A 268,668-nucleotide genomic window follows, 5' to 3' on the forward strand; every position below is an offset into this window, starting at 1 on the left:
TAGAGTACAGTAGTAATACAAATCACAGGGAAAAATGTGAGCAAGATTTGTGTTTGATATTGATATTGTTTTTGTGTGCCGTGGAGTCCATTTTGATTCATAGTGAACTTATAGGACAGAGAAAACCCACCCTATAAGGTTTTTTAGCCTGAAATCTTTACAGGAGCAGATCACCAGGTCTTTTCTTCCATGGAGCCGTTGGTAGGTTTGAAATGCTAACCTTTCGGTTAGCAGCTAAATGATTAACTATTGCACCACAGGGAAGTTAGGTAGTAGATATAAGAAGGTTTACATCTATATCGAATTCAGTGAAAATTACCCAGCAGGGAAGTAGCAATAAGGGTGAGAAATTCAAAGATGACAGAGTGAGTAGGCAAGTAATGCTTATGAGCGTTGTGCCATTGGGAGTCTATAGGATGTTAGGGAGAAGAGAGAAAAGGACAAAAGAAATATACACATTAGGGACTGTAAACTTTCATCGGGCATGCATTATGTCTCAGCTGGACTAGGTATGTGATAGCCAAGAAATGCTCAAAATCCTTGCCTTCAGGTAGCTAACAGACTAGTGAATGTCTCTCAGAGCAAAATCTTTGACGCATTTTAGAACACAGCTGAGAATCAAATGGCCCAAAGGCAGTTTAGCTCTTCCAGAGGAAAAGGGGGAAGAAACGTAATTGTTTATATACATTTAAGTATATGAAATGTGAGATTTATATATATCATCATCATAAGTGACATTACATTCTTAATAGTGGTTCAAAATTGTTATATCTTTGGTTCCTCAAGAACTATGAGGACAGTTTTGGTCACTTGGTCATGGCTAATATTTAGTAAACAGAGAGCAAATCCGGTTGGCTAAAGTGTTTTCATGCTATTGTTATTTGTGAAATTTATTTTATTGTCGTTACTACTGTAACAACCAAAGCAACAAAATGTTTTGCTGAAGTATAAATGTAATGTAAGTCACAATAAGGTGAAGAGAATAGAGAATCCTGATTGTATGTATGTCATGACACGTGAATTTGCCAGTGTACCATTTTCATACAACAGCCCCAAAAGAAAAGCTTCATGGAAAATGTGATAATGAAGATCTAAAAATTGGATTTTATTGGATTGAGTGTCTTTTTACACCCTTCCCTTTGTGCATTGGAAATTATGAAACTATCAAATAGTGGCTTGAAGTCAGGCAAGTTTTTCCTTAAATTTCAAAAAAAGAGAACACATTAATCTCTTTGTAAATTAAAACTGCCTTCCAGAGCAAGACAACACTTCCTATAATTAAACAGATCATCTTTGTCAGTAAGGGCCAAAAGATTCCGAACATATTTTTCAGAACTGCAGGTATCTTTGTCAAAACAAGCATGATTATTTCTGATGATGTTGTAAAGCTGGCTATAAACCTCATTGCTAATATAAAGAAAAAATATTTTTCTCTATCAAGAACTGTACAAGTACTGTATTAAATACACATTGTACAAGAAAATTACTATCACATGTGTATTCTTGAGGTTATTGTTGTTCAGTGCTGTTGAGTCAGTTCTGACTCATTGCGACTCTGTGTACAACAGAGCAAGACGCTGCCCAGGCCTGTACCATCCACACAATTGTTGCTATGTTTGAGCCCATCATTGCAGCCAATGTGTCAATCCATCTCATTGAGGGTCTTCCTCTCCTTAGCTGACCCTGTACTTTACCAGGCATGATGTCCCATTGCAGGGACTGGTCCTTCCTGATAAGATGTCCAAAGTACATGAGACAAAGTCTCACCATCTTCGCTTCTAATGAGCATTCTGACTGTACTTCTTCTAACACAGATTTGTTCGTTCTTCTGGAAGTCCATGGCATATTCAATATTCTTCACCAACACCATAATTCAAAGGCATCAATTCATCTTCCATCTTATTCACTGTCCAGTTTTCATATGCATAAGAGGCAATTGAAAACACCGTGGCTTGGGTCAGGTACATCTCAGTCCCCAAACTGACATCTTTGCTTTTTTAACACTTTAAAGAGGTCTTTTGCAACAGATATGCCCAACGCAATGTGTCACTTGATTTCTGGACTGCTGCTTCCATGGGTGTTGATTGTGGATCCAAGTAAAATGAAATCCTTGACAACTTCAATCTTTTCTCCATGTATCATGATGTTCCTTATTGGCCCAATTGTGAGGATTTTCATTTTCTTTATTTTGAGGTGTAATCCATACTGAAGGCTGTAGTCTTTGATCTTCATCCGTAAGAGCTTCAAGAACCCTTGGCTTTCAGCAAGAAAGGTTGTATCATCTGCACATTGCAGGTTGCTAATGAGTCTTCCTCCAATCCTGGTGCTGCGTTCTTCATATGGTCCAGCTTCTTGGATTATCTGCTCAGCATATAGATATGACTGAATAAGTATGGTAAAAGAATACAACACCTATGCACACTTTTCCTGATTTTAAACCACGAAGTATCCTCTACTTCTGTTTGAACAACTGCCTCTTGGTCTACGTACAGATTCCTCATGAGCACAATTAAGTATTCTGGAATTTACATTCTTTGCAATGTCATTCATAATTTGCTAATGATCCACAGAATTGCATGCCTTTTCATAGTCAATAAAACATAGGTAAACATCTTTCTGGTTTTCTCTGCTTTCAGCCAAGATCCATCTGACATCAGCAATGACATCCCTCATTCCACGTCCTCTTCTGAATCCAGCGTGAATTTCTGGCAGTTCCCTGTCAATGTACTGCTGCATTTTCTTTGCTGTATTCTAGTTTTTGTTGTTGTTAGGTGCCATCGAGTCGGTTCCGACTCATAGGGACCCTATGCACAACAGAACGAAACACTGCCCAGTCTTGCGCCATCCTTAAAATCGTTGTTATCCTTGAGCTCATTGTTGCAGCCACTGTGTCAATCCACCTCGTTGAGGGTCTTCTTCTTTTCTGCTGACCCTGTACTCTGCCAAGCATGATGTCCTTCTCCAGGGACTGATCCCTCCTGACAACATGTCCAAAGTATGTAAGATGCAGTCTCGCCATCCTTGCTTCTAAGCAGCATTCTGGTTGTACTTCTTCTAAGACAGATTTGTTCCTTCTTTTGCGGTCCATGGTATATTCAATATTCTTCACCAACACCACAATTCAAAGGCGTCAACTCTTCTTCTGTCTTCCTTATTCATTGTCCAGCTTTCACATGCATATGATGTGATTGAAAGTACCATGGCTTGGGTCAGGCACACCTTAGTCTTCAAGGTGACATCTTTGCTCTTCAACACTTTGAAGAGGTCCTTTGCAGCAGATTTACCCAATGCAATGCGTCTTTTGATTTCTTGACTGCTGCTTCCATGGCTGTTGATTGTAGATCAAGTAAAATGAAATCCTTCACAACTTCAAACTTTTCTCCGTTTATCGTGATGTTGTTCATTGGTCCAGTTGTGAGGATTTTTGTTTTCTTTATGTTGAGGTGTAATCCATACTGAAGGCTGTGGTCTTTGATCTTTGTTAGTAAGTGCTTCAAGTCCTCTTCACTTTCAACAAGCAAGGTTGTGTCATCTGCATAATGCAGGTTGTTAATGAGTCTTCCTCCAATCCTGATGCCCCATTCTTCTTCATATAGTCCAGCTTCTCGGATTACTTGTTCAGCATACAGATTAAATAGGTATGGTGAAAGAATACAACCCTGACACACAACTTTCCTGACTTTAAACCAATCAGTATCCCCTTGTTCTGTCCGAATAACTGCCTCTTGATCTATGTAAAGGTTCCACGTGAGCACAATTAAGTGTTCTGGAATTCCCATTCTTCGCAGTGTTATCCATAGTTTGTTATGATCCGCACAGTTGAATGCCTTTGCACAGTCAATAAAACACAGGTAAACATCCTTCTGGTATTCTCTGCTTTCAGCCAGGATCCATCTGACATCAGCAATGATATCCCTGGTTCCACGTCCTCTTCTGAAACCAGTCTGAATTTCTGGCAGTTCCCTGTTGATATACCGCTGCAGCCTTTTTTGAATGATCTTCAGCAGAATTTTGCTTGCATGTGATATTAGTGATATTGTTCTATAATTTCCACATTGATATTATATGTATTTTGTAGAGTGGGAGGAGCTCCGGACAATTACCTTTATCTCCTTAGTGAAGAAGAAGAGAAGGTCATGATTTGAGTGGTTAAATAATGTTCTTGGGAGGATGTCTTAGTTGTCTAGTGCTGCTGTAACAGAAATACCACAGGTAAATGGCTTTAACAGAAACGAATTTATTCTCTCACAGACTAGGAGGCTAGAAGTCCAAATTTAGGGTGTCAGCTCCAGGGGAAGGCTTTTTCTCTCTGTCTGCTCTCAAGAAAGGTCCTTCTCATAAATCTTCCCCTGGTCTAGGAGTTTTTCAGTGCAGGCACCCCGGGTCCAATGGACTTATGCTCCTGACTCTTCTTGTTTGGTGGTGCTGAGGTTCCTGTGTCTCTCTGTTCACTTCTCTCTCACATCTCAAAAGAGATTGACTTAAGATACAACCTAGTCTTGTAAATTGAGTCTTGTATCATTAACATAACTGCCGCTAATTCCACCTCATTAACATCATAGAGGTAGGATTTACAACACATGGGAAAGTCACACCAGATGAAAAAATGGTAGACAGTCACACAATACTGGGAATCATGGACTAACCAAGTTAACGCACATTTTTGGGGGACATAATTTAATCCATGACAGAGGGTAAATTGATTCCAAGTCTTATTTAAGGATTCATAGTTTCAAAGAACACAAACCCACTCTAAGAAGTAAAAGAAAATGTGAAATTAATTGAGGACATGAAAAGAACTTCATAGGAAGCAAGGAATTTTTTTTTTTGAATAATTTTTATTGTGCTTTAAGTGAAAGTTTACAAATCAAGTCAGTCTCTCACACAAAAACCCATATACACCTTGCTACACACTCCCAGTTACTCTCCCCCTAATGAGACAGCCTGCTGTCTCCCTCCACTCTCTCTTATCGTGTCCTTTTCGATAGCTTCTAACCCCCTCCACCCTCTCATCTCCCCTTCAGGAGGGAGATGCCAACATAGTCTCAAGTGTGCACCTGATCCAAGAAGCTCACTCCTCACCAGCATCCCTCTCCAACCCATTGTCCAGTCCAATCCATGTCTGAAGAGTTGGCTTCGGGAATGGTTCCTGTCCTGGAGCAACAGAAGGTCTGGGGGCCATGACCACCGGGGTCCTTCCAGTCTCAGTCAGACCATTAAGTCTTGTCTTATGAGAATTTGGGGTCTGCATCCCACTGCTCTCCTGCTCCCTCGGGGGTTCTCTGTTGTTTTCCCTGTCAGGGCAGTCATAGGTTGTAGCCGGACACCATCTAGTTCTTCTGGTCTCAGAGTGATGTAGTTGCTGGCTCATGTGGCCCTTGCTGTCTCTTGGGCTCGTAATTACCTTGTGACCTTGGTGTTCTTCATTCTCCTTTGATCCAGGTGGGTTGAGACCAATTGATGCATCTTAGATGGCTGCTTGCTAGCGTTAGAGACCCCAGACGCCACTCTTCAAAGTGGGATGCAGAATGTTTTGTTAATAGATTTTATTATGCCAATTGACTTAGATGTCCCCTGAAACCATGGTCCCCAGACCCCTGCCCCTGCTATGCTGGCCTTCGAAGCATTCAGTTTATTCAGGAAAGTTCTTTGCTTTTGGTTTAGTCCAATTGTGCTGACCTCCCCTGTACTGTGTGCTGTCTTTCCCTTCACCTAAAGTAGTTCTTTTCTACTATCTAATTAGTGAATACCCCTCTCCCACCCTCCCTCCCTCGCCCCTCTTGTAACCACAAAAGAATGTTTTCTTCTCAGTTAACTATTTCTCAAGTTCTTGTAATATTGGTCTTATACAATATTTGTCCTTTTGCAACTGACTAATTTCACTCAGCATAATGCCTTCCAGGTTCCTCCATGTTATGAAATGTTTCACAGATTCCTCACCGTTCTTTATTGATGCGTAGTATTCCATTGAGTGAATATACCATAATTTATTTATCCATTCATCCGTTGATGGGCACCTTGGTTGGGAAGCAAGGAATTTTTATGGAACACAGTTGAAGAGAGCAGAGTCAGGCCTGACAGGAGCTAGAAAGCTTGACTTTCCGGCTCTTTGCGGGATTGTATGGTGGCTTGGAAATGCTTCTCTCTGCGTAAATGTTCCATTTTTCCTCTCTGAAGACTACCTTAGTAAAAATAAGACTTTTTGCTAATTATCTTCTGTGTCTAGTTTGTAAGTGGTATTGTCTTGCCAGGGCACCAGCTCTAAGTTAGCTGTGTCTTTTGTCTTGATTCCAAATTCCTGGGAAGGGAATCTTTGGTCCAGTTAGGAATAGGTGTGTGGTAAGGGTTTATATACTGTGTTAAGGCCATCCTTTGCAGATTATTGTTGGCAGTACTTTTCCGTGAATCAAATGTGGGCAAGCTGGCATCTCTAATACACTCAAAAAATCAAAATAATAATGTAAAGCATCTGTGAGGGCTACTTGAAATCCTCTGACATGAATTCACAAGTGGTTCTATAAGGAATGATTTTTTTTTTCTAGTGAAGATGTAGCCCTAAAACCAGAGAGAAAATTTGGGGAAGTTTAGGGGACAATTCTCCATGGTCTCTAGCTTTTCTGGATTTCTTAGGAGCAGAGGCCCCGGCTGCCTTTCTTCCAGATAATCTTCTTGAAGATATTCGTATAGCGAATAGCCTTGGAGGATAGAGATGGTGCTTTCTTCTGGCCCAAAGGGAAGGATTGTTTACACTCAGTATAATAAAGATTTCTCCCTCCAGAGCACAGTTCAGCCAGGCTTACTGCCCATTATAAAAGATTTGGGTTCCCTAAGCTCAGGGTTTCTTTCCTGTAACACACCTCACTATTCTTCTAGGTATCATTTGACCTTCATCCTGTTGCTCTGTAAGAACTGGAGCTGGGGGTTTGGTACAAATGCTGATACTCTGGCTAATGATTTTCCTTTAAGTAATCTATAGTCGTTTGTCTCTGATGCAAGAGTCTTGTGTCTTCTTCCAGCATCCATGAAACTGTGGCAGGCTGACTTGTTAGCTTGCAAATAGGACAAAATCTCAGATCTTTCACAATTCTTGATAGAGGGTTATCCAGATTTCAGGGTAGACATTGTATCAGTGGTTGACTATGGGGACCTAGGAGAAGAAGCTAAGTGAAACTGGAAGGTGGACTGATAACTGGAAAAATAAAGAGAGCATGAGGTGACTGGAAGCCTTAATTAGGGACAAAGTAGAGAGTGAACATAGTGAGGGAGCAAGTGGGATTAGAGGTTAAAAAAAAAAAACAAAAAACATTGTGAACCCAGAATTCTTAGCCTGTACAGAGGTTTCTACTTAACTACTTTTAAATTCTAACTTCTGGTGTGCCCAATTACTGTGTAGCAAATTATTACTTCTGTATCTTCTCCTGTTCTTACTTTCTACAAGCACTTGGTTTCCAGTGGTTTAGTTTAATAAATTATTCAACAGTGGGCAGTTTGATTACTCCCCATCCTCATGTAACTTATATGTCTGCTGGAGATTCCCTTCTACTTCAAATTTATGAGATTGGTTTGAACCTGGATTCTGAATTTTGAAAAATCTAATGCTCTCCAAAATTTCTGTGAATTCATGAGGGGCTATAATTTCTATGTCACCTTGGGTCTGAATTACTGCCTTCTCAAATTTCTTGCTTTTCACACTGTCCGTTGCGGCTCTTTCTGGATCATTAGACTGATTGTCACCTACACATGGAACGCAGTTTCTTCCTTGAATCCCTTTCTGTCATTCCCCACTCAAAATTCTCTGTCTTGCAGATTTAACTAACTTTTTGGGAAATAACTATAAGTATTAGCCATTCTTGTGCAAATGTCTTTTGAACCCTCTTCATTTTGCTTGCCCATCTTTTGTTATATTACCATTAATTACATTGCCTACCTTGGGTATGCAAGAAAAAGACAGGCTAATCATTTATTCTATAGAATTAAAATGTAGACTCAAGTGTTCTTTCCCTCAGTGTCATGTATTATTTGCTAAAAATGCTGAGCAATGTCAGTTTGACTGTTAAAAAAAAAACATATTTGATTTATGGTAAACTGCATATATTTACTGGTAGAGCTGTGCATAAATATACAATGATTAAATATTTAGAGTTCACTTAGAGTAAAAAAAAAAAAATTTTTAGAGTGCCTAACACAGAGTTCGTCCTGGTCAGTTATAGCAAAACTATAATAAGCTTGGAGCATAGTTCTTTACCATTAATTTTGTAGAGTTCCAGTCTTTTGCTAAATACCATTTGCAAGGTTTTGGGATTATCACTATTGGATGTGAATAAAATTTCCTCATGAGTATTTTCAGATTCTTGTAAATGGTTAGATAAGCACAATCCAGTAAAAATATGTCACATATGTCATATAAACATTTTCTACTAGCCACATTAAGTCAGCAAAAGAAAACAAGTGAAAATAATTTTGAAGTATATTTTCTTTAACCCAGTGTATTAACATATAATCAATTTAAAACATTTATGAGGTATTTACATTATTTTTTTCCCTACTGAATCCTGAAAAACCAGTGTGTACACTTACAACCCATCTCGATTCAAACTAGTCACATTTCAAGTCATTGATAACCATATGTGGCTAGTGGCTACTTACTGGACAGTGAAAATTGAGACCCTTATCTTTAAAATAATACCTAATAGAGTTATGCTTATAATTCCTAATATCCATTCATGTTAAGGGATGGGTGGATCAACAACAACAAAAACAACAACTCAGGGTACATGTAGACTTGATTTTTAAATTTACTGTATTTTGACACTTTCAGATATGCAAAAGAACCTCATTCAGGTTAAAAGTATGTTTTGTAATAATTTGTTGATTGTATATGTGTGTATGTATGTAGTATGTGTATAATAGTATAAGTGCATATATACGTATGTGTAAATATGTATGCGGACACATATACATGCACGTGCATACATACTGTAAAATATTAGATTGGAAGATGTCAGAGTATTAAATAAAAGATAAGTTTTTGATCTCAGGAGTACCCTGTACAAATTGAGACCGAAAATTTATATGTTTGAAGTAATGTGGAACAATAATAAAGTAAAATATTAATCAAAGAAAGACAAGTAACATAAGATTGTATATCCTTATATACATCAACAGACTGAGTCCTTTGATTCTGGAAGGAAAGTCAAGGCTGAGCATGGTATTATATAATGGGTTTGGAGATTAATCACTCAAGTGAGTGTTTTCTGTATTGTAAATGCTATAAAGCTCCAATCTTTTTGCAAATCCTATGTAAGTCCTATTGATTGCACAACGTCTGACAGAGAAAACATAAAAACTGTTGATGTCTAACATGGCTAAGATACTTTATTCTCCGTCTGGCCTTGTCAATTCCCCTTTATGACTTACTCAGTGCCTGAATTAGTAACCTGTTAAGAGCTTTCAAACTAGACAAATAGGATGGGATAGTAGCTGGAAATATAGCAGGAATAGTATCCATTTCAGTTGCCACAGAGATGAAAGGCTTTATCATCAGTGATTATTACATATTAGGCTATAGATTAATAATCTTTGGCATTTTCTTTTAATTATTATTTACTATGTAGAGTGTATATTTTTTATCTACTTTATAATTTTCAAAAGTTAATTTTACTTTGATATTATTTTATTTTTCCATGTGTCTGTCAATTTCTTATACTGTGGGGGCTTGTGTGTTGCTGTGCTATGCCACTGGTATTCAGATACCAGTAGGATCACTCATGGTGGACAGGTTTCAGCTGAAGTTTCAGATTAAGACAAAGTAGGAAGAAGGACCCAGCAGCCTACATCTGAAAAGAATTAGCCAGTGAAAACCTTATGAATAGCAGCAGAACATTGTCTGATATCGTGCAGGAAGATGAGCCCCCCAGGTGGGAAGACACTCGAAAGATGACTGGGGAAGGGCTTCCTCCTCAAAATGGAGTCAACCTTAATGACTTGGATGGAGTCAAGCTTTTGCGACCTTCATTTGCTGATGTGGCATGACTCAAAATGAGAAGAAACAGCTGCAAACATCCATTAATAATCAGAACGTGGAATGTAATAAGTATGAACTAGGAAAATTGAAAATTGTCAAAAATGAAATGGAATGCATAAACATCAATATCCTAGGCATTTGTGAGCCAAAATGGACTGGTATTGGCCGTTTTGAATCAGACAATGATATGGTCTACTATGCGAGGAATGACAACTTGAAGACGAATGGCATTGCACGCATCATCAAAAAGAACATTTCAATATCTATCCTGAAGTATAATGCTGTCAGTGATAGGATAGTATCTATACGCCTACAAGGAAGATCAGTTAATACGCACCAACCACTAAGGCCAAAGATGAAGAAATTGAAGATTTTTACCAGCTTCTGCAGTCTGAAGTTGATTGAACATACAATGAGGATGCATTGATAATTACTGGTGATTAGAACGCGAAAGTTGGAAACAAAGAGGAAGGACTGGTAGCTGGAAAATATGGCCTTGGAGATAGAAAAGACACTGGAGATCGCATGATAGAATTTTGCAAGACCAATGACTTCTTCATTGCAAATACCTTTTTTTACCAACATAGCCAATGACTATACACATGGACCTCTCCATATGGAATGCACAGGAATTAAATCAACTACATCTGTGAAAAGAGACAATGGAAAAGCTCGATATCACCAGTCATAACAAGGCCAGGGGCCAACTGTGGAACAGACCATTAATTGCTCATATGCAAGTTCAAGTTCAAACTGAAGAAAATTAAAACAAGTCCATGAGAGCCAAAGTACAACCTTGAATATACCCCATCTGAATTTAGAGACCATCTCAAGAATAGATTTGACTTGTTGAACACTAATGATGAAGACCAGACCAGTTGTGGAATGACATCAAGGACATCATACATGAAGAAAGCAAGATGTCATTAACAAGAAAGGAAAAAAGAAAAGACCAAAACGGATGTTTGAAGAGATTCTGAAAGTTGCTCTTGAACATCGAGCAGCTAAAGCAAAAGGAAGAAATAAAGTAAAAGAACTGAAGAGAAGATTTCAAAGGGGCAACTCGAGAAGGCAAGGTATTATAATGACATATGCAAAGAGCTGGATATAGAAAACCAGAGGGGAAGAACACATGCAGCATTTCTCAGGCTGAAAAAACTTAAGAAAAAAATTCAAGCTTCGAGTTGCAATAGTGACGGATTCTATGGGGAAAATATTAACAATGCAGGAAGCATCAAGAGAAGATGAAAGGAATACACAGAGTCACTGTACCAAATAGACTTGGTAGTCACTCAACCATTTCAAGAGGTAGCATATGATCAAGAACTGATGTTAGTGGAGGAAGAAGTCCAAGCTGCACTGAAGGCATTGGCAAAAATCAAGGCTCCAGGAAGTGACAGAATATCAATTGGGATGTTTCAACAAATGGATGCAGTGATGGAAGTTCTCACTCGTCTATACCAAGAAATCTGGAAGACAGCTACCTAGCCAACCAACTGAAAGAGATCCATATTTATGCCTATTCCCAAGAAAGGTGTCCAACGGAATGTGGAAATTATCAAACAGTATTACCAATATCACACACAAGCAAAATTTTGCTGAAGATCATTCAAAAGCGGCTGCAGCAGTATATTGACAGGGAACTGCCAGAAATTCAAACCAGATCCAGGAGAGGATGTGGAACCAGGGATATCATTGCTGATGTCAGATGGATCCTGGCTGAAAGCAGGGAATACCAGAAGGATGTTTACCTGTGTTTTATTGACTATGCAAAGGCATTGACTGTGTGAATCATAACAAATTATGGGTAACATTGCAAAGAATGGGAATTTCAGAACACATAATTGTGCTCATGAGGAACCTGTACATAGATCAAGAGGCAGTTGTTCGGACAGAAAAAGGGATACTGCACGGTTTAAAGTCAGAAAAGGTGTGCCTCAGTGTTGTATCCTTTCACCATACCTGTTCAATCTGTATGTTGAGCAAATAATACGAGAATCTGGACTATATGAAGAATGAGGCATCAGGATTGGAGGAAGACTCATTAACAACCTGCATTATGCAGATGACACAACCTTGCTTGCTGAAGTGAAGAGGACTTGAAGCACTTACTAATGAAGATCAAAGACCACAGCCTTCAGTATGGATTACACCTCAACATAAAGAAAACAAAAATCCTCACAACTGGACCAATAAGCAACATCATGATAAACGGAGAAAAGATTAAAGCTCCAAGGATGTCATTTTACTTGGATCCACAATCAACAGCCATGCAAGCAGCAGTCAATAAATCAAAAGACGCATTGCATTGGGCAAATCTGCTGCAAAGGACCTCTTTAAAATGTTGAAAAGCAAAGATGTCACCTTGAAGACTAAGGTGCACCTACCCAAGCCATGGTATTTTCAATCACTTCACATGCTTGTGAAAGCTGAACAGTGCATAAGGAAGATGGAAGAAGAATTGACGCCTTTGAACTGTGGTGTTGGCGAAGAATACTGAATGTATCATGGACTACCAAAAGAATGAACAAATGTGTCTTGGAAGAAGTACAACCAGAATGCTCCTTAGAAGCAAGGATGGGGAGCCTGTGTCTTCCATACTCTGGACATGTTGTCAGAAGGGATCAGTCCCTGGAGAAGGACATCATGCTTGGTCAAGTACAGGATCAGCAGAAAAGAGGAAAACCCTCAACAGGATGGATTGACACAGTGGCTGCAACAATGGGCTCAAGCATAACAAGGATTTTAAGGATGGCTCAGGACCAGGCAGTGTTTCCTTCTGTGGTACATAGGGTCTGTATGAGTCAGAAGCAACTGGACAGCACCTAACAGCAACAACAAAGATGTACACATCATAACCCAGAACCTGTGCATATGTTACCTTACATGGCAAAATGGATTTTGATTAATTTAGGCTCTTTAGATAGGAAGATTATCCTTGATTATCCAGGTGGGCCCAAAGTAATCAAGAGTCCTTAAAAGAGGGAGGCAGGAAGGCTAGATTCAGAGAAGGAGATGTAAGGATGGAAGCAGAGGTTGGAGTGATGCAGTTTGAAGATGGAAGAAGAGGCCACAATCCAAGGAATTCATATGGCCTTTCCATGTTGGGAAGGCAAGGAAATGATTCCCAGAACTCCAGAAAGAGCTGTAGAGATCCTGAAGGAATTTGCAGAAAATTGGAGTGTGGGTAAAATGAAAAACAGCATGGAGAAAGGCTAAGAAGCAAGAGAATAGATGAATAATTGAAAGTATTCTATGACTAGATTGTGGAATGAAAAGGAGACAAGTAAGAGACAAGGTTAAAGAATTCACAGGAGAAGGGAAGGACAACACACAATACAGGCAAAGTCAGCACAACCGGACTAAACCAAAAGCTAAGAAGTTTCCTGAATACAACCAAAGACTTTGAGTGACAGAGTAGCAGGGTTAGGGGTCTGGGAATCATGGTTTCAGGGAACATCTAGGTCAATTGGCATAACAAAGTTTATGAAGAAAGTGTTCTGCATCCCACTTTGATGGGTGGTGTCTGGGGCCTTAAAAGCTAGCAAGGAGCCATCTAAGATGCATCAATTGGTCCCAACCCACCTGGAGCAAGGAGACTGAAGAACACCAAAGACACAAGGAAGATATGAGCCCAGGAGACAAAAAAGGGCCACATAAACCAGAGACTCCATTAGCCTGAGACCAGAAAAACTAGATGGTGCCTGGCTACCACCAGTGACCAATGACGGCCCTGATAGGGAACACAACAAAGACTCCCTGATGGAGCAGGAAGAAAATGAGATGCAGAACTTAAATTCTAATAAAAAACCAGACTTAGTGGCCAGACTGAGACTGGAGGGACCCCAGAGGATATGGCCCCCAGACTCTGTTAGCCCAAAACTAAAACCATTCCTGAAGCCAACTCTTCAGACAAAGATTAGATTGGTCTATAAAACGTTAAATGATACTTGTGAGGAGAGTGCTTCTTAGCTCAGGTAGATACATGAGACTAAATGGGCAGCTCCTGTCCGGAGGTAAAATAAGAAGGCAGAAAGGGACAGGAGCTGGTTGAATGCAGACGGGAAATACAGGGTATAAAGGAGGAGTGTGCTGTCACATTATACGGAGAGCAACTAGGGTCACCTAACAATGTGTGTATGAATTTTTGTATGAGAAACTAACTTGAACTGTAAACTTTCACTTAAAGAACAATAAAAAAAAAAATTCACAGGAGCAAGCCATGGTTTAGGAGATCATATTTCAGAATATGTATTAAAATCAGGTGTATATTAAGTATAAGAAGTAGTAAAATATTGTCCTTTATCATGTGGAGGAAGTCCCCTTCAGTACTTAGTTTGTTGAATCTCTATCAGGAATGGATGTTGGATTTTTCTGAATGCATTTTCTGATGTTATTGAGATTGCTATTGTTGTTGTTAAATGCCGTGAGTAGATTTCAACTCATAGAGAAGACCTGTGTACAACAGACTGAAACATTGACTGATCCTGTGCCATCCTCACAATCCTTGTTGCGTTTGAGCCCATTGTTGCAGCTGTGTCCATCCATCTTGTAGAGGCTCTACCTCTTTTCTGCTGACTCTCTACCAAGCATTATGTCTTTCTCCAGGAACTAGTCTCTTATTGAGATTAGCATATAGATTTTCATTTTCAGTTTGTTAATATGGTAAATCATTAATTGATTTTTTTAATGCTAAGCCAACTTTGCATTACTACAGTATATTTCCCTACTGTTGGTATACTATGTTGTTTTCCATCCTTTTACTTGTAAACTATTTGTGACATTAGATATAAAGTGTGTTTCTTATAATTATCATGTAGTTGGGTCTTGCTTTTTTAATCCAATCTCTGTCTTTCAATTGGGTGTTTATAAGGTATTTGTATTAATGTGATTAGGTTTGTCTATTGGCTTGATGTTTGTTTTGTATTTGTTCAATCTGTTCTTTGTTTCTTTTTCTGAACTTTTTGAATTAATTAAATATTTTATATTGTTTTATCTGCTTTTTTTACTTATTAGTTATAATTTTTGTTTTGTTGTTTCAGTGGTTGCTTTTGGATTTATGGTATATATTTTTAACTTATCAAAGTCTATTTCCAAGTATTATTACACCACTTATATAGTACAAGAACCTTCCTTACAGTAGTATACTTCCATTTCCCCTCTCCTTGACTTTATGCTATTGTTGTCAAATAATTTTCCTATACTAAAATTGCATAATATGTAATTATTTTTGTTTTAATGTAAGTTATCTTTAAAGAGATTTAAATAATAGGAAAATAATCTTATATGTTACCCACACAATTACCATTTTTGGTGCTCTTCATTCTTTTTTTCCAGATCTTTATTTCCATCAGGTGTCATTGCCTCCTATTTAAAGGACATTTCTTGCAGTACAGTTCTGTTAGTAATGAATTCTTTCAGCTTTTATATGTGAGAAAATATCTCTATTTTGCCTTCATTTTTTGAAAGATATTGTATTTATACATTTCTATTTAACATCTCTTTTTTTTTCTATTTGTCTTGCTTTTTTAATATTCTTATTCCCACTACCGTGACTTTTTTTAGATTAAGTAATATCTTATTCACTTTTTCCTTATACTTGTTTGGAATTTATACACTAGAGTTATCTTAGTCATTTAAATTTGATCATTTATACTTACTAAAATTTACAACATAACCTTCTTCCTAATTATTTGACTCTGACTCTTTCTGCATGAATTACAATCTGTTCATATCCTGGGTTTAGTTTAATCTTTTTTTCCTTAACCCCAGTATGTAAACATTATTATTGATCTTACTTTGTATATTTATTTTAAATTGTATAATACATATAACATATAAATATTATTTACCTTTATTTTAGAGCCAGTCTTTTTTAAACTTACCTTCAAATTCACCAGTTTTTTTCCTCATTTCTTTTTCTAGTCTGTTCACTTTCACTCTGGAGGCATTTTCCTTTTTTCTGAAGCCAGTTCTTTAGAAGTTCCTTTAGTTCAGGTCTGTGGGTAGTTAAGTTTCTTAATTTTCTAGCTGAACGTATTTTTATTTAGCTCTGGTTATTCTAACTTTTTAGAAAGGTAATTTTATCTTCTGTATTCTGTTACACTTCCTGGTGAGAAATATACTGTCAGGCTTATTGTCATTCTTCATAGATGGTCTGTCTCTTTTTCTCTGACAGTTTTAAAATTCTTTATCTTTCTTTGGTATTCTACAGATTTCTACAGTATATACAGGTGAAATTTTAAAATAAATTTCCCTCTTGGTATGTAATGTATTTCTTGAATTTTTGAATCCATTACTTTCATCAAGTAAAATTCTCTGTCATTATCTCTTTGAATTAGAGGGAGTAGAATGATATAAAAACTACTAGGCAGTTTTAGGAAATAATAAAATATAGCACTAAGAAAAGATTATAAATGTAGAAAGTAAGAAGTCAGTGATTTCAATGTAAGTTTAGATAAAATTGAAAAGAAAATTAGTGAACTGAAGGTTGGATGTGATGATATTGCCCAAAATGTTGTCATTTTTATGTTATTCCTTTCCCTCTCTCTAATTCCTCCCAGTCCTCCATGAATCCACTTCGTTTACCGTACTTTGCCGGAATCCAAGATTTGGTCACTTGTTCCCACACATTCTCTTCTAACTCCAGAAGCTGTAGGTTCCTGGTGTAGGCAGTTCTCCCTCATTAGCCTCAGCTTTAGCTTCCTATTATAACCTATCTCTGCTTTCATTTTACTGTTTCTTTTTCATTTTTGGATCCTTGAGGATTTTCTATACTTACGTGTGAACTTAACCATACAATTAAAATGTTTTTGTTATATTTCATCCAGGATCTAATTATAATATGTGTGGGGGGATCATTTTTAGTTTACTGATACCCCTGGGTAGCACAGACGGTTAACCCACTCAGCTGCTAAACAAAAGGTTGGAGGTCCAAGTCCACCTAGAGATGTCTTGGAAAAAAACCTGATGTCTTACTTTTGAAAAAATCAGCCATTTGAAAGCCCAGTGGAGAACAGTTCTATTCTGATGCACACGGGGTTGCCACGAGGCTGCCTCCGTAACAACTGGTTTTTCAACTCTACCAATACTACTTGAAAAAAGTAGTCTCCAGATTTTCATTTTGGAAAGATACTTTAGGGTACTATGAAAGAATGAATTGGCAAGATTAAAAAAATGAATCAGAGCAATTAATAGGTTGAATAAGTAATCCAAGCAAGAAATACAGGCAAGTATCAACAGATTTGAGAAACGTTTAATAGTTATACTTAGTAACTTTATATGTGGGAGGTGTATGAATTCAAAGATGACTTACTTTAAAGGTTAAGAGAACACTATGTATCAATTATTCTGTTTTAACTTGGTATAATGGTAATGTCTGAGGTATGGTAAGGTCAAATATGAATCAAGAGAGAGAGGCTAGAAACGTTTAAAGATGTATTATACTCACTGTTCCTGCTGTTCACAGCATGCCCAACAGGGCCACATGGAGAAACCACAGGGGGTGGTCACAAGGCAGCGATGGAGTGAGACTGTGAGATGGCACCTTTATTGTGGTTTCTGCGGGAAATGTGACAGGGAGAGACCAGAGCACGTGGACATTTTATTGCTCAGCTATCTTCAAAGCTCATACTTAGGGCATTTACCAAAGGGGAAACTGAGGGACCTTCTTACTTAGGTACAGCAGACATGAGTGGAGAAAGGTTACTTGGTGTGCATGTTATAACACCATATTACAGAGGCTAGAAATTATGGTTAGTACATATTCCATATCTGTTGGAGTAATAGGCTTGATGGTTATAAATTTATGAGCTTTAATTAACATTTTTCTATTCCTTTAGTGAACATTATTGCATTTATGGACATTTACTGTCAGCTCAAGTTCATATGATGTATCCTTGATAAAAGAACATGTGGGAAATGAAGATAGATAAATTTCTTGTAATCCACTTTCTATAAAAAACAAACTTCTTTAAACTCCTCACTCCTCTCCTCGAATAGACGCCTGTTTATTCAGATCCAGGTGGAAGATCTATCTTTCAAACTGGCATGCTCTGTTGAAGTGGGAGTTACAAGGTGGCTGTTTTTATGCTGTGTCCTTTTATTGTTTTATTATGCCCTTATCAAATATTTTAAATTCATGCTATAAATTAGTTGTATGTGGTTATACTTCGGTATAGCAGTGGATAAAAACTGTCAGCTTTTTCATCATATAATGCTTTGGAGGTTTGGGGCAATCTTATAATAGTGTTAATGAATATTTCAAAAGTAACCATTTCTTGTAAGATTACATTGTTTATTGAGTAGGCTGGAGATCTACATACAAGTGTCTTTGGTTCTGCACTGGGCCATTTTAGAACCTGTGACAATGTCCCAACTCTTGGAGAAACATATTTTGTAATTTTTTTTTAAATTTTATTAACTTTTATTGAGCTTCAAGGGAACGTTTACAAATCAAGTCAGACTGTCACATATAAGTTTATATACACCTTACTCCATACTCCCACTTGCTCTCCCCCTAATGAGTCAGCCCTTCCAATATTTTGTAAATTTTTACTTAATCAAATTTTTAAAAATACAAACTATAATTTAAAGATTCTAAAATATTGACAGTATATAATATTTTTATTCACAACTAATGGGTTAAAATATAGGCATACCATGCAGATATTGCGGGTTCTATTCCAGACCACAACAAGAAAGCAAATATTAAAACGAAGTGAGTCACATGAATTCTTTGGTTTCTCAGTCCATATAAAAGTTATGTTTACACTGTACTGTAGTCTATTAAGTGTGCAGTAACATTATGTCTTTAAAAAACAATGTACATACCTTAATTAAAAAATATTTTATTGCTAAAAAATGCTAAACATCTGAGCCTTCAGTGAGTCATAATGTTTTTGCTGGTGGAGGATCTTGCCTTGATGTTGATGGCTGCTGGCTGATTAGGGTGCTGGTTGCTGACGGTTGGGATGGCTGTGACAATTTCTTAAAATAAGACAATAAAGTTTGCTATATTGATTGACTCTTATTTTCATGAAAGATTTCTCTGTAGCATTTGATAGCATTTTACCCACAGAAGAACTTCTTTCATAATTGGAATCAATCCTCTCAAACCCTGCCACTGCTTTATCAACTACTTTTATGTAATATTCTAAATCTTTTGTTGTCCTTTAGACGGTGTTCACAGCACCTTCACCAGGAGTAGATTCCATCTCAAGAAACCACTTTCTTTGCTCATCCATAAGAAGCAACTCCTCATCCATTCAAGTTTTATCATGAGATTGCAGCAAATCAGTCACGTCTTCAGGCTCCACTTCTAATTCTAGTTCTCTTGCTATTTTCGCATCAGCACTTACTTCCTCCACTGAAGTCATCAACCCCTCAAGTCATCCATGAGGGTTGGAACCGACTTCTTCCAAACTCCTGTTAATGTTGATATTTTGACTTCCTTCCGTGAATCACAACTGTTCTTAATAACATCTAGAATGGTGAATCCTTTCCAAAAGATTTCCAATTTACTTTTCCCAGATCCATCAGATGAATCACTATCTATGGCAGCTATAGAATTATGAAATGTATTTCTTAAATAATAAGACTTCAAACTTGAAATTACTTCTTGATCCATGGGCTGCAGAATGGATGTTGTGTTAGCAGGGATGAAAACAACATTAATCTGCTTGTAGATCTCCATCAGAGCTCTTGGGTGACCAGGTGCATTGTCAGTGAGTAGTAATATTTTGAAAGGAATCTTTTTTTTTTTTTTTTTTCTGAGCAGTTGGTCTCAACAGTGGGCTTAAAATATTCAGTGAACTATGTTGTAAACAGATGTGCTGTCATCCAGGCCTTGTTGTTCCATTTATAGAGCACAGGCAGGGTAGGTTTAGTAGAATTCTTAAGGGTCCCAGGATTTTTGGAATGGTAAATGAGCATTGGGCTCAACTTAGTCACCAGCTGCATTAGCCGCTAACAACAGAGTCAACCTGTCTTCTAAAGTTGTGAAACCAGGCAATGACTTCTCACTAGCTATGAGAGTCCTCGATGGCGTCTTCGTCTAATACAAGGCTGTTTCATCTCACCAGGTTCCATTCTTAGGGCCGCCCCCTTCACCAATTACCTTAGCTGGATCTTCTGGGTAACTTGCTGTAACTTCTATGTACATCAGCACTTGCAGCTTCACCTTCATTTTTATGTTATCTCTTCCTTTCACTTAAACATCTAGAGGCCATTGTAGGGTTATTAATTGGCCTAATTTCAATATTTTTGTGTCTCAGAGAATAGAGAGGCCAGAGGAGAGGGAGTGAGAAGGAAGAATGGCTGGCCGGTGGAGCAGCAGAACACACATTTGTCGATTAAGTTTGCCACCTTATATGGGTGTAGCTCATGGCACCCGAAGACAATTACAGTAGTAACACCCAAAGATCACTGATCATGGATCATCATAACAGTTATACCAAAAAAAAAAGAAACCAAACCCACTGCCGTCGAGTCGATTCCAACTCATTGCGACCCCACAGGACAGGGTAGAACTGCCCTGTAGAGTTTCCAAGGACAGCCTGGTGGATTCGAACTGCCGATCTCTTGGTTAACAGCCGTAGCACTTAACCACTACGCCACCAGGGTTTCCAATAACAGATACAGTACTGAAAAAGTTTGAAATTGCAAGAATTACCAAAATGTGACATAGACATGAAGTTAGTGCATGCTGTTGGAAAAATTGCGCCAGCGGACTTGACGGGCATAGGGTTGCTGCAAACCTTCAATTTGCACACAAACGCAGTATCTGTGAAGTGAAATAAAGTGAAGCACAATAAACTGAGTTATGCCTGTAGAGAAACGTATGGCAAATGCTTTTAAAAGTCTGAACATTTATCTATTTCTAAAGATAAAAATATTAATGTTTATTTTTATTATTCAATTAATACCTACTTATTATAGATTTCTTGAAAAGTAGAGAAAAGCAGAAGGAAGATAAAAAAAAATCACCTCTAGTCCTATTATCTAGAGACATCTAATTAACAAAAATTATGTATTGAATATATGATGTCTCTTTCTAGTTTCTTTAAAATAATTTCTTGATACATTTCTCTTTTTCTTGTCTCCTCAATTCTGGTACACACTAATATTAAATGGTCAGATCATTATTCATTTTGGAAGCTTTAGTAAGCGTCTCTGTCTTATGTTTTATATTTTAGTGTTCCAATATGTATTGTGCCTTGAAGGAAGTGGTACAGAACTTGAATATTCAAGCATTGAGACCCAGCTGAAAGCATGCCAGACCTGCTGGGAGCTTCTAATGCCATGTGAAATATATGAAAATTGGGAAATCATGTTAACCTTTCAAATTGCAAAAGAAGCAGTCTCGAAGGCTAAAAGCTTTTCTACTTACTTTCCGCTTCAATTAAACTTCTACACACTGAAATGTGGGGTGCTTTTATTGTGAGCCTTCTCGTTTGAGATCCTGAGGACATAAATTGAGGCATTAACCAACAGTCCATATCTATTCTATGATATAAAGATGTCTTCCAATTGAAATATACATTTGTCTTTATCCAATGGACAAAAGGAGCGATTTGACACTTGAAGGGATGAGCAATTTCCTTAGGGAGACAATGGAAAGATTTCTGCCATTATAGGAATAGTGGGCAGTTTGGTAGATGATTAAAATAAAGACACATTGTCTTTACTAATCTCTCAACCACTACATCACATTTAAAGTGAAATTCTTTAGAAAAACCTCATCTTTGGAAAGTTAAGTATTCAAGTGCAAAGTATTCAAGTGCAAAGACCACCAGAACATACTGAAATTAATGCTTAATCAGGTAACACTTCAGTTTGTATTTTAAGACATAAATCTAATCTCGAAACTAGAATTCAAAGGTCCTTTATGTTTTAGAATCGAAATGAATATATACATATACATATATATTTGAAGTTAATTTCATATCTCTATTTGAAATGTTTTCTTATATGTATCAAATCACTTCAAAATTTCTTAAGCAAACTACTAATTCCATTTGGGAAATTCTTGTTGTTTCCTTATGCATTTTCTCCAGTTAAAGATAATCTTTGCCATTTGTGCTAGGTAACCGGGGCAGTTCTATTCTGTCCTATAGGGTCACTATGAGTTGGAATCGACTCGACGGCACTGGGTTGGGTTGAGTTTAACCAACAATTATTTAACAATATACTGCTTCATAAATAATCTTCATAAATTTTTGGAAAATCAGTTATGTATATTCAGAAGCAGTTTACTGATTTTAGAGTTTTGAGGATTGTATGAAAAGATCATAATAAATGCTTTTATTATGAAAATTCTTGGTTATAGCAATAAAATGGTAATCGTTGCCTAAGACAAGGACAGATTCCTCCGGCATAAAAAAAGAAAAAAATTTTTTTTTGTTTTAAAACTGCTCTCAAAAATTTCAAGTACAGAATGGAGCACAGTTTCTTTGGCTTTTTTTTTTTTTTTTTATTGTCCACAGCTGAGCAATAGTCTTTATTTCTTTCAAAATCGTGGCGCCTTTTGATGCATTTGGAATGGAGGGAACAGTCCCCATTGACTTAGCTGCCAGGAGAGGCAACCTTCCCCACCTGGGCTCATTTGCCACAGTAAATAAACACACGATGCAGTTTTCAGGCTCTGAGCAAAATTGATTTCCGCGTGAAATTTTGAATCGTCCGTCAGGGGCGCCCCTACTGAGCTCCTGGTTTCTTTGGGTGATGTGGCAGGACACAGCCAGCTGACAAGTCCCTGCATCCCCTCTCCAGCCGGGAGGCCTGAGAGAGCTGAGCCGCTGGCCCTTCCGGAAGCCTCGGGTCCCCTGGTGGCCCGGGCTGGGCGGGCCGCTTTCCCCGGAGTGGCTGCAAGGGCCTCTGACCTCTCCATAGAAGGGAGAGGACTCGGCGTCCCAGTCCTCGGAGACAACCCTGGGTGGGAGAGAACGGGCTGGTGCAGTCTGTGCTGTGGAGTGGGACCGGGTGTGGAGGGAATTCAGGGAATAGTGAGCCCGTAGCCAGCAGGGAATCCTCCCAGGAGGCCAGCCATGTCCCTTGCTCTGATGTGCAGATGTATGGTGGGGCAAGCTTCCCAACCAGGCTCTGGGACTCTAGGAAATTCACGTGCAAAACCTCGAGCGTGACTGCTCCTCGCAGGCCCTGTCCCCGAGGGGCAAGGAGGAGGAGGAGGAGGCGGTGGCTGCGGCACCTGCTGACCTAGCCAGCTCAGGTGCCTAGAGAGGGCGGAGCTGCTGCGCCTCGGTCCCCTACTCCTCCAAATGCCTCAGCGTCGCTTGAGGGCGACTCAGATCTCATCCAGGATCTGGGGGCGGGGTGGACGCTAGAGGGAAAAGAGCCTTGGCCTTCCTCCGCCACCACCCCCCAGCTGTTGCCAAGGCAACTGTGATGTTAGATGGCGAAGGCCGGGAGGCTGGACGGCAACTCCCACGCTCGGAGCCCGGAGCCCGGAGCCCGGAGCCCGGAGCCCGGAGCCCGGAGCCCGGAGCCTGGAGCACCGGGCGCGCGTGATTGGAGGATCCACCGAGGGAGAGCGGGAGGTCCAGAGAGGCGAGGCAGCAGCTTGCAGGGTGGAGGGCACCTTTGTCACCTCCACCCTTCCAGCGTTGCCACGGAAACCGCCAGGGCAACATCACCTGTACCGGCTGCTGCAGCCACCGCCGCTGAAATAGAAGAAACAGCAACCTGAGCCCATTTTGCCCCAGAAGTCTCTTCCAGGAACTCTAACCCGGCAGCTGCCACTGCTTGCCTCCCACAAACAGGAAATGAGAGGGCAGACATCCAAAATCTGCCCAGGGTTCCTCCACCATGCTTTTCTTTCCTTGGCTTTCCACCCAGAATTTCTCATCTAAGCATGTTCTACAATAAACAGTCCGGAGGATGAAAAAACAACTTCCTTTACACTGTGTCTGCCACACCTCTCTCTTAACAAACAGCTTGTTTAATTCTAGGAAACACTGCTCTGGGCCAAATCTAATTATCAAAAGAAAGTGATTTTTTGTTTTTGTATTACTGCAGGCATGTAAAATTCTTTTATTTCATTCATAGGATATGGGTAGTACTTACAGGATTGTCCTCTTTTTGTTAAGCACCACTGAAATTAACCTTTTTTTTTTTGCCACAAATAAGCAGTATAATGATGTGTAGGAATATCTGGAAAGCATAGTAGAAATAAAATGGGCTGTTTAGAACCTCCAACCGGTTTTTATTTCCAGTTCCATATGCCAATCCAGAGCTACAGTCTTCTTTTCTGGCCTCTATTTCGTTCGTGTTTGAGATAAGTTTTTGGCTTTACAAGGGAGATTATTTTAGTATGGCTGTGCCTTTGAACTAGGGGGGTAAATTAAGTACCAGAGAATACTTACACTTAGTTCAGGTTCAAGATTTAGTGCATGGATGCATCTCTACTGACTACCGACATGAATGCATTTAGCAAGAAGGACTCTCCCTGATTAGAGCACGTTGAGGCATCTGTGATCTTGAATTGCCAGCCATACCCTGGCAGGCTCTGTGAACCGCTGGTGGTCACAACCTCTTGCTTTTCATATTTCTTTCCTGTTTAATGTGTATTTGGTACAGCTTTCATTCTCTGAAAGCACCCCTGGCAGCTTTTGCTACTGATAATCATGAGTTTCCTTACATAGTTCTGCAAGTTTGAATAGACCAGCCTTTTCAACTGACTTTAATACCACCTCTTTAGAAAATCCCAACAATGCAAGATAACTATTTCTTTCCTAAGGCTGATAGGTGAGATACTTAATAATTTCATCTTGTCATACTTTCTGTGTCACAGGGCTTTCAAAGCCACTAAAAGAGATTTTGATACAGCCCAAATTCTAGGTAAACTATGAATTTGAAATAAGTTTATCATCAATGTCCTACTTCACTTGGTTGCCACCTTTCATAAAGGTCACTAGGGCTTCCTAAACACCAAATCTAATGCCCCTACCCTTTCATTTCTTTCCTCTTAGCCTCTCCTAAGAATTTAACCCTCTTGATCTAATCTCTCATTTCTCTGGAAAATCTTCCCCCATCTACTGTTGGCACTTCTCTGAGCTCTTTGAAGGCTCTTCCTCAGCATTTTCACTTTTACTTTTTTCACTATTGCACCGTAATCCTCTGTCTTTTCTATTCTATAGACGCTCCTGGGTCTTCTTAGCTTAATCTGCCCTTTTACTTCCTTGTCTTCTAAATCTGTTATCTTGTGAAGACTTATCTTTGAGCTATAAATCCCCCCCCCCTTTTTTTTTTGCCTGTTTTATGGGCATTTCTATAAGGTCTCTGTGAGTCAGTATTGACTTGATGGAAACAGGTTTCATTTTTTGGTTTGGTTAAGGGCATTTCTACTTGTCATTTCTGCAGACATTTTAAATTCAGCCTGTTCCACATTGAACTTGCTATGTTTCTCTCTAAAACTTGCTTTTATTACTGTGTTTTACATCTCGGTTAAGAACCTTGCTATTGCCACCAGTTACCCAATATCAGAAACATGGGAGTCATTTATTGACTTATTGATTCATTCGTTCAGATTGTTTATTGGCATCTAGCTTGTACCAAGCCCTGGAGGCACAGTGATTAGAAACTCAGGCTGCTAACCAAAAGGTCAGCAGTTTGAATCCACCAGCTGCTCCTTGGGAACCCTATGGGGCAGTTCTACTGTGACCTATAGAGTCACTGTGAGTTGGAATTGACTTGGCAGCAACTTTTTTTTTTTTTTTAAATATGCCAAGCAAACCCAGGTTAATCTGTCATGAAAATTAGTTTTCTTGGGAAAGACAGATTAATGAATTCACAAATGAGTAATAAAATTAGAGTTTTTAATAAAGTCTACTACAGAAGTAAGCAGGGTGCTATATGATAAGAATAAACTGGGAGGAGTACTTTAGATAGCATGATCAAAGAAAAGTTCCCTGGCTCAGATTGAATGAGAAATCAGATACTTTAAATTGCTGGAGAAAGAATGGGTAAGGCAGAGAAAATAACCATCACAAAGATCCTGTGATGCGGAAGGGATTGTTGTGTCCCAGGAACTTTCATCAAAGTCAATGTACATGGTGAGAAGGGGAAATTGGAGTGTGGTAAGGATGAGAGAAAGAGGGAATAGATTGTGCAGACAATTTGGGCCCTGATGAGAAGTTTGGATTTTATTTTAAGTGCAGCGGGAAGACGTTGAATGTTTTGAAGTGGAGTGGCTGTGGCATGAACTCTTATAATTTTGAAAAGGTTCTGACTGTGGGCTGGAAAATGGAGGCAGTTTCAAAAGTGGAGAGGCAGTTAAAGCCTATGGAAGTGTTCCAGATTAGTGATGACAAGGCGTTGGAAGTGGAAGGGAAGAGAAGTGAAAAAACTTCATCTGTAAAAATTTAACATATCCTATGAAGATTCATAGGATGTGTCCAAAACGAACGTATATATTCAAAAGAAATGAGGGACAAGCATACTAAATGAAAATGAGAAAAATAGTATAGCAGTATTATTTTTAATATCTGAAAATTGGGAACAACTCTGCTGTTTGAGGACAATGGTTAAATAAATTAAGGCATATTCTACAAAGGAATACTATGCATGAATAAAATAGGCTATTGCTACATACTACGACATGCATGAAACAGAATGACATGAAAAATGGGCAACACAAATCCATGTTGAAAAGTTAAGGCAGTGGTTGTCTTTAGGGAAGTGGGCAAGGTCAGTGGTGAGGGAGTTTGTGGGGGTGCTGCTACTTTTCTATTTTTTGACTTGGGTAAACCTTACATAGGGTGTGTTCAATTTGTGTTAATTCATCATGCTGTACATTTATGGCTTGTGCGTTTTTGTCCCTATTTTACATTGCAGTAAAAATGTTTATTTTTAAAAAGCTTTCCCATTAACTGAAAAACCTGGTGGTGTAGTGGTTAAGAGCTACGGTTGCTAACCAAAAGGTTGGCAGTTTGAATCCACCAGGCACTCCTTGGAAACTCTATGGGGCAGTTCTACCCTGTCCTGTAGGGTTGCTATAAGTCAGAATCGACTCGATGGCAATGGGTTTGTTTTGGGTTTTTTGGCCCCATTAACTACTGTAGTAGATCTTTTTGTTCAAGGCAAAATGCCTTCTCCACCTGGATTTTAAGCCAACTGAATCATAACCTACTTTTCCAGTGATTCACATGTCCCATGTTTCAGACAGACTCAACTAGTAAATGAGGCAGAGCCTGCCAATTGTCCTTCATATTCACTAGTTTCTTTCTGTTAGTAATAGAATCATCTGAATTTCAGCTGGACACGTGACTGCCTTTCACCAGTGTACAGACTACACTGTCTAAATTCCTTCCTGCTAGGTGTGGTCGTGTGATTAAGTTTGAACAGAAACAGAGAAGAGCACTTCCTGTACTTTCTCTTTCCCCTTTTCTTCTGGCTGGGAAATAACAATGTCTGTCAAAACTTTGGCAGTCACATGTTTTGAATAGCAGAGCTACCATGCTGACTCTGGACTACTGGACTGTGGTGAGAAAGAATTTTCTATTTTATTTAAGTTACAATATTTTGAGGTTTTTTTATGACAATATGGTGTCTACCTTAACACACTTGACATTTTCTAAACATTATGAATCGCGTGTGCCTCTGTGCATTTAGCTAGGTTAATCACTCTTTCTAGAACCCTAGATTCCTACTGAACTGATCTTGAGGTTATGCCGTAATCATTATTTTATCTCTTGCAATTCTTTGCACCTGCTAGATATGTGACCACGGGGAAATGTATTAATTTATCTGAAGCTCACCTTCCTTGCCAGTGAAATGAGAATCACATATGATTATTATGAAGATTCAAAAGGTAATATATGTAAAGCACTTAGCACTGTCTGGGGTACTCAACAAATATTAGCTTATTTTTACATTGAAGTTTTAATATTCATTCATTACATTATAGAATTGAGCAAAGACACAGAAAAATGCTCAATATACCTTTGGAAAGATGTGAATTAAGGATATGTAAGAGGCTAGCTCATCTTGTTTTACACCTTCTAGAAATTTATGCTTATTTCATAAATACTGGCAGTAGTGTAATGTGAACATAGATATACTCTATGACCAAGCAATTCTACCTCTAGGTATATACCCCAAATGAATGAGTGCATAGGGGTAGCAAAATATATGAACAAAATGTTTATAGCAGCATTATTTTTAATAACCAAAAATGGAAACAACTGAGTTGTTTCCTAGATATAGGAGTAAAACTGATTCAGTTTTGGTAAATTATTTTAATTGTTCCATGCTTCTCTTTCCTCTGAAAAATTGGGAGTAATATTGCCTGACTTTTGGCCTCTTAAGAATGTGACTAACCTACTACAAATTTCTTTGGAAAGAATTTCTAAAAGAACTCTAAGGTATTAAAAATTAATTATACATCTAATTTTAGTATTTCCTTTCTTGAATCTTCTAACAATTTTCTTGTGTCTAAAGTACTTCCTTTAAGTTCTTTTAATGGGGTGTTTGTCTGAAAACACACTCGTTCTTGAATGATAATTCAACTGGTTATACAATTCTGTAGGAGCCCTAGAGGCACAGAGGTTACGAGTCAGAAGTTTGAACCCACCAGTCAGTCTGTGGGAGAAAGATGTGGCATTCTGCTGCCGTAAGGATTACAGCCTTGAAAACCTATGGGGCAGGCCTACTCTATCCTATAGGGTGGCTATAAGTTAGAATTGATTGAAAGGCAACGGGTTGTTTAATTCTACATTGGTATGTATTTGCTCTTAGAGCCATGAAGCTATTCTTCCACCGTCTTCTGACTTTGTGACTATTGAGAAGTTTGCTGTCAGACAAATGGTTGTTCCTTAAGAGTGATCTGTCTTACCTCTCTGGCTACTTTTTAATATTGTCAGTCTGTGGTTGTCTGTAGTTTTACTATGATATAATCAAGAATGAATTAAAAAAAAAAAAACTTATCCTGGTGGGATTCATTGTGTTTCTTAAGTCTGATGACTGGTATCTCTATCAATGTTATACTGTTGTTTCCCCAAAGGAGGGCCTTTTATTTTCTTTTCCGTTCAAGAGCCAAATCAAAGAATAAGTCACCTTGCTATCTATTTGCAAATAGGAAGATTTTTTGTCTAACCCACTTTTTCACTGCATATACATTATTCTAAAAAGTAATATTAAAATAAATATTTTAGAGGTGGTTGTAATTAAAAAGGAAAATAATAGATTTAATTTTTATATCTTAATTTTGTATGCATTTTAAACTGATTTTTTTTTTTTCTAAAATTGACCAAAGCTATTTAAAAAAAAAAATACCTCGAAGTGGTTTTTGGTTTTCTTGAATAACTTTCCACTACTGGCACCCAGGAAAGCAAAGCTTTCACTTCTCAGAAAGGGCCTCTGGACTTTTTAATTTTTTTCCTGCATATTTTAGGACACCACCCACAACACTGTCTATTTATGTAATAAACTCAATAATATATTTGAAGGATATACCTTATCTGCAACAATAAAGTAACAACTAACAACTTTATTGAACCTTGCCTTGGGCATCAGGAAAAGCTTTTTGGAAGACTTTTTTGAAAAGCTTTTTTGGAAGACTGGACATGTAAGTGAGTCCTGGTGGTGCGGTGGTTAAATTGCTAGGCTGCTAACTGAAAGGCTGATAGTTTGAACCCACCAGCTGCTCCTCGGGAAAGGTGTGACAGCCTGCTTCCATAAAGATTATAGCCTCAGAAAGATTACAGCCTGTGAGGGGGCTCTGTTCTCCTGTAGGGACCCTACAGGAATCGACTCAACGGCAGCAAGTTTGAGTTTGGCTTGGATATATAAAATAGGTCTTGATGGCTGAATAAGAATTTGCCAGTTGATGAAAGACATTCTAAGTGGAAGGCAGAGAACATTATTTTATTAATTCATTAATTTATTCCTTCATCCCTCAAGAGTGTATCTTCTTGTCACCTGACCTGTGAATCTTGGCGTGAAAGCTTTGGATATGCCAGTACCCCACAGTCATGTGAGCTAATTCCTTGAAGTAAATCAGTCAATCTCTGTGTCTTTCTCTCTCTATAGGTATTGGATTCTTGAGGAAGTACAACAAAGTTTTGGCATGGATCTTACTTGCATACCTCAGTTGCTAAATCTTCATTTACTTTCCACTGAAATACTCTTACAGGTCTTATAATCACTTTAAAAGTTCTTTCTTTCTTTCTTTCTAGAAAGTTAGTTACTACTAAGTTACTACTCTCAGAATTTTCCTAAGATAAATTCTTTCTTTTTTCCTGGGATTGTAACTCACCAGATTGATTTCTTAAACTGTAAAGCTTTAAAGTTTTTTTTTTTTTTAATCCTTTTAGCATTTCCTTCCAACTATGCTGATAAGTTATAGGTTATTGACCATAAGCACTCCATGTCTTTTGTTCTTCTAGTTTTTTTTTTTTTTTTGTCATTAAAGTTATCATGAATTAGCATCTCTGAAGCTCATTTTTATTTATCATGTTCTGGTTTCTAGCCCCAAAGTTATGAAAGGGTTTTATTTTATTTAAGGGGAAAAAGCATGGAAATGCAATTGTATTTGTAAATCACAACTAAGTACTGAATTACCCAAAATGATGACCAAAAATGATAACCAAAATTATTAAATCTTCAGATGAATCCTGAACTTTGTATTAAACAATCAATCTGGTTTTTAAGGAGAAAAAATTAGTTTCTACCTTTTTCTAGGTTATTACGTAAACTGTTCAATAGGTGCTAAAAAACCCAAACCCAGTGCCGTCGAGTCGATTCCGACTCATAGCAACCTGCAGGACAGAGTAGAACTGCCCCATGGAGTTTCCAAGGAGCACTTGGCAGATTTGAACTGCCAACCCTTTGGTTAGCACTTAACCACTACGCCACCAGGATTTCCAAATAGGTGCTAGTACAGTGAAATAATGAAAACAGAGAATCACTCAGCCTAAATAATAACTGGTTGTTCTCTTGTTGTTGTTGTGTGCCGTCAAGTCAATTTCAACTCATAGCAGCTCCATAGGACACAGTAGCTTGCCCCACAGGGTTTCCTAGTCTGTAATCTTTACAGGAGATCACGAGGCCTTTTCTCCCTTGGAGCTGCTGGTGAGTTCTGACTACCAACCTTTTGGTTAGCAAGTGAGCACTTGAACCATTGTGCCACAAGGACTACTATACTGGTTCATTCCAAAATAAAGCAAACCCTTTGCCATCGGCCCTATAGGACAGAGTAGAACTGCCCCATACAGTTTTGAAGGGGCACCTGGTGGATTTGAACTGCCGACCCTTTGATTAGCAGCTGTAGCACTTAACCACTACGCCACCAGGGTTTCCATACTGGTTGATTAGTACCACAAAATTGAAAGTTACTTGTACTTCAGGGATAACAACAGCATGTTTTAGGGAAGTGTGTTAAGTGCCCCCATAAGACAATATCTAAAAAGTAAACCTCATTTTGCCAGTGTCTGAACACATGGCAAAGCATTGTTTTTCCAGACTTCATTGTGCGGGTGGGGATTGGCCTCCTAGTAATGTGGACATTTGTTTGTGCTGGAGAGAAGATGAATATTGCTATATAAGTAATTGTAATTATCTTCTCATTGAAGAAACATAAGCTTGGAATTCAATAGTGTGTTCTTGGGTAAATCATCAATTTTAGAAAGAAATAGGATGAAATTTTCTCTGCTTTGCAACCGTATTGCTGATAAAAAAAAATTAATAAATTTCGTATAGGTTTGCTTTTCACAGAAACACTTTTTTAGGTTGAAGTTACAAATGTACTTCATTTTTTTCATTAGCTAATTTTACTTTGTACTATTTTTTCTTTTCCCTGAAATATTGTTTATTAAAAAATCTACAAGTTATGTCTTTGTTCTGCCTTTTTTAAAATAGTAATTCCAGCATTAGAAGATGTTAGATAAAGAATGCTGTGAATTAAAAGTTCTTAACTTGGTTTATAAACGTATTATTTTATGTATAATTAGGTTGATTTTCTTTACCAGTCAATACAGATTTTTTAGCTGAAAGGTTTCTTATAGATGTTTTAATCTATCAGATGTTTTGTTTTTGTTGTTTGTCCTTAAATACACGATTAAGCTAAAGCCCTAAGGATCAAATGGTTGGATCTTACCCTAAGGTTAAAAAAAGAGTTTCAGGCTGCAGAGACCACTTGGAAAATTAGCACATTCTGCTCAAGTGAGCGTGGGAAAGTGTATTTTCGCTTCTTGCCCTTTCCTTTTCATAAAGATAACTGCTTGAGCTCCGGAGGCCTGGGTTTGGATCCTAGCACAGTCTCTTACTACCTAGTGATTTGAGGTTACTAAAATTCTCCTTGCCCCAGTATGCTTTCTGTGTGTAAACAACTCCAGAGAGTTGCTATAAGGAGGAAGGGACCAGGCACCTTCGCCTTAACCTGACTGACTGCCAGTACCCGCGCAGGTTCAGTGCCCGGCAGCTTCTGCTGCTCACTTCCCCTTTCTCATTGCTGTAGCTTCTGCATCATCTATCAACTTCTCTTTTCCTCATCATTCTTTCCTTATTTTTTTTTTTGGGGGGGTGTCATTCCCTTCTCTAAACCAAAAGCAAACCAGGGGCCTTTGAGTTGACTCTGACTCGTGCTTTTCAGGGTGCCATTCTCTAACCTGCAACAGTTTCCAGGCTGGTCTCTGCTGTCCTCTGGGCAGCCTCTCTCTACTGTCACTACATATTGGTCTTGTGTCACAAGGCAATGAGGTATTATCCATGGGGCCCAGTACAGAGGAAGAGGAGGTGTTTCAGGGTGGTGAAGGACAGAGTGAGAAATGTCTGAAGCCCAGTGAGAAACAACAGGCATCAACACAGATAATGCGTGAGGGAGCACCGCAATTTGAACAGAGGGAAAATGCCTGTTGGGACTAACATGCATCTTCGTAGTATATGATTATTTGAATATGCGCTCTCAGCACTGCTACTTGCTGTTCAAAGAGGCCCTTGCCATTTGACTCATTGATGGCACAATGATTTAACTCAAATTAATGTACTCTTGTGCTGTATGCTGACAATTAACAGCTATGTCTTATTACTTCAGGTTATGCCTCATGGTCCAAATAAGAACACTATGTGTGTATGTGTGTGTGTGCAAGAAGATAACCTTTTCATGCTGCAGCCACGTAAGATTAAATTCCTTTCTCGTCTCATTCCAGACTTATTTCTTGTTCCTCTTTGCCATCCCAGGGAACTCTTGGCTCTTCCCCGTATGTCCCACTGCCAAAGCTTATGCTCTGCTTCAACTCCCACCCATGTCAAATTGTATTTCTTCTAACAAGCTACCTTAGCAAGAGGCATTATCTTCATTCTCTCAACTAAAGTACTTTGCTTGTAATTTTCATCACAATCCTCAAAATGACAGCAGCCACAATTTATTGAGTGTTGACTATAAGCCAATGATAAGGCTGAGTATTTTACAGATTTATTTAATTCTTACAATTCTATGAAAGAGATTCTATTATCCTTGTTTTTACTCAGGAGGAAACTAAGATTTAGGGAGGCTTAAGTGATTTGCACAAAATGCACAACTGTTAAGTGGAAGATCCAGGGGTCACATCCAGATTATCCCCAGAGCTCATATTTTTTAACACAAAAGCACACTCCCCTTTAGTCTAATACCAATAGTGTTGTAGGTGCGTTTTCTTTCCTGGATTATATGATGCTTGAGGGTAGAGACACTATATTATTTCTTTTATGTCTCCATTGTATAAGTTCCAGGACATATCAACTCAATAAATATTTGGTTGAATGAATGAATCGATATCAAGAAAGAAGCTATTGCATGCAGTGAAAAAAACAAAACAAAAAAAAATTACATGGGATAACTTGGGCCTTAAAATGTATTTTTAAATAATTTAACAAGTGACACTGGTAGCTACATAAATCACTGTACAGACTTAAAGGATGGCATTTATGGGTAAGCATGAGTTACTTAACACTGTGTGTCGAATGTCTTTCTCCAGACTCTTTAAAAGTCAGTATATAAATAATGCATAAAATGGTGAGATATTCATTCACTATTTTTGGAATTCACTATTTTTTGGTGCTCTGGTGGCACAGTGGTTAAGAGCTACAACTCCCAACCAAAGGTCGGCAGTTCGAATCCACCAGCTGCTGCTTGGAAACCCTCTGGGGCAGCTCTACTTGGTCCTGTAGGGTCACCGTGAGTTGGAATTGACTCAACACTAATGGGTTTGGTTTGGGTTGTTTTTATGTAGATGATTTGGTTCAGGTTATCACAATATTTTTGTTTGATCAACTTCATGTGTTAAATCTGACAATTAATTTATTAATCTTGTGCTTTGTTTTATTCTGTTTCCAGGATGGCGTAGGTGTAGATGAGAAGCTGTCTTTAAGGAGAGTAGCTGTGGTTGAAGATTTCTTTGACATTATCTATTCCATGCACGTGGAAACAGGGCCAAATGGAGAACAAATTAGAAAACATGCTGGACAAAAGAGAACTTACAAAGCAGTAAGTTAAAAGAAAAAAAATCATACTTTTGAAATTTGATATTATGTATGCTTGTCTAAATAGGTTTAAGAGTTATATAGCCTGTCTTGAACAGAAATTAGAAGATATCATGGTTATAGCCAACATCTGGACTATAATTATTACTGACCCTATTTTGAACAAACGTTCACCGAATGCAATTTAAACCTGCTCCTAGCACTCTCGTATTATTTTCTTTAAATAAATAAAAATGTGGTAGTTCTAGGCACATGCCCACAAATGGGAAGATATATTTGTGTTTCATAGTCACTGTGTCATAACCTATGAATTATGGGCTGGAACATATGGACTTGGGTACTACCACTACTTTCTTAACATTCTTTTCCCTCAAATCATATTAATATGTTTGAGTATTTTCTATTTAATGTTTATAATCATATGAATAAGGACATTTTGTGACTTTTCATGTCACCTTATATTAAATACATTTGTCCTGAAGGGTGTGCATGTCTTAATTTTCCAGAATGCACTATTAAAGGTTTTGTGTTATTTTCATAGATCTAAAGTGCTTGAATGTTTAAAAACAAAAATATGTAATGTTTTATCAGCAGATTTAATGAACTGTTAGTGAAATATATATAGTCAGAATGGAGTTATATATTATTTCTAAAGTTTCTAACTATTTACAGTTCAATCTAGACAATTTTATCTAGTTTTTTATTTAATTAAATACTTATGAAATTGTCTTACTGTAAATGTTTCATCCTCTCTAGGAAAACTGAACAGTAAATTATTATTTTCCAATATGAGCAAAGTATGCATCAGAAGTACTTTAGTAGCAACCAGAATAATATCCTTTTTTAGAATTCTTGTTGAACTTTGCTTTTGGCTACCTTTATATTAACTGTTTTTAGCTATATTGATACACAATATCAGTCTGGATCCATTTTTTTTTCAGATACAGAAAAATGTGTGAAATGCTCAAAGTTTCAAATACAGGTACATATGTTTGAAAATTAGCTACTGAGCATAAGAAATAGCTTCTTTTCCATAACTATTTTTTGCTATATGGCCAGGGTCATATTGAATCTTTGTAGCTGCATAATAACCCTTAATACACGTTGTACTTTTCCCTCTTCTCTATGGTTTTGTTTCTTGGCTGTTTCCAAATTGCATGGTTTGTGGGCAGGCACTATTGTAAGTTTCCTTACATATTCTGCCACATAAACTTTATTTTAACTTACACATCCTAGAAGACATTCTTCTCACGACTAATGGTAATGATCTAGCTTCTTGAGATACTTTTATATAGACTAATATTACTGAACATACTCATTTCGCCTGTCTCCTAAGCCAGGGTTGTATATCTGGTTGTTAATTAGAAAAAAATTGTATATTGATCTACTAATTCACTAACTGTGTACGCTGATGATAATTCATTTTCATGAAATAGCTACCTGAACTCGATAGAACTTTGTAAGGTGGGACAATAGTAGAAGTTCGATTGTATGGAAATGAAAAATTGTTTGTAAATGAAAAAACAAAACAATTGGCTTCATTGTCAATGGTAGTGTGGTAGCCAGAGCTGTTTAGGTGCCAAAAGCAATTTAAAATAATTTAATCTTAGAAATACACTTATTAGAGACTTTCAATTAAAGTGGAATCATGAGACAATGACATAGACCCAAATCTCTTACTCTGTTTTCTTAAATGAAATGTAGAGAACGTGATCCGTTGCTATTATGCATGCTAACAGTTTCCAAAAGATTGGTAAAAATGTTTCTAACACATATCATTTTACATTAACATCGTGAAGACTTGTTCTGCATTTTGGCAGAGGTACACCAACTTGGGAAACCCTAGTGGCATAGTGGTTAAATACCATGACTGCTAACCAAAAGGTCGCCAGTTTGAATCCACCAGGCGCTCCTTGGAAGCTCTGTGGGACAGTTCTACTCTCTCCTGTAGGGTCGCTATGAGTCGGAATTGACTCAACGGCAACAGGTTTGGTTTGGATTTGATTATGCCAATTTGGAAAATAAAAGCAGCACCTGAAACATCATTCTTTCCCTTTTGAGATCCTTCTTTCCCAAGTTTATTTTTTATTTCCACATACAAAGAGTTCTCACCTTTTCCTAACATCATGAAATTTTTTTCCGGCCTATCCTTTTGCCCTCTGGTATCTCTCAGTTGAATCCTAATTAGGCAACTTTTCCATTTTAAGGAGTAATAATTCATTGTTGAAAAAAGAACTGCTGCAAAGCCAGCAAAACTGTGGGCATGAATCTATGATGAATTTAAGTGTAACGTTAAAAATTGATATAAATGTTCCTTTAATGGGGCATAAAACTAAATGCAATTTTAAATGGAATGGTTTAGTGCTGTTAGGGCCTTAGATTGTTGGGTCAGAATTTAGCTCTTGATACCAGTGCTGGAATTGGCTAGTCATTGATAGAATTAGCTCGATACCTATTGCAATCATAATGGGTCCCATTAAGCTTAAGATTTTTTTTTTTTCCTACTTCTAACACATTAGCTTATAGAGCATGATTATGTTTATTGACCTTCTTTTTCTCCCTTTTTCACCATGGCCAAGAAACCATACTTACACAACTAATCATTAAAGTGCGTCATATTGTCTTAATAATATTACCAGTAGATTTAGTGGCCATTTTATTTACTTTGCCTTTTTTGCAAATCTCCTTTCTGTGTTTTCACTCTGCAGGAAATGGTGGTCCTTTAATATTGGATTAACTTTGAATGCTATTTGGTTTTACCTATCTGCAGTATGTCATTCCTTGAAATATCTAGGCATTATATGGCTTAAATTTTATTATAATCTGATTTGAATATAGATAAAATTAAAGCGTATGTATTCTATTACTCATGAACTTTTTTGAAAATCCACATAAAATGACACATTTTAGGAATATGTAAAGGCTATCATGATTAATCTTTTACATCATTGTTGCGTTCTTTTAGGTCTTTCCTTTTTCTGCGTTTGTCTCTGTGTGTATATTGTTACCAGTACATTGAATGTGTCTCTTTCAATATATCTGACTACAGTCAACCCTTGATTATCTGCATTAATAAGTAGAAAACAAGTCTGGAACATTCAAATATCACTTATATTTGTGCTTAAAATATATCTTTGCACCAAAAATTAAATGTAGGTGTGCTTAGCAATTTGGGAAGCCACTTCTAAATTAATGCTGTGACATTAAAAAAAACAAGGTGGAGTGTTGTCTAGTTTTCTAGTCATTAACTCTTCCCATTTCTGCCTGAATTCTACCTTTAGGGATTGTATCTCTGTTCTCTGACAGCCTTTTATCATTTGGCCTTTATCACAGGTTAAGCACAGATACCGTTTCAGAAATGTTTCTTAAGTCAGGGTTTGATTAAAGGCTAGAGTTTCAGAGTTCTTACTTGCTACATGTAAAACAAGAGTAGCTGTTGGAAATCCAGGAATTAAGGAAGAAGGTTAGTTCCTGGTGTTATCAATACAGAGAACGATCTGCGTGTGTCTGTGTGTGTGCATGTGTGTATAATACAACTCACCCCAACAAAATACTCTCTACACATATAACTGGTAGTGCAGTATCCTAAAGTTACGTGTATTTTTCATGTGCGTAACTGCCCATGATTACACTCATTTAATTTGGTTAATTTGGAGTGGTGAGTGTATGCTGTAGCTAAAAGGAAACAGGCTTGAAGCCAGACAAACGAATTCAGTTTCAAATTTCAAACCTAGAGTTTCATATTTGGGTGACTTGGGGTAAATTATTTACTTTTTGTCTCCTCGTCTTTAAGGGGACGTAGTGGTATACACTGTGTAGTGGAAGAAATGAGTTAACATGCATAAAGTAATGGACATATTGTAAATCTTTAATTATTTCTCTTTCTTATCCAATCACTACTCATGTTCCAGGTAGAAGGACAAACAGGACAATTGACATAGCTCTATCATTTGCCTTAATTGCAATTATGGATCCAATATCCTCTGCCTGCCCTTATGCCTCTGTTGGGAGATAGGAGTAGCAATAACTGGTAATCATAGTTATAGTACTAATGGTAATAACTTTCCACGCATCCTTTTTTTGTGAATCTTATAAATAGTACTGTGTCTGAAACTCCTGATTAGTTTAACTTTTACTCAAGATTTGTTTGACTCAGTTGAAGAAAAACATGAGAGAAGGAGAGAATTTCTGTGGCTAAAAGGTCTCCTGCCAGATGAAGCTCTTGAGAATTTCAGTTATTTCATTTCCTTTTCCAGAGTTTAAATGTGTTCGTCAAATTATCTGAAATTCTTTTTATACTGGCTCTCCTTAAAGAATTAGCTTTCAAAATAAATGGAATATTTCTTTTCAGGGACATACTATAGAAAAATAATGTGTCGATGCAGAATTTCTACATTCCTACCCTGAATACTAACCAGGAAAAGCTTTTATTCTATCAGATTTAAAACACTTAACCTTAAAACTAGTTAGTAGTAGTTTTTTGTCCTGCTCTTTTTATAAATGCCTATTGGCTCAGCATATCTGCTACATAATAAGATATTTCAACTTGCAGCAGTCTCAGCTACTTTGTTTTTTAAAAATTGTCAGAATTTTTGTAAACTGCAGATGAGACTAACGAGCGAAATTTATTGCTGTTGTGGTATGAAAAAATAGCACTAAACTGAAATTCAAGAGTTCTAAACAATTCATTTAACCTCTTGTTGTCTCAGGCCTCAATTTCCTCACATGTAAAATGAGGGGACTATATTTCTGTTTTTTTTTTTTTCAAACTCAGAAAGAATCAGAGCAGTGACCATGGTATGTAGGGGCTGCTGCTGTGCTCGGAGACAAAATGAAAATAGTAACCAAAGCGAGCAATTTGGATGGCACAAGGACTGTTCAAACATAGGGAATGCACTCTGCTCTTACAAAAGCAGATAGGCCAGGTGATAAAGCATAGCTCAGAGATAGAAGATTTGAGCTCGTTTATTTTCTAGTGAGGTTTCCTGTATATAGCAATCGTAAGAATAATCATGAGAAGGGTATATCGTCATTGGATTTCATATTTCCAGGATTTTAAATGGTAATCAAAGAAGGACGGCCATAAAATGGACTATCAAATGTCAGCAATTTTACGCAGCTCTTCATTTTTGCAAAAGTTATTGTAATAATCTACATCATATTATCAGTAGGAAGCTCCTTAAGTTACAACGTGCCTTTAAGGTGCAGTGCAACGCATGTGGCCACCCACAATTGTATTTATCTTGCCCTGACTGTGATGACTACTCTACCTACCTCATTGTTTAGTCATGATTTTTCTTGTGCTCTCTTTTTCTGTAAACATACATGTTCTCTTCAGTGTCCCTTGTCTTACAGCTCTATAGTTTCAGCCAGGGGTTGTAGGGTTTGTTGGTCTTACATGTTGATACAGGGGTTATCTGTAGAGTTTTGTGATTAATGGTGGGAAGCCTTTGCTCCCCTCACATATTTCACTTCCCTATCACAGTACCTCAAATATTACAAGCAGAATTTAATTTATTTGGTATAAACCCAGGGACCCCTATAGCTTTATAGAAAATCCAAATATCCTTGTGCGAGTGATGCTATAGAATGAATTAGACTGCTAACAGTCATTGATACTTTAGATAATCACTGAACAAATTTCTGTCCTCTGTCTCTACCAAAAAAACCAAACCCAGTGCGGTCGGGTCCATTCCGACTTACAGAGACCCTATAGGACAGAGTAGAACTGCCCCTCCACCCTCACCCCCGTCTCTAGCTGAGGTTAACTCAAGAGTAAGCAGGGATACAGAAAGGGAATGTGGGACATGGAATAGGTAAATCTACTGATTATCATAGTATCTGCCTGATTTTTGTGTGAGGCTTAGCGTGGCATGGTACGCAATAGTCTTTGGCGCCTGTTTGATCGTTAGACATTGAGAACTCAGATTATCAAGTTGAAGATGAAAAGCCTCAAGTAACCTCATTTGAAAATCTTTGTTTTCTAAGAAAGGGAACTATTTTTTATCGAAAGTTTTTTTTTTTTTAAAGATGAGAGAATATTATGTTGAAATAGACGGAAAAGATTAGGTTAAAAAAACTACAAAAATTAGATTTCTCAGAAGAACTGTTATCTAGGCATGATTCCCTAATTGAACACAGAAATGCTTTATACTTGTTTCTCTTCTCACTTCCTTTTAATATTTAAAAATTTTTGCTTTCTTGCCATAGACCCAAGTGCATGCATAGGGTGTTTCTGAGGCAAAGATGTGAGGAAAATATCCTCTGGAGCTTAGAAGTTAATTTTTTGCTGGTAAAGCATCTTCTCTGACTGAATGTAAAAAATGAAAATCAAAGAAAAATAAGGCAATAAATAAATATAGGTCCTTGTCTTTTTACCTAGATGACATCATTTATTTCATTTTATTATTAAAACTAGAGCGGCTTAAATAAACCAATGTTCTGGTCTAACAGAGATGGGAAAAAAACCTTAAAATTACCTACTCCAAATCCAGATAATTTTGGTAGACATTCTCCAATATCGGAGTCAGTAATATTTGATAATGTTGTATAATAAATTAGTGATCTAGGGGTATATTTTATAACAAGTTTATCCTGGAGAGTTTATCAGTAGAAAACATTGCTTGAATGTGGATATTTTCTAGGTACTTTGTGAGGTTTTTGTTTGTTTTATTTTTTTCTTTTTTGTGGCTAGAGTAGGTGTTTGAAAAATTGAATTTTCCCCGATGATAAGAGGCCATGTTTCTTTCTCATACACAGCTTAGCAAAATGCCTGGCTCATAGTAGTTTGTTGAAAGAAATAACCATCCACTTGTCTCTATGAAGCACCTGTTTTTTTAACTCCAATTAAATAGTATAAAGATGTTTCTATAAAGAGTAATAATTTGAAATAAGATCAGCGCAACCACCCATAGCTGTAAAGACTGTGCCCTGCACAACTCATGTTTACAGTGAACAGCGCCCCCTGGATTTATACAATTGTAGGTTACAAGCCCTGGTGGGTCAGTGGTTAAGGGCTCAGGCTGCTATCCAAAAGATCGGCAGTTCAAACCCACCAGCCGCTCCTTGAAAACCCTATGGAGCAGTTCTACCCTGTCCTATAGGGTTGCTGTGAGTCAGAATCAACTGAACAGCAATGGATTGGAGGTTCTGAATAAGGTAAAAAAATATTTAATATAATTTTGATGGAAATCTTTGATGCTCCATTTATTAATGTTATCACCTTTTTAGGTAAGATATAAACACACTATTTACTTTTCCACACAAATATATAACAAAAGTAAGCATATGTTGTTGTTTTCATATGCCATCAAGTTGATCCTGGAAGTGACCCTACAGGACAGAGTAGAACTCACGTGTGTGTGTGTGTGTGTGTGTGTACACAGATGATTTGTAGATATTGAAAACAGCTCTTAAATCTAAACATAAAGAAACATAGTACATATAATATTAAATCTACTTTTATATTAGAAGAGCCCAACTGTTTTTGATAACAACAAAAAAAATATTATTCAGACTAAGTCAGATGTATAAAACACCTCGGAGGGAAAAAGTTAAAAAAAAAAAAAGTATGAAAACTAAAGTTATTAAACAGCTATCCTAAAACAGAGTAACAGTGTGCTTCCTTTTGTCAAAATTGATTCATTTTTTATATACATCTAGAGTCATCACAGGTGGGCAGAGTAATAGTACAAATCGTTTGTACTCAGAAGCTGTTTTTTGTTATGGAGAGAATCTAAAGAACATGATGGATTGTAAGCTTAACCGAACCTGTTTGTCATCAGCTGATGTCAGCGACACCATCATCGCAATTTTATTAAACAATATTGTCCAGTTAATAGGTACATTCGTTGAAAGGGAATTAGCCTTTCAGAGAAACGTCATTAACTCTTTACACCCAGCTTATCTTTTTTTTTAATATGTTGCTACTGCAGTGCACCCTAGTGGTGAAAATCAGTCAATGCAGCGTTTAGAAGTACTTAAAGCTAGTGATGTCTAGTAGTAATGGCGCTTGCTCAGATCCAGAGGTTAATGTTTCCTGGGTGCTGTGGTGGTGTAATAAATAAAATCTCCGGAGTTTCTTAAAGTATATACATGTGGGCACCAGTATAAAGAACTATATGGGATAAAATGTCACAGGAAAGAGTCATAGAATGTGAAAGAATGGCATGAGATGGTAGAGAATGGTACCAGTTTTAGTGTCGTGTATCGACTCGATGGCAACAAGTTAGTGTCATATAGACTTGGCTTTAAATTCTGATAAGGCAAGTTCTGCAAGTGTGTTTTATACATACGACTTAGTCTGAATAATATTATTTTTGCCAAATTATTACTTCGTAGGGTTGTTTTGAGGCTCAGAAATAAGATATATAAAGGATATAACATAATTGCTTCAAATATAATAAACCAAACACGTTGCATTCAAGTCAATTCCGACTCACAGTGACCCTATAGGACAGAGTAGAACGCCCCCGTAGGGTTTCCAAGGAGCAGCTGGTGGATTTGAACTGCCGACCTTTTGTTTAGCAGCCAAGTTCTTAACCACTGTGCCACCATAGAAAGACGATGTTTTTTTTAAAAACTATGAAGTTGTCTGCGGGGAAACAGGCGTTTTAGACTGCTTTATTTATTTATTTTTTTTCCTGTTAACTAGGTAATGAAAATTCTGCTTTTTCTTTGTGTCATCTATGATCCTCAGTGGCCTGTGGATTACATCCACCCATGTCTTCGTTCATGACTTTGCCAGAATGGTGAATATCCTTCACTGGGTTTATGAACAGTAGTTTAAGTCATTTCATGATAATAAAGAGAAATTAGCCTTTACTTTTATTTATTTATTTTTTTCTGTTTATCTGCTCTATTCTTCATCTTCCCCTTCATCCTCATTTTTTGGAGAGGGGCGAATGTCTTCCCTCAGTCAATACATACCACAGCCATATTTGAGCATGGCTCCGTTCTTTAGCCATAGTTACTGGACAAGAGGTGAATCCTGAAAGAAACTAAGACCATGAATTAGCTGCTGCTTCTGAGAATTTGAAATTTGGTCCAAGAAATTTCCTTCTTGATGTGCTTGTTTTCTTCAGTAGAGAATATATAAATGGGATATCTTTTGTCGTATGTTCATATTAGTTATATAATTATTCATATTGTCTAAAGCAGTATTTCTCAACAGGCACTGTAGGCTTTTGGGGCCATTTAATATTCCTAATCCCTGAGTGTTATGTTACAGCAACACAATCCCTGGTTACTGTGATAACCAAAATACATCCTTGCTCTGTCTTTGCAAACATCAACACCACAGTAAACACTACCCTCAGGTGAGAGGCATTTCCTAAAGGAAACCATGTGGTCAGTTCTCTGCTCAGTATCTCACAAAAATGTTTTCATTATGTGCCAATTGTAGAGTCACTCAAGAATTCAGACAAGGAATTCTGCATCCAGGGCGTGTTGTTATCATCTCACAGACTGTGCAGTTTGCCTGCACAAATATTATGTGAGGGCTGTGCAACTTACTGGACTTGCTAGCAGGGTGAAGTGCAACCTTTTCAATCTTCTTTCCTGTTCCCTAAGATGGCTATTTCTTGCCTGCTTTGAGTGGATAAATTGTACAAATGGTTAGATGTGCTCAGCTGCTAACCAAAAAGTTGAAGGTTTGGGCCCACCCAGAGGCACCTCAGAAGGAAGGCCTGGCAATCTACTTCTGAAAAATTAGCCATTGAAAACCCTATGGAGCACAGTTCTACTCTGACACACATGGGGCCCCCGTGAGTCAGACTCGCCAGCCACTGGTTTACTGGTTTGAGTGACTGTAGCAACTGTATTCTTAGCTGCCTGTTCCAAAAGAAATGCCGTCTCCACACTGGCTAGCAGTGTACAGTAAATGTAAACCTGAGCACAGGGAGTTGCAATAGCAGCCAGGGAGAGCTTAGGACTGACCTTTTGAATGTGTGGATGAGTATTAGACCAAGGAGCTTGAATTCTCCTTGTATTTCTCCCTTCAAAAGAAAACCAAACCTACTGCTGTCAAGTTGATTTCCCACCCATATTGACCTTAGAGGACAGAGTAGAACTGCCCCACAGGGTTTTCAAGGCTGTAAATCTTTACAGAAGCAGAATGCCACATCTTTCTCCCATGGAGCAGCTGGTGGGTTCGAACTGCTGACCTTTTGGTTAACAGCTGAGCATTTAACCACGGGGCCACTAATATTATTCGTACTCTTCAGGAGAAATCATGAGAGGAAGTGAGTTTCCCCAACTTGCCACATGTGTAATTGTATATTTTAATGTAGTTCTTCATGCTGCAAATAGTTCTATAAATATTTGGTTTTCTGAGTCATTTTATTTGTATGCAATATTTAGGGATTCTTTTTTATTTTACTATTAGGAAAACATGTATGAAGAAAAACTTTTTCAGAGCCCATCTGCTCATTTTTTTTCTTTTAAGAATAGGAATCCTCTGTTTTGACAATCTGTTCCTTAGTAGAATCAAATATTCTATCATAAGAAAAAAGGGACGCAAAAATAGCACCCACAACTTTGGTGACACATTTCCAGTTTGACTCTGTCTCTTTTAGATATTGTCACAAATACTCAATTGCTGACTACTTGCATTATTGTAAAATAAAGCTGAAAATAAAAGATGTTCAGCATTGATGAAAAGATGAATTGAAAGAAAATAAAGATCTTTCTTGCAATCCAATACAGCGAAATGTAATCAATGAAGAAAAAACGATTTCCAACAAAAATAAGTTAATTATAATTCGGTTTAACTCAAACCACGTTCTTTTTCTTGTTCGCCTATGCTTTCATCTTTTAATGTATATTGATGTTTCAACAAACTTATCTGATGTCATCCCGGGATGCTATTACTCCTATATTTATTTCCCCCTCTATACCACCATCAGTTGCTGTCGGGTCAATTCTGACTCATGGTGACCCCATGTTTTGCAGAGTAGAACAGTGCTCTGTGAGGTTTTCAATGGCTGTTTTTTTTTTGGAAGTAGATCTCCAGGTCTTTCTTCCAAGGCACCTCAGGTGGACTCAAACCTCTAATCTTTCAGTTAGCAGCCAAGTGCGTTATCCGTTTGCACCACCCAGGGCCTCCCTTCCTCCTCTAGTGTCTGTATATTGTCTAGTGAATTTCTGAGCCTTCGCTCAAGCTGTCTGACTGTGTTTCCCTTTTGTCCAGCGCTTGTACCCTTGTTCCTATCCCTGAAGGATACTGACTTCCTATCACTGCATTACATTCAATTTTACTCCTCTCACTCTTACTTTGACATTTGGTACATTTGCCTTATATCCCCAAGTTGCTTTTAGTTGTCTGAAAAATTGACTTGAACTGTTTAAAAATATTCCTGCCTACTTTAGACATCCTTTGGATTTGCCAACTTGCATTTTTCATTTAATCTCATATTCACTGATATTAATTTAATCGCATAGTCACAAAAATCCATGGATTGACAGACTATATTCCTCTGCTTTGCTGTTGTTAGTTGCCGTCAAGTTGGTTCCGACTCATGATGACCCCATGTGTGCTGAGTAGAACTGCCGCATAGGGTGTTCAGGGCTGGGCCCTTCAGAAGCAGGTTGCCAGGCCTGTCTTCCCAGGCACCTTTGGTTGGGTTCTAACTGCCAACCTTTCAGCTAGTAGTATAGCGTTTAACTGTTTGTGCCACCCAGGGACTCTCCTCTGGTTTAGACTAGTGTTTTTTTCATTGCCTATCATAACCCATAGGAACCTGGGTGGCACAGTGGTTAAAGCACTTGGCTGCTAACCAGAAGGTTGGCAGTCTGAGTTCACCAGCCGCTTCATGGGGGAAAGATGTGGAAGTCTGCTTCTGCAAAGATTACAGCTTTAGAAGCCCTATGGGGCAGTTCTACTCTGTCCTGTAGGGTCGCTATTAGTCAAAATCCACTCGATGACAGTGGTTTAGTTTTTGGTATCATAACCCATTGGGGGAAATCCTGGTGGGGGTCTTCTATAAAGACGCAATGCATATATATAATATACATATGTCTAGATATCCATATGTAAACCCTGGTGGCGTAGTGGTTAAGTACTGCTGCTGCTAACCAAAAGGTCGGCAGTTCAAATCCACCGGGTGCTCCTTGGAAACTCTTATCGGGCAGTTCTATTCTGTCCAATAGGGTCCCTCTGAGTTGGAACTGACTCCGAGGCAGTGGGTTTGGTTTTTGTTTTTTTTTTTTAACCCGTTAGGGAGATGTCATGTCAATTTAGTGGGTTATGATCACTTTAAAAAAAAATGAAAGAAAAGAGAATAGAAATGATTAATATTATTATATAAATGTGTATATGTTTATGATTTAAAATAAACCTGTGCTATTTATGCCTGTGCTATTGGTAAAAAAGTTGGGAAACATCACTTTAAGTGAGCACTGTGATTTTAGACGGCCTGAAGACTGCCCAGGGACAACTTCCACCTACTCTGCCTCTCACTTCTGCTCTGCCATATTCTTAGCTTTTCCTGACATAACAATTTGTTTCAAAGTTTAAATTAACTTCAAGCTCATATTGCATTCATCTTAGTTAAATGTATCCTTTAAGGTTGTCAGATCAGAAAATAAAAATACAGAATGCCCAGTTATATTTGAATTCAAGATAAAAACAAAGTTTTTATAAAATATATCTATGCTCCAAATATTACATATTTATCTGGAATTCAAATGTAAGTGCACCCTGAATTTTATATGGGAACCCTCCTTCTCTTTAAAAATCAACCCTAGGTTTTCCTGACAGGGTGCCTCCCCTGACTAGGTAAAAAAGGTCAGAGAAGCTTCTGAATGGATGTGAAACGTGAATGCAGAAAATGATCAGCGAAGGAAAGAAGGAAAAGAAAAAGCGGACAGTGATATGAACTGAAAATAGCACTCTGGAGTAAATAATAATTGGTCCAGAATCATGGCGAAACACGGACTGCAGGACTGATAGGAAATCAAACAAAATGTGAGAATCCTGTACCAGGAGAGCAGTGATGGGCTGAGATTGATATATAAATCTAGCAGGATCCTGGTTTTGATTTTGGGGGCATCATTAAGGCCTAGGAATTCAGCTGGTCATTTAACAGTTTAGAGGTTGGACAGATATAACGTAGTACAGGATCTTTTGTTGAGGTCTGGAATGAATACAAATTTTGTTTAGGCAGGCCACATGTCTGGCTTTGTATCTAATTGATTATTGCTATACATCCACCTTTTACCTAAGAGTTTTTACGTTGAGTATTGATCAAAATATTTTTCAGAAGCACTTCAAAATTAATCAAGCGTTTTACAGTAGGTGAAGAGCCCTGGTGGTGCAGTGATTAAGCACGGAAAGGTAACAGAAAGGTCGGTAGTTTGAACCTACCAGCCGCTCCATGAGAGAAAGATGTGGCAGCCAGCTTCCATAAAGATTTATAGCCTTGGAAAGGCGATAGGGTAGTTCTACTCTGTCCTATAGGGTTGCTATGAGTCGGAACCAACTTAATGGAAATGGGTTTGGTTTGCTTTTTAAAAAATAGGTCAGTCCTATAATGTGATATGTCCCGGTACATTGTATAGAACCATATCTAGCAGCATTCAGGGGTAATTGTGGTGCGTAGTACCTATATTCTATCAATATCTAAAAAGAGATATTTGTTGAATAAATAAATGATCAGCTGAAAAGTATTTTTATCTTTGCAAGCATGTTTCCATCTACACCTCCACATATTAATTATTTCTTCTATAGAAGCATAATGATGTACACTGTTCATCTTTTCTCAGTGCACAAAATGAGCAAAGGAGAACCTATATAAGAGCAAACCATTGGCCAGGTATTTCGATTTTGTAATATCTTGAAAAATATCAGTATCACGGTTATACGCAATTTATCATATCAAATTCCATCCTATTCCAAATATTATAGTGTTTGCAAGCTTTTATTGTTTCTGTTTTGTTTTTAGTCCTGAATTTCTCACTTCAGATTTGTGCAAAGATGGACAATATGTAAAACAGAGAAAGGCAGAGAGGCCCTTGTCGAATTGGAGATGGTCTAGTCCAGAGCCTAGACTTCCCATCTTTGGGTAGGAATCTCTCTGGACTATAGTGTGCAATGTTTTTATGAATCAGGAGATATATGGCTCTTTAACAGCATCTGAATTTATGGGGCTCTGCTTAGTTCTATTTTAGTTTTTATTGGTTTTTAAAAATAAGTTTTCTATAGCTGCCTTATCCATGTGTGTACATTGCAGGTGGTTTGTGATGGGAAAGTTTTCTCAGATATAGTAAGACAGACCTCACTACAGATTATTTCTAATTTATTCTTTATTCATAATCATAAGAGAGAATGTTAGAAGTTTGGCCCCAAGGACAAATTCTTTCATGAAGGTACTGTGTGATATTTGGCAAAAATTGTGGTTTTCATGTTTTTATTTCAGTAAAATAAAGGTATTATTGCTATTCTCTAAATTCATTTTAAAAAGAAAAAGCAAAGGAGGTGATTTTAAAATATGTATATAATGTAATTATACCAAATTCCTTTTTCTTTAAAATTCGGTATCTGATAAGAACCACATTCTACTGAAGCATCAAGCTGTGGAGTAATATAACTTTTAGTGAAAGTCAACACTCTCTTACTGATTCAAATTACTGATATTTAGTAATATTCACTTCTTCCTAAGACCCTAATAAACTTAAGACAAAATGGCATGAGTTTTGTTTATAAATCCTTTGGTTAGTTTCTTTTTTATTTTAAAAAGTGACTGTTAATGACCATTATTCACAATGGCGTGTGATGTCTTTATTTTAGCTCATGATGTCTTTCTTTTAGCCTCAAATCTTAGCCCAAGGGTGGCTTCTCTACTGGTGAGTTTCTTTTTGTAATTATAAGTCGGGTTCCTTCGGAAATAAATAGGCAGTTATTTACATTCTTCTCATGCATTTGACAAAAAGCGGAAGTCCCCTGTACTTAGTTGTCAGCTGTTAAAATGTTACGACATTGTCGTAGAGCTATCGTTGTAGCGATCGGCTCTGTTGGTATAGAACAGCTGGCCTGTTACTGTGTTCCAGGTGGACCTCTGTGTTGTTAGTGCGAAGTCTTGCTTCTTCTGGATTTTTGTAACCTGAGGCAAGACAGGAGCACTTGGCTACCCCTTGTTTTCCTAAGGGTCACCTCAAACCGGTTGAAGCGTTTTATATGCACAAAGAACCTCACACCAGGGAACATTTTATAAACATTTTAGCTTAATTAGCATATGCTGTGATGTTAATATTCCAACTCTTTATAGATGACACAGTCTCTCTCCTTTTTTTTTAATTTTAATACTGATAACCAGGAGTAGGTATAAGACATATGATGATTTGAAACCAGTTTATCGCTTGTGAACCTTGTTTCTTCCACTTGTTTAACAAATTACACGACCTACCTGAAGCTTGGTTTCTCTGTTAAGTAGAGATGCTAGTGGTGATGATAGTAATCTATGTGTAGGATGTTGTGAGTAGTAAGGAAACCCTGGTGATATAGTGGTTAAGTGATACGGCTGCTAACCAATAATCAGCAGTTCAAATCCACCAGGCGCTCCTTAGAAACTCTATGGGGCAGTTCTACTCTGTCCTATAGGGTCACTATGAGCCAGAATTGACTCCACAGCAACAGGTTTGGTTTGGTTTTGGTTTGGTGAGGAGTAAATTATATAATCCATGCAAAGTTCTTTGTATAATTCACCTATTAGACACTCATTTAATGGAAAGCTTATATTATTTTAGAAGTAGTCACTCCTGTGTAACACAGCCGATGCAAGTGATAGTTGCCATATAATTCATGAGAATCTTAATTTTGAGAATTACTGATTTGCTACCATTTTAGAAGCAGAGAACTGCAGGTTTTTGTATAAGCCAAATAAATCTAGAGGGCCTTTTTGTTGAAAATGCTGAGAAATGAAAACACAGTTGCAATTAGAGAGGAAAGCCGCTTGGGACTGAGGAAGGAGGACATACGACAGATAGCCTCGTTTTAAAATTCTTCTCTGTTATCAACTTTGTTCTCGATTTGCAATGCTTTGTGGCTTAAGGAAATAAACTTACATTATGTAATTGTGAGACCAAACCAAAAAACAAACTAGCTGCTCTCAGGTCGATTCTGACTCGTGATGACCCCACGTGTTGCAGAGTACAGCTATGCTTCATAGGGTTCTCATGGCTGTGGCCATTTGGAAGCACATTACCTTCCTTCTGAGGCACCTGCGGGTGGGTTCGAACCACCAGCCTGTCAGTTGATAGTTAGGCGCTTAGCTATTTGAGTCACCTAACCAAAACCAAACCCAGTGCCACCGAGTCGATTCTGACTCATAGCGACCCTATAGGACAGAGTAGAACTGCCCTATAGAGTTTCCAAGGAGCACCTGGCAGATTTGAACTGCGGACCCTTGGGTTAGCAGCTGTAGCACTTAACCACTACGCCACCAGGGTTTCCTTGAGTCACCTAGGGACTCCTTAATTGTGAGACAGCCTGAATCAATGCAGCAAGATAACTCTTTATTAAATTGTTTTGATTAATTAACTTTGTTTTATAACTTCATATTTTTTCATGTGTATGTATATATATATCCATATCAGGAATGTGATTTATTTCTGAAGTTACTTTGATATTTGAGTAAATGAAAGAAAACTTTGAGACTTATAGGCTATCGGATTTACAGGGTAATTTTTGCAATTTATTTTAATTATGTTGATTTTTTATTGCAGTTTTTTGGATACCTATACTTTCTTTCTTTTTTAATGCGAGAACTGAGCTGGATTGAGCAAAGAATGAAGGTACTCTAGAACTGTCAGTTTTGGCTTTATAACTGCAGGGCTTTTTAGAGTACCTTTTCTTCTTTATTCAGAAAGGCACTCACCTTCCCTTCAGTTATGATACTCGCCAGCAGACCTCTCAGAAATGTGTTCCCAACTTTTTTAAATTTTAATTGTGCTTTAGATGAAGGCTTACAGAGCAAACTACTGTCTCAACACTCTCCCTTTCTCAGCCCTGGGTTACCCATTTCCATCTGTCCAGCTTTCCTGTAGACTCCTGCCTTCTTGTGCTTGACCTTGGGCTGGTGTACCCCCCATCTTTCTTTTTTTTTAACCCACAAATGGAAGATCAGTTGCATTGTCTCTTATGGGGCTTAATCCTTAGACTGTCTTCAGGTGGATTGGCTTATCATTATATTACTAAAGTGATACAGTCTTTAAAGACCAGTTTTATTGCTCAATACACCAAAAGATGCTGTACTTAAATTATTTTTATGTAGAAGTGTTACCATATTTTAATGGGAGAGTTCATTTGTACTTATAATGTATGACAATAATTTGATTTATTATCTTCTACATTACTGACAAATCCCAGTCCTAATGGATTTTTCAATGTAATATTTTCACTGAAAACAATATCAATGTTGTCCAATACACAGATGAATTAAGACCTTTAGAAGTGGAAAATAATGAAAAAAAATTACATTGTGCTAGTTTTCCCACCCTCTCATTTTTTTTCACCATAGCTAATTCAAAGTTTAAAACCAGAGCCAAAGTTTAAAAGTAACAAAAACAAAGTTCTTCAGTCATAACTCAGTTTTAAGGAGATTTAACAGGTTCTGATTTTTTCTATGATGACTACACTGATACTTTTAGATATTTTGCGATACACAATTAAAAAACATCTATTTTGGTGTCCCCTCTTTACTTGGGCCCTAAACATTTGTCAGGAGCCCCTGCACAGAGCAATAGTTTAAGCACTTGACTACTAACCAAAAGGTTGGCAGTTCAGATCCACCCAGAAGTGCCTGGGCAGAAAGGCCTGGCAATCTGCTTCCAGAAGGACACAGCCTTGTAAACCCTGTGGAATGCAGTTTTACTCTGCACGCATGGGGTCACCATGAATCTGAGTTGACTCACCAGCAACTGGTTGGCTTAAGCATTTGTCTAATCTGTCTGTTAAGCAAGTCAGCAGTGGTCTAGTCAATTTCTAGAAATAGACCAGGAGTTGGGAGGTCCAAATTTGTGTTCTAGTTCTTCATCTTGCCCTCTGCTGTGAAACACTGGCAATTCATTTCATCTCTTTATACCAATTGACTCATCTATCAGAAAATTGCTATATCTGCTTTAGCCATTTTCTAAAATAATGAATGACAAGCATAAAGTAACAAGCATATAAAGCTTTATATAAATGTAAGAAAAGAAGTCTGAATTCATAGAAATAAAATTTCTAAGAAATAGATGCTTCATAATTATTTGCCTGATAAATAATATTAGGTCATTAGTTTATAAGGCTCCATATGGCTACATTCTAATCTTTTATTTGCATGTTTATTTCTTTAATCAGCAATATATGTGGCTTTTCACATGGCAGTTACCTTTTCAGTATTTAGTTCAAAGGGAACAAGACTAATGGGCATTAATGTTACATTTTGCTTCCTGTTACTACCCAGATGCAGTGTTTCTGTACTCATAAATAAATTCTAAGGAGTCATTCTCTATCTTTCCCAAATTCAAAGACATTTCTAAGAATACATTTTCAAATGAAGCATTGTCCTCACCATTCTAGCAAATGTTCTCTATACTACATTCAAAGTCCAATTTCTATCCTAGGAACAGAAAAGTGGTTTGATTTGAAAAGGAGGCCAAGGAAATAGACATTTATGACTGATTATAACATTTTATACAATTCACTGTAGTGTTAGTAGAATGGTATTTCAAGTATCTGGATCAAAACGTTTAAAAATTTCCTTTCCTTACTTCTAGACTTTATTTGCAACTGTTACACACCTTTTGAAAGATGCTAGAACTGTAATTGTATGGTAATTGTATGGGAAGCCTAGAAGAACTCAGTGCCCTGGGTTTTATCACCCGTTATGAGCATGTGTTTAAAGTTGATTTAGAATTTCAAACATGCATTTTCACTGGGGCTGGGCCATTGGGTGTTTACCCCAGGACTCTTGTTCTGAGGCTTCACGTGTAGGCCTTCCGTGTTATCTTCAAATGGGGTCACAGGAATACTGACAGGATACGGACAGGATCAAATGCTGGTGTTTCACCACACAACATTACTTGTTAAATATTATTATTCAAATAAACCACATTTAAGAACTTTTTAAGAACATTTCGTCATTTAAAAGAAATGTTCTGAGAACCTCAGCGATAAACGTTGCCTGGAATTATTAATTTTGAGAAGGTCTTGGAGGAAAACTTCTAGATCAGGAAAAATGAGTGCTTTTCCCTCTTCACCTCCGTAGCAGGAGGAATACTCTCCTGGAAATGAACGCAAGAATGGAAAAGCCTGTTAGGAGGATCTATTCTCCCCGTGCCAAAGAAGGCTCCCAGGTCTCAGCAGAGCCCCAGTGAACATGAGTCAGAGAAGGAAAGACTTGAGGGGTGTGGGATACCTGAGAAGGTCTCCCCATAAACTCACCCTATATAACATATAATGACATGCCAAGAGCCACCACGGAATCACATGCACAGAGAATAATGTGATAAAATACTTGCTAAGAAACATTTTCTGTTACAAAGTGAGACTCTGTATAATTTCTCTGTGTTTTACACACACACATAAACAAACCCACAGATGCTACACATAAACACAAACATATCTGTAACATTGCATGTGCTTATTTTTCAAAGCAAATCTAGAAATGTGATATGATGAATGATGTTTCCAAGAAAAATTGGTTCGGAACAAGTGTGTCTAGGGCAAATCATACAATTGTATCAGGTCAAATGATACATCTGCCTGGAAGGGATCCCTGCACAAGCACTTTATTAACATTAGGAAAATGTCAGACTGAATAGAGGGCCAGGACTATGGAAGCCAATGGAACATCTCTTCATCTACTCCACTTACCTATTTTTCATTGGAGGGTACTCCTGTACAAGTGGAAAAGATTGAATAAAATCCTTCCATGGAAATCAATGGAGCATTCTTCTCAAATGCCGTCTATTAATGAATTTACTGGTCAGCCCCTCAGTTCCAATGGACTATATAACTCCATGTAAGATAAAATATAAAATATAGGGACCAAAAATGCATCATAGCCTTTTTTTTTCAAACTATGTTTTTGTTGGAGATATACTCAGCAAACCCCACTTCCATTCCAGTTTATAGACATAATGATTGGTGTCATTGGTTACATTCTTCACATTGTGTCAACATTCTTTTATTTCTGTTCTAGTTGTTTCACTTCCATTTACTTAACCTCTCTGTTCCCCAACCTTCTCATCTATGCTTTAAAATAGCTGTTGATCTTTTGGTCTTAATACTTTTTTAAAAAAAGAAAGGGTGAAAATCTTTACTCTTCAGACTAAACTGTTAATTAATTTAAAGGCAACTTCAGGAGATAGTTTTAATTTAAAGTTTGAAGAACAACTCAGGGTCATAGTGTCAGGAACTCCTCCAGCTACAATAGGTCCAGTAAGTCTGGATTCTTTAAGAATTTGAAGTTGGCTTCCACATTTCCCACCCTTTTTATCAGGATTCATCTATTATGTTCCTGATCAGAACATTCAGTAGTGATATCCAGGCACCATCTAGTTCTAGTCTCATGGTGGCAGAGGCAGTGGTTCATGTAGACAATTAGTTCTGTGCCCAGTTCCTTCTCTGATTCATGGGTTTCCTTCTTTCTCTTTTGTTCCAGCTGATTAAAGACCAATAGCTGTATCTTACATGGCCATTTGTAGGCTTTTAAGACCCCAGACACTACTCACCTTACTGGGAGGTAGAACATAAATTTTAGGAACTATATCACGCCAATTGACTGGATCGTCTCATAAGACCATGGTCCTAAGCCCCCAAACCAAGAGAACTAACTCCATAAGGTGATTGGTTATGTCTAATTAAAAAAATTAGTATCAGCAAATGTAGCTACCATCCTCTTTTTTTTTTTTTTGGTTCTTTGTTATTGTTTTGTTATTGTTGAAAAAGCACACTCAGCCTAGCATTTGCCCATGGATCCCTTTTCCCTATGTACAGCTTATTGACATCAGTTGTATCAGTCATGCTATGCAAACTTCATTAGGTGACTACTAACTCCCCAACCCCTGATAACCACTAATGAACATTACCCAAATCCAATTAGTTCCTGTATATTTACCTATTCATGTCATTCCATAAAAATGAGACCATACAATATTTATTTTTGTGATTGACTTATTTGTCTCAACATAATATCCTCCAGGTTCATCTAAATTGGAAGATATTTTGGGAACTCATTTTTCTTTATTTCTGAGTATTCTGTTGTATGTATGTACCACATTTTACTTATCCATTCTTCTGTTAATGGGCACTTAGGTTGTTTCTGTCTTTTTGCTATTGTGAATAGTGCTGCGAGGAACATAGGTGTGCATATGTCACTTTGTGTCACTTATATTAGATCCCTAGGCTATATAATATATACCTAGGAGTGGAATTGCTGGGTCATATGGCAGCTCTGCCTCTAATTTTTTTTTTTTTGAGAAACCACCAGACTGTTTTCCACAGCAGCTGTACCATTTTGAATTCCCACCAGCAATGGATGAGGGTTTCAATTTCTTCATCTCTCCTCCAACACTTATTTTCCATTTTTTTAAATCTTAGCCATCTTAGTGGGAGCGAAATGGTATCTTATTGTGGTGTATTTTGGAAACCCTGGTGATGTAGTATTTAAGAGCTACATCTGCTAAAAAAAAGGTTGGCCGTTTGAATCTACCAGGTACTCCATGGAAACTCCATGGAACAGTTCTACTCTGTCCTATAGGTTGCTATGAGTCGGAATCGACTCTACGGCAGTGAGTTTGGTTTTATTTTTTGGTTTTGTTGGCTAATGACGTTGAGCATCTTTTCTTGTGTCTGTTGGCCATTTGAATATCCTCTTTGGTGAAGTGTCTGTTCATGTCCTTTGCCCAGTTTTAGGTTGATTATTTACCTTTTTGTTGTTATGTTGTAGACGTTTTCTACATATTTAGTTATTAGACCCTTACCAGTTATATTGTTTCCAAAGATTTTTTTCAGTTTGTGGGTTGTCTCTTTACTCTTTTGATAAAGTCTTTTGATGAACATACTGTATTTTTACACAAATAATGAGCAAGCTGTAAGTTTTTGCCAACTGCGCAACCACCTTGCATGTTATTTTCCTAAGCGTGCTTTGCGTGTTATATGCGTGAGCACGTTATTTACATGGGCATGTTATTTTTGAAGAATATGGTCTTTAATTTTTAGAAGACCCTAGTTATCTATTTTGTTTTCTGTTGCTTGTGCATTTGTTGTTATGTTTAATAATCTGTCACTGAAAAAAGATTAGGTCCCAAAGCTTTGCTCCTACATTTTCTTCCACGAACTTTATGGTTTTAGAATTAGCATTTATGTCCTTGATACATTTTGAATTAGTTTTTGTGTATGGCATGAGGTATGGATCTTGTTTTATTTTTCTGCATGTAGACATCCAGTTTTGCCAGCACCATATGTTGAAGAGACTGTTCCTTCCCCATTGAATGGATTTGGCTCCCTTGTCAAAAATCAACTGATCATAGATGTTTGGGTTTATTTCTAGGTTTTCAATCTATTCCATTAGTCTATATGTCTATCATTAAACCAGTTCCAGGCTGTTTTGATTACTGTAGCTGTGTAATACATTTTGAAATCAGGAAGTGTGAGGCTTCCTACCTTTTTCTACATCTTCAAAATTGCTTTGGCTATTCAGGGTCTCTTGACTTTCCATATAAAATTGAAGATAAGTTTTCCCATTTCTGTAAAGACAGCTTTTGGAGTTTCGATTGGGATTGTGTTGTATCTGTAGATCACTTTGTGTATGCATTATAGCCTTTTAAAAAACAGTCTGAATTATTGTAAAATAGATTCTCAGATAGAAAAAGAGACCTCTTATCAGATAAATAAACCAGGTGAAGGTGTTATTTCCACCTATAAAAATATGAGTAAGAATCAAATTCATGTCTGTATGTGGGAAGAGAAAGTCAGAGAAAGAAGGAGAGTTTGCAGTGTATATAAATGTTCTTAATAATTAATGTAAACTTTTTTTTTATTATGATAAAATACTTTCAAATTGCTTTGCTAATTTTTCTCCCAAATTCCTTTTATAATCCAAGTTAGTTTGAAAAACCTGGACATCTTAATTTACAAATGGAAGTTCTATTAAAATCAGAGTCTCATATTTCAAATCCCAGTAGAGTTGTGTTTTAATTGTCTGTGTATTGATCATCCATGGCACCTTTTAATTGCATTGTTCCTCCTCTCTGTATTCTTATGGTTTCTTTTCCTTATATTCACTGGGGTAGGCTAAGATGTATTAAATTCACAGAAAAATAATGCTTTAAAATTTTAGATCTTGGTATATGGAATTTCCTCAGTGCTGTGCTCCTTCTACATCACGGATAAACAAGTTTATCCTATTAGCACTAATAGAATTGGCTCATATTAGCACCAAATTATATATATGGTATATATTTTCCTTCCTTTCTGCTAACTTAAGATACACAGTGTTCAATAAAGGCTATGCATGTGCCTGAGAAAATGTCTGTGGCATTTATGTCTCATTTACAACTCATTTATTCTTCCTGCTTATCTCATATTTCATGTACCAGTGTCAGTGCTATGGTGGACCCCAAAGTCTGTATCAGACTTCATAGCGTTGCGTCAATGTCTGCTTTTATTACCATTTAGAGATATTTAACGATCTGTTAGTTTCACTTCAAGAATCATTTGCTTTGAAGAGAGAAATACCCTGATTTTTGAGAAGTTAATACTTAGAAAATCACTGTGACGAGAGTATTTATTTCTAACTTGATTCCAGATCTTGATTCTCAAAATAGAAGCTTTGTATAGGACACTGAGAAAGCTTGCTCTGACAATCAGCGTGAGCTCCTGTGGACATAAATTATGAAAAACCGACATGAAAGAAATAAAAGAGATGGCCAGAGTGCATTTCCAAGTGTGTCATTTTCTGTGGAAGGGATGATTCACTGCAGTAAATAGATACGCAAGTTCTGTTAGAATTTGTCTCTTATTCTCACTTAAAATATTTGGAAAAGCAATAATGATGACACCCTTTCAGTGGGGCTACATTTAAAATATACATGTAAAATTGGAAAAAAAATTATGGTGCTAGCCGTAAGTTTAAAAAAGAATGTTGGCAATTTTTAATAATAAAGAGAATTCACTAGAATATCTGTACACTGTGGGTTTTTTTTTTTTTTTTCCTAAAAGAAATGCGGGAATATAAACAGATATCCATCCAGAGGTGGTTGACTCCCCCCGCCCCCACATCACATTCTTAGCCATTACGAGATATATGATCACGTGGGATAGATATTTCTTGAAATGATGCATGTATGCAGTGCATGCTCTCCTTGTGCTTTCTGCCGTTATGGAATCATGTGTCTTATTTGCAAAGACAATGATCGTTTCTGTTAAATCATGTTCAGCCAACTTATATGATAACACCGATACTTTCTGCATCGTTTCAGATTTCAGAGAGCTATGCCTTCCTACCAAGAGAAGCGGTGACAAGATTTCTAATGAGCTGCTCAGAATGCCAGAAAAGAATGCATTTAAACCCGGATGGAACAGATCATAAAGGTAGCTGCAGTGTCCAATAGTGAGATCTAACGTAATTTTATTCATCCTCCCAATTTATATCCCACATTTTTATAAAGTCGGGGCAGAGCAGACCGAAACAGTTCAATAAGTCAGATCATCTCAATTATTCAAGTAGGAGGCAGTGAATTTTGAATATCCACTTACAAAGTGATTCAGTGACTGTTCTCAGAAGATAGTTCCAACTTTTTTTCATTTACTGTACGTATTTCCTGGTATTTTAGATATAATCCGCAAGGAAATTGGTGTTTTATTAATGCCCTTTAAAATCCACCAATTCCTTGTTTTCTTAAAATGATGAATAATAAGTGCATTCGCTGAAAATATTTACCTAAAAAGTATAATGATTTGGATTTAGCTTTTATAAATGAACAATTATCTAGATTATTTTCCTAATCTATGAATTTCTCTCTGGCATTACGTTGATCTCCCAGGTACTGTTAGCCTAGTCCATTCCCATGTATTAGAGGATGAGTAAACTGGCAAAATAAAATTAAAAAAAAAAAACAAACAGATTTCTTTTTGCATTCCGGAAGTACATATAGAAAGTAATTCTGCGGCAGAGGAGAAAAATAGAACTAAATGTGTTTAGTCACCACACGATTTTTATTCATGATGCAAGGTATTAGTTAGAAATAATTAATGTATCCGTAGTGCTAATTATCCATAGTGCTCAATATGTCTTTGTAGAGCTTTACCGGTTATTTTTTCTACAGTCCATCTGTAATGCTACCTAGCACTTAAGCACTTGGTGTCTAGAACCCTATTTCAATTTGGACAAGTTGAGTGGATCTGAAATTAGAAATAGAATGCAGTTTCTCTTTCATTACCCATAAAAAATGCTTCATTCCAGATAACGGGAAGCCTCCCACTTTGGTAACCAGCGTGATTGACTACAACATGCCAATTACCATGGCCTATATGAAGCACATGAAACTGCAGCTGCTGAACTCACAGCAAGATGAGGTAACATGAAAACCTCCACATTCGTACCCCTTATAAATCACAATGAAGTTCGATAACCGTGACTATTGTGTTAAGCGTGATGGCATTGTGAAAATCATGATTTGTTTTCTAATGAACGACTGTCCCCAAGATCGCACAGCTGGAGAAACTGGATGGAGACTTCTAGTCCTGGATGGAGAACACCTGTCTTAACACACCCCCTCCTTGGTGCTGCGTGGAAATCTTGTCAGTCCCCCAGAAGAAATATTTTTCTTTCCTGTTGAACTTTCCTTGATAAAGTGATAGAAAGTTAAGGGGGAAAAAAGTGCAGGAAGTATGCCAAGTAAATGAGCATCCAAAGAAATGTAAATCCTAAGGCTACTTTGTCTGGAAATCAGAGAAGTTAATTAACTAGGTTAAGTATAATCATTTCTCCACCCTCCAAATCTTATGTATATTTTAAAGTTATTTTTCATTTAATCACTGTTCTATGTCTTTTATTCTCTGAATTTACTAGAGACAATTTGTGGTGATTATTCTTAATTATATATGTTTTGATGCTTCGGATTATTTTATTTAATTCGTATTGCGAAAATCTAGGAATGTGCTGGAATGTATCAGACACTAAATGCATATTTTTTTAATGCTCTTTTCTAGGTTTCTAGTTTTCTCTCCATTTTTGTTGGAATATCTTAAAGGCAGAGACTAAGCTATATATATATATATATATATATATATATATACCCTGTTTCCCACGAGACATAACAACAAAGACACACAATAAAGGCTTAGTAAATCCTTCTTAACTAGTAAAAAAAAAAAAAAAAAAAAACTAGTTCGTAGCCATTAATTAGTAGAAACATTCAGATTATGTATATTAAAAATAGTTTCTCAGGATAATAAATTCTCTTCTCAAAATATTTGTAAAATAGGAAATGTGATTAAATATTTTTCAACTACTGTATTTTTACACAGATAACACACACCTTCTATATTTGTTTGCCAACCGGTCCCTCCCCCTGCAAGGTATTTTTGCTAGCATGCTATGCTGATTTTTTTCAGCAATGAGTAAAAAAAAAAAATTGGCATAGTAGCACTTAAGAAAATACTTCTCAGTGGGAGGGCATGGTTGGCAAACAAACTTAGAAGGCGTGTGTTATTTGCATAAAATATGGTATAGCGTTGTTTGGTAAAATATCATTAAGCTCTTTTAAAATTACTTTGTTGAGTTAATTTTAATCATAAAATTCAAAACAAAAGTTTCATTTTCCTCTGTGTAATTGAGCATATTTAATATGAAAGCTGAATTTATGAAACTGATCTCAATAGACTTTATTAGGGGTACATTCCTATGAGAAGATCTGTATTAGTGCACTATCAGATTATATATTTCCAGAGGGCTAAGTATAAATGATTAAATACATAGTAGTAAAATTATCAAGTCAAAGACACAGAAAATTAAGGAAATATTAATGTCTCTATTGGCATAGTGGCTAAGAGCTATGGCTGCCAACCAATAGGTCGGCGGTTCAAATCTACCAGGCATTCCTTGGAAACTCTGTGGAGCAGTTCCACTCTGTCTTATAGGGTTGCCATAAGTTGGAATTGACTTGATGGCAATGGGTTTGGTTTTTCGTTTTGGTATTCCTTAGAAAGGCCTCTGAGTTGTGCAAATGGTTTGCACTTAACTAGTAACTCTAGGGGTTAAGAACTAAGCCTGTTAACAAAAAGGTCTGCAGTTTGAATCCACCAGGCACCCCTTGGAAACCCTATGGAGAGTTCTACTGTGTCCTATAGGGTTGCTATGAGTCAGAATCAACTTGACAGCAAAGGGTTTGGTTGTTTTGGTTTTAGTAATCTCAAGGTTGGCTGTGTGAACCCACCCGCAGCACTATAGAAGAGAGGCCTGGTGATCTGCTTCTGTAAAGATTACAAGAAAGAAAATCCTGTGGAATAGTTCTACTCTGTAACACATGGGGTCGCCATGAGTCGGCATCGACTCGGCAGCAGTAGGTTTAGTATTCCGGAGAATGAAAAAAGAAAAGAAAAAAAAATTATCTTCATGATTCATTACATAATTGAAATGCTAAAAAGTCTTATAAACTAGTTAGAGCTGTCAAGTTATTTGTAGCAAGGTCATTAAGATGCTTATATGTTTATTTCTAGGTCAAAAAGTGAGAACGTCAGCCTTGTGCTAAAATACAGACCAAATATGCTGAGTCCTTCTGGCTTCTAAAAAATCATAAATATTTCACTTGCAAAAAAATAGATCCTTTAGGTTTATAGCTAGATTAGGAAAATAATTCTTATTCTTACATTTTGAAAACACTAAATTGGATATATGCTGCCTTAAAAACATCCAGACAAATGGCTAGCTAGATTATTTACAATATTTTAGAAATTACGATTATTTAAAGGAAGGAAGGGGTAAGTTGCATTAAAAGGAAATTCAAGTGTGATATCCTGTTGTGATACATTATATTTAAAGTTTAATAAATATTAATTCAATTAAGTCAATAGATGTTTACTGAGTACTTTCTATGTTCCTGGCATTCTTGAAGGTACTGAAGATAAGTGAATAAGTGGATAAGATAAGTGAATAAATTGACAAAAATTGGCCTTCATGTAGCTTATCTTCTAACTGGGGGTGGGGGGAGGTACACAATAAAGAAAATAAGTGAATTATATATGTATAAACCTGTTGCTTTTGAGTCGATTCTGAATCATAAAAAAGAATCATAGCAACCATAAATAATTAAATCATGTATATAACAAGATGCTAAATGCTGTTAAGAGAAACAGAAGAGGGGAATAAGAATTCCTTTAGTACTAGGGAGCTCAATTTTTAATACCTTCCGTGGAGCAGAAATGAAGGGAAGGAGGTAACAAGCTGTATATATCAGGGGTATAAAGTACAAAGTCTCAGAGGCAGGAGGAGCATGCCCCACAGGCTGTGGGAACAGCAATATAGTCAACATGGTTGGAGCAGAGTGAACAAGGGGGAGAATGACAAGAGAGGTGTTTAGGGAGAGAAGGCAAAGCCAGGTCAACTAGGATCTCATAGGCTATTACCAGACCCTTTGTCTTTTACTCTGAGTGAAATGGGGAACCATTGGAGGGTATTCAGCTGAGAAATCATGTGATCTGATTGATATTTTTTAATAGAATCATGCTGGCTTCTCTGTTGAGCATAAACTGAACTAGGGGGAAAATTGGTTGCAAGGAGACCAGTAGGAGGTTATTGCAGTAATCCCTTTGGCTGAAGAGTTAACAAAACTCTTTCCCCTATCTGCATGAGAATTTGACCTTTGGTCAACTTTCTAGCTTTGTTCCCCAGGAAACCTGCTAAAATTGAAATGCAACTGCATTATCAGGGAACATTGTTTATGGCAAAAATGATCCCCATTGGGAATCTGTATCTAGATCAGTGGAGCAAATGGTTAAGCATTCGATTACTAGCCAAGAGGTTGGCAGTTCCAACCCACTCAGAGGTGTCTCAGAAGATGGGCCTGAAAGGTCACAACCTTAAAAACCTTATGGAGAAGTTCTACTCTGTACATGTGGGGTTGCCATGAGTAGGAATCAACTTTAAGGCAACTGACAACAGGTAACAACACCACCACAGGAATCTTTAGGCTTCCCTGAGTCAGCTAACTCTTGTAAGTGGCATGCCCCTTGTGGGGCCTTTAGAAGTATTAACTGTGGAGTTATATGAGATAATGTCTCCTTTGAGGCATGAGGCTTCTTTGTCAGATTTCCAACCTACTCAATATGATTATTGTTTTCTCATACCTAAGTTATCGCACGGAAAGATAAAGTAAATAGCTCTGATCATTTGACCATGTGAACTACTGTATGACCACTGCAGGAACTCCCACAGAAGGGAAACATCGATGCTGCCTGTCGGCAAGCTGTTTCCTTCAATACTTCATTCTAGATGAATCTGTGCTAAGATTGTCCTACGGTAGCCTTACGGGTATACATTTTAATTGGATCTAACAAGAGCCTCTAATGGCTGTTGTAGGTTTAGGAAAGAAGAAGATAGTGGTTTCAGTTGTAGATATAGTGTTATGGTGGTGAAAAGAATTCAGATTATGAACATATTTTGAGATTTGCTGACAGATTAGATATGGAATATGAAAGAAAATCAAAAAGAGTTAATGACGCCAATTTTTTTTTTTTTTTAATCTGAGTAAGTAGAGTAGAATTGTCATTTACTGGTAAAGGTATGATGGTGGCTGGAACAGATTTGGGGTAAAACATTAGAAGTTCAGTTTTGAGCTGTTTATTAGAAATCCAAGTAGATTTAAGATGTTTATTAGATACTCAAGTGGATTTGTTGATTAATCATTTAATGTGTGGAATTCAGAGGAAAGATCAAGCTGCACATATTACAGTTAGGCATCAAGATATGTAGTATTTAAAGGCATGAATGTAGAAGGTATTACCGAGGTGGGAGGGTAGATTGAGGAGCAAAGCCCAAGGACTGACCTAGGGAACTCCAGTGTTAAGACACCTGGGAGTTGAGAAGCAACCATCCAAGGAGACTGAGAAAGAGTAGCTACTGTGTTGGCAGAAAAATCATGGGAGTTTGTGAACTAGAAAACAACTAAGTAAAGTCTTTCGAAGAATACAGAATGTTTATTTTTTCAAATCAGCTGGTAAGTCAGTTTAGAAGAGGACTAAGAATTGAATTTGTATTTAGCCTTGTGGAGGTCAATGGTGTCCTTGACAGTAGCACTTTTTGTGGAGTGTTGGGGTTGCAAGCTTGGAGTGGAGATAGGAGTGATTTGGAGACAGCAAGCTCTTTGGAAGAATTTTGCTATGGAGGAGAGCAGGAAAAGAGGGTAGTAGCTGGAAGAGAAACAGAATCAAGACAAGCTTGATACTCTTTTTTTCTAAGATGGGAGAAATGATAGTATGTTTGCATGTTGAAGGGAATCATGCAGCAGAGGAACAAATTAATAATGCTGGAGAAAGGAAGGAGAACCAATGAAGCATGAGTGGGGATGGTTTCTTGTGCAAAACTGGAAGAGCTGGCTTTAGAAACAATCACAGACAGGAAAGAAGACTGAGAAAATGGGTTCAGGTAGTAGTAGGTAGATGGATATGATGGGAGCTCGTGGAAGTTTTCTTCTGTTTGTTCCTAGTTCCTCAGTGAAAAAGGAAACAGGGCATCGGCACAGAGTGAGGATATTTGAAAAGGTGTTGGAAGTTTGAGAAGAGAGGAGAATGTATGAAATAGACATCTTGGAAAGCAGAGAGTGTCTCCAGACATGTTCTGCTATATACGAGCGTGCTATATAGGAGAAAATTGTACTTAGTCAGGTTTAGAGTCTTGGCGGAGGAGTGGAGGTAGTACACAGGGGTATGATTGAAATGATAAACTTTGAAATTTTAGCCGTGTAAGAAGATAAGTCCACCCACTTGTCTGTCACTTTGTTGTACTATGGTGGCTTGCATCTTGCTGTGATGCTGGAAGCTATGCCACTGGTATTTCAAATATCATTGAGGTCACCTGTGGTGGACGTGTTTTAACAAAGCTTCCAGACTAAGATTGACTAAGAGGGAAGGCTTGATGATCTTGTTTTAATAATTAGCCAATAAAAACCTTATGGATAACAACAGAATATTGTCTGACTCACTTGCTTTGGGCATGCCATCAAGTGGGGTTAATCACTAGAAGAAGACATGATGTTTGGTGAAGTAGAGGGACAACGAGGGAATAGGGGATCCTCAGTGTAGTGGATTGGCACAATAGCTGCAAGGATGGACTTGATCATGTTGATGATTGTGAGGGAGATGCAGGACCTGGCAACATTTTGTTGTGTATTATAGAAGGTTGCCATGAGACAGAGTGGGCTCCATAGTAACTAATAACAACATCAAGATAAGTGAATTTATGAGAGAGGTGTGGGGGTCAGTCAAAAAGGGTTAAGTTTAATGGATTATAAATATCAATATGGTGGAAACTTTGTTGAGGTAGGGATATTAGAGTGAGTGATCCAGAAAACTGGAGACATTGTACAGAGAGTAGGATGTTGGAAATACAAATTATGGGAGATTGTCAGTTGTTAATAATGTATGGTTTAAGATATGATTAGGAGAGCTAAGTGTCTGAAGTAGGGTGAAAGACAAGATCATTGGAAAAGAAGCATTCAAGGAGTTGAGAGGTCAGGATGATGGAAGAGATAGAAAAATCATCAGGGATTTAAGAATTAGTAGTATTGGAGTAATTGAAAGGGAGCCTGAACAAAACTCAGAGACAAGAGGATTGGCCTGGGGATGAGTAGATGACTGCAGCAAATAGAGGGTAGTGTTCCTTAATCTGGAAACCCTGGTGGTGTAGTGGTTAAGTGCTACAGCTGCTAACCAAAAGGTCAGCAGTTCGAATCCACTCTTGGAAACTCCAAGGGGCAGTTCTACTCTATCCTGTGGGGTCACTATGAGTCAGAATCGAGTGGATGGCAATGGGTTTGGTTTTTGGTTTTGTTCTTTTATTTATATAAATTTTGTAAATTATTTTGTAAATTGATAAACATTAAAAAAAAAAAAAAGTTAAAAGCCTGTGGAGTGATAGCAAGATCTCTGCCTTGTGCTCTAGAGCTTTTCCCATTTTATCTAATTTAATCCTTAAAATAACTGACCAGTTGTTCCATCTCCATTTTGTTGATGGGGAGCCAATGCTTTGAGTTAATAAAACTCACCCTAATAATAAAACTCTACAGAGCAGATCAAAAACTTGAACCTAGGCCTACTTGACTTCAGAGCCCAAAGTCTTCTTAATTTATAACCTACAATTTCTTAACTATTACAAACTATTTATTTTGTTGAAATCAATTACCATGTTTTACACAAATAACATGCATCTTCTGCATTTTTTTGCTGGCTGTGCCCTCGCTTCCACGAGGTATTTTCCTAAGGGTGTTATGCTAACTTTTTTTATAGCAACATGTGAAAGAGGATAGGCCTTGGCAGTGCTTGTAAGGGTGCCTTGCAGGGGACAAACAAGCGCAGAAGGTGCACGTTACTTGTGTAAAAATACAGTAATGCAACTAGAGCAATATGGTGTTGCCCAAAGGGTGAAAATAAATGGTTTTCACTTATCCATTGTTGTGTACCACTCTTAAGAGAGTGGCTTAGCACAACAATGACTTATTATTTCTCATTATTCTGTGGGATGGTAATTCAGGTAAGACTCAACTGGGGTTTCTTTTGTAATCAGCTAGGTCCACTTAGTCATGTTCTGCTGGCAACTGAACTAGAATGGATAGACCAAGAATATTTCACCTATATATCTGACTCCTTGATGCTCCTTCGCATGACCTTCTCTCTCTCCATATGGCTAGCTTGGGCTTCCTCACTGCATGGTGATGTTAGGGTAATCGTATTTCTTATATAGCAACAGGCTTACTAGAAACAGGACACAGACACATCTTGGTCATCTTAAAAGTTAAGCCTGGACTGACACAGCTTTAGTTCTGCCACATTCTCTTGGTCAAAACAAGTAACAAAACCAGCTCAATTTCAAGGAGAAGGGAAATAGGCATTGCCTCCATCTGAGGAATGTCATGCTTGAACATGAAGGGAAGGAATTGATGGTAGCCATCTTTGAAGACTATCCAACAGTATGGCCAAAAAACATGAAAACATACTCAATATCACTGTATTAGTCAAAACAAAATTTTAGCAAGTGAACTCATTTGGGGCTTACCACATTGAGAAATATTTTGTAAAATATAGTATTCAATGTAAGATACATTGATCTTCTTATAAACTGTTGGTGGGAGTTTAAATTGGAACAAATTTTCTGGGAAAGAGTTTGGCAGTATTTATTAAAAACTTTAAACAGATGCCTACATGCTTTGACTCTATAAATTTATACTAATGAATTTGATGTGAGAAATACTTTATGTATTAGGATGTTTCCTGCATTCCTAATAGTGAAGGAGTGGACATGATGAGGAATTATCTAATCTGCAATGTCCAATATGGTAGCTACTAGCCACATGTGGATATATAAATTTAGTCGAAAATTAATTAAAATTTCATAATATTAAAAAATTAGTTCTTCACATTTCAAGGGCTCAGTAGCCATGTATAGCTAGCTCATGGTTGCCTTATTGAACAGAGAGTATTAGAGATCAATTCCACCATTGCAGAAAGTTTTCTTCAATAGTGCTAGATAGGTAACAAGCATTAGGGATATCTGGGAAACTTAATGCATGTCTCAGGTTCCTACCCAAAAGATTGTAATTCAAGTCTAGTATGAGACCTGGGGATCTGAATTTCTAACAAGATCTATGCTCATATACACTAATATTTGAGATAGCATGTTTCATACAACGGCTAATAGTATAGGTTTTAATTTGACTTAAAAAAACATAAGGTCAGTGAAAAAGAAAATTGGAAGATGAGGTTGGTAGGGGTGGTTTTTGAGCAGTCTTATGAAACACCCTAAATGTTTCATTGAGTGTCTTACATATTACTTGGTAGACAATAGAATGACTACAACTTTATGAGCAGAGAAGTGGCATGTTTAGAAATAGGAAGATTAATTTGGCAGTAGTTGAAAGGCAGGACTGGCAGTAGAGAAATTGGAGGTGGGTAGACTACATTTATACCACGTCTGTCAGTTTGTTGTACTGTGGTGGCTTGCATGTTGCTGCGATGCTGGAAGCCACGCCAACGGTATTTCAAATACCAGCAGGGTCATCCATGGAAGACAGGTTTCAGTGGAGCTTTGAGATTAAGACTTGGAAGAAGGACCTGGTAATCTACTTCTGAAAAAATTGGCCAGTGAAAACCTTACGAATAGCTGCAGAGCATTATCTGATATAATGCCGGAAAATGAGCCCCTCATGTTGGAAGGTACTCAAAATACGACTTGGGAAGAGCTGCCCCTCAAAGTAGAGTCAACCTTAATGACGTGAATGGAGTCAAGCTTTCAGGACCTTCATTTGCTGTTGTGTCACAACTCAAAATGAGAAGAAACAGGTGCAATAATCTATTAATAATCAGAATATGAATGTACAAAGTATGGATCTATAAAAATTGGAAGTCATAAAAATGAAACAGAATGTATAAAGATCAATATGCTAGGGTTTAGTGAGCTGGAATGGACTGATATTGGCCATTTTGAATCAGACAATCATATGGTCTACTATGCCAAGAATAACAACTTGAAGAGGAATGGCATTGCATTCATCATCAAAAAGAACATTTCAAGATCTATCCTGAAGTACAACGCTGTCAGTGATAGGGTAATATCCATATGCCTTCAAGGAAGACTAGTTAATATGACTATCATTCAAATTTATGCCAACCACTAATGCCAAAAAGGAGAAAATAAAAGATTTTTACCAACTTCTGCAGTCTGAAATTGATCAAACATGCAAACAAGATGCATTGATAACTACTGGAGATTGGAATGCTTAAGCTGAAAACAAAGAAGATAGTTGGAATACACTGCCTTGGTGATAGAAACAATGCCAGAGATCACGTGATAGAATTTTGTAAGACCAACGACTTATGCATCGTAAATACCTTTTTCAACAACATACATGGTGACTATACATGTGGACCTTACCAGATAGAAAACGCAGGAATCAAATTGATTACAACTGTGGAAAGAGATGATGGAAAATCTCAATATCATCAGTCAGAACAAGGCTAGGGGCTGACTGCAGAACAGACCATCAGTTGCTCATGTGCAAGCTCAAGTTGAAGTTGAAGAAAGTTCAAACAAGTCCACGAGAGCCAAAGTATGACCTTAAGTATATCCCACCTGAATTTAGAGGCCATCCAAAAATAGATTTGACACAATGAACACTAATGAAAGAAGACAAGAAGAGTTGTGGGATGACATCAAGGACGTCATACATGAAGAAAGCAAAAGACATTTAAAACACAGGAAAGAAAAAAAAGACCTAAATGAATGTTAGAATAGACTCTGAAACTTGCTCTTGAATATAGAGTAGCTAAAGGGAATGCAAGTAATGATGAAATATAAGAGCTGAACAAAAGATTTCAAAGAGTGGCATGAGAAGACAAAGCATTATAATGAAATGTGCAAAGACCTAGAGTTAGGAACCCAAAAGGAAAGAACATGCTCTGCATTTCTCAAGCTGAAAGAACTGAAGAGAAAATTCAAGCCTCGAGTTGCAATTTTGAAAACTTCTATGGGTAAAATATTAAAAGATGCAGGAAGCATCAAAAGAAGATGGAAGGAATACACAGAGAGACTGTACCAAAAAGAATTGGTCAACATTCAACCATTTCAGGAGGTAGCATATGATCAAGTACCAATGGTGTTGAAGGAAGAAGTCCAAGCTACACTGAAGGCATTGGCAAAAAAGAAAAAAAAAAACAAGGCTCCAGGAATTGACAGAATACCAATTGAGATGTTTCAACAAACGGATGCAGCATTGGAGGTGCTCACTAGGCTATGCCAAGAAATTTGGAAGATATATACCTGGCCAACCAATTGGAAGAGATCCATATTTGTGCCCATTTCAAAGATTGGCGATCCAACCAAATGAGGAAATTATCGAACGCTATCATTAATATCACATGCAAGTAAAATTTTGTTGAAGATCATTCAAAAGCAGATGCAACACTACATTGACAGTGAACTGCCAGAAATTCAAACCGATTCAGAAGAGTACCTAAAACAATTGATATTACTGCTGATGTCAGATAGATCTTGGCTGAAAGCAGAGAATACCAGAAAGATGTTTATCTGTGTTTCATTGACTATGCAAAGGCACTGAGTTGTGTGGATCATAACAAATTATAGATAACATGCAAGGAATGGGAATTCTAGAACACTTAGTTGTTCTCATGAGGAACCTGTACATATACCAAGAGGCAGTCATTTGGACAGAACAAGGGGTTACTGCCTGGTTTAAAATCAGGAAAGGTGTGCATCAGGGTTGTATCCTTTCACCATGCCTATTCAATCTGTATGATGAGCAAATAATCTGAAAAACTGGACTATATGAAGAACAACGAGGCATCAGTATTGGAGGAAGACTCATTAACAACCTACAATATGCAGATGATACAATCTTGCTTGCTGAAAGTGAAGAAGACTTGAAGCACTTACTGATGAAGATCAAAGACCACAGCCTTCAGTATGGATTACACCTCAACATAAAGAAAGCAAAAATCCTTGCAACTGGACCAATAAGCAACATCATGATACATGGAGAAAAGATTGAAGTTGTCAAAGATTTCATTTTACTTGGATCCGCAATCAACACGCATGGAAGCAGCAGTGAAGAAATCAAAGGACATATTGCATTGAGCAAACCTGCTGCAAAAGACTCTGAAATGTTGAAAAGCAAAGACATCACTTTGAGGATTAAGGTGTGCCTGACCCAAGCCATGGTATTTTTAATCGCCTCATATGCATGCGAAAGCTGGACAATGCATAAGGAATACAAAAGAAGAATTAATGCCTTTGAATTATGGTGTTGACGAACAATATTGAATAAACTACGGACTGCCAAAAGAATGAACAAATCTGTCTTGGAAAAAGTATAGCCAAAGTGCTCCTTGGAAGCGAGGATGGAGAGACTTCGTCTTGCACACTTTGGACATGTTGTCAGGAGGGACAAGTCCCTAGAGGAGGACATCATGCTTTGTAAGGTAGAGGGTCAGTGAAAAAGAGGAAGACCTCAAAGAGACGGGTTGACACAGTGACTGCAACAATGGGCTCAAACATGGCAAAGATTGAGAGGATGGTGCAGGACCGGACAGTGTTTCGTTCTGTGGTATGTAGGGTCACTATGAGTCAGAACCAACCCAACGGCTTGAGTTGTTTCTGACCCGTAGGTCCCATGTGTTACAGAGTAGAACTGCTCCATAAGGTTTTTTGGGCTACAGCCTTTATGGTAACAGATTGCTAGGTCTTTTTTCCGTGACGCTGCTGGGTTAGTTCAAACCACCAACCTTTGGGTTAGCAGCCGAGAGCAAACTGCTTATGCCACCCTTGGACCTATGTAGGAGATTATTTCATAGTTCAGGAAATGCGATAATAAGATCTTGAACCAATCAGGGCAATAGCAATGACAACAATCAGCAGTTACATGGTAGAGACCCCTTAGAAGTAACATCTGGAACTTGGAAACTGAAATGAAATATGGAACAGATCAGGGGTCTGAGTTTTAAAGCACTCCTCAAAACAGAAATAAAAGCTCAATGACAAAGTTTTTTTTTTTATGTTATAATTTTAAGTGCCATTTTTAAAGGTAAAAGACTGGGAAGAAAATTGTTACAGTAAAATATTTGTACAGAATTGCTGTAGTAATTGGCCATGGCTTTTGTTAACCATGAGAGGTTAGTCACATAAGCAATAAGCTCACATTACAGGATGTAGAGATTCTTTTCCTGGTTGTTGTACCAAACAAAATAGATACTCATATGTGGAAGGATTAGGATGAATGGTCTAAAGATGGTCATGAATATAGTACTTAATATCATATCAATCAGGCTTTTGATTCTTCGCCCTTAGAAACTTTAAGTAATTTCCTCCTAGTGTGATTAACTTTATCTCTATGTTGATAAAAAACACAATCTTATATTTCATATATCTTTGCCACATCTTATTAAAGATAATAATTTAATCACTTAATAATTGGAATAGAACTTACAGAATGAACACAGGCATTTAGTTTAATTAAAGCTTTTCATAAATGTATAGCAACTGGATAATTGATATTCTAGTAAGGAGTAGAATTGTGAAAATTGGATTATACTTCTTAGGGAGTCATGGTGGGGATATTTAAAATTAGGTCACAATTAGTAAGCCACTTATAATGAAAAATGGAACCTCTGGTGGCATAGTGGTTAAGTGCTATGGCTGCTAACCAAAAAGTCGGCAGTTTGAATCTGCCAGGCCCTCCTTGGAAACTCTATGGGGCAGTTCTACTTTGTCCTATAGGGTCATTATGAGTCGGAATCGACTCGATGGCAGTGGGTTTGGTTTGGGGTTATAATGAAAAATAGTCAAAAATTGTGATATTTACAAATAACGAAAATGTAGAACATCTATGCATAAAATTTAAACATTTTAGTCTCTTGTCCCAATTTCTTAAGATGTATGCTGTGAAGAGTGCCATTTAGTGGAGATAAAATGTTTATCAATATTCGTAACATGCTATAGCAGTTTGTACAGTTATTATCTCAGAATGAGGACTGTTACCTGACTTGTAACTAGTTTTTCTTTAAACACTCACACGTGCATATACATTCTCACATACATATACATATGTACGTGTATATAACCAAAACCAAACCCGTTGCTGTCAAGTTCCTTCCGACTCTTAGAGACCTTATAGGACAGAATAGAACTGCCCCATAGAGTTACCAGGGAGTACCTGATAGATTCGAACTACCAACCTTTTGGTAAGCAACTGTAGCATTTAATCACTACACCACCAGGGTTTCTGTACATATATATATACACACACCTCAAGGAGGAAGGGAGGGCATGGTTGGCAAGCAAACACAGAAGGGATGCGTTATTTGCATAAAAATAAGGTATCATAAAGATTATCTTTATGTAGAACACATAGCTACTTTATAAACATACATTGGTCACAATTATCATTACATTTAAATTTATTTTAGTTTTTAATATGTATTCATATGATTAGGAGTCCTAGTGGTGTGGTGGTTAAGTGCTCGGCTGCTAACCACAAGTTCAGCGGTTCGAACCTACCAGACACTCGACAGGAGAAAAATGTGTCAGTCTGCTTCTATAAAGATTACAGCCTTGGAAACCCTATGCGACAGTTCTACTGTGTCCTATAGGGTTGCTAGGAGTTGGAATTGACTCGATGGCAATGGTTTTTATTATTATTATTCATATAATGCAATAAATTCATATCTTATTATATACTCTTTGTTGTTAGCCACTTTCATATTTATTACATACACTACATAACAATAGAAGACAGTTATATTGTGCTTACTGTGCACCTGACATTGTTCTAACTACTTTACATATATAATACCCTTTCAGTCCTCACAGGAATCTGGAAACTGAGGTTGGCACTATTATTGTTCCTGTTTTATAGATGAGAAATGTTAGGTAGCCTACTCAAGGTAATACATCTAATAAGTGGCAGAGCATAGATCTGAACCCACGTTCCAGAGAACATGCTTTAAAATGTTGTGAGCTCCCAGATACTAGAGTGTGTAAAATGTGGGTCACCTGTGTTCATATGTATGTGTGTACATGACACACACTGATAACACTGACATGTACATTGAATTCTGTTTTAAAATAGATATACTTATTTCAGATGCTTTGGATTTTCTTAGAATTGGAGAGAATACAGTGTACTGAGAGAGAGGGCATGCCGCTGGGAGAAGTCTGGCTGATTGCCCAGAGGCCTCCGCAGGGTGGCATTTCCTTGCTGAATTAATGAGGAGCTAAAGCTACTCAGTATACCCAGAGATAGTCACACATTTGGTAAAGGAAGGATACCAAAGACACCTGGGTCTGAACTATGGATCAGAATGCCAATTTGGTAGACTACAAGGGCAAATGCCTTTTCAGGGACCGGGATACTCCTGCCCCCTTGCTGATACCAAGATGTAATTTCTGAATCTAAGGTAATTCTTCAAAGACGTTATTTTATCAAGTTTGGGTAACTTTGTGAACCCCAGTTCTGGTATGTTATAGTGGGAGGAAATTATTTAACTTCCCTGTCTCAATTTCTTCTTCTGAAAAATTGGGTCAATACTAATATCTAACTCATAGGTTGTGGTGAAAATTAAGTGAGGGAATAAATATCAAAAACAGCATCTGCAACATGAACAGCACATTATTACTCCTGCTATTATTCTATTCATGGTAAACTCTCAGATCAAGCATTTGCAAATTCAAATCAACTCTGGTGATTTCGATGAAACACAACATTTTACATGGGTTTCTCAGGCCTTCCTGCCTGTGTAAGCATACCATTTGTCTGAAAATCAGTTCTCCAAAAGGAGTTCACTTCTGCAAAATGAGCGCAGCAAAATATCTTTAAAGAGTTGATTTAATATTTGACAGGTTTTGATGAATTGGTCATTTGGTAAATGGGTTTTATGCTGATTTATCCATCTGTTGAACTGGCTTTTGGCAAATGGATCTTGCACAAATTTACCTAGAACTCCTTTTTGTGGTTCCAGTGTAATTTGTATTCACTTATAAGGAAAGACACTTGTGCTAAGACTTCCTTACTCTGTGACAAACGTGGACTTTGAATCTAGGCATATATGCTGAGTTTGTTATTGGAATCCATCCTATTTGCCAATAAAATTTTTTTGATTAAAATTTCCTTACTGTACTCTAAGATTTCTGCTGAGAAGACTTTATTAGGCCAATCATTTTTAAATCAAGACTTGAATTTCTCTTTATGTTATGTCTTGTGATGGACTCTTTTAGGAGGATTTTATTATTTGAAAAAAAAAATCCATTCTTTCAGCATTTCTAAACCACATTATCCCTAAACACACCATCATACTTATTAAATCTGCCTGTACATAGATACATTGTTTGACTTTTCACAAGCCTTAAAATCCCTTGAAGGAAGAAATTCCTTCAATCTTTGTTATTTCAAGCATCTGCTAATGGATAAACTATCCTACTGGCTAAACTCTGACAGTATAGATAAAATGGTTATTATTTGAATGCCTTGTATTTTATGATGCTTGATGATATTTTAAAACCATTTTCAGGATGAAAGTTCAATAGAAAGTGATGAATTTGATATGAGTGATTCAACACGGATGTCAGCTGTGAATTCCGATCTTAGCTCCAATCTTGAGGAAAGAATGCAAAGTCCCCAGACTCTTCACGGCCAGCAAGATGGTAAGCCATTCGAATCGAAACAAACAAAAACAACAACAACCAAAAAGTCAGAATCTGTTAAAACAACCACCACCTTTTACTTGGGTGAAAATTTTTATCTGTTTCTATGGGGACCAATTTCTGTGAACTCAAGTCATATTATCTACTTCATTATTTTTGGATTCAAGTGCTTTAGTCAAAACTAGGATGTTAGACTGATTTCTACACAGAAATCAGTTATAAAATCCAAGCTTATCAGTGTTTTGCTTCCTGACCTTAAAATATAATTTTTTCAGTGTAGTTTGGGTTTCCGTGATGTTTTCTAGCTTTGGTTTCTCAGACCATCATTCATCTGTCTGTGTTAAGTAGCGATCAAAAGATTAATTTGGGTATTTGTCTTTTACCTAAAAGACAAAGTTGCAACCCAAAATATATTGATATAAAATGACAACTTACCAGAGTGATTTTTCTGGATAAGCAGATATAGAGCTATTTTTTTTTTTCAGCTGTAAAGGAAAGAAAGACAATGATTTCTTATTTCTGGTCCATCAAAACTTCCTGACTCACTCCCCTGTTCTTGATGGGAAGAAAGCTGGTGTATACGTATACCAAGTAGAAGTGGTAGTTAACACTTTAGGCCCAATATTTTCAGAGATTAAAAAAAAAAAATCTTTGTTAACTTTTGTCTTTGTAAGTATGAAATTATGCATGCAAGTAAATGCGCCTTATTTGGGTAATTGTAGATGAAATTTAAGGGATATAAATAGAAGAAAATTGGCCAATTTTATTCAAAATCAGTTGATTATTTCTATAATTAACAAGTTTACATGATCTATTTGACTGTATAGTTTTGTCCCTACATCTGTTTATAGGGGGAATTATTCCTTGCTTTTCTCACACTTGCTATTAAAAACTGGTTGCAAAAGATTGCTGAATTTCTAGCTGCTATTTGTATTCCATGTTGGCAAGGCTTAAGAAATTCCTAATTATAAGCATACAGAGAGTCCAAAAAAAGAGAACTTTTCTTTTTCTCGTTTCAAAAGAGCCTAAAAGATTTTAGTGTCCTTACTGGCACATACTATGAGGAAAGAAAGAGTGTGCTGATCAATGATTGCAAAATTATGTACTACTTGCTACAAAATAGCTATTGCAGTAGGCAGGACGTTTATTTAGGAATACTGTAAGAATGCAGTTATTCTGGTTTATATATGAGTTATCCTATTTCTTCCAAAATATGAGTAGACAGCCTTGGGTTTTGATTTATTTTTTTTCTTGGAATGGAAATTGTCAGGCATCAGGGACATAGAGTAACTGAAATATTCTATATACCTATGTCTTTATCTTCACTTGCTTGTTTGTTTATGTATGTCACATATTTTATACCATCACCTTTTTTAGTTAAAAATTTTGGAGAATGTAAATAGCAAGAGAGTGTTTCTTATGCAAAGGCATAGTTTTCTTGATCGCTAGTTGTGGATCTTTGGCTACGGCACAGATGATGTGATGATAAATTCACATTAACTTTAATAAAATGCATTGGAATAACTTCAAATAGTATTTCCTCTGGAGGGAAAACATTTTCTCATGATATACTGATGTCGGTTTCAAGGGTAAGGAAATATCTACTAGTTCCTGCTTGACTTAAGTAAACTTAAGCTTGTCAGCTTTCAAGTGATTATGTTGGAATCCATCTCAACCTCCTTTCCCAACTCCTCCCTCATCCAATAGACCCGGCCTTCCTCACCCCTTTCTAATATTATTAAAATAGGCTTCTCCGTGATATTTCTTTTTTTAGTCCACTATTTTTTTTTTTTATTGTACCTGATGCAGCAACTTTCCTATCAATTTCTGCTTAAAATCCTTCAAATGACTCATTGTTATCCACACTCTAAATTCATAGGGTGCAACGCAAAGTCCTAAGTATGTTGTGAGAGACATACTGCTTAGAGTACCAACATCCATACTTGTTGAGGTAAGGTGAGAGGTGGGGACTTGTGGCTGAATCCTAAACTAAGCACAGCAGCCATGGGCATGGTATCAGGAAGGTGCTCATGATTCCTTTCAGGCAAATGAGATGAGAGCAATCGTTTGCTAGAAGTTCTGAGATGGACATTTCCTTAGACTTCTGACGTAACTTCTGAGAGACACTATGTTCTGTTTTCCCTGATTATGGGTAAGAAAACATGTAGCCTAAAATGTTGTTTATGGCTATATTATAACCTCAGGGGGCCAGCAGCCTAAGCATGAATCTAGGACCAGCTACCTAATTTGTGGGGCCTAGTACAAAATAAAATATGAAGCCCATTATTTAAAAAACAGGAAAAATATTCTATTAAAGGTACTAAAAATATAATGTTTTACCTTTCTTCTACCATCTCTCAACTTCTCATGGTATTTAATGCCAGTATAAGTAAAGAAAAATTAAAATTTTGTTATTCCTTTCTGTTGTGTGATGCCAGTTTCAAATACTTTAAAATAAGAGCACTTAACTTGTATGTGAAATCTCCAAAATTGCACAATTTGTATTTAATAGCTTGTGCATGCATTTGTATTTTATTCTTAACAGAACAATGGAAATGCTTCACAAACCTAAAATCAACTATTTTCATTTAATTTCTTGATACACACACTCTACTTCAGCTTACTGATAAGTACTCAAGGACTGAAAGGAAAAGGAACTATGCGTTGTCTTATCTTTTCCTTTTCTTCTATGCCATCATTTTCAGTGACGGTGTAAGAGAATATGATATTTGTGTGTGTGTGTTTAACACCATTGCCTCCTTTCTGCACTCAAAGCAAACTCTGGTTCAAACCAAAAGCATGACTTCCTGGGGCTGTTGGTGCCTTTGCTTACTCAGTCGTAGACATAACATGCTTACCTTTGTCTTGCTAAACTATCATGCTTCATGAATCCATTGGAACTGTGTATTTATAGGGCACTGAAAATCCTATCTGAGCCCTGGTGGTGCAGAGGTTAAGAGCTATGGCGAGCTAAGGCTTCAAACAAAAAGATCGGCAGTTCGAATCATCCAGGCACTCCTTGGAAACCCTATGGGGCAGTTCTACTCTGTCCTATTGAGTCAGTGTCAGTCAGAATCGACTTGATGGCAACGGATGGTGTGTGGTAAAGAATGCTATATGAGCATCAAGAAATGGCAGACATACATATTGAATATATATGCTTTGCTCACATTAATGCTTCGTTGTCCCACTGAACTTCACTTACAAAACACAAGTTCTAAGATGAAATAATCAAGAATTTCCAGGTGGTGAGAGCAGAGCAATAAACCGTGCACGGGGCCCTTCTGATTGTGGAACCCTGTGTGACTGTATAGGTTGCATGCCTGTGAACTTGGTCCTGTGTGAATGTGATATCATGGAAGCTAAGAAGGGAGATAATAGCTAACATTTGGGGCTGTTGCTCTGTGCCAGAGGCTATGTTTTGGACTTTTTATGGAATTCTTGCAATAAATCAAGTGAAATATATTTTTATTCCCAATTTTAATAACTGATGACTAAAGCATAGAGAGATTGATTGATTCGACAAACATCTCCAGCTAATATGTGACAGACCAGTGCTTGAACCCAGGGAATTTGATTCCAGATCCCATTTCAGAGCAACAGAACAGAAGGTCGTATACTCACAGGTGGATTTAACAAAGGTAACATTTATTTACTTATTTTACATTAAAAAAAATTTACTGTGTTTTAGGTGAAAGTTTACAGTGCAAATTAGTTTCTCATTCGAAAATTTATACACATGTGGTTTTGTGACATCGCAATCCCCACAGTGTGTTAGCACTCTCCCTGTTTCCCTTTTCACCCTGGGTTTTCCATGTCCATTTGTCCAGTTTTCTTGTCCTTTCCTGCCTTTTCCCCTTTGCTTTTGGGCAGGTGTTGCCAGTTTGGTCTCCTACACTTGACTGAACTGAGAAGCACATTCCTCATGTGTGTTATAGTTTGTTTATAGGCCTGTCTAATCTTTGGCTGAAAGGTGGACTTTGGGAGTGCGTTTAGTTCTGAGTTAGCAGGGTGCCTGGGAGTCATAATCTCAGGAGTTCCTCCAGTCTCTGTCAGACCAGTAAGTCTGGTCTTTTTTTGTGAATTTGAATTCTTTTCTATATATTTTTTCCTGCTCTTTCCCGGGCCCCCTATTGTGATCCCTGTCAGAGTGCTCAGTGGTAGTAGCCAGGCACCATCTAGTTTTTCTGGGCTCCTGCTGGTGGAGGCTGTGGTTCATGTGATCCATTAGTCCTTTGGACTAATATTTTCCTTGTGTCTTTGGCTTTTTTTCCTTCTCCTTTGCTGTGAACGTGATGGAACCAATAGATGTATCTTAGATGGCTGCTGGCAAGCTTTTAAGACCCAAGACACTACTCACCAAAGTAGGATGTAGAATATTTTCTTTATGAACTATGTTGTGCCAATTGACCTAAATGTCCTCCAAGATTATGGTCCCCATCCCTCAGCCCCAGGAACTTGGTCCCTCAAGGTGTTTGGATGTGCCTAGGAAGCTTCTATGACTTTGCCTTGGTCAAGTTGTGCTGACTTCTCCTATACTGTATGTTGTCCCTTCCTTCAGCAAAGTTAACACTTGTCTAGTATGCAGTTAGTGATTTCCCTTTCCCACCCCTCCCCTCCCTCATAACCATCAAAGGTTGTTTTTTTCTGTGTGTAAACTGACTCGACAGCACTGGGTTTGGTTTTTTTTTTGGTTTCAACCTTTTTTTGAGTTTTTATAATAGTGGTCCCATATAATATTTGTGCTTTTGTGATTGACTTACTTCACTCATATTAATGCCCTCCATTAATGCCATCCACAATTAATGCCTATTAATGCCTTCATCCATGTTGTGAGATGTTTCATGGATTCATCATTGTTCTTTATAGTTGCATAGTATTCCGTTATGTGTATGTACCATAGCTTGTTTATCCAAAGTTAACATTTTGCCAACATCTACCTTCATCCTTTCCTAGAGGGAAACTCTGCCCTTAAGTTAGAGCTACTATTCACAGTTTTAAACTTTAACCACATATATACTACGTGTGTTTCAGTAAACAATGTATAGTTTTGTTTTGGCTGTTTTAGAATTTTCTGTTACCATAGAGATGTATATGGCCTTTGCTTGCTTTTTAAAAATTTCAGATTTTTTTCTTTTTTTTAGATTTATTAGTGATAATGTAACTTGAGGTCATATAATGTATAACGTAAAACATACAGCAACATTACCTGTAACCCATTGCCGTCGAGCCGATTCCAACTCATAGTGACCCTGTAGGACACAATAGAAGTGCCCCCTGGGATTTCCAAGGAGCAGCTGGTAGATTCAACCTTTTGGTTAGCCAACATTTTGGTGAGCCAATCTTTTGGTTAGCAGCCGAACTCTTAACTGGTCTTATTTTATAGTTATGACTGATTCATAATCCTACTTACCTTTTCCTTAGTCAATTTGTTTTCCAGTCTCTAAGATTACTACTTCATAATTACGTCTCTGAGACTCTAAGACCCCTCTCTTCCTCATCTCACCCTGAAATGATTGTTTTACTTACAACTTAATTAAGAAAATAGAAGGAACCACATATAAAGTATATCACAATTTCACCAGCAAAACTTCCAAACTACCTGCATCTGTACCCATGCCATAAAGTCAGCCTTTCTAACTCTTTCCGTGGATCAACTCTTCCTGTTTCAACCAAAACCTAATCCTTCCCTTACACGTTAGATCCGTCACTCTTCTCATTGAGTTTTCTCTTGCAGTGATCTCTTCTTTATCCTATATCGTTGGTTTTCTTCACTCTGCTGGATTCAATGAATCAGCATATAAGCATGATGTAATATGTACTCTTTTTACAGCACCTCCATTGATCTCATTGTGCTCTTTCATTTATTGCTCCATTTCTTTGTACTACTCTCTCCAACACACTTTACAGGAAGTTCATTGAAATGATTATCTCATCATCTCCACTTCCTCATCTCGTAGGCTTTCGTCTTCACTACTCTGGTTCATGTGAAGATCACTAACAGTCTTCATGTTGCCTAATTTACTGGTCAACCCTTAGTCCTCATCTCACTGAATGCTGATGGTTAAGGACAACACACTTTGTTTTCTGTAGACCTTCATTCTCAGTCACCTTTGTGAACTCCTCTTCCTCATCCCATTCTTTAGGGGGTGGAGTGCTCAAGGGTGCAGGCCTTAACTTTTTCCTCTGCTACACCCAATTTCTGAGTGATCACATCTGATCATGTGTCTCTAAATACCATCTGTACCCTGATGAATCCCAAATATACTTCCCCAAGCCCTGTCATTTTTCTTGAGATCAGGCTTATGTGCCCCTACCTAGTTCCTAGATTCTAACATTTTTCAGAGGACTTATCACTGTTTGAAGCTACTTTTATTTTTGTTAGTTAGTAACCATTTCTCTTCTAGAATGCAAATACCACATTAACTGATGGATCTTCTTAAATTTTTAATTTCCCTTTTATTTGCTCTATTTGAGATCATTCTTACATGATCCATTATTTAAGTAACTAAAATATAACCTTTCACCATAATTATGATTTTTCACACAAGTTTTATATATTTTTTGTTCTTTCTTTTCTTTTTTCCTCCAGCTGCACAAAGACACTCTCCTAGGTAATCCATATTGACTACCTATTCTACATTCCTTATTTTTCTCGGTACTTATGAATGTAATTAGACATACATATATCCAGGAGTTTACTTCATTTCAATTTTATAAAAATAGAATCATATCATTTACAGCATCCCATATCTTGCTTTTCTCATCCAACATTACCACATTACCTTTCTAAAAGACTTTCCTGTATCATAATATAATAGGAAATATGTGTGTGTGTGTGTGTATAGTGGCGACCAAAAGGACATGGTCTCTATTTTATGTAACATGCAGTCTATAGTAGCACTTTTAGTTTCTGTCTGTCTTTCTTAGATCAGTGGGAGCTCTGAGTGCTAAGCCTAGATTGAAGATGTTTAGATCTTTAGATCTTACCTCACAGCAGAAAACAGATAAATTATTTACTGCAAATGTCAGTTTAGTAAAAATTAAATAATAATTTGTATATTATAAATGTATTCTAGGTAATTTATGCCATAGGTTAACATTCTTAATTCTAATGATTTGAATTGCTTATCATTAAATAAAATCACAATTTCACTTTAAAAACATTGTTGCTCTCATGGTCAAAAGATTAGAAGACAGTTTCTGTATTACTCACAATTTCCAAAACTTATGTAAGTATCTTGTTTTGAATCTCCTTGGGGGGAAAAAATTAAATCCTGCTGATGTCTACTTAGTCTTTCAAGGCCTAGTTAGAATAACTAGAGCAAATACCTACCTCTAGAACCTAGAGTTCGATCAAAGTTAGATCCATAGAATACTGGTGTCCAAAGAGGTGCTATTAAGAGATCTATTGGAAAAATATTTCTATAGTAAATATATTTTCATGATTATCTGAGCCCCATTGGCTTCTGTAGTAGGAATCTTTGCCTCCCACTGAAACTTATATGCTGCAGAATTCTCCTGAAATAGGAAGAATATTTGGGGCTGGGTAGCCAAAAAAGAGGCAAATATCTTATTAAGAAATATAATTCTCTGAAAGGTATCTTATTTAGAGCAGGGTAAATGGTGAGTACAAGGACAAATGGTGAGAGGTTCAATATATCAGTATCCATTCAACAAGTATGCATTAAGCGCTAGGATACCAGCCAATGGGGATAAAAAAGCATGAAAAATGACATATGAGGTTGAATTGTATGGAATTGCCTTGAAGCATTCAAGCCTGAAAATGACTTAAAACAGAACACGAAGGATATGAGAATGAAGTATTTTTGAAATTGGCATGTATTTCTGTTTCAAATAACTACACGTGTACATTATACATACCTTGACCTGTACACTTGTGAAATTATCTTAATCCTGTTTTAGGTGGAAAGATAAAAGGGAATAAATACAAGAGATAGTGATTTAGTTGTGGGATAAATAAGTAGGGTAGTTGGAATTCCACTTTTTCTTCTATCCGAATTTAGATGATATGCTAATCTGGCAGCATAAGACTCTTGCTTGGAGAGTTTATAAAAAATCTACATTTATAGACCCACCTCATACGGGATGACTAAAACAATCCTGTGGGGGGAAAAATGATAGCCAATGTTTCAGATCCTACTTCTGAAGATACTCCGTACGTTTCCGCCCAGCAGTTCTGAGTGCCAAGATGGCAACAGTCTAAAGGGCATTAATTCATGTGGGTGCAGTTCATATTGAAATGCTATTTTGGGCCAGCGTTACTTTATAACTTCTGAACGAGGATTAATATACAAGGCTGTAGGGTTTACAGTTAGCTCTGTTTTCTTAGTTTTGAAAATTGCTACATGCTGCAGTTCCTTAGTAACTTTCAAAAACCTTCCTAAGGAAATTTACAGCCTGTTTTGAGTCTTACCTATCTGAATATTGCACACACTGGATTTAATTTTAAGACACTCACCGCAAAAACGTATACACACGATACTCTTTTACTGCTCAGCTTATATGTGAATAAAACCTTAGTGAAAATATGCTTGTGACTGAAATTGCATCTAATTTGGCTGAATAGAAGAGTTTCAAGTAATTATTAAAGCATATAAACCAGCAATAAAAGCAACTACCATTCACCATTTCATTTAGTTGGAAAATCTAATGAAACATGTTTTTAATAAAAATGATGTAAAAGAGTATACTTAGCAGGAAATTAAATTTAGCAGTTAATTTTTTATGATGGTGAGTTTTAATTAGAAAAGCTATTAAAATGTTTTTTCAAACTGAACGTCGAATTCCCTAGTGCGGTTATGTTGTCTTGTGTAAGTCATTTTCTTTTTTCTGCAAGTTTCTTTTCCTTTAATTGTTTCTTCTTGCTCAGGAAATTTTGCATAAAGCAAAAATAGTGTGAAGAATTTTTTTTTTTTTTTACAGAAATGTGATAAAATGTTTGACTTCCAAAACTGAGTCTGTTCTTGATGGCGTTATTATTCTCAATTTTTAAATTGCATACACTCTGGACTTAAATGCTATAATGCTGCTGTGTTTCTGTAATTCAAGGTGTTCTAAAGCCAGATTTGAAGGACTTTACATGATGAATTTGTTTAATTCTGGGTCGTGGTTAAGCTGTAGAAAGCTTTCTCTTCACAATAGTTGCTCTATAAATAATTATATTTGCCAAAATATAAGTTACTTTTGTAAGTAATATGCAGAAATCAGATAATTGGAAGGAATGCTGCTATGAATTGGAGGAAATTTTGATCGCTAGATCCTTTTGTAATATTGATGTGTATATGTTCAATCATTTGAAATTTCTTTTAAGCAGTAATTCTTTTACTTCCAAAAGCAGAAGAGCAATTTGGCTTACGTATAAAGCACAAGTATGAAAAAATGAAGCTTACTTATCCATTTATGTAAAACAGTTTTGTAGGGAATATTTTTTTCTTCTTGCATTTGGGGTTGAATTATTAGGAAGTTTGTTATACCTTTCTCTTAAGTTAAAATTCTGCCTTTAAATGTTTTACCCATATTATGTAAGTTGCTTTTAATGTAAATGAGTCTTTGTTTAGAAACTTAGCCTATTGACTTCAGAGTGAGGGTTGACACACCCCAGACCAGACCAATCTCAGGTAGGTCCTAGTCCTCTGGAAAACTGGAGGAAAGTGGCTTGGCTCCAGGCTTGCCTTGGAGAGTCTAATCTGATAAGGGAAGGATGCCACTTCTGGGTTAGCTCTTTGTTTGAAAATACTGCTTTTGTGGTTTGTCATTATCTTCATGACTGTGCTCCCTGGTCCACTGGTCCACGAATGGTTACATGGATCCAACGTTCAATGTTTCAGCATCTCCAGTAGATGTCAAAATTTTGTCAAAATCAAGTTGTTGTTAGGTACTCTCAAGTTGTTTCTGACTCATAGTGACCCTGTGCACAACAAAACAAAACACTGCCTAGTCCTGCACCATCCTCCTACTTATTAATATGTTTGAGCCCATTGTTGCAGCCACTGTGTTAATCCTTCTTTTCACTGACCCTCTACTTTATCAAGCATGATGTCTTTTTTCAGGGACTGGTCCCTCCTGATAACATGTGCAAAGTACGTGAGACGGAAGTTTTGCCCTCATTGTTTCTGATGGGCATTCTGGCTGTACTTCTTCCAAGACAGACTTCTTCATTCTTCTTACAGACTATGGTATATTCAATATTCTTTGCCTGCACCATATTTCAAATGCATCAATTTTTCTTTGGCCTTCATTATTCATCGTCCACCTGTACAAAATGTACAAAGCCAAATAGTGGATACTAAACCTTTTATTCCTTGAATAGTGAGTTTTGTCTGTTAACGCTTAAGTAAAGTTAAGAATCAACATGTCACTGGAGAGATGTTAGAAAATCTCTCTCTCAGGCATTTATTCAAATACATTTTGAACCTGTGAATTCATGTGTCTAGTCATATTATAGAAACAGAACCAGTTAACCAGTTGCTGTCGGCTTGATTCCAACTCATGGCGACCTCATACGTTGCCAACTAGGTATGCACAATATAGGGTTTTCAAGGCTGTGACCTTTTGGAATTAGATCGCCAGGCTTTTTTTTGAGACAACTCTAGGTGGATTTGACCTGCCGATCTTTCAGTTAGTGGCGGAGTCCTTAACCGCTTGCACCTCTCAGGGACTCCTATAGAATCCCAACCAACTGAATTTTTTGAATTTGAAAGTTTTGAGCAACTACCTTTTTCCCATTGTTTTTCGTTTGTGTGTTTGTTTTTACTACTCTCTGGTTAACCTCAGGAAACCCTGGTGGTGTAGTGGTTAAGAGCTATGGCTGTCAACCAAAAGGTCAGCAGTTTGAATCCACAAGGTGCTCCATGGAAACTCTATGGGGCAGTTCTACTCTGTCATATAGGGTTGGTATGAATTGTGATTGACTCGACAGCAGTGAGGTTTTTGGGGGGGGGGCTAACCCCATTGCCGTGGAGTCGATTCCTACTCATAACAATCCTATAGGACAGAGTAGAACTGCCCTTTAGGATTTCCAAGACTGTAATCTTTATGGGATCCCTGGAGAAGCAACAATTTAATGGTCGGCTGCTAACTGAAAGGTTGATGGTTCAAATCGACCCTGCGACTACATGGGGGAAAGACCTGGTGTACTCCTGTAAAGATTACAACCTAGAAAACCCTTTGGGGAAATTCTACTCTGTCCCACAGAGTCATATTAGTCAGAATCGACTCCACGGCTCACCACCACCACTACAACAACAACCTTTATGGAAGCCAACTACCACATCTTTCTCCTCTAGAGCAGCTGGTGAGCTCAAACCACTGACATTTGGGTTAGCAGCTGAGCACTTAACAACACCACACTATGCTGTGCTTCTTTACAACTTTCTTGTTGCTAATGTAGGTCAGCTAGTTATTACTTTTTTTTTTTAAATAGCTTAGACTTTAGGCAAAAACAATTTCAATGTTGAATAGGGCTTTGAAGTTGGTATTGTAATGAGAGCTGTACAAAAAGATAAAGCAACTACAAAATGGGGCCAAATTGACCAGAAAAATCTTTATTTACTCAAGTTCACAGGGACCATAATTAGATGATAGATGAATAGAAGGAAAGAACTGTTGGATGGTGTTATGGATTGAATTATGTCCCCCCAGAATATGTGCTATAAATCCTAACCTCTATGTCTATGGTTATAATCCCATTTTGGAATGGTGTTGTCTTGTTATGTTAATGAAACAGCAGTATCTTGGGTTAATCTCTTTTGTATCTTGGGTCAATCTCTTTTGAAATATAAAAGAGATTAAACAAGCAGAGTAGAGATGGAGGAAGAGAGATGCGAAGCCCCATGAAGATCGCCCAGAAGCAGAAGCTCAAAGAGACAAGGACCTTCCTTCAGAGCTGACACAGAGAGAGAGAGAGAGAGCCTTCCTCTAGAGCTAGGGCCCAGAATTCAGACTTCTAGCTTCCTGAACTGTGAGAAAACAAATTTTTATTTGTTAAAGGCATCCATTTGCGGTATTTCTATTATAGCAGCACTAGATAACTAAGATGAAGGAAACCCTATGGGGCAGCTCTACTCTTCCTATAGAATCCATATGAGTCAAAATCTACTCCACAGCACAGCACAACAACGACCTTCACAGAAGCTGGCTGCCACATCTTTCTCCTACAGAGCTTCTGGTGAGTTTAATCCACCCACCGAGCACTTAACCACACAACACTAAGCTGTGCTTCTTGTTGCTAATGTGGGTCAGCTAGCTATTACTTTAAAAAAAAAAATAGTTTAGCCTTTAGGAAAAAACAATTTTAAAATTGAATACAGAGGTCTAGTGAGAGTAACAAGCACTCAGAGGCAATCTCTACCACCCCACCACCAGCCAGCCTCACCCGTGGGGGTGGGAGGGGCAGAAGAGAGGAGTTCGCCATTTGCAGGCCAGCCTTGTTGACTGGGGAGGGGTGGTGATGGCCAGCCTGCTAAATTTGGCTGCCCCATTGGACTTGTGCCTGGAGGGCAAATGCCTTTGTCTGCCTCTCCCCCCCTCCCCCCACTACATCTCTGGGTAAATAAACTTTTGAAGTTGGTGTTGTGATGACAGCTGCACAAGTACATAAAGGAACTACAAAATGGGGCCAAATTGACCAGAAAAATATTTGCTAAAGTTCATAGGGGTCATAATTACATGCTAGATGGCTAAAAGGAAAGAACTGATGGATAGTATTGAAGAAAAGCGTTGAAAGGGCATTTCAGTTTATTATAGGTTTGTAGTATAATTGTTTTCTTAGTCTTTCTTCCCTACTTGACTGAGAACACTTTGGAGGCAGTGAACATAGCATATCTTATTCCTGCACCCTTGCAACCCCCTTTGAAGCCAACCATAGTATTTGACATATAGTAGAAAATAAATACTTTTTGAATAGAAATAGTGTTTTGAAATTTCTCCCCCATGTGATTACTTCTGTAGTGAAAGCACACCCACCTCTTAGACTCAGTTTTTCTTACCAATGTTACACAGTTCTTTTCTTTTCCAGGGGTAGATATTCTGTTCTTTTTACATCTTACTGTGGGAATCCTGATAGCTATGCTCTCTCCCTCGTCTACCTCACCGATCTACTCAAGAGCGATGAAGTGATAAAGCAGTTTTGAGATAATAAGGTAGATTCATTAAGAAGGCAGCATGAAGAAACTCTTAATGGTAAATCATGAGACCTGGTTTCTTATCCCAGTTCTGCCAGTGTAGTGGTTAAGGTTGTATGTCAGTTTGGGTGGGCCATGATTCTTAGTGGTTTGGCAGTTTTATGTAATGATATGGTTTGGCAATTATGTAAAGATGTAGTTTGCAGTTATATAATGATATAGTCATCCTCTTTCCCCAGCCACTCCCCGTATTGCCCAATGGGTTCATGAACAGAGAGGCCATGGAGGCAGCGATGGAGGTTATGCATGGGCTCAGTAACATGGACTTTCTCTCACTAAGGCCAACTTGGCTACAGCCACTGCTGAATGCTCAATCTACCAGCAGCAGAGACCAACACTTAGTCACCAATATGGCACCATTCCTTGAGGCGATCAGCCAGCAACCTCGTTGATTACGTTGGACTGCTTCCATCATGGAAAGAGCAGCGTTTCATTCTTACCAAAATAGACACTTACTGTGGGTATGAATGTGCCTTCCCTGCATGCAACACCTCTGCCAAAACTACTGCCTGTGTACTTACAGAATGCCTTATCCACTGTCATAGTATCCCACACAGCATTACCTTGAATCAAGGATCTCACTTCACAGCAAATGAAGTACGGGAATAGGCTCATGGTCATGAAATTCACTGGTCTTACCATGTTTTCCCGTCATCCTGAAGCAGATGGCTTGATAGAGCAATAGCCTGGCTTTCTAAAGACCCAAGTATAGTGTGAGCTAGGTACAAGCACTTTGCAGTGTTGGGACAGTGTTCTCCCAGAGGCTGTATATGCTGTAAACCAATCAAAAAAAAAAAAAATCAAACCCAGTGCCATCAAGTAGACTCCGATTCATAGCGGCCCTATACCACAGAGTAGAACTGCCCCATAGATGGTGCTGTAAACCAGTGCCCATATATGGGGCTGTTTCTCGCTTAGCCAGGATTCACAGTTCCAGGAATCAGGTGATGGAGATGGGAGTGACACTACTCATTTCACCCATGGTGACCCACAAGCAAAAATTTTGCTTTCTGTCTCCCTGACCCCGTGCTCTGTGGGTCTAGAGGTCTTAGTTCCAAAAAAAAAAGAAATGCACCCAACTGGAGACACAATACAGATTCTATTGAGCTGGAAGTTAAGAATGCCACTCAGCCACTTTGGATTCCTCCTGCCTCTGGATCAACAGGCAAAGAAGGGAGTTATCATATTGGCTGGTGTGATTGACCCTGACTACCAAGGGGAAATCCAATTAATGTTGCATAATGGAGGTGAAAAAGAGTACTCTGGAATACAGGAGATCCCTCAGGGCATCTCTTAGTACCACCATGCCCTGTGATTAAAGTTAATGGAAAATTATAACACCACAATATATAACACCCTGCTAAAGGCTGACATGACTACTACTAATGAAGGTTTGGGTCACCCCACCAGGCAAAGAACCACTACCAGCTGAGGGTAAAGGGAATACGGAATGGGTAGTGGAAGAAGGTAGTTCTAAATACCAGTTACGACCACGTGACCAGTTGCAGAAATGACAACTGTAATTGTCATGAGTATTTCTTCCTTGTTTTATTATGTATGTATATACATATGTATATATATGTCTGCATATATGTTTTATTATATATGTGCATATATATGTATATTTATGACTCACAGCAACCCTACAGGACAGGGTAGAACTGCCCCATAGGGTTTCCAAGGAGAGGTTGGTGAATTTGAACTGCTGACCTTTTAGTTACCAGCCTGAGCCAACCACTGCACCAATATATGCACATAGCAATTATTTTCATTTTCTTCCCTTATCCCATCACTTATAAAATATAAGATGTGAACAGGACTAGTGTGTTTTTGGTTGTACATGTGTTAGTTGTATCACGTTAGGCATAGCGCCTACAGCTACATGAGCCAAGAGGCGCCTCCAGCCTGACACCTGACTCACAGACTTAGAGTTTGCCAGCCTCTGCAAGTGCGTGAGCCACTTCCTCTGGATAAATCTCTCTCTCTCGTATATATACATATACACACACACACACTTCACTGGTTTTGCCTCTCTAGATAATCCAGCCTAAAACACCCAATAACTACTTCTTCAGCCATATTTAGGAATTATTAACATATTTGGGCAACCATTTCTTTATCTATAAATGAGAATCTTAGATAATCTCTCTCTAAGTTTCATTCTAGCTCTAGAACTCTGAGTGTTCACCCCTTTAGGGTTCGCTTTCTTGTCTACTATACCTCTGGGGTCTGCACTCTGACAATACGCTTTCCTTTAAAAATAAATGGGATTCTGTCATTTACTACAAATCTCTAAACTGGCTTATGAGTCTGTTTAGACTAGAGAAAGGGAGTCAAGAAAAATGGAGAACCTTCTCATCCTACTCCTGCTTGACCCTTTCCATCTAAAAAAAGCCTTTTTAATTCCAAGATAAACATTTTTGGAGTACTTAGAAAATCAGGGTTATTGCTGAGGGATTACACTTCTGACTCTCCTGGAATCTCCCTCCCATCTTGACTGAAAGAATCCTCCAAAGTCATCCTGTGTCTTGCTTTTGCTGCCAACTTACTATGCCTTTGGTAAGAAGCCACCATTAACACGAAGGCTTGTTGGTGATGCCAAATGCTGTTAAATTAATGCTCCCCTTTTTTCCTCTTTGAAGAACATCATTCGTAAGAATTCTTATTCCCTTCTGAATGTATGTATATATCTCTGTGTATGTGTGTTTATGTGGACAGAAAGAGTGTGTGTTTTAATTCTTTTGAAAATAATTACTATTTTCCTTCAAGCATTTCTCCTAAAATCTATCCTGAGGGCACTGGAGAGTTTCTTAGAATTTACTGCAGCAGCACCATTATCATATCTTTGACAACCTTAAATGTCCATATAATTTCTGAAACTTTCAGTTGTTTTGGCAGCTAAATATCAATCAGTCCATCTGTCACTATTGGGATTTATTTCTCTAAGATAACACTATTGATATGGTATAACAAAGTCTTGGACAAAAGATCTTCACATCACACAGAATACAAAATGCAATTCTTCACTGCTTAGCTCTGTCTTTATTTAAATCTATGCTAACGCAATCAAGAGAAATCAGATTATCATTAAAAGTATAGGGATTTTAGTACTTCAAAAGCCAATATCTGTGCTCTGAACTGGTCTCTATGTTTAATCATTTAAAGCATGTCGACAACAGCAGCAGTTTCTTCATTTAAAATGTCATGTACATAATTCTGTTTTAAGAGTCGATTAAAAAAAAAAAAGCCTCTAAATTCTCATTGGGAATCAACCATCTGAAAACAAATTATTTTTTAAGATATTTGTAATGGAAAGTGAGGATAAATGATGGCAAGAACTAAACTTTCTTGATTACTTGCTGTATGTGAAGCCCTGCTCCTAGAAGTAACTTTGGCATTTTTCGCAACAATCCTGTGAGTTATTTACTATTATTATAGCATAGATGAGGAAACAGACAAGACAAGGTAACTATCCTATCATCCTGCTAAGTGGTAGAAACAGGATTTGGACCCAAGCGTTCCGGACCTGGATCTGAAGTCCTTAAGCGCCATGAGATTCTAAACCTGCCACAGGCCTACTGTAACAGGTGTGTTTGCTGTGTTTTGTAAACTATGCATATTTACACATACTGTTTTATGCTCTGCAAGCCCACCCATCCCATCAGGTTCTTAACCTCTGGTCAGAGAATTAATATTCTGGTTAATATTTTAGATATTTCCCATGCTATTTAATCTGTATATAATTGCTACTTGTAGCTGTTTGCCCAGACCTTCCTATTTTCATGTATGTATTCTCCTCATTTCTGTATGTTAAGAAGAAATTAAAATACTCTTTCTAGCCATTGAAATATATTGGTTTTCTCTAGTTTCTCTAAAACAGAAGTACCAAACTTAAACTTCCTTATTTAAAAAATATCTCCTGACGATAATTGCCCTTTGTTTAAAATCCATATTTTCTTTTATCTGTTAAATATGTAATTGACTTTTGACAGTTTCTTTCATTTCCCCCTATTCTTCCCTTGTATGGAAGAAACAATAAGAAATTGTGATTGGCCTTCTGTACTGCATTCATTATTTTGAGTCTCCTCATTTTATTTTACTGTGCTTTATTCTAAATAATAAGACTGAGCTTGATAAAAGGGGGGGAAAAAAACCAATACTTTTCATTCATGACCATCTACTCAAGTCAGTAATAATTTAACTTATCTTACAAGCTATTTGGGGGTAACATTTAGCTTTGCTTTGTGTGAAGTAACAATGAAATCAGTACACTTTTTGATGAAGGGCAGCATTTACCTACATAAAGTTTCCATATGAATTGAATCATTTTGAAATATCAATAATATAAGTCATGTGTCTTAAAATAGCACATTTTATATAAAAATAAGTCACTTTAATCTAATAAAAATATTTTTAAAGAATATTAAAGGGTACGTAACGTGGAAATTATCCAGCTTACACTTAAGTAAACTTATATACTAATGGAATATTTGGCTCTATCTAAATGGGAACATTCAAAATAAAACATCAAACTTTAAAGGAATCCTTTGAATATTAGCAGTTGACATTATCTGTTTTTGTGAAGAGAAAAAAAGCTAGAACTATAAAGTACATTAAGCACTTACGAGATGGTGTGGCTTTGAGAACTTGGATTTGGTGAATTGAGAGGTACATAATAGAACTAGCCATAGCTTGGGTATATTTTTTGTCTAATGATTGTGAATACTGCTACATGTTATAGGACTTGTCACCTGGCCACTGTGTGAATAGGCCAATTTCTGCATTTGCATCTGTAGCTAAAGGACTTATTTCTACATTTTTATAAAGAAGACTAAAAAAATTGTTATTCTAGGTGTACTGGGTTGAAGAAAAACCAAAAATCAAACCTATTGATGTTGCATCGATTCTGACTTATAGTGACCACATAGAGCCTTTTCAGATTAAGTTTTAAGATGAGGCATACTGGAGTAGGGTGGATCCTAATCCAGTATGAGAGGTGTCCTTAGATGAAGTGGGAAATATGGACACAGAGACAAAGACACATAGAGAGACAGCCATGCAAATTGGAATTACGCTGGCAAAAGCCAAGGAACTCCTGGGGCTACCAGAAGTTGGAAAGCAAGGAAGGTCCTTCCCCAGAGGGCCAACACCTTGATTTTGGACTGCTAGCCTCCAAAACTGTGAGACAATAAATCTGTTGTTTTAAGCCATCTGATTTGTGGAACTCCATAATGGCAGCCCTGGGGGACTAATACACTGGGTATGAAACTTTTTATAAATCAGCCCTAGATAGCCTAAATATTTTGACTTTTTCTTCTGGAAAACATTTCTTGCTCCGTTGTGACAATATTATGATAATAACTGTCATACAGTTTAATAATCATAATACTCTTCTTGTGTCACATATGATTCCCATTTTGAAAACTACACCTTGTCTTCTGTGTCCTTTCCATTATATCACGCTGCTTTCACTACTAAAATTAATGCTTTACCTTGCCCAGCAAATGCTTACTAAGAGTTCTTTATAAAACCTTTTGAAACTATGGCCCTGTGAGAATCTTTAAACCTTAAACCAGAAATATCCCCTTAAGTCTTCTTAAAACCAAACAATAGTTTAGCTTAAGTAGTAAAGAATGTCTGCCTTGAGCATTGTGCTTTTTCAGGATCTATCTGTATGGAATCAAATTGACAACAGCAACTCAAAAGGTTAGAAAGAAAACTTAGGGGGTTGAGTTTATGTTAGTAGGAGAGGAACAACTCAGAAAAAGAGGGTGAGAATGTCTGTACAACTTGAAGAATATCATTAATGTCACTGAATTGTACGTGCAGAAACTATTGAGTTGGTATATGTTCTTCTGTGTATATTCTCAACAGCAACAAAAAATAAAATAAATTATTTAAAAAAATTTTTAAAAAGAGTCCTTTATGAACCAGATCCACAGATGTGATTAAAGATTAGAAAGGACAGGGATGTGGTACAGTGGACAAAGCAGTGAACCAGGGTTCACAGGACCAAAGCTTAAATCCCAGGTCTACGACATAAGCTGCGTGACCTCGCGTGTGCCATTTCACATTTGTTAGCCTGCAGTTCCTCAGATTTCAACTAGGAATCATTAATTATTAAAATTATAGAATTTATGATCTGAACCAATAATATAATATTGTCATTTATATTTATTAAAAAAATTTTTATTTTTTATTTACTACCTAGTATGTGGTGGTGGAAACCCTGGTGGTGTAGTGGTTAAGTGCTACGGCTGCTAACCAAAAGGTCAGCAGTTCGAATTCGCCAGGCGCTCCTTGGAAACTCTATGGGGCAGTTCTGCTCTGTCCTGTAAGGTTGCCATGAGTCGGAATTGACTCAACAGCAATGGGTTTGTTTTTTTTTTATCGTATGTGGTGGCACTATATGAAGCGCTAGAGATGTGGCAATGTGTAAAACAGAAAAGGAGCCTACGCTATTAAAGTTGATATCTAGTCTAATGGAAGGGGGGGTCATTAAATAAACACAAGATTAAATACATAATTACAAATGATGACAACCACTATGAAAGGGAAGGAGCCTTATGACAGAGCATAACAGTGACATCAGTTGAAACAGGATATCTCTCAGAGCAAGTGGCTGACCCAGATAGATCCAAGTGAGTGGCAGTTCCGATGGAAAAGGCAGGAGAGCCCTTCAGAGAGAAGGAACAGTGTGTGCTAAGGCCTTATGACTCATAAACCGTTAAGGTATAATGAGTTACTATTTTGATTGAAATATGTATGCTTGTGTTTTCAAACCCTTCTCCTTCTCCCCTTACCTCCTTTCGAGCTGATTCAAGGGCTTTCCAAATGAACTGCCCTGAGGGTAAGCACAGTATAAAAAGAATAAAGAATCAATTGCTTGGCTTTTGAGTTCTTAAGTAGGTATTTTAAAATTAATAGCATAGATACATATCTTTAAAATCGTGACTTTCATTTGCAAGATCCAGACACTGAATAGAATTCTAAAGACTTGGCTTTAAGTAGGCTCAAAACCCTAGAAGTCTGTACAAATAGAGTTTATAGAATAAATTTGGGAAGGAGAAGAGTGCATAATTACGTAAGAAATTTTTTTCTTCCAAAGAAGGTAACAATCCAACCATAGGTGGGAAAGAACAATTTGGAGAGATGAGGTTCGCGGTTCTCTGAAAAAGGCCTAGTGGCCATAGCAGGTAGGCAGGGTAATTGGAAAATGTTTGAAGGATTCAAGAACCTAGGGAGTTTATGTCTCATTATCCAGGATGTACTCCAGAAGACACAAAGCTTTATAGAGGCGCTCTGTGTCCAACATGGCATCTGAAGAGTGTAATAATAGCAGTAGCTATTAAGGAAGGTCTCACAGACACATACCCAGCATGGAGATGGGGTGACAGGGAGAAGCAGGTGAGAGGTCTGGTGAACTAGCAGAATCTCCATAGACGGGATGAAGAAGTCCTGAATCTATTACCTGGAAGTATGGCAGGGTCATAGTAATTATGAGCCGATTCAAAAAGGATAGAAATCTGTTGGGAACGTCACTCGTCATTAGGGGACAGTGAACAGAATAAACTGGTCTCCTCTTCCTTCCTACCACCCCTCCCAGGATTCACACGACATACGTCACTCAGACTCCTAGAGAGATGGGGAAGAGGTGGTGGTGGTGGTCAGAATCCTGAGTAGTTTACAAAGAGACTGAGTAACTGGAAATGACTGAACTAGCTTCGTTTAGCTTATGTTCCCCTTCCTGAGCAGAAGTGAGGCAAATAAATGGAATTCAATCTAAAAGAAAAATGCCCTCTTATTTTTGCGCACTGAGTTGGTGACCATATAAATGTATAGCAGTCCTACATGAAAAACAAATGGCAGTAAAAAACCTTTTTCCGTCTAGTTGATTCTGACTCACGACAACCCCATGTGTGTCCGAGTAGAACTGCACTCCTATAGGGTTTTTCAGTGGCTGTAATATTAAGGAAGAGTCCCTGGGTGGCACAAATGGTTTGAACCTACCCAGAGATGCCGTTGAAAACAGGCCTGGGGGTCTGCTTCTGAAAGGTCACACAGCCTTGTAAACCCTGTGGAGCAGCTCTGCTCTGCATGGGTGGGGTCACCATGAGTCACAATGGACTCCACAGCTCGTAACAACAACAATCGTACAGAAGTATATCACCAGGCCTCCAGTGGTGCCCACTGAGTGGATTAGAACCACCTTTAAGTTTATTTATTTATTTATTTAAGTTACTAGCAGAGCGAAAACTGTGCCACTCAGGGACGAATATCAGTAGTAACCATCACGGGGCAAAGTCTAGAAGTTACCATTTCTAGAGTTTCCCAGCTGCTTTGAATTTATCACCATGATCAATTTCCCTCCTTTTTTAATACCTTGTAAGAAATTGGCTGTTTTGTTCATTATGTACCTGTGTTCCTTGATAAGTGGTGACTAAGCATTTGAGAAACTCACTTCCAGATAAAAATAAATATTTTTAAACCATGTTTGCTTGTATTTTGCTCCCATATGAGTAATTATTGAATTATTGCTTTTCATATTTGCTTGTCATTATATAGACATGGGTTGCCTTGAACATGACTTTTTAAATGTTTTATCTTCTCCACATGCCTTTTTAAAATGAATTACTTGCTGAAATGCAGCAAAGGAATAAATTCTTACTTGTGGGAAGAAATTTGTTTGTTGAAGTGATGGTATTGAGGCGGTATATCATTTTCTTGTGGGAATTGTTCTTTTGTCCATGACATATAGTGTCACCTCAAGAATGCTGCTGCTTGAAGACATTCTTTGTATATTGACAATTGTCTTTATTAATAAAGGGCAAAAGCCGTGGTTAATAAGAATGACTTAATTTTTTTTTTTTAATTTTAGAGGAAGGGAATTTACTTCACCTGAGACAGCTGCCCTTCATTTAGAATCTGATTTAATGCAGATTTCTGTGACCTGACCAATGCTGATAAGGTTATGACCACCGTCTCTGAAATCCACAGTGATTTCATTGTAATATAGAGAGCAATATAGGTATTTACTGTCTCACTTGCAGGTGAGAATGTGTAGACATTGCCCACATATTCAAATTTAGACTAAAATATCTTGGCTTCTAGAAAATGCCAAAATATTGCAATTATCTGAATGGAAAGAAAATAACACACAAATATTCATTGGATTCCTCTTTTAGTTCACAGGAATTATTTTTATGATAGAAAAGGTCTGGATGTTAACATCTATTAGGTTGTTTTGTTTAGTGTGAAAGTAATAGGGTATTTTCATTTGGTGGTTTGTGGTCAACCTACTTAGGAAGTTAAATGTATTTTTGGTTTGTTTTATTTTTCCAGAGGCATGGATAGATAGTGTGTTGCTTCTTGACTATTGTCATGGGAGGTAATATCCTGGAGCACTCAAACGCTTTTTGTTTTATGCTGAAAGGGGCGGTAATGGATAATAGAAAGATCATCAATTGCTCAAATAACCACTAAAGGTCTGCTGCTATCAAATTTCTGCCAACATCCTTCACTTCTACTAATATTTTATTTATTTTTAAAGTTTTATGTTGTTGAGAATACACACAGCAAAACATAAACCAATTCAACTGTTTCTGTATGTACAATTTAGTGATTACATTCTTCGAGTCGCGTAACCATTAAATACACGGGAGGCTTCATGAATTTGCACGTCATCCATGCGCAGGGTCTATGCTAATCTTCTCTGTATTGTTCCAATTTTAGTATCTGTGCTGCCAAAGCGAGCACTACAGATATTTTAAATTAACTATTTCACATGAATTTAAGTGAATTTTCTCATTCTTGTAAGTATATTTCTTGAATTCCATTTAGAATTTGGAATAATTGGGAGCTTTCCCCTCAAATTGTGTTTAAATGTTAAGTAAAAACCAAAAACCAAACCCACTGCCGTCAAGTCAATTCTGACTCATAGTGACCCTACAGGACAGAGTAGAACTGCCCGTAAAGCTTCCAAGGAGCTCCCGGAGGATGCGAACCACCAACCTTTTGGTTAGCAGCCATAGCATTTAGCCACTACGCCATTTTTTAATTTTTAGGAAAATTTAACCTTTGAAGTGGTTCATAGGCATTGGGGAGTGTATGTGTGTGTGTGTGTATATGTATATTCTGACTCGATGGAACCAGGTTTGGTTTTTATATATATATATTATACACACACATGCATAAATATACAATTAATAAATGTATGTACAAATATGGATGTATAAATATACACATAAATATTCATACACACACATATACACATAAATGTATGCGTATGTGCATACATATATGCAACAATAAAAAAAAACCCAAAAAACCCAGTGCCCACAGGGTTTCCAAGGAACACCTGGCACATATATGCAAGTGTATGTGAATATATTTATGAAAATATTGGTTAAAAAGAAATAAATCTGTCGGGCCTTTTATTCAGTGGACTGTGCAAATTCCATTGGATTCTAAAACAAGCATTTATTGCCTGATGTTACACCTTTTCACACCGACCTGTGAATGTGCCATCAGGGAGTTTACACGTTTGCACACAAATCAAACACAAGCAGACAGTACAGCATCCAAGGGCTCACGCTGTAATCAGTCTTGTTGATAAAAGTAGCTGCTTTCTTATTCAACCAGTGTCATTAACAACCATTGTGAAGAAATGTGTACCTAAGAACCCTAGAAATTCTGAATGCTACTGTGCTTTTCAATATGATGCTTTGCCATTTTACAATATTTTATATAAAAGAAAGTAGTAATTCAAATCTATGTGAAAGAATTAAGGAGCCCATCTTTGAACTCTGGGGCATAGAAGGAGCTCAGAAAAGGTTGTTCAAATGACTGCTCTGCCTTCCTGTTTGTAGTGTGGCTCAGGTGACATCTGCAGAACTGAGAAGTGGCCTGTGGTCTCAAAGTCTCCTGCCTTTCCAGTACCTTGAACGCTTGCAGAGCTTAGTGAAAACGTCCTTTTCGTCATTCTCTCATTCCAGTCGAGACTCAGTCCCATCCCTGTGCCAAGGTGAAAGTGAAACTAGAATTGTGGTGTCATCTTATGGAAAGAATGAGGAGGAGGAATGTGCCTATCTTCCCAAAGTTCTGGGGTTCCTTTTCCCATTAGCCAAAAATAATCACAAATGGATCTGTGATAAAAACAAACTAATCAGAATTTAAGTAAACTCACAATGAATGCAGCAAAATGGTGACTTTCATTCAGTTCGTTTAGCCAGCACTAATTTTTTGCCACATGTCACTGGATAATCATATTTTACAGTATTCGCCCTAAGCTTCTGGCTAGCAGAATAGGCTACCGCCCACGTGAGGGATTTGGAGGGTACTAAGAATGGCTCCCTTTGGCTGCTGTGCATGGGTGTGAAGTGGTAAGGTTTGTGTGCTCTACAGAGGCTGCTGGCCAGGGGCTGAGTGGAAGCTAAATCTAGGTCATGTTCTACCCCCAACCCAAATGCACTAGAATGCTGCATCAGCACCGAAGAAGGGGCGCCTTTTTATAACTCATCCGATCGGAGAAAGCACCTTTTGCAATTAGTCTCCCTTTCTGTGGTTTCCTCAAAGGCACCTCACGTGTCAGGGGCTGCTCTCTATGAAAGCATTTCCCTTGTTCACCTGTCATGGTATGTGGATTTTTACCATTACACCTTTGAGCTCTGAGGGTTCTTAGATTTTTTTCTCTCTTATCAAAATAAAAATGTTATTCTACCCCAAAAAGAAAAAAAATCTCTTGCAACTATGAATGAACACCTAAGTTGAAATTACCAACTACCAACTGGGAAGGCTCTGCAGGTACTTAAAGGCTGTTTTTTTTTTGTTGTTGTTATTTTATGGAGCATTTCATATACGTACAAAACATATACAAAACATTCTAAACATATACACAAGTAGAGAGGTTAGTAGAATATACACCTGTTCTCATCCCCCAGCTTCAACAGCTGTCCATTTGAAAGCTTTTTAATTTGGGGGTGAAGGGCATTGACAGAGAAAGTGCTTTGACTTTTCAGAATTTTGCCTAAGAACAGCCATACTCTTCATGCCAAGCCTCGGAAGGAGACTTACATGGAGATTAGTCCTGCCCTCCTCTTTTTCAACTATGATTAACATGGTATAGTGAATGAAAAAGTGATGTTTTTGTTGTGGTTTATACTTCAGGAAGCATTTAATAAATTCCATATATATGATTGAAATGACTTACTATTGCTAATATACTGAGTTTAAAAATAATTCATCCATTTCACAACTATTAATCGCCTACTTTGAGCCAGACACTTGTTTACTGCTAGAAGGATAACAGTAAATATGGCAGGCAAGATAACTGTTATGGTAGAATTTACATTCCAGCAAACAAAAGAGCCCAGTGACATGACATAAATTAAAACACTAAATCCTATGTATCAGAGGGAATATGGACAACTGACAATGATTTTTTATAAAAGAAAATTAAATATCTGTTTCTCCCTTAAGAAAGGAAATCAGTTTTTTTCAATAAATTCTTTTAATAACAGTATATCTAGGTCAATTGGCATAACATAGCTCATAAAGGTGATGTTCTACATCCCACTGTGGTTAATGGTGTCTGGGGTCTTAAAAGTTTTCAAGTGGCCATCTAAGATACAACTATTGGTTTCTTGCCATCTGGGGCAAAGAAGAGGGAAGAAAACCAAAGACTCAAGGAAGCAATTGGCCCCCATGAACCATAGTCTGCACTAGACTGAGACCAGGAGAGATAGGTGGTGCCTGGTTACCACTACTGACCAAGGACACAACAGAATTTCCTGATTAGAGTTGTAGAAAAATGTAGAACAAAATCTAAATTCATAAAAAAGACCAGATATACTGGTCTGATAGAAACAGGAGGAACCACCACGACTATAGCCCTGAGCCAGCCTTCTAACGTGTAACTGAAGCCACTCCTGAAAATCACTTTCAGCCGAATAACAGACGGCCCTATAAAATAAACAAAAGCACCCGTGAGGAAGGTGCTCCTTAGAACAACCAACTATATGAGACCTAAAGAGCAACATTTTCCCAAAAGCAAAGAGGAGAAGGCAGGAAAAGACAGGGAAACCAGACAAATGAAAACAGGACCTAGGGTGAATTGGGGAGAATACTGACGTATTGTGGGGCTTGCAACCAATGTCATGGAACAATTTGTGTATGAACTATTGAATGATAAACTAATTTATTGTGTAAACTTTCACCTAAAGCACAATAAAATGTTAAAAAAAAAAAAAAGAGTGAGAAAGAAAGTGCCTTTAATTTTCACATTTCCTCTTCTTTCCTTCTGGCTAACCAAATCATTATTATTATTTTACTTTCCTCAAAAAATTACTTAATAAGTAGGAGGGAAAAGTCTGCAAAGTATTTATGTGTTTGTTTTACTGTGCTCTACTCTTAATTCTTGATACCCAAACAGAATCGTGCAGTCTTCTTTGGACGACTAAACATGTACCCCTGCCCCATTATAACATACACTTTCATGATTCTTCGTGCTTGAATTAGTTTCAAGACTTGTGAAATATTGCTTATAAAATTAGATAAGCCATAAAAGAATGGCTCCTGCACAAACTGGCAATTCAAAATTTAATCAGCTGAGATAAGTAAAATAGCTCAAGAACCAGCTATGTTTCTTAAACTTACGGTGCACTATTTTCAAAGCAATAAAAAACTACGCACTTGAACGTGAACATGACTGCTTGTCTTCCCCTACAGCAGTATTTTTTAAAAGGTGATTTTGCCAGTTTTTTTTTCCCCTGAAAACCAGACTCAAGCTTTATTGTTTTTGCTTCATTTTGTTGATTATCTTCCACTTACTCAATATTAAAGGAAACAAAGTTCTTGAAATGACGAGACATAAAGTCAACCTCCCCAAAATAAAAACAACAAACAAAACCAGATGAGTAATATGAGAAAACTATTCAAACTCAAAAATAATTAGAATAATGGAAACTAATAAAAGAGTCATTATTTCCCCATCAAATTGGAAAAGATGTTAAACGGATAATAGTATTGCCATGGTGTAGTTATGATTGAGGTAAAGCAGTGCTCCTATAATGCATTGGTGAAAATATAAATTGATACATGCTAGACAGCAATTTGCCAGTATGTTTCCAGAAAGAGCAAAATGCTCACATGTCTGAATTACAGTTCCACTTCTAGGAATTATTCTTTGGGAACATTTTCTAAAACAATAATCATAGGTGTAAATGCAAATATAAATACACGTATAATCTCAGAGATGTTCACTGAAGCATTACCATGACAACATTGATTTTCTATAGCACTCACCCATCTTTTCTCTTACCTTCCCAATTTAGTTACACCGCATTTTTGGTTAAATTTTACGTTTTACATTATTAGTAATGATGTATATAGATGATGACACCTCCTTTCCTATAAAACTTTTTTTTTTTTGGTCTGTTTCTTTTTTCTTTTGATGAAATACAAACCTAATTTTTTTTATTTGGTTATCTGTCTACGTCCCCATTATTTTGTAGCTCCGTTAGTTTCTGACTGTTTTTGCTCCCCACCTCCCCCCTTCCCGGGCATCCACTGATCTCCTGAACTGCTTTCTAGCCACTCTATATTAGTTTTAATTTGTAAAATTTTATATAAAGACTATCGTCTGGTATATACTCTTCCTCCCCACTTGGTCTGGCTTTTTTATTATTTTGAGATTCATCCATGTTGTGTGTTTCAGTAGTTCATTTTTCTTTATTGCTGATTATAATTCCATTGAACAAGTACACCAAAATTTATTCATCCATTTTCCTATTGATGAACGGTTGGATTGTTTCTGGTTTGGGGCTAATCTGAATAAAGCTTCTGTGAATGTTCTAGTGCAAGTTCCTTGGTGGATATATATTTTCATTTTTCTCTGATATATACCTAGAAGTATGCTTGGTAGTCATAGAGAGCAGACATATATTTAACTTTGTAAAAAACTGCCAAACTTTTTCCCCAAATGGCTATGCTATTTTATACTCCTACAAGCAATCTATGCATGTTCCAGTTCCTCTCTACCCTCCACAATATTTGGTGCTGACAGACATTTTAAAATTTTAGCATTTCTGGTGGGTGTGTAATGATAATTCATCGTGGTTTTAATTTGCATTTTCTTCTAATGGTTTAGCTTTATTGACTATTCATATGTCTTCTATTGAGAAGTATCTTTCTATGTCGTTTTACTATTTTTTATTGTGTGTCTGTCTTTTAAAAGTTAATAATAACAACAAATATGTATTCTAGATACAAGTCTGTTCATCAGATACATGTTTTGTGAATATTTTATTTATGTAGGCTGATTTTTAATTTTCTTAGTGGTTTATTTGGATTACCAGAAAGCTAATTTTGATTAAGTCCAATTCATCAATTTGTATGTGTGTGTGTGTACTTTCTGTCCTATTTAAGAATTTATTTCCTCACCGTATAGTAGCAAAGATATCATCCTCTGTTTTATTTTAGAATCCTCATGTTTTCGTTTCTATGTTTCAATCTATTATCCACCTTGAGCTCATTTTTGTTGGTCATGCTCTGAGTCAGAATCGATTCGATGGCAATGGGTTTGTTTCTAGTGCATCTTTAGAAGCTGAGATTCATTTTTACCCCATATAATCATTCTGTTCTTTCAATATTATTTGCTGAAAAGACTATTCTTTTTCCACTGAGTTGCCTTGGTCAATAATCAATTGATTGTGTATGTGTGGTTTATTTCTGGACTCTCTATTCTGTTCCGTTAATAAATCTATTTATGTATCATATACCAATCCACGCTATCTTGATTACTATAATTTTACAGTAAATCTTGAAATCAAGTTGTGTGAATCCTCCAACTTTGTTTTTCTTCAAGATATTTTATTGTTGTTGTTTTGGCTATTCTAGATCCTGTAAGATTTTAAAAAATATTTAGAATCACCATGTTAGTTCTAAAAAAATTACCCTGCTGGAATTTTTTTTTGGATTAAATTTATAAGTCTATTTGGGAAGAACTGACATCTTAACAATATTGAGCATTCTAGTTCATGAACATTGCATAATTACCATTTATTGGGTCTACTTTCGCTTCTCTGAGCAACTTCTTTGCAGTTTTAAGTAAAAAGATCTTGCACAGCTATTGTTTTTTCCATTTATTTCTAAATATTTTAAGTTTTTGGTGCATCTGTAAATTGTATTTTTTCCGTTTTCCGATTTTTATTACTGATTTGTAGGAACGCAAGTAAATATTGTTTATTGGCCATATTTCCTGTGCCAAATTTGCCTGATTTAAGTAGATTTTGAATAGACTAAATTTTGTCTTATTATACTACCTGACGCTGTTGCTATTGAGTTGATTCCAACTCATAGCAGCCCTACAGGGCAGAGTAGAACTGCCCCCATAGGATTGTCAAGGAGTGGCTGGTGGTTTCAAACTGCTGACCTTTTGGTTAACAGCCAAGTGCTTAACCACTGTGGCACCCGGGCTCCACTAGGACCTCTAAAAAAAAGGTTGAATAGAAATGGTGGGAGCAGACATCCTTGGCTTGTTCCCAAGCTATGTGGAGAGATCACAGTGTATCATTATTAAATGAGATATGGTATTTGCAGATGCCATTTATTAGATTGAGGATTATTCCCCAAAAGTTTTTTAATCATATATTGATATTGAAGTCTTTCAAATGAATCCATTAAGATGATTACATGATATTTTCTCATTTATTGCATTGATGTGAGGAATTACATAAATTGATTTTTAACTGATAAGTTAATATAGCATTCCTGGGATATAGCACCATTTAGTCGTTATGTGTTAACATTTTTATATATTGTTGGATTCAGTGTTGCTGAGTATTTTGGTATCTGTGTTCATGAGCAACATTGACCAGCAAATTTTCTTTTCTTGAAATACTTTTGTCTAATTTTGGTATCTAAGTTATACTGACCTCATAAAAGCTGGAATTTATTCTCTGTTTCTTCATTTTTTCCAATAGTTTCTGTAACATTTATATTCTTTTTCCTTCGGTGTTTGATAAAATACACCAGCAAAACTATTTGATTCTGGAAGCTTTTTTCTTTAAAGTTTTTTTTTTTTTTTGGCGGGGGGAGGCTATTGTAAATGCATTTATTTAACACATAAAAGGAAGAACTATTTAGATGTAATATTTCTTTTAGTTATAGGTGTGTTTTTTTTTTAGGAATTTATTTTATCTAATTTTTAAAAATTTATTGGCTTAAAATGTTGAGAATAACACCATTATCTTTTCAATGTCTGTAGAATCTGTAGTGATGTCCTTTTTCATTCTTGATATTGGTAATATTTTTTTTTCATGATTAGTTGTTCCAAGAGGTTATGAATTTTATTAATATGAGTAAAAAAATTTTTTTCTTTTTTTTTATTCAAGGCACTGACTTCTTGTTGTATTGTTTTTTCTGTATCCTTTGTAGATTTTCTGTTTAATTGAGCCCCATTCTTATTTTTTATGATTTACTTCTTTTTTTTGCCTAGTTTGTATTTAATTTGCTTTTCTTTTTCTAACTTCTTAGTTTTAAAGCTTATTGGCTAATATGAGCATTTAAAGCTATGTATTTCTGTCTAAACACAGCTTTAGCTACTTTACATACATTTTGATAAATTTTGTTTTTATGTTCATTCAAATCAAAATATTTTCTAATTTCCCTGTGATTTCTCATTTGGCCCATGAATTATTATGAGGTGGATATTCAACTTCCAAATATTTGGAGTTTTCTTTAAAGCTTTTTTTTTTTCTTAATTGTTGTCTATGTGATTTCAAAACTTTTAAATTTGTTGAGACGTGTTCTTTAGTTTAGTATATTATCTGACTTGTTAAATGTTGCATGTGCACATGAAAATAAAACATTCTGCAGTTGTTTTGTGTGGAATTCTATAAATGTCAATTAAGTCATCTTGGTTGGTAGCCATTCAAATCTATATCCTTGCCGATTTTAATCTACTTGTTCTACCAATTACTTAGATATGTTAAAATCTCCAACTATAGTTGTAGATCTGCTGCAAAAGACCTCTTCAAGGGGTTTGTAATGGATTGCATTGTGTCCCCCCAAAATATGTATCAATTTGGCTGGCCCATGATTCCCAGTATTCTGTGGTTGTCCTCTGCTTTGTGATTGTAATTTTATGTTAAAACAGATTAGGGTGGGATTGTAACACCACCCTTACTCAGTCACTTCCCTGATCCAAGGTAAAAAGAGTTTCCCAGGGGTGTGGCCTGCACCACCTTTTATCTCACAAGAGATAAAAGGAAAGGGAAGCAAGCAGAAAGTTGGGGACCTCATCAAGAAACAGCACCAGGAGCAGAGCACGTCCTTAGGACCCGGGGTCCCTGCGTCTGAGAAGCTCCTCAACTGTGGGAAGATTGAGGACAAGGACTTTTTTCCAGAGCTAACAGAAAGAGAAAGCCTTTCCCTGGAGCTGATGTGTTGAATTTGGACTTTTAGCCTACTTTACTCTGAGGAAATAAATTTCTGTTTGTTAAAGCCATCCTCTTGTGGTATTTCTGTTATAGCAGCACTGGATGACTAAGACAGTGTTGAAAAGCAAAGGTGTCACCTTGAAGACTAAGGTGCGCCTGACCCAAGCCATGGTATTTTCAATTGCATCATATGCATGCCAAAGCTGGACAATGAATAAGGAAGACAGAAGAAGAATTGATGCCTTTGAATTGTGGTGTTGGTGATGAATATTGAATATACTCCCAAAAGAATGAACAGATGTGTCTTGGAAGAAGTACAACTAGAATGAGCCTTAGAAGTTAGGATGTCGAGACTATGTCTTACGTACTTTGGACGTTGTCAGGAGAGATCAGTCCCTGGAGAAGGATGTCATGGTTGGTAAAGGACAGTGTCAGCGGAAAAGAGGAAGACCCTCAATGAGATGGATTGACACAGTGGCCGCAACAATGGGCTTAAGCATAACAATGATTGTGGGCATGACGCAGGACCACGCAGTGTTGTGTTCTCTTGTACATAGGGTTGCTATGAGTCGGAATCGACTCAACAACACCTAACAATGACGGCATAGTTGTAGTTATGTCTATGTCTTCCTTTAATTCTGTAAATTTTAGCTTCATGTATTTTGAAGCTCTGTTACTTGGTGCATACACATTTAAAATTACGTCTTCTTAATGAACTGACCCTTGTGTCTTTATGAAGTGTCCCTTTTTATCTCTGTTAGTAGTTTTTGTCATCAACCTACTCTGTGTGCTACTAATACAGCCACACCAGCTTTCTTATCATTACAGTTTGAATGATCGTAGTTGTTTTTACATCATTTTATTTTTAACCTTCTGTTTATTTATATTTAAAATGCAGCTCTGTAAGACAGTGTATAGTTGCGTCATTCTCTTGCCGCTCTCTCTTTCTGTCTGACAATCTCTGCCTTTTATAGGAGTGTCTAGTCTATTTCTGTTTAATGAAATTTTTGATACGGTTCCTTTTAAGTCTGTCATCTTACTAGTTATTTTCTGTTTTTTTCCATCTATTCTTTCTTCCTCTACTCCTGTTTTCTTTTGAATCAATCAAGTATATTTTAGTATTTCATTTTTTCTATATTCCTTTTTTAGCACCGTTTCTTTTAGTGATTGCTCTAGGAATTTCGATATGAATATCTTATAGTACTTCTTGAATTCATACTGTACCACTTTATTTTTACTATAAGAAACTTAAAATTATATATTTCCAATTACTCTCTTTGGTTCTTTGTGCTGTTGTTTTCATATATTTTACTTCTTCATAGTTTACAAATCCTATAATATATTGTTACTGTTTTTGCTTTAATCAACTGGCTTTTATAGAAAATAAAAAAGATAAAATATGTCCTTTATATTTCCTATATATTTACCATTCTTTCCCTTTTGTTTAAGCTGAGTTTCCATCTGAAATCATTTACTTTCATACTGAAGACTTGTCTGTATCATTTCTTGTAGTGCAGATTCTGCTAGTGACAAATTCTCTTAGCTATTATCAGGTATGTCTTTGTTTGGCATTCATTTTCAAGGATTTTTCTCACTGATAGTAGACTCCTAAGTTGTGAATATTTTTTCCAGGATTTTAAAGATAATGTTACTTTTTGTTCTGGCTTGAATTGTTTATGATGTGCAGTCAGCCATCATTCTTATTGTGTACTTCTGGGTGTTACATGTATTTTGTCACTGTCTTCTTTTAAGATTTTCTTTTATCTTTGGTTTTCAACAATTTGCCTATAGTATGCCTAAGTGCATTTTTCTTTCTTTCATTCTTCTTAATTCTGCTTAGGGTTTGCTGAGCTTTTTGGATCTGTGAGTTAAAATTTTCATCAATTTGGAAATTTTTCAGATATTTTTTCCAAAATAAAAAATGTCCAATCTCATTTTCTCTCTTCTTTCCTTCTGGGATTCCAACTGGAAATTGTAGCTTGTACTTTTAGAATTTTAGAAGTACTTTTAAAGCTTTAATTATGCACGTAGCCAGCTAGATTCAGAAATCAGCTTTATATAAGTGAGGCTTCTTTTGTGTTGGCATCGGCCTTGTTTTAGGCACTACAAGGTGAAAAGCCTTGCCTCATCTTTTTTTTTTTTTTAATTTTATTCTTCTCGTTTTTAATCTCTTTTATCCCACAGAGGCGAAGTTTATTAAAGCATTCTCCAGCCTGAGAATACCACAACCTATTCTTTCTTTCTATTTCTCTCCTTTCTGTCTTTCTTCCTCTCTCTTCCTTGGTCCCTTCCTCCCTCCCTCTTCCTTCCTTTCTTTTATGCCCTACTCTTGTTTTGAGCATGGCTAGAACTTTTATATTTTTACTTTTTTAAAATCTATCATTGTATATGGTTGATAAACCAAAAAACCAAACCCATTGCTGTCAAGTCATTTCGACTCATAGAGACCTTATAGGACAGAGTAGAACTGCCCCATAGAGTTTCTAAGGAGCTCCTGGTGGATTCGAACTGCCGACCTTTTGGTTAGCAGCTGTACTCTTAACCACTACGCCACCAAGGTTTCCATATGGTTAATAGGTGGTAAGTATAAAAATGAACTTAAAAACCCGAGATAAGTTTCCATACACAAATAATGTGCAAGCACAATTTTCTTCACAAAATCAGAATTTCCCATCCTCTTACATTATTATTATTTCTGAATAGCTTTGATTCTTTTCTAATTAATCATATATTGGCTCTTAGCATCATATGACTGGCTTGTTCTTTATGTCTTAATTCAAAATCTCTGTAAGAGTTTTTATTGGCTTAGCCCAACATATAGATTGACTGTCAAGTCTCATGTATTTACGCAGGTCCAATTCAGGAACCTGGCTTGTAGGAATAACTTTTCAGCAGAAGATGAGTCAAAGACATATGTATAATGAAGAGTCAAGAATTAATATGTCTAGAACACTGTTTTTATATTACTTAACTTTGATTCCTTGATAATTATTGATGCCTAATTTTAGATTCAGGTTGTCAAACTTTAAAAATTATTTTGTAAAAATATGCATGTTCTTATGCCTATCCTTTTATACCACAGTCATCAAGAGCCAAAAATTCTTAGAGGAGCAGAAAAGAGCTTCTGATAATACTGGCTTCTATTATTATTCCTCAGTTATTATTAAGGCATAATAATGTTATTATTCCTATTTATTATTATTCATAAATTATTACATTTCTAGCTATTTGGAATACATCCTGACTCCCAAATTTCATGCTATTAAACACAACTGGACAAAATAAACTGAATTAAATTGAATCCATTTTGTCTGGACTTGGAAAATGATTTAGAGAAGATATTGTAAAACTTGACAGTATTAACCAATGATAGAACAAATGTATTCTCACACAGCCAAGATAATAGATTACCCTTAAAGTCAGTTTGAACTTCTTCGTAGCCATAAAAAAAAAAAAAAAAAATTTTAATGATATCACAATTCTGAAAGCTCTGTCTTTTGTTTCTCTCTGCTGCTCTCTATATGCGATCATAATTTTGTGGCCTAAAGCAATGTTGTCATTGTCCCCATTGCCTGTGTTAGCTGCTTACCTAAGAGAAAATGTCTTGGCAAGTCAACCAGCAGCTCTTCACATATATATAAGCACCGTTGTACAGTGTTTGTTATATGAGAGGTGTTGATGCCACCACCTTTTCACAGTCATTTCTCTCACGTTCTTTTTTCTCTCCTTAGCTAGCTTTAATTTCTTGTAAATCATTAAAATCACTTCCTAGCATCTGCCTTCTCAGTTCCACTGCTTTTCCGTTTGGCCAACTACAATTCAGGTTAAATTTAACTCTTTGCTTTTCCCATACCTACACCTGTACAGCTGAATGTGGCTAGAGAACAACACAAAACTGCACTGACAAGGTTCATTTTAAATTCCTGAATTTGAACCTCAATGAGACCCTTCATGCTGTTTGGTTGTCATATTTTCTTTTCCTAGTACGTTCTCATCTCTGTTCTCCTAGACGAGTATTTCCTTCTTTCTGCTCTCTCCATAGAACTTCCACACTTCATCCTCATTCTCAGCTGATGACTTGCCTCCTACTTTGGACAAACAACGGAAGCAATCAGAAAAGACTTTCTGTAAGAACTCACCAGCACATCTAATTACCCTCCTGCATCTCTACATTGCCTTTTGTTATTGTTGTTGTCTGTTTGTTTTTGAATGAACTTCCCATGCTCCTAGCCAAGCCAAACCCTCTGCTTAGGCATTCAATCCCGTTCCTCCTGTCTACTGCAAGGACAATTGCTCCAATCTCCTCACTCTTCTGCATGGTCATTTTCTTCTGCTCCACTAGATCATTTCATTAGCAAATCAACATGCCACTATTTCAGTCTTTTTCTTGATCCCATTTCACTCTCCATTTGCTGCCCCATTTCTCTTCTTCCTTTAAAGCAAAACGTTTTGAAAGATCTGTCTATCACTGTCTCCAAATATTCTTCCATCGTTCTCTAGTTTTAGAAAGAAAACTTTGTTATTGAATAGCATAATGCAGTAAACTGTGAAAGTTACAAGTGTATGGTTCAATGAATGTTCACAGAGAAAACACCAATATAAATACCACACAGATCAGGAATGTCCTAAAAACCCCACTTGTGTCTCCTCCAACTCCCTACCCCCATCTTCCCCAAAGGTAACACCTCTGCTGATTTCTCTCACCATAATTTATTTTACCTGTTTTTAAACTTCATGTAAATTTAATCCTATAATATTCTCTTTTCTGTCTAGCTTCTTTAGCTTTTAAACCAAACATACCAATTAGTGCTTCCCCTCCCCCTCCCACCACTTAATTCTGTTTTTACAAAACTTAGGAACAGCTTCCATGTTGCCAAATGCACAGATCATTTATTCTTGAATTCTTATCAGCATTTGACACCACAGTAATCATTGCCTTTACCTCCTTGACTTGTTTTTGCTTTTAGAATTTCTAACCTTTTTGTCCATACCTTCTCAGTCTCTTTTGCTGTTTCCTTAGAAGCAAGGACAGCAAGACTTAATCTCATGTCCTTTGGACATGGTATCAGGAGGGACCAGTCCCTGAAGAAGGATATCATGTTTGGTAAAGTAGAGGGTCAACGAAAAAGAGGAAGACCCTCAACAAGATGGCATCCTGGTGCCACAGTGGTTAACAGCTCAGCTGCAGACCAAAAGGTCTGCAGTTCAAATCCATCAGCCGATCCTTTGAAACCCTACGGAGTAGTTCTACTTTGTTGTATAGGGTTGCTATGAGTTAGAATCAACTTAACAGCAACAAGTTTGGTTTTTGATCTCAACAAGATCAGTTAACACAGTGGCTGCAACAATGGGCTCTAACTGAGCAGTGATTGTGAGGATGGCACAGCAAAACTGGGCAACATTTTGTCCTATTGTACCTAGAGTTGCTATGAGTTGGAAAATACTCCATGGCACCTAATAACAATTCATCTTTCTGAGCTTCAAGAATTTTTGTGCCCTCACCCCAGCCCTTCAAACTCCTCTCTTTTCTATCAACACTCCTTTTTATCACTGACAATCTTATGGCTCTAAATACCATTTGTATGCTGATACTTCTACATTTCTACCTAGCTTAAAATACTTTCTTGAGCTACAGAACTGATTATCCAACTATCTATCTTTCATTTCCATTTGAATTGTAATAGGCTTCTCAAACTTAACATGCCCTAATGGACTTCTGGAAGCTCTGGTGGTATAGTGGTTAAGTGCTACGGCTGCTAACCAAAGGATGTGCGATTCGAATCCACCAGGCACTCCTTGGAAACCCTATGGGGCAGTTCTACTCTGTCCTATAGGGTCACTATGAGTCGGAATTGGCTCCACGGCACTGGGTTTGGTTTTTGGTTTGAGTGGCATTCCTGACAATCATTGCCATTCTCCCAAACCAGCTTCTTCTGCAATCTTCTTCCCATCTCCGGCAATGGAAATGCCGATATTTCAGTGGCTCATGCCAAAGCATTAGTGTCATCCTTGACCTTTTTTTTTTTTTTTTTTTGTACCTGCATCTGGTCTCTCAGCAAGTCAATTTGTTTGTACATTCAAAATATATTTAGAAACTGGCCATTTGTCAACAACTCACTGCCTTTTCCCTGGTCCAAGATCACTGTTTGTTACATGCGACTGTCTTCTGACTGGTCCCTTGCTTCTGCACTTGCTCCATTACAATCCTTTCTCAAAACAATGGCAGGAATAGTGCTTTTAAAATATCACATTATTCCTCTGCTCAAATGCTTTCAATGGCTTCCCATCTCACAAGAGTAAAACCAGAAGTTTTTTCTCTGAGTTGTAAGGCCCAAACTCTCCCCTTTTTGGACTACTTGCTCTTCCATAAATATGTCAGGAACACACCTAGTTTAAGATATTTACACTTGCCCTTCCATCTGCTGAAATGTTCTTCTTCCAGGTACCTCTATGGTTAGCTTCCTCAATTCTTTCAGATCTTTACTAGAACTTTATCTCCTCTGTAAGAACTTTCCTTACCACCTCTCTAGAATTCTCCCACACCCAATACAGTTTACTCCTTATTCTCTGCTTTTTCTCCTTAGCAACTACTGCTATCAGAAAATATGTTAAAATGACTATACTCTTTAGCTGCTAGGACTCCATTCTTTAGCTAAAATGCAAACATCAATACAGAAACGATAACTTAAAATAATAGGGAAATTAACGTGACCCTTGGGTTAAATAAGTCATAATCAAAACTGGAAAATGCATATTACAACAACGAAAATATTCTTTATCAAAACTTGAGGGTTGCATTGAAGATGGAATATAGAGGAAAACTTTTAACTAGGACGATTTTGTCTCCTGCTTTGTCTGGCAAAGTCCTGGTTTTAACTGTTGAAAAGTTCTCTCTGAAGAGAGTCCCAGGTTGAACAATATAAAGGCTAATAGTAAAATGAACAAAGTTATAATTATTGACATAATGTTATGTTGAGATGTTAGGAAAGCAATATCAGATTAAACCACAAAAAAGTAAAATAAAAGAAATAATGATAAAACTACAAAGCAATGAAATGAAAAACAGATGAATTAGAAAGTTAACATAACCTAAAATTGTTCCTTGAAAATGCCAATAATATTGAACTATACATGAGAGATGTATCAAAGGAAAAGAGAGAAGTCTGAAACTACTAGGAATTACAAAGGGACATAATTGCAAATGCAGCAGATTAATAAAAAGCAAGTAGAAGAGTGAGCTCCAGACCTGTGACTATGTCTGACAAGCCCTGGCCTGGAGCCTTCCAGAGGACAGGAAAGACTCAGAAGTGGGTGTGAGGTCCTGCTTCACCACCTACTCGCTGTATCACTTGGAGCACGCTCCTTTGCCTCTTGAATCTCCTGTTCCCTTATTCATGAACAAAGGCGATAGCCAAAAAAACCAAACCAAACCCGTTGCCGTCAAGTCGATTCCAACTCATAGCAACCGCCTATGACAGAGTAGAACTGCTCCATAGAGTTTCCAAGGAGCGCCTGGTGTATTTGAACTGCCGGCCTTTAGGTTAGCAGCCGTAGCTCTTAACCACTATGCCACCAGGGTTTCCAAGGTGATAGCAGCTCCCACCTTTTAGGATTGTTTTGAGAGTTAAATGATATACCCCAAAAAGCACATGTAGCTATCTCTGCACTTGCAGTTTGGGGTATTGTTATAGTCTTTAGTCTTTTTTTAAAATAACTTTTTACTGAGATATAAAAAAAAAAATTATGGAAAAGTACACAGATCCTAAGTGCACAGCTCAGTGGATTGTCAACCAAATGAACACATGTGTGTAACCAAGCTCCCCAATTCAAAAACAGAATGTCATGAGCACTGTCTGTATCATTTTTAATTTAAGAAATAATATATTTAAGGGGAGACAGTGGTGGTTCAGTGGTAAAATTCTCACCACCCATACAGGAGACCTGGGTTCCTGGCCAGCACATCTCATAACGTAGCCTCCGCCTGTCTGTCAGTAGAGGCTTACATGTTGCTATGATGCTGAACAGGTTTTAGCAAAGCTTCCAGACTAAGACAGACAAGAAAATTCTGGTGATCTGCTTTTGAAAATCAGCCAATGAAAATCCTGTAGATCACAGTGGTCCAACCTGTAACTGATCATGGGGATGGCGCAAGACCACAAAGCATGTCGATCTGTTGTATATGGTATCTCCATGAATTGGGAGCCAACTCAATGGCAACTAACAAAAACATAGTATGATATTTATAAATTTGAAATTTACAAATTTGAAAACTAAGATTAAATAGATAAATGCCTACAAAAATATAACTTATCCAAACTAATAACGGGGAAATATAAAATCTATATTGTTCTATATCCGTTAAAGAAAATATAGTATATCTTTATCTTGTCTTATCGAACTGCCTAAAACATCCAGTATAATGTTTTTTTTCATTGTTCCTGATTTTGATGCTAATATATTGCTTCCCCATACCCATTATTTAACATTATACTGGGTGTTTTATATAGTTCGATAAGACAAGGTGTAAAAAATAAAAAGAACAGGGATAGAGAAGAAATAAAAAAATACCTTAGGACATTATTGTCCTAATTAAAAATGCAAAAGTATCTACTGACATATTATTAGAATTAATGAGATAATTTAGAAAGACAGGTTAAAAAACAAATAATAATAATATAATTTACAATGGCACAGACATTTAAAGTACCTAGAAATACATCTAACCAAAGATGATCAATACTTGTATGGACAAAATTTTAAGACTTTATTAGAAGACATTAAAGAAATGCGTGGAGAAATATACTACGTTTTTTAATCTGAAGACCCACTATAAAACAATGTTAATCCTTTCCAAAATGATTTCTAGATTTCTAATAGATAATAGTATCTATTCTAATCTACATCTTAATATGGAAGCAGCAAGCTCAACAGTACCGAAGAGACTGTTAAAGAATTTGGTATGCTGTATTAGCTATCCATCGCATTTATAAAAATATAGTAATTAAGGTAATGTGGTATTGTTGCAGAGATAGAAAAATTAATTAACGGAAATGTATAGATAGCCCATAACAAATCACTGTGTATGTGGTACCTTTGTATTTCACTGATCAGGAATTGGGCATCTTTGGAGAGAGGAAGTACTATCTGATAAATAATGCCAGTAAAATTGGTTCTTTATATGGGGGAAAACGATTTAATCCCTACTTCATAATTTAAGCAAAATCAGTCCCTGATGGCTTATGGATTTAAAGATGAAAGACAAAACTTTAAAACTATTAGAAAATGTAGAAGAAGTAATACTTAGAACGTGAGGTTTTTCTTAATATAGACAAAAACCCCACAGTAACATAAAGGAAAAAATTGATAATTTAGCTTCATTAAAACTAAGACCTTGTGTTTGCCAATAGATACCACAAAGTGTATAAAAAGAAAATCTACTAATTAGCAGATGTTTGCATACAGATAAAAGAAACACTGTTAGTAAGTAGAACATAGAAAAACTCCAATAAGAAAAACACTAACAAACAAATCTTAAAAATGAGCAAATATGTGGACTGGCATTTCAACGAAGAGGAAATGCCAATGGAAAACTGACGTATGAAAAGTTTCCCATCCTCATTATAATCAGGAGAAACTATAATAAAATACAATGGGAGATATTATTTCACAAACAAACCAGTTTGGCAAAAGTTTAAAAGTCTGAAATTCCAAGCTTTGCAGAGAATATAAAACAGTGTTAACTCTTATACACTGCTGTTGGTAATATAAATTAACATAACCATTTTAGTTTAATAGTTTATGCTTTAAGACAGGGGTCAGCAAAGTAGGGCCCAAGGGCCAAATTTTGCCCTTCATTTATTTTTGTAAATAAAGTTTCATTGGAACACAGCCATGCCTGTTTGTTTATGTATTGTCTCTGATCTCTTTTGCTATGTAAAGTCAGACTTCAGTAATAGTGACAAAGATCATATGGCTGTAAAAGCCTAAAATACTTACTATCTGGCCCTTTGTGGAAAAAGTTTGTGGATGTCTGGTGGCATAGTGGTTAAGTGCTACGGCTGCTAACCGAGAGGTTGGCAGTTGGAATCCACCAGGAGCTCCTTGGAGACTCTATGGGGCAGTTCTGCTCTGTCCTATAGGGCCACTGTGAGTCGGACTCGACTCCATGACAATGGGTTTGGTTTGGTTGTTGGTACATACCCTAGACAAGCCTTGTAAGTATGAATCCAGAGTCACTTACATGAATATGCATAGAGGCATTGTTGGCAATAGCAAAAATTTGGATACAATTAAATGGATAAATAAACGTGCCTATTCAAAGGAATACTCCATTGCACTAGAGATTAATCATTGCAGCTACATGTATCAACACGGGGGAAAAAAAAACCAAAAAACAAACTTGTTACCTTCAAGTCAATTCCGACTCATAGTGACCCTATAGGACAGAGTAGACCTGTCCTGTAGAGTTTCCAAGGAGCACCTGGTGGATTCAAACAGCCAACCTTTTGGTTAGCAGCTGTAGCACTTTGCCACTACGCCACAAGGGTTCTGCAATTCTACTAAATAACTTTAATTAAAGGGATATTTTACAATGTCGTCTCTCTGTTCAACAAATTTTATATGTTTAAAGAACTTATTTTACTATGATTTAATCAGCTTAATAAAATTCCATAGCTTTATATACACCTAACTTGGAGTGTGGCGCCCTTGTGGCTCAGTGGTAGAGATTGACTGCTAATCAAAAGGTCGGCGGTTTGAATCCACCAGCCAGCTCCTTGAAAACCCTATGGGGCAGTTCTACTCTGTCCTGTAGGGTCGCTATGAGCTGGAATTGACTCGACAACAGTGGGTTTTTGGTTTAACTTGGAATGGAGATACCTGCTAAAGAGAGGAAAATAGAGGTAATGAAGAGCAGACATATGTCTTTCTGAATCCTATGTGGCTATAAACACTTGGATCAAGAAGAAGGAGGTCGCTGATATTTATTTACATTTTGTTAATTCAGTTCCTGGAACCAGATAAATGGTCTAATAAAGTAGTCTTATAAAAGTGTGGGCTCTCTCTCCCATTGAAGAATGCTAACTACAATTGAGGAGCTCCTGGTGGATTTGAACTGCATATCTTTTGGTTAGCAGCCATAGCTCTTAACCACTCTGCCACCAGGGTCTCAGCACAGATAGTTCTCAAAAATAGTTTTCAGTGAGAAAAGCCACAGAAGAATTATCCCATATATGGTTTGGATGGCCAAACCAGTGGAATGATTAACACAAAATTCAGGATAGTGGTTAACTCTGATTGCCGAAGGAAGAGGACGCTGTCAAAGACAGCCATGTAAGGGTTTTAAAGGAACTGATGATGTTGTATTTCTTAACCTGAGTGTTGAATTCAAGAAGATTCTTTGTACTATCTCTCTTTGCCTTGTGGATATGTACGTATGTGTAAATACACACACATATATATGTAATACACACTTAATGTATATTTTTATGGCAAATTTGTTTAACATATGAAAACATGACTATCTCATTTTTAATCTGAAATATAAACTTTCTCAATCAAAGAATTAAGGCATCAATTTCAAACGTGCTTGTGAGATATGAATATTATTACAAGTTCTTCGTATCTTTCTATTTTCTAGACTATATAAAATATCTACGCAAAGTGAAGAGTAAGTAGCATATATGTCATAAATTAAATTTGTTCCTTTGGAAAATTTTACTAACAATGAAACAAGAGTTTGCCCACCTCAAAAGATGGGAGTTTTCACTTTTGTATGTAGAAATAATTTTATGAACAATATTTCTATTTAAGCTGATAGTAAATTTTAAGTATGCTTTCTAAATTACTTTTTTTTTTTGGAAAAATGCATGTTCTTTAAAACAATTTTGCAACACCTTTTCATCCAGTTATCTTAATTCTTATATTTTAATACATGGAAATAGACTTTTACTCATTTACAATGTAGTATTGCATTTTAAAAGAGTGTTCTTTCAGTTCTGATATAGTAACTATTATTACGAGATACCTAGAAAAATTAAAACCCAGTGGGAGAAAGCAGAGCAGGGAATAGAATTTACGGTCAGTGTTGACCTCTTTGTGTTTTATCCATTGACCATTTCTCAGCCCTCATTGTACTTGACTTAGCAGTATTTGGAAACCCTGACGGTGTAGTGGTTAAGTGCTGTGGCTGCTAACCAAAGGGTCAGCAGTTCGAATCTGCCAGGCGCTCCTTGGAAACTCTATGGGGCAGTTCTACTCTGTCCTATAGGGTTGCTATGAGTCGGAATTGACTTGGCGACACTGGGTTTGGTTTGGTTTTTTTAGTATCATTTAATGTAGTTGACCAAGACCTTCTCTTTTATTTTCTTAAATTTTTATTGTGCTTTAAGTGAAAGTTTACAAATCAAGTCAGTCTTTCATACAAAAATTTGTATACACCTTGCTGCATACTCCTAGTTTCTCTCCACCTAATGAGATAGCACACTCCTTCTGCCCACTCTGTATTTCCATGTCCATTCAGGAAGCTTCTGTCCCCCTCTGCCTTGTAATCTCCCCTCCAGATAGGAGCTCCCCACATAGTCTCATGTGTCTACTTAAGCCAAGAAGCTCACTCCTTACCAGTATCATTTTCTATCTTACAGTCCAGTCCAATCCCTGTCTGAAGAGTTGGCTTTGGGAATGGTTCCTGTCTTGGGCTAACAGAAGGTCTGGGGACTATGAGCTCTGGGGTCCTAGTCTCAGTCAGACCATTAAGTCTGGTCTTTTTATGAGAATTTGAGGTCTACATCCCACTGCTATCCTGCTTCTTCAGGGATTCTCTGTTGTATTCCCTGTCAGGGCAGTCATCTGTTGTAGCCAGGCACGATCTAATTCTTCTGGTCTCAGGCTGATGTAGTCTCTGGTTTATGTGGCCCTTTCTGTCTCTTGGGCTCATAATTGCATTGTGTCTTTGGTGTTCTTCGTTCTCCTTTGCTCCAGGTGGATTGAGACTCATTGATGCATCTTAGATGGCCACTTGTTAGTGTTTAAGACTCCAGGCACCACTCTCCAAAGCGGGATGCAGAATGTTTTCTTAATAGATTTTATTATGCCAATTGACTTAGATGTCCCCTGAAATCATGGTCCCCAGACCCCCGCCCCTGCTACGCTGGCCTACGAAGCATGCAGTTTATTCAGGAAATTCCTTTGCTTTTGGTTTTGTCCAGTTGTGCTGACCTCTCCTGCATTGTGTGTTGTCTTTCCCTTCACCTAAAATGGTTCTTAACTACTATCTAATTAGTGAATACCCCTCTCTCTCCTTCCTTCCCAACTCTTGTAACCAACAAAGAATATTTTCTTCTCTGTTTCAACTATTTCTTGAGTTCTTATAGTAGTGGTCTCATACAATATTTGTCCTTTTGCAACTGACTAATTTCACTCAGCATAATGCCTTCCAGATTCCTCCATGTTATGAAACTTTTCATGATTCATCATTGTTCTTTAATGATGTGTAGTATTTCATTGTGTAACTATACCATAATTTATTTATTCATTCATCTGTTGATGGGCACCTTGGTTGCTTCCATGTTTTTGCTATTGTAAACAGTGCTGCAGTGAACATGGGTGTGCTTGTATCTGTTCGTGTAAAGGCTCTTATTTCTCTACGATATATTCCAAGGAGTGGGATTGCTGGACTGTATGGTACTTCTATTTCTAGCTTTTTAAGGAAGTGCCAAATTGATTTCCAAAGTGGTTGTACCATTTGACATTCCCACCAGCAGTGTATAAGTGTTCCAGTCTCTCCACAACCTCTCCAACATTTATTATTTTGTGTTGTTTGGATTAATGCCAGCCTTGTTGGACTGAGATGAAATCTCATTGTAGTTCTGATCTGCATTTCTCTAATGGTTAATGATCTTGAGCGTTGTGTCCTGTATCTGTTAGCAACCTGAATGTCTTCTTTAGTAAAGTGTCTGTTCATATCCTTTGCCCATTTTTTTCGTTGGGCTATTTGTCTTTTTGTTGTTGAGTTTTTGCAGTATCATGTAGATTTTAGAGGTCAGACGTTGATTGGACATATCATAGGTAAAAACTTTTTCCCAGTCTGTGGGTAATCATTTTACTCTTTTGGTGACGTGTTTGAATGAGCATAGCTGTTTGATTTTTAGGAATTCCCAGTTATCTAGTTTCTCTTCTGGTGTTTGTGCGTTGTTAGTAATATTTTGTATACTGTTTATGCCATGTATTAGGGCTCCTAGTGTTTCCCTATTTTTTCTTCCATGATAAGTTATTGTTTTTAGATTTTATATTTGGTCTTTAATCCATTTTGAGTTAGCTTTTGTGCATGGTGTGGGTATGGACCTTGTTTCATTTATTTGCTGATGGGTATCCAGTTATGCCAGCAACATTTGTTTAAGAGACTGTCTTTTCCCCATTCAACTGACTTTGGGCCTTTGTTAAATATCAGCTGCTCATATGTGGATGGATTTATGTCTGGATTCTCAATTCTGTTCCATTGGTGTATGTATCTGTTGTTGTACCAGTACCAGGCTGTTTTGACTACTGTGGCAGTATAATAGGTTCTAAAATCAGGTAGTGTGAGGCCTCCCACTTTGTTTTTCTTTTTCAGTAATGCTTTGTCTATCCAGGGCCTCTTTCCCTTCCATATGAAGTTTGTGATTCGTTTCTCCATCTCATTAAAAAATGTTGTTGGAATTTGTATAAGAATTGCCTTGAATCTATAGATTTCTTTTGGTAGAATAGACATTTTTACAATGTTGAGTCTTCCTATCCGTGAGCAAGGTATGTTTTTCCACTTATGTAGGTCTCTTGGTTTCTGGCAGTAGTGTCTTATACTTTTCTTTGTATAGGTCTTTTACGTCTCTGGTGAGATTTATTCCTAAGAATTTTATCTTCTTGGGGGCTACTGTAAATCGTATTGATTTAGTGATTTCCTCTTCGATGTTCTTTTTGTTGGTATAGAGGAATTCAACTGATTTTTGTCTGTTATCTTGTATCCTGATACTCTGCTCAACTCTTCTATTAGTTTCAATAGTTTTCTTGAGGATTCTTTAGGTTTTTTTTGTGTATAAGATCATGTCATCTGCAAATAGAGATACTTTTATTCTTCCTTGCCAGTCTGGATGCCCTTTATTTCTTTATCTAGCCTAATTGCTCTTGCTAGGACCTCCAGCACAATGTTGAATAGGAGCGGTGAAAAAGGGCATCCTTGTCTGGTTAGAGACCTTCTCTTTTAAATTCATATCCCTTTAAATGCTTTGTGCTTTAAATGCTTCTTTATTCCCTTACTTCGAACACAGCATACCCTCCTGGCTTTTCTCTTATCTCACTGGATTTTCCTCTGCAATCTGTTTCTTAATTTCTCACAATTACCCTGATCTCTTAATTTTCGAGTACTTATAGTTCAGTCTTTGAACATCTTCTTTTTCGACTTCTAGTCACTCTCTTAGTAATATTATCTAGTAATATGTTTTTAAATACCTTCTATGAAATTATGATTCTTGTATTTATGTCTTCAAATCAGGCTTCTGCCGTTAACCCCAGACTTGTATATCCAACTGCCTATTTGACATCTCCACTTGGACACAAAATAAACATCTTAAATATAATACTTACAAAACTGAATTTCTCCTCTCCACAAAATAATAAACAAATAAATCTAAAACAACCTACATAACCTGCAACGTTTTCATTCTCAATTAATGAAAACTCTGGAGCCCTGGTGGCGCAGTGGTTAAGAACTCAGCTGCTAACCAAAAGGCTGGCAGTTCAAATCCACCAGCCACCCAAAAAACCCACTGCCGTCGAGTCGATTCCGACTCATAGCAACCCTATAGGACAGAGTAGAATTGCCCCATAGAGTTTCCAAGGAGCGCCTGGCAGATTTGAACTTCCGACCTCTTGGTTAGCAGTCACTCCTTGGAAACCCAGTGGGGCAGCTCTACTCTGTCCTATAGGGTCACTGTGAGTTGGCATCAAGTTGATGGCAATGGGTTTTTTTTTAGTTCTATCCTCCTCTTTATCCTCCTTGTTGCTCAGACCAAAAAACTTGAAGTTTTCCATGAATCCCCTCTTTCTCTAACACCCAAATTCTACCCATTGGAAATTTCTGCTGGTTCTGCCTTCTGCCTTCAGAATATATCCATAATGTTAACACTTATCTCAACTTACAAATCTACTACCCTTGTCCAAATGATCAAAATTATTTTGCCTGGTTTATTGAAGTAGTTGCATACCTGGCCGCTTCCACATTTGTTCGTTTCCTATCCTATAATATATTCTCAGGCAGAGTGATCCTTTTGAGACTAGAGTCAGATCATGTCATTTTGCTCAAAATTCTTCAGTGTTTTCTTCATCCCTCGGGATAAAATTTAAAGTCCTTTAAATAACCTAACTACAGTGGCCTCCTTGCTGCTTCTCAAATGTGTCAAATAGACAGTGGCTTCAGGGTTCTTTATGGTTGGTTACCTTTTCCCTGAATTCTCTTATTTACATATCTTGCCCATTGTCTCCTTTGAGAGTTTGCTCAAATATCATTTTCCCAGTGAAGTCTTAAATGATCACCTAATTTAAATTGCAAATGCAATACACACACACTTACATTTTGTTTTTCTCTATAGTACTATTTCTTTCTACTGTCTATGCGATTTACTTATTTTATTTTAAATTTCTGTTTCCCCTCACTAGAATACAAGCTGTGGGATGGAAGGGAATTTTCCTCTTTTGTTCCTGCTATATCCGTAGAATAATACCTGACATATAGAAAGTATTTAGAAATTTGTTAATATATTAATAAGTGTTCATTTGTCACTTGGCTATTGATTGCTAATGCCAAATTTCATTCTTTATGCTTATCATAATTTAAGATAAAAAGATTTCTTTGACAGTTGCCTCTTGCCCTTTCAGTTTATCCTTTTATGTTGACTATCTTAGAGATTTAAGAGCCCTGGTCGCACAGTGGTTAAGCACTTGTCTGCTAACTGAAAGTTCATTAGTTCAAATCTACCAGATACTCCTCGGAAAACCTATGAGGCAGTTCTACTGTCTCCTATAGGGCTGTTAGGAGTCAGAATCCACTCACAAGCAACAAGTTTGATTTGTGGTTATGTTAGAGATTTGGGATTATTGTTACAAATAAAAAGCCAATTTTCTTGAACTTCTAAAATGTTATATTAGGAAAAGGTACATACATTTATACTTCATCTTCCAAAGATATTTTATAAATTTAAGGCACTTTTTAAATATAAGGAATTAAAATATTTTGCATAGTAGACACCTTTGGAACATATTAATGCTGAATTCAGATGCTAGCTCTTTACTAACAACTATCTGCTGCTTTTAAGTGTTTTGGGGTCTAGAATGTTGGTAAAGTTTTAACATTTAAATTTCATGTAAAACTTGAATATTTTTTAGAATTCTATAATGTTTTCCTTTTGTAGCAAATTCAAGGGTATTTAAAATTATACCAATACCTTAATTATATGCCATGTTTTAAGCAGGTGTAAAGACTATTAATAATTAGAGAAACCATAGAAAGTGTAGCCTCTTGTAATTTAAGAATGGGAATAAGAACTTCATATTTTAATGTAATCAAATGATAACCCTCAAGAGTAAAGGAATTACTTGTAATAAAGAAATGAATGTTTTATCATTATAATTCATAATTTTGTAGTAAATAAAATCTTGTATCCCAAATTTGTTTTTTTCTTTTAAGATTATTGAAATTATTATTTTTTAATTTATATGGACATGACCTTGGATCTTTCTGTGTAAATGTTCCAAAGCAAATTTCCAAATTATTATTTTGGCTCTTAGAATGTATGCTTGAAATCCATTCATCATAAAAAATTGCTTATTTTGTTTTAGAGATTGACAATTCCAAAGTCAAACACTTAAGAGTTGTGTTTTGAAAATCTATGTAGATATTTGAAGTTCTCAAGTTGTAATTACTGTGTCATTTTAATGGCAAAAATTTAAAATTTCAACTTCCTACTATATAATAAAAAAAAATACTCCTATTTAATACAGGGAGCCCTGGTGGCACAGTGGTTAAGTGTTTGGCTGCTAACTGAAAGGTCGGCAGTTCAAACCCACCAGCCACTCCGTAGCAGAAAGGTGGAACAGTCTGCTTCTTTAAAGATTACATACAGCCTTGGAAACCCTGTAGGACAGTTCTGCTCTGTCCTATGGGGTCGCTATAAGTCGAAATATACTTGATGGCAATGGGTGGTTTTTTTTAGCATATAAGTAATGGAGATTTCCTCAAATATTCATCTCAAGTCCTCAACTAAATAAAAAAAAGTGTTGTGAAAATTAATTACTTAATGCTTCCTATTTTTTTTTTTATAATCATCTGTCAGAAGTAGTCTCTCTTTTTCTTATAATTAGGTGATAAAATTAATAGATTATTCAGTTTTGAAATCATTATTGTGCTGTGGAGTAGAGAGCAGAGATGTGTATGAGTCTTCTAATTAAAAAAAAAACTAAGCTTCACTATTTATAACTTCAGTACATTTTGTAATATATAAGAAAAGCAATCTTACAGAAAAATTTGGGAAGGGGCTCATATGTATGGAGCCTTTGTTAGTAGCACAAATTATAAAAGACTGTGCACTTTAGCCTTTGAAACCATTGGGTATTCATTCTTAGAATGTGTAATCTTCCATATTTTTGACCTCTGAATTTTAGAATACTTTGTAATATAATTTTAGTGGGCATGTCAGGAGAATGCCATTTTTTATGAGGGTTAATAAGCTGCTTTGGCTCTTAGTTACTTGAATATTTTAACTTTCAAACAACATTAATAAATACCAAATAGTAAGTTACACATTCAAATGAAATTATGAGATGACTGATGAGAAAATAAACTAAATTGTGTATATTGTCTTTTAAGTGTTTGACCTCCCTTCTAAAACGCATTGCCGTCCGGAAGATTCCAACTCATAGCAACCCTATAGGACAGAGTAGGACTGCCCCATAGAGTTTCCAAGGAGCACTTGTGGATTCAGACTGCCAACCTTTTAGTTAGCAGCCATACCCCTTAACCACTGCACCACCAGAGTTTCGATCTTCCTTCTAGCACCTCTTAAAACTCCACAGAACTAGACTCCTGTGCTAGTTTCCTAGTAATAATGCACTCCTTTCTCTTCTAAAGAATGCAACAATATCCACATTTGAATAACTCTTGTTATTCAGGGTAAATTGTTGCTTGTCTTTATTGAGTTGGTTTAATAAAACCAAATAACTGTCTACATAGATTATTTTACCTATTACATAAGTAAATATTGTGTATTTGTTTTTCTTTTTTTAGTATAAAAATCCAAACACCTATAAATTATTCATATGCTAAAAATAGCGTGGGATATAAAAATCAGGTTTTTGCAAATTTTTTGCATTGGAATTATTGTAGAAATTCTAGAATATTCTTGGAAAATTTGCTATACTTAAAACAATTCCTTCAATTCTGGGGAAATCAATGATAAATAAAAACAAGCCATAGAAGTTTGCATACTGATTGATTTATATCAATATTAATAATACTATTAAATTATGCATCACAACTCACTAGTAAAGTATATATATTCTATCCAGTACTATTACTGTTACTACATGTTTGTTTAGCATTTGAAATTTCAAAGGGTAATTTTTATAACAGTAATGATCCACAAGCATTAATTGAATATTTCATGTCTTGGACCACACGCCAATCTACCAAGATGAAAGGTATTCGAGCATATGATCCTCAAAGCTTAGTTCCCCTTTATAAATGATTAGATGTCAGACTCTGAAATCTCACTAACGCCATTTGAGATGAAGTTCTGGATTAAGGTGATAGGGTCCAAAGTTTTTATGATATTGTAGCGTATGTGGAAGGAGAAAAAGGACATGTCCCTTGGGGTTCAAAAAACCTGTTGCCACTGAGCAGATTCCAATTCATAGTGACCCTATAGAACAGAGTAGAACTGGCCCATAGAGTTTCCAAGGAGCACCTGGTGGATTCAAACTGCCGACTTTTTGGTTAGCAGCCATAGCTCTTAACCCCTATGCCACCAGGGTTCCCCTTGGGACTATATACAGTTTTATATAATACAATGCATATGGTGACAATCATAGTATTTGCATGTGATGTTCATGACAACCCTTTCTTGTAGCTTTCATTTTTCTTTATTTCTTGATATGCGTCATCAAAATTTCAATAAATAAGAGAAGACTTCTAAGGATACTATTTAATCCAGTTGTCCCCACTTCACTTTCCTTGGACTTGTTTGATACTTCAGTAATGCTCGGATTACACCAATAAAAGTGTGAAAATGTTTTGTGTTTCTTAAGTGACAATGTGCTGCTGGTGTTCTATAGGTTGTACTTGACTTCATGTGATGGTCTTTGTATCCCATAACTGTTAATTCTTTCTAAACACAGGAACCATTCAATCACACCAGTCGGTATGTGGAGAGGAAGAATAAATGTCAGTGTCCAACTATATAAATAAAATTAATTATTTCATGTATATTAGTGTAACCATAATAAAGGCTCTTTTGTAGAACAGCTAGAGTTTATTGCTTTTAGGGAACAAGATAATCACAACTTGAAAGGAATAATTCATCTTTAGTGTAACATCCAGTGACATACTATTAACACAATTAGTTTTTATGTGTTTATTAATCACCATATAGTAATAAATAAAGCAGTACACAATGTCTAGAAGCAATAATGTTTGTTCATAATTTTGTTGCATGTCATGGTTTATAAAGAGCATTTACAGACATGATTTTATTTGGGCCTCACAGGAACTCTTAAGGTAGACAAAAGGATTGGTTTTCTGATGTGTCCACTTAACGTATATGAAAGCTCAGACTTGAAGAGGTGACTTGTGTTCAGTAACATGCCACCTGTAGGTGCAGGAGCAAGGGCCTAAGCCTACTTCTTTATCTTAAAACCTAATCTTTTTATTTCTACAGCACGATTTCAGTTATCAAGTAGAGTTTGCCAAGTTTTGATATAACTAATTCCATTTTATGGTATCTTTTTTTTAAACATATTTTAGGGGAGTGGCAATGGAGGAAAAAATATAATAGTTAATGGGTCAAGTTTAGGGCATTGAGTAACAGGGTGGTGAAGACTGAAGTGTCCTTAACTTATTTTGGAAAAGCAAACTATTTGCCAACACTTACCCCAATAGGGAGTCGTTGTCCTCACCGTATTGGCTGCTGCTAATGTCAGGGCTGCTGTCCCTTTGGCTTCAGGTTTAGTTGTTCATCTTTTCTCTGTACCTCACCCAGCTTTATGAGTGATTGAGGAAAAGTAAAGGGATATCAAAAGTAAATGATAGACATAATTAATATCACTGAATTGTACATGTGAAGAATGTTGAAATGGCCAATGTTTTGTTACATACATTGTTACTACACACACACACACACACGCACGCACAAAGTTAAATGATTTTTCCCATCCATTCAGAAGCAGGCATTAGGTACTTATAGAAAAGGCAACATAGCATAATAAATAACTTCTCTTTGTAATTGTATGATATAAAGTTGATTGAATGATAAATAGCATTTTCATGACAAATTTAAGTATGTCTAACCATTTTGGTAAATTAATAATCTTTTTGTTTGCAATTTGCATTTGCTTCATATTAAAAACATTTATTTTGGGTGTGGTTAACTTCTTATATGGATACGCACTTACGGCTTTCTGCTTGTTGTTATCAGAGTGCCAATGACTTTCTTCTGTGGCAACATAATATTGACATATTTCCACCACCTGCCTATTTTAATTTTGATACATAAAAATGTGTTGGATATTTGAGTTAAATTGAATTTATTATTACTATTTTTTTTTTTAAATCAGTTGATCTCACCTTGGATACATTCTGCCTATAAACCAGATTAAATCTGTCTCTTAGAAATTTTGAACACTTCAAATGGGGAATGAGATTACCACTGCAGCATATTACACTTTTATGAAAAAGGGTCAGCTTTACATCTTTAGCTACTTTGCAATGTTCTAGCAGAGGTGTAGTAGTGGGTGTCTTTAGGAAAGAATTCATACTTTTTGAGGTCCTGCCACTTCTCCTTCTTGCCCCCAGATTGGGTTCATGTGCTTACTTGAGATCTAAGGTCCATCAAATAAAAACAACCAAACCAGTTGCCGTCAAGTCAGTCCTGACTCATAGCAACCCTACAGGACAGGGGAGAACTGCCCCGTAGGGTTTCAAAGGTTTTAATCTTTACTGAGGAAACCCTGGTGGTGCAGCGGTTAAGTGCTACAGCTGTTAACCCAAGGGTCGGCAGTTTGAATCTGCCAGGTGCTCCTTAGAAACCCTACGGGGCAGTTCTACTCTGTCCTATAGGGTCACTATGAGTCGGAATCGACTCGATGGCACTGGGTTTGGTTTGTTTTTTGGTTAATCTTTACTGAAGCACATTGTCACATCTTTCTCCCACAGAGTGGCCGGTGGATTCAAACCTTGGACCTTTCAGTTAGCTGAGGGCTTTAACCACTGTGACCAGGGCTCCACCCAGTGCTAAATTAGTTAAATATGTCTCTAAAATATGACAGCTTTCATTTTCTCTCTTCCATCTGACTTCTACAGACCTTTTTCTTGTTTTGTCCCTTCAATTGAATCTTTCTGTTAATTATTAATGCCTAAAGCTTTGGTATCTGCTATTTATTTCAGTTCTTTATTTCCTTCCTTTGCCCATTTTCCTTAACTTCACCCAGTCTTTATTTCACTTATTTGGTATATCCCTGCTTTATTTCTTTTGCCAATCTTGATAACCACACCAAAAACCAAGCCTGTTGCTGTTGAGTTGATTCCAACTCATAGTGACCCTATAGGACAGATTAGAACTGCCCCCATAGGTTTTCCAAGGCTGTAAACCTTTACAGAAGCAGACTACCACATCTTTCTCCCAAAGAATGGCTGGTGAGTTCAAACCACCAACCTTTCAGTTAACAGCCAAGTGCTTAACTGCTTTGCCTCCAGGGCTACTTTATGGTCATATAAAACCAAAACCAAACCAATTCCAACTCATAGCAATTCCACAGGACAGAGTAGAACTGCCCTATGGGGTTTCCAAGAAACATCTGGTGGATTGAACTGCCAACCTTCTGGTTAGCAGCCGAGTTCTTAACTACCGTACCACCAGGGCTCCTATAAAAACCAAACCTGTTGCCATCGCGTTGATTTTGACTCATAGCAACCCTGTAGGACAGAGTAGAACTGCCTTATAGGGTTTCCAAGGAGCAGCTGGTGGATTTGAACTGCTGACCTTTTGGTTAGCAGCTGTAGCTCTTAACAACTATGCCACCAGGGCAGAGAGTAAAATAGCCAACTCCTAGTGTATGATCATTTTTCATGATTAGGAACATTTATGTGCCCAGAACTACATCCTGATAATATATCATTCTAAATAATACATGACTAACCCCTTTGATAACTGAAGAGGTAGTTCATAAGAACATATCCATAGGAGTTGTAGCAACTATGATAAATAATATTAACTGCCTACTGAATGTTCAATCCTTTTAAATACTGTGAGAAATACAATTATTTAAAACAAGATTCCTTTATCTCAACCCAAGAATAATATTTGCCAGCGAATATTACCTTATATGTGAATAAAATAAACGTGAAAGAATGTGTTTAGCCAGATCACTAGTTGACCTTCTTGGGAACGTCTCAATGCCCCAGCCACTATTCCATAACATCTTGGGCACGTGGTATTTTTTGCAAAGCTCTCTGGAGCTGTCTCCACTTAGAATCACAGTAATGAATATTGCATATGAAACTATTAGTGTTCTTTTTCCCCGTGTGGCTAGATCTGTAGGATTAGAAAGTTGGCAATAATATTTCATTGCATTTTTCTTATCCACCATATGTTGAAACACGTCATTAAGATAAATTTATTAATTCAACACTAATTCAGCAAACATCTTTCAAGTATCTATTATGAACTAGTGACTAAACTAAATGAATTTACAGGTTCTTAATTCTTAGTTATTTTCTCTCTGACATTTTTATGCCTTATAACAATTAAGTGACTGTTACATGATAATATAAGACTGTTTTTGTTTTATAAAACTCTCTAGAATTTCTTTCTCTATGAAACCTTAACCACTTAGAATATGTCAACCTCGTACATTCTTCTAAGTTAATTGGAAGCTATATTTTCTGAAGAAAAAATACTGAGTGTTGTTTGAAGAAATACTTTTGTGACTTGGACTCAGTTCCACAACAAGGCAGGAATGATAATATTCTGCATTTACATAGTACCCCTATTCTGAGGTGGTCAGGATGTTTCATATGCATTTCCACCTGGAGTTTCCTTCTACAGTATTTGTCAAAACATAGAATTTCTTGTTTCAGGTCAAAAAGTCCTTCTCCCTTCGACACCGACTACATACTTTCTCTAAGCCCTTGTTTCCTCTAAAACATTGTCTGGCAAACATGTCCATTTCCTTCTAAAATAATGAACTAATCAATTCAACCAATAATATCGAGTTGTTGCTAGGTGTTGTTCTAGGTACTTGGGACAAATCAATGAACCAACCAACTGCCAACCAACCAACCAAACAAACCCTTCCTTTGTCCTCCCAGAATTTATGTTTTAGTGGGCGGTATGGGAGAGACAGAATAATCATCATAGATTAGTAATTTATACAGTATTTTGGCAAGAGAGAAATGCAATGGAAAAATAGAGAGGGGGAAGTTAGGCAAGGGGATTTAAATATGTAAAGCCAATTGACAAAGAAATTATTAATGTCCACAACTGTGTAAAGATATATCACTAAAATTGGTTCAAAACTGGACTTGTAAAAAGTAGTGTTTTTTTTTTTTGCATTTTCAATTTAATTCAGTAAACATTTATTGATGCCAACTGTGTACAAAGTACTGTTTTAGGGATTGCAATTACAGGGTTGGGTGTAGTTTCTTTGTATCTATCATTTTACTGGAAACCTTGGTGGCATAGTGGCTAAGTGCTACAGCTGCTAGCCAAAGGGTTGGTAGTTCAAATCCACCAGTCACTCCTTGGAAACTCTATGAGGCAGTTCTACTCTGTCCTATATGGTCGCTATGAGTTGGAATCGACTCGATGGCAATGGGTTTTTTGGTTTATCATCTTACTATTTGTTTAACATATTCCCACCCATTGCCTGTTCTTTTCCTCTCCCTTTTTGCCTTCTTTTGGAATAATCAAGCTTTTTTCTTAATCCCATATACTCTATTAGCTTTTTCATTTTACATTCTTTTATAATTTTATATGGCTACTTTGGTGTTTACAGCATGCATCTTTGCCTAATTGTATCTAAATTGGCACTATTACAAGTACCACAGCAATCATAAGATCTAAGAATATTTTAATTCCATTTCCCCCATCTTTTGTGTTATTGCCTTCCATTTTAATTCTGAATAAGTATTGGACCCTATGAAAAATTATTATAATTATTAATATTATTTTATTAATTGTTAATGTAATTATTCAGTCATCACTGATCATCGTATATACCAACAGATTTGCATTTTCAGTGGCAACAAATTCTTTTTCTTTGTCTTGAAATGTTTTACTGCACCTTCACTTTTGAACAATTTCTTTGCTGACAAAGTACTCTTTGTTGACAACTGTTATGGTATTTTGAAGACATCTTTTCAGTATCTTCTGATTTCCATTGTGTAGTAGGAATATCGGCTTATGATCTAATTGTTGCTACTTCTAATGTGTTTCTCAATTTTTGGTTGCTTTTCATTTTTTTTCTTTGTTTTTGGTGCCTATTTTCTCTTTATTTTTATTTTTTATGGTTAATTTTAAAATCTGTGGCTTGATATTATTTTGTAATTTTGCAAAATTCCTGGCCTGTATCTTTTCAAATATTGATATTTTTTCTGTTTTCTCTCCATTTTTATGTATCTTAAACAGTGTGCAGTACAGCCAACTCACACTGGGTCAGAAGAGCTGATTGTTACATTTTCAGAAATTGTGTAAGCCAGTTGTTAACTACAACCATTATTAAAATTAAATTATATCAATGTACAGTTAAGTGAATTATATTAAAAACAAAAATAATAGGCACTACAAAGTTACTACTTCCCAATTATTTTACTATTTTCTGTGCTCTTGAAGTTGTTTATATCTATCTTGTCTGTATCATGGAATGGTTGAGCTATAACTCATCACAACTCCACATTCAATGACATCATGTTAGCAGCATAAAATTGGCCATGGTAGGACTATTTACACCACAGAAATCAGCAAACACTGAAAATAAGAACTTAATATTTTATTTTCTTGGTTATTTAGACTAGAAAGTTGATGCAGAAAACTTAAATAATGCAGATTAAAGTGTGTCGTATCTGTTGCTGGTATATTGTGAAAAATTAAATATTTCAGTATTTGAAAACAATTATTTGATTCAACAAAGAAGTTGCTTAATCACTGACAAACAATTAAATTTTCTGTTATCGTCTTTGAAGTTATACTTTCCTCTTGTTAACATAAGTGAAAGCATCAACCAACATCCCCTGCAGCCTTCTTAAAACCAAAACCAGTTTAGCTCAACTAGTAAAGAATGTCTGCCTTGAGTGTTCTGCTTTTTTTAGCTCTATCTACATGGGATCAAATTAACAACAACAGCAACTCAGAAGATTAGATAAGAAACTTAAGGGGGTGGTGAATTTATGTTAATGGAGGAAGAGCAACACAGAAAAGGAGGGTGAGAATTGTCGCACAACTTGAATAATGTAATTGGTGTCACTGAATTGTACACGTAGAAAGTGTTGAATTGAAGTATGTTCCACTGTGTATATTCTCAACAACAACAACAAAATAAAATAAGTTGTATTTTGAAAAATCAATGAAAGTCTTCTAAGACAATCAGTTGGCTATATGGAAATTATAATAAAGAGTATTGTATGTTTTATTATTATTTTCAAATTTTACATTATACATACTTTATATCAGTGAAATTTATGCTATATGCCTACTTATTTTTTTTGAGAATTAGTTGTTAAAAAATTACAATGACATCACTGTTGTTAGGTCATTTTCCTGCTGTCTCTACTTTTCACACTTTTCACTCAGTCTTTGAACCTGGATATTTTCTCCTGCTCTATATTCCAATTTATTAATCTCTCTACTTTTTTATCCATCTGTATCAGCTGTAAACCAAACCAAACCACTGCTCTTGAGTTGATTCTGGCTCAGAGAGACCCTATAGGGCAGAGTAGAATTACCACATATGGTTTCCAAGGAGCACCTGGTAGATTTGAACATGCTGACCTTGATTAGCAGCTGTAGCTCTTAACCATTACGCCACCAGGATTTCTGTGTCTGCTGTAAAACCTGTTTATTAAATGCCTAATTTTAATTATTCAGTATTTTAAACCTGAGTATCTATTTGATTCTACATTGCAGTTCTGGTAAAATCTCTCTCTTGCCATCTATTTTAAAAATAATAGTCACAGTTATTTTAAAGTCTGTCTCTGATAACTCCAATAACTGGGTTCTCTGTATGTCTCTTTCTATAGGCTGTTTTTCTATTATGTTTTTTCTCTTGGTCCTGTTTCTTGGTATGCCTTATAATTTTTCGAAAAAATGAAATTCTGCATACTGTGTATGAAAAATAGTAGAAGATCTCAGGAACGTTGTCTGGCTCAGAAAGAGTTTCTTTCCTTCTCTTGTAGGCAGGTAAGGAGGCACAGATCATCTTAACCAAACAAGTACTGAACCGATTTGATACTTCATTTTCGGTGCTATCAGTTTCCTTCTTCTGTTTTCCCTCTGCTCATAAGGACTAACCTTCTAGAGCCCCAACTGAGAGCCTGGAACTGTTTACAAAAGCCCTTCTTCCCTAAAGGTCCTTGGCTCTCATTCTTTTTACCTTAAAACTGTGACTGTAGAAAATGTTGCTCTGTTTATTTTTTACCAGCCTTCTGCTTAGCTTCTTTGCCTTTTGCTCTGCGCAATTTAAAATTATGTAAAAGCCTCATTGGCAAAACCATGGAGAGGTAGTCTCACTTCTCTACTTTTTGGAACCTTGACTACTTACATCCTGGGTCTCTTTTTCTATATGAAATGCATTTTTTCTTGGTATTATGAGATTGCCAAATTGTCTACTCTTCCTCTCTGCCTATTAACAATGTAGGAACCCTGGTGGCACAGTGGTTAAAGTGCTTGGCTGCTAACCAAAAGATCAGCAATCGGAACCCATCAGCAGCTCCACAGAAGATCTCAGCCTCAGAAACCCTATGGGGCAGTTCTACGCGGTCCTACAGGGTTGCTGTGAGTCTGGATCTACTCATGGCAATTGGTTGGATATTAGCAATGTATGCCTGTATTCCCAGTCTCTCTCTTTACACCAAATCTGCATTTTCCCTGAAGAAAAAAAGCTGCTTATAGAAAGTTGGTGCACATTTATCTGATTCCCTTCTCTCAGGGAGCTTGAGCTCTCAAATCCCGGTTGCCTCTTGGCTGTCTGATGGCTTCTAACAGATTTCAAGCATACTTTTAAAAAAATTTCAGCCTTTTGGATTGTTCTCAATGGATGTAAGCTATTTCATGATAGTAGCATCTACGTGGTCTTTAAATGATTTCACATACCTATCCACTTTGTAAGAAGCCCAGGAGGCACAATAGTTAAGCCGCTCAGCTGCTAACCAAAAGGCTGGCAGTTCCAACCCACCCAGTGGCTACAAAGTTTACAGTCTAAGGAACCCTATGGGGCAGTTCTACGCTGTCTTACAGGGTTGCTATGAGTCAGAACTGACTGCATGGCACACAACAACCACCTACCTTGTATCAGGACAACGTTCTATCCTAGATCGTCTGATAGCATTCTACACATAATTTTATCATAATAATTATCACTGAGTGGTAAGGGCTCTTGTCTGTCTCTACTGCTAGACCATAAACTTTTAGTTGTCCTATTTTTCTTTGTTTTTCCCAATACCTGACACATCGCCTGGCACCTAAACAAACAAACAAAAACCCTGTTGCCATCAAGTCAATTCCAATTCACAGAGGCCCTGTAGGACAGAGTAGCACTGCTCCACAGGGTTTCCAGGGAGCAGCTGGTGGATTTGAACGGCCAACCTTTTGGTTAGCAGCTGAGCTCTTACATATACCACTGGGGCTCCCGCCTGGCACATAGTTGCTTCTAAATAAATGTTTGCTAGATAAATAATTAAAAAATGTGTGTATATTTGTAGATTTCTGGACTAAAGAGCATATAAGTTATCTGACAGATATTTGAAAGTGTGTTTTCCTCTATGTTTCTATTTTAAAATTATCTCTTAATATTGTCCAGTGCAGTAACAACTATATTCTTCTTCTTTTTTAAAATTTAGATCTTTGTCCCATCTGGAATTTATTTAGTTGTAAAAAGTAATGTAGTTATATTTCTTTACTTATATTTATCTTAGGAAAATAAGAGAATAATGATTAAAGTAAGGGGAATTTACTTTTATGAATCAACCGTATGTTATTTCAGTTGTTAGAATAATATATTTTTTTAATTGACAGGAATATTCTTCAACTTTGTAAATCTGTAATAATTTGGTTATTAGATGGAGATTTATATTTATTTTTTTTGGCATATTTTAGTATCCTTAGATATTATTTATTCACCTTGTTGTTGTCGTATGCTGTTGAGTCAGTTCCTACTAATAGTGACCCTGAGTGACTGAGCAGAACTGCCTCACAGGGTTTCCTGGGCTTAGTCTTTACAGGAGCAGGTGGCCAGGTCTTTTCTCCTATGGAGTGGCTAGTGGGTTTGAACCACCAACCTTCCAGTTAGCAGCTGACTACTTATACCACCAGAGCTTTTTTTATTCACCTTACTCTACTAGACATCAAAATGTTATAGACAATATGAAAAAATACTACTTAATACACGAACAAAAACTTTACACATTTATGTTTAAATTTTCTAGTTGGAATTTGACCACCCTCTCTATGAAGACTTCCCAGATTCCTTAGGGAAGAGTTAGCTATTCTCTTTCATAGTTTCCTTGATCCTGTTTCATGGCTCTTTTATAGGCCCATGTCAACTTGCATTATATGTATGTGTTTAAAATTATAATCTGGCCCCCATTTCTACTGCAGTTCTTATTCCTTGACCTAGCTTTCCTTTACTGTATACTTAATATATATTCACATCCCAACCCTAACACGCACACACGTTAGTAGGCATCTCCTTCTGTTTGGTTTCCTATTGCATCCCCAGGACCTAGAACTGTCTGGCACATAGAGTATGTGTTGAGTGATTGTCTGCTACCTACATTAGATTGTGAATGCACAGTCACTCAGAGCGATCTAAGTCTTGGTATCCCCAGAACTTAGCCTAATATCTTCTAAAGCATATGCTAAATAATTCTGTAGTAAATGATAATTCATTGCTATGTAAGCCCTGGTGGCATGGTGGTTAAGTGCTACAGCTGCTAACCAAGAGGTTGGCAGTTTGAATCTGCCAGGCGCTCCTTGGAAACTCTACGGGACAGTTCTACTCTGTCCTATAGGGTCGCTATGAGTCGGAATCGACTTGATGCCCGTGGGTTGGGTATGTAAAACTAAAAGAGATTATTTTGTTCATAATATTCAAAGATGATTTTATGGCCATTTCTTGTAGCATGTAGCTATTGTTAAGCAAATAGTTCTTAAAATAGAACTAGTATGCAAGTGGGCTACATATTTAAATTTTACTTCATTTATTCCTTGATTACCCATCGCCATCAAGTCGATTTCAACTCACAGTGGCCCTATTAAACAAAAACAAAAACAAACCCATTGCCATGGCGTCAATTCTGACTCATAGCAACCCTATAGGATAGAGTAGAGATGCCCTGTAGGGTTTCCAAGGAATAAGATGATTTTGAACTGCTGACCTTTTGGTTAGCAGCTGAGCGTTTAACCACTGTGCCACCAGGGCTTCTCATTTATTGAGTACATACCCTTTATCAGATATTGTGTGAGGAACAGGAATCTCAAATAATGAATAATATTTAATGCATGTCTTCAAAGATCCTTAATAATATTAACATTTTAATAGCATTTTTTATATGCCAGGCACTCTTTGAGGGATTTTATATATATGTTTATTCTGTGAATCTTATAAGAATCAGTAGGTCATACAATCTGTTGACCAAAGCTGTTGCCATTGAGTCGATTCCGACTCATAGTGACCTTATAAGACAGAGTAGGACTGCCCGAAAGGGTTTCCAAGGAGTGGCTGGTGGATTTGAACTGCCGATCTTTTTGGTTAGCAGTTGAGCTCTTAACCATTGTGCCACCAAGGCTCCTAGTCAAAAAAGTACTATCATTTCCCACATTTTGAGGGTGAGAAAACAGGCCCAGAGAGGTTAGTAATGCAGTTTGTCACTACAGTCTGTGCTCAACTCTAGCCTCTGCCCAAAGCTGTATACAAAAGGGGGCTTCTTAGACAAAATGGTTCTTCACCCTCCCTTCACTCCCCTTGCCATGGGCTTCAGAATCTCAGCCTCTTTCCTCAGATCTGCCTTGGGGTTCATTCTCCACCCTGGTAGTGAGAAAAATGTTATTTCCATTAAATTTCCTGTCTCTGTCTACCCTAAGATAAACATATTATTGTCTTTACTGAGTATGCTGATTATTATGTAGAAAAATACGAGCTCATTAAAAAATACATAGCAAAAAAATTTAAAACTGTTAAATTTCTTATGGTAGTGATTCCTGGCATACATATAATCTTAGTTGGTTATAAATTGTTTTCAAAATTCAAATCTAAGTTGTGGCACACTCAGCATGACTTACTTAAAAAACTTTTCTTATTAATAATGTTGTATTTTGTGGGGTAGAAAATGGATAATATGGTTGATCTCTAGGTAGTCAGTCTAAAAGGAATAGCAGATGGTAAACATTACCTATTTAAAGCAGGAAATTGTTTCTTCAACATGTTTTTTTAGCTAAGCGATTCTTCAGAAATAAGTAATTCCAGTTGGTTGATTTTGAAAGTAAACCATATGTTGTTTACATGTTTTGGCATTTATCCAGTTTCCCTAAAGATGAGTGTGAAAAATTAAAAAAAAAAAAAATCCCTTCACTAATTAGATAATAACGAGCATAATGCACACAGGTGCTAAAACTTTTTCAATTATGAGAATAGATTTTCAGAACAAGCTCTGGGAAGAGGATCATGAGAGAAAAAGTGTCCTCCGTGTATCTGTTAGGTGAGTACATATGTGTTGCAGAGATACAGCCCAAGACTCCCATTAGACAAATTCAGCTGCTATTTTTCACTATGATAGACATCAAAAACACAAATCAAAATGAGCTGAAAAAATACCGGGCTTGTTTTATGTGTTCTACTAAATGTAAATGCATGCATTATTTGCAATATTGTGATTCTAGATAATATCTTCATGCTTTTCAAAACACATCTGATTCGATTAGCCAGAAGTAACTGAAGATATCCTGATAAATTTGCTCAAAGGCCAATAGGACACTTGAGTCTATCTAACCTATAGATCCCCTCACCTCTGAGTGACAGAAACATCCATAAAGTTCTGTTTTCTCTGCACTTGAAAGAGGAGATGGAGATGATGTAGAATATATTGCTTCAGTCACAAAGGAGAGTAATTACAGCCTAGTGTGGGGGAAGGGTGGTGTGTAGCAATAGCTGCTCCTGACAGAAAGGACCGAGAAATGGAGGCGATAATGGGGAAATCGAGGAGGAAAAACAACAGTTGACAATGAGTCCGTGGGAGAAAACCTCATTCCCAGTGATTTAGTCAACGGAACCTCTGCTGCTGAGAGGGGGAAACTTCTCCAGCCCCGGTGTCCTTTCCTGGACACATCAAATGAAAGGAAAGGCTGTGTTTGAATTCACAGGAATGTTTCTGAAGAAAATTGAACGTCCAAAATACTGTACTGGCAACACTATTCAAAGGCATTCTCAGCTCTTTCTAATAAATAATAATATATGTGTTCATTATTTTCCAGGAAATGTAACTGAGAATAATCTATAAAATCTGCCATCATATAATATGACCTGATACTAGATCTCTTCTGCTCTTGCATAGGCACTTCAATTCCACTTATGAGGATTTTTCTAAATGATTAGTGCTTATTGTGATTATCCTCTGGCTAATATATGTATGCAAAACGGGACTGCAGGGATTGCTTTTGTTAGCATATCCCCTCCCCCACTCTGAAACCTCAAGGCTCCAGACATTGATGCTAGAGAGAAAATGGATGTGTGTGTGTGTGTGGTGTGTGTGTGCACACATGGCTGTATCTAACCTTCAAGTTGATACAATGGTGAGGAGATACAAACAGACAAAAGGATAAAGCTTTCCATTGATAATGCTGTTTTTTAATATACTATTATCATTTAGAAAAACTTATAGTAAGCCGAATGCTCTAAATTTGAGTGGGAGTAGTCTCTTGAAATACTATACAGAGCATTTACAACTGGGAATCTAGTGTAACTGAGAATGGCACTTTTATTAAATAATTCTGTGATCTTAACAGCCCTGCTCTTAACCAGTAATCTCCATGTAGCAAAATGCATAGATAATCAACAACCCAGTCTGTCAGTAAACTTGTTGGGGGATTAAATCCTGAAGGAAGAAGCCCATAGCCCTGGAGGAAGACTGAGCGCATGTTTCCCTGAGTCTTTGAAGGCTCATCTCAGTAGTCCCACTGCTAGAATGTGCTCTGTTGTCATAGCAACACCGTCTCCTGCTTCATACAGGAAAGATTAGCTCTTACTGTGCGGTGGAGAGAATTTAGGGGAAGTCATACTAATCCCTGGGTGCACTTGGAGAGAAAGGTTGGACCTCGCCTGAGGGATGCTGTGTCTGCGATGATAGAATTGGCCTGCCACAGACACTGGTATTTAAGTTGAAGAGCAGAATTCACAGTAAGTGTCAGCTCATCCAGAGTAAAATATTAATGAATGAGGTTTGTCTAAGTCTTGTTAAAGACTGTCCCGTGCAGCGATAGAATGACAGCAGGAGCCTCTGATGAGCATGCCAATTTTTTCCTAGTTTAGGTGGCCTTTGAAGGGTGGACAAGATTAGAAACTTGAGAAAAAAAATTTTAGATACTTTCACAACGTTTGTCTAAAATCCTGGAAGCCTGACATTAGATAAGCAATAAAAATGTATTATATGTTTTTGGAATTTTATTTTTATGCATTTAAATTTAAAACTCTGTAGAAAGAAGAAAAGTATCATAAAAAAAATCTATAGGTAGAGCAGGTGTATTTCTTCCAACATTGAAAGTGATCAAATTTCATTTTAGGATTGGAAATGTTCTTTTTCAATAATGTATACGTTTGTAAATGCTTTTTAAAGCATGCAGGTGGTATAGGCCTTTTAATGTAGTTTATAATATGAGTAAAGGTATTTGAGGGGAAGAGTAGTTTATTTAGCTGTTCTTTTTGGTGCTGCTACTTCAACTTGTCAGCATAAAGCATGTGCAAAGTGTAAATCTTTCAGGATTTTCTGTTGCTTGCCTCACATGAATTTTGCTGGGGGGGGACTGTCTATATGGATATATTAAGTTTTTTTTTTTTTTCTTTTTCTTCATGTGTATTTGTACAGATCCTTTTGCAATTACTAAGAGGTTGCATTTATTTTTAACTTTAAAACTGGAAGCCTTGTAATGGATCTGAAATGTTTGATATTGATATCTATTGTGGAAATGCCTAGTCTTTCAAAAACTTAATTACTTCAAAGAACACTTTAATACATATCAAAAATAAAAGGAATTGTGCAAGAATATATGGATTTTTACATATTATATTATTAATATGTAATCCATGTGGTTATGACTGGGTAGTCCCCTGAATGTGTGTATTTTATTTAAAGTATTCATGGTGAAAATTGTATCATGCTATATTTATCATGTGTTTCAATTGTTTTGAGCGTGGCTATGGATTTATAATGTGTATGTAGAAACTGGGTTTTGTTTCTCATGAGCAAAATCATAAATGACTATTATACTAAACAACTACAACTGAAATCACAGTCTAGGCTAAATATAGCTATTAACATAAAAATTATTTAATTGCCATTTGAAGCTTGCTGCTTTATCAGAATGGAAGAGACTTGGGTATTGCTGTAAAAACAGAGCACAGATCACGCATGGACCACTTTTCTCTCAAACTTATTCCTAGAATAGAACATAGGTCTTGAACTTGAAGGAACAACTGTATTAAAATGTTACATAAAACTATTCTTATGTTAGGAAGTACACACAAAACCCTAAGGGTCATACCTGGCTTAATAACATTCAAGCTGTAACTATGCAGGAATCTGGTGTGCTGAAGAAAATGGAGACGAAGCAGGAAGTCAAGGAGCCCTTCTCTGCCAACGATGGCAAATTATTCCAACAATCTCTTTTTAGTGACTTTTATCTGTTTTTCAGGGTAGAACCCTTAAAACTTACAAAGAGAAAGAGGCAAATGTGTTGCTTCCCTCCCCCACCTCACTCCCTGAACTCCAGATAAACTAGAGCAATCTATCTCTCCCGAGAGACTTCGGACAAAAATGAGAGAAATCAGTGACTTTTTTTTTTAAGATAGAGAAACTAAGTGTTCATTATATGATGCTAGGCACTGGATTGACCACACAGGACTGGGAAAGGAGAAGGATGGCTAAGAAAATATGGGCATTTGCTGAGATAACAGAATAAAGGATACAAATTAAAAAAATCAATAATTAAAACAAGACAAAAATTTCCCCCATTCTCTACCTCAAAGAAAGTTTTATTAGAGGTGTTCCTAACCAGGTTACAAACAACAATAACAAAACCCAACTTGTTATGTCACTTAGAATTTTCTGTTTTCTGTCTTCTGTGCTCATTTCTTTTGGAAATATAATGACAAGTGAACTGGAGCCAAATGCTGTATGCTGAGGACTGGCTGAGATTTGTTGTTTTCCTGAGGCAAATTTGGTTTGGACCCCTTCTCTTCTGTCATGGCTTTGTTTTGTGAGGCCTAGGTCATCCTCCAAAACCTAATTATCCCTTGAAGCCATTACTCCAGGAATCTTAGAAAGAGCAAGTGGTTCCATTTTTGAATGGTCTCGGAGGTTTGGACTGTTATTTGAAAAGTCGAGGGGTCAGTTGAAGAATAAAAATCTTCAGGACATCAAGGTCTTCCTGATGTTTCTGAATGTTAGTAGGTGATCTAAAAATGATCTGAGCTTTTGCATGAGAAATCCAGAGAAAATAAAAGAGAAAGAGGAAGCAATGGCACAAAAAATCCACAACACAACATCTGCTAGAGAACTCTCAACAAACAAGCACACACTGGAGACGTTAATCCATGATTTTCATGATGGTCAGTTCCCATGTTAACTGGGGATAGTTTCTAAAACTGCCCAATATGGTTAACCGTTGACAGGTGTATTATAGAAAATACTGAAAATAAAAATCTTCTGAACAAAAGGTGACACCGTCATATGAACACCTTTTGTATTTGCTTTTAGAAGTGAAATTTAAGTTCAACTTGAGCATTTATAAAAGGTTGAATCCTACGACATATTGTTAGGTTAGAAAGGCCTCTTTAGAAAATTGTCAAATAGCAAAGATTTCTCTTTCTTAAATTTTGAGATTTATGCTGATGTAAAAAACTTCCATTTGTGTTCTGGAAGTTTGCCTTTGTGTATCTCAGAACAACATGTAAGATGCTAAGTGTATCTGTATTCTCATTGCATGTAAACAAATGGGTAGGTAGTGTGGTGTGTGGAGGTGGCTAGAGTAGCTGTTGAAATCAGGTTGTAGAAAGGCCAGAATGTCAGGCTGGGTATATACATATGCTGATATATATTTTGAAGGCAACTGGAAGCCAACGGACATTTGTGACCCGGGAGTGTGACGATGGGAGCAGAGTTTTGTGAAGATGTATTGTACAAGTGTGGATTAGAATGAATGTAAGTAAGGTCGATAGTTAGGGGAGGTGATTAGGATTGAGAGCCTAAACTAGCATTAGGGACTGAGAATTGAAAGCAGGGAATAGATGGGAGAGAAATCACAGAGGTATAACCTATGGAATTTTGCTTATTAATTTATTTAACCAAGATATATTTGACCTCTGCCATGTGGCAGGTGGAAACCCTGGTGCCGTAGTGGTTAAGAACTACTGCTGCTAACCAAAAGGTCGGCCGTTCAAATCTACCAGCTCCTTGGAAACCCTATGGGGCAGTTCAACTCTGTCCTATAGGGTCGGTATCAGTTGGAATCAACTTGACGGCAGTGGGTTTGGTTTGGTTTTGGTATGTGGCAGGTACCAAGTTAGGTGATAAGCATTACAGAGCAAAATGAAAAAGTTAGGTTTTCATAAAATACTCAACCTGGCGGGCGTGACCCACAGATAGAAAATCATAATATCTTGTAGTGTTATTAGGTGCCTTGGAGACAACCTCCAACTCATGACTATCCCATGCACAGTGGAACAAAACACTGCCCAGTCCTGAACCATTTCCATGATTACCTGAGGATCGGACTGTTGTGATCCATAGGGTTTTCACTGGCTAAATTTTAGAAGTAGATTGCCAGGCCTTTATTCCTAGTTCTTCTTAGTCTGAAAGCTTAGCTGAAACTTTTTCAACATCATTACATCAGGCAAACATTCACTGACAGGTACATTGCCTCGGCCAGAGATTGAACCCAGGTGTCCCGCATCGAAGAAGAGAATTCCACCACAATACCACCAACACCTCATCTTGCGGGACGCAATGAGATAAAGTAAGCACAAAGGATAAACTTGATTAGTTACTGGAGAACATTAAAGAAAGAGTCTTCATGCCTGTAAGTGCATGGGTGCCATTACTAGACACAGAGAAAGTAAATCACAGGAGGAGTTTGTGAGGAGAGTGGTGGCAGTAAGTTGGGAGAGTGCAGAGAGAGGAGAATGAATTTGATTTCAGATACCTTAAGTATGGTCTTTAAGTCGTAAAAAACAAATAATTTCCTTAATTAAAATACTTAAGTTACTCATCATGTAGTTTGTTTTAGAAGGTCACATTTTATGGCATGACATTTCAAAGTTTCTTCAGCATTTGTTGAATTACCCTGTATATTTTGTTTCTTCTTTGATATTTATATGTAGCAATTACAGTAGGTAAAAATTTGACATGTATATATTTAATATGATTGGAAAAAAAATCTTTCCTTCAAAAGAGTCTGATAGTCCTAAAATTTAATAATTTCTGACTAGGAAAACTTTGGAGTTCTGGTGGTGCAGGGGTTAAGCACTTGGCTGCTAACCAAAAGGTCAGCTGTTTGAACCCACCATCTGCTCCACAGGGCGGAAAAAGATGTGGCAGTCTGCTTCCCGACTTAGAAACCCTATGGGGCAGGTCTACTCTGTCCTGTAGGGTCACTATGAGTCAGAATTGACTGGATGGCAACGGGTTTGGTTTTTTGGTTTAGGGAAGCTTTGTATTTTGCTCTTAGCATTAGTATATGATAAAAATAAACTCAGTACAAAGGAAATAGTATATACTCAGCTGAATTTGGGGGAAACTACTTTTGTAGAAATTACCCAATTAGTTGGGGGCAAGAGTATTTTATTGTCTTTTTAATCTGGATAACTGGCATAATGTTCTACCATTGTAGTTCTGAAATGCTAATAATTAAAATAACAAATAATATTTGTCTGGGCTGTACAGTTTATCATTGTTGGCGAAATAAAACAGTCCTGCTAACAAAAGACCGTCTGTAATACTATAAAAGAGAGAGAACACAATTTGTTATTATCAGATTTACATCCATGTAAGGTGACATGTGACTACAAATTCTGGACAGAATTTCACACAAATTTATACAGTAAATAAAAAAATATATATCTTTTATCTCCTTGAGAGCTAAATGGATGATGCGACTTGTGATTGCCTGTTTACCTCATGAGAAGGCCTTGAACTAATTCTGTATTACACATTTGCCGTTTCAAGGGTCGAAAGCCCACAACCTTGTATTGGAAAATCAAAAGGCTAGGCCTCTTGACCGGCTGTTGTATTTTCAAGAAGGAGATTTGAGGAGGCAGCCCCCACCACTGATTCCTTTCTCCTCAAAGGAAATCTCCTAAGTTTACCCTTACACAATATACCTTTTTGTACACATTATCTCATTTAATTATCACAAAACACTGCCAGACACATATAATTACTATTACATCCAGTGGTGTTTCTTCACAGTGGCACGGTGGTTAAGAGCTATGGTGAGCTATGATTACTAACCAAAGTTCAGCAGTTCAAATCCATCAGTTGCTCCTTGGAAACCCTATGGGGCAGTTCTACTCTGTCCTACAGGGTTTCTATGAGTCAGAATTGACTCCATGGGTTCTTTTAGCCTACTTCAAGAAGAGGAAAATGATAGACAACTGGAGGGAGCTTTATTAGAAAAAATGTTGTCCTGTGATTCACCCATTCATTCATTTGCCATCCACTCAACATTTAATAAGTCCATGCTATGCGCCAGTTTCTCATAGGCACACTTACAGGGACATGAAGAAAACCAGAGGTTGTCCTTTCTCTCAAAGACGATACTGAGCCCTTCCTTGATATGGGCCAAGGATTTGGTTAGATGCTCTGGTAAATTAACTAATTTAATTGTAACAATTGTCCTATAATGAGGGTAGTACAGCTGCTCGTTTTCCCTATGGAGAAACAGATTCAGAAAGACTATGTTCAAACCACACAGATTGTAAGTGGCAGAGACAGTTTCTGAATCTGCTCTTCTGATTGCAAAGTTACTCTTAACTGCCTCGTGCACGAGTGTGTGAAGTGCTGTGGTGAGGTCAGTACAAAACACAGTGCTGACAGAAAGTAGAAAGTGGCAACAAGGCGGGTGAGTTCATGGAAGAAGGCCATAGCAGATAAACACATTTTTCTGGTCTGTAATACAGCGGTAATAGTAACTACTTTATGGAACTGTTTTGCAAATTTAAGGAGATAACTAATATGAAGAAACTTGTACTTCACAAGGTGCTTAGTAAACGAAAGCAGCCACTAACCACCACGCATCTTTTAATTTAAATCAGCTACTTCTTAGGAGGAAACCCTGGTGGCCTAGTGATTAAGTGCTAATGGCTGCTAACCAAAGGATCAGCAGTTTGAATCCGCCAGGTGCTCCTTGGTAACTCTATGGGGCAGTTCTACTCTGTCCTCTAGGCTCGCTATGAGTTGGAATCGACTGGACGGTACTGGTTTTTTTTTTTTACTGCTTAGGGTTTTCTTTCTCTTTCTTTGATTGGCGTTTCAAAAGCAGTTATTCTATGCATGCGTCCTCTCCTTCACTTCACCCAAGAGTTTGGGAGATGATTAATTAAAAATCCACAGACAGGCTTTCTAACATGCAGTCGTCCATATGAACCCACCTGGGCTCATAAGGGAAACCCTGGTGGCGTAGTGGTTAAGTGCCACAGCTGCTAACCAAAAGGTCGGCAGTTCAAATTCACCCGGCGCTCCTTGGTAACTCTATAGGGCAGTTCTACTCTGTCCTATAGGGTCGCTATGAATTGGAATCGACTCTACCGCAATGGGTTTGCTTTTTTTCCCTTTTTTTCGGTTTGAGTTCATAGCAATTAGGGTAGGAAATGGTGGACTTGATCCTCAAAACTTTAGAAAATACCTTTACTTTCTCTGACTCTATTTGTCTTTTTACTTACAGATAAAAACGGACTTGGTGGGTGGCGATGTCGTCAGAGTTTTTCCTTTATAAAAGTGAGGATACCATTACTGGTTAGGGAACTTGCTTCTTTCTGTGTGTAGTCTTCATTCATAGATTTGTTTGAATGCTTTGTAAACAAAGAAGATTAGAGACAGAGAAATGAAAGGGAAAGTTTACAATCAGATCTTAAAAGGAGTCAGCGGGCTCAGTATCTGAACCAAAATGTCAAAATATACTAACATATATTCAAAAGTTTGTGACCTGTAGAAAAAGGTTTTCATTTATTGGTCCTGAATCCCTGTGTATGTATAATTTTTTATTTCTATGTAATACTATGCTTTGAAAGCATATACATTCCTTCCTATAACTGAAAATACTTTTAAAACTATTCTTTGTTTATGACAGAAATACCTACATCGCATATCTTCTAGTAAAAGCCAACTTTCGTTGTGGTGTTGTTAGGGGCCGTTGAGTCAGTTCTGACTTACAGCGATCCCATGTACAATAAAACGAATCACTGCTTGGTCCTGAACCATCCTTAAAATTGTTGCTATGTTTGAGCCCATTGTTGTAGCTACTGTGTAAATCTTTCTCGTTGACCCTCTGCTTTACCAAGCATGATGTCCTTCTCCAGTGACTGGTCCCTCCTGATAACATATCCAAAGTTCATGAGACGAGGCCTCACCATCCTTGCTTCTAAGGAGCATTCTGGCTGTACTTCTTCCAAGACAGATTTGTTAGTTCTTCTGGTAGTCTATGGTATATTCAGTGTTCTTTGCCAATACCATAATTCAAAGGCATCAATACTTATTCAGTCTTCCTTATTCATTGTCCAGCTTTTACATGCATGAGGCAATTGAAAATATCACGGCTTGGGTCAGGCACAGCTTAGTCCTCAAAATGACGTCTTTGCTTTTTGACACTTTGAAGAGGTCTTTTGGAACAGATTTGCCCAGTGTAATGTGTTATTTGAGTTCGTGACTACTGCTTCCATGGTCATTGATTGTGGATCCAAATAAAATGAAATCCTTGACAACTTCAATCTTTTGTCTGTTTATCATGATATTAAGCTAACTACCGTATTATAAAGTTTAACTCTGTATTAACCAACATTAAGAGCAGCAATTTGCATTACAATATGGCTAATACAATGATTCGTGGAACAAAACCCAGGGTACATTTAAAAGGTTACCAAATCAAACCAAACCCAGTGCCGTTGAGTCATAGTGACCCTATAGGACAGAGTAGAGCTGCCCCAGAGAGTTTCCAAAGAGCACCTGGCAGATTTGAACTGCCGATCCTTTGGTTAGCAGCCATAGCACTTAACCACTATGCCACCAGGGTTCCCTTAAAAGGTTAATAAGAAAATAACTTTGATTGACACTGCCTGTAACTTTGAAACTTGTCTAATAATTTTCACTGCAATTAGAAGAAAAAAAAAAAAAAAAGAGGAAAACCACTTATAATGCTTTGAAAGAAGTTTAGAAATTTAGAAATTCCCGGAAGCCATGGCTTTACTAGAGAATGGTACACGTGTGTGTCTTCTCTCTAGAAATTGCTGTAAGCAAGTAAGAATTTAAGGTGATAACCAACTTTTTAAAATTTTTTATTTAACTTTTAGCTAATAAGATCCCCAGGGATGACTGTTACCCATATCAGTAAGAGACATGTGCTTCTCTTTAACATCTGCCAGGTACAGAATATCAGGGATTTTCTTTGCTTTTTAGTTTCTTCTTCTGGTTACCATTTTTCACAGGCGTATTGGGGGAAGGGTGATCTTTTTTCATTTTTTGTTACAAAGCGTAACAGCTTTGGTCCAAAATTCTCCTCTTATGGCTTATCTTGAGCCCAGAATTTTAACCTGTGTTCTTCTTGACCCCAAGCCTTGGTTTCCTTAGTGGTCCATCTTTTCTTAAAATTTATATGCTAGGTTTTAACCGGTCAAGAAAAATTGAAGTGCTGGATCTAACACAACATTATTTATTGGTAACTGTTGTTTTGAATGTTTGGGTTTTGGAGAATTAGCAATTAGAAGCAAGATATGTGGGATTTGACCTGTGATAATTAAATTTATAATCTGCCAACTGTTTTCGTTAAATTTTTGTCATCCTAGAATCTTTTTGGTTATCAGATAAAATGAGCTAGAGTGGGGTATGTGATCCTTGCTATCTTAACAGTTCACTGAACCAGTCTCTAACCACTTAGAGATCACATAGATCTCTTTCTCATTTTACCAGAAAAGAGCAAAAATTCAGTAACCAAAACCAAAACCAAACCCAGTGCCGTCGAATCAATTCCGACTCAGAGTAACCCTATAGGACAGAGTAGAACTGCCCCATAGAGTTTCCAAGGAGCACCTGGCGGATTTGAACTGCCAACCCTTTGGTTAGCAGCTGTAGCACTTAACCACTACGCTACCAGGGTTTCCCAAAAATTCAGTAGAGTAGTTAAAATATAAAATATACTTCTGACCAAACTTGTGTGAAGAATTTGGCGTGTGAATGCCCTGAATTCTGTGTTGTGTCACTATTACTGGTGCTTATCTCACATGGTTCATTTTGTTGTTTACCCATTCTATGATACCTAAGTTAAAAATACAAGTGATTCCATTGAGTAACACAGTACAGTTAGTCTTCATTGCCCTGCAGCAGAGTGAAGTGGACAGTGTACAGACTTCGGTGTTATACTTGCTTCTGTTGGAGTCTCAACCCCACACTTCCACTTTAGCTTCCTCAACTATGTAAAGCATTAAGAATCTGCCTTACATGTTTTTTTCCCCAAAATTCAATTGATAAAATAATAAAAATATTTTTAACAAAATATTACACATTTGTTTTAAAATATATACTCATGATTTAAAGATTTAGCCTTACTAGAATCTTGTCTATTACATGGGTTACTAATAAAACATTATACACATTCATTTTAAAAATATATACTCATGAGAAACAATTCTAAAATTATAGAAATGAACAGAGAAGAAGAGAAGACTATTGTCGTCTCCCAATTCATTGTACTTCCACTGTTCTTGTCAGGTGCTGTTGAGTCGGTACCGAATCATAGTGACCCTATGCACAACAGGACAAAACACTGCCCGGTCCTGCGCCATCCTTACAATCGTTTTTATGCTTAAGCCCATTGTTGCAGCCACTGTGTCAGTCCACCTCATTGAGGGTCTTCTTTTTTTCCGCTGACCCTGTACTTCCACTGGATAAGCTCAATTGACTGACGCATACCTTTCCAGACAAGAGAGCTAGATAATAAACAGAAAGATATCCTTTTTTTAAAAAAAGTATAAAAATGGTTATCAAGATTTTGAACATATGTGCTTTTTATTTTTGTCATGGTTTTGAATCAGTTGTTGGAAAGGACATTGTGCTAGTGATTTGCTGAGGCTGTCTTTTTTTTTTTTTGTCCTAGTCGTTACTACGGAGACCTAACAATTTAAAGAAAAGTGGAATTGGATTGAGTTTATATTTATTTTTTGTAACCGTTTATTAATTGTGGCAAGTACACACATCTTAACATTATAGATATAGAAATGGAAGCTAAGCCAAATTAAAGACTAGCTCTTAAAATGTTGGTCTGTACCACAAGTACTACAGCCTCCACCAGACTGAGTCCAGCACTACTAGATGGTGCCCGGCTACCACCACCGACTGCTCTGACCGGGTTCACAATGGAGGGTCCCGGACAGAGCTGGAGAAAAATGGAGAACAAAATTCTAACTCAAACACATACACAAATCGACTTACTGGTCTGACAGACACTAGAGAAACCCCGAGAGTATGGCCCCGGATGCCCTTTTAGCTCAGCAATGAAGTCACTCCTGAGATTTGCCCTTCAGCCAAAGATTAGACAGGCCCATAAAACAAAATGAAACTAAAGGGGCACACCAGCCAAGGGGCAAGGACAATAAGGCAGGAGGGGACTGGAAAGCTGGTAATAGAGAACCCAAGGTCAAGAAGGTGAGAGTGTTGACTTGTCTTGGAGTTGGCAACCAATGTCACAAACTAATAGGTGTACTAAATGTTTAATGAAGAGCTAGTTTTTTCATAAACCTTCATCTAAAGTACAATCAAAAAATATATATATACATGTTGGTCTGTAAATGTTGGCAGAGCTGAAATATGTAAATTAGAGATTCCCTGGACTCTGCTAGCCAAAAGTGAAAACAAGTGTTTACAGCTCGCTAATTAATGCTGCCTGTCAAATTCGATTGCAGAAAAAAGAACCACCAGCCCAATGGAAAGAGCAGTGGCCTGGGAGTGGAGGACTGGGTCCCATTTATTCTGCTATTCGGTGCTAGGCTATCAACAAAATACCCTGTCTGCTGTCCTCAGTGTAAACATTTACAAATAGGAGGATTATTATGGTCAGCTGCCACCTTGTCAATTACGAGTCATTGTGACCCCATGTGTTACACAGAGTAGAACTGCTCCATAGGGTTTTCTTGACTATAATCTTAAATTAATGGAAGTAGATTTTCCAGACTTTTCTTCTGCAGTACTGCCGGATGGGTTGAACCACTGACCTTTCAGCTAGCAGTTGAGTGCAAACCGTTTGGGTTCTACAGGAGTATTATTAATTACCCTGTTATCTTCACAGAATTGTTGTAGCTATAAAGTGGGGGAAATTTTTATCTAAAATAGAACAAATTCTAGAAACACCATGATAGAAAACCAGCGATGTATTATATTATGTATTATAGTTCTGATAGCTCTGTTACTTATATATTTTACATATTTTAATGAGTACCTTATTCAAGAAACAGTTCTTAAAGTTGTTTGTCGTGGTCTGTGAAAAGGTAAGTACAGAAATTGGGAGTGTTAGAAACTTTTATAGTTATTTGGCAGAGTAATTTTATGTCTGTAGAATCCAATTGTAAAATAAATGAGTTTGTATTTTGTATGGCTTTTTTATTTCATTTTTCTAATTATTTTTTAAATTGTATTGTGTTTTAGGTGCAAGTTTATAGCACAAATCAGTTTTTCATTTAAAACTTTTGTGCACAAATTGTTCAATGACATTAGTTGCAATCCCCACAATGTGCCAGCACTCTCCCCCTTTACTTTTCCACCCTGGGTTCCTAGTGTCCATTCATCCAGCTTTCCTGTCCCCTCCTGCCTTCTCATCTTTGCTTCTGGGCAGGTGTCACTCATTTGATCTCCCACTCCACTGAACCAAGAAGCACGTTCCTCATATGCATCACTGCCTGCCCTATAGGCCTGTCCAACCCTTGGCTGGAAGGTGGACCTCCAGAGCAGCTTCAGTTCTGAGTTAGCAGGGTGTCTGGGGACCATAGTCTCAGGGGTTCCTCCAGTCACTGTCAGACCAGTAAGTCTGGTCTTTTTTTTGTGAATTTGAATTTTGTTCTAAATTTTTCTCCTGCTCTGCCTGGGACCCTCTATTGTGATCCCTGTTGGAGTGGTTGGTGGTAGTAGCCAGGCATCATCTAGTTCTTCTGAACTCAGGCTGGTGGATGTTGTAGTTCATGTGGTCCATTAGTACTTTGAACTAGTATTTTCCTTGTGTCTTTGGTTTTCTTCCTTCTCCCCTGGTCCGAACGTGCTGGGACCAATAGATGTATCTTAGATGGCCACTCACAAGTTTTTAGGACCCAAGATGCTACTCACCAAAGTAGGATGTAGAACATTTTCTTTATGGACTATGGCATGCCAGTTGACCTACATGTCTCCGGAGACCATGGTCCCCAGCACTCATCCCTAGTAACTCATTCCCTCAAGATGTTTGCATGTGTCTAGGAAGTTTCTTTCTATGACTTTGCCTCAGTCAAGTTGTGCTGACTTCTATATTGTGTGTCGTCTTTCCCTTCACCAAAGTTAACACTTGTCTACTAGTTAGTGATTTCCCCTTTACACCCCTCCCCTCCTTGTAACCATCAAAGGTTTTTTTTTTTCTGTGTGTTAACCTTTTCTTGGGTTTTTATAATAGTGGTCTCATACAATATTTGTCCTTTTGTGATTGATTTATTTCACTTAGCATAATGCCCTCCAGATTCATACATGTGATCCACAACATCATGGAAATAGAAGGACCGGATTCTTCATCACAGACAGTTTGAAAGTGCTGCACTATGGACCAGGTGGTATGCTAGGCTCAGGAGATAAAGCAGAGAGCAAAAACTGACCTAGCCTCTGCTCCCAGCCTGGGGTACCAAGGGAGAACCAGATATTAGCCAAATACCCATTCTAAGGGATTATGTTATTCAAACTGAAAGAAGTGCCCTCCTCCTCTGTCCTCCCTTTCCCTTCTCCTCCCCCTCCACTCACTCTCCTTCCCTCTCCTGTGTGCCCTTTTCTGCCCCTCCTCACCCATTCTTCTCTCCTCCCCATTCCTCCTTTCCTTTGCTATGACTTGTTTTCTCTACTGTCCCCCATTAATTTTGTACTTTTTTTTACTTATTCTGACTTATATGTCTAAGAAACTTAATCTATGCAATGTAATAAATAATTATCTTAATATCCATCATAGCGAACAAGGGCACAGATATTCTAATATTCTAAATTTTAAGAGTAGTATATGCCCTGTCTGATTACCTAAGAGTATGTGCCTACATCCCTATTCCTTCATTCCTGCCTCCTCCTTCCCTTCCTTTCACCCATCTATTGACCAATTTTTTTAGTACTTATTGAGCCCCTATTATGTGGCAAGCATTGTGCCACGCTCCCCACTGTACCCCTGCTCCTTTTCCGGCTCCCTATCCCCTAAAGAAAAAATAAGTAAAAGTAATAAGAGAATTGGAACTCAGCATTCTGTAAATCTTTAACCTGGGCACGTGCTACCTTAGAATGCGTGTTCTTACATGCATCCTTTAAAAAATAGAACATACCAAAACGAAGCATGTAGCAGGTGAAATTCAAAAATTTTTGTTTTTTTAAGAATAACAAATGCCATTGCCATGGTTCTTTTTTCTAAAAGACAGAAAATGGAGGCAGACTATCATTTTCTTTAGAGCATGGCTTCGATTTGCTTTTGGGATAGGACTCTTATTACAAGAATGAGGAAACAATCGATTTTCCATGGCAGGAGTCACTCAGCCATAGTACACTTCGCATTCCTCATACTGGTAGTAAATAACAGCTGAAGTGAGTTGTACAAGAATAAATGTGAAACTTTATGGTTCAATTTATTTTAGGTTGTTTTGTCACTGTACCTACAGTTGCAAATTGGTTCGTGTACCCTGACAGTTATTTTAAAAAAAGGCAGATTTTGGGGAAAAAAATTATTTCAGTAGAGTAAAAATAAATATTTTGTGTCTTAGCTTTTTATAATGCACAAAACAACACTCAAGCCATATCTACAAAGCATCAATTTTTTCAGAAAAATAGAGAGATGGATGGTAGTGTCACAGAAACAGAAAGAGGTTCTATGCCTTCAGAGATGGCCATGTAACGGCATGGATTTTTCCCATGGCTGCTGCTTGCAGTGTCACCAGAAGAATCGGAGACATGAGATCATCTCCTAGAGAGGCATGTGGTGTAGAAGACAAACAGACTGTGGGGTCAGCCCTGTTGTATCTGTGCTTTGTCTTTGGCACCTGTAGGGCTTGGGGCAAGTCATCCAGTTAGGATCCCAGAATATACCTCTGTGACATTAGACTCCCTGGGCCCGCTTTGAAGATTAATCAGTTGCCATCCAGTCGATTCCAATTTTTGGCGACCCCATGTGTGTGAGAGTAGAACTGTGCTCCATAGGGTTTTTGATGGCATATGTTTTGGAGGTAGATAACCAGGTCTTTCTTCTGAGGTGGCTTGGGCATACTTGGTCCTTCAACCTTTTGGTGAGCAGCTGAGTGTATAAACCATTTGCACCACCCAATGACTCTGCTTTGAGGATTAGATATAATGCATTAGAGTACCCAGCACTGAGACTGGCACTACTGCACTAATTAAGCAGTAGTTTTTTTTTTTTCTTCAGTTACTTCAAATAAAGAGGGTAGAAGGAAAGTGTCAGTTTTCATAAGAATGATGCATCACAGTAAGGGAAACAGTGATTTAAAGGAACCCAAGACTAGGAAGTGTAGGACAGCCATGCCGAGAATTAACTCTCACCTCACTGAGTTATAGGTAGGGTTATCATATAGATTATTGTCCAAACCAGCCCATATCTGGGAGTCAAAGAGGGCACAATTGATACTTACCCTGTGAGAATAATTGTGCACCAAGCCTGTGCCACGCAAACCGGGCACACAGTCCCTCTAATTATATGGCTCTTCTCCGTTTCCATCTGTCTCTCCACTCTGGCTTCCTCTGCTGGATTTGCCTGTGACCTCTCCACCCCAACGCTCACTTATGACTTCTACTATTGCTGTAACTACTAACCAAGTTAGTAGTTTGAGCTTCTCAAATGTTATCATGTATGAGTTTTGGCTAAACTACAGATTCTGATTTAGTAGGTCTGATGTGAGGACTAAGATTCTGTATTTCTAATTCAATCTCCCTTAATTTTGATGATGTGATCCTTGATGTGTTGATGTGACTTAAGTGAGTTCTTTAACTTCATTGTAACTTCATCAAGCTGTTTAAAATGAGGAAACTGATAGTGCTGCCTTATTCACAGGACTATTTATGAATATGTTAAAGGCAACGACTACCAAAATGATCCGTACAATTAAAATCTTTAGAAATTCAGATGAATCTGTTATAGCTCCTTTGTTTAAATAACTCAGAATGCTTTGGTCTTGGTCAGAAAGATACTAGTGCTTTGGAAAATACCTTAATAATAATGCTTTGTAATTTGCCAGCAAAAGTTTTATTGACTTACAGTTCTTTAAGATGACCAGTAAGTTATTAATACCATCATTACTGATGGTGACAAATTTCAACTCCAGAGACAGAAATAATAAAGAAGCTTGGTGAAAAATATCTTTGATGCCAAATGAAGAATTGACATTATGAAGAAAAAATGTATATATTGACTAAAATAAAATCAGAGATGCTAGAGAACAGAAGTCTTGAGGCCAGTATGAGTAGGCTAAAGGCTGGTAAGTTGTATGAGTCAGGGTCCAAGCTGGAAAATGGAATCCATGCTGTGTTGTCCATTAGAAAAAATTAATACAGGGCACTATTTACAATGCTGTTGGAAGAGCTAAAAAGCTAATTGGGGGATAGTGAAGCAACCCCGGAATTAATAGTAGAAGTAAGCCCCTCCTTCAACTAGAGCTGGAACTAGAGCAAGGGAAGAGTTGATGTTATTAGAACCCAGGAGCCACCCAGTGGGAACTGGTTTCACAGAAGATGTTTCCCTTCAGGAAAGCATAACTACCCTCCAGAACAGAGTAGAACTGCCCCATAGAGTTTCCAAGGAACACCTGGTGGATTCAAACTGCCAACCTTTTGGTTAGCAGCCATAGCACTTCACTATGCCACCAGGGTTTCTTTGCAGGAACTAGGACCATGGAATAGATGCAGCCAATAGATTCAGATGACTGAGTGATCACCTGAATCAGAGAGGGGGTGTGTGTGGAAGAATACCCAGGCGTCTTCTCTTTCTCTCATGCTCGGTCTTCTGCTGCTGTCTCCCATTGACCAAACTGAGTTATAAAGATCTAATCAAAGGAAACTGGGAAATGAAGTTTGCAAAGGAAGAGAGAGGAGTGGATCAGAGAACAACGAGCAAATGACCAGTGCATAACATAAAGGAGGGGACTGACTCAGAAGGTGTGTTGGGGAGCCTTTCAGAATACTGATTTAGGATTTCCTTTTTCTACAAATCCAAGAGGAGCTTGGTGACTCAGGCTTCTCATCATCTCAGAATTTTGGGGATGAGACTTTTGGCTTCTTCATTGAGTAGTCCTAGCTTACCTGCTACAATAAGGAGAGGAACTTTTTCCAGAGGAGGGGGAAGATTTAGGAGAAAACATCATGGACTATGCATTCCAATCATTCATCTCTAAAACCAGTTGCCATAGAGTAGATCCTGACTCGTAGTGACCCCGTGTGTGTCAGAATAAAACTGTACTCCACAGAGTTTTCAATGGCTGATTTTTCAGAAATAGATCCCAGGCGTGTCTTCCAAGGCATCTTAGAGTGAACACAAACCTCCAACCTTTTGGTTAGCAGTCAAGTGTGTTAACCATTTGTACCACTCAGGGACTCCCATTCATCTCCAATTTACTCTAAAAACCTTGGAATTAAATATGTCTAATGTGGTTGTTGTTTGTGTTGAATGTGACTGTCGACTCGACGGCAGTGGGTGGTGGGTGGGAATGTGACTGTAAAGTGCTTGGCTGTTAACCAGGAGGTCAACGGTTGAACCCACTAGCTGTTCTGTGGGAGAAAGATGTGGCATTCTGCTTCCATAAAGATTTATAGCCTTGGAAACCTGATGGACTGTTCTACTCTGTCCCATAGATAGGGCCACTATGAGTCAGAATCAACATGACAGCAGTGGATTTTTTTTTTTTTAATGTGATTGCAAAATTACTCCTTCTACATACACTCTCAAAACTCAATATATTTCTCCACCTGCTTGCTAATGGCAAATACCAAGAGAAAAAGCCTTTCATTCCACAGCTAGAGATAAAAGGTTTAAATTACAAGTGCCTGGTTGAAGTAACATTTTTCTGTGAGGTAATTTCAGTCAAAGGATAATCACTCAATCAAAATGACTTTGAGGGAACTTGAGTGCACACAAATAGTTAGAGGATTTGCCATGAAGAGTGGAAAGAGAATGTGAAGGGCCCAGAGAACAAACTTTCAAAATTTTGACAATTCTTCCTTGGGTGATCCTCTTTACCTTCTATGTGAGTAAAATAGTGATTTTGCTGCTTGTGAGCAGAGAGACAGTAGGCAGCTGTGCTATATAAGGAGGGTAAAGATTATTGATTTTGTTGACATACACTTGACCCTGGAAAAGGGCTTTTTTCCCCCAAGAATTTGTTAATCAAGATGATCCTCCTGCCTGAGAAGGCCTTTAGCTCTTCAGTTATACATTTACTTTACCTCTTCAGACAAAATTTGAAACCCTGGTGGTGTAGTGGTTAAGAGCTACATCTGCTAACCCAGAGTTTGGCAGTCCGAAGCCACCAAGCACTCCTTGGAAACTATGTGGGCACTTCTACTCTGTCCTGTAGGGTTGCTGTGAGTTGGAATTGACTGGATGGCAATGAGTTTTCAGGCAAAATCATATCCTTTTATGAGTTTTTTTTAAAAAGGGACCACTCTGTCAGTAATTGCTTTCTGTTTATTAAATTTAATCAAGGAGGGGGAGAGTAAGTGGGAGTGTGGAGTAAGGTGTATATAAGTTTATATGTGACAAACTGACTTGATTTGTAAACTTTCACTTAAAGCACAATAAAAATTATTAAAATAAATAAATAAAAACAAAAAATTTAATCAAGGGATAGAGTATTTGTCTTGCTGACTTTTTTTTTTCCTGAAATTTTATGGGGATTTATAAAATGAGATTAAGAAATCCTCAAATTCAGTCTTACTGAACCCAAATTTGAAGCCTATCACCCATATTTAGTTCTCATGGCATCCACAGTTGCTTCTCACAATGACTTATTCAACTGGCAGGCTGTTGGATATTATCTCCATTAATTTCTCACACGTAACCCCAGAGCTCTTATATGAGAAATGTTTCTGGATTCCCTCGTCCCGACCAAGATAAATGAAATGAAGGTTTTAGCACCCAAGTGGATCTGTATATTTAACAATCATTTCAGGGGATTCTGAAGCACATTAAAATTTGAGAACCACTGACTCACACCTAGCATTTCAAATATACTTGAATAATTCTGAGTGGTTATTACCTATCCCAACACAGTGGTGTCACCATCACCAGGAGGGCTTGGGGGGGTACACGCTACACCAGGTGACTGTCAGACGTGATGACACCAAAATGACTGTCTATAAAAATATTCCTGTAGTTAGTTATAACAACAAAAACATTTTTTTTCATAAGCCTGGCTTGCATGTATCAATATACCTACAAGACTAAAACTCTATACTAATTTTCTTTTTTTAACCTTCTAATTGCTCCAGCTCCTCGGAAACCCTATGGGGCAATTCTACTCTGTCCTATAAAATAGTTATGAGTCAGAATTGACTTGACAGCAACAGTTTTTTTTTTTTTTTTAAGTGCTTGGGTCATTATTATTCAATTACAATGATGCTTCAAATCACGTGGTTTTGTCTGCATGTGGTACAATCATGTTCTGTTGTTTTATTTGCAGCTTTGTGTGTGTGTGCTTTACGTGAAACTTTACAGCTCAAGTTAATTTCTCATACAAAAATTTATACACATATTGTTTTGTGACATTTGTGTGCAATCCCCACAATGTGACAGCACACTCCTCCTTTCCACCCTGTGGTCCCTGTGTCCATTTAACCAGTTCTTGTCCCTTCCTGCCTCCTCATCCTGCCTCGACAGAAGCCATCCATTTGGCCTCGTGTATCTGATTTTTTTTTTTTAATCTGATTGAACTAAGAAGCACACTTCTCACATGTATTATTTTTTGTCATATAGTCCTGTCAAATCTTTGTCTAAAGTGTGGGCTTCTGGGAATGGTTTTAGTTCTGGGCTAACAGAGTGTCTGGAGGCCATAGTTTCGGGTGTTCCTCCAGTCTGTCAGACCATTATATGTCTGGTCTTTTTATGTGAATTTGAGTTTTGCTTCGGACTTTTCTCCTGCTTCGTCTCAGACTCCCTGTTGTGTTCCCTGTCACGGTGGTCATTGATGGTAGCCAGCAAGGAAAAAGAAACTCAGTCCTACAACCACAAAAAACCAAACCGTGGGCATTCAGTAGGTACTGATTCACAGCCACCCTATAGAACTGGGCTGAACTGCCCCATAGGGTTTCCAAGGTTGGAATCTTTATGGAAGTAGACTGCTACATCTTTCTCCTGCAGAGGGGCTGGTGGGTTCGAACTACTGACCTTTTAGTTCACAGCCGAGTGCTTAACCACTGTACCACCAGGGCTCCTCTCTACAACCACAAAGAACTAAATTCTGTCAACAACTTGAATAAACTTGGAAATGGATTCTTTCCCAGAGCTTTCATATAATACTGTAACCAGGTCAACATCTTGATTGTGGCCTTGTGATACCCTGATCATAGAACCCAGTCAAGTTTGCCTGGACTTTTGACCTACAGAACTGTGAGCTAATATATGGATGCTGTTTTAAGCTGTTAAATTTGTAGTAATTGTTACAGGACAATATAAAACACAGTGACAAACAGGATTTTTTACAGTTTATTAGGCAGTGGCATCACTAGGGTTGGTGTCACCCAGGGCACTAACTCATGGTGTCACCCCCTTGCATGGACTTCCTCCTGTACCAGACCATACAGAATCCTTAGTAATGTTTTCTGTTCTAATGTTACTCATAAATTGTATTTCCTGTATATCATATATCACTCCTTCTTTTCCTTTAATTACTACTTCATTCTCAATAAAATTATTGGTATAGGCTATAGGTTTACAAACACTAATTAACGCAATACAGAAGCTGAAACATTAGAAAATTTTACAAAATCAGGGACTATAAAAACACCGGCTGTCCAAAAGACTAAAGGTCCACATAAATCAGTAACTCCACCAGCCTGAGACCAGAAGTGCTAGAGAGGCTAGGAGCCTCTCTCAGCTCCTTGTGACTGCTTGCATTCCTTCTTAAGTGTCTCCTTTCAATTTTGAGCCAACTATGGCAAGTTGAAAAAGCTCTGTGCTTCAAATCTCTCTGACCTCCTCTGGTACCAATAACCAAAGAAAGCTTTGGGCTTTTAAGGGTTCATGTGATTAGATCATGCTCACTCAAATTATCTCCCTATCGAATACCAACTGTTCCATATTACGTAACATAATCACAGTAGGGCTACACATATATTTACAGGTTCTGGGAATGAGGGTGTTGAATTTTGAGGAGACATTTTAGAATTATTCCTACCACAGTTACTAATGTAGTAGAGTGGATTCTGACTCATAACCACCCTATAGGACAGCGTAGAACTACCCCATAGGGCTTCCAAGGAGCAGCTGGTGGATTTGTACTGCTAATCTTTTGGTTAGCAGCCAACTCTTAACCACTACGTCACTAGGGCTCCAATGTAGTAATACATACAGTAATTAGTTCAAGAACATTGTCTTAGTCATCTAGTGCAGCTATAACAGAAATACCACAAGTGGATGGCTTTAATAAAGAGAAGTTTATTCACTCATAGTCCAGTAGGCTAGAAGTCCAAATTCAGGGCACCGGCTCCAGGGGAAGCCTTTCTCTTTCTGTGGGCTCTGGAAGAAGGTCCTTGTCACCAGTCTTCCCTTTGTCTGGGAGCATCTCAGAGCAGGAACCTCAGGTCCAAAGGACATGCTCTGCTCCGGGCGCTGTTTTCTTGGTGGTACGAGGTCCCCATGTCTCTCTGCTCTCTTCTCTCTTTTATATCTCAAAAGAGGTTGGCTTAAGACACTACCTAATCTTGTAGATCCCATTAATATAACTGCCACTTATCCATCTCATTACGTTGTAGTGATGAGATTTACAACACAGGGAAATCACATCAGATGACAAAATGCTAGACAATGATCTAATACCGGGAATCATGACTTAGCCAAGTTGACAGATATTTTGGGGGGGCACAATTCAATCCATGACAAACATAGATATGGACACCAGAAGACTCATAGTCTATTTCTCAAACAGAAATAACTAGCTGTGTGATTGTAAGGTGCTATTGTGATTTTCAATTCAGCAAATACCCGAAACCAAACCAAACCCATTGCAATCCAGTCAATTTCAACTCACAGCGACCCTATAGGACAGAGCAGAACTTCCCCATAGCATTTCAAGGAGCAGCTGGTGGATTTGAACTGCCGACCTTTTGGTTAGCAGCCGAACTTTTAACCATTGCACCACTAGGGTTCCAATTCAACCAATGGTTATTAAATATTTACCATGTGCCAAAAAATGATTGATAAATGAATAAAAACTTAAACCTGCCCTGCATGATCTTACATTTCATACTTAAACACATTTGGAGATAGAGAAACTTATCTGATCTTTTGATGCTTTTGTTAGAATGGTTTCTTATATGTTGCATAATAATCTGACTCTGTATAACTTCTGGTCTTTAATCTTCTGTACTCCTAACAGGTAATAAAAATACACAAAAACTTAAATATTTAATTATATCCCCATCATTCCTGAAGTATTCTCTTCCTGAGGTTTAGCATCCCTTAGTTTTTTTTTTTTTTTTTCAGTTCTTTGACTAGAGAGCCCTGGTAATGTAGTGGTTAAGTGCTCGGCTGCTAACTGAAAGGCCAGCAGTTTGAATTCACCAGCCACTCTTTGGGAAAAAGATGTGGCAGTCTGCTTCCATAAAGGTTACAGCCTTGGAAACCCTATGGGGCAGTTCTACTCTGATCTGTAGGGTCACTGTGAGTCGGAATCGGCTCCATGGCAATGGGTTTGGTTTGGTTTAGTTTTTGAATGTATTTTATCACATGGTTTCTAGTCCCTTCAACATGTCAATTACATTTTTTTAACTGAATGTACTCATGTCACTTAACATTTTTGTTCCCCAGTTTCTCCAAAGTGAAACAAATATTATGCATTAGTTGAAGCTGCTTTTTCAAATTAAAAAAAAAAAAAAAAAGCTCTTTAGTTCATTAGGCAAAAACAATTTAAAAATGGGAATCTATTTGAGGGGTACTGGAATATCTCACAAAATCTATGGAGGAGTTGATCACCTAATTTTTTGGAAACATAAGAAGTAGAGAAATGATGGGATCCTGAGTAACAGTAATTTTTATACTTTCTTTCCAGATGTATTAACATAAGAAGGCCTAATTCTAATAATTTCTTTTTCTTTTTTTCCTCTGACTCTTAGCTCCAAATTTGGCCAAGGTAGAAAGAGATATTGCCTACTAGGACCTACACTCATGTTTTAGGAGGGGAAATTGCACTAAGTTGCCAACTCCATGAGTGCTTAGTGTATGCCATCACTTGGCTATTAACAGATACACATACCTACACACATACACACATCACACAACCTTCTCAAACACCCAAAGATGCTTCCACTGAATACTTAGTGCCTATTACACATAAACCACAAACACCCCGATTTTTCCCCAAAGCAAACTCTATCTAAGTCATATGTAGTATTACACCCAGAGGTGATGTCAAAGAGCTACGCTTTTCCAAGATCAAGACCACCAGGTGGTGTTTATTTCTCTTATAGTTCTGTAAAAATTGAAATTATGCAATTAATAGACTAATTAGTATATTTACCTCAACTACCAGAACCTTTGTACTTAATAATACTTAAGGAAAAGAGAAATAAGTTTTTAATCTTAAGACACTTGGTAGTAAACAAAGAAATCGACATAAAGATTACACTCCTAGTTTGTACATCTGTTTTCAAAGCCATAGCTAGTAGTTACGACTGACTGACTCCACCACACATTCCATTTTTTTTTTTTAACTAAAAAAAAAAAAAAAAAAACAATCACTGTTGAGTTGATTAGAGACCCTAAAGGACAAGGTAGAGCTGCCATGTAGGGTTTCCAAAGCTGTAAATCTTTACGGAAGCAGGTTGCCACATCTTTCTCCCGTGGAGCTACTGGTGGGTTCAAACTGCAGACCTTCTGGTTACAGCTGAGCACTTAACCACTGTGCCCCCAGGGAACTTTGCCAGGATGGTGGTCATGTCAGGAAATGAGATCTTGTGGTCTCTGCCTACAAGGACTGGCCTCACAATAATTTGTTTTCTGCAGAGTAGAATGATAAATACTCTAATTGCTCCCTGAAGGTCCTCTTCCCAGCCCATTTTGTGCAATAGTCAGGACCAATAATCTCAGCCAACACAGAGCTCTCCTTTTTATCTATTCCCTTATGGGCCTGTGTGGCATGAAATGATCACTTGTTTATCTCATTTGTTGAAGATGTCTTTCCTCCAGGCCAGCAGAGCCTACCATTGTAGGGGAGAATTGTGAAAAGTACTACTTCCGTCTCTGGAAATTCTTTGTTTTCCAGACTGATATTGTGGCTAAGAGAAAAGCAGCCCAAATATCAGTAGCTGATTTAGAATATATTTCACATCCTGAATGCAGCCCTTCAGGCTCAGCTACTCTCTCCCAGTAGCACTGTTGCTGAGTGTTTAATAGGTCACTCCATTATTTTATAAGGTCAGTAGTTTCTCAATAATGAAGTAGATAATAAAAGCAATAACTCCAAGAGAAATTTTCCAATTACTTCTTTTACTATGATGTGATTTCTTTGATTAAAATCAATGTTATGGGGGAAAACAATGGTAGTCTATAAAACATTCTGAGGTTCGTAGGTGTTGGTGTTGGTGGAAGAATGGGCATGAAATGCAAAACCAGATCAGGAGTAACTGTCTATTCTGTTGAGGACAAGTCACTATCCCCTTTACAACCAAAGGCACCTAAAATGATTGTTCTGCCACAGAGAGGCTGGCAATCTTCTCAATATTATGTACTTTTTCAGGATATTGAGATTAGGCATTATTGTTGGCAAGCTCAGCACTCAGATCAGCCTGGTGAATGAAGCACACAGTTCCTATCCATTTATATCCTCCACTCCTATCTTGACTGCCACTCTATTCATGATCGCTGTGAGCAATCCTGGTTTCGGCAGGTAGGATGATTGATACCCATAGGAAAAGTCACATTGTATTCCCGATTAGTAAGAGCATCAGCTACAGTGGTGGATTTTTCATGGGCATTGACATAGGCATGAATATTTTCAAGCCTTTGGCTTACTCGGAAAGATTAATCAATATCAGCGTCCCTGGAGCATCCATTAAAAATCCTCCAAACTGAGGTTTTTTCAATTGTCATGTACCATATACCAAAACAAAACAAAACAAAAAATCAAACCTGTTGCCATCAAGTCAATTCCAACTTATAGTGACCCTATGGGACAGAGTAGAACTGCCCTATAGGGCTTCCATGGAGTGGCTGGTGGATTCAAACTGCCAACCCTTTGGTTAGCAGCCATAGCTCTTGATACTGTACCGTGAGGGCTCCTGCTAAATGAATGGTGTAAAAACAATAAACCTCAGACTGTCTTTTGTTCTAAGAAGAGTATATAAGATTTACTGCACACAGTCCTAGCTAGCTATTTAGTAGATTTTCCTTCTCTAGTTGGACCTACTCATGAAAGTGACATTGCAGAGATTCTCAGAGTCATGGAAACCAGGCTGACATCTTTCATTCTCAAACTGTTCTTCATAAAGTATTTTTTTCAAGACAGTAGATAGAGATTAAAAAAGGAAGAGTGTGTGGTAGGTTTGGAGCAACCTGCTCATACCTTCGGAGGCCTAACAGACACATTTCTACATATAGGACTTGTACTTGATGAAGAAGGGCTTCAAGTGAATCTAAATATCTGGGTTAATGGATCATATGGTGCTCAGTTCATGGTGGCCAACTGAATAGTCAGGAGCTGTTCTCAAAAGGCAGAATTACCCAAAGAAGAGTGCAGGGCCTTACTCTAAAACCCTGGTTGTACTGGATTTTCTGTTGGAGCTTACTCTTGATCCATGCACAATCCTGTCTGCTACAGATGCCTAGAGTACCATCTATCTACACTATCTTCATGAGAGTCAAGTGACAGAACAGAATTACTAGAGTCTAGACCAGATGAAGTCTACTAGGTGATTTATTGCCTTCTTAGAGGTAGAAAGGAAAAGTTTTGAGAATTTATCCTTCACTTTGGAGATGGTATGTAGGTATGCTTTTCAGCACTAGCTTACCCCTCCCTGTGGAGGCAGATCCCTATATTTTAGAGTTACCTTCTATTGCTTATCATTATTGATCTTAGCAAGGCAGACAAAACTCTACAGTCTTTGCTTCCCTGGCTTTTAGCATGGTTTCATCAGTATGTGAAACCATGATGATGTGTGTCAGTTAAAGTCCCTGTGAGCTAGATTCTGATGTAGAACCGGAGAGCAATTATAATGCTGTAACATGACAGTGAAGGTATATTGCTGCTTCTCATAGGTGAAAGTAAGTTTCTTCTTGTGATATGATTGGACAGGAGCTCAGAAAAATGCGTTAGCCAGAATGACAGCTGATATTGTCAAGTAAGTGAAGGAACCAGGATCCAAAATAGGCTATCAGAATGGGTAATTGACAGAATAGAAATATGGCTGCTAGTGACCTACCACTGTGTGGTAAGGCATCCCAGAGAGCAGAATTTTGGTGCCAGCCACCGGAACAGTGTTTGCTACAAGGAAAACTTTGAAGATTGCCGAGGTATTACCTAGCTCTGTGACACTTGTTTCAAACATAAGCTTGTTACAATTGAGTCTTCTTTTTTTAAATCCTCTTCCAGCTTTTCAGAATAAAGTGTTTTCCAATTTATTATCAGCAAGGCAAAAAAAGCCTCTTGATTTGTTGTTTGGCTAAATGCCAATTTAGGGCAACCTCCTTTGGATCATATTAATTTTTAGTTCAATTAGAATGTTCCTTTTTAGAATGACTTACCCCAAATCTGTGACATTTTGTTCATTTAATGTAGTTACCAGTTTGGGATAATTCACAATAAATCCTTGTTCCATTTCTTCAATAAATTATATCATTTACTAATAGATTGATTTAATAATAATTTAAAATACCTTTTTTTTTAATTTCTATTGTCCACTTAATGTGTTTCCTGAGAAATATCTCTCCTGTGGTTAGCTGCCAGTTTTTTTGGAAAACACTGAATTGCTATAAGATGATTGTTTTAGATTGTCTTTAAATTTCACAAGACATTATGCTGAGTGAAATAATTCAATCACAAAACGACAAATATGGTATGATCCCAGTATTATAAAAAGTCAAGAATAGATATACACACAGAAAGCGACATTCCTTGATGGTACCAGATGGAAGGGGAGGGAGGGTAATCATTTTCTAGATTGTAGACACTTGTTATTTGGGGGGATGGCAAAGGAAATACCAAATATAGGTGAAGCCTCTGCAACTTGACCAAGGTAAATGAAAACACTAAGAAGTACACAAGAAAAAAGGACAATTTTGGTAAATGCTATACCAAACGGTTTTTTTTTTTTTTTTTTTTTGGTTGATATAGCATTTACCAAAATTGTCCTTTTTTCTTGTGTACTTCTTAGTGTTTTCGTTTACCTTGGTCAAGTTGGAAATGCTATAACGATATAATTTTGCAACAGCAGTAGTGACAATCGAAAATATGTGTGTAGTTACATATGTAGATATGTATGCATACATGTGTTTGGGAAGGCATATGTGAGTACATGCGCATGCATGTATAGGTATATCTATAGCCATGTGTAGATACGTGTCTGTGCATGCTGCATATGTTATTTTATGTAAATAACATGCTCCTTCTACGTTTGTTTGCCAACCATGCCTTCCCCCAGGAGATATTTTTTAATTGCCACTATTTTTGGCGTAGTGGCACTTACAAAAGTACCTCGAAGGGGGAGAGCACAGATGGTAAACAAATGTAGAAGATGTGCATTGTTTGCATAAAAATATAGTATATATCCATATGTATAATAAAGCACATTGGGGGCACAGTTTATGGAGACTTCCTGGCCATATCCAATCAAGTTGCAGGATTGGTTTATTGGGTTAAAAGGCTTAGGACTCATGGAAAAAAATAGCCAATAGACATAACACAGTTTGCAAAGATTATGTTCTGCACCCTAGGTGGTAAGTAGCATCTGGGGTCTTAAAAGCTTTCGAGTGGCCATCTAAGATACAACTACTGGCCTCTACTCATTTGGAGCAAAAGAGAATGAAGGAAACCAAAGACGCAAAGAAGGAACTAGTTCACAGCGCTAATCGCCCTCTTTTAAACTGAGACAGAAGAACTAGATACCACTACTGACCATCTGGCCAGGGACACAATAAGAGGTCCCAGATAGAATCGGAGACAAATTTAGAACAAAATTCAAATTTCTAAAAAGGCCAGGCCTACTGGACCGATAGAGCCTAAAGGAATTGCCAAGGCCATCACCCTGAGATACCTTTTCAACTTGGCACTGAAGCTACTCCTGAAGGTCACCTTTCAGCCAAATAATAGATTGGCTTATAAAATAAACAATATTACCTGTGAGTAATGTGCTGCCTTAAACAATCAACTATATGAGACCAAACAATCAATATTTACCTAAAAACAAAGATGAGAAGGCAAGGAGGGGAAGGAAAGCTAGAGACAGAACAAACAGAATGGAAATAATGAGCATGCTGACAAATTGTAGAAATTGTAACCAATGTCATGGAACAATTTGTATAAAAATTGTTCAATGACAGCCTAATTTTCTGTGTAAACTTTCACCTAAAAAGCAAGAAAATATTTAAAAAAGGACAAATATTGTATGACCTCATGTCTTAGTTATCTAGTGCTGCTATAACAGAAATACAACAAGTGGATGCCTTTAACAAAGAGAAACTTATTCTCTCACAATTTGGGAGGCTAGAAGTCTGAATTCAGCATGCCAGTTCCAGGGAAGGCTTTCTCTTTCTTGTCAACTCTGGGGGAAGGTCCTCGTCATCAGGCTTCCCTAGTCTAGGAGCATCTCAGCCCTAGGACCCTGGATCCAAAGGATGTGCACAACTCCTGGTTCTGCTTTCTTAGTGATTGAAGGTCCCCATGTCTCTCTTCTTGCTTCTGTCTTTTATATGTCAAAAGAGATTGGCTTAAAACACAACCTAATATTACAAATTGAGCCCTGCCTCATTAATATAATTGCCTCTAACCCTGCCTTATTAACATCATAAAAAACAAAAAACCAGTGCCGTCGAGTCTATTCCGACTCATAGCGACCCTATAGGACAGAGTAGAACTGCCTCTTGACTAACATCATAGAGGTTAGGATTTTCAACACATAGGATAATCACATCAAATAACAAAATCGTGGACAGTGACACAATACTGGGAATCATGGCTCACCCAAGTTGACACACGTTTTGGGGGTACACAATTCAATCCATGACACCTCACTTATATAAAAAGACAAGAAAAGGCAAATGTATACAGACCAAAGGTTATTAGTGGCTACCAGGGGTGGGAGGAAGGAGGGAAAAAGGGGTTATTGCTTATGGAGTACTGAGTTTCAGTTTTTGATGATGGAAAAATCACTTTGATTAATGGGTTTGCACAGCCAATTATTTTAAGTGCTGTGAATAAGTTGTACACCTGTAAAAAGTTGAATTGGGAAAAGATGTGTGGTAGAAATATTTACAACAATAACAAAAAAAAGGCAGGGGAGGTGGGGAATAGCTGGTCAGGCTGCTTATGTCCAATCAATCTCACGGGGTTTTGGTTCCTTGGTTTGGAGGTTTAGGGTCATGGTTTCATGGGACATCCCAGATAATTGTCCTAATAACTTGTCTAATGCTTCTGTTCTACTTCTTAGTTTGTTGCATGGTGCCTGGGGTCTTAAATGCTTGCAAGCAGCCATCCAAGGCACAACAAATGGTGTTTATTCACCTGGAGCAATAGAGGATGAAGGAAAGTCAGGAATAGTAGGAGGAAATGGAATGTGTGGCTAATTGCCACCATGAACAACGGACTCCTTCACCAGGAAACCAGAAGAACTGGATCGTGTCCAGCTAACATTACAGCACATTTTGATAAAAATTCTATAGAAGAATCCTGATCAAAAGGGGGAAAATGCAGATCAAAATTTCAAATTCTCATGGACTCCATGGAGTCTGGGTGAACCCCTGAAACTATTGCCCTGAGATAATCTTTAAACCTTAAACCAAAAATATCCCCTGAAGTCTTTTTAAAACCAAATAATGGTCTAGCATAACTAGTAAAAAAAAAGTCTGCCTTGAGAATTATGCTTTTTTAAGAACTATCTGTATGGGATCAAAGTGACAACAGCAACTGGAAAAATTAGATAGGCACCTTAGAGGGCAGTGAGTTCATGTTAGTGGGGGAGGAATGATTCAGAAAAGGGGGATGAGAATGGTTGTACAACTTGAGGAATGTAATCAATGTCACAGAATTAATTGTAAATGTAGAAACTGTTGAATTGGTGTATGTTTTGCTGTGTATATTCTCAACAAGAACAACAAAAAATTAATTTAAAAAATTTCACCTGAGATTTTATCATTTTACATACAGCTTGCTATCTGAGACAGAAAAAAAACATGTATTAATTGTTTTGTTTTAAATTGTTGCATTAAATAGCTTCATGAGTGAGTTACCAATATAAGAATTCCTTACACAAACTAATGCATCATATTGTCGTTGACGTTGTTGTTGTTAGGTGCCATCAGGTCGGCTCCAACTCATAGCGACCCTATGCACAACAGAATGAAACACTACCCGGTCCTGCACCATCCTTAAAATCGTTGTTATGCTTGAGCTCATTGTTGCAGCCACTGTGTCAATCCACCTCATTGAGGGTCTTCCTCTTTTCCACTGACCCTGTACTCTGCCAAGCATGACGTCCTTCTCCAGGGACTGATCCCGCCTGACAACGTGTCCAAAGTATGTAAGACGCAGTCTTGCCATCCTTGCCTCTAAGGAGCATTCTGGCCACACTTCTTCCAAGACAGGTTTGTTCATTCTTTTGGCAGTCCATGGTATATTCAAAATTCTTCGCCAATACCACAATTCAAAGGCGTCAACTCTTCTTCGGTCTTCCTTATTCATTGTTCAGCTTTCACATGCATATGATGCGATTGAAAATACCATGGCTTGGGTCAGGCACACCTTAGTCTTCAGGGTGACATCTTTGCTCTTCAGCACTTTGAAGAGGTCCTTTGCAATAGATTTGCCCAATGCAATGAGTCTTTTGATTTCGTGACTGCTGCTTGCATGGCTGTTGATTGTGGATCCAAGTAAAATGAAATCCTTGACAACTTCAATCTTTGCTCCATATATCATGATGTTGCTCATTGGTCCAGTTGTGAGGATTTTTGTTTTATGTTGAGGTATAATCCATACTGAACGCTGTGGTCTTTGATCTTCACCAGTAAGTGCCTCAAGTCCTCTTCACTTTCAGCAAACAAGGTTGTGTCATCTGCATAACGCAGGTTGTTAATGAATCTTCCTCCAATCCTGATACCCTGTTCTTCTTTATATATTCCAGCTTCGCAGATTATTTAGTATACAGATTAAATAGGTGTGGTGAAAGAATACAACCCTGACGCAGACCTTTCCTGACCCTAAACCAATCAGTATCCCCTTGTTCTGTCCGAACAACTGCCTCTTGATCTATGTAAAGGTTCATCATGAGCACAATTAAGTATTCTGGAATTCCCATTCTTTGCAGTGTTATCCATAGTTTGTTATGATCCACACAGTCAAATGCTTTTGCATAGTCAATAAAACACAGGTAAACATCCTTCTGGTATTCTCTGCTTTCAGCCAGGATCCATCTGACATCAGCAATGATATCCCTGGTTCCACATCCTCTTCTGAAACCGGCCTGAATTTCTGGCAGTTCCCTGTCAATATACTGCTGTAGCCACTTCTAAATGATCTTCAGCAAAATTTTGCTTGTGTGTGATATTAATGATATTGTTCTATAATTTCCACATTTGATTGGCTCACCTTTCTTGGGAATAGGCATAAATATGGATCTCTTCCAGTCAGTTGGCCAGGAAGCTGTCTTCCATATTTCTTGGCATAGACGAGTGAGCACTTCCAGCACTGCATCTGTTTGTTGAAACATCTCAGTTGATAGTCCATCAATTCCTGGAGCCTTGTTTTTCACCAATGCCTTCAGAGCAGCTTGGACTTCTTCCTTCAGTACCATCGGTTCCTAATCATATGCCACCTCTTGAAATGGTTGAATATCGACTAATTCTTTTTATTCCTTCCATCTTCTTTTGATGCTTCCTGCGTCGTTCAATATTTTCCCCATGGAATCCTTCAGTATTGCAACTCGAGGCTTGAATTTTTTCTTCAGTTCTTTCTGCTTGAGAAACACCGAGCATGTTCTTCCCTTTTGGTTTTCCAACTCCAGCTGTTTGCACATGTCATTATAATACTTTACTTTGTCTTCTCGAGAGGCCTTTTGAAATCTTCTGTTCGGTTCTTTTACTTCATCAATTCTTGCTTTTGCTTTAGCTGCTCGACGCTTAAGAGCAAGTTTCAGAGTCTCCTCTGACGTCCATCTTGGTCTTTTCTTTCTTTCCTGTCTTTTCATTACATTTGCCTTATTTATCAATTGTTGATTAATCATCATATACATATGTGCATATATGAATGTCAACTTTATGTAAAGCACTAAGCTGGGTTCTATAGAGAGGCACAGTGAAAAATAAGCTATAAAACATCTACCTTCTGGGAGCTCACAGTCTAGTTGATAAATTAAATATGTGGAGTTTAGAACTCACAGGATGACAAGGTATTGTAAGTTGAGAAAATGGGCTAACCAAAGCTCCATTGAAACCTAGAAAATCAGTGTTGAAGATAAAGATTTAAAATCTGACATTTATAATTATAATGGTACAATTTAAGATAAGTGGAACAGTTAGTTCAAGGACACTTATCCTGAAGTTCATGGATAGATCAGAGGGCCATGACTTGGGAAAATGCGTACACACACACATCATATTCATACATATACAGGTATGTATTATTTTCACTTACATGTACTTCTAACTGAAATTTCATGTTTCCCTCTCTTATGAATGTAGCCAGTAAAACACTATAATATTCATAGTAACTGTGACTTTGTCAAAAAAAAGGAGTCATGGATATTTTCCAATTAATTGTAAAAATATTAAAAATGTTTATGCTTATTATTTTCTGTAAAATATCAAGTTATTTAAAAGTCTAAACCAGCTAGTGGGTAAGCATGAAAGTAGTAATTTTATAATTTACTTAGTCGTTTAAGAAGCCGCTGACAAGTTACTGCATTGATGACCATTTTTAAACATGAATCATCTTGGAATTGGGGCGGAGGAGAAGTTATGTTATATGGGTCAGTTGACAATCGCTTAGAAGTAGGAAACAAATAAATAGAATTTTCTCAGACTAGACTCACATAATCAGTGGGCTTTTCCAAGTAGCTACCCTAGAAGAACATTTGCTGATTTTATAAGTGATTCAGAAAAAAACGAATGCACGGTAAAATGTCCACCAAAAAAAAAAAAAGCCCCCCCCCAGAACAAAACCAAACCCCTTGCCGTATCCATACCTTCTAAAACATATGGTTTTTCACCTTTGTATGTGAAATGTACTCAGTTCCCTGGACTCTTCCAGCTCTTTAGGAATTTTTCTCGTGTGCTTTCCTGACCTGGAATAACGTCCACCCTCATTTCAATCATAACATACATTTCAGCTTTTCAAATTCCATCTCTTGTAAAAGGTCTTCTCTGATACTGTCCTCATCTCCAGTGACTTGTGGGTGACTTTTCTTCCTGTGAAGAACCTTGTTTATGCATTATATCTCAAATAAAACTCTCTGTTTTTACCTCATATTGTAACCTTCTGTTATAGTCTGAGTTCAAGAACAATTTCTACATGGAGTCCATTTTTAGATTCATATTTCCAAGAAAAATATCTTGCACATAAGTATATGGTTAAATTTTTTTTTTAATTCTGTGTATAAAGATTATACATTGCCATCTCATTGATAGCTCAGAATTACTTTTAGAATTTAAATACATCCACATTATCTGTGTACCTCCTCTACCAAACCAAAAACCAAACTCGTCGAGGTCAAGTTGATTCTGACTCATAGTAACCCTACAAGTACTGCTCCATAGAGTTTCCAAGGACCGCCTGGTAGATTTGAACTGCCAGCCCTTATGGTTAGCAGCCGTAGCACTTAACCACTCGCCAGCAGGATTTCCACCTGTGTCCTTAAATTAAACACCTTTTAGCAACGGCTCAATTGGGTGCTACCAGACAAGGGTTAATAGGACTACCCTTCTATAGAAATACTGTGGTGAACAATTGAGCTGCTTATTGTTATTATCTCACCCATAGCATAATAGTTTTATTGTTTTAAAAGTAATTTTTTTAACTTTTTTGCTGTAGTCATACGTGTATATATGTAGCATACATATGTATTTACTTACATTAGTGTCACTAATAAAAACTTCATCTTAATGTGAATGTTTTAACTTCAAGACTTTCCACGATTCTTTTGTACATGTTCAAGATAACATTACTAAAAAGCACAAAATCCGGATTATAATTTGCAAATACAAACAAAAGTGGGAGACTGCGTTTTTGATGATTTCTCTTTCCCCAGTTGTTTGTGGTATTAAGGACTTGGAAGTGCAGAATTTTTGTTAAGTCAAGAGATGGAGTTTTTGACTATAAGATGGCAAAAGATAAAAGACAAAACGAGACTGTGTGATTAAATGTTAAATACGTTAGAGAGGAAGTAAAATAGAAAGTCAAAGAATGGGTAGGACACCAGGAGGATTTGAAAAAGGGAAATGATAACAATGAGTAAGAAGAATTTCCAGTTTGCAAAGACAGGCAGACCAAAGAACCACGAAGGCAGGAATGAGTCAGGGAGTTGGCCTGAGGGCAGAAACAGGGCTTGGGGAGGTACTGAAAACTATCAGCTTAAACTATATAACCTGCTTCATGTTGTAGAGGTAGCTTGGGTGGAAGAGGTAAGTATAGTCCATTAATGGATAAACTTTCATTTTTATGGAGCCCTGGTGGGGCAGTAGTTAAGAGCTATGACTGCTAACCAAAAGGTTGGCAGTTTGAATCCACCAGGCCTACTCTGTCCTGTGGGGTCATTATGAGTTGGAAGTGACTTGACAGCACTGGGTTTTTTTTTGTTTTTTTTTTTAATGGCTAGGAACAGGAGCCCTGGTGGCACGGTGGTTAAAGTGCTGGGCTGTTAGTCAAAAGGTTGGCCGTTCAAAGCCACCAGCCGCTCCACAGAAGAAAAATGTGGCAGTCTGCTTCCATAAAAGACTGTAGCCTGGAACCCTTATGGGGCGTTTCTACTCTGCCCTATAAGGTCTCTAGGAGAAGGCAGAGAGCAGAGGTCAGGAGTGATAGAGAGGATTTGGACTACGTTCTTTACATCGCAAATAGAATTTTAAGTGTTTTGGTTTTTTTAAGTTATTATTACTGTGTTCTACTTTTTATGATATTGACATACTATTGTTTGGAACAAGGTTATTTACATCTATGTTTTGAATTTAAAAGTTAGTCTTATGGAAAATTTTCTTAGGAGGCATCAATGATGCGGGGGAAGATTATGGTACATTTTGGGGAAAATGATAGAAATCTTTTTGGGTGCTATGAGCATCTGACCTGGATTTTAAGACTAAACCTCCAAGTATAAATTTTGAAATAAGGATGATACATTTTTTTCCTTACTCATTTTGCCTAAGGCACCTGGCCTAAAGGCCATGATGAAGAGCTACTGAGAGTAACTGAATAAGAAAGTAGGTCAGGTGCTTTGGGAGATTTCAAATATATATATATATATATATATATATACATCACATCTGTTTGCATGTATGTGTGTACACACACACACATGCACATACAAAAATACATACGTAAATCTATCTATATACTAAAAAAAAAAAAAAAAATTGCTGTTGAACCGATTCTGACTCATGTTGACCCCATGTGTGTCAGAGTAGAGATATGCTCCATAGGGTTTTAGTGGCTGATTTTTTGGAAGTAGATTGCCAGGTCTTTCTTCTGAGATACCTCTAGTTGGGCTTGAACCTCCAACCTTTCATTTGGCAGCCAAGCGATCTCAGGTACATATTTGTTGTTGTTGTTGTCACTTAAATCTATCTATATACTTAAATCTGTCTATCTAAACACATACGTGTTTACTCTTATGGTTTAATTCTCTTTGTAGAGAATTTGTTGCTGATGAAACTGCCTTAGTACAAAATGCTGGTGAGACATTAAAAATAATTAAACAAATGGTGTTTTTAGGGTCTCTACCGATTGGAAAAAAGAATGGGACATAGGAAAGAGAAAGAAGAAAATGAATAGTGTGCAATTTTTTGTGTTACTAGACCTTACAGACAAGAGCCTCACTCAGACTACTAGCTTAGATGGCCCTCTCCACAACACAAAATTTGTCTCATCAACACTAACCACAGAGCAAATTAAACCCAAACGTCCAACTGCCCTCCTGATGTCACTGGGTTCCACACAACCCTGTCATCACAGTCCACATTCTCCTCTGTTGCTAGGTACCCTGGGCATTCTTATTTTCCAAAGCTTCAGGTACTGTTTTCCCTTGGGACTTAAATACAGTCTTTGGTTCAAACGCTATGGTACCCAGGCTGAAATCTTGAGAGAAGCACCACAGCTCTGGGCCTGAAGGCCATACCCACAGACCTAGACACTTCACCTGGTTTAAAGCCCTGCAGCCCAGGACCCACACAGCAGCAGCCACTCAGGATGGAGCAAACTATGTTGGGTAAGGAAGCAGGTTTCTGCTTAAAAATGACAAACTGGTGTGAATTGGTTATGATAATCAGGAGCCTGGGATTTGTGATTTTCAACTCTGAAAAAATATCCTTAAGGAAGAGAGAATAAAAACCGTCCGCATGGTTACACGAAATGAGACAATATTTAATTGTTAATTTGTCCTTAGTTTAATGTCTGTTCCTTGTTTTGTATTGCATATTCATAATATAGACATTGAAAACTTTGTTTTAAATTTTTATTTATAAAATAATGGTACTTTGTGACATAACTTATTCTTTTACCATGTGAATTACAAAAGATGTGGATATATATTTGATAAAAAATACAAATGAGTAAATCATTCAATTGTTCTTCATAAAATGTACTGATTTACTCAGAAATGAAATATGTAAAGCTGTTGAATTTGGTTACCTTGGTAACATCTGGAGTGAACTACTCAGTCTAAAAATAATTTCTTCTTTATCATTTGTTTTATGTTAAAATTATAAACACATGACATTTATTAAAGTTTGCCCAGATAATTGACAATGTTTAATCTTACCTGAAAAAGGAATAAATTGTACACTATTCACTAGATTAAAAAATATATATATGTATGTTAATTACGTATGATAATTTCAGTTTAAAGAAATAACATAACATGTTCAATTTTTAATTAATAGAAATTGGATTTATATTATACAGCACTAGGTTTTTTTTAATGGAGACTTTAAAATGTAGTATATCTTTAGGGTTTTTATATCTTTAGGGTTATTTATAGCTTTAACATATTGATAAAGCTTACTTTACATGAAGCGTTTAGTAAACTTTTGTTTTAAAGGATTCTAGTACACAAATATTTAATCACTTTTTTGTGAATTAAATAATTGGACTTGAATATATCTATTATCTTTGTCTTTGAACTTTCTTGGAAAGATAATTTAAATAATTCAAAAATGATCTTTCATACTTTAGCATAAGATTTGAATTGCTGTAAAAGAATATGCAATTCTCCCAATTATATACAAACCATTACCCTACTTGGGCATTTCAAAAATCCTAGATATTTAATTGCTACAAGAAGACCTTTGATTTCTCAAAATACTAGCTATGAAAAGTCCTATGCCATATTATTTGTAGCCAGTTTCCTAAAATCTCCTGTGTGTGTTTTCTCTCCCCATGGAGGGGTTCTTGAATGGGCACGTAAAAAGAGTGATTTACTAGTGCAATTTTGCTTTATGAACACATTTTAATGGTTTTCCAGAATAGTGTTTTGGAAAATTAATTAAAAATGCTATTTTACTGAAAATTAAACTTAACGCACGTTGTTTTCATTTTTTCCTGGAAAGAGAGAACTGGGTTTCCTCCTGGACCCTTACCTATTCCTTGTCCCCACATTTCATTTGACCATTGCCAGTCCTGCCTTGCCTTAGTCATGGTTCTCTAAAGAAACACAATAGTAAGAGAGAGGGAGAGAGACAGAAACTGATTTAAAGAATTGGCTCACGTGGATTATGGAGCCTGGCAAATCCAAAATCTATAGGTCACGCGACAGGCTGGAGATTCCTGTAGGCTTATGTCCCCAAATACTTAGGCCAGGCAACTGGAAAAGAAGAGTGGAGTTTAGGCAAGATGTCTACCTGTTGCTGTTGAGTTGATTCTGGCTCAGATGTCTGTTTATAATCTAGAGGCAATATACTCCCTAGGAAAACTCCCTTTTTGCACTTAAGGTCTTCAACTGATTGGATGAGGCCCACTCACATCATGGAGGGTAATCTGTTTTACTTAAGGCCACCTGATCATAGTACTACTTCATAACAGAGTCTAGACTAGTATTTGGCCAAACAACTGTTCGCTCTAGCCTACCTAGCCAAGTTGGCACATGAAATTAGTCATCACATACCGGTTCTATACCCTTACTACTTTTCTAGGCGTTCCTGCCTTTCCTTTTCTGCACCATTGTTGCTTTAGTTTAAGCTTTTGAAACCTCTGGATTAGAGGACTTCTAGATTGCTTAACTGGTCTCCCCAACTTCCATCTTGTTCTCTTTTCATCTCATTCTCATGATTGTCAGTGTGACTTCTTTACAATACAAAAATCCCATCATACTTCCCACCACAAATTAAAATTGCTTGTACTTGCTCTAGAAGCTAAAATACAAGCTCTGTGACATTCACAATACTTCTGAACCTACCCTATTCTTCCCTGCCTGTTGTTGTTGTTGTTGTTAGGTGCCATTGAGTAGGTTTCAACTCATAGCGACCCTATAGACTCAGAGGTAACGAGCCTTCCCTGCCTAGATTTATTTTCTTCCTTCTCTCTTTTGCACTCAACCCTCTAATCTTATGGCATTAGAGCCCTCATCTCACTTGTCCTGCATATTTTTTGGTCCGTGACTTTGCACATGGTAGGCTCTCTGTTAGGAATGCTGTTCCCCAACTTCACGTAGTTAAGACTTATGTAGTTAAGGCTTACCCGTCTTTTAGACCTTAGCTCATATATAACCTACCCTAGGAAGCCTTTTGTGATGTCTTTGTCACACGTGCTGGATCACAGTCTTTTCACTCTGCATTTTAATTGAATGTCTACTCTGAGTCGGAATCGACTAGATGGCACTGGGTTTGGGTTTTCTGTTTCTTTTAATTAACCGTGAACTCCTGGAAGGCAGAATTTCTATGGGCCACATATTTAACCCTGTTGACTCCAGAGTAGGCACTCAATAAATGTTTGTTGAATAAATGAATAAGTAGACAAATGAGTTACATTACTTCCTTCAGAATTTAAATATTATTTCCATGGATTTAATTGATTAATTGATTAGAAGGCATTAAATATTTCATTGCACTCCACAAAAATAAAGCATACTGAGACTATTCAGAAATCAAACAAAAAATCATAAGTATTGAATAAAATTACTCCTGTTCACTCACATTTATAAATGGTTTCAAGAAAAGCCTTAGCTAAAGGAAACAATTTAAGACCTTTGTCCATTATAAAAACAAAAACAAAAAACACAAACCCATTGCCATAGAGTCGATCCAACTCACAGTGACTCTATAGGACAGCATAGAACTGTCCCATAGAGTTTCCAAGACGCGCCTGGTGGATTCGAACTGTTGAGCTTTTGGTTAGCAGCCGTACCTCTTAACCACCACACCATCATCATAATCCTTTGAAATTAATTTAAAAAATCCTTCTCATGTAAATAAAGACGAAATTAAAAAAATCATAATTCTGTTTTATGTAAACTTTGTTTCTTGCTTTCTGTGAGTTATCATTGAGATACTTCCTTCTAACAAGATTATTATTTATTTTAAAGCCAAGAATATTAATTCTGTTTCTCGTTCTTCCTTATTTTGGTTATTTTTCTACCATTATTTCATTTTTTGTTATTATAAAAATAGTATGTATTAGTTGTAGATAATTAAGAATATTAAAAAATCCATTACCTCACCAAAAACCAAATCAAAACCGTTGCCATCAAGTCGATTCCAGCTCATAGTGATCCTATAGGACAGAGTAGAACTGCTTCATAGGGTTGTTAAGGAGCGGCTGGTGGACTTAAACTGCCAACCTTTTGGTTAGCAGCTGTAGCTCCTAATCACTACCTACTCCACCAGGGCTCCTCTGAAAGAACCGTTGGCACACTCATCAAAGTTAATTCAGACTAGACTATTTAGAAATATTGGCAGCCAAGTGTGCTAACCATTTGTGCCACCCAGGGACTCCTCAGCACCTCCAAAACAAAAATCCAAACCTGTTGTCACTGAGTCGATTCTGACTCATAGCGACCCTCCCCAAAACCAAACAAACCTGTTGCCGTTGAGTCCGTTTTAACTGAGAGTGAGCCTATAGGACAGAGTAGAACTGTCCCATGGGGTTTCCAAGGAGCGGCTGGTGGATTTGAAGTGCCACCTTTTGGGTTAGCAGCCGAGCTCTTAACCACTGTGTCACCAGGGCTCCCCATTACCACATACTCAAAAGTAAATCACTAGTAACATTTTGGACTGTATCTTTTCAGCCTTGTTCCTCTGTGTCTATATGTTTTCTTTTTACAAAATTGGGGGTGTATTGGGCACTCTGTTTTGTAGCTAGCTTTTTCCATTAAATATTTTATGATTCACATTTCCCTATATCTTTAGGATATTGAATGACTACATAATATCCTAACCATTCTAACTCTTATTAAGCCAATGTTTTTGGTAATTTATGTCATTTCCATTTTTTTGCTGTTTGAAACGACACTGAGATAAATGTCTTTTTACCTGCACAGAGATACATGTAAAGATTCAACTTCTTATGCTTAAAAGTCCCAGAAGTAGAATGACTGGAGCAAAGTTTATGAGCACTTTTAATGTTTTTAGGAAACCCTGGTGGCATAGTGTTAAGAGTCCAGCTGCTAATCGAAAGGTCGGCAGTTCGAATCCACCAGGCGCTCCTTGGAAACCCTGCGGGGCAGCTCTGCTCTGTCCTGTAGGGTCGCTATGAGTTGGAATCAACTTGATGGCCATGAGTTTGGTTTTGGTTTTAATGTTTTGGAGACACATTACTCAATCATTCTTCATAAAGCTTGTACAGCGTTTTTACCAAATGTGGATGTTTTTAATGGAAAAACAAAACAATTACATTTTTCTCTTTGTTGTTCAAATCGCCTTTTCTTTGAGATTGCATTTGTGATTGAAAAGTTTCTTCTATTGTACCTTCTTATCTTATTTCACTTCTTCTTGCGCATAAATTGGCTGGTGAGATTAAAAATCTGCTTCCCAAGTTTATTCCAAAGGTTAAATTACATATTGCATGTAAGATTACATAGCAGAATTTCAAGCCCTTAATTTTTTAATAGTAGCTCAAGAAATGCTAGTTGAAGTAGAAACTGAAGAGTCATAATAATCAAAATAAAAATACACATTTTTCTTTCCAACAGATGATTCTGCTGCAGAAAGCTTTAACGGCAATGAGACTCTGGGGCACGGTTCTGTTGCTTCAGGGGGAGCACACGGCAGGGAGATGGGAGACTCCAACAGCGAAGGTAAAACTGGGCTGGAGCAGGAAGAGCAGCCACTGAACCTGAGTGACAGTCCCCTCTCAGCGCAGCTGACTTCGGAATACAGAATAGAGGATCACAGCAGTAATGGAAAAAACAAATATAAGAACCTTCTAGTTTCTGACGTCAAGATGGAACGAGAGGCCAGAGAAAATGGAAGCAAGGTGAGGGCCTATCACAATTTCCAGAGATTTTGAGTTGGACCTGAAGGTCACAAAGAAATACATATTTATATATGAGATGAAGATTATTATTAATAAAAATATTTTAAACAATTCCCAATAATACATTACCAAGAGACTTATAACCATGGCTACTGTGTTTCTATACAGCAGAATAAATTCTGGGTTAATAGTGAGCTAATTAGGCCATCCCTCAGACAAACCCATCAGTGTGTTTTTGTACACAGAATTACTGGAATTGAGTTTCTCATTAATATAATCTTCCCTGGATCTCTCTCTGGGAATTTGTTGAACTCAGATATGAACGTTTAGGTCTCAGCACGCAAATTTTGAACTATAAAAAGATCACTATCTAGTTTCTCCTAGATTGGGTAGGTGTATGTAGCAATAAAGTTTCAATTAAGTTCTTGAGTGTGCTTTAGAGATCTGGGGACATCAGTCAGTAATTGACTCCGTGTACATTGGAGAGTTGTGTCAATGTTCTTGATGAAACTGGTGGATTAAATAACTACTTGAAGGAGTAATTTATCATTAACTGTATTATACAACAGAAACATGTTTCAGACATAATGCTCTAAATTTCTAGATTATTTATATTAGAATGAGTACAGTACCCTCACTCCAATTAATTTATTTAAAAAAAAAAAAGCTTACATTTCTACTTGTTTTGAAAATACATGCTGGTAACTTTGCTCTGTAATTTTTGAGCACATGAAGTTTATGGAATATACATTTTTACTCCCTTCCCCCACCCCCACCTCTAAATTACATGGGAGGAGGGAGTAGAACTGGTCTTTTGACAGAAATCCTAAAAGCAAAATGTCTTAATCTGGATTAATTTCTGAATTTGCTGAGGCACTCCGTTTACTAAATTGCCTCTATTTAAATCTTCTGCCTTGCCTGAGGGTGTGTCGTTTTATCCTCTTTTAAGCAAATCACTAGACATTATCGGAGGCTTAAGCGCTTCTGCCTGAGGGAGGCTGCTGCAGCTTCCGCTGTGGTAAGTGCACAGATAGCCTCTTCCATGGCCTAAAGCCACACCATAGAAACACGAATGATTGTATGTTCTCTAACGTGATCTGAATCACTGTGTAATATTTTACAGAACAAATTAACCCTTAAGTTTTCCTCCCTGCCACATAACCCTGCCATTATCCAGCTTAAACAAAATCAAGAAATGTCCTTTTTATTCTATGTACCCATTGAATCTTCTAATTTGATTCAGTGGTACGCTCTTCTCCTCTTTAAACTCTTGTTCACTATTATCACAGTAACAATAGTCAATAGAACACATTCTTGGGCACAATAAATGAAATGAAGTTACTTTTCTACCTCTGTTATAACGGAGTTCTGAAAGTACAGATGGTTTGGGCTAAATGTAAGAGGTAAAATGGGACATGGGCCTAGAGAAGGTGATGCCCCTGAGGCACTGAATATTTATTGATTTGATAAAGGAAGAGGCAGTCTCTGGCAGGTGCAAATAGTTAACATACTTCGGTGCTAACCAGAAGGTTGATGGTTCAGGTCCACCCAGAGGTGCCTTGAAAGAAAGGCCTTCCCATCTGCTTTCAAAAAATGAGCCATTGAAAACCCTGTGGAGCACAGTTCTACTCTGACACACTTGGCGTTGCCGTGAGTCAGAACTGACTCAAAGGCGATTGGTGGTACTGATAAGGGAAGAGCAGCTTGCGCAGAGATTGAGGAGTAGTTAGAAAGGCAGAAGAAAAATTAGAAGAGTGTAGTCAGCTCTGGTGGGCACTGAGAAATCAACAAAGATGAAGATGGAAAATAATTAAATTTGTTAGAGCAGTTTTGGAAGCAAGTGTTGGGAACAGAATCTGCTGAAGCACTGTTTTTATTCCTTCTTTAAGGGCATGTTAAATACCTGTCACAATCGCAGTGAAGTGTTAGGGGCCAGAGACAACACAAAAAGGGGACAGTCTTTGTTCAGAAGGCCCTTGGTACAGTTTGGAAAAGAGGATACATATTCATACAAAAGTTTCTTAGGGAAAGTATAGGCAAATAGCCATCCCTGTGTTAAAACATTAACAGTTCAAAGAAAATAATAGTCCCAGTGCAGGAATAGTCCAAGAGGGCTTCCTAGAGCAAATGGATCTTGAAATGAACTTTGAAGGAAATGTAAGATTATAGTTTTTCAGTTGTGAGCTTATGTCAGGCATGGAAGAGCTGGAATGCAGATAGGAAGATGACTTGGTTTTATAGGCTAGGGACCCATTGTCCATTCTGAGCTGGGTATGACTTCATAAAGTTTAGTACATGAATGACATAATTATGCAAGACTGACTATTTGCCCCCAATTAATTATTCACCAGATATTTACTAAGAGACTCTTACAGTCAAGGTACTGTGGTAGTACTCAAAAATATGGAAATGGGCAAAGGAGGGCCTCCACCCTTCAAAGCTCTTAGTCTAGCAGGAGAGAAAGATTTAAACTTGTGATCACAATCTGATTTCATAAGTAACGTGCAGAGTAAAATGAGAGAACAGAGATGGGGCACCCAAGGGGCTATAATGCTTCTTAAGGGAGACTTTACAGACAGCTTGATGCCAGGCTTGAGTATGGAAGGGTAAGCAGGAGTTATTCATATGGGGAGGATTATTCATGATAGAAATTTAAGTATGTCTTGAGGCATAGAGTCACGACAGAACATGCCTGGTAGGGAGACTTGCAATGAGCTTGGCATGGCCACAGCAGAGAAGAGGTTTGGAGGAATAAGGGGTAAAGGGGCTCCATCAAGAAAAGCTTTTTAGGCCATTTTAAGAACTTTGGTTTTTATCCTATAGGTAGAATTTAGCATGATAAGGTTGTATCTAGCTTGGAATTTTAGAAAGATTCTGACAACATTGTGGTGGATGAGTAAGATAGAAACTAGAAAAGGGGGGGAAAGAAAACTGGCTAGAGAGCTTTATGGCAATCAGAAGAATAATGATGACAGTTGGAATCAAGTAAATAACAGTAGGAATGGAAGCAGAGACATTGTAAAAAAATATTGAAAATGTTACTTTTTTTTGGACATTATATTTGCAGTGTCACAATATAACCACTATATACAGCCTCACAGGTTATACACCGCCAAACTCCGGGGCGTCTCTCATATCCACTACAATATGAATAGCCTCTTTATCTCTCTGTATTCCATTAGGGTACAAAGATGATGACTACCTTGCTTACTACAGTATGTCTGGCACCTGGCTGTATATCTGGTACATAGCAGTTTCTCAATAAACGTTTTTGAAGAAATGGATAAAGGTTTATTGAATGTGAGAAGTAAAGTAGAGAAGAAAACTCTAGGATGACTTCAAGATTTTTGGCTTGGTTGCCTAAGTAGATGGTTCCATTTACTGAGATTCAAAATAAGAAACATTTGAAGGAGAAATGGATTTTGACATGTGAGGGTTATAGTGTCTATGCAATACCCATTGGAGATGTATAATTCCCATTGCGGGTATATGTGTCAGCTTAGAAAGAAGATTGAAGAGATAGACATTTGAAAGGCATCAGAATAGAGGATTTGCTTGAAGCTGTTACTAACATCATTTGCGGAGAGAAGAGAGTCAGAATATATTATCCTTCAGAATATCAACCCATGAGAAACTCATGGCAGAAAAGGAATTTGTGGAGGGAGAACCACCCTAGGATAAAACCAAGGCAGCCAGATAAAAAGGATGATACCAGGAAAGAGAGATCTCAGAAGCCAAAGTGTTGGGCATTTCAAATTGGTATAAAACCAAACCAAACCAAACCCATTGCTGTCAAGTTGATTCTGACTCATAGTGACCCTATAGGAGGGTAGAACTATAGGAGGCTAGAGTAGAACTGCCCCATAGGGCTTCCAAAGAGCACCTGGTAGATTTGAACTGCTGACCTTTTGGTTAGCAGCCGTTGCTTTTAACCACTATGCCACCAGGGTTTTCCAAATTGGTGCAAGTGGTTAAATTATCAGTAGGTGAGAGGCCCTGGTTGCACAGTGGTTAAGTGTCCAACTGTTAACAAAAAGGCTGGTGGTTCAAACCCACCAGCCACTCCACAGGAGAAAAATGTGGCAGTCTGCTTCCATGAAAATTACAGTGTTGGAAATTCTATGGGGCAGTTCTGCTCTGCCCTGTGGGGTCACTGTGAGTTGAAATCGACTGGGCAGCAATGAGTTTGGTTTTGGTTTTGAGGAAAGGTGACATAAGCCTAATCTTGGACTAAGGTTAGGGAAATTAATGTTAAGATCTGCGTTCAAAACACACAGCAGAAGAAGAATTAGAATAATTAGTGGGAAACTGGATTGATCACAATTGTAGAGGTAAAGATGGGAAAGCTGAGTCATTGTAATTGTGAAGGAGACAATCTGGAATTTTTTAATTTTTTTTTTGCATTCTGAATCTTTATGTAGAGTGCACTTGGTCTGCTGGTGGCTTTGGATCAAGACTTGATTTGCCCCAAGGCTATCAGATGAACTTCCTACTAAAGATTTAGCACCCACCACACTTTGACCATTGGTCAGTTAGTGCTATCTTTTGTAAAGTCCTTAGAAATATTCTATCACTGCTGTGCAACTTTATAAAATAACACTGCTACCATTTTTTTTCCTGTTAGTATTTTTGAGACCAGCCTCTGTTCTTCCTTGGAGGAATATAAAAGCTAAATTATATAGATTTTCTGAGAAGCTTAGATTACTGTGAGTTTAATATTGAACTCTCTTACAGTTTTATTATAAGTAATATCAAACAAAAAAGATTATAAAGCACTTTGAAAAAATGAATAGTGAATAGAAAGCTAAAAAGAATAGCTGAGCTGGACTATGCCATTTACTGATTGCTTACTATTATGTAAATTCACCCAGTAAATTAGTGAGGAATCATATCAACCAATCTAAAGACTAAATATATTGCTTGAAAGTGTTTAGGTGATAGTTTTTTTCTACTTTCAGATGGCCACATTTTTAGAGGAAAACTAGTAAGACTAGAGCTCAGGAGAGAATAGAAATGATGATGAAGAGCTTAGAAAGCAAGACTCATGAGAATATGTTAAGGGGACTAGTTATTTTACTTAGAAGAAGAAAAAAGACCATGAAAAGACAAATCAGGGTATAGACATGTTTCTAAATTATTAATGAGAACAGAAAAAAAAAGAACCTCTAAAACAATATTGTTAGGTGCCGTTAAGTTGGTTCCAACTCATAGTGACCCTATGCACAACAGAACGAAATACTGACTGGTCCTGCGCCATCCTTAAAATCCTTGTTATGCTTGAGCTCATTGTTGCAGCCGCTGTGTCAATCCACCTCATTGAGGGTCTTCCTCTTTTCTGTTGACCTTGTATTTTACCAAGCATGATCTCCTTCTCCAGGGACTGATCCCTTCTGACAACATGTCCAAAGCATGTAAGATGCAGCCTCACCATCCTTGCTTCTAAGGAGCATTCTGGTTGTACTTCTTCCAAGACAGATTTGTTTGTTCTTTTGGCAGTCCATGGTATATTCAATATTCTTCGCCAGCATCACAGTTCAAAAGCACCAATTCTTCTTTGGTCTTCCTTATTCATTGTCCAGCTTTCACATGCATATGATGCGATTGACAATGCCATGGCTTGGGTCAGGTGCACCTTGTCTTCAGGGTGACATCTTTGCTTTTCAACACTTTAAAGAGGTCCTTTGCAGCAGATTTTCCCAATGCAATGTGTCTTTTGATTTCTTGACTGCTGCTTCCATGGCTGTTGATTGTGGATCCAAGTAAAATGAAATCCTTGGCAACTTCAATATTTTCTCCGTTTATCATGTTGTTGCTTATTGGTCCAGTTGTGAGGATTTTTGTTTTCTTTATGCCGAGGTGTAATCCATGCTGAAGGCTGTGGTCTTTGATCTTCCTTAGTAAATGCTTCAAGTGCTCTTCACTTTCAGCAAGCAAGATTGTGTCATCTGCATAACACAGGTTGTTAATGAGTCTTCCTCCAATCCTGACGCCCTGTTCTTCTTCATATAGTCCAGCTTCTTAGATTATTTGCTCAGCATACAGATTGAATAGGTATGGTGAAAGAATACAACCCTGATGCACACCTTTCCTGACTTTAAGCCACTCAGTATCCCCTTGTTCTGTCCGAACAACTGCCTCTTGATCTATGTAAAGGTTCCTCATGAGCACAATTAAGTATCCCAGAATTCCCATTCTTCTTAATGTTATCCATGATTTGTTATGATCCACACAGTCAAATGCCTATGCATAGTCAATAAAACACAGGTAAACATCCTTCTGATATTCTCTGCTTTCAGCCAGGATCCATCTGACATCAGCAATGATATCCCTGGTTCCACATCCTCTTCTGAAACTGGCCTGAATTTCTGGCAGTTCCCTGTTGAAATACTGCTGCAGCCGTTTTTGAATGATCTTCAGCAGAATTTTGCTTGCATGTGATATTAATGATATTGTTCTATAATTTCCACATTCAGTTGGATCACCTTTCTTGGGAATAGGCATAAATATAGATCTCTTCCAGTCAGTTGGCCAGGAAGCTGTCTTCCATATTTCTTGGCAAAATGAGTAAGCACTTCCAGTGCTGCATCCGTTTGTTAAAACATTTCAATTGATATTCCATCAACTCCTGGAGCCTTGTTTTTTGCCAATCCCTTTGGAGCAGCTTGTACTTCTTCCTTCAGTACCATCAGTTCCTGATCATATGCTACCTCTTGAAATGGTTGAACATTGACTAATTCTTTTTGGTATACATGACTCTGTGTATTCCTTCCATCTTCTTTTGATGCTTCCTGCGTCATTTATTATTTTTCCCATAGAATCCTTTACTATTGCAGCTCGAGGCTTGAATTTTTTTCTTCAGTTCTTTCAGCTCAAGAAACATCGCAGTGTTCTTCCTTTTTGATTTTCTATCTCCAGCTATTTGCACATATCATTATAATACTTTGTCTTCTCGAGCTTCCCTTTGAAATCTTCTGTTCAGTTCTTTTACTTCATCATTTCTTCCTTTTGCTTTAGCTGCTCGACATTCAAGAGCAAGTTTCAGAGTCTGCTCTGACATCCATCTTGGTCTTTTCTTTCTTTCCTGTCTTTTCAATGACTTCTTGCTTTCTTCATGTATGATGTCCTTGATGTCATTCCACAACTCGTCTGGTCTTCGGTCATTAGTGTTCAATGCATCAAATCTATTCTTGAGATGGTCTCTAAATTCAAGTGGGATATACTCAAGGTTGTATTTTGGCTCTCGTGGACTTGCTCTGATTTTCTTCAGTTTCAGCTTGAGCTTGCATATGAGCAATCAATGGTCTGTTGCACAGTTGATCCCTGGCCTTGTTCTGACTGATGATACTGAGTTTCTCCACCGTCTCTTTCCACAGATGTAGTCGATTTGATTCCTGTGTGTTCCATCTGGCAAGGTCCTTGTGTATAGTCACCATTTATGTTGGTGAAAAAAGGTATTTGCAATAAAGAAGTCATAGATCTTGCAAAATTCTTTCGATCTCTGGCATTGTTTCTGTCACCAAGGCCATATTTTCCAATTACCAGTCCTTCTTGTTTCCAACTTTTGCATTCCAATCACCAGTAATTATAAATTCATCCTCATTGCATGTTCAATCAATTTCAGCCTGCAGAAGCTGATAAAAATCTTCAATTACTTCATCTTTGGCCTTAGTGATTGGTGTGTAAATTTGAATAACATTCGTATTAACTGGTCTTTCTTGTAGGAGTATGGATATTATTCTATCACTGACAGCGTTGTACTTCAGCATAGATCTTGAAATGTTCCTTTTGATGATGAATGCAACACCCTTCCTCTTCAAGTTGTCATTCCCAGCATAGTAGACTAAATGACTGTCTGATTCAAAATGGCCAATACCCGTCCATTTCAGCTCACTAATGCCTAGGATATCGATGTTTATGCATTTCATTTTTGATGATTTCCAATTTTCCTAGATTCATACTTCGTACATTCCAGGCTCCGATTATTAATGGATGTTTGCAGCTGTTTCTTCTCATTTTGAGTCATGTCACATCAGCAAATGAAGGTCCCGAAAGCTTTACTCTGTCCACGTCATTCAGGCCAACTCTACTTTGAGGAGGCAGCTCTTCCCCAGTCGTCTTTTGAGTACATTCCAACTTGGGGGGCTCATCTTCTGGCACTATATCAGACAATGTTCCACTGCTATTCATGAGGTTTTCACTGGCTAAGGCTTTTTAGAAGTAGACTTCTGGGTCCTTCTTCCTAGTCTGTCTTGGTCAGGAAGCTCAGCTGAAACCTGTCCTCCATGGGTGACCCTGATGGTATCTAAATACCACTGGCATAGCTTCCAGCATCACAGCAACAGGCAAATCCCTAAAGTAAGACAAACTGACAGACAGGTGGGGGTTAAAACACTAGTGGGTAGAAATTAATAACTTAGAAACACTGTATCATTGATTTTTTTTTCTTTTTAGTTTTCTCTTTTTCTTTTAGTATTTGTGACTCAGCAGCATTGTTACTTAATATGCTAAAACATTCTAAATCAATCTCCCAAAAGAATGACATTCCAAATGATAACAATGGTATAAGGTGATTATTGTGTGAGGGTTAATGTGTCACCGTGATTACTGCATATTTGGTTTTTGGCTGAGTTCCAAAAACCGCTCAATTTAAACTCTGTGTAAATAGTAATTTTTTTCCAATATGCTTCATATGTTTCTTCAATTTATTTCTTCTTTAAATTTTTACCAAAATGAATATTACCATTCAAATTAAAGTTTATAAAAATATCAATCATAATTACCACTAATAATTGCTACATAATCTCATTTTCATATGATTAATGGAAGCAGTGAGGCTGTTAAAATATCCCTTTTAAGGATTTAGGTGTAATGAAATTGCCTTTTAAGAGCTAAAACCAATGGGTTGGTTTTTGGAACTATATTATCTTGGTGTTTGTTACGTCGGTATTCCAGCTCCTTATTGTTTCAGTTTGATGATTTGCAATATCTGGGTTCCTGTTGTTATATAGAGATTTTGGCCTTGTTCTTGTGCAGAGTAGAAACAACAGTACATATTTAACAAATACACCTAGTGTATTAGGTACTGTCTTAGGTGTTAGGAGGACAAAGAATTAAAAAAAAAAAAAAAAAGAGGCTCAGCCACTAAACTCAAATCCTGACTAGACATACAGACACATAAATAAGTGGGTCATAATATGGAAATTGCTGTATACATCGGAGTGCCTTCTGGGCTTACTAACCATGCCTTGGGAGGTTCCTGAGTTAATTCTTAATGGTTATGTAGGAGATAGTCACTTGATGGGGAGCAAGGAGTTCCATCCAGACAGAATTAGATGAACAGAAGTATGGAGATAAGGATTAAAAATACTGCGGAAGGAGATAATGAAAGAGAGGTCTGGAGAGGTAGTGCAGGATGCCAGGCTAGGGTAGGCTTTGAACGCCTTTTTTTAAAGCTTGGAATTGACTCTATAGTTGACGTGGAATCACTGAAGAATGTTGAATAAGGAAATAGCGTGTTAAGATTGTGTTTGAGGTAGATCAATCCGGCAGATTTATTACAGGATGGCCTTAAGTGTCGTGAGAAGGGAAGAGGAATGCACCGAGGGCCTGCGTTAATGTGGTGACAGTGGGCTGGAGAGGAGAGCATAGGTTTAAGAAATATTTATAAGGTTAAATGGGCAGAATTGGGTGTTTGATTGGATAGCTTGTGGAGGGTGTGAACAATGCTAACAGCCACAGCATATATGAAGGATATATAAGATATAAAAACCAAAAGAAAACCATTGCTGTTGCGATTCCAACTCATAACAAGCCTATAGGACAGTGTAGTACTGCCGCATAGCATTTCCAAGGAGCATCTAGTGGATTCGAACCGCTGACCTTTTGGCTGGTAGTTGAGCTCTTAACCACTGCACCATCGGGGCTCCATATAAGATATAAAGGTTATATAAATCATGTATAAAGTGCTGATATTGGAATGCTGTATCAATTCTAATAAGGATGAGCATTTATATAATGCTTTCAGATTCATAACTCAAACCAACCCAATGTGATTAGCATTATCAGCATTATTTAAACATAAGGAAATTGTCTTGTGGATGTTAAATGATTTAACTGACATTAGTTATATGATTAGTTAAGTGATAGAGCCTAGTATTAAAGCCAGGTCTCATGAATCTGCATCCCATGTGCTTTCCTTTACACTGCATTGGCTGATGGTATATAGGACTAGTCATTTCTACAGACTCTACAGTGACTGTGACTGGCAAGCTATGCAAGAGGCACAGCATCTACTGTGGTTAGTCAATAGTTCCTTGACAAAGGCCAAGTACTTGTAGTGGCATTTCTCGTACTAATATTTGGTTTGCTTTTCTATATAATTTTTTTTTTTAAATAAACGTAGTATAGATATCTCTATTGGAAAAACATGCCTGCAAAACATCTATTCACTGCTTTAGTGGATAAATGTAAACACATGTGTAATTGAGTTAGAGTGGGTCTTTACAAACCCCCTGGATTAAATTTTAAATTGACATTTTAACTACCAATTTAAAATAGCGTCTTCGTGTGTTTTACATATACATAATATATATGTTAGATATACATATTACATGTGTAGAGGGAGGAAGGGAGAGTGTATATACACACATACAAATACACACACATATATATGAACAGTGCATTTTATTCTTACAAGTTATATGGACTTCAGTTCTGCTAATTATTGGAAATGTTTTTTCCTTATGTTCTTGGTAGATTTTTTTTTTAATTGAAAGATGTTCAAGAAGGGTATAATATAATCTGATTGATTGCTTTTTATGGTGTCTATAAAAAAAAAAAGAACCCTGATGGTGAAGTGGTTAAATGGTTGGCTGTTAACTGAAAGGTCAAAAGGTCAGCGGTTTGAATCTACCAGCTACTTTTGGGAAGGAAGATCTGGAAGTCTGCTTCTGTAAAGATTACAGCCTTGGAAACCTGATGGGGCGGTCCTACACTATTTTGTAGGGTCGCTATGAGTCAGAATCCACTCATCGCCACAGGATTTGTTTCTTTTGTTGTTCTTTTGTTTTACCATATTTGCAATCTAAATTTAAATGTATATAAGACTTTCATGGAAAGAAGACCCACCTTGCTTGTTTTTGTTGTTAGTTGTCATCCAGTCAGCTCCAACTTATGGTGACTTCATGTATAAAAGAACAAAACATTGCCTGCTCCTGTGTCATCTTCAGGATAGTTGGTATGCTCAAGTCCATTGTAGCCTTTCAACCCAGGGGCTCATTTTCCGGCATCGGTTAATACTGTGTAGTGATCCATAGGGTTTTCATTGGCTAATTTTCGAAAGTAGACCATCCAGTCTTTTATGCTAGTTTGTCTGAGTGTGGAAGCTCCCACCTTGCTTAGGGATTGTAAAATAGATTCTTTTTTTTTTTTATTTTTTGTTGCCCAGCTACCCTTATTGAACTTTTTTTTTTAATAATTTTTATTGTGCTTTAAGTGAAAGTTTAAAAATCAAGTCAGTCTCTCACATATAAACTTATATACACCTTACTACATACTACCATTTACTCTCCCCCTAATAAGTCAGCCCCCTCCCTCCTTCCAGTCTGTCCTTTCATGACTGTTTTGCCAGTTTCTAACCCCCTCTACCTTCCCATCTCCCCTCTAGACAGGAGATGCCAACACAGTCTCAAGTGTCCACCTGATACAAGTAGCTCACTCCTCATCAGCATCTTTCTCCAACACATTGTCCAGTCCAATCCATGTCTGATGAGTTGCCTTGGGGAATGGTTCCTGTCCTGAGCCTACAGAAGGCTTGGGGGCCATGACCACTGGGGTCCTTCTAGTCTCAGTCAGTCCATTAAGTCTGGTCTTTTTATGAGAATTTCAGGTCTGCATCCCACTGTTCTCCTGCTCCCTCAGGGATTCTCTGTTGTGTTCCCTGTCAGGGAAGTCATCGTTTGTGGCCGGGCACCATGTAGTTATTCTGGTCTCAGGATAATATAGTCTCTGGTTCACGTGGCCCTTTCTGTCTCTTGGGCTCGTAATTACCTTGTGACCTTGGTGTTCTTCATTCTCCTTTGATCCAGGTGGGTTGAGACCAATTGATGCATCTTAGATGGCTGCTTGTTAGCATTTAAGACCCCAGACACCACACTTCAAAGTGGGATGCAGAATGTTTTCTTAATAGAATTTGTTTTGGCAATTGACTTAGATGTCTCCTGAAGCCATAGTCCCCAAACCCCCGCCCTTGCTCTGCTGACCTTCGAAGCATTCAGTTTATTGAGGAAACTTCTTTGCTTTTGGTCCAGTCCAGTTGAGCTGACCTTCCCTGTATTGAGTATTGTCCTTTCCTTCACCTAAAGTAGTTCTTATCTACTATCTAATCAGTAAATAACCCTCTCCCACCCCTCTTCGTAACCATAAAAGAATGTGTTCTTCTCAGTTTAAACTATTTCTCAAGATCTTATAATAGTGGTCTTATACAATACTTGTCCTTTTGCCTCTGACTAATTTCACTCAGCATAATGCCTTCCAGGTTCCTCCATGTTATGAAATGTTTCACAGATTCGTCACTGTTCTTTATCGATGCATAGTATTCCATTGTGTGAATATACCATAATTTATTTATCCATTCATCTGTTGATGGACACCTTGGTTGCTTCCATCTTTTTACTATTGTAAACAGTGCTGCACTAAACATGGGTGTGCATATATCTGTTCGTGTAAAGGCTCATATTTCTCTAGGATATATTCCGAGGAGTGGGATTTTTTTTTTTTATGGTAGTTCTATTTCTAACTTTTTAAGGAAATGCCAGATAGATTTCCAAAGTGGTTGCACCATTTGACATTCCCAACAGCAGTGTATAAGAGTTCCAATCTCTCCACAGCCTCTCCAACATTTATTATTTTGTGTTTTTTGGATTAATGCCAGCCTTGCTGGAGCGAGATGGAATCTCACCGTAGTTTTAATTTGCATTTCTCTAATGGCTAATGATCGAAAGCATTTTCTCCTGTATCTGTTAGCTGCCTGAATATCTTCTTTAGTGAAGTGCGTGTTCATATCCTTTGCCCACTTTTTGATTGGGTTATTTGTCTTTTTGTGGTTGAGTTTTAACAGAATCATATAGATTTTAGCGATCAGGCACTGGTCAGAGATGTCATAGCTGGAAATTGTTTCCCAATCTGCAGATGGTCTTTTTACTCTTTTGGTGAAGTCTTTAGATGAGCATAGGTGTTTGATTTTTAGGAGTTCCCAGTTATCTGGTTTCTCTTTGTCATTTTTTGTAATGTTTTGTATTCTGTTTATGCCTTGTATTAGGGCTCCTAAGGTTGTCCCTATTTTTTCTTCCATGATCTTTATCGTTTTAGTCTTTATGTTTAGGTCTTTGATCCACTTGGAGTTAGTTTTTGTGCTTGGTGTGAGGTATGGGTCCTGTTTTATTTTTTTGCAAATGGATATCCAGTTATGCCAGCACCATTTGTTAAAAAGACTATCTTTTCCCCAATTAACTGACACTGGGGCTTTCTTAAATATCAGCTGCTCATATGTTGATGGATTTATATCTGGGTTCTCAATTCTGTTCCATTGATCTATGTGCCTGTTATTGTACCAGTACCAGGCTGTTTTGACTACTGTGGCTGTATAATAGGTTCTAAAATCAGGCAGAGTGAGGCCTCCCACTTTATTCTTCTTTTTCAGTAATGCTTTACTTATCCGGGGCTTCTTTCCCTTCCATATGAAGTTGGAAAATGTCCATCACATTAAAAAATGTTGTTGGAATTTGGATCTGAAGCGCATTGTATATATAGATGGCTTTTGGTAGAATAGACATTTTTCCTATATTAAGTCTTCCTATCCATGAGCAAGGTATGTTTTTCCGCTTATGTAGGTCCCTTTTAGTTTCTTGCACTAGTCCTTTGTAGTTTTCTTTGTATAGGTCTTTTACATCGTTGGTAAGATTTATTCCTAAGTATTTTATCTTCTTGGGGGCTACTGTGAATGGTATTGATTTGGTGATTTCCTCTTCGATGTTCTTTTTGTTGATGTAGAGGAATTCAAGTGATTTTTGTATGTTCAACCTTGTAACCTGAAACTCTGCCGAACTCTTCTATTAGTTTCAGTAGTTTTCTGGAGGATTCCTTAGGGTTTTCTGTGTATAAGATCATGTCATCCACAAATAGAGATAATTTTACTTCTTCCTTGCCAATCCAGATGCCTTTTATTTCTTTGTCTAGCCTAATTGCTCTGACTAGGACCTCTAGAACAATGTTGAATAAGAGCGGTGATAAAGGGCATCCTTGTCTGGTTCCCGTTCTCAAGGAAAATGCTTTCAGGCTCTGTCCATTTAGAGTGATGTTGGCTGTTGGCTTTGTATAGATGCCCTTTATTATGTTGAGGAATTTTCCTTCAATTCCTATTTTACTGAGAGTTTTTATCATGAATGGGTGTCGGATTCTGTCAAATGCCTTTTCTGCATCAATTGATAAGATCATGTGGTTTTTGTCTTTTGTTTTATTTATATGGTGGATTACATTAATGGTTTTTCTAATATTGAACCAACCTTGCATACCTGGTATAAATCCCACTTGATTGTGGTGGATTATTTTTTTGATATGTTGTTGAATTCTATTGGCTAGAATTTTGTTGAGGATTTTTGCATCTATGTTCATGAGGGATATAGGTCTGTAATTTTCTTTTTTTATGGCGTCTTTACCTGGTTTTGGTATCAGGGATATGCTGGCTTCATAGAATGAGTTTGGTAGTATTCCATCATTTTCTATGCTTTGAAATACCTTTAATAGTAGTGGTGTTAACTCTTCTCTGAAAGTTTGGTAGAACTCTGCAGTGAAACCATCCAGGCCAGGGCTTTTTTTGTTGGGAGTTTTTTGATTACCTTTTCAATCTCCTTTTTTTTGTTATGTGTCTATTTAGTTGTTCTACTTCTGATTGTGTTAGTTTAGGTATGTAATGTTTTTGTAGGAATTCATCCATTTCTTCTATGTTTGCAAATTTGTTAGAGTACAATTTTTTGTTATAATCTGATATGATTCATTTAATTTCAGTTGGGTCTGTTCTGATATGGCCCATCTCATTTTTTATTTGAGTTGTCTCCTTTTGTGCATTTCTTTAGTCAGTCTGGCCAGTGGTTTTTCAAGTTTGTTAATTTTTTCAAAGAACCAGCCTTTGGCTTTGTTAATTCTTTCAATTGTTTTTCTGTTCTCTAATTCATTTAGTTCAGCTCTAATTTTTATTATTTGTTTTCTTCTGGTGCCTGATGGATTCTTTTGTTGCTCGCTTTCTATTTGTTCAAGTTGTAGGGACAGTTCTCTGTTTTTGTCTCTTTCTTCTTTACGTATGTGTACATTTATCGATATAAATTGACCTCTGAGCACTGCTTTTGCTGTGTCCCAGAGGTTTTGATAGGAAGTGTTTTCATTCTCATTGCATTCTATGAATTTCTTTATTCCCTCCTTAATGTCTTCTATAACCCAGTCTTTTTTGAGCAGGGTATTGTTCAGTTTCCAAGTATTTGATTTCTTTTCCCTGATTTTTCTGTTATTGATTTCACTTTTATGGTCTTGTGGTCTGAGAAGATGCTTTGTAATATTTTGATGTTTTGGATTCTGCAAAGGTTTGTTTTATGACCTAATATGTGATCTAGAGAATGTTCCATGTGCACTGGAAAAAAAAGTATACTTTACAGCTGTTGAGTGGAGTGTTCTGTATAAGTAAAATAGACTCTTTTATAGAATTATATAATTTTAAAAATCAGAAACTCCTTCACTTTACAAATGAAGAAGCAGACTCACCGAAGTGGCTCCTAACTCACAAATCAGTGTCCTTTTCATTTATTCTGTAGCCATCTTACCATTAAATATGCTCATATTTCTTATATATTATTACAGGAAAAGGGAGGTCAGAGTCATCATTTATGAGTGCCTTACTATGCCTACTCCAGACCTGTGTGAGTTCATAATCTGGTTATCTCACATTTATTTTAGGAGAATGGAGAAGATGAGAGTTTTCTATAATTTATACCCTGAAATGTACAAGCTGTAGTTGATTCTAATTCCCCACACATAGTGAAGTAAGCACTTCCAGTTCCTTTTTAAGCATATAAAAGTTAAAGTGGATCAGTACAAAATCTCAACTGGCCCTTCCAGCAATCAGTGCTATGAATTCATGAGTAGTCTGGTTAGAGTTATGGGTTGTGTCTTTGATGAACATGCAGAACAAAGAAAACTTACCCATTGCTATCTTTTCTTTATTTGATATTTCATCAGTAGTTCAAAATGACATGGAAGCTTTATTTTGTATGTCTTCATTTTTATTGTTTTTTATTTGTGGTTTTTGTTTTATTTTTGTTTGTTTGTTTTGCATTTGTGTCCTTTCATTTGGAATGTGGTCAAATGGTTAAAATTATCAACCTGTTCTTTAGGTGTCTTAAGAATTGTAGAGGAGCTCTGAGAGGACAGAAGTATAGTTGAAGTTCAGACGTAGACATGTTAGTAAATGATTGAAAACAAATGGTATTATCAGGACTCCTTGAAACACTTAATATTGACCCAAATTGGGGAAAAGAAGAAAAATTTATGTGTTTTCACGTAAATAATGCGCACCTTCTACGTTTGTTTGCCAACCTCGCCCTCTCCCCATAGCTATTTTCATAAGTGCCATTAGGTTAATTTTTTTTACACATTGCTGTAAAAAAAATTAGCATAGCACACTTATAAAAACACCTCACAGACAGAGTGTGTGTTTGGCAAACAAATGTAGAAGTTCCATGTTATTTATGTAAAAATACAGTATGCCTGAGAAAATACTTTAATACCAGAGTCAAAGAGCTATACATTCTAATTTTTCTCTGTATTATGTTCTATATTGCTTTTTTTCAAATAATAGTTTATTGCGTTTTTGGAGAAGGTTTACAAAGCAGTTTATGTTCCCATTCAACAATTTCCACACAAGTTGTTCAGTGAGATTAGTTACGTTCTTCACAATGCATGAGCACTCTCATATAATTTTCATTCTGGCTGTTCTGTTTCCATTGAACTAGTTTCCCTGATCCCTTACATTCTCATCTTTGTTTTAAAGTAATTGCTGACTGTTTGGTTTCATATAAACCAAAACCCAACCCATTGTTATCGAGTCAATTCTGACTCATATTGACCCTATATGACAGAGTAGATCTGCCCCATAGGGTTTCTAAGGAGCAGCTGGTGGATTTGAACTGCCAGCCTTTCAGTTAGCAGCCAAGTTCTTATTCGTCTCATGTAGGTGATTTTTTAAAGGATTGTACTTATGGGCGGTGGTCACTAGTTTTTCAGCCAATTTGTTAATATAGCTTCAAGGTGACCTCAAGGGTTAATTTCAGTTGAAGGTTTGAATAGTATCTCAGGGCAACAGTCTAGGGGAGTCTTCCAGTCTTAACTAGCCCAGTTGGCCTGTTTTTTTTTTTTTTTTTAGGAGTTTGAGGTTCTGTTCCACGTTTTTCACCATTCTGTCAGGGTGCATCTATTGCCACCTTGATTAGAATGATCAATAGTGGTAGCTGGGTACCATCTAATTCTTCTGGTCTCAGGGTAGATTAGGCCATGGTTTGAGTATACATAGCTTATTATTAGTAGTAAATATTTGATAAGTCTTAAAGTATGTACCTAAAAGCAATTATCTATATCTTCATTGTTAGTTTTGTTTTTGTTTTTATACTTTTGATATGGAGATCTCTGAGCCTTGGTGTTAAGAGGATAACTTAGATGACAAGGTTAAAAAAAAAAAAAGATAAGTCAGAGACTTAATCCCAAGAAATAGTAATGAAAGGTGACGTTTATTGAGTCCTTACTATGTGCCAAGCACTATTCTAAGAATGAGCTCATGTAATCTTCACAATAGTCCAGTGAAATTAGGCTCTATTATTATTATTCCCACTTTAAACAGATGGGAAAACCAAGACCTGAAGGAACCACAAACTTTGCTGTGCTAAGAACTGCCAGAATTTGGATTTAAACCCCAAATCATTTGAATCTAAAGTCAATTTCAAACAATAGATTAAATCTCATGTGATTACGGTGTGTGGCCTGAACATGAGCAGCAACAAAGTTGGCTTGATGCTGAGACACTCAAGGTGCTATGGCTTATAGTCATTCCCTGATCAGGAAACCTAACTTAGCACCTGAAGGCAAGTGAACACATGTGTGACTTTGGGCAAGACTTTACCTTTTGTACCTGGATACTGCATCAATAAAATGTAGATAATAATACTTAATCTGTGGGCGACTGTGAAGCTTAAATGAGATCATGTGCTTTCCTCATATAATAAGTACTCAAATGGAGTTTGTGTACTTATAATATGAGGTGGTGGTGTTGGTGGTTATTGATTCCAAAATTTGGGGCTTAACTAAATCTTGCAAAATGATATTAATTAATAAATACCTTTGAAAAGTTGAATATCCATTTTAATAGACTGCACATTACTTACTGAGATTGATAACTTGGAGAAGTATATTTATTTAAGCTAACAAATACTACTTTCCTTGTTTTTATCCCTTTTTTTTTACTTCTCCTTTCCTCATTTCCTTCTAGTTACATCTATTACCCAGGAATCTGGAAGTTGTAATAAATTCCCAGAGGTATTCTATAGGGATTTATTCTAGGACCTATTTATTTCTGTGAGTATATAAAATGCACTTACAGAAATAGGTCATAGGATAACTGGCAATTTCTGCTTGCTAAAATCTTCCCTGACCCTGCTGGAGTCTGTCCAATTCAAGTATCACTTCCTTCATAACAGTATGGCAGTCACTTCAGCAAAAAAAAAAAGAAAGAAAGAAACTCTTGCTTTTGAACTTTAGAGGGAAAGACCCATGAGGACAAGATGGATGCGATGGGGTAAGGGTGAATCTTACCGTCCTCGGTATCTGACATCACAAACTGAAGTGATTTATACCTTTGAAAGCATTTGCTGAATGAACAAAAACAGTGATGTGGTAGGGTTGTATTTATCTTTTGCCATTCACTTTCCCCTAACAGAAGTTTTCTCATGTTGTTGCCTGGATTCTTTGAACTCCCCACTTATGCAGCTGAATTTGACCTTAATTTGGAATATGAGCCTCTCCTATTCCAAGTAATATGTACAGGTAGTCCCCAATTTATGACAGGGTTATATTTGGATGACTCTATCATACGTTGGTTCTGATGTAAGTTGAATACCTTATTTTTTTTGTAATTTTTGTTATTACTGCCTTTTATTATCGGTATCTTTATAAATCTGATTTTTATTTGTCTTTGTGGGTTGGGAACATTACATATAAACATCTGTCAGTGAGGATCTGAGAATGGTAACATTAGCAAATTATATGCTGTAACATTGTGTGCAGTACATATTACTAACAATAAGATGTTCAAAGAAAAAAAGCCCAGGTGGTTTAAGTGTGGTTCATCAAAACTCAGGTACATCGTAAGTTGGGGACTACCTGCATACAATTTTTGCTTTCTGGGACGGAGAACTGAAATTCTAACAGTGGTGGAGGAGGGTAGCATCATAGAAGGCTGGTAAAGCAGGTATTTGGGTATTTATGAGGTCTTGTGCTGTGACTTTCAAATGACAATGCGCCCACTTCATTGTAGGACAACATGGCCTGCTCAACCATGCCATAACTGTAAGACAACACCCCTAATTTGTGTAGTACTCACAGGCTGTACCTGATTTCTGGATAGCCAGAAGACCATCAGAAAAAAAGGGCACCAATAATTAATATCAATTGCTCTATAAACATCACATCCTTCCCATCAGAGCCTGAACGCATTAGCACATAGAAAGTAGCTTTTATTACTTACAAAATTCAGACAGCGTATAACTGGAAAAGTTCCATAATGAGCAGTCCTCCCTCAAAAGCTATCTGGGAAAAGATGACAATACTTCCTTGCACACCCCACTTTGAGCCGTGGATGAGGGGCTTAAATGGGACCCTACCTACTGCTGGTCTCCCTCTGACCAGGTAGGTACACTTAGTAAGCTTATGCTATGTGTGCTCCACTCATACAATAGCTGAGGAGACTAAGAAAACTTCCTCTCCTAGCTATTTTATGCCCCCAGTCTAAGTGACTAATTGTATCTTTTTAACCCTGCTAAAGTCCTACTGCCTCATGATCCCCTGACTCCCTTGGAAAGGAGGGAGGTTAGCCCAGAATTGTATCTTTTTAACCTTGCTAACAAACATCAGGCCTGGGGAGTGGGGTGGGGTAGGGGGCACAGTTCCAAGGCTTAAAGATGCCAGCAGGGAGAGGAATGGAGAAAACCATGGCCAACTGGCTTGTCTGAAGGATATTCTCCTTCACATTCATACAAAGAAAATTAAAGGCACTTTTATTGATTTTACTTTGATGTTTGAACGTTAGTATTTAAAAACCAAAATTAGCCTCTGATGTTTATTTCTACATTTTCATTAACTGAGACTTTATTTGTGGTATTAACCTTCTCATCAGAAATGCTTTTATAATGCTGAAATAATGCAATGGTATTCGTATTACTTGGGGAAATTATCTCTGGGTCCGAATTTTTCAACTCATCAAATGTTACTCAGATCCCGCATAGGCGTAGAAATGTTTCTGAAGGAGCTCCCACATAAGTGAAAATAAAAGGAAAAAGAAACGAGTGTTAATCCTTAGGTGCAAAAACGTTCTGCAAGAACACAAAGCAGGGGATTGAAGAAGGGTTCTTGAAACAAAAAGTGTTTAAATGATCCCCCAAAATAAGGAGGGTGGAAACGGTGGTGATGGTTGTACAGCATGATTAATATGTCTAAAAAATATTGAAATGACAAATGTTTTGTTATATATATTTAAAAAAGAAAGAAAGGAAAGCAAGATTTTGACAAGAGAATTTTGAGGAGGTGAGAAGAAAGGGCCAGAAAAAAGTCTCGAAAGCAGGAAAGCACCAAAGTATTATGGGAGCAAATAACCGTGGGGTTTGGAAAGACAAAGGGGTATGTGAAGGCGAGTCAAGGGAGACATCTGCCAGAGGGCCAGGCCAAGATATGAGCAGGAGGGTGACGCATTGAGAATGAGGCTTGCGTAGGATGACCTGTCAGCACTCTACAGAATAGTTTGAGGATGGGGGATATGGAAAATGGAGAGAGCCTTCCAAGGAAGCAGTATGAGGGCAGGAACACGGGCAGCCTCAGTTTTGATCTTATGAAGTTTCAGGTGCCAGAGAAGCAGATTTTTGAACCCGACAGTGAGGAGAAAGACTGGTCGGTCATCTGCAATGTCAACAGAAGGCACCAGGGGAGGGGCCTGAGCCTTACTCTGTTGTCTCTCTGCAATAGAAGGAGGGACAACAGTGAAGAAGTTCAGAAAGGAAGCTGACAGAGCCAGAGAATACAACAAAAATGGCACATCCAGTCCCAGCGTGCACAAGAGTGGCAATGGGTCATTTTGAAGGCTGCAAAAGGAGATGGAAGAGAAAGAAAAGCAATAGGAGCCATTGAATTGGATGTCCCTGGAGGCCTTCCAGAGAGCCGTTTTAGTTGAGTGGTGAGAATCGAAGGCAGATCCGAAAGAATTGTGACATGAATCAATGCACAGTTTACTTAGAAAAGGCATGTATAGTTTTGTTGGATTTACATATTTTATTATTATTATATTTGGTTATAGTACCTGAATGATTATAAAAATGAAATATAAGCTTAAGGTAATATTTTAACACGAGCATATGGTAACGATGGTCAGTGAGGCATGCTCAGGACCAGAAAAGAGGCAAGAGTGAGAAGAGATGAGGCAGGAGCCAGATCAAGGGTCTCCTATTATGCTGAAGATTTTATCTTATAGGGAAGAAGGAACATGAAAAGGATTTTTCAGCAGATGGAAGATGGTATTCATTTGCATTTTAGAAAGCCAAATAGTATGGTCTTTGTTTAGGCTGGGTTCTCTGGAGAATAAAAACCTGTAAAGTATATAAATGTATAGAGAGAGAGAGATTTATATCAAGAAAATGGCTCACGTGGTTGTAGAGGCTGTAATATCCCAAGTCCATGGGTCAGGAAAGAGGCTTCTCCTGATTCACGTAGCCACAGGGGCTGGTGAACCCAAGATCATCAGGTCAGAGAGCAGGGCTGTTGCTCACAGGCTGTGAAGATCAACAAATCCCAAGATCAGCAGGCAAGACTGCAGGTAAGCTGCCAGCTCAAGTGCCAAGTACTGGAGGTCAGATAAACAGGAGCCAGCTGCAGGATCCAGATCTGAGCCCTGCCTGAATGTCTGCCCACACTCGATGCAGACCACAGGCCCAAGGAAACTCCCTTTCAACTGATTAGCTGCTCTCAGCAGATCTCATCATGAGGTGATCATGTATCAAATTTTAACAGGGAAGTGGTCACAATATTATATGATTGCTAAAACACTGAGAATCATGGCCCTGCCAAGTTGGCACACAATCTTAACCATCACAGTCTTCTAATCACCAAAGTGGTTAATCTGATTAAATTTGCAAAACTAATATGGAAAACTTTATTTCATCCACTTATTGAGGACCTATTATGTGTGCACCGAGGGTGCAAAAATGAATTAAATGTGGTCTCTGCTCTAAAAAGCCCAGTCCAGTGAGTAAGGCAGTTACATAAATAGATACTGACATATAATAAACTATGTGAAATGATAAAGATATGCACTAGGAAACATACCTGCATGAAAACATTTCAGAGCACTGGAAAATATAAGACCAAAACATAATCATGTCCTTTAATACTTGCCCTCAAGAAGCTCACAGAAAGGGTGGATTTCCAAATTAAATTGTTGAGTAAATGCAAAAAGCCAAATGTAAAATAAAATTATGTCTACACCTCCTGCAAAATTATTATTATATACAGACACAGAGAATGACCATGAATGAGTTTTATTAGCACTCTCATTTTTGAAAAATGGGGATAATGTATACTACCAAAGTATTTAATGCAAGCTTTGAAAAAAACATAATGAAAGGATGTCTACTTTAGGAAGGAATGGTCCCAAATTTTTATCTTAAATATGAAGCGTGATCATTTTAGACATTTTTAGTTAAATAATCCAATAAAGCTTTAATTAATCCAAAGTGATCCCAAGTCATGTAATACCTTTCATAAGTGAGAAAGTAAATGGGGACTTAATTTTATGAATACTGGAAGCTCTTATTTCGCATTTACATTGGAGGCTTTTGTTTAATCTTACAATTCTAATCCTGAATATTTTACATTTTATCTATCATCTCGCAAATAAATACTGAGTTCCTCCCACAAACCAAGTACTCTGTTGGCAGCTAAAAATGCGAGGATGAAGACAGATGTGGTCTCTGCACCTCAGAGGCGTTAGTCTGGTTGGGAAGGACTGTTCGTTAGAATTTTAAGTTGGGTCTGAATAGAAGAACACAGTGCAGTAGGAACACTAGGAGAGGCACTGAGTTGGATTTGGGGAGTCAAGGCTTCCTTTGCAGAAGAAATTACATCTAAGTAGGTGCTACAGATTGAATTGTATCCCCACAAAGTTATGTGTCAACTTGGCTAGGCCATGAGTCCCAGTATTGTGTGACTGTCCACCATTTTGCCATCTGATGTGATTTGCCTCTATGTTGTAAATCCTACCTCCATGATATTAATAAGGCAGGATTAGAAGCAGGTATGTTAATGAGACAGGACTCAATCCGCAAGATTAGGTTGTGTCTTAAGCCAATCTCTTTGAGATATAAAAGAGAGAAGTGAGCAGAGAGACAAGGGGACCTCATTCCACCAAGAATGAAGAATCAAGAGGTAAGCACATCCTTTGAACCTGGGATCCCTGCACTGAGAAGCTCCTAGACCAAGGGAAGATTGATGACAAGGACCTTCCCCCAGAGCCAGCAGAGAGAGAAAGGCTTCCCCTGGCACCCTGAATTCAGACTCCTAGCCTTCTATGCTATGAAAAATATATTTCTCTTTGTTAAAGCCATCCACTTGTGGTATTTCTGTTATAGCACTAAGACATGAAGGAACTGAAGAATGAGTGAGAATTTCATGAAAGAGAAGCCTGGCCTTCTGTGCTAAAGCACTGGTTGTAGGCAGAGGAAAGACTTGGAGGCAAGAGAAAACATGGCATATTTGAGGAAAAGAAAAAATTTCAGTACAACAGGAGTTTGGGGTATGGGGGAGATATAGGCAAAGATGAGTCTGAAAAGTAAGCAGAGCCATATCCAAAAATCCTTGTAAAAATATATGTAAAATTTGGACAATGTCACTATGAGAAGTCATTAAGCAGGGTGGTGATGTGAAAAGATTTTCCTTTTGGGGATTGTTTTAGACCGTGGAGTCTGGAACTGGATGAGCCAAGGTAGGGTTAGGGAGACCATTTCAAATGCCTTTGAAATGATCTAAGCAAAGCATTTTGATGGGCTGGTTTCTAGCACAGGGACCTGGACGGATGCTAGTGCAAATCTCTGTGTGGAGAGGTCTCTGTGTAGAGAGCACTTCTCACACAAAGCTGTTCTGAAACCTCAGATTAGGGATATTTCCCTCTCCTAGTTCATGCTCCCATGTCACCCTCTACTCCTCCTAATTCCAATATCTATATGTTATACTGTAATTTCAACCTTAGCCCTTAACTCTCTCCATGATGAAACTTGGAATCCAGACATTTAGAAATACTGTCTTTGAACATGTTCTTCCTCTACCTGGGAAGTTTCAGCTTCCTTAACCCCATCTAAACTTTCCCCCAACACACACACCACACCACGCACACACACATACACACATACACCTTTGACTTGGTGCACATCTATCCATTTTAAAGAATTGGCTTAGGCGTGTGAAGTCTTTGTGCAGTGAATATTATTCACTAAAAAACCCAGTATTAATTCTATTATGCCATTTACATTATGTTACTGGCATATTTGTTTACATGTTTGTAGCATGTACTTGACCAGAGCAGAAACATATCTTGGCATATATTATCTATTTTTGAGCCACTAGCATTAAACACAATGCCTAATAAGTTTTTGGTAAATTAGTTACACTAGCTGGAAGGTGGTAAAGGGTATACTGTATTTATCTAGTATAGTAGGTATGAGAAGAAAAAAGGATGAGGGCAATTAGGTAGTTTAGAATTATTTGGTAGAAGGAATGTACATAGATTGGGAAATTTAGCATCATCTGCAGTACTAAAGAAGTAGTGCTTGGGGTTGTTAATCTTCTCAGGTATATTTAGGAAGAATTCAAGTAAAGAAAAATTTTATTAAATTGTGCCACAGTATATACTAAAAATAGTTAAACTTTTTGAGTCACCTACCTTATGATAACCAGGAATAATTGGATTATAACTGTTGATATTTATGATGTGATTGATGATGTACATCAAAATACATTGTCCTAATTTATAAAATGTAACAATTTATTTCTCCTTAAGATTTAGATTATTATTGCTATTCTGAAAGAACTGTGCTGTGCTGGCTTGTGTGTTGCTGTGATGCTGAAAGCTAGGTCACCAGTATTTCAAATACCAGCAGTGTCACCCATGGTGGACAGGTTTCAGTGGAGCTTCCAGACTAAGGTAGACTAGGGAAAAGAACCTAGTGATCTACTTCTTAAAACATTGGCCAGTGAAAACCTTGTGAATAGCAGGGAAACATTGTCTGGCAATAGTGCCAGGGATGAGCCCCTCAGATTGCAAGGCATTCAAAACACAACTGGGGGAAGAGTGCCTCCTCAAAGTAGGGTCAACCTTAATGACGTGGATGGAGTAAAGCTTCAGAGATTTTCATTTGCTGATGTGGCATGACTCAAAATGAGAATAAACAGCTCCAAACATTCATTAATAATCAGAATGTGTAATGTATGAAGTATGAATCTAGAAAAATTGGCAGTTGTCAAAAATAAAATGGAATGCATAAAGATCAGCATCCTAGGCATTAGTAAGCTGAAATGGATTGGTATTGGCCATTTTAAATTGGACAGTCATATGGTCTACCAAACTGGGGATAACAAATTGAAGAGGAATGGCATTTCATTCAGAGACAGAAAGAGCATTTCAAGATCCATCCTGAAGTACAAGACTGCTAGTAATAGGATAATATCCATATGCATACAAGGAAGCACAGTTAATATGACTGTTATTAAAATTTGCACACCAACCACTAATGCCAAAAATGAAGAAATTGAAGATTTTTACCAACTTCTGCAGTCTGAAATTGATCGAACATGCAATCAAGATGCATTGGTAATTACTGGTGATTAGAATGTGCAAGTTGGAAACAAAGAAGGAGAAGTAGTTGGAAAATATGGACTTGGTGATACAAATGACGCCAGAGATAGCATGATAGAATTTTGTAAGACCAATGACTTCTTCATTGCAAATACATTTTCTCAACAACATAAACAACGACTACACATGGATGGAATACACAGGAATCAAATAGACTACGTCTGTAGAAAGAGATGATGGACATGCTCAACATCACCAGTTGGAATAACACTGGGGCCAACTGCAGGACAGACTATCAATTGTTCATATACAAGTTCAAGTTGAAGCTGAAAAATATTAAAAACAAGCCTAATAAAGCCAAAGTATGACCTTGAGTATATCGTCCTTGAATTTAGAGACCATCTCAGGAATAGATTTGATGCATTGAACACTAATGACTGAACACTAGATGAGTTGTGGAATGACATCAAGGACCTCAAACTTGAAGAAAGAAAAAGGTCATTAAAAAGACAGGAATGAGGGGGCCAAGATGGCTGACTAGGTAGAAGCTACCTTGGATCCCTTTTACAACAAAGACTCGGAAAAACAAGTGAATCGATCATATACATGACAATCTACGAACTCTGACCATCAAACACAGATCTAAAGAGTTGACCTGAGTGACAGAGACTGAGAACGAACAACCATGGGGAAGCAGCGACTGTTTTCGGAGCCTGGAGCCAGCATCCCAGTCAGGAAATCTTGGCGCCGGGCTTTGGACTGGGCGCAGGGGAGCTGAGCACAGCATCCTGAGACGGCACAAACATGGGACACAGCCCTAGCCCCCAGAAGTGACCTCGGGGGAAGCCCAGCCAGTGCATGCAGGCAGCGCAGCAACGCAGCTGACAGGAGGAGAAGTCACCGGGAGGCAGCGACTGGTTTTGGAGCCTGGAGTGCGGCGTCCCAGCTGGGGAACCTTGGTGCTGGGCTTTGGACTGGGAGCAGAGGAACTGACCACGGCTTCTGAGACAACACAAGCACGGGACATGGGCCTGACCCTTGAGGGCAATCTCTACCCAATCAGCACACACAGTCGAAGCACCCCTCAGGAATCTCAGATAAAACAGTCATCCCAAGCAAGATAAGTAACTTTGTCTATGGGTTTTTTACTCTCTCCTATTTATCTGAACCCCCCTCCCCTTCCCAGGTGGGTTCATTAACATTGGAATTTCCTGAGCCAGAGAGTGAAGTGCTCTGCGGTTTTTCTTTTCTTTCTTTCTTTCTTTTTTTGTTTTTTGGTCTTTTCCTAACCCATTCCCCTGACCTGAGAGACGCAGCAACAAAAAACCCAGGGACCAAAAATCCTTCCCTAATTGGACTAAAAACATAGAACCAGCTCCAGCCAAACATATGTGATTCACAGTCTTGGGCGTTCATGCCTACAGGGAAAAGGTGGCTATTATAATGCAAAGGCATTTCTGATAGGGATCTGACTGTAATTGTTTTTGCAGATTACTGGAAAGACAAGTTTCCCAGGTCTGATATCTCTGCTTATTCAACAGAGCCCTCACTGACCCACAACAGGGAACTGAGGGCTGAAGTTCCCCCCAGACCACATAGCCTCCTGCCTTAGGGGTCTAAGGAGGGTAACACCTGCCAGTCTGTAGAGGTACTTGCATTGGGGGCCTAAGGTACAGCTGCAGAGCCCACCCACCAAAGTGCTTTAGGAATAGAGACACACCTACCTCACTGGCACTTGGGGGAAGCCTGTCAGCATCCTGCCCCCCCGGAGTGTGAAACCCTGCTGCTACTAGAATCTGGTGCACACAACTATCACCACTACTTCTCTAGGTGGATAGGTGACAGTCTGCACCACACACTTGATGACCCAAAATCAGATTCTACCCAAGAATAGTGAATGGACTCTTAGGCTTATATTTCTGGTAACAGCCCAAACCAGCTGGTAAGAGGACATAAGTGGTTCAAGGGCTACAACAATCAAGACAGTGCAATCTAGTAGCCCATCTACGTATATTGAAAGAAAACAAAACAGGATAAGACTCAGTGAGCAAATATAGAATAAATCACTACAATATCTTAGAGATGGCTTGGAGACAGCAGTCGATATCAAACCACATCAAGAAGCAGACCATGATTGCTTCTACAACTCCCCAAACTAAAGAATCAAAATCTTTCCCAAATGAAGATACGATCCTGGAATTGCCAGATGCAGAATATAAAAAACTAATTTACAGAATGCTTCAAGACATCAGGATGACCTCAGAAATGAAATAAGGCAATCTACAGAAAAAGCCAAGGAACACACTGATAAAGCAGTTGAAGAACCCAAAAAGATTATTCAAGAACATAGTGGAAAAATTAATAAGTGGCAAGAATCCATAGAGAGACAGCATTCAGAAATCCAAAAGATTAACAATAAAATTACAGAATTAGACAACGAAATAGGAAGTCAGAGGAGCAGACTTAAGCAATTGGAATGCAGGGTGGGGGATCTGGAAAGCCAGAGAATTTACACCAATATAGCTGGAAATAAATCAGATAAAAGAATTAAAAAAAATGAAGAAACCCTAAGAATCATGTGAGACTTTATCAAGAAGAATAACTCGCATGTGATTGGAGTCCCAGAACAGGGAGGGATAACAGAAAACTCAAAGAGAATAGTTGAAGATCTGTTGGCAGAAAACTTCCCTGACATCATGAAAGACAAAAGGATATCTATCCAAGATGCTCATTGAACCCCATTTAAGATTGATTCAAAAAGAAAATCACCAAGACATATTATCATCAAACTTGCCAAAACCAAAGATAAAGAGAAAATTTTAAAAGCAGCCACGGATAAAAGAAAGGTCTCCTACAAGGGAGAATCAATAAGAATAAGTTCAGACTACTCAGCAGAAACCATGCAGTCAAGAAGGCAATGGGATGACATATATAGAGCACTGAAGGAGAAAAACTGACAGCCAAGGATCATTTATCCAGCAAAACTCTCTCTCAACTATGAAGGCAAAATTAAAACATTTACAGATAAACACAAACTTAGAGAATTTGCAAAAACCAAACCAATGCTACAAGAAATACTAAAGGAAATTGGTCAGAAAATCAATAATATCAGATACCAGCACAACACAAGGTCACAGAACAGAACATCCTGATATTAACTCAAATAGGGAAATCACAAAAACAAATTAAGATTAATTTTAAAAAGAAAAAAACGCTCAAAACAGGGAATCATTGAAGTCAATATGTAAAAGATCACAATAATCAAAAAGAGGGACTAAATACAGGTAGCATAGAACTGCCATATGGAGAGGGATACAAGGCGTTATAAGACAATACAAGTTAGGTTTTTACTTAGAAAACTAGGAGTAAATATTAAGGTAACCGCAAAGAGGTATAACAATTCCATAACTCAAAATAAAAACCAAGAAAAACATAACGACTCAGCAAACATAAAGTCAAATACTATGAAAATGAGGAACACACAATTTACAAAGAAAAACATCTCAGCACAAAAAAGTAAGTGGAAAAATGAAATAGTCAACAACAGACATAAAAAGGCATCAAAATGACAGCACTAAACACATACTTATCTATAATAACGCTGAAAGTAAATGGACTAAATGCACCAATAAAGAGACAGAGAGTCTCGGACTGGATAAAGAAACACGATCCGTCTATATGCTGCCTACAAGAGACATACCTTAGACTTAGAGACATGAACAAACTAAAACTCAAAGGATGGAAAAAAATGTATCAAGCAAACAATAAGCAAAAAAGAGCAAGAGTAGCAATATTAATTTCTGACAAAATAGACTTTAAAGTTAAATCTACCACAAAGGATAAAGAAGGCCTCTACATAATGATTAAAGGGACAATTGACCAGGAAGATATAACCATATTAAATATTTATGCACCCAATGACAGGGCTGCAAGATGTATAAAACAAACTAACAGAACTGAAAAGTGAGATAGACACCTCCACAATTATAGTAGGAGACTTCAACACACCACTTTCGGAGAAGGACAGGACTTCCAGTAAGAAGCTCAGTAGAGACACGGAAGACTTAATTGCTACAATCAACCAACTTGACCTCATAGACTTATACAGAACACTCCACCCAACTGCTACAAAGTATACTTTTTTTTTCTAGTGCACATGAAACATTCTCTAGAATAGACCACATATTAGGTCATAAAACAAACCTTTGCAGAATCCAAAACATCGAAATATTACAAAGCATCTTCTCAGATCACAAGGCCATAAAAGTGGAAATCAATAACAGAAAAATTAGGGAAAAGAAATCAAATACTTGGAAACTGAACAATACCCTGCTCAAAAAAGACTGGGTTATAGAAGACATTAAGGAGGGAATAAAGAAATTCATAGAATGCAATGAGAATGAAAACACTTCCTATCAAAACCTCTGGGACACAGCAAAAGCAGTGCTCAGAGGTCAATTTATATCGATAAATGTACACATACGTAAAGAAGAAAGAGACAAAAACAGAGAACTGTCCCTACAACTTGAACAAATAGAAAGCGAGCAACAAAAGAATCCATCAGGCACCAGAAGAAAACAAATAATAAAAATTAGAGCTGAACTAAATGAATTAGAGAACAGAAAAACAATTGAAAGAATTAACAAAGCCAAAAGCTGGTTCTTTGAAAAAATTAACAAAATTGATAAACCATTGTCCAGACTGACTAAAGAAATACAGGAAAGGAAACAAATAACCCAAATAAGAAACGAGATGGACCACATCACAACAGACCCAACTGAAATTAAAATAATCATATCAGATTATTATGAAAAATTGTACTCTAACAAATTTGAAAACCTAGAAGAAATGGATGAATTCCTAGAAAAACACTACCTACCTAAACTAACACAATCAGAAGTAGAACAACTAAATAGACACATAACAAAAAAAGAGATTGAAATGGTAATCAAAAAACTCCCAACAAAAAAAAGCCCTGGCCTGGACGGCTTTACTGCAGAGTTCTACCAAACTTTCAGAGAAGAGTTAACACCACTACTACTAAAGGTATTTCAAAGCATAGAAAATGACGGAATAATATCTAACTCATTCTATGAAGCCACCATATCCCTGATACCAAAACCAGGTAAAGACACCACAAAAAAAGAAAATTTTAGACCTATATCCCTCATGAACATAGATGCAAAAATCCTCAACAAATTTCTAGCCAACAGAATTCAACAACATATCAAAAAAATAATCCACCACAACCAAGTGGGATTTATACCAGGTATGCAAGGCTGGTTTAATAGCAGAAAAACCCTTAATGTAATCCACCATATAAGTAACACAAAAGACAAAAACCACATGATCTCATCACTTGATGCAGAAAAGGCATTGGACAAAGTCCAACACCCACTTATGTTAAAAACTCAGCAAAATAGGAATTGAAGGAAAATTCCTCAACATAATAAAGGGCGTTTTTTTATACAAAGCCAGCAGCCAACATCACTCTAAATGGAGAGAGCCTGAAAGAATTTCCCTTGAGAACAGAAACCAGACAAGGATGCCCTTTATCACCGCTCTTATTCAACATTGTGCTAGAGGTCCTAGCCAGAGCAATTAGGCTAGACAAAGAAATAAAGGGCATCCAGACTGGCAAGGAGGAAGTAAAATTATCTCTATTTGCAGATGACATGATCTTATACACAGAAAACCCTAAGGAATCCTCCAGAAAACTACTGAAACTAATAGAAGAGTTTGGCAGAGTCTCAGGTTATAAGATAAACATACAGAAATCACTTGGATTCCTCTACATCAACAAAAAGAACATCGAAGAGGAAATCACCAAATCAATACCATTCACAGTAGCCCCCCAAGAAGATAAAATACTTAGGAATAAATCTTACCAAAGATGTAAAAGACCTATACAAAGAAAACTACAAAGTACTACTACAAGAAACTAAAAAGAACCTACTTAAGTGGAAAAACATACCTTGCTCATGGATAGGAAGACTTAACATAGTAAAAATGTCTATTCTACCAAAAGCCGTCTATACATAAAATGCACTTTCGATCCAAATTCCAATGACATTTTTTAATGTGATGGAGAAACAAATCACCAACTTCACATGGAAGGGAAAGAAGCCCCGGGTAAGTAAAGCATTACTGAAAAAGAAGAAGAAAGTGGGAGGCCTCACTCTACCTGATTTTAGAACATATTATACAGCCACAGTAGTCAAATAGCCTGGTACTGGTACAACAGCAGGCACATAGACCAATGGAACAGAGTTGAGAACCCAGGTATAAATCTATCAACATATGAGCAGCTGATATTTGACAAAGCCCCAGTGTCAGTTAATTGGGGAAAAGATAGTCTTTTTAACAAATGGTGCTGGCATAACTGGATATCCATTTGCAAAAAAATGAAACAGGACCCATACCTCACACCATGCACAAAAACTAACTCCAAGTGGATCAAAGACCTAAACATAAAGACTAAAACAATAAAGATCATGGAAGAAAAAATAGGGACAACGTTAAGAGCCCTAATACAAGGCATAAACAGAATACAAAACATTACAAAAAATGACAAAGAGAAACCAGATAACTGGGAGCTCCTAAAAATCAAACACCTATGCTCATCTAAAGACTTCACCAAAAGAGTAAAAAGAACACCTATAGACTGGGAAAAAATATTCAGCTATGACATCTCCAACTAGTGCCTTATCTCTAAAATCTATATGATTCTGTTAAAAATCAACCACAAATAGACAAACAACCCAATCAAAAAGTGGGCAAAGGATATGAACACGCACTTCACTAAAGAAGATATTCAGGCAGCTAACAGATACATGAGAAAATGCTCTCGATCATTAGCCATTAGAGAAATGCAAATTAAAACTATGATGAGATTCCATCTCACTCCAACAAGGCTGGCATTAATCCAAAAAATACAAAATAATAAATGTTGGAGAGGCTGTGGAGAGATTGGAACTCTTATACACTGCTGGTGGGAATGTCAAATGGTACAACCACTCTGGAAATCTATCTGGTGTTTTCTTAAAAAGTTAGAAATAGAACTACCATACAACCCAGAAATCCCACTCCTCAGAATATACCCTAGAGAAATAAGAGCCTTTACACGAACAGATATATGCACACCCATGTTTATTGCAGCTCTGTTTACAATAGCAAAAAGCTGGAAGCAACCAAGGTGTCCATCAACGGATGAATGGTTAAATAAACTGTGGTATATTCACACAATGGAATACTAGACATTGATAAAGAACAGTGACGAACCTGTGAAACATTTCATAACTTGGAGGAACCTGGAAGGCATTATGCTGAGTGAGATTAGTCAGAGGCAAAAGGACAAATATTGTATAAGACCACTATTATAAGATCTTGAGAAATAGTATAAACTGAGAAGAACACATACTTTTGTGGTTAGGAGAGTGGGGACGGAGGGTGGGAGAGGGTTATTTACTGATTAGTTAGTAGATAAGAACTACTTTGGGTGAAGGAAAGGACAATACTCAATACAGGGAAGGTCAGCTCAACCGGACTGGACCAAAAGCAAAGAAGTTTCTGGGATAAACTGAATGCTTCAAAGGTCAGCAGAGCAAGGATGGGGGTTTGGGGACTATGGCTTAAGGAGACTTCTAAGTCAATTGGCAAAATAATTCTCTTATGAAAACATTCTGCATCCCACATTGAAATGTGGCGTCTGGGGTCTTAAATGCTAACAAGCGGCCATCTAAGATGCATCAATTGGTCTCAACCCACCTGGATCAAAAGAGAATGAAGAACACCAAGGTCACACGATAACTATGAGCCCAAGAGACAGAAAGGGCCACATGAACCAGAGAGTATATTATCCCGAGACCAGAAGAACTAGATGGTGCCCGGCCACAACCGATGACTGCCCTAACAGGGAGCACAACAGAGAACCCCTGAGGGAACAGGAGATCAGTGGGATACAGACCCCAAATTCTCATAAAAAGACCATACTTAATGGTCTGACTGAGACTAGAGGAATCCCAGCAGTCATGGTCCCCAAACCTTCTGTTGGCCCAGGACAGGAACCATTCCCGAAGACAATTCATCAGATGTGGAAGGGACTGGACAATGGGTTGGAGAGAGATGCTGACGAAGAGTGAGCTACTTGTATCAGGTGGATACTTGAGACTGTGTTGGCATCTCCTGTCTGGAGGGGAGATAGGAGGGTAGAGAGGGTTAGAAACTGGCAAAATTGTCATGAAAGGAGAGACTGAAAGGGCTGACTCATTGGGGGAGAGTAAGTGGGAGTATGGAGTAAGGTGTATATAAGCTTATATGTGAGAGACTGACTTGATTTGTAAACATTCACTTAAAGCTCAATAAAAATTATTAAAAAAAAAAGACAGGAATGAAGGAAAAGATCAAAATGAATATCAGAAGACTCTGAAACTTGCTCTTGAACACACAGTAGCAAAAGCGAATGGAATAAATTAAGAAGTAAAAGAGCTGAACAGAAGATTTTAAAGGGCATCTCGAGAAGACAAAGAATTATGATGACATGTGCAAAGAACTGGAGTTAGAAAACCAAAAGGGAAGAACACACTCAACATTTCTCAAGCTGAAAGAGCTGAAGGAAAAATTCAAGCCTCAAGTTACACTATCAGAGGATTCTATGGGAAAAATATTGACACAGGAAGCACTAAAGAAGATGGAGGGAGTACACAGAGTTACTGTACCAAAAAGATTTGGTTGATTTCATGAGGTAGTATATAATCAAGAACCAATGGTATTGAAGGAAGAAGCCCAAACTGCACTGAAGACATTGGCAAAAAACAAGGCTGCAGGAATTGACCGAATATCAGTTGAGATGTTTCAACAAATGGATGCAACTCTGGAAGAGCTCACTCATCCATGCTAAGAAATTTGCAAGACAGCTACCTGGTCTAACGACTTGAGGGGATCCACATTTGTACCCATTCCACAGAAAGATGATCCAACAGAATTTGGAAATTATCAAACAATGTCATCAATATCACACACAAGTAAAATTATGCTGAAGATAATTCAAAAGCAGGGAGGGATGGGGAGGGGAAACCACTAACTATGTAGTAGACAAGTGTTAACTTTGGTGAAGGGAAAGACAACAAACAATATAGGGGAAGTCAGCACAACTTGACCAAGGCATAGTCATAGAAGCTTCCTAGACACATCCAAACACTCTGAGGGATGGAGTTACTAGGGCTAAGGGCTGGGGACCATAGTCACAGTGGACATCTAGGTCACTTGGCACAACATAGTTAATAAAGAAAAAGTTCTACATCCTACTTTGGTGAGTAGCATCTGGGGTCTTAAAAGCTTGTGAGCGGTCATCTAAGATACGTCTATTGATCCCATTCTGTCTGGAGCAAAGGAGAATGAAGAAAACCAAATATATAAGGAAAATATTAGTCCAGAGGACTAGTGGACCACATGAACCACAGTGTCCACCAGCTTGAGCCCAGAAGAACTAGATAGTGCCTGGCCACTACCATCGACCACTCTGACAGGGATCACAACAGAGTGGGAGAAAAATGTAGAACAAAATTCGTATTCACAAAAAATGACCAGACTTACTGGTCTGACAGAGACTGAAGGAACCCCCAAGACTATGGCCTCCAGACACCCTGCTAATTTAGAATTGAAGCCACTCCCTAAGTCCACCTTTCAGCCAAAGATTAGACAGGCTTATAAAACAAATAATAACACACACGAGGAAAGTGCTTCTTAGTTCAATCAAGTATGTGAGACCAAATAGGCAACATCTGCCCAAAAGAAAAGATGAGAAGGCAGGGAAGGACGGGAAAACTGGACGAATTGACACGGAGAACTCAGGGTGGAATGGGTAAGGGGGAAAGTGCTGACACATTGTGGAGATTGAAACCAAAGTCACAGAACAATTTGTGTATAAAATTTTTGAATGAAAACTAATTTGCACTGTAAACTTTCACCTAAAGCACAATAAAATTCAAAAAAATAAAATAAAATTAGTATTTGCACTAGTTGCAGCAGTACATCAACAGGGAACTGCCAGAAGTTCAAGCCAGGCTCAGAAGAGGACATAGAACAGGGGATGTTGTTGCTGATGTTAGATGGGTCTTGTCTGAAAGCAGAGAATTCCAGAAAGTTGTTTGCCTGTGTTTTATTTTACTGTGTGAATCATAACAAATTATGGATAACATTGCAAAGAATGGGAATTCCAGAACACTTAATTGTGCTCATGAGGAATCTGTACATAGACCAGGGAACAGCCATTCGAACAAAACAAGGGGATACTGAGTGGTTTAAAATCGGAAAGGTGTGTATTAGGGTTGTATCATTTCGCCATACTTATTCAGTCTGTATGCTGAGCAAATAATTTGAGAAGCTGGACTCTGTGGAGAAGAATGAGATATCAGGATTGGGGAAAGACTCATTAAAAACTTATGATATACAGATGACACAACCTTGGTTGCTGAAAGCTAAGAGGACTTGACGCATTTATTGATGAAAATGAAAGACTATAGCTTTCAGTATGGATCACCTCAACAGAAAGAAAACAAAAAACAGCTGGATCAATAAGCAACATCGTGATAAACGGAGAAAAGATTGAAGTTGTCAATGATTTCATTTTACTTGGATCCAAGATTAATGCCCATGGAAGCAGCAGTCAAGAAATCAAATTATTTCTTTCTTTCTTTTTTTTTTTTTTTCTATTGGGTACATCTGCTGCCAAAGACCTCTTTAAAGTATTAAAAAGCAAAGATGTCACTGTGAGAACTAAGGTGTGCCTGACCTAAGGCATGGTATTTCCAGTTGCCTCATATGCATTTGAAAGCTGGACGGTGAAAAAGGAAGACAGAAGAAGAATTGATGCACTTGAATTATGGTGCTGGCGAAGAATATTGAGTATTCCATGCACTGCCAGAATGAACAAAGCTGACTTGGAAGAAGTACAGCCAGAATGATCCTTAGAAGTGAGGATGGTGAAACTTTGTCTTGTATACTTTGGAAATGTTATCAGGAGGGATCAGTCCCTGGAGAAAGACATCATGCTTGGTAAAGTAGATGGTCAGTGAAAAAGAGGAAGACACTCCATGAGATGGATTGACACAGTGGCTGAAGCAATGGGCTCAAGCATAGCAATGTTGTTGGGATGGCGCAGGACCGGACATTGTTTCCTTCTGTTGGACACAGGGTCACTATAAGTCAGAACTGACTCAAAGGCACCTAACAATAGCAACATTCTGTGCAAAGCTCAAATTTCAGAGTTCAAACCCTGAACCCCCATTGTATTTTTAGTTAGATTTTCCATATTCAGGTTGATACTCCTTAATATAGGAAATAAATTCAGTATTAAATAACCGTATATCTCAAAGTAATAGTGTTGAATTTTAAGAACCTCTTTGTTATGACAGCATTGTCACTCTTTCTGAGTAGAGAAAATAGAAATTAATATTAAGTCTTCAGAGGAGTTTTCTGACACTGAGGCATTTTAGATAACCCCTGCCTGTGAAGGAAGATACAGATCTTGCCCTTTCTGTGAGAAGAAACACATATTATCAGTGAATAAAACTTAACTGTTTTGAGTTTTATTCCCTTGGGGTTCTTTGATTTAATTTGGAAACCATCACCAGGTCTCAAGAACAAGCTAGGGACTTTGAGACTTTGATCCAATAGTGGTAACCCATCTCTCCCTATTTTCTTTTATCAAGACTGAGACAGATATGTTCAACAGTAATTTTGCCAAAGTTTAAGGAAGGTTAATTATGGAAAAAAAGACTAGCATAAAAGCCCACATGGACTATTATCTTCTGACTTGATCATGACTAGAATATAAATACATGGACAGCAGGAAACTGTTTTGTTCGTAGTTGAATTCAGTGTACCCAGTGCAGTGTTGAGATCATGGCAGAATATATTATGTACTTTACACAAATTCCACATGGGTAGAACAATTGAAAAACCTTAATCCTAGGGAAGGTAAATAGTTTCCATCTTTGTTCCAGATGCCTGGCCTGCTAATACATTATGCCCAGGCTCCATAGGAGAAATTATCAGTTAGAAGATGTATCCTGAGCATGTGGTAGGGAAGTGGTGGAAGGCGTGGCATTTGCCATCCCTGAGTGTCTTAGTCATCTAGAGCTGTAACAGAAATACCACAAGTGGATGGCTTTAACAAAGAGAAGTTTATTCTTTCACAGTCCAGTAAACTAGAAGTCCAAATTCAGGGCTCTGGCTCCAGGGGAAGGCTTTCTCTCTCTGTCATCTCTGAAGGAAGGTCCTTGTCATCAGTCTTCCCTTGGTCTGGGACCATCTCAGTGCGGGGACCTCAGGTCCAAAGGACGCACTCTGCTCCCAGCACTGCTTTCCTGCTGGTATGAGGTCCCCGTGTCTCTCTTTTATATCTCAAAAGAGACTGGCTTAAGATGCTATCTAATCTGGTAGATCTCATAAATATAACTGCCAGTAATCTATCTCATTACATCGTAGTGATAGGATTTACAACACATAGGGAAATCACATCTGATAACAAATTGGTAGACAATCATACAATACTGGGAATCATGACCTAGCAGAGTTGACAGATATTTTGAGGGAAAACAGTTCAGTCCATGTCACTGAGCTAACCCTGCTTGGCTCAAAATTATCAGCATCGCCTGTCTTCTGGAACACTTAGTCTCAGCCCACACAGGTACATCTACCCCATCACACTCATGAAAATTATCAGTATGTTAAAAAAAAAAAAATTTTATTTACCTTTAATAACGGATCCATAATAATACTAGTCAATGAACTCATTATGTACACACTCAGAATTGACTAGGTAAAAGACATTTCATTGGTTTATATTTCTTAGTGTGTCATATTCAAGATAAAAATGTAAAATCTCTTGTGATTATATGTTATACTAAAAAAGAAAGAATATTTAGCATATTCTGAATCTTTCTTAAAAATGAACAAATCAACCAATGGAGGGCTTATCCACTTAAATTACCTATTATTAAAAAAAGAAAAGTCCTGTTGCCCTTGAGTCAATCCTGACTCTTATCAACCCTATAGGACAGAGTAGAACTGCCCCATAGAGTTTCCAAGGCTGTAAATCTTTATGGAAGCAGACCGCCACATCTTTCTCCCGTGGAGAAGTGGTGAGTTCTAACTGCCAGCCTTCTGATTAGCAGCCAAGCACTTTAACCACTGTGCCACCAGGGATCCTTGTATAGATATTATAAACCCAATAATCTATTGTTAAATTATTACTTTACATAATTTTATGACTTTTCAAGAATTTGCAAGAAGAAAGGAAAAAAAAAGCAACTATATATTTATAGTTTTTCTTTAATTAACTTTCTTATTTATCATTTCTAGTTCTCTTCATTTATTTCTGTAGATTTATTTGCTCCTGTGGAGTTATTTTCTTAGTCCAAAGCAGCTTTGCTCCAACCCACCTCCTCTGTGCTATTATTGGCAAATGCATTACATGTCTATACATTATAGGCCCAACAATACATTTCATATATATTGTTTTATACAGTTGCTTTTTAAATAAGAGAAGAAATATTCATTTATACTGTCTTTTTTATTGTTACATGGAGCCCTAGTTTCACAGTGGTTAAGAAGGTAGGCAGTTCGAATCCAGCAGGCATGTTATGGAAACCCTATAGGGTGGTTCTACTCCATTCTTTAGGGTCGCTATGAGTCCAAATTGACTTGACAACAATGAGTTTGTTGTTGTTGTTGTTGGTTTTATTATTACATAATTGCCTTTATTGGTGCTCTTTGTTTTTTCATACGGATTTCAATTACTATCTGGGATCACTTGCCTTCAGGCTGAATGGCACTCTTCGGTATTTTGGGCAAGGCAGGTCTCCTGGCAAAAAAATTCTCTTAATCTTTATTTGGGAATGTCTTTATTTTGCCTTCATTTTTGAAAGATAGTTTTTATGCATATACTGTCCTTGGTTAACAGGTTTTTTCCAAGCAGTTTGAATGTTACCCCACTGCCTTCTACCCCTCATGGGTTTCTGAGAAGTCAGATGTTGTTCTTGATGTATTTTTCCTGTAAGGGATGAGCCATTTTACTTTTGCTGCCTTCAAGATTTTCACCTTTTCTTTGGTTTTCAGCATTTTTACTGTGAAGTTTCTGCTTGTGGAGCTCTCTGCATTTATCCTGCTTGGAGTATGTTGAGTTTTCTGGGTAGATTGGTTGGTGTGTTTCAATTATTTGGGCCATATGCCCTTCGAACAATGACTAAAGACTTTCGAACAATGACTAAAGACTTTCAAACAATGACTAAAGACAGTAAACTGTTGCTTTATATAATTTCCACCAGTTTTGCCGGAGAGAAGATCCATTAAGCTTTTTGTGCTACCACGAAAGAAGCCAATCTGGCCTGTCTACTCTTGGTAGATGAAAGCAAGTAATCCATTGTTGTTGTTATCATTGAGAATATACACAACAAAACATACACCAATTCAACAGCTTCTACATGTACAATTCAGTGACATTGATTACATTCTTTCGGTTGTGCATCTATTCTCACCCTCCTTTTCTGAGTTGTTCCTCCCCCATTAACATAAAGTTACTGCCCACTAAGATTCTTATCCTAATCTTTCAAGTTGTGGTTGTCACTTTGATCCCGTACAGATAATTCTTAAAAAAGCATAATGCTGAAGGCAGACGTTTTTTGCTAGTTAAGCTAGAATTATTGTTTGGTTTTAGGAAGACTTCAGGGGATATTTTTTGTTTAAGGTTTAGAGATTATCTCAGGGCAGTAGTTTCAGGACTTCATCCAGCTCCCATGGCCTCAGAAAGTCTCAGTCCATAAGAATTTGAAATTCTGTTCTGCATTTTCCACCTTTTGATCAGGATTCTTCTATGGAATCTTTGATCAAAATGTTCAGTAATGGTAGCCAGGCACCATCCAGTTCTTCTGGTCTCATGGCAATGGAAGCATTTGTTCATGGAGGCAATCAGCCACACATTCCATATGCTCCTCCTATTCCTAACTCTCATATCCTCCTCCTCCTCCCGACTCCTTCTTCCTCTGTTGCTCCAGGTGACTAGAGACCAATTGTCATGTCTCGGATGACCCCTGGTAAGCTTTTAAGACCCCAAGCACTATACAACAAACTTGGATTTAGAACAGAAGCACTAAACATATTATTAGGCCAGTTAACTGGGCTGTTCATGAAACCAAGACCCTAAAGCTCAAAGCAAGGAGCCAAATCCCATGAGGATTTTGGTTGTACACAAGCAGACTCAGCTGCTACTCTTCTTTTTTTTTTTTTTTAAATAAATATGTCTATGAACTTTTGCCAATTCAACTTTTTACATGTAAACAACTTATTGACAGCAATTACAGTAATCGGCCATGCAACCCTACCCTTATTCAATGTGAAAGGGGGTGGCCAATGGAGATGGAAAGCAAGTAATTGTGAGAGACTGTCAGGACCATTTAAGATCTGATGTTATAGAAGAAGACCTATCATGAGGAATATATATTATTTTTTCCATGTGCATATGCAAAGGAAACTCAGTACACCTACAAGAGTATGATCACAGAAATGAAGATAAAAGTCTGAAAGAAAGGAGACTGTAGTGTAAAAACAAAAGGAACACTAGTTTAATTTTTTTGGTATTATTTTGCTGAAGGAAAAGAAAAAAGAAGAAAAAACACGTCTTGAGCGCTACATTCCACCTCAGTGCACAGAGATTTTTTTTTTTTAGTTAAAAGTCCCCTAATTTTTCTGAAAAAAAGGCACCTGACTATTGAGCTAAACTTCCCCTCTTCCTTATGTCTCTTTATAGTTTTATTTTTAATTTATTTTGAAATAAATTATTTTTATATTCTTATGAGTTATTAGAAGGTGCCCTGGTGACACAATGGTTAAGCACTCAACTGTTAACTGAAAGGTCAGCTGTTCAAACCCACCAGCCATGCCATGGGAGAAACATGTGGCAGTTTGCTTCTATAAAGATTACAGACTTAAAAATCCTATAGGGCAGGTTTACTCATCCTATAGGGTCAATATGAGTCAGAGTTGACTCAATGGCAACAGGTTTGGGCAACAAGATGAGTTAACATCATATCTCTTAGATTAAAGCTTATGTATGACCAAGCTCAAATACAGATGGAACACAGATAGCTAGGTCCAAAACGAACTTTGAGAAAGGTAACATTTTCCCCCATCACTTTAGTGGATCCCATTGTATAGTGAAAGAACATCACTTCCTATGGGGAAGATTTCATATGGATAATCATATTCATTTATAAAGAAAGAAAATAAGTTACTAAATCAGAGTTTAAAGGGAATTAAACTGTTAGATACAATTTTAGAAAGATGTCTCAACTTATACTATACCACCCCAAATTTTAGATTATAAAAGGAATATAGATTGTGGGTTAAAACATTAAAAAGGGTTTTATTTAATTGTAAACCAGAACTTAAAGTTATGCAGATGATAAGTACAATATCAGGTTAAGTAGATCAGAATAGAGAGAAAATAGATTTCCATAATGCAGAAACTATTCTCGTGTGGATCTCAGAGTATCTGTGATTAACATTCTCCTGTTAACATTTATAGAAGATTTATGCATACACTGATGGGAGAATTAACCTCTGAATCTGTAATGTCAAGTGTTTTCCATAAAAAGCTCACAGGTATCTGCCTGTTTACGATTAAAGATGACACCACTCATTTTGCAAAAATGATTTTATTAACTATACTTGAAGATGTATCAAAAGCATAAAAACCTAAGGCTTAATTTTGTCTTATTTTGTGTCTCCATAGAGTCCTACCCATCCATACTGTAGAACTTGGGTTACCTAAACTAGCACTCTTTAGTTGAACTTTCTGTAATGATGGAAAAGTTCTGCACTGTTCAATATGGCAGCCACCAGCCATATGTGGCTGTTGAGCATGTGAAATGTGACTGAGGAACTAATTTTTTTTTATTGTACTTAATTTTAATTTATTTAAATTTAAATAGATGTATGTCACTAGTGGCTATTGTATCCAACATCACAGAGCTAGAGTAATTAAACCAAAAACAACTAAACCTGTCGCCATGGAGTCCATTCCGACTCATAGTGGCCCTGTAGGACAGAGTAGAACTGCCCCATAGGGTTCCCAAGGAGCGGCTGGTGGGTTCAGGCTGCTGACCTTTTGGTTAGTAGCCAAGCTTTTAACCACTGTGCCACCAGGACTTCTAGAGTAATCAGTTAATGGGAATTCTACTGCTGCATCAATTCATTTATCTTGCACCCATCCATGCCTCCACAAAAAAAAAAATACTAACTCATCACCACCTATAGTTGTCAATAAAAATTTTGTGTTACGGTTTCAATTTAGAAATAATAAGATAGGATGTGTAATTCTATTCCAGAGAACCTAAGCACACTATATAGTTTATTGATTGGCAAAGGAGTGGTTGTTAAATAATAGAAATAAAACCATTTAGTTAATATTTATTATTTCCACTGTTACTTTTTGAAGCAAATTCCAATTTGAAATACAAACACACATTAATTTATGACGAAAGTTTCACTCAGGTGGCTTTTTTTTTTTTTAACTTTTATTGAGCTTCAAGTGAACGTTTACAGATCAAGTCAAACTGTCACATGTAAGTTTATATACACCTTACTCCATACTCCCACTTACTCTCCCCCAATGAGTCAGCCCTTTCAGTCTCTCCTTTTGTGACAATTTTGCCAGTTTCTAACCCTCTCTACCCTCCTATCTCCCCTCCAGACAGGAGATGCCAACACAGTCTCAAGTATCCACCTGATACAAGTAGCTCACTGTTCATCAGCATCTCTCTCCAACCCATTGTCCAGTCCCTTCCATGTCTGATGAGTTGTCTTCGGGAATGGTTCCTGTCCTGGGCCAACAGAAGGTTTGGGGACCATGACCGCCAGGATTCCTCTAGTCTCAGTCAGACCATTAAGTATGGTCTTTTTATGAGAATTTGGGGTCTGTATCCCACTGATCTCCTGTTCCCTCAGGGGTTCTCTGTTGTGCTCCCTGTTAGGGCAGTCATCGGTTGTGGCCGGGCACCAACTAGTTCTTCTGGTCTCAGGATGATGTAGGTCTCTGGTTCATGTGGCCCTTTCTGTCTCTTCGGCTCTTAGTTGTCGTGTGACCTTGGTGTTCTTCATTCTCCTTTGATCCAGGTGGGTTGAGACCAATTGATGCATCTTAGATGGCCGCTTGTTAGCATTTAAGACCCCAGACGCCACATTTCAAAGTGGGATGCAGAATGTTTTCATAATAGAATTATTTTGCCAATTGACTTAGAAGTCCCCTTAAACCATGGTCCCCAAACCCCCGCCCTTGCTCCGCTGACCTTTGAAGCATTCAGTTTATCCCGGAAATTTCTTTGCTTTTGGTCCAGTCCGGTTGAGCTGACCTTCCATGTATTGAGTATTGTCCTTCCCTTCATCAGGTGGCTTTTTATATGAGATTCCCAAGAAATGTGAAGCATTATTGTATTTGTATATACATTTACAAAACTGGGTAGTGCAAACAGTTAAGTACTTGACTACTAACCAAAAGATTGATGGTTTCAATGCACCCAGAGGCACCTTGGAGGAAATACCTCCATGAAAACCCCATGAAGCACAGTTCTACTCTGATACACATAGAGCTGCTATAAGTTGGAATGGACTTGATGGCAATTGGTGTATTTCCTTTTGATGGCAACATCTGGGAATATGATCTTGGGTGTGAGGTCCTGAAATAATATAAAAATGTAAGTCATTTGAATTGAGTAGTACAAAGAATTATGAGACCAGGTAGATAAATGGGTCACCTTTAAGGACACTGAAGTAACTCAGGACAGTGATGGAATTCACAGTAGAAAAGAATACTGTGGGGCAGATTTTAAAGCCTTCTCTGAATAGGGTAAGTAAATAATAGGCATTATGATGACATTCATAAAATGACAAAGGAGGAGGGAGCAGGGGTTATATTGGACAATACAGGCTTCAAAAGAAGAATTGTTTTCAGAAAACAGTAGAAGAATAAATGGAGGGAAGGGGTAATGTGGATCTAGAGGTATAGCAGCCTAATGGCTAGGCCTTGGTGATATGTAGGACTTGAATGAATGCGAAGTAGAAATTGACAAAATCACAAGTAAGGCAGAGGTCTCAGAAGAGGGCCAGGTTGCAGATACGGTGAGAATAAAGAAGAAGCTTCTTCTGCAAAGGTTTAGATGCCACAGAGAGTGTTTGCCATCGAACGGGTAGTTGTAGAGGACACAACAGGAGGATCCAAAAGGCAGGTGAGGATAAGCTCTGTGAAAGATGCACCAGGTACTGCGTATTTCTGTGGGAGGCCATCCGATGCACTATGGGGTATTTTAGCTGCATCCCTGGTCTCTATCCACCAGCTAACAGTAGCCCTCCCCTCTCCCAACTGTGATGACCAAAAATGTCTCCAGACATTACCGAATATTTCCCAGGAAACAAAATTGCCCTGGGTTGAGAGCCACTCAGCTAGGTCTTCATCATTCAGGTCTCTAATCAGAAATTACCTCCCCAGAGATTACTTCCCTGATGACCTTGTTAAAGAAAAGAAAAGAAAAAAAAAAATTCCATGTCCCTTCCAAGGATTCCCTGTTACAATACCCAGTTTGATTGTTTTTATTAACGTGTACCAATGTCTGAAATTATCTTGGTTAATTGTCCTTTTGTTTATTATCTTTCTGTCCTAGTAGAAGATAGTCTCTCCTGAGAGTAGAAACGTGTGTTTTAATTTGCTGCTATATCCCCTAGAACAGTGCCTGGCACATAGTAAGTGCTCAGTAAATATTGGCACACAAAAGAACTAACTCATGTACATACTGTTTTGAGTGGGAGGAAAAAGTTACTGAAGTTGTTACAGCTAACCCATTAGACATTGCAGATGCTGTATCACATTTTGTAACTGTGCCAGAGGCCATAGTGAGGTATTGATAAAGAAGTATCCTTAACACAGCTATGGTAGCTATTTTAATTTTATTTATCAAGCACTTATATAGTGCTTCTATGTTCTAGGTGCTATTCTAACAGTTTTACTAACTCATTAGTTATTAAGGATGAATTATTGTACTGCCTTAGACCTGGTGGCAAAGTGGTTAAGAGCTCGGCTGCTAACCTAAAGGTCAGCAGTTCAAATCTACCAGCCGCTCCTTGGAAACACTATTGGACAATTCTACTCCGTCCTGTAGGGTCGCTATGAGTCAGAATAGACTCAACTACAGTAGGTTAGGTTTTTTGGTTAGTAGTTCCCTAAGGGTCTTGTTTTGTTTGGGTTTTTAAAAAATATGGCTTCAATCACTGAAGCGTACTGAGCACGACAATGTCATCTACCAAGCACGACAATGTCATCTACCATCTCTGTCCCTACAGAAAATAAATACTATAATAAGGTTAGGTTAATATTCTAAGTAGCTCTTTGCTGGGTCACTCATGATGTGCGAAAATGCCTCTTTTTCCTGATTACATGTAATAACTGTTCAAAATCCTACTAATGGATAATGTATTAAAAGTGATTTATCTATTGGTTTGGCTTCCAGAAAACGCTGTCTTCATTGTCTTGTTTAAAGTCATTGTGTAGTATAAATTTGTAATATTTTTTCCTATCCAGTTGGTTCATAATTACTCATCTTACTAAGATGGAATGATGAATTCCAGCAAATCTATTTAATATCACTAGTACTGTATTCATGGAAACCCTGGTGGCGTAATGGTTAAGTGCTATGGCTGCCAACCAAAAGGTCAGCAGTCTGAATCCACCAGGCACTCCTTGAAGACTCTATGGGGCAGCTCTACTCTGTTCTATAGGGTTGCTATGAGTCAAAATCAAATCAACAGCAATGCGGTTTGGTTTGGTTTTACATATGCTGGACACTAGTTCCTATCAGATGTGTGTTTTGCAAATATTTTCTTCCAGTTTGTGGCTTCACTTTTCATTGTATTAGCCGTGTTTTTCAAAGATCAGACGTTTTAAATTATCATGAAACCTGGTTTATCATTTTTTTCTTCATGGATTACGCTTTTGGTGGTGTAGCTAAGGAATATTTGCCTAAGTCAAAATCACAAAGATTTTGTGCAAAGTATAAGTAGAGGTTCACTTTTTCACGTCAATGTCCAATTTCAGCACCTTTTTTTTTTTTTTTTAAAGACTATCCTTGCTCCATTGATTTGTCTCGGCACTTTGTAGAAAATCAGTTGACCATGTTTGTGTGTGTGTATGTATTTATTTCTAGATTCTCTATTCTCTTCCATTGATCTGTGTGTCTATCCTTTCACCAATACCACACGGTCTTTATTACTGTAGTTTTATTGTAATCTTAAAATAAAGTAGTGTAATTCCTCTAACTTTGTTCTTTTTCAAAATAATTTGGTCTATTCTAGATCCTCCATTAATTTTAAAATCAACTTGCCAATTTCTATTAAAAAAATTCCCTGAGATTTTAGTTGGGATTGTGTTCTATCTGTATAGCCATTTGTGGAGTATTGACACCTTAATATTAAGTCTTTAAATCCATACACACTATAGATTTTTCCATCGCTGTATGATTTTTTAAATATTCTGTGTTATCATGAATATTATTTTTTAGACTTAATTTCCAGTTGTTTGTTGCTAGTATATAGGAAAACAATTGATGGATTTTTTTAAATTGACTTTGGAAACTCTGTCTTTGCTAAATTCACTTACTAGGTTGATTGTAGATTCTTTGGGATTTTCTACATAGACAATCATGTCTCCAAAGAGAGATGGTACTATTTCCTTCTAACTTATATGACTTATTATACCAGCCGTGACCTCCAGCATGATGTTAAATACAAGTGATGAGAGTGAACATCTTTCCTTGCCATATTTCTGATAATGCAGGGAAAGCACTCACTCTCTCACCCTTAACTCTGATGTTAACTGTGGCTTTGTAGATATTTTTTTACCTAGATTGAGAAGGCTCCCTTATATTCTTAGTGTGCTCAGAGTTTTTATCATGAATGGATGTTGAATTTAGTCACATTTTTTTTGCAATTATTGAGACAATCATACAGTTTTTCGTCTTTAGTCTGTTGATTAAGTGAATTGCATTGTGTGATTTTTGAATATTGATACAACCTTGCATTCTCATAGTAAATCCACAGCCATAATATAATACAATTTTTATGTACTAAACTCACTGTTATTTGCTAGTGTTTGATTTGATCAGCTATTATCTTGTTGAGGATTTTCACACATGTATTCATGGGGAATACTGGCCTATAGTTTTCCTTTTTTGTAGTTGCTTTGTCTGTTTTTGGCATGACGGCAATGCTGACCTTGTAAAATGGGTTGAGAGGTTTTGCTCCTCTTCTGCTTTCTGGATGAGGTTATATAGAGTTGATATTATTGTTTCCTTAAATGTTTGGTATAAGTCACCAGTCAAATCATCTGTGCCTAAAGTTTTCTTAAATGGCAAGTTCTTAACTATAAATTCAATGCATTTAGTAGATACACGACTATTTGGGCTTTTTTTCTTGAGTGAGATTAAGTGGTTTGTGTCTTTCGAATAGTTTGTCCTTTTTACCTAAGTCATCAAATTTATGGGGGTAAATTGCTCATAATATTTTATTGTTATGAGGCCCTGATACATATCCTGACAGTTTGACAGATAAGAGACGTCTAGAGCCATGGGAGGTTCCTAGTGCCAAGTGGTGGTTACTTCTAGTGCTGACAAACCAGCTGTCAAGATCCATGGCTAATGCTCCATGCCTGTAATATTTACAGGAGCAGATCACTGAGTCTTTTCTCCTGCAGAGCCTCTGGGTGGGTTCCAACTGCTAACCTTTTGGTTATCAGGCAAGCAATTAACGATTCCACCTCCAGGGCTCCTTTATGATGTTAATAAAACCAAAACCAAACCCATTGCCTATGAGTCCATTCCTATTCATAGCAACCTTATAGGACAGAGTAGAACTGCCCTGTAGGGTTTCCAAGGAGAGCCTGGTGGATTCGAACTGCTAACCTTTTGGTTAGCAGTCATAGCTATATAACCACTGCACCATTAGGGTTTACTAAGGTGTTAATACTATGGTAAAATCACTTTACATGTGATGTAACCAAAGCTGCGGAATAATTTGGTGCCTTATACTAAGTTTCTATAAATTAATAATAGGCTGTTCTAAAGATGGAAGCCCTGGTGTTATAGTGGTTAAGAGCTACGGCTGCTAACCAAAAGATCTGCAGTTCGAATCCACCAGGAGCTCCTTGGAAACAGTATGGGGCAGTTCTGCTCTTTCCTATAGGGTCACTATGAGTCAGAAACGACCTGACAACAATGGGTTTTGGGTATTCTATAGACTGTTGTTAACAGTCAACAGATTAAAAAAAAAAAAAAAACAGTTTAATCTTCACTAAACAAGCTGAAAAGGTGAATACTCTTGTTGAATAACGATGGAAAGTATTCCATCTCAGCCTAAAAATGAGCTTTTACTTTCTAAATAACAATGTCTGGTACCCCTAATACTGTACATGAGTTACATTATAAAATGCTACGAGGTGGGAACTTTGGAGGTTTACGGGGAGGTATTAACTGTTTCAGAGCGGTGCCATGCAGTGTAGTCCCTAACTGCTGCAGTACAGTAGCTGCACCAATAATGATTTTCCCTTGAAACTTCCCTCTCAGAACAGGGAGAGCCTAACAGGAGAAATTAGGCTCAATCTTTAATTTGATTGCTGAAGGATTGCGTCTCTAATTCTGATGCTGGAGGCATCTATTCAATGGAAATCATTAACTTAGTTGTTAATTCTGAGTTTCAAAACTCAATTTGCCTTTTAAAACCTGTTTTTTTTTTTTTTTTTAAATCAAGTACATGATTTAGTTCTTTACTTAACAGAATGTTGTTTAGGCTATTCCGTTTCATCTAATCCTGCTTTACATTATACTTTGGCTCACAGTTCCTGCCAGTGGTAAGATAAAACCATGCAACAAATTTGCCCCCTGAATTACTAAAAGATCATTAATAGATGCTTAAAGAAATATATTGAATAGCTACCATTGCCATTTTAACAAGCTTCCTTTTCACACTGATAAAAAAGTGAGTGTAGCGGATTTTGTGCTATACTTACAGCTGAACACAAGTAAAAGGTTATTTCAAGTTTTTATTTAAGCTTAAGAATAAAGGGTTGGAATGTGGTTAGTTGATCAGGAGTTTATAACTAATTCCATTCATTATTTCTTCAGCTATACACTTATATTGTGATTTCTTTAGCTATAAAATGAAAGTGGATAATGTTGTTGCTATTGTTGTGTGCCATCGAGTCGATTCTGACGCATAGCAGCCCTATAGGTCAGAGCAGAACTGCCCCACAGGGTTTCCAAGGCTGTAATCTTTATGGAAGCAGGCTGCCACATCTTCCGTGGGTTCAAGCCACCAACCTTTCAGTTAGCAGCCGAGCGCTTAACCACTGCATCACCAGGGCTTCTTAAGTGGACAACCCCAAAACCAAACTCACTGCCGTTGAGTCGATTCTGACTTATAGCGACCCTATAGGACAGGGTAGCCCCATAGAGTTTCCAAGGACCGCCTGGCAGATTCAAACTGCCAATCTCTTGGTTAGCAGCCATAGCACTTAACCACTATGCCACCAGGGTTTCCAAGTGGACAACAGCCCTTGGATATTTGGCTATGTGCTCAATCTATGATGATGTGGCAATTTAGAGGGAGAAAGGAAGTCAGAATTTTGTTTTCATTTAAAAAAAAAAATCTATTTCTGAATAGTTTACATCTTTCCCAACACACACCAAAGGTTGACTGTGCTTAGAACTTCTGTATTATCTCCTCTGTCTAAAACCTGTTGAACGTACAGCCTTTGCTGCAAAACTGAAAAGCTTGATTGCATTTTATTTCACCCACTATTGTATCATTTAGTGTGTTTCTTTATAATAATAAAAAAAAAATTATTAAGGGAAACTAAGGTGTAAGGGTTTTCTGATATTGCTCCAGAGAGAAAATAAATTGGAATGTCTTCAAGGAGATCTTTGAGGGTCAGGTATAACATCCAGTAATAAACCATTGGTAAGCTATGTGATAGCCATGAAAGCTTTATCCTTCCAACATGTGAAGAGCATTTTAATATACACACAAATTACTAAAAGTTGAGTAATCAAAATATTTAGCTATAGCACAAGCTTACAGGAATGTATGATATTTATGCACTCACAACTTTGTGCCTGTGGGGGTTTAACTGTCACCATAGTTCAGGGGGTATGTACTGACTCAGCAAACACTTTCAAAAGCCTGAGTTCCCCAGCTGTCAAAAACATCACTCTCAAAAAGGATCTCGTGTGGTTTTACAAGAATCCCTGGGTGGCACAAAATGCTTACATTCTCAGCTGTTAACTAAAAGGTTGGCGACTTCAGCCCACTCAGAGGCACCTCTGAAGAAAGGCCTGGTGATTTGCTTCCAAAAGATCACGGCCGTGAAAACTCTGCGACACATGTAGTTGCCGTGAGTCAGAATTGATATAAAGGCAGCTGGTGAGGTTTTATGGCTGGGGTAAAATTTAGGGATAACTCTTCTTTCTCAGGGATTTAAAAAATGTGCTGCCCTTTAAAATATGTAATCGTATCATAGCCCTCACCTTTGTTACCAGCTTCATGTATTACATAAAAACGTTTCCCTCTTTGGGAAATAATTCTCAAGCAGCTTTTGTTCTTAAACACTGTCTCATTCCTTCTGAATTGTAATCCTTCCAGGTAGGTCCCATTATTATCCTCAGGTTTTTAATTAGGAACCTAAGATTGGAGAGGTTAAGTAAATCATTCAGGGTCACACAGAGAGCAAACAGCAGAGCTGAGAATTGAATTGCTTTAGTTAAAGACAGCCTTTGGTCAAATGCTAGCAATTTGCAAAACCTTGAGGCAAAATTGCATTTTCTCCAAAATTGAAAAGGAATAGAAATTGCCAAGGTTTGTGTGTGTGTGTGTGTGTGTGTGTGTGTGTGTGTTTCATGATAGCACTGACCAGCCTTGGAACACTGGCACACTTTAAACCCAGGAGTTTATGTCTATGCAAGCCTAATGTATACGTTGTCTCTCCAGAAGTATATTCACCTGTATGATTCTTCCCAGGGTAAGGTGACCTATAAGGATTGTTGTTGTTGTTGTTAATTGCTGTCTGATAGATGCCTAGCAACCATCCAGTATACTCAGCAACCCTACGTGTTGCAGAGTAGAGCTGCTCTATAGGGTTTTCCAAGGCTGTGATCTTTCAGAAGCAGATCGCTAGGCCTGTTTTCCAAGGTGCCCTTGAGTGTATTCAAACGTCCAGCCTTCTGGCTAGTACTAGAGGGCTTAACCCTTTATGCCACTCAGGGACTCTATATATAAAGATTCCAAAAAAAAATTGTTGCCATGGAATTATTTCCCACTCGTAGTGACCCTCTAGGACAGAGTAGAACTGCCCCATAGGATTTCCAAGGCTGTAAATACTTTTGGAAACAGATTGCCACATCTTTCTTCAGCAGAGCTGCTGGTGGGTTCAATCAAACTGCCAAGCTTTCCGTTAACAGTTGAGCTCTTAATCACGGTGCCACCAGGGCTGCTTTATATAAGGATTACCAGAGTGAAAACTGGATCAAAGAGCATTGCTCTGCGACCTACCATTTCCTACATATCTACCTTCAAAAGGAAGTATCAGAGGAAAACAGGTTTATGTCTCTGTCTTCATTTAATTTAAATTCTGTTTTTGGATTCTCTCTTTTCCTCTTCGCAATTAAAAAACAATATGGTCCAACAAGAAATCACAAGCTTTTATTAAGCACTTTTTATATCCCTTTCACAGAGTCCCTGGGTGGCACCAGCTGTTAAGCAATTGACTACTAGCTGAAAGGTTGGCAGTTTGAACCCACAGGCCTGCCAATCTGCTTCCGAAAGGTCACAGCCTTTGAAACTTCATGGATCAGTTCTACTCTGCTGCACACATGGGATCACCGGGAATCCTAGACAGCAATTAACAACAATATCCCTGTCACAAAGTTTTTACAGGGTACATTTAATTAATATTTAATTAACAAACCAAGAGTATTTTATGTGCTTACCATGTAGCGGTAATGTACGCATTTGTAATTTTTGCCCTCGGAGAAGTTTGATTTCTTGTACTGAGAACAGATAATAAAATGGGGATTTGGCAGATAAACCTTTGCCATGGAGGAGAAGATGAATCACCAATGGAGACCAGACTGACAGTAGAATGCCACATGGTCTGGATGTTTCTCTTAACAGACACAGTCTTTCTTTGAACAGAGTTTGGTGACTTTTTTCAACCCTGCTCTACCTTTCGAATAGCCTTTGCCTGTATTGGTATCTTTCACTTCAGTATATGCATAAGGAGTCTCTTGAAAGAGAGAGATACAGCTGAATAAAAATTCGTTTTCAAGAGAGAAAGTATGGGTAGAGTCTTTGCTAGGAAGGTAGGCCGAGGCTGGCGTGGCAGGGACTGGCCAGCTGCTCACCAACCGAGTTTTCTCTTCTTCCGGGGTAAACAGCTGTATAGCATTTCTAAGCCTTTCTGCAGGTGTGGTGCCCTATGAGTTCTGTGCAGCAGAAGGTGAATGGACCAGCACCAGTTCCCGACTGGCCCATAGATACTTTCCATGCTTGGTCTCTCTTTCCTCTTCTGCTGGCTGAAGGCAGAGGGACTCCGAGGCTCTAGATTTCCCTAAGGTGGAAGGAGCCCGACTTCCTGAATTACCACATATGAAGCCACATGCCTGTCAGGGAAACCCACTTTTGACTTCACCTGAATGAGAAATAAATTGTGATTATTGTTATTCTTAGTTGCCATTGAGTTGGCTCCTACTCCCGGTGACCCCATGTACAACAGAACAAAATGTTGCCTGGTCCTGCCCCATCTGCTCTATTGCTGGTATGCTTGAGTTTATTTCGCAGCCACTACATGTTTGAATGTCTTCCAACCTAGGAGGCTTGTCTTCCAGCACTATATCGGGCAACCTTCATTGTGATCTACAGGGCTTTCATTGGCTAATTTTCAGAAGTAGATCACCGGGCCTTTCTTCCTAGCCTATCTTAGTGTGGTAGCTTTGCTGAAATCTGTCCACCATGGGTGACTTTGAAATGCCAGTGGCATAGCTTCAGCATCATAGCAACGTATAAGTCACCACAGTACAACCAACTGATAAACCATAAAAACCAAACTTGTTGCTGTTGAGTAGTTGCCTACTCATTGCAACCTTATAAGAAAAGATTAGAACTACCCCATAGGGTTTCCAAGGAGTGCTTGGTGGATCCGAACTTCTGACCTGTTGATTAGCAGCTGAGCTCTTAACCACTATGCCACCAGGATTTCCAATAAGGACATGAACATAGAATTTAAGGGTCGATTTATGACTAGCACATATTATCACAATAATAAATCTCAAATCAGAGATTATATGAAATATTGTATTCTATAACCTAGTGGTTTTAAAGGAGGAAGGTGGGCATTAAAGCCAGAATGCATGTGTTCAAATCCCAATTCCACCATTTACTAGCTGTGAAGCCTTGGGTTAGCCACTTAATCTCTCTGTCCTTCACTTTTCTCACCAGTAAAATGGGTGTAATAATAGTATCTATGTTAAGGGCTCCTTGGGAGGATGAACTAGGAAATGGGTATGGGTAAGGTATTAAATATAGAACATAATAAGCACAACGTAAGTGATATTATTATTGTTGTTGTTACTGATGATGTTGTTGTTATCATTTACTACTAGAATTATTTTTAAGAATAAGGCAAATGAAACAAGATTAAATATTCAATCTACAAGTTAAGAGCGTTGTAAAAATAGATACCAGGACTGGCAAATCCACCTGTAAAGCATCAATTGTGTTTTTAATGTCTGAATTATAGGCTGGTAAACTTATTCCTGAATATTACTGAAATATTTATTTACCCCACTCCTTGCTGAATAAATACATTCATAGTGTCTCAAAACCACTATAATATAATCATTTGAATTTTTGATGACAGAATGAATGATTGGGAGTTCAATTCACTTTCAAGGTTTACCTTCAACTCAGATTTAGAAAGAAAGATGTAATCTATAGACAAATGAGATAATGAAAACGATGGTAAATTCAAGGTTTGAGAAAAATACATAATCAGTATACATAACATTTTTCATCTTTCTAAAAGTACATTAACGAAATCTAATCACTATTTACAATAGACATTATGAGATTTGAGGCCTATATTTGTCTTTTGTTATTTTAGTTGTAGAAACTAAACTGAGATATTAGAAGATAAATTTTTCCATTTGGGGATGTCTACTTGAGGATGATAGGTCAATAACTGTAAAATCATTCTGTGTGAAAACTTTTATAAGAAGAGTTAAATCAGGGATTAATACTGTTACTTACTGAGTCACAGGACTTCTCTAACAACGGTATATTCTAACCTTGCAATAAAAGGTAAAACCAGTGTCCCTGACAACATCTGCCTCTAGAAGCTTCAAGAACATACACTTGTTGGATTCTGCCTCTTAAAACTGCTGTAATCACAGAAGCTTGGGGTTGAAAGAAACCATAAATGTCACTCCTAGCCCATATTTCTGTCATCATTTGTATAATAAAAATAAAAGACTTGACAAATTGGTTTGAGTGTGTATCACACTCTCTCAGGAGCAATTCTTTCACATCGAAGTAGGTAGAAACTTCAAATAGAACGCATTGCTTCTGACTTATGGTTTTTATCCCTAAATGGAATCTACAGAATGAGGGAGCAATTTTTTCTCAGGTAGAAAAACTTCAGTAACCATTTGACACACTAGGTATAAGTGTCATGAGACAGTCACATGAATCAATTGTTCCAAACCTGTTTTATGAGGACAGTGTATAATCTCCTCCCTGCCCTGTGCCCTGTAAAAAAGTTTATGTAGCCTGACCTGTGTCTCTCTTCTCTTCCGCCTTGAAATGTGTGTTAATATCTAAGAGTACTTCTTTTCTTCTCTGTTTGGTGTTGAATCTCTCTCTATGATTGCACCATGTCTCTGAGGCCTGCCATCCTCAAAGAACTGCTTCTCATAAACGGACTTTCTGTATTTATAAATTATATATTCATCAGGATGTGTATATATGTTTAAAAGAGCAGAAGTGACAGCTCTATCCTCTCTATCTCTGCTCCAACATCTAAAAGTGGTACCCAAACCGTACCAACTAAAGAGGAACCCTACTTAAACTGAGAGAAAAGTGACGGATACTTGACATGATGACTTTTTTCCTTCCTTGCGGCTATTAATTTTTTCACTGACAGCCTTTCAATAACCCCACAGAAATGTAAGGAAGGAAGTAAGAGCTGTGAAAACTCACAGGCAATAGTTAATCAGAGTTAAGGAAAACGGAAGGAAATATTTTTCATCTCATAATTGTACTGTCTTTCTACAAAAGTTTGTTTTTATAACTTGTAGTGTACTATTAATGGTTTAATCTGTGGGCTAAAAATATCATGTCCCCCCCCCCCATCAAATGTTCTCATAAAAAAAGTTTCATTGTAGCATTCAGGGATTTTAGTTGCCAACAACTGGCTAATATCAGCAAAAAAAAAAAAAAAAAAAAAAGGATTATATGAAGCAGTCTTTGGGAGAAGTGGAGAAAGCTTAGAAATTTCATAGCCAAAAACTAAGCCCCAAATCAGAAGTACCTGATGGAAATACTAAACTTTGAATTCTGGCAATTGCACCTTGTTTTAGTTATCTAGTGCTGCAATTACAGAAATGCCACAGGTGGGTGGCTCTAAGAAACAGAAGCTTATTCTCTCATAGTCTAGGAGGCTAGAAGTCTGAATTCAGGGCACCAGCTCCAGGGGAAGGCTTTCTGTCTCTGTCGGCTCTGGGGGAAGACCCTTGTCATCAATATTCCCCTGGATCTAGAATTTTCTCAGCACAGGGACTCTGTGTCCAAAGGATGAACTCTACTCTTGAATCTTCTTTCTTGATAATAGGAGTTCTCTCTGATCACCCCTCACCTGTTTAATCTCTTTTGTTTCTCAAAAGAAATTAACTCAAGATACAACCTAGGCATGTAGATTGTGTCCTGCCTCATTAACATCCTCTAATCCTGCCTTATTAACATCATAGAGGTAGAATTTACAATACATAGGATAATTACATCAGATCACAAAATGGAGGGCAACCATACAATACTGGAAATCATGGCCTAGCCAAGTTGACATATATTTTGGGGGGAACACAATTCAACCCATAACATTCCACCCTGTGGCCCCCCAAAATTTCCATTACAAAGAGGAGAAATTGGAGGGAAAGAAGGGATAACAGGCATCAAGCAAGTCCAAAACCCAGCAGAACAATTTAGCTCTCAAGTTTTGAAAATAATCCTGTTCTTTGAAACCATCTAGGCAATGGCCCTGCTCTCTAGATACTGGGTGTTGGCCATGCTCTCTGGATTCTGGGTGGAGGCCTCTCAGCCTTGGGCTTCAGCTGTGCCTTCCAGGCCCATTGGGACAGGAACTCTGCTCTCTTAGCTTTGGGTGGCCCCATTCTCCTAGTCCAATGAGTGGTGACCTCATCCCCTCAGCCCCAGAAGACCTTGTTCTTCTGCACATTGGGCGTGGCAACCCCACTACCTCAGCTTTTGGCAGTGGATCTGGCCCCATTCCCCTTGCACTTGTGAACAGCAGCCCCACAGTCCAGAACCAAGTTAGTGACGATCTGACTCTTTAGAACCTAGGAGGCTCTGACTCTACCCTTTGAGACCCAGTGTGCCGTGGTTCCACCTTTTGAGCGGAGGTAGCTCTGCTACTTTTGCTCCTCATCTCTTCAGCTTCTGCTTCCTGGTTACTTGGCTTCTTGGCCCCTCAGCCTCTTGGGCCTCTTGAGCATCTTGGGCTGGCCCAGCCTCTGCCCTGCTGTGGCAAGTGTTACAGATCTCTTTAGCTCCACTGATAAGTGCCCAGAGGCACACCACTCTGCCAGTAAGCCTAGGCTCAAAGGCACTCAGTCCTCTTGCTCTGTGGATCAGCCCCCACGCCGTCTCATGCCAATCTCCGGGTTCTGCTGCTGTGTTTCTTTGCCTCTGCATCTCACAGTCTGCAGTGTCTCTAGTGTTACAGCTCTCTTCACTTCCTTCTGAGCCCTCAGCAGAATTGTCTGATGTCCATAATTCCACCAACAGTCTTTTCAAGGCAACCTAGGCTTTACTATACTATTAGGCCCTTTAAAACTTTTTCAGCCTCTACCCATTATCCAATTCTAAAACCACTTCCACATTTTAGGTATCTCTTAGAGCAGCACCCCACTTCTGGCATGTTGCATGATGAAATGGCCCAAGTGTTCCTGGTCTCCACTCCTGTCACATTCTGTCTCCCAGTCTGTACCCATGGCTTCATGGGGTGTTCCTTATGATCAATTTCCTGAGGAAGAGAAAACTCGTGCCTGGTTTAAAAATGATTCTGGGGGGGCGGGGCCAACATGGCGGACTAGGTGGACGCCACCGCGGATCCCTCTTGCAGCAAAGACTAGGAAAAACAAGGGAATTGATCACATACATAACAATCTACGAACTCTGAACAACAAGCACAGACTTAGAGATGGAAAACGAACAAATAAGGGCAGACTGCGACCGTTTTCAGAACTAGGAGCCAGCGTACCAGACAGGTGACCTTCAGAGCCCAATCTGGGGCAGAGCCCAGGGGGGCAGACGGCACAGAAGGGGGGCCCAGCCCTTCCCCCCCGAAACCATCCTGGGAGGAAGTCTAGCTGGTTGGCGCAGGCTGCGTAGCAGCGCAGCTGGAGGGAGAAACACCCGGGAGGCAGTGACTGATCTGGGAGTGGGGAGAACAGCATGCCAGCCGGGGAGCCATCCCGCTGGGAGTTTGGTGGGAAGCAGGCGGGGCGCGAGCGGGGGGGGGTCAGCTATATTTCCCTAAAGTGACCCCGGGGCCGGGCCCACATGTTCGTGCGGGGGGACGCACACCCAGTCAGCGCGTGTGGCGCAGCGCGCCGGAGGGAGAAGTCCCCGGGAGGAAGTGACTGGTCTCGGAGCAGGGAAAGCAGCGTCCCAGCCAGGGTGCTCTCCCGCTGGGATTTCAGCAGGCGCGCGGGCGGGGCGTGAGTGTGGGGTCCAATTTTATTACCCTGAATTGACCCAGGGGGCGGGCCCACCTGGTCGTGCGGGTGACGCCCACCCAATTCGCGCGTGCGGTGCGGCGCTCAGGAAGTGGAAGTCCCCGGGAGGAAGTGACTGGTCCCGAAGCGGGGAAAGCAGTGTCCCAGCCGGGAGTCGTCCCGCTGGGATTTGGGCGAACTCGCAGTGGGGCGTGACCGCAGGGTCCAAGTATATTCGCCTGAATAGACCCTGGGGGCGGGCCCACCCGCTCGTGCAGGCAACGCCTACCCAGTTCGCACGAGCAGTGCCGTGCACCAGAGGGAGAAGTCCCCGGGAGGAAGTGACTGGTCTCGGAGAGGGGAAAGCAGCGTCCCAGCCAGGGACCCGTCCCGCCCGGATTTTGGCAGACGGGGGCGGAGCGTAAACGCGGTGTTCAGCTCTATATTCTGTGGTGCTACACTCCTAGCTCTCTGATCCCTCCCCCACCCTCCCCAGGCGGCTCCATTAACATCCGAATACCTGGAGCCAGAGGGAGAATTCAGATAGGGATCTGAATGCATTTTTTTTAAGCTGATTACCTGGAAAATCTAGTTTCCCAGTGATGGCTCGGAGACAGCAGTCCATATCAAACCACATAAAGAAACAGACCATGACAGCTTCTCCAACCCCCCAAACAAAAGAATCAAAATCTTTCCCAAATGAAGATACAATCCTGGAATTATCAGATACAGAATATAAAAAACTAATTTACAGAATGCTTAAAGATATCACAAATGAAATTAGGATAAATGCAGAAAAAGCCAAGGAACACACTGATAAAACTGTTGAAGAACTCAAAAAGATTATTCAAGAACATAGTGGAAAAATTAATAAGTTGCAAGAATCCATAGAGAGACAGCATGTAGAAATCCAAAAGATTAACAATAAAATTACAGAATTTGACAACGCAATAGAAAGCCAGAGGAGCAGACTCGAGCAATTAGAATGTAGACTGGGACTTCCGGAGGGCCAGGGAAACAACACCAACATAGCTGAAAAAAAATCAGATAAAAGAATTAAAAAAAATGAAGAAACCCTAAGAATCATGTGGGACTCTATCAAGAAGGATAACTTGCGAGTGATTGGAGTCCCAGAACAGGGAGGGGGGACAGAAAACACAGAGAAAATAGTTGAAGAACTCCTGACACAAAACTTCCCTGACATCATGAAAGACAAAAGGATATCTATCCAAGATGCTCATTGAACCCCATTTAAGATTGATCCAAAAAGAAAAACACCAAGACATATTATCATCAAACTTGCCAAAACCAAAGACAAACAGAAAATTTTAAAAGCAGCCGGGGAGAAAAGAAAGGTTTCCTTCAAGGGAGAATCAATAAGAATAAGTTCAGACTACTCAGCAGAAACCATGCAGGCAAGAAGGGAATGGGACGACGTATACAGAACACTGAAGGAGAAAAACTGCCAACCAAGGATCACATATCGAGTAAAACTCTCTCTGAAATATGAAGGAGAAATTAAGATATTTACAGATAAACACAAGTTTAGAGAATTTGCAAAAACTAAACCAAGACTGCAAGAAATGCTAAAGGAGATTGTTTGGCCTGATGACCAATAATATCAGGTACCAGCACAATACAAGGTCACAAAACAGAACGTCCTGATATCACCGCAACTCAAATAGGGAAAGCACAAAAACAAACAAATTAAGACTAATTCTAAAAAATAAATAAATAAACAAAATAATACACGTAACAGGAAATCATGGAAATCAATAGATAAACGATCACAATAATCAAAAAGAGGGACTAAATATAGGAAGCCTTGAACTGCCAGATGGAGAGTGATACAAGGCGATATAGAAGGATACAAGTTAGGTTTTTACTTAGAAAAATAGGGGTAAATAATAAGGTAACCACAAAAGGGAATATCAATTCCATAACTCAAGAAAAAAGCCAAGAAAAACGTAACGACTCAACAAACACAAAGTTAAACATTACGAAAATGAGGACCTCACAAGCTACTAAGAAAAACGTCTCAGCACAAAAAAGCATGTGGAAAAATGAAATGGCCAACAACACACATGAAAAGGCATCAAAATGACAGCACTAAAAACTTATTTATCTATAATTACGCTGAATGGAAATGGACTAAATGCACCAATAAAGAGACAGAGAGTCACGGAGTGGATAAAGAAACACGATCCATCTATATGCTGCCTACAAGAGACACACCTTAGACTTAGAGACACAAACAAACTAAAACTCAAAGGATGGAAAAAAATATATCAAGCAAACAATAAGCAAAAAAGAAGAGGAGTAGCAATATTAATTTCTGACAAAATAGACTTTAGACTTAAATCCACCACAAAGGATAAAGAAGGACACTATATAATGACAAAAAGGACAATTGATCAGGAAGACATAACCATATTAAATATTTACGCACCCAATGACAGGGCTGCAAGATACATAAATCAAATTTTAACAGAATTGAAAAGTGAGATAGACACCTCCACATTTATAGTAGGAGATCTCAACACACCACTTTCGGAGAAGGACAGGACATCCAGTAAGAAGCTCAATAGAGACACAGAAGACCTACTTACAACAATCAACCAAATTGACCTCATTGACTTATACAGAACTCTCCACCCAACTGCTGCAAAATATACTTTTTTTTCTAGTGCACATGGAACATTCTCTAGAATAGACCACATATTAGGTCACAAAACAAATCTTTGCAGAATCCAAAACATCGAAATATTACAAAGCATCTTCTCAGACCACAAGGCAATGAAGCTAGAAATCAATAACAGAAAAACTAGGGAAAAGAAATCAAATACTTGGAAAATGAACAATACCCTCCTGAAAAAAGACTGGGTTATAGAAGACATCAAGGAGGGAATAAGGAAATTCTTAGAAAGCAACGAGATTGAAAATACTTCCTATCAAAACCTCTGGGACACAGCAAAAGCAGTGCTCAGAGGCCAATTTGTATCGATAAATGCACACATACAAAAAGAAGAAAGAGCCAAAATCAGAGAACTGTCCTGACAACTTGAACAAATAGAAAGTGAGCAACAAAAGAACCCATCAGGCACCAGAAGAAAACAAATAATAAAAATTAGAGCTGAACTAAATGAATTAGAGAACAGAAAAATAATTGAAAGAATTAACAAAGCCAAAAGCTGGTTCTTTGAAAAAATTAACAAAATTGATAAACCATTGGCTAGACTGACTAAAAAAAACAGGAAAGGAAACAAATAACCCGAATAAGAAACGAGAAGGACCACACCACAACAGAGCCAAATGAAATTAAAAGAATCATTTCAGATTACTACGGAAAATTGTACTCTAATAAATTTGAAAACCTAGAAGAAATGGATAAATTCTTGGAACAATACTACCTACCTAAACTAACACATTCAGAAGTAGAACAACTAAATAGACCCATAACAAAAAAAGAGATTGAAACGGTAATCAAAAAACTTCCAACAAAAAAAAGTCCTGGCCCAGACGGCTTCACTGTAGAGTTCTACCAAACCTTCAGAGAAGACTTAACACCATCACTACTGAAGGTATTTCAAAGCATAGAAAAAGACGGAATACTACCCAGCTCATTCTATGAAGCTACCATCTCCCTGATACCAAAACCAGATAAAGACATTACAAAAAAAGAAAATTTTAGACCTATATCCCTCATGAACATAGATGCAAAAATCCTCAACAAAATTCTAGCCAATAGAATCCAACAACACGTCAAAAAAATAATTCACCCTGATCAAGTGGGATTTATACCAGGTATGCAAGGCTGGTTTAATATCAGAAAAACCATTAATGTAATCCATCACATAAATAAAACAAAAGATAAAAACCACATGATCTTATCAATAGATGCAGAAAAGGTGTTTGACAAAGTTCGAGACCCATTTATGATAAAAACTCTTACCAAAATAGGAATTGAAGGAAAATTCCTCAACATAATAAAGGGCATCTATGCAAAGCCAACAGCCAATATCACTCTAAATGGAGAGAACCTGAAAGCATTTCTCTTGAGAACGGGAACCAGACAAGGATGCCCTTTATCACCACTCTTATTCAACATCATACGTGAAGTCCTAGCCAGGGCAATTAGGCTAGACAAAGAAATAAAGGGTATCCAGATTGGTAAGGAGGAAGTAAAGCTATCACTATTTGCAGATGACATGATCGTATACACGGAAAACCCTAAGGAATCCTCCAAAAAACTACTGAAACTAATAGAAGAGTTTGGAAGAGTCTCAGGTTATAAAATAAACATACAAAAATCACTTGGATTCCTCTACATCAACAAAAAGAACACCAAAGAGGAAATAACCAAATCAATACCATTCACAGTAGCCCCCAAGAAGATAAAATACTTCGGAATAAATCTTACCAAGGATGTAAAAGACCTATACAAAGAAAACTATAAAACTCTGCTACAGGAAATTCAAAAGGACATACTTAAGTGGAAAAACATACCCTGCTCATGGATAGGAAGACTTAACATAGTAAAAATGTCTATTCTACCAAAAGCCATTTATACATATAACGCACTTCCAATCCAAATACCAATGTCATACTTTAAAGGGATAGAGAAACAAATCACTAATTTCATATGGAAGGGAAAGAACCCCCGGATAAGCAAAACATTACTGAAAAAGAAGAAGAAAGTGGGAGGCCTCACCCTACCTGATTTCAGAACCTATTATATAGCTACAGTAGTCAAAACAGCCTGGTACTGGTACAACAACAGGCACATAGACTAATGGAACAGAATTGAGAACCCAGATATAAATCCATCCACGTATGAGCAGCTGACATTTGACAAAGGACCAGTGTCAGTCAATTGGGGAAATAATAGTCTTTTTAACAAATGGTGCTGGCATACCTGGATATCCATTTGCAAAAGAATGAAACAGGACCCATACCTCACACCATGCACAAAAACTAACTCCAAGTGGATCAAAGACCTAAACATAAAGACTAAAACGATAAAGATCATGGAAGAAAAAATTGGGACAACCCTAGGAGCCCTAATACAGGGCATAAACAGAATACAAAACATTACCAAAAATGATGAAGAGAAACCCGATAACTGGGAGCTCCTAAAAATCAAACACCTATGCTCATCTAAAGACTTCACCGAAAGAGTAAAAAGACCACCTACAGACTGGGAAAGAATTGTCAGCTATGACATCTCAGACCAGCGCCTGATCTCTAAAATCTACATGATTCTGTCAAAATTCAACCACAAAAAGACAAACAACCCAATCAAGAAGTGGGCAAAGGATATGAACACACATTTCACTAAAAAAGATATTCAAGCAGCCAACAGATACATGAGAAAATGCTCTCGATCATTAGCCATTAGAGAAATGCAAATTAAAACTACGATGAGATTCCATCTCACACCAGCAAGGCTGGCATTAATCCAAAAAACACAAAATAATAAATGTTGGAGAGGCTGCGGAGAGATTGGAACTCTCATACACTGCTGGTGGGATTGTAAAATGGTACAACCACTTTGGAAATCCACCTGGCGTTATCTTAAACAGTTAGAAATAGAACTACCATACAACCCAGAAATCCCACTCCTCGGAATATACCCTAGAGATACAAGAGCCTTCACACAAACAGATATATGCACACCCATGTTTATTGCAGCTCTGTTTACAATAGCAAAAAGCTGGAAGCAACCAAGATGTCCGTCAATGGATGAATGGGTAAATAAATTGTGGTATATTCACACAATGGAATACTACGCATCGATAAAGAACAGTGACGAATCTCTGAAACATTTCATAACATGGAGGAATCTGGAAGGCATTATGCTGAGCGAAATGAGTCAGTTGCAAAAGGACAAATATTGTATAGGACCACTATTATCAGATCTTGAGAAATAGAAAAAACGGAGAAGAACACATACTTTTGTGGTTACAAAGGGGGGAGGGAGGGAGGGAGGGAGAGGGCTTTTTATTGATCAATCAGTAGATAAGAACTGCTTTGGGTGAAGGGAAAGACAACACTCAATACAAGGAAGGTCAGCCTAATTGGACTGGATTAAAAGCAAAGAGGTTTCCAGGATAAAATGAAAGCTTCAAAGGTCAGCAGAGCAGGGGCTGGGGTCTGGGGAACTTGGTTTGAGGGGACTTCTAAGTCAATGGGCAAAATAATTCTATTATGAAAACACTCTGCATCCCACTTTGAATTGTGGCGCCTGGGGTCCTAAATGCCAACAAGTGGCCATCTAAGATGCAGCAATTGGTCTCAACCCACCTGGAGCAAAGGCAAAGGAAGAACACCAAGGTCACATGACAACTAAGAACCCAAGAGACAGAAAGGGCCACATGAACCAGAGACCTACATTATCCTGAGGCCAGAAGAATTAGTTGGTGCCCGGCCACAATCGATGTCTGCCCTGTCAGAGAGCACAACAGACAACTCCTGAGGGAGCAGGAGACCAATGGGATGCAGACCCCAAATTCTCATGAAAAGACCATACCTAATGGTATGATTGCGACTAGAGGAATCCCAGAGACAATGCTCCCTAGAACTTCTGATGGCACAGGACAGGAACCATCCCCGAAGACAAATCATCAGGCATGAAAAGGACTGGTCAGTAGGGGGGAGAGAGATGCTGATGAAGAGTGAGCTAATTAAATCAGGTGGACACTGGAGAGTGTGTTGGCAACTCTTGACTGGAGGGGGGATGGGAAGATAGAGAGAGAGGGAAGATGGCAAAATTGGCATGAAACGAGAGACTGTAAGGGCTGACTCAATAGGAGGAGAGCAAGTGGGAGAAGGGAGTAAGATGTATGCAAACCTCATGTGACAGACTGATTGGAATGGTAAATGTTCACTTGAAGCTTAATAAAAATTAAAAAAAAAAATGTTTCTGCATGATATGCAGGCACCACTTCAAAGTGGACAGTGGCAGCACTACACCCCCTTTCTGGGATCTCCCTGAAAGACAGTGGGGAAGGGAAGTCCTCTCAATGAGCAGAACTTGGAGCAGTGCACCTGGTTGTTCACTTTTCTTTGAAGGAGAAATGGCCAGATGTGTGATTATATACTGATTCATGGGCTCTGGTCGATGGTTTGGCTGAAGGGCCAGGGACTTGGAAGGGACATGATTGGAGACAAGGAAGTATGGGGAAGACGTATGTAGATAGATGTCTCTGAATGGGCCAAAGAAGTGAAGACATTTGTGTCTCATGTGAATGCTCACCAAAGGGTGACCTCAGCAGAGGAGGATTTTAACAATGAATGGAGAGGATGACACTTTCTGTAGAAACCAGTCATCCTCCTCCCCCAGCCACTCCTGTCATTGCCCAAAGGGCTCACGAACAAAGTGGTCATTGACAGGGATGGAGGTTATGCATCGGCTCAGCAACATGGACTTCCACTCACCAAGGCCAACTTGCCTCCAGCCACTGCTGAGTGCCCAATCTGCCAGCAACAGAGATCAACACTGAGTCCTTGAATGACATCACTCCTCAAGGTGATCAGCTAGCAACTCGTTAGTAGGTTGGTTACATTGGACCACTTCCATCATGGAAACCTCAGTGTTTTGTCCTTACTGGAATAGGCACTTACTCTGGATATGGATTTCCCTTCCCTGCATGCAATGCTTCTGCCAAAACTACTATCCGCATGCTTACAGAATGTCTCATCCACCGTCATGGTATCCCACAGAACATTGCCTTGATCAAGGGATGCACTTTACAGCAAAGGAAGTGTGGCAGTGGGCCTGTGCTCATACATTACACTGGTCTTACCATGTTCCCCATCATCCTGAAGCAACTGGCTTTACGGAATGATGGAATGGCCTTCTGAAGACACAATTACAGCATCAGCTGGGGGACAATACTTTGCAGGCTTGGGGCAATGTTCTTCAGGAGGCTGTATATGCTCTAAACAAGCATCAAATATATGGTGCTGTTTCTTTATAGCCAGGATTCATGGGTCCAGTAATCAAGGTGTGTGACACCACACACTATTACTCCTAGTGACCCACTTACAAAATTTTTGCTTCCTGTATCTGTGACCCTATGCTCTGTGGGTCTAGACGTTTTAGTTCCAAAAGGAGGAGTGCTCCCACCTGGAGACACATCACTGATTCCATTGAACTGGAAGTTAAGAATGCCACCCAGGCATTTTGGGCTCCTCATGCCTCTGGATCAACAGGCAAAGAAGGGAGTTGCCATATTTACTGAGGTGCTTGCTGAAGGTAAAAGGAGTATGGAATGGGTGGTAGAAGAAGGTAGTTCTAAAGACCAGCTATGACCACATGACCAGTTGAAGAAATGAGGACTGTAGTTGTTACGAGCGTTTCTTCCTTGTATGTGTGCATCAAATATTTTTGTTTTCTTCACTTATAAAACTTAAGATGTAAACAGGGCTAGTGCATTTTTGTTTGTATGTGTGTTAGTTGTATCACGTTAGGCACAAACATGACTTTATACTTGTCTTTATTTAGAGATTATACAAGGCTTAAGGAGATGTGTACAGGTGCCAAGTTGGCAAGGGGTGGACTATGATGGTTAAGGTGGTGTGTGAACTTGTCTGGGCCATGATTCTCAGTGGTTTGGCAGCTGCGATGTAGTTTGCCAGTTACATAATGATGTAATCACATCCAAGATGAGATCTGATATCGTGTAATCACTTTCATGATGAAATCTGCTATGAGCAGCCAATTAGTTGAAAGGAAATTTCCTTGGGGGTGTGGCCTGCATCCAATATGTATGGACTTTCTGGCAAAGCTTGCTGGCTTTTGCTCTGCTCTGGATTCTGCATTCGGCTAGTCATCATGTGACCTCCAGCTCTTGGGACTCGAGCTAGCAACCTGCTGTCTTGCCTGTCAATCTTGGATCCACCAGGCTCCACAGCCCATGAGCTGGCAGTCTGTCATCTGACCTGCCCATCTTGGATTCAACAGCTCCTGCAGCTACGTGAGTCAAGAGAAGCCTCTAGCCTGGCACCTGACCCACAGACTTGGAACTTTCCATCCTCTACAACCACGGGAGCCATTTCGTTGATATAAATTTCTCTCTTTCTCCCTTTATATATAAACCAAAACCAAACCTGTTGCCGTCTAGTCGATTCTGACACATAGTGACTCTATAGGACGGAGTAGAACTGCCTCATAGGGTTTTTAGGGAATGGTCAGTGGATTTGAATACCAGCCTTTTGGCTAGCAGCTGAGCACTTAACCATTGTCCCACCAGGGTTCCTCAACTCTCACTAAAACCCATTGCTGTGGAGTCGATTCTGACTCATAGTCACCATATAGGACAGAGTAGAACTTCCCCATAAGGTTTCCGAAGAGCAGCTGGTGGATTCGAGCTCTTAACTGCTGTGCCATCAAGGCTCTCGATTCATATTTAAAAAAAAAAAATTAACTGAAAATGTGCCTTTCCCCTACAAAAAGAAGTTAACTCAAAATTTTGGTGTTATTGCCACCGGTTCCAAGTCCAGGACCTTTGAATAATTTCCATTTTTCTTCTCATTTCATCACGATCCCTTGTAACAGATAAGCTAATCTGTAAATTTATTGCATCCAAAACCTTATATAAAACAAAGGACAAAAGGAGAGGGTCGCCATTACTTCTGTGTGCATTAGAGCCACAACTCACTGGGCCAGTGTATGAAGAACTTTCAGGAATAATCCTGCCACAGGCCTAGCATCATGTCACAAAGATGCTCAGGGCCAGAGGTTCTGATGCAAACATATGCTATGGTTCCTGGCACCAGAAGTATGTGGGAAATGGTCATAGGAGAAACAAAAATTGAACTGTATGCAGCCACCATTTAGAACATAGAACATTCTTCTAATCATCATATATGTAAAATAATAAGTGGAAGATTCTTTTCTTACGGATTCCGAATGAAAACTACCATTCTCCTCTTTGAAAAATATACTCAATAAGCACACATTTTTCCTTTTTTACAGGAATCCCACGAATTCGATTTTATTTGAATTCTTTTGTTTGCATGACATAAGCCTGTAGCAGGACTACAAAGGTCACATGTTTTATGCATCTAACCTATGAAGTTTCGTCCTACCTATCCTGATGTACCTTGTCCGGATGAGGTCTGGCATTCCAGAAAAAAATAACATGCAAAATGCCACTGATACAGCCAAATGGCTTGAAGAAAAATAAAACTTGTATATCTATTCATCAGTAACTCAATATATATGGTATAAAGATAATATTCACATACTGTTATATATTACAAAATAACATAGCAATGGTTTAAAAATATTTTCAGATTAATTTGATATATTTTTTCAGACCTAAATTCATATATAAGTAAAGGAGTCATCCTAGAAGAAGCCAAAAGTAAAAAGTAAAAGGCTGGCAGAAGTTTCAAAATGTCAAACCCTCTATATTTTAAGAAATTAAAACTTTTCATGGTCAAAATTATCAAGTAAGAAAATGAAAGTAATAGTAAAAAAACCCACAATTATTTGTTGAGTCAACAGAACACATACAAATGCTTGCAGCAGTTTTATTCTGACTTTTATTAATCATCGTGATATCTCACTCTGGCCTGTTGTTGTTATTAGTTCCTGTGGAGTCGATTCCACCTCCTAGCAACCCCATGTGTGCAAAGTAGAACTGCTCCCTAGGGTTTTCAGGATGAACTAATTTCATTCAATACTGTTTAATAAAAAAAAGTGTTGCTTTTTTTCAAAATCTTGATTCAATATTACTTACAGAGATTCAAATGGAAATACGATGGGGGGAGAGGAGATAATATTTCCAAGCATATTTTAGGGAAAAATGAAAAAGAAGTCTTAAACTGATATGAGATACTGGCCTGTTTATTTCCAAACCAAATCTCACATATATTGCTTTGTTTGTAAACTATTTTGAACAAGACAGACATTACGTAACTGGATTTTTAGAGTAGATGAATATAGTATTGAAAATTCTCAAAGGTCATGACGATTCCATTGAGCTCAAAATGGCTACAGTGATTTGAATTACATTTAAATCACATATGTTGTTGTTAGGTGCTGTCGAGCCAGTTCTGACTCATAGCGACCCTATGCACAACAGAACGAAACACTGCCTGGTCCTGCGCCATCCTTACAATCGTTGTTATGCTTGAGCTCATTGCTGCAGCCACTGTGTCAATCCGCCTCGTTGAGGGTCTTCCTCTTTTCTGCTGACCCTGTACTCTGCCAAGCATGATGCCTTTCTCCAGGAACTGATCCTTCCTGACAACATGTCCAAAGTATGTAAGATGCAGTCTCACCATCCTTGCTTCTAAGAAGTATTCTGGCTGTACTTCTTCTAAGACAGATTTGTTCGTTTTTTTGGCAGTCCATGGTATATTCAATATTCTTCACCAACACCACAATTCAAAGGCGTCAATTCTTCTTCGGTCTTCATTATTCATTGTCCAGCTTTCACATGCATATGATGTGATTGAAAATACCATGGCTTGGGTCAGGGGCACCTTAGTCTTCAGGGTAACATCTTTGCTCTTCGACCCTTTGAAGAGGTCCTTTGCAGCAGATTTGCCCAATGCAATGCGTTTTTTGACTTCTTGACTGCTGCTTCCATGGCTGTTGATTGTGGATCCAAGTAAAATGAAATCCTTGGCAACTTCAATATTTTCTCTGTTTATCATGATATTGCTCATTGGTCCATTTGTGAGGATTTTTGTTTTCTTTATGTTGAGGCGCAATCCATACTGAAGGCTGTGGTCTTTGATCTTCTTTAGTAAGTGCTTCAAGTCCTTTTCATTTTCAGCAAGCAAGGTTGTGTCATCTGTATCACGCAGGTTGTTAATGAGTCTTCCTCCTATCCTGATGCCCAGTTCTTCTTCATATAGTCCAGCTTCTCATATTATTTGCTCAGCATACAGATTGAAGAAGTATGGTGAAAGAATACAACGCTGATGCACACCTCTCCTGACTTTAAACCAATCGGTATCCCCTTGTTCTGTCCGAACAACTGCCTCTTGATCTATGTAAAGGTTCTTCATGAGCACAATTAAGAGTTCTGGAATTTGCATTCTTTGCAATGTTATCCATAATTTGTTATGATCCACACAGTCAAATGCCTTTGCATAGTCAATAAAACACAGGTAAACTTCTTTCTGGTATTCACTGCTTTCAGCCAGGATCCATCTGACATCAGCAATGATATCCCTGGTTCCACATCTTCTTCTGAAACCTGCCTGACTTTCTGGCAGTTCCCTGTTGATATACTGCTGCAGCCGTTTTCAAAGTCTGATCCCCAGAATTGCAGCATTGCATCATCTGAGAATTTGTTAGAAATCGAAATTCTGGAGGGCTAGCCCAAAATGATTGAATGGAGTTCAGCAAACTATATTTTAACCAGTCTTGTGGGTGATTCTGGAGCCCTGGTCACCCAGTGGTTAAGAGCTCGGCTGCTAACCAAAAGGTCAGTAGTTCAAATTCATCAGCACTCCTTGGAAACCCAATGGGGCGGTTCTGCTCTGTCCTATAGGGGCACTGTGAGTCAGAATCGACTAAATAATGAGAAATATGTATAAAATGGTAAGTCAGTGAACCAGATACCACATACCTCTCTCTATGTTGTGCTCTCTGCCAATGTGACAAACTGATCAGTTCACAGTTTTTGTGCATTACTATTATAATTTTTCACTTTTTTTTTTGTCAACCAAAAGCTATTACCTTTATCTTTATTCAAACCATAAAACCATTTCTGGATAATTATAAACTGGGATTGAGTATATTCCTGGTCAGTCTGTAAACTGGGATTGAGCACATTGCTGGTCAGTCTTTCCTTAACACAGCTGCTGTGAACAGTGAGGACAAAGTCCTCATTTAAAGCACTAATTAGAATGTAGATGTAGGCCACATGAAGCGCCTTCTCTTAATCTCATTGGAGAAAAAAGCTGCTTCTGTAGGGTCGCTGTGAGTCAGAATCAAGTCGACGGCAATGGGTTTGGTTTTTTGTGGTTTATAGCACCTGAAGTTATGGATTACTTAGGAATTTTGCAAGTTCTATGTTTTCTCAGTTTTGTTTGTAGATGGAATGTTTTAAACACTCAAGTTTACTTCTTTAAAAAAGTCTAAGTGTAGGAAAAGTCTACTCATTGTAAAGCTATCTGTGCCTTGAAATACGTAAACAAAAATATTTTAAGCACTCAAAAATATATTTTCAAAGACGAGAAGTAAACACAAACGAGGCGCTAAAAAATAATTCAAGGACTTTGATATAGCCGGATTATGACATTTTAATTAAATGTTTGTTTTGAGATAATTATAGATTCACATGCATTTGTAAGTAATTTATAGAGATACCGTCACACACTGGATAATAATTTTTCAACTACAATTTAGGAAGATGCTTTAGGTCTTTTGGATAAAACAATGGAGATACAACAGGCTCTTAAGTTGGAAACAAATGAAGGATGTATTAGTTTTTCATCTTTATATTTATTTAATAAAGAATTGAGGAAAAATTCAGATAAAACATTAATGGAATATGACAAATCAATGAAGATGAAAAATGAAATCAATAGGCATTATTCTGACATTGAGGAGTGACCTGCAATAAGAAAAATCAGATCATACCAAAGGCAGTATTTCTTAAGGAGAAAGAAATAATCCAATTAATGAAGAGAAATGAATCATATAAACACATTGGGATAAGACTGAGTTTCCTGCTGGATTTGGCAGAAAATACATCTATCAATGAAGAAAGCGTGAAACTTATAAATGTCACTTTAATGAAGACATGGGTGACAAATTAATTAAGGAAAACTTGAAACGCCCTGAAACGTTACCACTCAGACATGAAAGGAACTTGATTAAAGGTTTCCCCAAACTGAAAATAACCTGACAATGTGCATGATATTACCAATAATTAATTTGAAGAGCAAAGAAGACTTCTAAACTCTCAACAATAAAAAATACATTCCGATTAGACTGCCTGAAGACTGAATTATTTGTCTATTAGCTCTATAGAATATACTGTTACAAGTTTCATGTCATATGAAGAGGTAATGCAAGAACATAGGACCAAGAAGTGTCGAAATCAAGATGTAATATAGAGATGGACCAGGGAGTTAATCGATTTAGGAAATATAACTTTTCTGTATTTTGTCATGTTTGTGGTATTTATCAGCTTTTTAAAAATTTTGTAATTTATTGTGATTTTTCTCATTTTAAATAAATATTCACTTTTGTATGCAATTTTTCAAGTGAGCCTCCCCTCCCCCCCAAATTTTATAAGCTTAGGCAACCCATAATTTGGATCTGTTCATTTCTGTAAACCTAGGGCAATGCCGGGCATGAAGTTAAAAAAAAAAAAAAAAAAGTTGTTGTAGAATTATCCTGCAGGACAGAGTGGAAGAAGTTGGAAACCATCGAGTTTCCAAGGCTGTAATTTTTACAGATGTAGACTGCCACAGCTTTCTCCCTCGGACCTGCTGGTGGGTTCGAACCACTGACCTTTCGGTTAGCAGCCAAGCACGTTAACCATTGGGCCACCAGGCCTCCTTGGTATGAAGTAAATGCTCTTTAAATGTTGTTGAATAAATGAATGTCTTGGTAGAAAGTCATAATGAGGGGAGCCGAAGCCACTCATGGCATTCATAGAGTTTCACTCTTTTTACTTTGAAAGTTTAAAATGTGCTCAAAAGTAGAGAGTATGATACAAAGACCCGCTAATACCCATCATCCAGTTTCAGCAGTTAAGATTTTCCCACACTTATTTTTTCACTTTTTTTTTTTTCCTTTACTATTTTAAAGCAAATCTCAGACGTCCTATTCACTCCTTCATACCTCATCCTGTCTATCTAACAAGTGTGGACATTACCTTACATAAATATTTACTTAACCAAAAGCTGGCTTATTACATCCAACACAATCAATAATTCCATGTTATCATCTAATTACCCCCATCATAATTAAATAATGCCAATTTTCTCAAAAGTACCTTTTTGTCTTTGGTTTATTTGAATCATGATACAAACAAGGTGCATGTTCTTTTTCTTTTTTTTTTTTTTTTACGTCTTTTAAGTCTCTTTTAATATGTGCCACCTTTTTTTTCTGTAGCACTAACTTATTGCAGAACCTGGGTCAATTGTCCTATAGAATGTTACATATTCTGGATTGTGTGTTTGATTTCTGTTGCATTATTTATCTTGTTCTTTTATCTGAAATACCAATATGAAGGGAAGTTAGCTCCAGACTAGTGGCTCTCACACTAGTGGTTCTCAAACTTGAGAGTTTGTCACGATTACCTGGAAGGCTTGTTCAGACAGGTTGCTGGGCACTAACCCAGAGCATCTGATTCGGTTGGTCTGTGGTGGGGCCTGAGAATTTTTATTTCTAACAAGCTCCCAGGATGTGCTGATAACGCTGGTCTTGCAGCCACAGTTTAAGAACCACTGCCTCTAGATTGAGGCTTGATTAGATTCAGGGTCAATTTGGGGGGCCACGTTTGCTTTTTAGGTGGTGCTGTATGCTTTATTTTTATCATATCAGGATCATATTTTGTCATCACACTTTTATTATTGATATTTTTATCAGTTCTAGTTACCACGAATCGATTTCTTCTTGTGGTGACCCCCCTGTTTCACAGTAAAACTGCCTCCGTACGGTTTTCAATGGCTGTTGTCTTTCAGAAGTAGATTGCCAGGCCTTTCTTCCAAGATGCCTCTGGGTGGATTTGAACTTCCAACCTTTCAGTTAGTGCATACCTGTTTGTACCACTCAGGGACTCCTACTCCTAACATTTTTGATGATGCTAAAATTTCTCAGTAGATTCAGGTGATGAATAGTGTTTGCAAAAGTAACTGGTAGGAAATTTTTAAAAATGGCAATTTAAAAATTAACTCGGAGGCGGAGCCAAGATGGCGGACTAGGCAGACGCTACCTCGGATCCCTCTTACAACAAAGACACGGAAAAACAAGTGAATCGATCACATACATAACAATCTACGAACCCTGAACAACAAACACAGATTTAGAGATGGAGAACGAACTAATACGGGGAAGCAGCGATTGTTTCCAGAGCCTGGAGCCAGCGTACCAGTCAGGTACGGCACAAGCACAGAGAGCGGCTCCACCCCCCTGAACTTACCCCGGGAGGGGGACCAGCCGGTTCCATGGGCGGCGTGGGACGCAGCCGGTAGGAGAAGTCCCCGGGAGGCAGTGACTGGTCTTGGAGCAGAAAGAGCAGCGTCCTAGCCGGGGAACCGTCCCACAGGGATTTGGACTGGACGCAGGTACGGCATAAACACGGAGAGTTGCTCCACCCCCCTGAACTAACCCCGGGAAGGGGACCAGCCGGGTCGCGCGGGCGGCGTGGAACGCAGCTGGTAGGAGAAGTCCCTGGGAGGCAGCGACTGGTATTGGAGCGGGGAGAACAGCGTCCCAGCCGGAACACTCAGTCACGGCACAAGCATGGGGACCTGCTCCACCCATCTGAACTAACCCCGGGAGGAGGCCCAACTGGTTCTCGGAGGCGGCACGACCACGTGGCTAGAGGGATGAGAAGTCCCCGGGAGGCAGTGACTGATTTTGGAGTCGAGAGTGCACCGTCCCAGTAGGGGAGCCTTGACGCTGGGCGTGGGGCTGGAAGCGGAGGATCTGACCGTGACTCCAGCGGGCCAGACCCCCCCCCGGGCAATCTCCACACAGCCAGCACACGTAGGCGACACGCCCCGCAGGAGTCTCAGATATAATAGTCATTCCAAGCAAGACAAGCAACTCTGGCTATATTCTGAGGTGCTACTCTCCTATCTCTCTGTTCCCTCCCCCACCCTCCCCAGGCGGCTCCATTAACATCTGAATAGCCTGAGCCAGAGGGAGAACTCTGATAGGGATCTGACTGCATTTTTTTTTTAGCGGATTTTCTGGAAAAACTAGTTTCCCAGTGATGGCTCAGAGACAAAAATCCATATCAAACCACTTAAAGAAGCAGACCATGACAGCTTCTCCAACCCCCCAAACAAAAGAATCAAAATCTTTCCCAAATGAAGATACAATCTTGGAATTATCAGATACAGAATATAAAAAACTAATTTACAGAATGCTTAATGATATCACAAATGAAATTAGGATAACTGCAGAAAAAGCCAAGGAACACACTGACAAAACTGTTGAAGAACTCAAAAAGATTATTTAAGAACATACTGGAAAAACTAATAAGTTGCAAGAATCCATAGAGAGACAACATGTAGAAATCCAAAAGATTAACAATAAAATTACAGAATTAGACAACGCACTAGGAACTCAGAGGAGCAGACTCGAGCAATTAGAATGCAGTCTGGGACATCTGGAGGACCAGGGAATCGACACCAACATAGCTGAAAAAAAAATCAGATAAAAGAATTAAAAAAAATGAAGAAACCCTAAGAATTATGTGGGACTCTATCAAGAAGGATAACCTGAGGGTGACTGGAGTCCCAGAACAGGGAGGGGGAACAGAAAACACAGAGAAAATAGTTGAAGAACTCCTGAAAGAAAACTTCCCTGACATTATGAAAGACGAAAGGATATCTATCCAAGATGCTCATCGAACCCCATTTAAGATTGATCCAAAAAGAAAAACACCAAGACATATTATCATCAAACTCACCAAAACCAAAGATAAACAGAAAATTTTAAAAGCAGCCAGGGAGAAAAGAAAGGTTTCCTTCAAGGGAGAATCAGTAAGAATATGTTCTGATTACTCAGCAGAAACCATGCAGGCAAGAAGGGAATGGGACCACATATACAGAACACTGAAGGAGAAAAACTGCCAGCCAAGGATCATATATCCAGCAAAACTCTCTCTGAAATATGAAGGCGAAATTAAGATATTTACAGACAAACACAAGTTTAGAGAATTTGCAAAAACCAAACCAAAGCTACAAGAAATACTAAAGGATATTGTTTGGTCAGAGAACCAATAATATCAGATATCAGCACAACACAAGGTCACAAAACAGAACGTCCTGATATCAACTCAAATAGGGAAATCACAAAAACAAATTAAGATTAATTAAAAAAAAAAGTACACATAACAGGGAATCATGGAAGTCAATAGGTAAAAGATCACAATAATCAAAAAGAGGGACTAAATACAGGAGGCATTGAACTGCCATATGGAGAGTGATACAAGGCGATATAGAACAATACAAGTTAGGTTTTTACTTAGAAAAATAGGGGTAAATAATAAGGTAACCACAAAAAGGTATAAGAACTCTATAACTCAAGATAAAAACCAAGAAAAACGTAACGACTCAACTAACATAAAGTCAAGCACTATGAAAATGAGGATCTCACAATTTACTAAGAAAAACGCCTCAGCACAAAAAAGTATGTGGAAAAATGAAATTGTCAACAACACACATAAAAAGGCATCAAAATGACAGCACTAAAAACTTATTTATCTATAATTACCCTGAATGTAAATGGACTAAATGCACCAATAAAGAGACAGAGAGTCACAGACTGGATAAAGAAACACGATCCATCTATATGCTGCCTACAAGAGACACACCTTAGACTTAGAGACACAAACAAACTAAAACTCAAAGGATGGAAAAAAATATATCAAGCAAACAATAAGCAAAAAAGAAGAGGAGTAGCAATATTAATTTCTGACAAAATAGACTTTAGACTTAAATCCACCACAAAGGATAAAGAAGGACACTATATAATGATAAAAGGGACAATTGATCAGGAAGACATAACCATATTAAATATTTACGCACCCAATGACAGGGCTGCAAGATACATAAATCAAATTTTAACAGAATTGAAAAGCGAGATAGATACCTCCACAATTATAGTAGGAGACTTCAACACACCACTTTCGGAGAAGGACAGGACATCCAGTAAGAAGCTCAACAGAGACACGGAAGATCTAATTACAACAATCAACCAATTTGACCTCATTGACTTATACAGAACTCTCCACCCAACTGCTGCAAAGTATACTTTTTTTTCTAGCGCACATGGAACATTCTGTAGAATAGACCACATATTAGGTCATAAAACAAACCTTTGCAGAGTCCAAAACATCGAAATATTACAAAGCATCTTCTCAGATCACAAGGCAATAAAACTAGAGATCAATAACAGAAAAACTAGGGAAAAGAAATCAAATACTTGGAAAATGAACAACACCCTTCTGAAAAAAGACTGGGTTATAGAAGACATTAAGGAGGGAATAAGGAAATTCATAGAAAGCAACGAGAATGAAAATACTTCCTATCAAAACCTCTGGGACACAGCAAAAGCAGTGCTCAGAGGCCAATTTATATCAATAAATGCACACATACAAAAAGAAGAAAGAGCCAAAATCAGAGAACTGTCCCTACAACTTGAACAAATAGAAAGTGAGCAACAAAAGAATCCATCAGGCACCAGAAGAAAACAAATAATAAAAATTAGAGCTGAACTAAATGAATTAGAGAACAGAAAAACAATTGAAAGAATTAACAAAGCCAAAAGCTGGTTCTTTGAAAAAATTAACAAAATTGATAAACCATTGGCTAGACTGACTAAAGAAATACAGGAAAGGAAACAAATAACCCGAATAAGAAATGAGAAGGACCACATCACAACAAAACCAAATGAAATTAAAAGAATCATTTCAGATTATTATGAAAAATTGTACTCTAACAAATTTGAAAACCTAGAAGAAACGGATGAATTCCTGGAAAAACACTACCTACCTAAACTAACACATTCAGAAGTAGAACAACTAAATAGACCCATAACAAAAAAAGAGATTGAAACGGTAATCAAAAAACCCCCCAAAAAAAAAGCCCTGGCCCGGACGGCTTCACTGCAGAGTTCTACCAAACTTTCAGAGAAGAGTTAACACCACTACTACTAAAGGTATTCCAAAGCATAGAAAATGACGGAATACTACCCAACTCATTCTATGAAGCTACCATCTCCCTGATACCAAAACCAGGTAAAGACATTACAAAAAAAGAAAATTATAGACCTATATCCCTCATGAACATTGATGCAAAAATCCTCAACAAAATTCTAGCCAATAGAATCCAACAACACATCAAAAAAATAATTCACCCTGATCAAGTGGGATTTATACCAGGTATGCAAGGCTGGTTTAATATCAGAAAAACCATTAATGTAATCCATCACATAAATAAAACAAAAGACAAAAACCACATGATCTTATCAATTGATGCAGAAAAGGCATTTGACAAAGTCCAACACCCATTTATGATAAAAACTCTTACCAAAATAGGAATTGAAGGAAAATTCCTCAACATAATAAAGGCATCTATGCAAAGCCAACAGCCAATATCACTCTAAATGGAGAGAACCTGAAAGCATTTCCCTTGAGAACAGGAACCAGACAAGGATGCCCTTTATCACCGCTCTTATTCAACATCGTGTTGGAAGTCTTAGCCAGGGCAATTAGGCTAGACAAAGACATAAAAGGTATCCAGATTGGCAAGGAAGAAGTAAAGTTATCACTATTTGCAGATGACATGATTATATACACAGAAAACCCTAAGGAATCCTCCAGAAAACTACTGAAACTAATAGAAGAGTTTAGAAGAGTCTCAGGTTATAAAATAAACATACAAAAATCACTTGGATTCCTCTACATCAACAAAAAGAACACCGAAGAGGGAATAACCAAATCAATACCATTCACAGTAGCCCCCAAGAAGATAAGATACTTAGGAATAAATCTTACCAAGGATGTAAAAGACCTATACAAAGAAAACTACAAAGCTCTACTACAAGAAATTCAAAAGGACATACTTAAGTGGAAAAACATACCCTGCTCATGGATAGGAAGACTTAACATAGTAAAAATGTCTATTCTACCAAAAGCCATCTATACATTTAACGCACTTCCGATCCAAATTCCAATGTCATATTTTAAGGGGATAGAGAAACAAATCACCAATTTCATATGGAAGGGAAAGAACCCCGGGATAAGCAAAGCACTACTGAAAAATAAGAGGAAAGCGGGAGGCCTCACCTTACCTGACTTCAGAACCTATTATACAGCCACAGTAGTCAAAACAGCCTGGTATTGGTACAACAACAGACACATAGACCAATGGAACAGAATTGAGAACCCAGACATAGATCCATCCACGTATGAGCAGCTGATATTTGACAAAGGACCAGTGTCAATTAACTGGGGAAAAGATAGCCTTTTTAACAAATGGTGATGGCATAACTGGATATCCCTTTGCAAAAAAATGAAACAGGACCCATACCTCATACCATGCACAAAAACTAACTCCAAGTGGATCAAAGACCTAAACATAAAGACTAAAACGATAAAGATCATGGAAGAAAAAATTGGGACAACCCTAGGAGCCCTAATACAAGGTATAAACAGAATACAAAACATTACCAAAAATGATGAAGAGAAACCCGATAACTGGGAGCTCCTAAAAATCAAACACCTATGCTCATCTAAAGACTTCTCCAAAAGAGTAAAAAGACCCCCTACAGACTGGGAAAGAATTGTCAGCTATGACATCTCCGACCAGCGCCTGATCTCTAAAATCTACATGATTCTGTCAAAACTCAACCACAAAAAGACAAACAACCCAATCAAGAAGTGGGCAAAGGATATGAACACACATTTCACTAAAGAAGATATTCAGGCAGCCAACAGATACATGAGAAAATGCTCCCGATCATTAGCCATTAGAGAAATGCAAATTAAAACTACGATGAGATTCCATCTCACACCAGCAAGGCTGGCATTAATCCAAAAAACACAAAATAATAAATGTTGGAGAGGCTGCGGAGAGATTGGAACTCTCATACACTGCTGGTGGGAATGTAAAATGGTACAACCACTTTGGAAATCTATCTGGCGTTATCTTAAACAGTTAGAAATAGAACTACCATACAACCCAGAAATCCCACTCCTAGGAATATACCCTAGAGATACAAGAGCCTTCATACAAACAGATACATGCACACCCATGTTTATTGCAGCTCTGTTTACAATAGCAAAAAGTTGGAAGCAACCAAGGTGTCCATCAACGGATGAATGGGTAAATAAATTGTGGTATATTCACACAATGGAATACTACGCATCGATAAAGAACAGTGACGAATCTCTGAAACATTTCATAACATGGAGGAACCTGGAAGGCATTATGCTGAGTGAAATGAGTCAGAGGCAAAAGGACAAATATTGTATAAGACCACTATTATAAGATCTTGAGAAATAGTAAACCTGAGAAGAACACATACTTTTGTGGTTACGAGGGGGGGAGGGAGGGAGGGTGGGAGAGGGTTTTTTATTGATTAATCAATAGATAAGAACTGCTTTAGGTGAAGGGAAAGACAACACTCAATACATGGAAGGTCAGCTCAATTGGACTGGACCAAAAGCAAGGAAGTTTCCGGGATAAAATGAATGCTTCAAAGGTCAGCGGAGCAAGGGCGGGGGTCTGGGGAACATGGTTTGAGGGGACTTCTAAGTCAATTGGCAAAATAATTCTATTATGAAATCATTCTGCATCCCACTTTGAAATGTGGCGTCTGGGGTCTTAAATGCTAACAAGCGGCCATCTAAGATGCAGCAATTGGTCTCAACCCACCTGGAGCAAAGGAAAATGAAGAACACCAAGGCCACACGACAACTAAGAGCCCAAGAGACAGAAAGGGCCACATGAACCAGAGACCTACATCATCATGAGACCAGAAGAACTAGTTGGTGCCCTGACAGGGAGCACAACAGAGAACCCCTGAGGGAGCAGGAGATCAGTGGGATGCACACCCCAAATTCTCATAAAAAGACCATACTTAATGGTCTGACTGAGACTAGAGGAATCCCGGCGGCCATGGTCCCCAAACCTTCTGTTGGCACAGGACGGGAACCAACCCCGAAGACAATTCATCAGACATGAAAGGGACTGGACAGTGGGTGGGAGAGAGATGCTGATGAAGAGTGAGCTAATAATATCAGGTGGACACTTGAGACTGTGTTGGCATCTCCTGTCTGGAGGGGGGATGGGAGGATAGAGAGAGTGGGAAGCTGGCAAAATTGTCACGAAAGGAGAGACTGGAAGGGCTGACTCATTAGGGGGAGAGCAAGTGGGAGTACGGAGTCAGATGTATGTAAACTTATATGTGACAGACTGACTTGAATTGTAAACGTTCACTTGAAGCTCAATAAAAGTTAATAAAAAATAAAAAAAAAGAGTTCCCAGTTTCAGAAAAGATTGAAGTGAACTGAGGTAGGAAGCGAGAATCTGCAGATATTAAACTTAGTATGATTGGTCTTAAAAGATCTTTAGCAATGGGAGCGGCAAGAAAATGACACTACAGGCTGAGAAGCAGAGTTCAGAGTTATAAGAAAGTTCAATTTATATTATGAGAGCAAAAAGCAGTTATTCTGAAAACACTGATCATCCTTTAGGTCTAGGTCCTGGATTTTCTCAGTTCGTAGAGATTGGACTATCTTTACCTTGAATGTCCAAGGGCTACAAATCCTTTGTGACTCCAAGTAGTTCAGTGTACAGTGGGTGATCAGACTGTGTCTCTTACGTGGTGTGTAGAAATAATGAATTAGCCTGGCGTATTTGCATCCAGGTAATTGTATTATAACATTTTTTTTCAAATATTGCACATTGCAGTTTAAAAATATATTGTTTATAGTATACTTTTCAAACCCATGGACTATTAGGTAATTTTACATTGTTAATTATCTGAACTATAAAAATAAGGTAGTTTTAAAACTTCATTTCACTGTTAATTTGCAGTGATCTCTTCTAGTTAGATTATCCCTCCTCTGGTTAAATAGTTATGTTAGTGTTTTCCTTAAAACAAGCTACCCATATATTATCATTGCAAAGATGCCCTTTTGAATTATGCCAATTTAAAATTTCCCATTCTAAAGATTATTCAAAAGCACTTTACTTGTTGAAAGATTTGAGGGTAGCTTCTGCTGTTTACAAAGAGCCCCAGTGGCACAGTGGTTAAAGCCATCGACTGCTAACCCAAAAGGTCAGTGGTTCGAAACCACCAGCGGGAGAAAGATATGATGGTCTGCTTCCATAGAGATTTACAGCCTTGGAAGTCCTATGGGGTCGCTATGAGTCAGAACTGACTCCATGGCAGTGGGTTTGGTTTGGTTCTCCTGTTTACAGAGATATGATTCTCCATTTAATTGAGGCAATCTTTGTATCTGAGTTATTGTGTATGAAACCTGAGTTGTTAATGTTGCTTTGTAATGGTTGATATCTGTACCACTCAAGACTCAATTGCAAGTGACTGAAACCCAACTCAAATTCAAGTGAAAAAAAAAAGAAGATAGGAATGTATGGTATCATAGAAGTGAATGGTATAATAGCTGATTTCAATTGGATCTAGATGTCCAAAGGCTATCACTGGGACTCTTTTATGCTGCTCAGCTCTATGGATTCAACTGGATTTCAGTTTCAGGCAAGCCCTCTCTCTAGAGGCAAAGTTGAGGCATGGATGCCTTGAGTAGGGAAGATTGGGCCCATAGGCTTAGCTGTTTCACCTGGTAGAGACAGGCGGTTTATGGAAGGAAAAGATGCTGAACCAACAAAAAAGTAAGAGATATGGTAGGGCCCATTATTGGCCTCAGACACATTATCAGTGTTTGTGAAAATTGTCTTTGTCAGCATTCATCCTCCTTTATGCATTTATTTTTCTCGTTTTGGAATCTACTCTGATTCAGAAACCCAACATTCTCATTGTTTCTGCTAGCTCCAATGGCCTCCTACTCTCGAACCCCTAATAGTTCTATCCAGTGATGAATGGATAGCCTTTACTTAACCTTCTAGCTCTACCACCTTTCTTAGTGTCTGAGGTTAGCCCAGTCAGTTAAACTTGCTGAATACTAGTTAAATCAAATATAATAGGAATATATTAAGGTCACTCTCAGTCCTGCTGTGACATTCAGCTATGAGGATGGGAAAGTTCCATGTAAATTTTAACATACCACGTGAATACATTATTAAATAACCTCCAACCCAAACAAAGCACATGTTCTCCATTAGATTAACAAAGGATGTGCTGACTTAATATCTGAAAAGCAAATTCAGAGATAGATGATAAATAATGGCATGGGTTTGATATGTCTCATCTCAAAGGTACTTGTCTTTTAAAAGTTGGTGCCAAAAAATAGAGTCTTAGGAATTAATTCCTTCTAATATTACATTAAAACGTCCCGGTAGGTATCCTTTTGAGACAGCATTATTGTTGCTAGTTGCCATAGAGTCGGCTCTGACTCATGGTGACTCACACCATGTGCAGTAGAACAAAACCTTGCCAGACCTGTGTTGTCTTCATGATCGTTGGTACACTCAAGTCCATTGTTACAGCCACTGTGTAATTTGAGTGCCTTCCAACCTAGAGGGTTCATCTTCCAGCACTGTATCACACAGTATTCTATTGTGATCGTTAGGGTTTTCATAAGCTTATCTTTGGATGTAGATTGCTGGACCTTTCTTCCTAGTCTGCCTTAGTTTGGAAGCTCTACTGAAGCCTGTCCACCATGGGTGACCCTGCTGGTATTTGAACTACTGTTGACATTGCTTCCTGCATCATAGTAACATGCAAGCCACCATGACATGATAAACTGACAGATGAGCAGCAGAGAGAGAGCACAGAATAGAGCCAGACTACAGGGGTTAAAATCCTGACTTCTTTTCCTAGCTATGTGACTTTGGGAAAGTTACTTAACTAGTTAGTTAAAAATGAAATGAACAATGTATGTAAAAGACTTGGAAGAGTACCTGACACGTCATAGGTACTCAGTAAATAATTGCTGAACAGATAATGCCCTATGGCACAGTACCTTATCACAGAGCCAGATGTATAATAATATTCATTGAGGGTTTGTTGAAGGAAAAAGTGACTGACATTGAAATAGATATTTGAGGGTTGGAGCAAGAGTTTTTAGAAATCACTGCTGCTCTTCATGTTGGTCTTAAAGTTGTTCCTTACAAGCTTATTCTCTTAAATATATTTTATTCCTAAATCAAATATATCATATTCCAAAATACATTCATTCCTACAGTTGAAAAAAGAGTTCATTGCCATTTCTTCCTATAGATGTTTCTTGTTTAAGACAACTTAGTTTTTCTTCATTTGATTATAGAGTAGGATATCTTTCCTCTAATTTACCCAATAGAAACAAGCAAAATTGTGTGAAGCAATAAGAAATTCATTAAAAACATTATACTAGGGGATTTTAGAGCAAGTGAGAATGCTTATTATTAGCCAAGATTTATAAATCGAGGGTTACTCTTTTGTAAGATGATTTACCAGATAATACATCCAATTTCTTTAGGTAGAATAGTATATTTATTATTATATTAATATATTTATTACTGGATTCATATTAACATATACATAAACCAACAAGGAGCCCTGATGGCACAGTGATGAAGAGTTCGGCTGCTAACGAAAAGGTCAGCAGTTCAAATCCACCAGCTGCTCTCTTGAAACCCTATGGGGCAGTTCTATTCTGCCCTATAGGGTCTCTATGGGTTGGAATCGATGGCAACAGGTTTTAAACCAACAAATATTTTATGTTCTTTCAGTTATACACACACACGCACATGTAATATGTAATCTGAGTAAAAAA

General features: G+C 37.8%; 1 protein-coding gene and 1 non-coding gene across 2 annotated transcripts; one reads left to right on the forward strand and one right to left on the reverse strand.

Moving 5' to 3' along the window:
* The first annotated feature begins 27,381 nt into the window (after positions 1-27,381).
* LOC100672409 (nucleolar protein 4) lies at positions 27,382-183,556 on the forward strand. The gene is made up of 6 exons (XM_064294622.1): positions 27,382-27,523; positions 34,353-34,502; positions 58,961-59,072; positions 59,944-60,056; positions 75,771-75,903; positions 182,469-183,556. Exons 1-6 carry the CDS (start codon positions 27,497-27,499, stop codon positions 182,783-182,785), a joined length of 852 nt encoding a protein of 283 aa, XP_064150692.1. The 5' UTR covers positions 27,382-27,496; the 3' UTR covers positions 182,786-183,556.
* LOC111749661 (U6 spliceosomal RNA) lies at positions 98,758-98,864 on the reverse strand. The gene has a single exon (XR_002784861.1). It is a non-coding gene; the product is annotated as a U6 spliceosomal RNA (small nuclear RNA).
* Positions 183,557-268,668: the final 85,112 nt, after the last annotated feature.

Source organism: Loxodonta africana, chromosome 11 (genome assembly GCF_030014295.1).
Source record: "Loxodonta africana isolate mLoxAfr1 chromosome 11, mLoxAfr1.hap2, whole genome shotgun sequence".
Taxonomy (NCBI): Eukaryota; Metazoa; Chordata; class Mammalia; order Proboscidea; family Elephantidae; genus Loxodonta; species Loxodonta africana.

Bases quoted from the DNA above. Each gene is read 5' to 3' on its own strand.
- LOC100672409 (XM_064294622.1), top strand. From the start codon at position 27,497: ATGCTGACTCTGGACTACTGGACTGTG. The intron at 60,057-75,770 runs GTAACATGAAAA...AACCATTTTCAG, and splicing joins TGAACTCACAGCAAGATGAG to GATGAAAGTTCAATAGAAAG. The intron at 75,904-182,468 runs GTAAGCCATTCG...TCTTTCCAACAG, and splicing joins TCTTCACGGCCAGCAAGATG to ATGATTCTGCTGCAGAAAGC.